The 287,214-nt window shown below is 46.7% G+C and overlaps 5 protein-coding genes and 2 long non-coding RNA genes across 21 annotated transcripts; 2 read left to right on the top strand and 5 right to left on the bottom strand.

The window, feature by feature from the left end:
* Nucleotides 1–95,474: 95,474 nt before the first annotated feature.
* On the bottom strand, nt 95,475–106,931 carry LOC114021158. The gene is made up of 4 exons (XR_006286390.1): nt 106,371–106,931; nt 99,681–99,776; nt 96,903–96,974; nt 95,475–96,097 (listed from the first exon to the last, which is right to left on the bottom strand). It is a non-coding gene; the product is annotated as an uncharacterized LOC114021158 (long non-coding RNA).
* A 9,621-nt stretch (nt 106,932–116,552) lies between these two features.
* Nucleotides 116,553–144,748, top strand: LIG3 (DNA ligase 3). 3 transcript variants are annotated; one of them, XR_005222681.2, is made up of 21 exons: nt 116,598–116,782; nt 117,258–117,839; nt 119,892–120,035; nt 122,040–122,237; nt 122,734–122,885; nt 123,701–123,867; nt 126,949–127,026; nt 127,148–127,316; nt 127,675–127,830; nt 129,531–129,662; nt 130,571–130,650; nt 131,408–131,495; nt 133,412–133,489; nt 134,372–134,495; nt 134,933–135,075; nt 136,429–136,503; nt 138,083–138,229; nt 139,152–139,323; nt 139,736–139,830; nt 140,837–141,581; nt 143,840–143,856. XR_005222681.2 is itself a non-coding variant. In XM_037880764.2 (20 exons), exons 1-20 carry the CDS (start codon nt 116,656–116,658, stop codon nt 144,071–144,073), a joined length of 3,141 nt encoding a protein of 1,046 aa, XP_037736692.1. In that variant the 5' UTR covers nt 116,553–116,655; the 3' UTR covers nt 144,074–144,748. The 3 variants fall into 3 exon arrangements, 2 of the variants coding, with proteins under 2 accessions (XP_037736692.1, XP_037736693.1); XM_037880764.2 differs by lacking the exon at nt 140,837–141,581 and having other exon boundaries at nt 116,553–116,782; nt 143,840–144,748; XM_037880765.2 differs by lacking the exon at nt 143,840–143,856 and having other exon boundaries at nt 141,524–141,574.
* Nucleotides 120,786–133,541, bottom strand: LOC122463224. The gene is made up of 3 exons (XR_006286391.1): nt 133,253–133,541; nt 132,856–133,120; nt 120,786–121,691 (listed from the first exon to the last, which is right to left on the bottom strand). It is a non-coding gene; the product is annotated as an uncharacterized LOC122463224 (long non-coding RNA).
* Nucleotides 144,749–149,532: 4,784 nt separating the features above from the next.
* On the bottom strand, nt 149,533–201,527 carry RFFL (ring finger and FYVE like domain containing E3 ubiquitin protein ligase). Of its 9 annotated transcripts, none has more exons than XM_037880766.2 (8): nt 201,322–201,527; nt 182,425–182,510; nt 170,363–170,553; nt 155,547–155,951; nt 152,984–153,067; nt 152,337–152,544; nt 150,644–150,667; nt 149,533–150,274 (listed from the first exon to the last, which is right to left on the bottom strand). In XM_037880766.2, exons 3-8 carry the CDS (start codon nt 170,546–170,548, stop codon nt 150,084–150,086), a joined length of 1,098 nt encoding a protein of 365 aa, XP_037736694.1. In that variant the 5' UTR covers nt 170,549–170,553; nt 182,425–182,510; nt 201,322–201,527; the 3' UTR covers nt 149,533–150,083. The 9 variants fall into 9 exon arrangements, with proteins under 9 accessions (XP_037736694.1, XP_043387356.1, XP_037736695.1 ...); XM_043531421.1 differs by lacking the exon at nt 182,425–182,510 and adding an exon at nt 188,462–188,574 and having other exon boundaries at nt 201,322–201,486; XM_037880767.2 differs by having other exon boundaries at nt 182,421–182,510; nt 201,322–201,480.
* Nucleotides 201,528–204,486: 2,959 nt separating this feature from the next.
* Nucleotides 204,487–218,119, bottom strand: RAD51D (RAD51 paralog D). Of its 5 annotated transcripts, XM_043531418.1 has the most exons (13): nt 217,966–218,112; nt 217,135–217,283; nt 216,533–216,663; nt 215,646–215,803; nt 214,421–214,482; nt 213,897–214,015; nt 212,954–213,035; nt 212,184–212,318; nt 211,492–211,587; nt 211,122–211,212; nt 209,720–209,790; nt 207,354–207,521; nt 204,487–206,300 (listed from the first exon to the last, which is right to left on the bottom strand). In XM_043531418.1, the coding sequence occupies exons 4-13, from the start codon at nt 215,725–215,727 to the stop codon at nt 206,217–206,219; spliced, it is 990 nt and encodes a 329-aa protein (XP_043387353.1). In that variant the 5' UTR covers nt 215,728–215,803; nt 216,533–216,663; nt 217,135–217,283; nt 217,966–218,112; the 3' UTR covers nt 204,487–206,216. The 5 variants fall into 5 exon arrangements, with proteins under 5 accessions (XP_043387353.1, XP_007067196.2, XP_043387354.1 ...); XM_007067134.4 differs by lacking the exon at nt 216,533–216,663 and having other exon boundaries at nt 217,966–218,119; XM_043531419.1 differs by lacking the exons at nt 211,492–211,587; nt 216,533–216,663.
* A 14,276-nt stretch (nt 218,120–232,395) lies between these two features.
* Nucleotides 232,396–265,613, top strand: UNC45B (unc-45 myosin chaperone B). Its single transcript, XM_037880811.2, has 20 exons — nt 232,396–232,498; nt 235,610–235,771; nt 237,007–237,043; nt 240,622–240,797; nt 241,222–241,311; nt 243,892–244,059; nt 247,519–247,687; nt 248,069–248,239; nt 248,907–249,078; nt 250,725–251,025; nt 251,618–251,712; nt 252,322–252,463; nt 252,925–253,065; nt 253,892–254,019; nt 254,694–254,760; nt 257,519–257,632; nt 257,738–257,853; nt 261,936–262,053; nt 262,949–263,104; nt 264,814–265,613. Exons 2-20 carry the CDS (start codon nt 235,610–235,612, stop codon nt 265,078–265,080), a joined length of 2,790 nt encoding a protein of 929 aa, XP_037736739.1. The 5' UTR covers nt 232,396–232,498; the 3' UTR covers nt 265,081–265,613.
* Nucleotides 265,614–266,476: 863 nt separating this feature from the next.
* On the bottom strand, nt 266,477–279,713 carry LOC122463182 (schlafen family member 13-like). Its single transcript, XM_043531084.1, has 5 exons — nt 279,445–279,713; nt 276,455–277,536; nt 275,461–275,589; nt 272,314–273,034; nt 266,477–270,148 (listed from the first exon to the last, which is right to left on the bottom strand). The coding sequence occupies exons 2-5, from the start codon at nt 277,527–277,529 to the stop codon at nt 269,344–269,346; spliced, it is 2,730 nt and encodes a 909-aa protein (XP_043387019.1). The 5' UTR covers nt 277,530–277,536; nt 279,445–279,713; the 3' UTR covers nt 266,477–269,343.
* Between the last annotated feature and the right edge of the window lie 7,501 nt (nt 279,714–287,214).

Raw genomic sequence — 287,214 nt, 5'->3', positions numbered from 1 at the left:
TTTTTATAACAGCCCTTCAAATATTTGAAGACTGTTATCAGATCCCTTCTCAATCTTCTTTTCTCCAGACTAAACATGCCCAATTGTTTAACCTCTCCTCACAGAAAACTTGACCTAAATCTTTTATCATTTTTGTTGCTCTCCTCTGGACTGTGTCCAGTTTGTCCCCATCTTTCCTAAAGTGCGGCACCCAGAATGGGACACAGCGCTCCAGCTGAGGCCTCGCCATTATTGAGTGGAGCAGGACGGTTACCTCCCATGCCTTTCATATGACACGCCTGTTAATACTCTCCAGAATGATGTTAGCCTTTTTTGCAACGGCATCACATTGTTGACACATATTCAATTTGAGAGCCACTATCATTCAGATTCTTTCCAGAAGTGCTACCCCCTAGCCAGTTATTCCCCATTTCGTAGTTGTGCATTTGATTTTTCCATCCTAAGTGCAGGACTTGCCATTTGTCTTTACTGAATTTCATCTTGTTGAATTCAAACCAATTCCCCAATTTGTCGAGGTCATTTTTAATTCCAAGCCTCGCCTCCAAAGTGCTTGTGCAACCCCTCCTAGCTTGGTGTCCCTTGCAAGCTTTATGAGCAAACTCTCCACTCCATTATCCAAGTCATTAATGAAAATAGCGAATAGTTCCAGACCCAGGACTGACCTCTGTGGGACCTCACTAGATACACTCTCCCAGTTTGACAGTGAACCATCAACAGCTACTCTTTGAGTACAGCCTTTCAACTAGCTGTGCACCCCCTTATAGTGATTTCATCCAGATGGCATTTCCCTTGTTTGCCTATGAGACTCTCATGTGGGACTGTGTCAAAAGCCTTACTAAAATCAAGATCTAGCGTGACAACTGCTTCCACCTACCTGCTGGGCCAGTAACCTCGTCAAAGGCTAGAAACTTTTTTAAAACATAAAAACTGAGATTCTACAGCAAAAACACTGGACAGGATAAAGGTGCTGCGGCATGTAAAGAGTTAACAAGTCCCTGCAGGTCACATGGCATCTTGGGAGCAGAGTATAAAAGGAAGGAGAAGTTGAGGCAAAGGAGAACTAAGAGGAAAGCTGAGTCGCCCCTTCTGGCTAGCTGAGTGAAGTGGGGAATATTGCCCAGTGGTTTTCAGTTGATTTGCTTTTGTCTTGTGGACAGCAGAACAAAGGAGCTTCATTTCCCTTCCCCAGCTGGTAAACCACGTGCCAGGTTACAATAAGCAATGATTTATCATTCATTTATTTCCATTTAACCTGTAGCCACCAAAAACACACACCTGTAGAAATAGCCCCAGCTCCGGAATACTCTCCCCATTCCCACTAGCTTTCAGTTCCTGGTTTTCCTGGGGTCACCGCCCCAGCTATTTCCCGACAAATCTTCATGTGCCCCTCCCCCGTTCCTGTGCTTTCCTGGAGATGCATCCAGCAATTTAGTGCAAATGCTAAGCAGGTGTCAGAGCTGGGACCGTACATAATACCAGCGGCATGTAGCCCTGCCAGCTACAAGTACTGCAGAATTTTAGCTCTTACTGAAAGTTACTAGCCCTTTGGGGTATGTCACAAACCCTTGAAATGCATCCCAGTGCTGTGCAGTCTGCAAACAGACCAACAATAGCGAGGTTTGACCTGCAACAATCACGCGCAGGTGTTAACTCTGAAAACTAATAATGATCTAAATATCAAAATGGCTATTTATTTCCCTGCTGATTGTCCCAAAGTAGCTGGATGTTCCTGCTGCAACAGAGGGCAGAGTTTGAATATCATTACTTCTCTCCACCCTCCCAGTTGGACCCCTGCATGTAAGTACAGGTCTGTTTGGTAATAACTGCCATGAGGTAGTCAGGGCTGGGGCTGAGTTCTAACCCTTGTTAGAATTCCACAAGAGGGGTCAGATGATCTGGAGAACCCAACATATGCATTTTCATCTACACAGAATCAAGGAACTATGGCTTAGAGGATGCACTGGGACAGGAGATACCCCTTCAACTCAAATGAAACAGATTCTTCTTGTGTCCTGTTTCCACCAAAGAGTTGTTAATTACCCTCGGCGGGCATGTCTACACTGCAGTGTAAGCCCAGGGTTAGTAGAACTCAAGTTAGCAGACCCTGGGTTTGTTAACCCAGGTCTTGAGCGTCTACACTCATTTGTGACCCCAGATTAGGAACTGTCAAACCCTGGGTCCCAGCCTGGCGCTCCAGTCTCTACACTGCATTATGGGGGCCTGAGTCTAGCCACCTATCTCCCAGACTTCCTCGCGCCCTCCTCAAATCTAGACACTCTAGCCCTTTGTTCATGGTGCAGTGTAGGAAAACTTGACTGTCCATCAAGCTTGACTGTCTAGAGGACAAAGAAAGTCATCCCAGGGGATTGTAGGAAACTTTGGGGGAACTCCAAGAGCACAAGTCCAGTGGGGCTGCATCTACAATGGCAAAGCAATATGGCTTGACCCAGGCTTGGACCCTCCAAGCCCTGGGTTAGTGCCATTTGTGTCTAGATAGAAGGGGGGGTCAGGCTTGAGCCTGAGTTCAAACCGTGGTTTTACATTGCAGTGTAAACATACCTGATGAGTCCCAAAAATATTACCATATAACCTGCATTTTTGATGAACAGAAAAGAAATAAATTATGGCCAGGAAATGGCTAACAATGCAAATACGTGGCAAGCACCTATCCCTGGTAGGACAGTTGCACCATACAAATATTCATTCCTTGATAGCGTGTGGGAAACTGGTATGCAGCACCTAGGGCCGGACATCAGCACAAACCCCTGAGATAGATAAATGCAGTGTCCTTCCCTTGTCACTGAGTCTGCCGCGGCAAGGCAGCATGAGAGGCAAGAAATGTATCTTCCTTCGGATTCCAAATCAAATTTGCCTCCACCTTGGGGCGTCTGACTCCACAAGGACGTCTAGGAATCGTCAGAAGCACGAGCTCCATCACTGTAATGCAGAGGCGCGCCTGCAGAGTTAAGAAAACACACCCTGTATATGATGTTTTTATGAAAGCAAATTAAAAACCCCACACAAAGACAAGCTCTCCCTTCCAAACAGATGGAAGGGTTGGCAGCCTCCTCCGTTCCTTCCAAGACTGTGCATGCAAATAGGTCAACACTCCAGCAAGGCTCTTTGAATAGACGTTTCTCAAAGATCTCTCTCTCTCGGATCTTATCTTTATGATCTATATTGCATTATCTGTAGGTTTTGTAGGGAGCGGGGGGGAAAGGAAAGAACCCAGCTAACACTTCATTGATCGTTTCTTATTCTCCCTCTCTTTTGATATGACTGGATTTGACTTTGTAGTCTCACCACTGTTAATACTGATTAAAAATAAAGTATTATATATTGATATCATCCATGACAGCCTAGCCTTCCTTGTCCTTCAGCGTTAGCGAGCGAGGTTCTGAAGCAATTGACGCCCTGTAAAACTTAGTATGGAGGCAAGTGAGTGAGAGAGAAGATCAGAATTGGTTCTAAATACACGGGCATTTGAGTGAGGAAAGGAGCTTAACGGCTTCTGAATTTATCTGCACCTGGTGCTTATTCCTCACCTGAAGTTATAATCCTTTAGAATCAGCCATTTCTATATCATGCTGGTATCGCATACAGAGGATTACAGTAATTAAAAATCCCATGGCACTTTTCACTGGAGTAGGTAACAATGTACAGTGACACTGCCATGTTCAATTCAGCCTCAAGTGAAGTTATTCCCTGTCTGTAGAAGTAATGTGTCAGGATGAAAGGTGGCTTTGTACCTGGAAGGGATTATTATCTCCTACTGCCTGAACCCAACATAATTTGCTCAAATCCCCAGATCTCTTCTTATTGCATCCTGAACTATTTGAATTATGGGGCTAGAGAAAAAAATATTCTCAGGCAAAGCAAAACTATTTTAACTCTAAATCCCCGGTAATAATACAAATGAAGGCTTTCAGAGTAGCATCTGAGATCAGAGCCCCGTTGTACTAGGCGCTCTACAAACACATAGTAAGCGACAGGCACTGCGCTAAAGAGTTTCTGATCTAAATGGCAGAGCTGAACAAAAGTCAGAATGGCCATCCTGCAGATGCTCCCTTGATGCACCACACAGCTCTATCTAGCATATTGCCTTATGGGAAATGTAGTCCAACAGAACGGGAGCTGGAACGACAACTCCCATAAGGCGATGCCGTGATAGCTTAATGCAGTTTAATATTTCATTGAACTGATTTGCAACAGAATATTTTGGAGCAGTTCAAAAATCAAACTAGTCCATTTCAAGCCAAACTGACCTGAAATGAAATACTTCATTTCAATTCTCCCAATGGGGAATGAAACGTTTTCAAGAAAATCAAAATTTTCCCATAAAAAAATGTCAATTTTGTGGAAACTGCATTTCCGTCAGAATCATGCTCAGAGGGAAAATTCCAGACCAGACAAGATAGACACAGGGTGGAAGGAAAGGAAGTATTACTATCCCCATTATGAAACCCAAGGTCACACAGGAAGTCACTCAATCTTTCTGTGCCTCAGTTCCCCATCTGTAAAATGAGGATAATTATTAAAGCTGGTTGTAAAACATGGACAATATTTCCCCCCAAAAAATTCAATTTTTTCCCTTTTTTCATTGAGATTTTTATGAAAAAATCTCACCAATTTCAGAATCGGAACCAGCTCTACTAATTCTTTCTGCCACCCTTTATCTTGTCTATTTAGGCAATAAGATCTTCAGAGCAGGGCCTGTTTCTTACTACATGTTTATACAGCTCCTACCAAATGGCGTCTCAAGGTGTTGCCGTAATGGAAATAATTAGTAATAACTGGTTTTTTATCCTGTATTAGTTTATGATTTACTTCAATGAAAACAAAATCAGTGAGAAAGTTTTCTAAAGAGAAGTCTCAAATTTGAGAAAGCTTGGAAATACCAAGTTAAGGACCCACTGTACAAAAAAGTCCAGACATTTGAAAACAAGCAAATGCACAGTTAACATAACACAAACAACCTTAACTCTGCCACCGTAGCACTGTCTTCCTCCCACCTGTTTCCAAAATGCAAAGAAACTTATCATACCTTTTGTGCATGAAGAACTGAAAACGTGAAGCACTGGTTTCATAGCCAACTTAGGAGGTTTGCATATGTCAATAGGCTAGCTGTGTTGCCCAGTGGTGGAAATGCCAGTACATCCATAGAAATAAATTGACAGTTCTTGAACGAAAAGCATCCAGAGGGCAATCATTCCTCACTCTAATTCTGTAGACTGTGTATGGCTGTAAAGAAGGTGAGAGTCTGCCCATCCACTGCATGAGTGGAATATTGCCATTTTTGCGGCTACCCTGAGATGAATGGATGAGGTTGTCTCCTACTTCCTGGCTGTTTTCAGGGTGGCGTTAGCAGGGCAGAGGTAAGGTCATTGGATGAAATGAAGTGTGCATTTACACATTTTCACCAGGCGCTGGCGGGCTTCCCAGTGGGCATTGCTTTCAGCAAGCAGTATGATCAGAAGTCGGAAGAAACTGCAGTAAAACAGGGAAAGGGTAGGGAAAATTTAATAGGAATGAGAGAGTCTGAAGAGACTCAGCATTATTCATTTCCACCGTCATGTCCACTCCAGGCAGAAAACTCTTTTTGACATACAACCTCTGGGCATCTCACCGGGTGGATGTGATAATAGGTATCTCTGATTCTTAGAAGGGGGGAAAAACCTACCCTTGGGTCATGCCAGTTTATGGAAATCATCTATCATTTATCTGATAGTTTAAGCACATCTGCATACTAAGCTACACACAACCAAAGGAGCTCTCTCTATTCCACAAAACCTTGCCGATGCATTTTTTAATAGAAAACATCAGTCCCAACTAGCCTCAAGGAACAATCCCACTTTAATCATCCACCGCACCAAGGACTAATTTTAGACAAAGGTTCAATGCTCCAAGCCATCTATACCATGTAATAAGGGAGCCAAGTCTTACATTTGTGGGGAAAGGTTCCATCTCCTTTTCAAAGTTGTAATTTCCTATAGTAATTAACACAGGATCTGAAATACATCTACAATGAGACTCAGCTAAGTTTTGCATTAAATGCTGTCTGATCTATTTCTGTTCAGCCTTGAACTCTTTGAGGAACATTTGTAAATGTAATGGGTACTCTGTTTCCACCATTGCTCCTGAATAATTCATGCAGTGGCAGGTCCTACACATGCTTGTTCTGAGAATCGGGAGATTTGGAATTCTTCCCTCGCTCGCTCGTCATGGTTAATGGATTAAGGTTTGCCCATCGGACAGATTACTGCTGCCAGGAAACCAGCCGACTCACCAACATAAAAGCAGCACAGTTCACATATTCACAGGTTCAATTTAGAAGCATATCTGAATGTATCCAGACTGGAGTTAGTTGGAAAGTGGAGAAAATTTAGATTTCGGGGCGGGGGGGTGGGGGAATCATCCGGAATTGGGCAGGAAGGCCAAAATTTCAAAATTGTTCCACAACAAAATTAGTAAAAGAATAATAATAATTGTGGTTCAATCAAAGCATTACATTTTGATACATTCAAAACGCTGCTCTTCAGTTTGGACCATTTTTGCTTTTTTCCCCCTATATGTAAAAAGTCAATTTCTAAATGAAAAGTCATTTCAAAACAAAAACTCAAAACTTTCCCATTTCGAAAATCTCAGCAGGGGACATTTCAACATTCTCAAAATTATTTTTGCCATTTTTTTCCCCAAAATGAAGTTGACCCAATCGTATTGTTTTTGATCAAATATTCGGTTTAGTCAAAACAGCATTTTCTGATGGAACACTGCTTTGACAACATTTTGGGGATCAGCTCTCTTTAACCTAAGAAATCTCACAGCAGGTTCTCAGAAAATTACTAATCTGTCCTCATTTGGGTCAGATCATAGAATTATAGAAGATCAGGGTTGGAAGGGACCTCAGGAGGTCATCTAGTCCTACCCCCTGCTCAAAGGAGAACCAATCCCCAAGATCAGAAATATTGTCAAGAGGCAATTTGGTTGATCCTAAAACAGTCCTGTGGCGTGGTAAAGGCTCACCACTTCTTTAATGTGGGAGTAACAGAACAGAAACGGGGGCACATTTAATGTCAGGAGGTAGGACTTGCCTTCAAACCTACTGGGAACCAAGCTGGGCATGGGCACTGTGGCTGTGACATGAACTGCTGTATTTTACTTTGGAGAGGATTCTTCCTGAGCTATGTGTCCACACGGGATGAGAGCATCATGTAGAGCCCTGCAAATCTGCGGATATCCGCTTTGAATCCGCGGAGATCTGCGGCTGCGGACGTGGAATCGGTTGTATTGATTGCCACCTTTGCGGATCGGACGCAGATCCAGATGTTTGTATCCACGCAGGGCTCTAACCGTGAGATAGGGTGTTGGTGCGGATACATGTAAAAGGGAGATTGCAGATCATGGGTTGAATAGAAGTTAATTATCACGGATGCATATCCGAATTTTTGTATCCAGGCAGGGCTCTGCATTTCAGTTCTGCCCTTAAAATGTGGGAGCAAGCAATGTGAGTAACATCCTGTCCTCATCCTCCAAGCAGCTCACTGGCCCTCAGGTCTGAGATGGCTTTCAACACCAGGCGCAACTCAATATTGCTGCTTCTCCTCTGGATTCCAGTATAATTTGTTTGTGCTTTTTCAGGCCCCACACTGCACACCAGCTTTCAGCATGGATCTTCAACAGAGACGTTCACTGTCCCCATAAGCACTTCAACATGGGCCAGGGATGGTCAGCCAGGATAACAGCTGCGTTGCCTCAACAGAATCTAATGCACTCAGAGGAAAATTCAGAGCCCGGGTCAACTGGATCAAGAGCTCTGGCCTGGTGGTCGGGGACGGGTGGCAGGTGAGCTCCCTCCCACCCACGCTTCAAGCCATCCGGTGGAGCGTGGGTCCGCTGCTCTATCTTGGCGTTTATCTATCCACTGCGCATCCTTCTCCACCGGAGAACTGGCAGAATTTGGAGGGTAGAGTGGGTGAGCAGCTGCGGAGATGCACAGGACTGTTCCGGTGTCTCTCCCTGCGAGGGAGGGCACTGGTGCTGAACCAGCTGGTCCTGTCCATGCTCTGGCACCGACTCAACACCCTGACCCGGCCCCAAGGATCCTGGCCAGGCTCCAGAGGATGGCTCTGGAGTTCTTCTGGCCGGGGCTGCACTGGGTCTCTGCAGGGGTTCTGAGTCTTCTCCTGGAGGAGGGAGGACAGGGCCTGGTTTGCTTGCGCAACCAGGTCCATGTCTTCCGCCTCCAGGCCCTGCAGAGGCTCCTTTATGGTGCAGGTAGTCCGGCGTGGAGCACGATGGCGCACGCCTTCCTCCGCCACCACCGAGGGCTCCAATATGACCGGCAGCTCTTTTTTCTCCATCCAAGAGGCCTTCCGCGAGACCTCTCCGAGCTGCTGGTCTTCTACCAGGACCTCCTCCGGACCTGGAAGCTTTTTTCGGCGATCAGGTCATTTGTAGTCACCGAGGGAGCGGACCTCCTCGCGGAGCCCCTGCTACACAACCTCAATCTCCGTGTGCAGGTGGCGGAGTCTCCCTCGGTGCGTCGGAGGTTGGTCCTGGCAGAAACCACCAGAGTCGGAGACCTCCTGGACTACGACGGGGGGGATTGGGTGGAGCCCCCTGCGCTCGGACAACGCATGGGGCTTTCCACCCTTCCGACCCCTAGGCGTGTAACTCCAGGAGGTGAAGGCCGCTTTGTCACCCGATTCTCTCGCTTTCCTGCGGCGAGCCCTGCAAGAGGGTGTTCCCCGCCTACCCCTCACCCCTGGCCCTCCGGACATTTTTCTTGGGCCACTCTTCCATGAGTCCCCCCGGCCTTCCCGCTCCCACACTCTGAGCCGGCTGCATACCCTGCAGCCGGTCCAGTTTCGAACCGCGCCCAGAAACCATCTGTACATGCCCATGCTCCATACATTGCATTTCCTCACCCTCGTGTCCCGCCCCGACACCAAATGGCGAGACTATCTTCCACCTAAAGAGGGTGAGGAGCCCAGGTGGGCCAGCCTTTATTCCACCTTGGTCCCACAGCCCGCCGGGGACATTAGTTGGCGGCTCCTTCATGGAGCTGTGAGCACGGGCATGCACCTGGCACGGTTCACCCCTATACCAGAGGCCTGCCCCTTTTGCGGCGTGAGGGAGAACCTGGCGCACACCTATCTCGAATGCACCAGGTTGCAGCCCCTATTCCGGCTCCTCCAGAACCTCTTGTTGAGGTTCTGGCTGCACTTTTCCCCACGCTTGTTTCTCTTTGCACACCCTATCCGTGGCCCCACGAAGTCGTGAGACCTCCTCGTCAACCTCCTCCTGGCTCTGGCCAAAGTCTCCATCTATAATACCAGGAGGAGGTTGTTGGACGAGGGGGTGCTCTGCGACTGCGGGGTCTATTTCCGTTCCTCCCTCGTCTCACGCATCTGGGCAGAGTTCCACTGGGCAGCATCCGCTGGCTCCCTCGACAGCTTTGAGGAGCAGTGGGCGCTGTCCAGCGTTCTCTGCTCTGTGTCCCCATCCGGTATCCTCATTTTGAACCTCTGACCTTCACTCCGATCCCTGTTTTTCATTAGTTGTCCCCCATAATCCGTTGGTCCCTGGGTCCAGTGGTCCCTCCCGCTAGGCTGGGGGAGGGGCCTTTAGTAGGGGGTGGGCTTGCGGCCGCCCACCTCCCGGGTTTTCCAAAACGACTAGCTGAAGGGCACCAGAGTCCCTGAGGCCTTTGTCATAGGGGCATGGTCTGTAAGGGACAGGCCACTACACCCTCAGGATAAAAAGAGCTTTGGGGGACTCAGGCCCCCTTTGTGCAGGGCAATGTGCACAGGCAGAGCGCGAGACCACCCCTGCCCTGAAGAGCTCACAGCCAAAATATACCAACCCGACAAAGGAAGGAGGAGAAACTGAGGCACAGAGCAGGAAAGTGACTTGCCCAGGGTCACCCAGCAAGCGAGCGACAGAGCCAGCAATAGACCCCAGCTCTCCTGAGTCCACTGGACCATGCTGTCTTTGAGCTCAGCCCATCGGGTTTGTATGGAAGTCCAGCTTCCGGGATGGAAGGCTCCCGAGGCAGGCAAACGATTGTCTTCACGGTCAGTGCTCAAAGCAGATCGTGTGTCGCTTGGCTTGAGCTTCTGCGGGGCTGGCAGACAGATAAACCTTGCTTCTGACTTGAGGAAGGCAACAAACTGGCAGTGGAAGTCACTTAGGGAGGATAAATCTGCCACGCCAAGATGTTGGCATACACTTAAGGGGTTAAGCCTTGTCATGGGGAGGAAGAGAGGGGAGCTCTAACCATGCTTCAGAGCAGAGGCCTCCTTCATTCCAAGCTCCCCACCCCCATAAAAACCAGACTTTCCTCTCCTGCTTCGCTGCAGGCTGGCATTGCCAGCTGGCGCTGCAGAGACAAATCTACTAAAATATGTCCTCCCACAAAGACAGTGAGGATAATAAATCACCTTGGAAGGACTCCTCCTGTGGTCTTCTCTTTCCACCCTCTGCCCCCACCAAGCTCTTGTCCCATTGCCTCCTTGGTCTGCTTTGCCCCACTACTCAGAAATGACACACACTGCTTCTGCTGCTCCATCCCACCCCATTTGGGCCATTGACCGACCACTAGGCTGCTCAGCTTGTGACCATGGCCACAGTCAGCTAATGCACGGCAGGCCAGATCACTGGAAATTTACCCCCAGCACGTGGCCCACTAAATGACCCTAGAGACAAGCCCTGAGTTCTATCTTGCTCCTGGGGGAGGGCTCACATTGGCAGGTATCAGAGGAAGACGGAAAACAGAATTTCTTTCTCCCTGGATTTTCCAGCATTTCAAAACATTTGTTTTCATTCAACAGCGGAACAAAAATCCGTCGTTTCCAACTTTCTCCCAAAAGTTTTCATTTGGAAACATTGAAAAACCATTTCCTCGGGGTAAGGTCAAGGTATGCTCTTAAAATATTAATAGCAGAGTCGAGACAATCAGAAATTAAATGAAAGTCAAAAGCAAAGGTTTCACCAGCATCAAAAAAAAAAAAAGTGAGAAAGTCAGTGTGATTCATTGATACTTTTCGGGGGACAGTTTTGCTGGAATAGGCTCGTTCCCGCGAAACTTTTCAAATTTGATGAAAGTGCGTTTTCCGATGGGAAAAGATGTTCCATCAAAATAAATTGGACCAACTCTAGCAGGGCCTGGGGAAAGATGCCCACAGTGCAATTATGGTCCTAATGTGCCATCATCCAGCTAAAATCCTAAGAATGCGGCAGCCTAAGCTATGGCTGGCCCACTGGTCGGGCAGACCTTCCAGTGCTGGATCCTCCGGCCAAGACTTCTGGACTTGGTTTGCTTTGTTCAAATGCCCTTTTCATTCCAATTACAATGCCCGCCTCCTCTCTGTCTTACTACCATGCCACCCTGCTAGCTTAAGGCTGTGGATCCCCACCTTTATTGGTAGAGCGCCTCCTGCTGATAGCAAGGTAGACAGGTGGAGTCGTATACCCCTTCGTGCCAACGCCTCCCTCCCCCAGCACCTCTCTCCTCACCGTCTCTCCTCTCATTTGTATTCCCTCTTTTGCTCTGTCTTTATTCATTTTTACATCTACTTCTTCTCACGTGCCTGGAGGACTCATGCTGCAAGGGGAGTCGGTTGCGGGTCTGTGGGTCTCCTAAGCCCAGGTAGAGGCTCATGCTAGCAGAACTCAAGGAAGTGTGCTAAAAATAGTAGTGGGGCCATCGTGGTGTGGGCTCTCAAGCTGCGGGGGGTCAAGTGGGCCACCATTTTCAGCATGCTAGCTCAAGGACCACTAGTGCAAGTCTATTTATCCCGGGCTGGCGGGGCTCGCTCCCAGCTCCAGTGTAGACCTCCCTTCTGGGGCTGGGACGCAGACTCACACAGCTCAGCTGCGTATTGGGGGAGAACACAGACACCGAGCCTGGGTTGATGGGCTGCTCCCTGAGCCTGCAGCCCTACACACATACGGTGCACCTGGGGCCACGTCACTGGGGAGGAAGAAGGGGGGTTGCCCAAGTCACCGCTGGGAAGTAGAGCTGTCCGACAATTTTTTGACTAAACTCGTTTCCATCGGAAAGTGCCGATTTGTCAAAACAAAAAATTTTTGCGACAAAGAGGCTGTTTGGACACAATTTTCAACTCAGAAAACTTTGGAAAAGGTTTCAAGGTTGTGGGCATGTTTCCTTTTGACGTTTTCGACATGAAAATCTCCAGTTTTCCAGTTCAGAATGAATTTTTGTTTAGAACCCTATGCTCATTGTGGTAAAGACAAAGTTTAAAACGGAAACAAAACTTTTTGATTGAACCAGAAGTATTTTCCTTTTATTTATTTTAGATTTTCCGTTTGTGAAAAAAAAATTGTTGTTGAGACTTTGGACTTTTTGAAAGAGGAAAAAAAAATTTGAAATCTCTAAAATTTTCTCAGGATGCGAAAACTGTTTCTTTCCCAGCTTTGGTGGGGAGAACACAAACGGTCATACAGCTTTCCCCACCCGCACTGCTCCTCACCCAGCTACAGCAGCTTGATGCTGTAGCACCTGCTTTTAGCTCTGGAGGTCACCGGTTCAGTCCCCAGTGTGATGACCAAGATGGGTGGCCTTGAGAATAGCATATAGTCCATGCTGTACAGCAAACAATTTGTGACCCTGGGATTCCATGAGGGATTCAGGAAAAGAGTCTTATTGAAAGGTAGCAGAGCACATACAGGCCCGAGCCAAAGGACTCCTATTTCTACCTTGCTTCACCTTTCAGAACAATCAGTGAAGGGGTAAACTCATATGCCACATGAGATGGTCAGGGCAAGGCTCAGGGAGTCAGGACTCACGCATCCTGTTCCTTCCTCTGCCACTGGCTCTGTGACTTTAAACAAGTCACTTGCCCTCTCTCTGTCTCAGTTTCTCCATCTGTAAAATGGGCACAAGGAGCCTAACCAAACTTTTGCAAAGCGCTCAAACAACCACACCCTGCACTTTGATTGCACCTCTGACCTGAGGAGCTTAAACTAACCCTGCAGCAGATTGCACAAAGTTAGATCTATTGGCAAAATACTATACCTTGCATCCGTGGGCTAGCATGACTGTGCCCCACCCACGCACACTTCAGATATGTCGGCAGGTCAGTTGGAGGTGTGACTGCAGCATGATCCGGTGTGGCCATGTGAGCTTTAATAGCAGTGAAAAGGTAGCAGCCCAGGCTTTAGCACCGAGGACACTGGGTGCTTGTCGTCATTGCTGGCCCATGTCACTGCATTTTCTCTGCTAGTTTTAGCCATGCTAGCTAGATCAAAACTAGGACAGGTATGCCTCCCCGTGCTGCAATCACCTCTCCGATTGCAGGCTGGACACACCGTTAGGGTCAGATTCTGCACTGAGCCCGGGGTGAGGGGTGGTTAACATGCAGCCTTCCGGTCTTGGCGGGCCATCTGAGTTATGACAACCTGCCACCAGCTGCTTATGGGCAGCGGCACTGGCTGGAATCCCTGCCGCGGGAGCTGCGGCTCCACCCAGACTCCTTCCCCGCCATGTTCTCTACGCCAGGCCTTGTGAACAGGTCCTTGGCTTCATCCAAGGGCTTTAAAAGCCCCTGCATACGCTGTCGCAACCCCTTTCCCTGGCACACAGGCAGAGGCACCAAGCCCTGCTCCTCCCCTGAGCACCCATTATTATTTTCCCCATGGGTGCTCCAGCCCCAGAACACCCACGGCGTCGGCACCTCTGCACACAGGGGCCAGAGTGGCGATGAGATTATCGCCTGGCTCTCTAAGGACCTGAGTTTTTGAATTGCAGATGGCGCGGTAGGCGCTCAGCAGAGCAAACCCTGTGTCTCGGGGAATTTTTCAGACAGCAGTTCTCTCGTCCACCAGCCCGAGCCAGGTTTACAGTAACGCTCCTCCTGAGGGGCCCGGAAGCATTTCCACTGTCACCGGCAGCCACCTCTTAAAAAGGTGGAGGGGGGGAGCAGCAGCCGCCAACCCTCCACAAAAAGAGGCAGGAGCAAGATCTGTAGCCAGCTACTGTGCTTACAAAACAGCCTCTTGGGAATCTAACGTCCACGCAGCACAGACAGGGGCTCCATTGATAAGGTCCCGCCTGCATGACCCCCACGTAAAGCCGCAGACTACTCAGTTTATTGATCTCAGCAGAAGAAAGGGCCCAGCTGACCCTTCGGGGACTTGAACCTCCCTTTCCTACTGTGTCTAGTTCTTTAAGCCTGGCTGCTTAGAACTCAAAGCTCTCATCCCTGGCTTTGTGCTCCTTTCTGGGAGCCTGCTGTTCCTTTTTGTTTAAAGGGCTTGCTTTTTCCAAAAGGCAACGGCAGATCTAGCATCCTCAATGCCACGTACCATAGTCAAGCGCTCAGCCTGGGGCCTGGGGAGTACAAGTATCCGTGTGCAGACAGGGTGATCTCCACGTGCAGTCCCCCCATTTGCACACACAACGATGGAAACTGCAAATTCAAGTGTTTTTGGAAACCCGGCGCCCTCGATACTGTATACGGCAGGATTCGGTACAGTGCCTCCCACGTGCAGCCTCAGGACACTTTAGAATTAACGCTACATGGCATTCCGGGGCGCTGTTAAACAGCAACTGGGTTCCACCCCAAAAGCAGCTGCATTTCCATAGTAGAGAAAGTGATTTTTTTCCCCCTGTAAATAATCTGAAGCATTCTGGGATCCTTCCATGTGAAAACGCTTGCGGAGAAAGATTCTGCTGGCCTTTGGGAGGGAAGGTCTTTGAGCTGCTCTGAAATAGCCCTGCTCTTCTTAGGAGCGTCCAGTGGTTAGGACAATGAGGCCCTCCTCCCTGGCTGGAGCCTCTTGGGGCTACCCTAATACAAACAGTGATAATAATCCTCCTAGCTTCCCAAATAGGGCCAGGTTCTCAGTGGAGTAGTATGAGGCACAGTCTAGTGGTTTGGGCATGGAAGTAGAAGTCAGGAGACCTGGATTCTGCTGTTCCGGGCTCTCCCATTGATCTGTTCTGAGACCTGAGGCAAATCATTTCCCCTCTCTCTGCCCGCTTAGATTGCGAGCACTTCAGGCCAGGCACTGTCTCTGTACTTACAGTGCCTAGCGCACTGGGGCTCTGATTTTGGTTGGGACCCCTGAGGCCTTATTCAAATAATAAGCAGAACAGCTCCTCAAGCATAGATCAGGCAAACCTCTCTCTCCCAGGTCGTGCCCCTTCCAAAACCTGCAGTTATTGGGGAAGGGAGAGAATCGCCCAAACTTGATGGCAGTCAGAAAGCATGGGGAAAGTCAGCATTGTGCATTGTTCAATGGCTTATCCATTCATGACGAAACTTCTAGATGGGTCGTTCAGGATCATCAGCTGGCCGGCCATTAGCTAGCTTGGTATTTATACCTCGTTCCCAGGATCCTTTCAGTCAGACAGAAGCCACATTCTGCCCAACCAACGTGGTTTAAAGAGTTCCAGGGCAGGCACGTGCACGCACATGAAGTCAGTCGGTGATGACAAGGTAGCGCAGCCGAGGCAGGCGTGAAGACATTTCATACAGATTTCCCCAATAAGGCTGCGAGAGATGAAAACACTGCTACAAGGCCTTGCGGGAGGCTCAGAAATTGCTCTGTGAAATCAGCCGCAATTGGTAGTTAAATGGGAACCTTGGGGGTGTTCTGAAGTCTCTTTCATAGCTCAGCGCAAGAGAACTGATCTTTAAACTAAACAGATTTGTTCCTTTTTTTTTCTCTCTCTCTCTCTCCCCACAGGTTCTTGCTACTGGAGCGGCTAGGCAGTGAGCTTGCTTGCCCAGGCCTCTCTCAGCATGAGGAAAACCCCAGGGGCCAGCTGCGTGCAGGTACGTGCTCAGAGATGTTGGTGACGGCTGAACCCACTAATGCTAGCTGAGGGAACGGCTGTCCCCATCTATCCAGCACGTACATGCAGGTGGGCTCAGAACAGTGTTTTCTGGGAGGCGTACAGGAAGCTTAGACTGGAGCAGGAGTCCAATTCACTGTCAGCATTATGCAGGCTTCCATGTCCACCACAGGCTACCTGACTCCTGCAAGCCCCATGCCAAGTGTTTGACCTATTTGCAAATATCTCCTGTATCTGCTACAGCTGACGGGCACCAGTTTGGGGGTAAGTCTCAATAACTGGGTAAGAGATGCCCCCTCTGCCCAAATACGTTCATATGCCCCTGATGTGCCCAGTCCACCTGGGCACGCACTCCCGTCCTTCACGAAGACACGTTTTTTTCAGTCTGGGCACTTCCTGTCCTGTAGGGTGAGTCATTTGGTCTCTGAGCTACACAGGGGTCTCCTCTTGGTTAGAGGCAGGGGAAGAAGTCCCCAATTTTCAAGTTCCGGTTTTTGATCCAATTACGATTGGTTTTCTTTTCACCGACTGCTTAACACAGTGGCTGAGAGAGGAGCAGGTGGGGCAGGGAATCACGGGCCTCTGCGGTCGGGTCACTAGCCACGTAGGACAGCAAAGGGAAGGAAGGATGAGAACAAAGAAGGGAAGATAGTCTTGTGGCTAAAATCAGGCCTCGGGAGATCTGGATTTGATGCCCAGCTCTGTCACGGATGCCCTGTGACCTCGAGCAAATCACTTACATCTGCCAGTGCCCCAGTTCCCTGCTGTAAAATGGGGCTAGTGATTCTTCTCTTCCTATACAAATTCATCGTAGTTTAGTGTGCTCATGTGATGGTGATGGGGATCAAATAAGCACCTGTAGAGATGGTGAAGAGACCGCCTTAGGCCACAATTCCACCGATGTAAATTTCTCCCACTACAAGACAATCTCCATCCCCAGTGCAGAAGTCGTTCCCACTCTCTCAGATGAATCGCTCTCCTTTAGCAAGTGTGACTTTTTTATGCTTAAGAAACCAGGGTGATGTCCCAACTCTAGCACTAGGACCAGTGACAGGCAAGGGCAGCCAGCTCAGACATTCTGCTGACAGAAGAATCAAAGACCAAAAAAAACCACTTGTTTTTATTGCACTGCCGAGTACGAAGGAGGTAGCCAGAAATAGCCACCACTGGGATAAATCAGCATCATCATAAATAGCAGCAACTCAGATGCGTGGGGGGCGGGGGGGCGGGATTTCTTGAAAGTGCTAGATTAGAGGCTTTGACACGCAGCCCGGGTCCCGAAGCTGCTACATCATCACGCCTTGCAGCACAGACTACATTGGTTAAGCACCCCGCGGTGCAGAAAAACCCATCTTCCCAGGTGTTCAGGGAAGGGGTGGAATTATGGTCTTGGCTATGGCACCCACCCCAGCAAACAGTCACAAAGCTGCTAAAAGTTGTACCCTAGGCTTTGCATTCATCACGCACTAGTGCTACAAGCTTTTGCCAGTGTGTTTGCATCCGCCTGCAGGAGTCTGCACAGCCAGCCAAACAGGGATCTGTCCTCCATCGGTCATGAGTCTGGTCCCACGATAGGGAGAAGAGGAGGCCAATGGCTGAATGGCATCAGGGAGGGACTGGCAACGGAATGGAAAGCCAGCTAGTGAGGGAGATGAGATGGCTGATGATGGATAGGGCAGGGGCTGGTGGGGGGACATCATTGGCTGGCACCAGCTGGAATGTGCAGGCAAATGTGATTATCACTGGCTAGAAATAAACAGGAATACAGGTGTGTTACAAATAAGTCCTATACATTTATGACACCAAGTCTCCTGGGCCCAGATCCTCAAAGGATATGTAGGTGCCTAACTCCCATTGGATTCCATGGGAATTAGATGCCCAAATATATTTGAGGATCTGGGCTACAGCAATTACTGTTACAATGGACACAGAGACAGCAGAATAATAAAACACCTTCCCCAGGGTTTGAGAGTAAGTTAGAGCCTTTGGAATCATTTCCTATCCCAGGAGGTCGACTTGGCCACATGGGACTTCCGCAGTGGGTATTAAAAAGCTAAGGGCAACCCTGCCTGGGCGAGGAGTCAGAGCAGAGAAGCCAGGGGGCTGGGATATTTCAGTACCCAGGTGGCATCTCCAATACCAGCAGGTTTCTCTCTTGGCTGCTTTAATATTTTCGCCACTACATATAATTTTCTAATAATCACCCACTTAACAATGTTCCCTTTGCCACACAATTCAGGATATTAATCCTATTAGTCGGTGCTAATCCTGTGCAAAACAAATAGAAATATCCAGTCTCTCATTTACTCTGGCTAGAAAAAAAAGGGGGTGGATAGGAGGGGGAGAGAGAGACAAAAATATTTTGGAGGTCTGCAGTTTTGTATATTAATGTAATGGAAGTGGGCTTTCCATGTAGAATTCTATTATCATGTAACAGAGAATCACGCAGCCCGGTGATCAGAGGCAATTTGTCAGATTAGGCATTAACTATCGTGTTTAGAAACCATACATTTTTCAACCCATTGGGGCATCACAAAACAATATCCTAGATTTTCCCTGCTCTTCCTCACTGAAGAATCTATCTTGGGCCATCCAGCCCTCCGTCCCCCTACCTCATTAATAAGTCTTGCTGACTAGGTAAAATAATAAAATAAAATAATAATAATAATAAGTAAAAGAGCAAAGAAGGGGAAGGGAAGAAAAATGAAAAGCTATAGAAAAGAACTTCATTTTCCAGCATGTTCATTTCTCTTACTTCTGTTAAGAGGTGCTAGAGCCTTGTGTTCGCTTTTCACCAGCACTTTGCATGGCAAGACTGCCCCCTAGAGGACCTAGAGGGAGAGAAAAACCTTTGCAAACCCGCTTGGTGTTATGGTTTAACATGAACTTTATCTATCTGACAAAGGGGTGGGGGAACAAACAGCTCTGCAGAGGCCGTGGTAGTGCCTCGAGAAGCGTGCAACGCACACGGCGCTGACATAAGCTCGATTATAAAGGTGTGAAGAGAAAAGGCCACTTTGGTGTAATTGGAGGCACTGTTGCATCACATAAAGAGACCGGGTTTTGGTTATGGCAACCGGCAAGGGGTGAGCTGCTCAACAGCTGGTTTGAGAAGGTTTTCGGGGCCATTGCAGCATTTTTCTTCTAAGTCGGTCGTTGAAGAAAGAAGAGCAGACACACAATCAATTCGCTGGGTACAACACCGAACTCTAAAATACCTAGCTGGCCTCCATTACCACACTGTCTGGGTACCTCGCATTCTCTAGTGCATTTATCCTCAGCACCCCGTGAGGTAGTACTTCCTATTATCCACCTGGTAAGGAGAAGGAACACAGTACCAAGGGTACATATTTTCAAATGTAGTTAGGCTCATCACGTCCACTGAAATCAGTGTTGAGGATCTAGGTGCAAGCAACTTGCCCAAGGTCACACAAGAAGTCTGTAGCAGAGCAGGTACTTGAAGCCAGGTTGCCCAAGTCCTAGGCGAGTGTTGTAACCACTGGATTCGTTCCTCTCACAGAGCTTCTCCTCCACCTCACCAGCCAGGCTGGACTTTGTGTCTTTCTGCCGTCTGCCCCCTGTCACACAAACTATGGCCCTTCTCTTCACCACTCCGCTCCTCTGCTTCCCCCTCTGTTCCTCAGGCCCAGGAACCTCTGACTGTGTGCAGCTCTTCTGAGTACATCGTCAGGTCTCAGCGAGATCTTGGCCAACTGTTGCTGGTCTTCAGCCCTTCGTGAGTTCCTGGGAGCAGGTCAGCCAGAATACACTGCAATCCACACCCCCAGGAGAGCTGAAGAACACAGGGTGGGCTTTTCTAAAGCATCTGGTGGTGGCTTCCCGCAGTGAGCGTTTCACCATGGATTTCAATGGGAGCTGGGCCAGGCCACTTTTGAAATGAAAATCCTGCCCTGCCCAACATCCCTGCCTATGTGGGAGCATCACACCCAGCAAAAACCTGCAATGGATTCCAAATGACAGAAAAACAGAGCCACATGGGGAAATGCCTGGCTGTTTAAAAATAGCCAGAGCTTCGCGAACCAGCTGAGCGGCGGCGAACCAGCTGAGCAGCGGGGGACAGCAGAGCAGCTCACAGCAGGAGTTTGCCTGGGAGTTCGCCTGGGGTGAGCCCAGTGAGGCTTACATCTTGCAAACTGCTCTGAGGAAGCTCATAGTAGGAAGGTGATATGGAAGGGGGGGGTTCAGCTGTTGTGACCTGCACTGGATATGCCATGTTTGTCTTTCTTCCACAGGACAGAAGCGACTTTGTCTGTACAAAGTGCAAGCTGGTCTCCATATTGGAAGAGAAGATTGAAGGTCTGGAGCAACAGATAACGACCCTGCGTTGCATACGAGAAACTGAGGATTTTCTGGACAAAACTCAGGATATGCTTCTAGGGGCACAAAGCTCTAAAGATATAGAGCAGGTTGCACAGAGGAGCCAAGAGGCCAGTGAAGAAGCTTGGCAACATGTGACCTCCAGAGGAAGAAAGCAGAATGTCCGGGTTCCAGTAACACAGACACAGGTAACTAACCGCTTTCATGTTCTCTCCACAGGTACCATTGCGGAGAGTGGACCAGATGATATGTCTGGGGGGAGAAAGCAGAAGGAGACTCCGCTGGTTGGAAGGCATGAGATGCGATGTCCTGAGGTTGGGGGTTCCACGACCACCACTCCCAAGAGGAGGCGGCGGGTGGTGGTGGTCGGGGACTCTCTCCTCCGGGGGACTGAGTCATCTATCTGCCGCCCTGACCAGGAAAACCGAGAAGTCTGCTGCTTGCCAGGGGCTAAGATTCGTGATGTGACGGAGAGACTGCAGAGACTCATCAAGCCCTCGGATCGCTACCCCTTCCTGCTTCTCCACGTGGGCACCAATGATACTGCCAAGAATGACCTTGAGCGGATCACTGCGGACTACGTGGCTCTGGGAAGAAGGATAAAGGAGTTTGAGGCGCAAGTGGTGTTCTCGTCCATCCTCCCCGTGGAAGGAAAAGGCCTGGGTAGGGACCGTCGAATCGTGGAAGTCAACGAATGGCTATGCAGGTGGTGTCGGAGAGAAGGCTTTGGATTCTTTGACCATGGGATGGTGTTCCATGAAGGAGGAGTGCTGGGCAGAGATGGGCTCCATCTTACGAAGAGAGGGAAGAGCATCTTTGCCAGCAGGCTGGCTAACCTAGTGAGGAGGGCTTTAAACTAGGTTCACCAGGGGAAGGAGACCAAAGCCCTGAGGTAAGTGGGAAAGCGGGATACCGGGAGGAAGCACAGGCAGGAATGTCTGTGAGGGGAGGGCTCCTGCCTCATACTGGGAATGAGGGGCGATCAACAGGTTATCTCAAGTGCTTATATACGAATGCACAAAGCCTTGGAAACAAGCAGGGAGAACTGGAGGTCCTGGTGATGTCAAGGAACTATGACGTGATCGGAATAACAGAGACTTGGTGGGATAACTCACATGACTGGAGTACTGTCATGGATGGCTATAAACTGTTCAGGAAGGACAGGCAGGGCAGAAAAGGTGGGGGAGTTGCACTGTATGTAAGGGAGCAGCGTGACTGCTCAGAGCTCCGGTACGAAACTGCGGAAAAACCTGAGTGTCTCTGGATTAAGTTTAGAAGTGTGAGCAACAAGAGTGATGTAGTGGTGGGAGTCTGCTATAGACCACCGGACCAGGGGGATGAGATGGATGAGGCTTTCTTCCGGCAGCTCACGGAAGCTACTAGATCGCACGCCCTGATTCTCATGGGTGACTTTAATTTTCCTGATATCTGCTGGGAGAGCAATACAGCGGTGCATAGACAATCCAGGAAGTTTTTGGAAAGCGTAGGGGACAATTTCCTGGCGCAAGTGCTAGAGGATCCAACTAGGGGGGGAGCTTTTCTTGACCTGCTGCTCACAAACCGGGTAGAATTAGTGGGGGAAGCAAAAGTGGATGGGAATCTGGGAGGCAGTGACCATGAGTTGGTTAAGTTCAGGATCCTGACGCAGGGAAGAAAGGTAAGCAGCAGGATACGGACCCTGGACTTCAGGAAAGCAGACTTTGACTCCCTCAGGGAACAGTTGGGTAGGATCCCCTGGGGGACTAACATGAAGGGGAAAGGAGTCCAGGAGAGCTGGCTGTATTTCAAGGAATCCCTGTTGAGGTTACAGGGACAAACCATCCCGATGAGTCAAAAGAATAGTAAATATGGCAGGCGAGACAGCTTGGCTTAACGATGAAATCCTAGCGGATCTTAAACATAAAAAAGAAGCTTACAAGAAGTGGAAGGTTGGACATATGACCAGGGAAGAGTATAAAAATATTGCTCGGGCATGTAGGAATGATATCAGGAGGGCCAAATCGCACCTGGAGCTGCAGCTAGCAAGAGATGTCAAGAGTAACAAGAAGGGTTTCTTCAGGTATGTTGGCAACAAGAAGAAAGCCAAGGAAAGTGTGGGCCCCTTACTGAATGAGGGAGGCAACCTAGTGACAGAGGATGTGGAAAAAGCTAATGTACTCAATGCTTTTTTTGCCTCTGTCTTCACTAACAAGGTCAGCTCCCAGACTGCTGCGCTGGGCATCACAAAATGGGGAAGAGATGGCCAGCCCTCTGTGGAGATAGAGGTGGTTAGGGACTATTTAGAAAAGCTGGACGTGCACAAGTCCATGGGGCCGGACGAGTTGCATCCGAGAGTGCTGAAGGAATTGGCGGCTGTGATTGCAGAGCCCTTGGCCATTATCTTTGAAAACTCGTGGCGAACGGGGGAAATCCCAGATGACTGGAAAAAGGCTAATGTAGTGCCAATCTTTAAAAAAGGGAAGGAGGAGGATCCTGGGAACTACAGGCTAGTCAGCCTCACCTCAGTCCCTGGAAAAATCATGGAGCAGGTCCTCAAAGAATCAATCCTGAAGCACTTGCATGAGAGGAAAGTGATCAGGAACAGCCAGCATGGATTCACCAAGAGGTGGTCATGCCTGACTAATCTAATCGCCTTTTATGATGAGATTACTGGTTCTGTGGATGAAGGGAAAGCAGTGGATGTATTGTTTCTTGACTTTAGCAAAGCTTTTGACACGGTCTCCCACAGTATTCTTGTCAGCAAGTTAAGGAAGTATGGGCTGGATGAATGCACTATAAGGTGGGTAGAAAGTTGGCTAGATTGTCGGGCTCAACGGGTAGTGATCAATGGCTCCATGTCTAGTTGGCAGCCAGTGTCAAGTGGAGTGCCCCAGGGGTCGGTCCTGGGGCCGGTTTTGTTCAATATCTTCATAAATGATCTGGAGGATGGTGTGGATTGCACTCTCAGCAAATTTCCGGATGATACTAAACTGGGAGGAGTGGTAGATACGCTGGAGGGGAGGGATAGGATACAGAAGGACCTAGACAAATTGGAGGATTGGGCCAAAAGAAATCTGATGAGGTTCAATAAGGATAAGTGCAGGGTCCTGCACTTAGGACGGAAGAATCCAATGCACCGCTACAGACTAGGGACCGAATGGCTAGGCAGCAGTTCTGCGGAAAAGGACCTAGGGGTTACAGTGGACGACAAGCTGGATATGAGTCAGCAGTGTGCCCTTGTTGCCAAAAAGGCCAATGGCATTTTGGGATGTATAAGTAGGGGCATAGCGAGCAGATTGAGGGACGTGATCGTTCCCCTCTATTCGACATTGGTGAGGCCTCATCTGGAGTACTGTGTCCAGTTTTGGGCCCCACACTACAAGAAGGATGTGGATAAATTGGAGAGAGTCCAGCGAAGGGCAACAAAAATGATTAGGGGTCTAGAACACATGACTTATGAGGAGAGGCTGAGGGAGCTGGGATTGTTTAGTCTACAGAAGAGAAGAATGAGGGGGGATTTGATAGCTGCTTTCAACTACCTGAAAGGGGGTTCCAAAGAGGATGGCTCTAGACTGTTCTCAATGGTAGCAGATGACAGAATGAGGAGTAATGGTCTCAAGTTGCAGTGGGGGAGGTTTAGGTTGGATATTAGGAAAAACTTTTTCACTAAGAGGGTGGTGAAACACTGGAATGCGTTACCTAGGGAGGTGGTAGAATCTCCTTCCTTAGAGGTTTTTAAGGTCAGGCTTGACAAAGCCCTGGCTGGGATGATTTAACTAGGACTTGGTCCTGCTTCGAGCAGGGGGTTGGCCTAGATGATCTTCTGAGGTCCCTTCCAACCCTGATATTCTATGATTCTATGAATGAGAAGCAGAGGGGAAGGGAAGGCCGAAAGAGAGTGACAGTCCAAGGTGGGAGACAGTATCAACATCAGCCAGGAGACAGGGAGAGGGTTTCGAGGCACAAAGCAGAGCTGCAGGACAGGAGCATCTCACATTCCGGGACCCGCTTCCTGCTAGGGGTAGGACTGATGTTTGCAAAGTTCTCCCTCCGTCTGCACTAGCTTGCTCCTCGCTAATTGTCCCCAGATATTCCACTGACCCAAACACATGCATAATTGATTGCCGTAGCTGCTGTTCTGCCCCAACACAATGCCAGACGCCTCCTGATTAGCAAGTCTAATTCTCCCTGCTCTAACCTCCTTCTTAGGGGACTCTGCATCTCAAACAAGGGGCAAGTCTGTTGAACCAGAGGCGTGCCACAGACCTGTCACTGCTGCCAAACTGATGGGGTCAAACAGAAGGAGCTGACTGGTGTCCCTGGGCTGGTGTTCATTGACTGATCCTTTCTCCTTACTAGCAACACACACACCCCCCCGCAAAGTCACCACTTGGTATATGCTAAGTTCTACCTACCATAATTGCTAAGTGCTGTCCAAACATTAGCTAATTAACTCACACAACACCCCAAGAACAATATCTGTAGTCCTGCATACTAAGACAGGGATAATAAGATCCCACACTGTATGGCACCAATTAAATGCAAGTTAGGAAGGAATCACGCACACACACACCATGGTAAAATAAGCCAGCTGTGCTCAGGTGTGAGGATGTGGGGAGGTTCCACTTCCAACAAAGGTGCCAGAATTTACCACTGCCCCAGGCAGGATATCGGATAACGAGCAATGGTCTCATGCCACATGGAGACAATGGGTTTTCTGTTACACCGGTGCAAATCCAGAATAGTACCATTGGCATCCAGGGAGTTACTCTGGATTTACACTGGTGTAACCAGAATACAATATACACAGCGGCCCTGCTTCTCTTCTCGCATCGAGGTGACTCCAGTTGCTTCTGTGACGTTACTTTGGATTCCCACCAGTGTGAGGGAGAGCAGAATCAAGCTCCCAGGGGGCTTGTTAGTAAATAAGGATCAACCACCAGCTATCTCCCTGGCTGGAAGCAATCCATAGAGGCAGGGGGTTCTCAGCAACCCAGAGTTCAGCTGTTAATTTGCTTTAATTCCAAACTATCGGCTGGTTCCCTTCAGGCTTCTCTAGATTAACAGTCAATAGACATGGCGGGATGGCCATAAAAAGGTGTGTTCCCCTACTTCTCTCTTTGCTTCAGCCATCCCACCACACTTACACTGATGATGTCCATCTCTGACCCAAACTGGGAATGCCGCATTAGCTTTTCCACCACCATGCCCATGAACGGATGATAGGAAAATAGATTTAAAACCGCAGGGGGGAGCCAGATTTTGTGTTTGCTTGGGGCCGCATTCTTCCGCTCCAGCCTCAAAGCATAGGTGTGTTGGAGTGCGCGTGTCTAGGCTATGTAATCCTTTAGCTCCTCCTAAAGTCTTTTGGATTGTCTTGCCTGCCGAGGTGTATCATCCAGCAACTCTACACTAGAGCTTTTAGAGGGACTCGGACAGTTAAACTTTACTGATGTTTCTCAGAAAGAACTGAATGACAGCTAGTGATACAGTATTTCCCTGAAGATCTAACTGCCTACACATTCAGTTAAAGACAACTTGGGAACCATTGGTAAAGGCACCATCTAGGTGACTCATAATATTACTGGCCACGTATTCCTCCACTATCCTTGAAAGCGAGTGAGCACAGACTACATGAGGATGAGTTTGCAGGGTAAACACATAATAGGGCAGCCCGGGGGTAGGCTGCTCTGGACCTGGGGAGACAGTGGTGAACCTTTTACTCACCTGCCCTTTTAATGTCAATGTTTGGGATTCGTTGGCAAGACAACTGGCATGGCCAGAGCTACATATAGGTGGTTTCGGAGTCTCCCGCAACCAGAAAAATCTAAGGCTATAGTCTTGCAGAAGTGGATGTACGACCCCCGAGAGATTTTCCGTAAGTAGTCAATGCTGTGATTCGGCACTATCAATGGCAGAGTCACCGTTCGGCCAGCTTTCAGATGCAAACCAAGCCAGCCACAGCACTAGTTTGGACAGTTTTCACTGCCATTCAGCACAGTGCAACGACAAAGTATTGCACTGCTAGGAAGTGGCAACTGGCCTGAGAAAATGGTACGGAATGGCTTGAGGACAGGTGAGGGGCATGGGGTGTTATTCTGAATGTAATTCAGCTATTGCTTTGAGTTTTAATTTAATAAATATTGAGCGAAAGAGAGAAATAGGAACACACAGAACGAGATGGTGGAATTCCTGGGTGCTTTCCGGAGCAGATGAAAGACACGGGGGAATTCTGGCAGATGAGGGAGTGTTTCGAGGTGAAGGTATGGCACAAGGATAGAAAGAGTGCACGGGGAATACAATGCATATATTAGTGTACCTAGTATCAGAGCTGGAACTGTGCTATCAGAATAGCTAGAGCTGGAGGATATTTGCACCTCTCCCATAGCGGTGGAAGCAGGAAGGCCCCACTGTAAAATGTAGCTCGACTGGGAATGCCCCTTCAGCTCAGAATGCACCAAGTAACGCACTGTGAACTATGAACAGTGCTGGATGCCTATTGTCCATTGTATTCTGATGTGGCAGGAGCACCCTCTGGCGGCTTTAAAAATACCTTCTTTTGTTAATACATGCAGGAATGTTAGTCTCCAGAAAATGCATTAGGCAAGAGTGCACACGCAGCAGCCAGGGGACTGTCTCCTTTTCTCTTTCTTCTTCACTAGCTTGAGAGCCAAATACTGGCTGGGTGATAATTAGGCTCTACACCTGTTATTTCCAAGTAGATTTATTTGTAGGGCCCACGTGATCCTTTATTAGAAGTGAATCTGGGATCAGTTTGGGGCAGGAGGGACTAAGGGCGATGCTTCATGTCCTGCAGCAGGAAAATAAACTCATTAATTAGCCACATCTCCAGCTTCTCTGCTTCCTTCTGTGTGCTTTGCTGGTAGCACCAGGCTGAAGAAAGATAGATCAGCCAAGAAACCCCCCCGACAGCAACAGAGTTCCAGAGCTCACTGGCTGGAGAGAGGGAAGGGTGTCAGCTACTGCCACCCTCCTGCCCCCAAGAAGCGTGGTAACTACTCGCCTTCCTAACTGAGTGGCCCCACTGAGCTCAGCTTTGTTTGGTGTGGAGTCTATGGAAGGAAGCCTGGGGAAACACACCCACAGCTCACCCAATGAAAGAGCTGTACAACAAATCCATGCCAACAGCCACCTTGACATCACAAATGGCCACTGATCTGGTCACGTGACATGGAGAACAGAATAAGCGCTGCAAAAATAAAGATAGATCTTCCCCTCATGACCTATGGAAGAATCTACAACCACCTTGGTCCCTATATCTCAATCTGCAGTCACTTGTGCTAGCTCTTTCCTTGCAATGCTGAGTCTGGGTTATGAATTGACCTACAAACACTTCTAAACTCACTGTTTCACACGGCTTCCAACCACATCCTTCTCTTTCTGGGTTCATTTGAAGTCAACCGGTATTCATGACACGTTTCAGGTCTTGAACAGAACCTCGGGTCTCCAGCTTCCAAGGTTGAGAAAAATGGTCACGAGAGAACCTAAGTCGAGAATACGACTAAAGGATAAGAAGAAAAATCTGAGCAGGTCAGATTCCACCCAAAAAAACCAGCAGCCAATGCACGTCCCGGTCATTCAAACACCTAAAGAAAAACTTTCAAACTGAGGAAATACTGAAGGCAAGACTAGTCCAACTGTTTCGTCTTTGCTTGTGGAAGAGAAGTCTCTGCTACTCGGAAAACCTGAGCAGGAGCTGGTGTGATGAACATAAAGGACGCTGCCTCCTGTACACAGATCAGATTGATCGTTTCTCTCCAGTGACCTGTTCCAATATCGTACAGACATTACAGTGACAGGTGCAGTATCCGAACCTCAATAGAGCAGAATTAGGTGGGGCCCTGGGGACCATTCTATTGCAAAAGCCTATCTATGCTGCTGGTTATTTATAGTCCATTGTCCCCTACTGAAAGGCAGCCACCTCTGGGGACAAATCAGTGGCTTTGGAGATCTCTAGCCCCTCTCATTTGGGGGCAGATAATTTAAAAGCCACAAGAGTGCCGAGATTCTCCTTTGTATTTCAGTCTCTAGCTCTTTTCCCTGCGACAATAGCCTTGGAAAGGGAAATCCCTCGGTGAATTGATGGTGAAGGCTTGAAGGAACAAGGAGGTGGGCTCCACTTCTACGGCTGCAGGCAGGTAAGGAAACCTCAAGATCTCCCAGAGCACACCCACCTTTAAATGAGGCAAGCCGTTGAGATTGAGGGGTGTCCCCACTGACTCTTCCTAAAGACCCTAGGGCAGCGCTGTGGAGAGTGGCGCCATCAGGGTAAACCAGAAAGTGATTCTCATGGATAAGGAGGATGTTTTGCAGGCAGGCCCCAGAATGGTGTGGCAGGCAATGAACAGAGCAGACGACTAGAATTATTATAGGGCATCTGCCATGGTAACTAGGGGCATCACAGAGATCACCAGGAACAGCACACGTTATTTTAGGATGGGAAATAACTGTAGGTTCTCCCTACCAAGATCCTCCTAGCTTTAGTTACTACCACAGTAATTGGGCCATGACACCAATGTTAACATCCCTGCTCTCTTCCAAAACATGCCGGGAGACCTTTACTCTCCGTTTCCAGTCTTGTCTAAGAGGGGACATCTCCAGCTCCCTAGCGCCTAGCATTGCTTCAGCACTGAGACAAAAAGGAAAGACCAAGTGGCTTGCTAATACCTCTTTCCGAACCGCCTGGTGATGCCTTGGTTATTTCCCATCCGAGTATGGACCAGGCCTCACGTTGCAGGCCTGTAGTACAAAGAGCCAGATTCAGATTACTCACTTATTCTTTTCAGAGTAACAGCTGTGTTAGTCTGTATTTGCAAAAAGAAAAGGAGGACTTGTGGCACCTTAGAGACTAACCAATTTATTTGAGCATGAGCTTTCGTGAGCTACAGCTCACTTCATCGGATGCATACGCCCCTACTCTACTTGCGCTATATTGATGACATCTTCATCATCTGGACCCATGGAAAAGAAGCCCTTGAGGAATTCCACCATGATTTCAACAATTTCCATCTCATCATCAACCTCAGCCTGGTCCAGTCCACACAAGAGATCCACTTCCTGGACACTACAGTGCTAATAAACAATGGTCACATAAACACCACCCTATACCGGAAACCTACTGACCGCTATTCCTACCTACATGCCTCCAGCTTTCACCCTGACCACACCACACGATCCATCGTATACAGCCAAGCTCTGCGATACAACCGCATTTGCTCCAACCCCTCAGACAGAGACAAACACCTACAAGATCTCTATCAAGCATTCTTACAACTACAGTACCCACCTGCGGAAGTGAAGAAACAGATTGACAGAGCCAGAAGAGTTCCCAGAAGTCACCTACTACAGGACAGGCCCAACAAAGAAAATAACAGAACGCCACTAGCCGTCACCTTCAGCCCCCAACTAAAACCTCTCCAATGCATCATCAAGGATCTACAACCTATTCTGAAGGATGACCCAACACTCTCACAAATCTTGGGAGACAGGCCAGTCCTTGCCTACAGACAGCCCCTCAACCTGAAGCAAATACTCACCAGCAACTACATACCACACAACAGAACCACTAACCCAGGAACCTATCCTTGCAACAAAGCCCGTTGCCAACTGTGTCCACATATCTATTCAGGGGACACCATCACAGGGCCTAATAACATCAGCCACACTGTCAGAGGCTCGTTCACCTGCACATCCACCAATGTGATATATGCCATCATGTGCCAGCAATGCCCCTCTGCCATGTACATTGGCCAAACTGGACAGTCTCTACGTAAAAGAATAAATGGACACAAATCAGATGTCAAGAATTATAACATTCATAAACCAGTCGGAGAACACTTCAATCTCTCTGGTCACGCAATCACAGACATGAAGGTCGCTATCTTACAGCAAAAAAACTTCAAATCCAGATTCCAGCAAGAAACTGCTGAATTGGAATTCATTTGCAAATTGGATACTATTAATTTAGGCTTAAATAGAGACTGGGAGTGGCTAAGTCATTATGCAAGGTAGCCTATTTCCCCTTGTTTTTTCCTACCTCCCCCCGACGTTCTGGTTAAACTTGGATTTATGCTGGAAATGGCCCACCTTGATTATCATGCACACTGTAAGGAGAGTGGTCACTTTGGATGAGCTTTAACAGCAGGAGAGTGAGTTTGTGTGTGTGGTTTTTAGAGGGGGTTGGGGGGGTGAGAAAACCTGGATTTGTGCTGGAAATGGCCCACCTTGATTATCATACACATTGTAAAGAGAGTGGTCACTTTGGATGGGCTATTACCAGCAGGAGAGTGAGTTTGTGTGGGGTGGGGGGGGCGGAGGGTGAGAAAACCTGGATTTGTGCTGGAAATGGCCCAACTTGATGATCACTTTAGATAAGCTATTACCAGCAGGAGAGTGGGGTGGGAGGAGGCATTGTTTCATGGTCTCTGTGTATATAATGTCTTCTGCAGTTTCCACAGTATGCATCCGATGAAGTGAGCTGTAGCTCACGAAAGCTCATGCTCAAATAAATTGGTTAGTCTCTAAGGTGCCACAAGTCCTCTTTTTCTTTTCACTTATTCTTGTCTCGTCTAAGGAATACGCAAGGAGCAAGTTACTCCTCACCAGAGTAAGTATAGCAGAGTCTGGCCCAAGGCAATTTGGCTGCAGGATTAGGGTTGCCAACTTCCTGATTGCAAAAAAAACGAACACTCTTGCCCCGCCCCCTACCCCGGGACTCTGCCCCATCCCTTCTCCAAGGCCCGGTCCCCCGCTCACTCCATCCCCCTCTGTCCCCCCACCATTGCTCATTTTCACTGGACTGGGGCAGGCGGTTGGGCTATGGGGTAGGGTGAGGGCTCCAACTGGGGGTGCGGGCTCTGGGTTGGGGATGAAAAGAGGCTCTGGGCTGGGGCAGGGTGTTGGGGTGCAGGAGGGGGTACAGGCTCTGGGAGGAAGTTTGCGTGCAGGAGGGGGTTCCGAGCTGGGGCAGGCGGTTGGGCGGGGGGTAAGGGCTCTGGCTGGGAGTGCGGGCTCTAGGTTGGGGCCAGGGATGAGGGGTTTGAGGTGCAGGAGGTGGCTCCAGGCTGGGGCCCAGGGGTTCAGAGTGCAGGAGGGGGCTCTGGGCTGGGGCAGAGGGTTGGGGTGTGGACTCTGGGAGGGAGGTGGGGTGTAGGAGGCGGCTCAGGGCTGGGGCAGGGTGTTGGGGTGCGGGAGGAGTGTGGGCTCTGGGAAGGAGTTTGAGTGCGGGAGGGGGATCAGGGCTGGGGCTGAGGGGTTTGGAGTGGGAGGAGGCTCAGGGCTGGGGCAGAGTGTGAAGGCACGGGAGGGGGCGCAGGGGGCGGGCTCTGGGAGGGAGTTAGGGCTCCATCCGGGCCGCGCTTACCTCAGGCGGCTCCCGGAAGCAGCCGGCATGTCCCTCTGGCTCCTAGTGGCGGGGCCATGGGGCTCTGTGCAGCCGGGCCATGGGGCTCTGTGCAGCCGGGCCATGGGGCAGCATGTGAAGTCTTCCTGGCCGCCCCTGTGCCGAGGAGTTGCAGGGACATGTAGCCGCTTCCAGGAGCCTGCCTTAGCCCCACTGCGCCACTGACCGGACTTTTAACAGCCGGTCAGCAGTGCTGACCGGAGCCCCCAGGGTCCCTTTCCGACTGGCCATTCCAGTCGAAAACCGGACGCCTGGCAACCCGAGGCAGGATTTGATCAGAGCCATTCAGTTAGCTCTAGCTTTCCTCGGCCACGGGCTGAATGAATGGCCTTCATTCCCAGAAGCGTAGAAGTAGGATATTTTTGAGCAGAAGACTGAATGCCACTGACTAGGTGGTTCCAGTGACTGATGCCTGCGTACGTACATGAGTACACATCATTACAAAGGGAGGCCTGGAGGAACTCTTGGGAAAACTAGACTAGAAGAGGGGCAGATTTCTTAGACAGGAGCCCTCCACCGCAGAACCAGGCACAAGCCTGGAGAAATAAAAAGTTTATTAAGATGAATGCTCTTTGGCTTTCCATCTCCCGGCAGCATGGCTCCTCCGTTTCCATAAACCCATTATCTTCACTGCCGTTTCATTTAATTGGAAAATGTCTATTGCATATTCCAACACAAACCTTGGATGTATATAACAGGCACTTAAAAGCTTTCAAATATTTCAAGTTTGCTCAACACAATTATGTTAACAGAAACCCTGTGGGACTTTTAAAAAACACACACACAATAGTCATAAAGCATGTGTTCACATGGCTAGAAATGCCATTACATTTATCCTGATTAGAATTCTCTGCGCTTTTATGGGCTCACGCAGCTATTGGCAGAGGGGGAGAGAGAAGTGGGGAATGACAGTAAATTATTTGGCTGGTGAAGGTCAAGGGAATGGAGATGCTTGTCCCAGAATGCCTGTTTCAGGGCAGGCCCGAGGAATGCTCCGTCCACACACAGTTACTACGCTAACTAGGAAGCAGGTGGCGCAGATCCGTTTGTCCAATGATTTGCTGTTTATGCCCCATCTACAGGTAGATCCAAGCAACAACGTATCTGGAGCTATAAACAAGAGTTATAGCAACTCACACTTCGGGGCTCGAACTATCCACCTGCACGGATCAGGAATTAAATCCACTGCCCCGGTACAACACTGTGTATTGTGGGTAAGGGCAGGGCTCCTTTTTGCCCCAGAGCATCAAGTCACAAGCAGGAAGGCAGATGAGATAGACACAGAATAGGAACAGGCAGGATCCTGGACCTGGTGGATCAATAGTGTGAACCAATCCAGCAACAGCAAACCTCCTGAGGTCCCTTCCAACCCTGATATTCTATGATTCTATGAACAGGCATTGTACAGGTCTTACTGGACCTGTGTGGGCCATTATTGGAAGTAAGAGGGAAGGAAGGAAAGAAATTGGCAGATGCCACTCCATACAAGGTCCCTGCTGCCCCTCCCCGAGCTGAGGGTGCCTATCACAAGGGTAGCAGACTTTTTGCTGCATTGACTGCCACTGCGGGAGTGCTTCATATGGAAATGGGAAAATAAACCTTGCCCAGTGTCATACTCGCCGACAAGACTTCTGTTGGGAGTAGGAGGTGGAATGAGCAAGATTAAAGTTTGAGTGTCTCTAATAAACCCAAAATTTGTGGTGCACTAGGAGAGGAATTTAGAACATTTTTACTACCAAGCATAATTTGATCCAGAGGCTAATGTCAATTCAGTTTCTATTTCCTCCTCCCTAACGAAAAGCCATTGAACTTAACGCGAAGCTGCTATTTCACTAATGATGTAACACTAGCATTAGCTCAGTCAGCCACCTGTGACACAGAAGATCATGAGGTGCTCCTGGCTTAGCAAGACTCAGGGCTGCTCTTCAGTGGCTCATCTCCTTCACTACTACGCATCCCCAGAGGTGGGGTTGGGCGTCATGCAGGGTTCCATGTAGTCTCCCTTCTGGTTCAGCATTTATGAGGCTATCAGAAGGGCTAGGGAGGAGGCATGAGCAGTGGTACCTTCAGCATACTAATGACATCCAACCCAACGTCCCCATCTCATCTGACCTAGCAGGAGTCATCAAATGCCTTACTTGGGGCTTGGTTATGATTAGGGCACATGTGAAGGAGGATGAGCTGCAAACTGTGCGATCGCTGAATCCAGAGTGGCTGAGTGTGGCGTCCAGCATGGCAATTGATCCCAGAGATGTTCTCTTTTCTTTGTGAAGGGCAGGGTGCCCAGCCATGGGTACGTGGGGCCCAGCCCTTGTAAGAGAATTAGCCAGACAAGGGAGCAAGAGATGGCCACGGACAATGCGAATGTAGCTAGTATTCCCACTCCTGAAAATATTTTGGAAGTACCTCCTCGAGTGACTATAAAAGCATTGAGATATCATGTAATTGACAGATTTCTATTATTGCATATTTGTGAATTCAATGGGCTGAACTGAAAAGAGAAGAAACATGCTGGCAGATCTCTTCCAACAATCCCCAGCCAAGAGCAGCTGTCTGGACTTTCCCAGACAGTCTTCAACTTCTTGCAACGATTTAAGAATAAATTCCAGATGTTTAGCAGGCTGGCTGTTGAATCCATTTCAAAACTACACCCAATCAGAATACTAAAAATTCATTTTGCTATTCAGGAGTACAGCTTGGGGGGGAAAAAAACAGGTACAGATTTTATCAAACTCTTTTTGAGAAAGCCCAAAGGAGGCTTGCGAGACTCAATGAAAGACCCAGATCATTCAAAATATTCTGTTATCTATAAAAGGAACCGGAAAAAATATTTGGATATTTTAGATTCTCCAAGTCATGGTACAATAGCAGGTTGGGCCCCAGCAGTTGGCTGCGCTGATAAATGCCTCATTAATAAGAGATGTAATCAGTTGATGTAGCTAGGGAAGCTCTAGAAGCAGTTGACAAAAGTAGCACTCCTTGCCTCGATGTGGTGAAAGTTAATGATCTTTGGGGGATTTTTATCGACAGGTTATAACAATTTAAGATTCTAACAACCTAAGATTATAACAAAAATTTTCAACGTCTGCTTCCAACTGTTGCAGATTCCTGACCCTCTTGGAGTTAACAGAACCATCCATTACTTCTGGAGCCATCTGGCTATCATGATCCATGCTTTTGTCACCTCAAGACCACACCATTAAAAAACACACCGTGGGGCTACACCTTCACGTCAGCCCGGAAAGGGAAGCTGGCACAGAATGCAAAGCTCCCGATGAAGCAGCATATCCTGTTGGGAACACACGACGTCAGCACTATGGGATCTACACTGACTGGCGATTGGTCTTTGATCTCTAAAGCCCTAGATGACGTGAGACCTACCTGCAGGAGATGCTAGCTGCACCAATATGGCACGGGAAGACCACCCTACTGTCAATTTTTTTGAAAAAAGAAATGCAGCTAGCATGGGTTTGAAACTCACCCCTTTCCCTTCGGTCCAAAATTGCCCAAGTTTCTTGACCTTCAAGGTAAGCTGCCAGGTCCTTCTTGTTATCCAGCAGGGAAAACGACGTCAGGTAGTTCTGGGTGAGTGTAGTGAGGCTACACTGGGCTGGGACACAGTGGAGCAGGGTGGGCCTGCGTCCCCCTGCCCCCACCCCGGTGGAGGGGCCAACTCCTGCCCGACACCGGGAAGCTCCTGCTGTGGAGAAGGCGCCTCCCTCCCTCCCCTGGCACCCACTTAAGACTGTATTGTTTGCTGGCTGCCTGAGCCCCGCCCAGGCTAAAGCCAGCCCCGAGACAGTTTGGTTCCAGACCGCGTGAGCCTCCTCAAGCCCAGGCCCAGCCCACTTGTAGTCTGGGTTTAAGTGACGACAGTTTTAGTTGCCCAGATCTGGCTAACCCCTGATGGGGACTGTGTGTCGCCCCACCCCCTGGGGGCTCTCGACTGTCCTGCGGACTCTGGTTCTGGCCAAACAGGACTGGACCAAGTGGCCTCCCTCCTCCGGTGGGCAAGGGTCCACTACAGTGAGGCAGAGATTGTTAGGGCTTGATTTTACTTCTGGCTGGGTTATTGCCTGGTTTGGGGGTGCATGAATGCTGTTGCCTTTATAGCTGGTGTGTCTCATTTTAATCTATGTCCTATGACTCTAGAGACCAGGATAGGGGTCTTTTCACAGGGTGACACTGGCCCTTTAAGAGTGAAGGGGCCAGTGCCCCTATAACTCCTCAGCTGATCCCCCAGTTGGGCTAAAAAAGTCTGGAAGGGGCAGATGAGAGCTGCTGGAGAAGCAAAAGCAGATACTCACGGGGAAGAACAAAAGGTGGAGAACATCATTGCTGAGAACTGACCAAAGCTGGGGTTCCCCGATGATTGGAAGGCTTGGGCAGGGTCCCCTAGGAGAAGAAAGATCCAGCTGAGTCAGGGAAGCAGGGCCCAGAAGCAAGAAGATAGATTCCCTGACCCCCTGGTAAGGAAGCTTGGAAGAGTGAGACACCGCAGGAAGGGAAGCGCTGTGGGAAAAGACCTGAGTAAAGGGGCTCGGGGAAGACTGGTGACTCTCAGGCAGGGAGGCCTGGAGACTGGGGTCCTAGGTCAGGGGCAAAAGGAACTGGGAACAAAGTGCTGAGTGGATCACTTGCTGTTGATGTCCCGGGAGAGGTGACTGGGAAACACCCACTGTGTGTTTATGGTGGAAATTGGAAAATGGTTTGACTACAAGGTTTGGGGGAAGTCCTGCACTGGTGTATGTGAATAAGTTATGCCCAGAAGTGGGCATTGTATTAGATACTGAGTGATTATGTTCCTTTATTTAGCTCAAACAGGAAACTGAGGTAGGCACACCCGCTATGCCATGACCTGCTACAGGAGGGCACCCCAGAGAGGGGCTGCCTTGTCACGGGCCTTTCTTTAAAAAAATCTAAAACTTTGCCTGTTTCACAGGAATGTAGCCAGGGCCATGAGAAATCAGACCACTTTTCATTCTCTTTAACAGCGAGCCATTTGAGTTTTGCTCACGCATAAGCTGCATTTGAGCAACATTTGACCCAGGAACAACATTAATGCTTTACATATTGCAAGTGCTGGACAAACATTCTCCGTTTATTTAGTCAGCCATGCCAGATCTGACCACTGGTCCACTTAGTCGGCTATCGCATTCTCCTGCCATGCTAGCTTCGGCCATCGGCCCATCGTGCCTGGCATCTGAACACCTGCTACACCAGATCTAGCCATGGACCCTTTTAGTTCATTCGGGGGAAACGGATGACAAGTCATTGGCCAGTTCTGCAGCACTGTACCTGGAGGGGAAGAGGACAGTTCCTTACATTTCAGGGCAGAATATGAGTTTTTGTCATCGGAGCTTGGAGATTTGCACGGTTATGAAGTAAGCGGGCCTGGAGGATTATATAAATAGCAGCCCACCAGGAACAAATCATGGAGTCAGGCTGCAAATGGCCTTAAAGAAGAGGAGAGCTTATCTGGCTAGCAATCTGTGCCTGAACGATTGTTCAAAAAAGTTCACCAGAATGTCACATATCAGCTAACACATAGAATCATAGACTATCAGGGTTGGAAGGGACCTCAGGAGGTCATCTAGTCCAACCCCCTCAAGGATTGAGCTCACAGCCCTGGGTTTAGCAGGCCAATGCTCAAACCACTGAGCTAACCCTCCCTGCATGAAAACCTCGGCACCCACCTGACTTCAGCGAGAGCCAGAAGTAGAAACACAGACATCTTGCTCCCTTCGCTATCTTCTCCGCCAACCATGCCAGTCTATCCAATGGCTACATGCTCTTCCTTTCCCAAGAGCCTCTTGGTTCCCCTCATCCCTCTCAAGGGCAGACAGACATGGCTGCTGCAACAGAGGTCAACAGCAGATGGAATCTATTTCTCTCAACAAGGTTGAGCCACCAACCCTTTCAGATGAGCTGCAGGGCTCCCAAAAATGGAGCTCTAGATAAAGGCATGAGGTGCTGAAGAAGAGAGCTCCTTACCGCAGAAACCCCCCGACCGCTAACCCAGCTGGGCAGATGCAGGAGGGAAGTAACGGCACTGGTTGAGCCAGCTGCATTTTAATAGCTCAGAGTTGTGCTTCTTCTGAGACCTTCTCCCTTCCTTGCTCTGAAGGTACCACCCACTATGCTGAAACGGCAGCACCCTGGCACCCATTGTCCTAGCACAGCTCCTTCCCCCGCTCTTACCCCTCTGGTTCCAAAGGGCGGAGTTTGTTTTATTCCCCTCCACCCCTCAAAGCCTCTGCATTTTGATCATTTCCGCACACACCACCTCGCCAGCATCATTACTAAGAAGTGCCCATTCCCCCTAACCATGCAGCTGCTTCGTCCAGCACACTCCCCGTTCGAGAGGAAAGCCAACACCACCTGGGCCGTTTCAGACAGCCGTTCGTCACCCTCAGCACCCGAAAAGGGCACTTGCTCACAGCAGGGACACTTTATTATGAAATACAATTTGGATTCATAGAGCAGGATGGGAAAACGTCCATCCCACTCCGATGCTAAGGGGACGGGGAAGGAATGCCCTTTGTTTCATTTTCCAGGGCTGGTAAAAGACGCTGGCTTGACAGCCCTGAGGAATAGCACCAGCCCCTAGCAAGGGGCTGATACCAATGTTCCTCTAACCGTGCCATGGAAGAGATCACCACAAGGGGTGAGGATTGTTTTGTCTCTGTAGGCCAGGGAGTCCTCCCTGCGAGTCCTCCCTGCTGGGACTGCCAACAAGGGGCCCAGCTAAGGACTGTACCTTCTTTGGGGCAGGGAGCGTCTCCCCCTCTGTTTGGAAAGTGCCTAGCACAAGATGGATGATGCCACAAGGTAAATAGTGAATGAGAGCTATTAACATAAAGTTTGTATTAAAATGGATGGAGCAGGGGTGCCAGAACAGGGGGACCAGGGGGCCATGCCCCCCCCACACACACACACTTTTAAAAGGGCATAGCCCTCCCACTTTTTACCGGCTGTAAGGGCAAGCAGGGGGCGGGGTCTTGGGGAGAAGGGGGCGGGGCCACAGTTGAAGCACTTGTGCCCCTCCCACACACACACACACTTAAGGTGTTTCCGCCGCTCCTGGCATGGAGCAAACGAAACTGGCATCCGCTCCAGGGTTAGGTCATCCTGCACAGGCAGAAAGGCAATGCTTGTATTCCAGGGGAAGTATCTGAGCCATTAGCCATCATGCCATCAATAACACACTGAACCACCAAAAGAGTTTCTTACTCACTATGTTTTGCATTTACACAGGGATAGAGCAGTGACAGTTCTCCCAGCAGGAAGTCATAGGAACAGCTCTGCCTTTTATAAAGGGAGCCGGAGGAAGCACAGAATTGTCAGGTAGAAAGCAAACAGGCCTGCACTTTTTGTATTGTCCCCATTCTTACCTTGAAGTGCACTCACTTTAGACTGCACTTCAGGAAAATGATCATTTTCTGAAGAACAGCCAATAAAGTGTAGAGCATTTATCAAGGAAAAAGGGATCAACTGGAGAGAGACTTCTGCCATGTTTCTCTAATATTTTTCAGGCATGAATAGACAGTCTTGCAATATATTTAATTTTACTCTTACATATTGCACTTTTCATAGGGCTCAAAGGGCTCTAATAAAGGCTGTAAGCAGCATCCCCATAGTTACAGATGGGAAAAGTAACTTGGCCAAGGTCACACAGTGACTCAGTGGCAGAACTGGGAATCAAAGCCAGATCCCCCGACTCTCAGCCCTATGATACATAAAGTCACAGCTGATAGTCCCCTCCTGCAAAAGGTTTCAGGGCCATTCAGCTGATCTGGAACTATCTGAAATGCCAGCTTATGCCATTCAGAAAGCCAAGAGCTGGTGAAAATCATTTGTATGTGCTGCCAAGAAATACAGACCCTTGATATGTACATGATGATAAATTCATTCATTGAATAATGACCATTATAGAGAACCACAGTAAAAGCACTGGAATACACAATATGTGTATACACACACACACACTATATAGCACTTCTAATGGCCAACAGCACTTCCACTAGTGGGCATGGTGAAGGTGCCCCCCCTGCCTTGAGGTTTAGGAGACAGTGGTGCGTGCAAGGGTGGTTTGCAGTTAGGAGGGGGTGGCTTTCCAAGCCTGCGGATTCAAAAGAGCATTTTCCTCTCAAATTTAGTCGGAGGAGCTGGAAGCAGTTGTCTATGGACTAACCTTTCAGACTCACAAGCAGCCCGTGGCGGGAAGGGTAACGGGCAGCTTTGGGAACGCAACCCAGCCTTTGCAATCACCATTCAGGGCTCTGAATTTTTACGCACACACCACGGGCTCTAGAAACTAGCAGGGACACATTATAGAAGGTGGAAGCAAGCTCAGCGATTGTCCAAGTCACGCTGGGGGCAGCCTTAGCCCCAGCGGGTTATGCAGAGGCCTAACAGTAATTCTAATGGGCAACCCAACGTTTGATCCCGAGCTCATGACTGAGCAGCAGTGCAGCGTTCGGATGAACATGGCACCTCCCAGTCCTGGAAACTGATCATTCCACCAGAAGTGTAGAAAGGGAGGCGGAGCTCTGGAGGTTTGGGGGGGGATTGATGGGATTCACTCTGAACGACTGGCAAAGCCCCCTGCAGAGCAAATGGGAGTCTGAGGCTCCAGGGCCTTATCTCTCTTTCCCCAAACACTTACACACACTTCATATTTCAGCATCTAACCCTTCTGCAGGCTTACAACCATCCCCAAGTCAAGGATCACCCCCGACGCCCCTTCCCCAAGCTCAACAGCACGGTCTGACCTTCCCCCTAAAGTCTACCAAACTCCGCTCCCAGATGCCAAAAGGCCCCTTAAACCAGCCACCTGAGGCAGCTCGTCTCCTCTTACCCCACATCCCCAGCAGCAACACAAGCCTTAAGTGATTTTAGCTCCGTTGCACCACAAACGTGAATGCACCGAGCGCTCCTCAAGAACACATTTCTAAGGAGCCTGGAGGCTCCAGTGCAGTGTAAATCAAGTGACAGAACCTCGCTGGAGGCTTCATAGTTTCTAATTTCCTCTTCAAGAAAAGCGGCAGAATGAGCTGGGCTCCCAGCAGTTCCCGCATCTCCATCCACCTCCGCATACGCCTTATTTAGAGGAACACTCAAAGCCACCTCATCAATTCTATCCAGAGGAAACAAAATCCAAGGCAGTATCAAGACTTTACAACCTCTACTTTTCTTGCCACACAGTCCTAATGTAAACCGCGCTTGGTATTTCCACTTACAGACCCTGTCATTTCATTTTCTCTTCCATTCGATTTTTTTGGTCAGTCCCAGACAGCTGATTTAGGGGACACTCCCAGAGGAAGGGGATGAGGTGCATATCTAGTAGCTAATCCACGCTGAGCGTAGATCTTTGCTACCCACCTCTGCGTGGCTAGAACCAAGACGGCTCCTGCTCAAAGCTCCCATGCTCCCTACTGCCACCTGTGGGGCTGTCCTTCTAAGGGTCGCCACCCCCAGGAAGGGAGGGGGTGGTATTTGTGTTTCCCTTCCCTGCCCCATGGGGGGGGCTGCTGTGTTCCCTCCAGCACTTACCCATTTGTCCGGGGATGAGGTGGTGTGGGTGGTGCTGCGCCAGGCAGCCGTTACCATGAAGGGAACGGTGCACACGCCTCTGCCCGAAGGCTGCAAGGATGCTGACGGGGGGGCCAGATGGAGGTTGACTGAGCATCTGTTGGCTCGGTCGAGCCTGTGGACTTCTTGGCCCACATTGTGTTGTAGGCCGAGCCGTGCCAGTTCCTGGCAGACTCACGAGGCTCCAGGGGGAAGGTGTGGCTTGCTCTCTAGCAGTGGGTGGGACTTTAATCTCATCCTTCAGGGTGCAAGGCAAAGGGACCAAGCAGGGCAGTCCACAGCCGACCAGTAGGCCCGCTCCTTCCATGACTCCTTGGTTACCTACGGGATCGACCGTGGATTGCTGCATGGTTCCACAGGCGTAGTGCTGCCAGCTGTGAGGACCCTCAAACCCCACAACGAAGCCCACTACCATCACGTTTCTGAACATCAGGGGCTGCAGGGCGAGCCTCTGCAGTGCCAGGTACTCTCCTTCCTTCAGGCAGGGCGGTATTCTAGTCATCCTGCAGGAGACAGAAGGATCTAGCCACCAAAACCAGGTAGTGGGTAGAGTGGGGGATTGAGGGGGTACTTCAGCCAGCTCACTAAGTTGTCAGGCAGGGTAGTGACCCTGTTCTCCCCAGACTTATGGCCTGCAGTTCTGGGGGCTGGCAAGGTTGTGCCAGGTTACATCCTGCACGTCCCAGCCTGTGCGGAGGGGCTGATCCTCATCCTTGTTAACATCTGTGCCCTGATACCAGGCCCAGAATGGGCACGTTTTCACCTTCCTTGGCATCTCGGATCCTCGGGAGTGCCTGGTTCTGGGTGGGGACTTTATCATCATGGATGCACAGGACCGCCTCGGGAGAGAGAAGTGCCAGGCCCCTGCAGATGTCCTCTGGGAGATAGCCAGCCATCACTCCCTGGGGGAGGTCTAGCACAACCACCACCCAGGTGACTACCACTTTCACTTGTATCTGGGTGGAAGACACAGTTCGGCCTTCTGTCATTTTAACAGAAGCCTGCTGGAGGATGGGGGCTTTGTGGCATCCTTCCAGGAGTTCTGGCTGGCCTGGTGGTAACAAAGGCTACCTTTTCCTTGGCATAGAGGTAGTGGGATGTGGGGGAACCCCTGGCTCCCCAAAACTAGTCATCAGGCCCCTGGCCCATGAGCCTCCCCCCAGCTGCCCCCCGACATGACACCTGAGTCAGCTGAATGCCATCCAGCCAGTCCCTCTCCAAGCCATGCAGCCCCTTACCCCAGGCCCTCCAGACCTTGTTATTGGGCATCTGCCCCTCAAGCCTCCTCCCCACCACCATCTGAGCCAGCTGCATAATCTGCAGCTGGTTTGTTTCTGAACCATGCTGAGGAAACATCTGTTCGCAGTCATGCTCCACACGTTTCATTTCCTCACCCTGGTGTCCTGCCCTGATACTAAATGGCAGGATCTTCTGACACCCGTGGAGGGTGAGGAACCCCAGTGGGCCAACCTGTATTCCACCTTGGTTCCATGGCCTGCTGGGGATATCAACTGGCATCTCCTTCATGGAGCCGTGAGCACTGGTGTTTACTTGGCACAGTTCACCCCATCCCCAAAACTTGCCCTTTTTGTGGCATGAGGGAGACTCTAGCGCACATTTGTCTCGAGTGCGCCTGGTTCCAGCCCCTTTTCTGGCTCCTCCAGAACCTTCTCCTAAGGTTCTGTCGGCACTTTTCACTATACACTCTGTCCATGGCCCCCCAAAGTCGCGAGAACTCCTCATCCAACTCCGCCTGGCACTGGCCAGCGTGGCCATTTATAACACCAGGAGGAGGATGCTGGACAGGCAGGTGCTCTACGACCACAAAAAAAGCAGCGAGTCTACAGGAGATCTCAGAGGAAAGGGGGGTTTGCTGGCTGACCACCAAGCCAGAGTGAGGACAGCCCTGGAACAGGTTTAGATCTTCTTCTGGGGAAAAAGAACTGTGGAGAACAAGCAAGTACAATCCTCAGGGAGGAGGAACCAGACAGAGGAGTCTGCATTTACTTTTGGACTTCGATACTCTGGAAAGGATGGACTTTTATGTCGTGAGTTAGGTGGAGGGCCAGGTTCCTGCAGCAGATTTCCACAGCCACCAAAACGGAGCCACTGCAGAGCCATCCCTGACCACAGGGGATGCTCTGGAGGCAACAACCCTGTTACCGCCCTCCAGAACTTGACCTTGGGCCCCTGCTTGGAGACCCCCAGCCTCCCCTCTCTGTGCACCATCCAAGCTGGCTGAACAGCTCATCATTCTGCCTCTGAACCATGCCCACACAACACCCCTTCATGTTCATCCTGTGCATGTCTTCGTCCTTGGGGCCTGCCCTGACACAAAATGGCAGGGCGTCCTCCCACCTGGTGAGGGAGAGGCTCCCTGCTAAGCCAGCCTGTCCTCCATCCTGGTTTCACAGCACCCACCTCCCCTCTGCCCCCTCATTTTGTACCTTTGACCCTCACTCACATTCCTGTTTCTTTTGTTTTCTCAATCAGTTGATTCCTTGCCCTGTGGCTACTCCTGGGCTTTGTCCATGGGGAGGCTCTGCCCCCCAATCACCAGGATTTAGAGAGGCTGGACATGTTTAACTTTGATGTGGGGGTGGGCTGGCATGTGTGGCATTCCCCTATCCCCCTTATCCTGTTTAGGTCATCACCATACTGTGTCTTTAGTGTGTGTGGTTGTGGCGTGCTTGCTGCTTGACTAAAGTATACAGTGTGGTCTGGTTGTTTCGGGGACGGTGTCCTGAGCCTCGCGGCCTGCTAGGCAAGGCTGAGGGCTTCTTAACAAGGCTTTGATCCCCAAGTAGGGTTGCTAACCCTCCAGGATTCTCCTGGCATCTCCAGGAATTAAAGCTTAATCTTTAATTAATGATTATGTCATGTGATGAAACCTCCAGGAATACATCCACCTGAAATTGGCAACCCTGTCCCCAAGCTCTTTAGCACCTGTCAACTCTTAACCGGGGGGCAGGACAACCCAAGGAGACCAGGGCTTTAAAAAGCCCACTCCTAAGTGACCAGGAGCAGCTAACAGGGAAGTTTTGCGAGGGAGTTAAGTGGGGGTCTATATACACTTCATTAACATTCTTGAAACTTAAGGCAATAAACACCTCCCCCACCCCGATAAAAACAAAACAAAGGAACAAGCTGCAGGAGTAAAGAGAATTCAGGGAGAAGTCCAGCAGCAAGTGGGGCTATCCAGTTTATTGCACCCAATGCAGCATGTATGATTACCTGCCTTATGGGGGAGGTGGCATGTGTGCGCATTCGGTGCAAGGAGCTCCTGGCCCTCAGAGACTGCGTTCGGGCTTTAGAAACGAGAGTGGCTGAACCTGAGGGGCGAAGGGAGACAGAGGTACATAGATGAGACTTTCCAGGGCACAGCAAAGTGATCCTACCCTTAGTCTGACAGCTTCTGTGCTGCTGAGGAGGATGAAAGTCTCAGGGAAGGAGAATATCCAACTGGAGAAGAGGGAAACGATCCCATAGTTGGGACCCTCCTTCCAGATGATGTCATGGTATCCTCTCGCACTGAAGATGCCTCTCCAGGGGAGAGAATTCCAGTTATTGGGAAGAGACAGGTAATAGTAACGGGGGATCTGATCATTAGAAACATAGATAGCTGGGTTTGCGATGACCGGGAGAACCGCATGGTGACTTGCCCGCCTGGTGCGAAGGTTACGGATCTCTCGAGACATCTAGATAGACGTGGAGTGCTGTGGAGGAACTGGTGGTCGTGATACATGTTGGTACCAGTGACATAGGAAAGAATAAGAGAGGTGTCCTGGAGGCCAAATTTAGGCTGTTAGGTAAGAGATTGAAGTTCAGAACCTCCATGGTAGGATTCTCTGAGATGCTTTCAGGTCCATGCGCAGGGCCAGTCAGACAGGCAGAACTGCAGGGTCTCAATACGGGGATGATCTGGGGCCAATGCCAGAGGCCATGTTCATTTCACCTCCCCTTGGGGCTTCCGCCCCTTCCTCGGCCTGGGCCCGGGCACGGCCAACTACATTGTTCGGGGGCAGTAATGCTGCACCAGGGCTGGTGGACAGAGGCCAAAGGGGGAAGGGGAGTTGTCCCTCCCCAGGGGGGAGAATGGGAATGATATTGGGAGCCTGCCAGGATAATAGGAAGTCAGGGGACTTCTCAGCCTCTGCCATGGGATGAGCCATCCTATTTCTTAGAGGAAGCTTGTGGTTCCAGGAGCAGTGGTGGGAGGACTACCATGCCCTAAGATTGAGGACGACCTTTTGGAAGGAGGGCGAAGGGGCTGCACTGAGAACTGGTGGGCCCACAGCTCCCTCTTAAGCTATGGGACAGATCACAGGTCACTGGGTGGTCCTGCTAGGATGGAGGGTGTCATCGTCTACTAGGATTCCTGGCTTCCCCAAAAGCAGCACACCAGCTTCACCCTTTTTGAGCATCCATAGTTGTAGGGCAAGTCTCCATTGGTGCCCAGCTCTCGCCCTATTTCATCCAGGTGAGTAGACCAGAAGTTGTAAGCTTGCTACAGCCTTGACCTAGGACAGCTGGGTCTGTTCACTCAAGCTGTAGAGACTGGGGTTACAGGTTCAATCCCTGGTGCTGCTGACTCACCCAGGGATGTGGTGTAATAGTCACTACTGGAAAAGGTGGACAGATTGTACCAGCCTGAACACTCTGCTTGACAGTATGGTTATTTTAAGCCTGCATGAGATCTCTCCAGTAGATATTGTTACTTGACAGCACAGAATAAATATCTGCACATCTCTGGGGGGAAGCAACTAAGCAAATTGATTTTAAAAGCCAGCAGCACTATCCATTGTGCCATCTATCAAGTGGAAGGGGAAGTGGAATTGACACTCTGCAAGTCAAAGCAACCGTTTCTAAAATGTGATGTTAGAGCCATTACCAGCTTCGTATATTTCATTTCATTGTGCATGCAACCAAGCACATTATTGGCTTTTTATTTCCCTCCCTGTTTGCTTGAGGATTTTGATTAAAATTAGCAACTATTTCAAGAGCGGCCATGTTGTACTTAAACCATTAGGTACATCCATGAAAGATATTTGTTTTAGGAAAAAGGGAACCGAATAATTGGTCATTTGTCTTTAACTTAGGAATCAAGCAATTGCTTCATGGATCCTGGCTCCGTAAGAGCTCTGCCATTTATGAGAAAGGCATTTAAGCAGCCTGCAAGAAACCACACGTTCTCTCATTACGATGCAGGGGGAAAGGAACAGCGCTACACATTGACTGTGGGTTGCGTGGGAAACATCAGAAACCTATAGATTCTGAAGCCACTTTTGGCTAAATTGGCCTCTTTCTCCAGCTGCATTCTAATGAACTCCTGCCTAGGTGCTAGGCCTGATCCTTTAAGCTGGACAAAGTTTGGACATCTAGATGACCTTATTTCTGAAGCTAATCTGTTTACCTAATCTGCAGAATAAGATTGCATCTATCCTCCCCTTTAACAGGACAATGCAATCCATTGACATCACAGGTGGTTCACCCACTCAGATCTTCATTGAGGTGCAGGCAGTATATCCAATCCAGATCAAGTGTAGAGCTGGGCAAATGCTGCCCAATAATTTGTGAATCTTCATTCACATTTGCAAGCCTATTCACTGAGCCTGTTTACTTTCTACAAGTGCTCTAGCCTGTGGGGTTATCAGCAGGAAATGTTTCCTTGAAACTTATTGCCTGGAAATAAGGAATGTTCCTGGAAAGCAAGTTTCAGCTTTAAAAAAATGGTTATTTGCCTGATGTAATAAAGTGCTCGTGATAGGAGTAATCAGAGCATTATGGGATGGAGCCAGGCTCAGGTCCACTCTTCCCTTACTTCCTGCTTTACAAATGGGAGCTTTCATGCATCCACACGATTGTGAGGCAGTTGAATAAAGTAGCAAGTTCCCAACTTGCAGTCCTGTGTATAAAAAAAGTATTATTTTTGTTAAACTGAGCAGTCCCCTTACAAAAACACTCAAAATGTGATTAATGCTCAGCTGATCAGCAGATGTACAATGTAACCTATGGGTCCAATCAAATTTCATATTCACCACCATTTGGGGATCTGGGGCAAAATTGGGGATTGGTCCTGCTTTCATAGAATCATAGAATATCAGGGTTGGAAGGGACCTCAGGAGGTCATCTAGTCCAACCCCCTGCTCAAAGCAGGACCGATCCCCGACTAAATCATCCTAGCCAGGGCTTTGTGAAGCCTGACCTTAAAAACTTCTAGGGAAGGAGATTCCACCACCTCCCTAGGTAACGCATTCCTGTGTTTCACCACCCTCCTAGTGAAAAAGTTTTTAGGGGGGGAGGGATAGCTCAGTGGTTTGAGCATTGGCCTGCTAAACCCAGGGTTGTGAGTTCAATCCTTGAGGGGGCCATTTGGGATCTGGGGCAAAAATTGGGGATTGGTCCTGCTTTGAGCAGGGGGTTGGACTAGGTGACCTTCCGAGGTCTCTTCCAACCCTGATAGTCTATGATTCACCACTTGGGCAGTCTTATTTCTCATTGACTTGTATCTGCTTGTTTGTAAAAGAAAACCCTTGCATTTTATTTCCGTTCATGAAGATAAATCCATTGTGTATTGTATTTTCTAACGAACCTCTTTCTAAATCTGCAATCTGTACCATCTTGCAGCAATAAAGATTAGAGATGCAGTGAGGCATGTATTTTAAGACATAACATAATGGGAATAGATTTAACTACCATTTTAGATTTTGGCTAGATTTTTTTCACGCTACGTGATCTTCCTTGGTAGTTAACGCAATGTCAGCACTTGTATTGACGTGCTCTTAGTGTAGACTGCTGATAAACGTGCAGGAGTATGTTACACACACAGCATAGTGGAGTTTATTCCCTAGTCAGCTCATCTTTTAGGTGAGCCATGCATGTATAACAGCGGGGGTGAGCTACAGGACTGAGGAGGGCTTGTTTTGCATCAACTTCTGGGGCCTTTTTTAGCTTGGGCACCTTCAACGCTAGGGGCCCTGAAGCAAACATATGTGCTGTATATGATCGATCCTTCCTTTTAATATGCTTAATTTCAGACTCCCTTAGTATCTTTCTTCTGCACAGTTCCTTCCTCCCCATAACTACCTCTATTCCAGGGTATGAATTTTAAATAGCTAAGAAGTTTGAAAAAATAATAACTGATGAACAGAAAGAAGCAATTTATACAAAAAAAACCTCAGTGCAATTGTTTCCCCAGCACTAAGGAAGACACCTGTGGAGAGAGTGGGAGGAAAAGAAGTGAAGCTGAATTGGACTGGGGTTTCAACTATGGGGAAGGATGGCAGAATCACATTTGCTTCATGGAGAGCTGGGGGAAATATTGCCTTCCTTGATTTACCATGTGCCACGTTCCTTGCCTGAGTTAAGCAGAATCTGATTGAATGGAAGGCAGACTCATGTGTGTCTGATGTGATTTATCAGAGGCAGGCACCTGCCAGGCCTTCTGGGAAATCTGGGAGAGTCCCAGTTACGGTGCCTCTCTAACAGACTGGTGTTTTAATACTGAGCTCCCAGCAGCCCAGAGTTCATTCTCTGCCATAGACTGCAAACTCTTTAGGGCAAAAAACCAGTCTTGTCTATAAAGCCCCATGCATATTTATGGTTCCACACATACAAAGAGCTCGGCAAGGTTATCAACTGGTGTCAGCCCGGCAGGATTTCCTGTATGACCCCACGTTGACTAAAGGCTTTGAGGGTGAATGTTCCTTGGGCTCCGCCATTTAAAAGGAGATGCAGGGACTATTAGCCTGTGATAGGGCAACCTCTAGCCTGCTGATCTTATCTAGGCCTTCAGTGAGCCCTACACGATGAGGCATGGGGAAAAAGAAAGTCTAATCAGGAGATCTCCAGTGCAAGGCAGTAATTTTAAGCCATCTAGCAAAGCAAAACGTGCTGTGCTTGTAGGAGTGGAAATCCCAAATTGGACACACAGTTGTCTTGTAAGACAGGCTCGAAGAGCAACAGCTACTTTGATTTATATGGTATTTTATCAAGCCAAATGTTCCCTGAGAGCTTTGCAAGATGAGATACTAACACAGCCTATAAAACTAGCCATCTACAATAGGATGGGGAAAAGGAAATAAAAGGCCTTTTAGCATTTGAATTATAAGAGAGAAGTGGGAACGTGCCAATCTTCTGATAATCCCAAGGCAAGGAAGCTCAGAGAAGAGTTGTAGTGGTTTCGATAGGCAGATACGCATTGCAGGGGAACATGCAGAACAGGGCTGCATCCAGCCATCTATGAAGTCACTGGTTAATGGGGACAGGTTTTTGTGGGACTAGTTTTAGGGGAGTTACTAGCTATGGCAGAGAGATACGCTGGGGTCCATTCCCCAGCAATCAGGAGCACTGGAGGATCTCACATTCCATAGGATATAGAGCACTCAGAGACCAGTTCAAGACTGTGCAATGAACTCCTGCAGGAATATAGAACCTCACCTCCTTTTGTCCCCAGGTGAAGCTACTCTACAACCTGGCCTTCGGGCAACAGGCATCATACAGCAAAGTATAATTGTACAAATTCAGTTTTTCCCTGAGTAGAGGAAGAAAGAACCCCATAACAGACTCTAGTCACATCCCACAAGGCACTTCAGAAGGTGTTTAGATAGCACGGTGATGAGCATGCTGTAAGAAACCTGAATAGGAGTGTTGATCCTTTAGCACATACACGTTCCTGAAAACTACACTCAGCACCCTTTGGGCTTTGCTGTTAGGTTTTTATCTTGGCCCTGGATCTCAGTGGTCAAAGGGTAAGGCACATTAGGTCATGCAGCAAGAATGCTGCAAAATGCTAAAGGACGCAACACAGGAGGTGCTGTTGTCATCATGAACAGGTCCGACTACCAAAAGAAGGCTGCTAGACAACTCTCCAATACCAAATTCTACAGGCCACTTTCCTCAGATCCCACTGAGGAACATACTAAGAAACTGCACCATCTACTCAGGACACTCCCTACACTAACACAGGAACAAATCGACATGTCCTTAGAATAGCCCAGGTCAGGGCTCTACTACCACCCAAGATCCACAAACCCGGAAATCCTGGATGCCCCATCATCTCGGGCATTGGCACTCTCACTGAAGGACTGTCCGGATATGTGGACTCTCTACTCAGAACCTATGCCACCAGCACTCCCAGCTATCTCCGTGACACCACTAATTTCCTGAGAAAACTACAGTGCATTGGTGATCTTCCAGAAAACACCATCCTAGCCACCATGGATGTAGAGGCTCTCTACACAAACATCCCACACACAGATGGAATACAAGCTGTCAGGAACAGTATCCCTGATGATGCCACAGCACAACCGGTTGCTGAGCTCTGTGACTTTATCCTCACACACAATTTTATTTCGAATTTGGTGACAATATACCCCTCCAGACCAGGGGCACCGCTCTGGGCACCCACATGGCCCCACAATATGCCAACCTTTTTATGGCTGACCTGGAACAACACTTCCTCAGCTCTCGTCCACTCATGCCCCTTCTCTACCTATGCTACGCTGATGACATCATCATCATCATCTGGACCCATGGGAAGGAAACCCTGGAAGAATTCCCACTACGATTTCAACAGCTTCCACCCCACCATCAACCTCAGCCTGGACCAATCTACTTGGGAGGTCCACTTCCTAGACACCACGGTGCAAATAAGTGACAGTCACGTTACCACCACCCTATATCGAAAACCCACCGACCACTATGCCTACCTTCATGCCTCCAGCTTCCATCCTGGACATGCCACACGATCCATTGTCTACAGCCAAGTGCTGAGGTACAACCGCATTTGCTCCAACCCCTCAGACAGAGATCAACACCTACAGGATCTTCACCAAGCATTCTCAAAACTACGATACCCACACAAAGAAATAAGGAAACAGATCAACAGAGCCAGATGTGTACCCAGAAGCCTCCTACTGCATGACGAGCCCAAGAAAGAAACCAACAGAACTCCACTGGCCATCACATACAGTCCTCAGCTAAAACCTCTCCAACGCATCATTAGTGATCTACAACCCATCCTGGACAATGATCCTTCACTTTCACAGGCCTTGGGAGGCAGGCCAGTCCTCGCCCACAGACAACCCGCCAACCTGAAGCATATTCTCACCAGCAACGACCATAGTAACTAACTCGGGAACAATCCATGCAATAAACCTCGATGCCAACTCTGCCCACATATCTACACCAGCGACACCATCACAGGACCTAACCAGATCAGCCACACCATCACCAGTTCATTCACCTGCACGTCCACCAATGTAATCTACGCCATCATGTACCAGCAATGCCCCTCTGCTATGTACATCGGCCAAACTGGACAGTCCCTACGTAAAAGGACAAATGGACACAAATCAGATATTAGGAATGGTAATATATAAAAACCTGTAGGGGAACACTTCAACCTCCCTGGACACACAATAGCAGATTTAAAGGCAGCCATCCTGCAGCAGAAAAACTTCAGGACCAGACTTCAAAGAGAAACTGCTGAGCTTCAGTTCATTTGTAAATTTGACACCATCAGCTCAGGATTAAACACAGACTGTGACTGGCTCGCCAATGACAAAAGCAGTTTCTCCTCCCGTGGTGTTCACACCTCAACTGCTAGAAGAGGGCCTCATCCTCCCTGATGGAACTAACCTCGTTATCCCTGGCCTGATTCTTGCTTGCCTATTTATACCTGCCTCTGGAAATTTCCACTACAATCATCTGAAGTGTATATTCACCCACAAAAGCTTACGCTCCAATATGTCTGTTAGTCTATAAGTTGCCACAGGACTCTTTGCCACCAATACAGCACAGTTGCTAAAGAACTGGGTGAAAGAGGCCATGAGACAGAACATGGTACACTGCAGTTCTTGGAGGGAAATCTTGGTTGAGTGTTCTAGAAGACCTGTGAGCGGCACACACTTATATTATGGAATTGCAGAGTTTTTAAAATGCATAATTCATATCTGAGTTTGTCACCTACTCCAATGTTCCTCACAACTATGGCATTATTGTCTGCCTCAAATACCTACAAAATAATGAACAATGCTCAGAAATCCACCAATACATCAGCAAACTCATCCAGTTCATCCTCACCCACAACAACTTCATATTTAAGAACAAACTTTGTCCCAACCACACGAGCAGTCAGGGGTACTAGCATGGCTCCCCAATATACTTTGTGGGCCACCTCAAGGAAGAATTTCTGGAAAAATGCACCACAAAACCATACCTGTGATACATTGATATTTTCATCCTCTGGATGGACACCCTGAACTCCCTCAGGAGTTCCACCCAACACAAGTTCAACAAACATGTCTACACCAGCATCAACTTCCTTGACACCATGATCAGCTTCAGCAATGGAACCCTATGTAGAGGGCTAGATACAAGAAACCCACAGATCATCACATTTACCTCCATGAACCCAGCAACCACCCCAGACACACCAAGAAATCTGTTATCTACAGTCAGGCCCTCAAATACCACAGAACATGCTCCAAAGAGCAAATCTGGGATACACAACTAAACACGAATGCAGCAAATAAAGCAGGAAGACTGTGCAGCAACATGACATCAAGGGATTTAACATGCTTTGGTGATGGGGCTTCCATCCATGGCGCTCCAAGCCAGAGATCCTACTTTTACTGTCGTTATACTAACTGTGACAGGGTCAGGCCAGATGGCTACAGGAGAGTAATAGAAGACAGATATATTAGCCCCAGGTTAAGTAGGTCCCTTTTCTCTGGGTAAGGTAACAGGGAAGGTTTTTTTTTTTTTTGATGTGAAAGTATTTTTATTAAGCTAGCCACACAAAGAATAATAAAGCATAATGCTAGGTTGCTTCTCTTATAATTAAAGAGCCAAAAGATGATGGGTCAGATTTTATATAATACCAAATGTATCAGTTTTGCTATGAAGTGGCAAGGAACACTGGGCAGAAAAAAATATACTAATACTAGAAAGTATTAGAAGTCAGAATAAAACTATTGTGACAGGGTTGGGCCAGATGGCTACAGGAGAGTAACAGAAGGCAGATATATTAGCCCCAGGTTCAGTAGGTCCCTTTTCCCTGGGTAAGGTAACAGGGAAGGTTCCAGAACAATCAGGAACCTTCTGGAGACAATTAAGACAGGCTGATTAGAACTCCTGCAGCCAATCAAGAAGCTGCTAGAATCAATTAAGGCAGGCTAATCAGCGCACCTGGGTTTTAAAAGGAGCTCACTTCAGTTTGTGGTGTGCGTGCGAGGAGCTGGGAGCAAGAGGCGCTAGGAGCTGAGAGTGAGAACGCGTACTGTCGGAGGACTGAGGTGTACAAGCATAATCAGACACCAGAAGGAAGGTCCTGTGGTGAGGATAAAGAAGGTGTTGGGAGGAGGCCATGAGGAAGTAGCCCAGGGAGTTGTAGCTGTCGCACAGCTGTTCCAGGAGGCACTCTACACAGCTGCATTCCACAGGCCCTGGGCTGGAACCAGGAGTAGAGGGTGGGCCCGTGTTCCCCCCAAACCTCCCAACTCCTGGTCAGATACAGGAGGAGTTGACCTGGACTGTGGGTTCACGAAAACGGCCAAACTGAGGGCTGCCGTGAAGCTCCAAGGCAAGCAAATCCACCACTAAGCGCAAGACCCACCAAGGTAGAGGAGGAACTTTGTCACATAACATACTGAGCATATTATGCCATAATACCCTAAAAGCATGACACCAGGATCACCACACAACGGACCCTTTTTCCAGACTTTGCATTCATCACCATACATCTGAAGCATAGCATTCTCCCATTCTGCCTTGTAGGTTACAGGGCAGAATGGGAGCCTAAAAGTGGCCTTTCGAAGCCCTTTAAATACCAGCAGAGGCTAACAACATGGCTTAGCCCAGCTGAGGCCAGAGATGGTTGAGAACATTGCAGGCATGGCCCAGAATCAGAGCATCTCCTTTGCTCTGCAGTTCGGCTTCAGTCACCAATTGCAAGGAGGCAGCTGACATTAGACTAATGAAATTCCAGTAGCCACACAGACAAGTAGATTTGTTGAATTGTCTCAAGGCCTTCCTAATCGTTATTAAGTTAGTCCGTCTTCCCTGTGGTATCCATTATTCTGTGTATTAATGGCCCTTCAAAAAAGGGGTTTAAACAGCTTGCAGATTCCTTGATCATATAAATAAAAGTTTGCAAACTGATAGTTAGATTATAAAGCGTTTCATGGTCAATTGATTTTAAATTCAGGAAACACAGCGGTGGACAAAGACAGGCTGTTTCTCTCTCAGCTTGGCTTTAAAGAGCCAAGCAAGGGGAGCAAAGGGCTTCCTTTTTGAGACCTCTTTCATGTCTCCCATCAGAGGCACAATTAAGAAAAGCCTTTGTCTTTTAGCGCAGCTTTCTCCTGTGGTTAAGTTAATGCCATCAGTGCTAGAAATGCTTCTCCAGAATGGAGTGAGTTACCTAGCCTGGGTCTGTAAATGTTTGAAATTCTTTAGCTCCCAGTGGTTTTCACTAGTACCAGCCGAAATCTGGTATAGACACTAGTTCTTGTGACCACTTATGCCAGCTCAAATGTACCCTGATCATTCTTGTTCCCCCATCACAAGCTTACCAGCCGTTTGATGCCCCCTTTCTCTGAATGGAAATGTTCCATCCATTTATGGAAACAAATATTCCATTTGCCGGAAGTGGAGCCTCCAGCCAAATCACATCGTACAAACTGTCGTGATATGCTGCATGAACACATTGCTTTCACTGGTACTGGGGGAGGAATCAAGCTAAGCCCGGGTTTTGCTACCTTCTGGGAATGGTCCAAGAACTCTTTTCTTCAGCCTTTTCCTACATAAGGTGACTATCGGCCCCAGAAACACCTGGATTTGTTTGCTTTTAAAGACTATGGCATGGAGTACATTCCTTTTCTACAGGTAGGGCCCTACCAAATTAACAGTCCATTTTGATGAATTTCACAGTATTGTAACTGTGGAGGTCCCAATCCAAAAGGTACATGGAAGTGGATCTGATCACTCCCCCTGCGCCCCCCCCCCAGCTGCCATGCGAGGGAAGGACAAGTCCTGTCCCTCCCCAGCCCAGCAGGGACTCACAGCTAGGAGCCCCCTGGCTGGGGCACTCCCAGCAGCAAGGGGGAAATCAGATTTGAAAAGTGTGAATTGGGAGTGCTTTGTTCCAGGTGGGCCTTGAGTGGGCCTGATTGTTATAAAAAGGCAGCCAGTTGCAAACCAGCGGAGCGGCTAACAGCGGGAGTTCGCCTGGGGAGAGCCCACTGAGGCTTTCATCTTACTGGCTTCTCTGAGTAGTCACTGCAACAGCTGAGGAAGCTCTTTGAAGGAAGGTAATATGGATGGTGAGCAATCAGCTGTTGTGACCTGCACAGGATGTGCCATGTTTGTCTTTCTTCCACAGGACAGAAGTGACTTTGTCTGTACAAAAGTGCAAGCTGGTCTCCATATTGGAAGAGAAGGTTCAAGGTCTGGAGAAACAGGTATCAACCCTGCGTTGCATAGAGAAACTGAAGATTTCCTGGACAGACGTTAGGACATGCTTCTACGGACACAACGTTCTGAAGATTCAGAGCAGGCTGCGCAGTGGGGACAGGAGGACGGTGAAGAAATTTGGCAGCATGTGACCTCAGAAGAAGAAAGGGGAGCGTCCATGTACCAGCAGCGCAGATACAGGTAAGTAACCATTTTCATGTTCCCTCCACAGGTACTAATGCGGAGAGTGGACTAGATGATACATCTGAGGGAAGGGAGCAGAAGGAGACTCCGCCAATTGGAAGGCATGAGATGCACTGTCCTAGGGTTGGGGGTTCCATGACCACCACTTCCAGGAGAAGGAGGCAGGTGGTGGTGGTCAGGGACTCCCTCCTAAGGGGGACCGAGTCATCTATCTGCCGTCCCAACCGGGAAAGCAGAGAACTGTGCTGCTTGCCAGGAGCTAGGATTCAGGATGTGACTGAGTGTCTGCCGAGACTCATCAAGCCCTCAGATTGCTACCCCTTCCTGCTTCTCCACGTGGGCACCAATGATACTGCCAAGAATGACCTTGAGCAGATCACAGCAGACTACATGGCTCTGGGAAGAAGGATAAAGGAGTTTGAGGCGCAAGTTGTGTTCTCGTCCATCCTCCCTGTGGAAGGAAAAGGCCCAGGTAGGGACCGTCTAATCGTGGAAGTCAATGAATGGCTACGCAGGTGGTGTCGGAGAGAAGGCTTTGGATTCTTTGACCATGGGATGGTGTTTGCTCGGCAGAGATGGGCTCCACCTAACGAAGAGAGGGAAGAGCATCTTCACAAGCAGACTGGCTAACCTAGTGAGGAGGGCATTAAGCTAGGTTCACTGGGGGAAAGCCCTGAAGTAAGCGGGGAAATGGGATACCAGGAGGAAGCACAAGCAGGAGAGCGCAAGATGGGAGGACTCCTGCCTCATACTGAGCAAGCAGGATGATCAGCGAGTTATCTCAAGTGCCTATACACCAATGCAAGAAGCCTGGGAAACAAGCAGGGAGAACTGGACGTCCTGGCACAGTCAAGGAATTATGATGTGACTGGGAAAACAGAGACTTGGTGGGATAACTCACATGACTGGAGTACTGTCATGGATGGATATAAACTGTTCAAGAAGGACAGGCAGGGCAGAAAAGGTGGGGGAGTTGCACTGTATGTAAGAGAGCAGTATGACTGCTCAGAGCTCAAGTATGAAACTGCAGAAAAACCTGAGAGTCTCTGGATTAAGTTTAGAAGCGTGAGCAACAAGGGTGATGTCGTGGTGGGAGTCTGCTATAGACCACTGGACCAGGGGGATGAGGTGGACAAGGCTTTCTTCAGGCAGCTAACAGAAGTTACTAGATCACAGGCCCTGGTTCAATCACCCAGATATCTGCTGGGAGAGCAATACAGGAGTGCACAGACAATCCAGGAAGGTTTTGGAAAGTGTAGGGGACAATTTCCAGGTGCAAGTGCTGGAGGAACCAACTGGGGCAGAGCTCTTCTTGACCTGCTGCTCACAAACAGGGAAGAATTAGTAGGGGAAGCAAAAGTGGATGGGAACCTGGGAGGCAGTGACCATGAGATGGTCGAGTTCAGGATCCTGACACAGGAAAGAAAGGAGAGCAGCAGAATATGGACCCTGGACTTCAGAAAAGCAGACTGACTCCCTCAGAGAACTGATGGGCAGGATCCCCTGGGAGAACAACATGAGGGGAAAGGAGTCCAGGAGAGCTGGCTGTATTTTAAAGAATCCTTATTGAGGCTGCAGGAGCAGACCATCCTGATGTGTAGAAAGAATAGTAAATATGGCAGGCAACAAGCTTGGCTTAACAATGAAATCCTTGCTGATCTTAAACACAAAAAAAGCTTACAAGAAGTGGAAGCTTGGACAAATGACTAGGGAGGAATACAAAAATATTGCTCGGGCATGCAGGAGTGAAATCAGGAAGGCGAAATCACACTTGGAGTTGCAGCTAGCAAAAGATGTTAAGAGTAACAAGAAGGGTTTCTACAGGTATGTTAGCAACAAGGAGAACGTCAGGGAAAGTGTGGGCCCTTTACTAAATGCGGGAGGCAACCTAGTGACAGAGGATGTGGAAAAAGCTAATGTACTCAATGCTTTTTGCGCCTCTGTCTTCATGAACAAGGTCAGCTCCCAGACTACTGCACTGGGCAGCTCAGCATGGGGAGGAGGTGACCAGCCCTCTGTGGAGAAAGTAGTGATTCGGGACTATTTAGAAAAACTGGACGAGCACAAGTCCATGGGGCAGGATGCGCTGCGTCCGAGAGTGCTAAAGGAGTTAGCAGATGTGATTGCAGAGCCATTGGCCATTATCTTTGAAAACTCCTGGCAATCAGGGGAGGTCCCGGATGACTGGAAAAAGGCTAATGTAGTGCCCATCTTTAAAAAGGGAAGGAGGAGGATCCGGGGAACTACAGGCCAGTCAGCCTCACCTTAGTCCCTGGAAAAATCACGGAGCAGGTCCTCAAGGAATCAATTCTGAAGCACTTAGAGGAGAGGAAAGTGATCAGGAACAGTCAGCATGGATTCACCAAGGGCAAGTCATGCCTGACTAGTCTAATTGCCTTCTATGACGAGATAACTGGCTCTGTGGATGAGGGGAAAGCAGTGGACGTGTTATTCCTTGACTTTAACTTGCTGGCAAGAATACCGTGGGAGACCATATCGAAAGCTTTGCTAAAGTAGTATGGGCTGGATGAATGGACGATAAGGTGGATAGAAAGCTGGCTAGATTGTCGGGCTCAACAGGTAGTGATAAATGGCTCCATGTCTAGTTGGCAGCCGGTATCAAGCAGAGTGCCCCAGAGGTCGGTCCTGGGGCTGGTTTTGTTCAACATCTTTATCAATGATCTGGGTGATGGGATGAATTGCACCCTCAGCAAGTTCACAGATGACACTAAACTGGGGGGAGAGATAGATTCGTCGGAGGGTAGGGATAGGGTCCAGAGTGATCTAGACAAAATTGGAGGATTGGGCCAAAAGAAATCTGATGAGGTTCAACAAGGACAAGTGCAGAGTCCTGCACTTAGGACGGAAGAATCCCATGCTCCGCTACAGACCAGGGACCGAATGGCTCGGCAGCGGTTCTGCAGAAAAGGACCTAGGGGTTACAGTGGACGAGAAGCTGGATAGGAGTCAGTGTGCCCTTGTTGCCAAGAAGGCTAACAGCATTTTGGGCTGTAAGTAGGAGCATTGCTAGCAGATCGAGGGACGTGATTGTTCCCCTCTATTCGGCATTGGTGAGGCCTCATCTGGAGTACTGTGTCTAGTTCTGGGCCCCACACTACAAGAAGGATGTGGAAAAATTGGAGAGAGTCCAGCGGAGGGCAACAAAAATGATCAGGGGACTGGAACACATGACTTATGAGGAGAGGCTGAGGGAACTGGGGTTATTTAGTCTGCAGAAGAGAAGAGTGAGGGGGGATTTGATAGCTGTTTCCAACTACCTGAAAAGGGGTTCCAAAGAGGATGGATCTAGGCTGTTCTCAGTGGTAGCAGATGACAGAACAAGGAGTAATGGCCTCAAGTTGCAGTGGGGGAGGTTTAGACTGGATATTAGGAAAAACTTTTTCACTAGGAGGGTGGTGAAGCACTGGAATGGGTTACCTAGGGAAGTAGTAGAATCTCCTTCCTTAGAGGTTTTTAAGGTCAGGCCTGACAAAGCCCTGGCTGGGATGATTCAATTGGGGATCGGTCCTGCTTTGAGCAGGGGGTTGGACTAGATGACCTCCTGAGGTCCCTTCTAGCCCTGATGTTCTCAGATGTTACAGGGAAGGGTTTATTTCATGGTCCACCACATGTTTTTCACGGCCGTGAAATTGGTAGGGCCCTATCTGTGGGTATTCAACACACTTCAAACTTCACTGCAAAATAATATTGCGAAGGATCATTAGCTTGCCGGGTAGAAAATTTTGCAGTCAAAGTTTGAACCTTCACAAAGCGCAAGTTGTGGCTCTGAAATCATGACCCAGTTTTGTTCGAAAACCCATGGAGTGTCCACCAATAATGCCCATGTCCTTTTGTTGATAACTTCATTATATAAGAAGCTGCTCTGCAAACAGTTACCGTATTTTTCCCTCAGAGGTGGTGGCATTCTAACGGAGGATGAATTATTATAGTTAAGTGATTTTAGGAATTTTGGGGATGGAAGGAGTTTGCTTCAGAAAATGTGAGCACAAGAGAATACAGTTAGGTTTTCAGTGGCCCAGAACATATGCAGCAGGAAGGTGACCTCTGACAGATCATTCCACATACTTTGAGCATTCAGCCAGCAGCTCTCATCTTAGAGTCTGACAGAACTGGAGAAAGTTTCCAACAGTATTTTACCAACTGAAGCTAGAGGTTTCTGAACAGACGAGAAGATTGTTTTGTATTCAGCCACAGAAGTGCCCGCTGAAGTTTTATGCAGGGTTAAAGACATTTTGCAAGGAAGCCGTAAGTGCCTTGTTACAGAGCATTTCCAGCACAATTTCTGTAAGTACAGCTATTAGCTGTACTTAGGCAAACAAGCAATTTGACTGTGCATGTTTGAGTTTCCTATTTCTCCCCATGTAAAATTTATGGAGAATAATACGGACGAGACAAATTCTGCACTAGTTGCAGGTGTGTAACGTGAGAAGAAGGGGATACAATACAGATAAATATGTAGGTAGATTCAACAGCTTCAAGTTTCTAAATTCATACTTTGTATTTCAAACTAGTTAATATCAGAGTTAGAAAAATCTAGTGTCACAGGCTGGCAGGTGCCCTTTAGAGGGGAAGTAGCCCAGCCCACCTAATGAGCCGCCACCCCATCAGGTCTAATGAGGGATACCTGGCCCCTTAAACAGCTCGGTGGGAAAAAGAGGAGGAAAAGCTGTAAGGAGGTGGCAGGAGCCCAGGGTGGGCTGGGGAGAAGGAACTGAAAGAAATGAAGGCTCCCGCATGGGTTCTCCAGAAGAAGAAGGAGAACAAGCGGGAAAGACTGAGTGACCTGCATAGATGTTGCAAACCCAGCAGGAGCAGGAAACAAGTTTATCCCAAGTTGTACGGAGCCCAGGGAGGTGGAGAACGTTCTGTGTCTAATAACAGAGGGAGAATAGAGGCAAAGCAGGCAAGAGAGCAGCCCAGATTGTACCACGTTTGGAAAGGAGTGGGCCAGCAGCAAGGAGGGGGATGTACCACCACAGGGTGGCTGGCCCCTTTCACGGCGTCAGCCCCACCTGGGATTAGATCAGAGCACCTCCCCAGCTGGGTGATCATAAATGAGGTCCAGTGCCTAACTGCGGCCAGGGCAGTCCAGACTCCTGGCCAGAGCCATCCTCTCAGCATGGGCTTCCCAGGGCTGGGTTCTTAAAGGCACAGGCATCCAAATGCCTGGTCACTGCAGCTCCTCTTATCTGATGTAACCTACTGAGGTGCTGCAGGAGGAGACTTAATTCAATGAAACCGGGCCTCCCCTACACCGCCCTCAATTTCCCCTAAGCCCCCAGTGGTCAACTAGTCACATGCAGAGTTGCCAATTTAGTCATTGATTGGAAATTTGAATTGAAATTGAAACATTAATACACACTTTAAAAGCGTAGACAGTGTATGATAAAATACTTGTGCCTGAAAAAGTACAATAGGTTTGAAAAGTATGAACAAAGACTAACTTCCTCACACAGCTGTTTTTGCTGACAATGTTTGTGCATTCATTTCGGCAATGTTGGCCAATCTTCTAATTTCAAAATGATGATTGTAAGCAAGGGCTGAAGGAGCTCTCCCTTGACAGCTAATGATGACCCAAGGAAGGGGGAAGGCTTCAGGACCAGACTGTATTTACATGAACTCACCTACTCTGCCTAGGTATCCAGCAGACAGAGCTGTGTTGCCCAAGGGATCAATTTTGGCTGGTGCTGGGAGTTTCTGTACTAAATTATTTTTACATAACGTAAGAATGGCTATACTGGGTCAGACCAATGGTCCATCTAGCCCCATACTCTGTCTTCCAACAGTGGCCAGTGCCAGGTGCTTCAAAGGGAATTAACAGAACAGGGCACTTATTGAGTGATCCATCCCCTGTCATCCACTCCCAGCTTTGGGCAAACAAGCTCTCAGAGCATGGTGTTGCATCCCTGCCCATCCTGGCTAATAGCCATTGATGGACCTATCCTCGGAAATTATCTAGCTCTTTTCTTAATCCTGTTCTAGTTTTGGCCTTCACAACATCCCCTGGCAAAAAGTTCCACAGATTGACCATATGTTGTGTGAAGAAGTACTTCCTTTTGTTTGTTTTAAACCTGCTGTCTATTAATGTCATCGGGTGACCCCTAGTTCTTGTGTTATGTGAGGGAGCTTTTCACTTTCTCCACACAAGTCATGATTTTATAGACCTCTGTCATATCTCCCCCTTAGCAGTCTCTTTTCCAAGCCGAAAAGTCCCCCCATCTTTTTAATCTCTCCTCATACGGAAGCTGTTCCGTATGCCTAATCATTTTAGTTGCCCTTCTCCGTACCTTTTCCAACTCCAATATATCTTTTTGAGATGGGGTGACCAGGACTGCACACAGTATTCGAGATATGAGCATACCATGGATTTATATAGTAAAAGTGGAGGAGCTTGGTTTGCCAGACTGATCAGCAAAGCCAATGCTGACAACCTATGTGAAAAGGCTGCAAAACACCAATCCTCTGGACTGCATCGACATGCAGAAAGCCTTATAAGCCAATTTTAGAAGTACTTAATGAGGCTGTTAAGAATGCTGGAGACAACACAGTTTATGGGAACAAACATGGGAACACACTCTCTAAGCAAGAGATACCACACACTACAAACTGGAGGCCAATGTTAAGTGCATTGTCAGTTCATCCTGAAGTTGAACACTGGTTCCAACCAAGACCAGCAAATGTTCACTATCTTTCTGCAAGAAACTCAACTGACTGGCTAGAAGCATGTGGTGCAATAGTGAAAGACTCAACAGTTGAAAAAATGAAGAACTCCCTCACCACATTAAGAAAATGTGCATACATGGCTGATGAAGGCACCAGTGGAAATGGGCGTCAAGTATTAAGTCACTGTGTACGTTATCTTGATGTCAGGGGTAGGTCAGTAGGTGAATTTCTAGATGTTCAGGTTAGAGAAGACATCGGCTTCATCTCTGGCAATCTACATGTTAGAAGAGTTAAATGCTTGTCAATTGAACCCCAAACAGGTGGCTGTTTGTGCATTTGATGGAGCTGCAAACTTCTCTGGAAGACATAGTGGAGTACAAGCTTTGCTCAGGGAAAAGTGTAACCCTAATCTCTCCAATACACACTGCAGAGACCATCTACTCCACTAGCACTAGCTGAAGAATCTTCAAAAGGCATTTTAAAAGCTATACATTTAATGTCTTCATTACACTCTTTTTCAGCAAGAGTCCAAAAGGACTGAACGTCTTGGAAAATATAGAAGTTCAAATTAGTCCAACCTGGGAAAATCCACTGGCTCTCTCACGAGTGATTCTTGGCTGTTGTCTTAAAATTACTGCAACCATTATTATTGGCTTTGGAAAGCATCTACCAAGATGGGACAGATTTAAGTAGTGAGGCTGGTGGACTACTTTTGTTACTAAGTTCAGAGAAGACTATTGCCATTCTCTCTTGTAAGTCTGCTGTTGAAACTACTTGGGTCATTAAACAGTGCCATCCAGGCATCTGCTACAACAGTAGTAGATCTTTGTCCAGCACTAGAAGCTACACTTGGATCAATCAGAGAGCTATCCATTGAAAACGTAGTGGAAGAAGCAAAGACTTCAGTTCAGAAGTTGAATAATTAGGGCACTTATATTAACTCCTTAAATGAAGACGACAAGAAGTGTTTGTTAAGCCAGCTGAAAAAGTAAAGTACACAGACTTGATTCTTACATCTCTACAAAAACAAACAACAACTTTTGGATTCCATCAGCCTCGACATAGCTTTTACAGATGCCTGTCTTATAAAACACTGACAATTGAGTGGAGTGAGGCACTACCAATAATGGGGCTGCCATGTGATCAGGACAGAATAGAGAATTTGAACACAGAGTGGAATATCATATGACTGACAAAGGAAGATTTGACTTCAACTTCTTTATCATCATTAGTGGCTCGACCCAATCTTTGTGATACATCTCCTGTGATGAAAGAAGTAGGAGTTCATTTTTTGCTACTTCCAGTCATAACAGCTACATTTGGGTGTTTTTTCCTGTTGAATAGAATTGTGTGTTCTGAAAGAAGTCATCTTCTGCCTGATCATAAGCATATCATGAAGGACTGGCAGTACTGGACACATGAGAAGCCACCAAAGATGAATGCACTGCATTCGAGAAGTTCATTAACAGAATTGTGCAAAATTACAACAAGAAACCAAGAAGGATGTAGCTTCATAGTAGGCTTGTATAGCCAACTGTAATTTGTGTGATTTAAAAACATGAGTTAAATCTAATAAAATGGTCGTGAAACATTTTTCAGTTTTTACTATGGTGCCATACAGCCCACCTTTGCCCTAACAGTCTCACCCCTCATTGGTCCTCCCCTCGCCCCCTGTATTTTTGAAGACACCCCATAATTTCAATTTCTGTGGAAAACACTGCAGTGAAATATTCTGTGCGATACTGGTTTATATCGCATTCTCTCAGCAGCAGGATTCAGCATCAATTATCCTCCTAATGTAAATAGCAGGGTAGGTTTGTTTATTTTGCTAGGCTGCTTCGCTGGCTCATTTGTTCATGGGAGAAGCCTGAACCTCTAAAGAGCTATTCACCTCACCGAAAACACCACATCCGTTTTTCAATAGAACTCTTTGCCTCCCCACTAAGGTTTGTCTGAGTTCGATATCCACAGTAGCAACAGTTATAATCATCCTATGCCATGTTTTATAGAGATCATGAGCACTTTACCAACTGGAGGCTCAGATATGGCTCTAAAGCTTGAGCAATGCGGTGGTGGTGGTGGTGGTATATCTTCAAGCAATGGTGGTAGGAGTGTTGTTTGTGCTGGTGGAAGCCAGGAGAAGCCTTGGGGTTACCAGGAGCACTAGGGAGTGAGGGTTGGTCTCACCAGTACAGAATGGGTGTAGCAGCCTACACTCCACACAGTGCCTGGCTCCTCTGGGGTGCTCAGTATAGCTGGCAGGGCCTTCTGCCCCTCCCCATTTGCTATCAGGGTATTTAGGCAGCAGCAACGTTATGGCTTCCACATGCATGGGAGTGTTTGGGGGAGGGAAAGGGCATTTTGGACCTCTTCTCACCTACACCACCACCAATGCCTCTCTGTGATGGCAGCCATATTTTGAACCTGTAAGAAATATAGATAGCAAGTGCTTCTGCCAGGAAAAATTTCAGGTGAGTTTAGCTGGCCCTCAGTAAGGGAAACAGAAAATGAAAAATACCTCTCTCTCCTTTCTACCCAGCCCCAAGAGAACAACATACACCTGCATGGAGACAAACCCATCTGGCTCATCTTTACCCTATAGACGTCAAAATCTATTTCTGGACAAGCCCTTTCATCTCCAATGAGCGATTACCCCAGGAGCTGGCTGGATTCTACACTCCCTTTGATCAGAAACCTCTCTCAGTCAGGGCAACAGGACATGTGTATTGCTCCCTGTGCCTGCCTGCCGAGTAGATGAACTGTAATGGCCAGAGATCACACCAGCCTAGACGTATATTGAAGGTGAACCCTAAGGAAAGAAAGAGTTTAAGTTATCCTCCACATGTCCCATGTTCCACTACAATGAATTCGGGCAGGGTTGGTTGGAAGCCAAACGCTTTATGCTTCCATCCCAAACCAGTGTCAAGTTTTAGCAAATTAGGACAAGTCAGCAAATAACCACCTTATGTTCTTGGTGGTGATGGGGGACTTCAACTACTCAGACAGCTGTTGGGGAAATAACACAGCAGGGCACAGATTGTCCAACAAATTCTTGGAATGTATTGAGACAATTTATTTCAGAAGGTGGAGAAAGCTACTAGGGGAGAGGCTGCTCTAGATTTGATTTTGACAAATAGGGAGGAACTGGTTGAGAATTTGAAAGTGGAAGGCAGCTTGGGTGAAAGTGATCATGAAATGGTAGAGTTCATGATTCTAAGGAATGGTAGGAGGGAAAACAGCAAAATAAAGACAATGGGTTTCAAGAAGGCAGACTTCAGCAAACTCAGGGAGCTGGTAGGTAAGATCCCATGGGAAGCAAGTCTAAGAGGAAAAACAATTGAAGACAGGTGGCAGTTTTTCAGAGAGACATTATTAAGGGCGCAAGAGCAAACTATTCCACTGCGTAGGAAAGATAGGAAGTATGACAAGAGACTACCCTGGCTTAACCAGGAGATCTTCAATGATCTAAAACTCAAAGAAGAGTCCTACAAAAAGTGGAAACTAGGTCAAATCACAAAGGATGAATATAAACAAATAACACAAGTCTGTAGAGACAGAACTAGAAAGGCCAAGGCACAAAATGAGACCAAACTAGCTAGAGACATAAATGGTAACAAGAAAACATTCTACAAATCATAGAATGTCAGGGTTGGAAGGGACCTCAGGAGGTCATCTAGTCCAAGCCCCTGCTCAAAGCAGGACCAATCCCCAATTTCTGCCTCAGATCCCTAAATGGCCCCCTGAAGGATTGAACTCACAATCCTGGGTTTAGCAGGCCAATGCTCAAACCACTGAGCTATCCTTCCCCCCTCCCCTCTTCTAAATACAATAGAAGCAAGAGGAAGACCAAGGACAGAGTAGGCCCATTACTCAATGAGTGGGGAAAAAACAATAACAGAAAATGTGAAAATGGCAGAGGTGCTTAATGACTTTTTTGTTTCAGTTTTCACCAAGAAGGTTGGTGGTGATTGGACATCTAACAGTGAATACCAGTGAAAATGAGGTAGGATTAGAGGCAAAAATAGGGAAAGAACAAGTTAAAAATTACTTAGACAAGTTAGATGTCTTCATGTCACCAGGGCCTGATGAAATGTATTCTAGAATACTCAAGGAGCGGACTGAGGAGATAGCTGAGCCATTAACGATTATCTTTGAGAAGTCATGGAAGACAGGAGAGGTTCCAGAAGACTGGAAAAGGGCAATTATAGTGCCCATCTATAAAAAGGGAAATAAGGACAACCCAGGCAATTACAGACCAATCAGCTTAACTTCTGTACCCGGAAAGATAATGGAGTAAATAATGTTTGCAAACATCTAGAAGAAAATAAGGTGAGCAACAGTCAGCATGGATTTGTCAAGAACAAGTCATGTCAAACCAACCTGATAGCCTTCTTTGACAGGGTAACAAGCCTTGTGGATAGGGGGGAGCGGTAGACGTGGTATAGCTGGACTTTACTAAAGCTTTTGATACTGTGTCGCATGACCTTCTCAAACAAAGTAGGGAAATGCAACCTGGATGGCGCTACTATAAGGTGGCTGCAAAACTGGTTGGAAAACCGTTCCCAGAGAGTAGTTATCAGTGGTTCACAGTCATGCTGGAAGGGCATAACGAGTGGGGACCCACAGGGATCAGTTCTGGGTCTGTTCAATATCTTCATCAATGATTTAGATAATGATATAGAGAGTACACTTATAAAGTTTGTGGATCATACCAAGCTGTGAGGGGTTGCAAGTGCTTTGGAGGATAGGATTAAAATTCAAAATGATCTGGACAAACTGGAGAAATGGTCTGAAGTAAATAGGATAAAATTCAATAAGGACAAATGCAAAGTACTCCACTTAGGAAGGAACAATCAGTTGCAGACACACAAAATGGGAAATGACTGCCTAGGAAGGAGTACAGCGGAAAAGGATATGGGGGTCATAATGAACCACAAGCTAAATAAGAGTAACTGTTGCGCAAAAAAACCAAAAAACCACGAACATCATTCTGGGGTATATTAGCAAGAGTGTTGTCAGCAAGACACGAGAAGTCATTCTTCCGCTCTGTTCCGCACTGATTAGGCCTCAGCTGGAGTATTGTGTCCAGTTCTGGGCTCCACATTTCAGGCAAGATGTGGACAAATTGGAGAAGGTCCAGAGAAGAGCAACAAAAATGATTAAAGATCTAGAAAACATGACCTATGAGGGAAGATGAAAACGGTTATGTTTCAAAGTACATAAAAGGTGGTTAAGGAGGAGGGAGAAAAATTGTTCTTCTTAACCGCTGAGGATAGGACAAGCAGCAATGGGCTTAAATTGCAGCACGGGAGGTTTAGGTTCGACATTAGGAAAAACTTCCTAACCATCACAGTGGCTAAGCACTGGAACAAATTGCCTAGGGAGGCTGTGGAACCTCCATCACTGGTGATTTAAGACCAGGTTAGACAAACACCTGTCAGGAATGGTCTAGATAATACTTTGTCCCCTGCACTCATGGCAGGACTAACTGCTAGCTGTAGGCATTTGCTACATCAGATAGCAGTTTTCTACAATCAATCAGTAACTGCTACAGGTAGCCCATTCCTACAGGGAACAGTTTCCTATACTACACCAGCTCCCTGCATTGCTCAGGGGAGGGGGCGGAAGCCGAAAAGAGGCAGGGCGGGGACTTGGGGGGAAGGAGTGCAGTGGGGGTGGGTTGTCCCAGCCCTGCACCCCCCTAGGGACGTCCCTGCTCCTGGCATAGTCCACCAGGAGGGCTGGAAACACCAGTAAGGACCGAAGCTTGGAAAGAGCTGCTGAGACCACAGGAAGCGAAAAGACTCCTGCAGGGACCTGAGAGAGCAGGTACAGGAGACAGGAGAGAGCCCAGAGAGCTGGACAAAGCAGGCAGAGGCTGCAAAAGGACTTCAGCTAGAGGGCCGGGAGTGGTTTGTTCTGAGGACTGTTTTGTTAATAAACCCAGACCCTAAGGAAGGGCGTTATTGGATGGAAATTCTTTGTGGGTTATTCCCAGGAACCTGAGCCAAATGGGAAATTGAGGCAGGGCACCACAGACACACCCCAGGCCATAAGGGGGCGAGATTGGGAGGTGGTTGATGCTATTACAGGGTCCCCATATTCCAAACGCCCTGTGACACCCAGTCAAATGTAGGAGCTGTTTAAAAACAAGGAGGGTGACAAATAAAAAAAACAAGAACCATGAACCTGGTCTGTGCCCCGTGTGCAATCTTTTAAAGCTTTGTGGAGTGGACCTAGATTATTCCAGTGTGGTACATTTTACACAGGGTATAATGCAGCGGAGAGTCAGTTGACTCGTCCACACTCGGGTTGTTTCCCCATGGTCAGTGCAGCTTTTATTTTGGTGAGTTTTGCTCACACAGGTGCAGGAATGTGGACTTGCGGAAAATTTTTGCCCTTGGGAAGGATGTAAGAGGACACAATATAATACACATACTGAATATTTGTTAATCAACTTCTACACAAGCAAGGACGTGTGAACATGGGACACTAAGGGCTGTATTCACAGGCAAGATAAATGCAGCAAAAGGCAATCCTCATTGGTGGATCAAAGGCAGAGGAATTGTTGAAAACAGGACAGGAAATCAGTCATACTGGAAGTCACATGACCTAACAAAATAAACTTGTGCTAGAAGAAAAAGGAAAACAATTAACAACTCCAAATTACAAATCAAAGTACAAAAAACCATCGCAAGTGCTATAATAGAAACACAGATGGAATTGCTAAAACCTAAATGTTTTTGATGAGCATTAGCTATTAAAATAAAAAACAAAACAGCACAATGACATGCATTGCACAATGATAATACAGATAAATGACAAAGCGTTCCGTGTAATAAAAGTCATAGAAACATTTTTAAAGGAGCAAAACTGTCATTAAAATGGATTACAAGGAAGAGCGCGCAATTCAGGGAATCACAGCAGCAGATAAGAGTACTTTGCAGCTTGAAAAGTGCTATTTAGCCCAGCCTGCCGAGGCCAAGGGAATAGGAGGGTAACAGCTTAACACTGCTGTTCAACGCGGCCTACTGAGTCCAGGGACATATAAGGGTCAGCTTGTGAGTGCCAATTACCCGGTCCTTTTAGATATGGTGTGTTTCTGATTCGGAGGGTGGAAAGAACCCAACCCTGGGGGACCTGGGTGCAGGATAGTTCCATTGTGAGGGAACTGATCGAGGGGAAAAGTAGAGCTCTAAGAACACAAGTGACAAGCAGTACGTGAATAGAATTATCAAAACTCCCCTCCCCCAAACAATTAGCCAGGAAGACCCTTAGTATTTGGGTAGTGTTACCATTACTTGGGGTACGCTCATTTATTGGGGTTAAGTGCATGAATAATCAAGAATCTACAAAAACGGTATAGTCATTTCTTAAATGGTTTGCATGCCTGTAATCATGGTGATTTCTTTTTTCTTTTTTTTATGGTCCCCGTTTCTCTATTGTTTATCTGTATGGTCTGTCTGGTTCTTTGATTTTTTTTTTTGTCTGCTGTGTAATTAATTTTCCTGGGTGTAAACCAATTAAGGTGGTTGGATATAATTGGTTAGATAATCAAGTTGCAATACGTTAGGATTGGTTAGTTGAATTTCAGTAAAATGATTGGTTAAAGGCATAGCCGAGAATATTACTCTATAAATTGGGGGCAAACAGGACTTCAGTTGGGGGAAATAAGGAAAAGAGGAAATTGGAATCATTGCTTGCTGGAAGCTCATCCCAATAACCATAGAATTGTTTGCATCTTTGGACTTTGGGTATTGTTGCTTTCTGTTCACGCGAGAAGGGCCAGGGGAGTGGGAGGGTGAAGGAATAAGCCCTCTAACAGGTGAGACTGAAATGTGTATGTTATAGGGGTTGATTTCAGATTCTTCAGAATTGCAGAAAACTATTTTCTCCCCAAAAGCGGCACCAAGAAAAAAGTTACCTGTACTACATACATCATTATGGCAGGTAAGTAGAGTGTTTCCATGTGTATTCATTTGTTTTCTGAACCCATTATCTTCAAGCACCTCTGCTTGTCTTTTGTTTTTTTATTCACATTTTTGTGCTGTTACATTTCCTGTCCTGAGTTACCAGGACTATACTCTGTTACAATCTTGTAGGTGATCTCATTATCTCAAAACAGTCGATCTGCACTGATCGAATACAGCCACATTTTGTAAGCCACAAATACTTCAGAATTATGCACATAGCTGCAATTTATTTAGGTCAGTCTTGTGACTGGCCTACGAATGATGCATTGTTGATTTTGGTTTACCCTGCTTATATGTCCACAATGTACACTCATATCTTCTAACTGAGCTTTGAGTCTTATATGGATGGATACTGCCTGTTTCCACTTAAGTAACTGTTTTCTGTTGTGAATAATTCTCAAGGAAATCTTTTGAGGGAAAAATTGGGAATGTTTTGGCATATCTAAGGAGTAACACATATCCTGAAGGAATGAATAAAGCAGGCAGACTGAACCTGCATCGATTTGCTGTCAACTTTTCTTTGGAAGGCAAGGAATCCTTTCATATAAGGCTGACGTTACACTGGAAACTTCAGCCTGTAAATGATGGTCCTGATGCCCCAGCACTGGGATTATCTGGAGTGTTAACCTTCCCTCCAAGGGGACCGGAATCACTAGTTTTATTCAAATTTTCCAGAAAATCTCCTTTGCTACCTATGCAACAAACAGTGGGCAGGGACACGAGAAAGGAGCATAAATTCTAAATGTTACCGAAAACCCCTATGACTTTGCTTCATTTCTCACGTATCAGAGTAACAGCCGTGTTAGTCTGTATTCGCAAAAAGAAAAGGAGGACTTGTAGCACCTTAGAGACTAACCAATTTGAGCATAAGCTTTCGTGAGCTACAGCTCACTTCATCGGATGCATACTGAGGAAAATACAGAAGATGTTTTTATACACACAAATCATGAAAAAATGGGTGTTTATCACTACAAAAGGTTTTCTCTCCCCCCACCCCACTCTCCTGTTGGTAAGTGATCACTCTCCTTACAATGTGTATGATAAATCAAGGTGGGCCATTTCCAGCACAAATCCAGGGTTTAACAAGAACGTCTGAGGAAGGGGGGCGGGGGTCAGGAAAACAAGGGGAAATAGGCTTGAATAGAGACTGGGAGTGGCTAAGTCATTATGCAAGGTAACCTAAGTTAATTGTATCCAATTTGCAAATGAATTCCAATTCAGCAGTCTCTCGCTGGAGTCTGGATTTGAAGATTTTCTGTAGCTCACGAAAGCCTATGCTCAAATAAATTGGTTAGTCTCTAAGGTGCCACAAGTCCTCCTTTTTTCTCACGTAGGTTACCCAGCGTGCTGCAAGCACCAATCCCCATCACTATACGGTCACTGAGCAATGATTTCTAATTTTAAAAAACACAGCTAGTGCTAACCATACACTGAAATTCCTCCCTTGTACTCCAGCCTTTACGAACAAGACTGTATATAGAGGACTTTGATATGCACATGCCTTATAATTAATGAATGGCTTTGCAAATAACCAGTCACAGCTTAAGTGCAACACTAGATTTCATCATCAAGTCTCCCTCAGTGACGGATTAGCCCTTGACTACTGGACCCAGGCCAAGGGGCCACGGCCAAAGGGGGAGCCCCCGGCTTCCACCCAGTGGGTGGGTGGAGGAAAGCCCTCCCATGTTGCCCCCACCCCAGCCCTGGCAGAAGCCACGGGGTGGCAGGGGAAGCCCCTATGCCCGACCCCATCTCCAGCAGAGGTGCCGGGTGGGGCAGGAGAAGCCCCAGCACCCTGCTCCTGGTCCCCTAAAAAAGCGCAGCACCCAAACCCCCACCACAGCCCTGGGACTGGAGGAGCTCTCACTCCCTGGTACAGCCCTGGGGCGATGACACAAGGACAGAGCTTCTCCGATCCTGGGGCTGTGTGGGAAATGAGCAAAGGAGTTGTGGGGCAGGCGGAATATCAGGGAGCCTAGGTGAAACATGGCTGGATCCTGGGGAAGAGGCCGAAAGGGGTAGGCCATGGGTGGTGCAGCAGGCGGACATGGTGGGTAGGGGCCCAACAATTGTTCTGGCCCAGGGCCCTGAGAAACCTTAATCATCCTCTGTGCTCCATCTTCTATGATCAACAGAGGGGACATTGTTCTGTTCTGCAAAAGGAAGAAAGATTGTCCTTGTGCATACCATGAAACAAGCCCTGCAACTCTTTGAAATGTGTCATGACAGTCCACATGCTGGACATCAAGGAATATTCAAAACAAGAACTGCGCTGACATCAAAATACTATTGGCCAAGGATGAGAAAAGACATTGCCGATTGGGTATGTAAAGTAATGAAACTAAATCCTGAAGAATGCTATTTACAATTGGAATACCAGTTCAAAATTTATAAAAATTCTAAAAATATATTTGGTGTGCAAATGTGAACTCTGTTCCCTTGCAAATACTATTTCCATAACGAAATGTTAATATCATATTGTTCCATCCAAACTAGGTTGCGTGATGTCTGCATTGCCAGAAAGAAGGAAAGGAATTCAATCTGGATACCACCTTGAAAAGCAGAAACGTGAATTCTGGAATCAGACTCGATTGTTTATCATTATGCATAGTTATTACTGCTCTACAATGAGGCCTTGATTTTGAAATGAGTGCAATGCATAAAAGGGGCACAGCATAGTTCAGCAATGACCCCTACTGCTCCTTTGTACTGGCTGGGCATTTTTCTTCAGCTTTCCTCTTGTATCATTTTTTCCTAACCCATTCCCGTACTTTGTTTGTTTTTCTCTTTTTATTCTCTTTTTAAAAGTGGGCTTTACATTCTGATTGTGTGGCTATGGTAACCATATTACATTGTGTACTCTGCTTACGACATATGGGTCTATTGAGAACATTTAGTAAGAAGCATGTGAAGTACGACCATAACTGGTACCCTTGCATAGAGGTCACTCAGATCTGGGAATTGGTGGGAATGGATTTAATTGGGGATCGGTCCTGCTTTGAGCAGGGGGTTGGACTAGATGGACCTCCTGAGGTCCCTTCCAACCCTGATCTTCTATGATTCTATGACAGCAACAGGGCAGTTACCCCGCTCCTAGAGGAAAAGGTTAAAGGCAGCTCAAGTAGGTTGATTGTATGGCCACAGCTGTGGCTGCCTCCCCAGTCAGGCCACAGCTGGCCCCGATATAAGGGCTCAGGGAGGAGCTGGGTCAGACTCACTCCAACTGCGAGTGGGAAGGACCTGGCCACCTGGGAACAGAGGGTCCCTGAAGCAGAGCAGGGCTGGGGAAGGGCAAGAGGAGCTGGGGAGCTCGATGTTACACATGGTGGAGAACGTGGGCATAGGTGGTCACCCCTGATACAAGGGGCAGGGACAGGACTGGGACTATTGCCAGGAACCGGAGGTACAGAGGACGGGACGATGGGGCTCTCTTTGCAAAGGCCCCTGGTGCTATCCCTGGTTGGGGTCAGGCGTCAGCGCCCCAGCAGAAGGAGGCTGACAAGCCACATGGGCGCAGTAGCATAGCTGGGTGGGAGCAGGGCAGTGGCTGCTTTCCCACTGATCACAAGTGGGGCCTTTTTCATTTTTACTGACCCGGCGGCGCTCCGGGTCTTCAGTGGCATTTCGGCAGCGGGTCCTTCAGTGCTGCCGAAGACCTGGAGCGCTGCCAGGTGAGTACATGTGGCTGACACCTTTTTTCATGTCCACTCCACCTGGCTACGCCACTGTATGGGCGAAGGGGATCCCTGCTGCAAGGGATCTGGGAGACTCAAGAGGGACTCTGGGAGGTGCAGTGGGCCCTCCAGGAGCAGTTGGGGCAGCTGGCGAAAGGGCAGCGAGCCCTGCTAAGACTGCTGAGGCAAGAGTTCAAGAAGAACCGCTGAGAGCCGGAAGGGAAGCCCAGCGCCAGGGCCTGGAGGCCAGGCTTGAAGGGCAGGGCTTGCTATGCCTGTAGGAGGCATGGACACTTGAGGGATTGTCCCTACTAGCCTGGGGGGCAAGAAGCCTCACCCTGAGCAGGGGAAGGGACAAGACGCTGGGTGAGGAAACCCAGGGGGCGACGGAGCTGTTGGGCCTGTGGGCATAGCAGACACATATGATGGGCATGCCCAGGTCCGAGGCGGAGGGTCCAAGTCAGCCCTGGTGAGAAGGCTGGACCCAAGGAGGACCACAAGAGGCCCAAGGCAGCGAAGAGGCAGGGAGCCTGCTGTGGCTGCCATGAACCAGGCCACATTGAGAGGGGCCGAAGGAGGTGCCTGGGGGCCCCGAAGGGTAAAAAATGGACAGGGTGGATGCCGCAGGGATGATGGTGGACTGGCCACCAACGGGAGGTGGCAGATGCAGCAACGGGGATGGAGGGGACCCAATGGGAAGTCGGGATCCAGACCATCACCAGGCAGGTCTCAAAATGGAGGAACTGAGACAGAGTGGACCCAGCAGGAGGTCAGGACCCAGGTGGTCATAGAGCAGGCCACAAAATGGACCCAGACCCTAAAAGGTGGAAGGTCTGGGGGATGCTGACCTGCGGGCGGGCTGGAGGCAAACACCCAGGAAATGGCCAAAGGGTGGGAGGCTATGGAAGTGAAGCAGGCAGCCCTGGAGAGGCAGCTTTGGGGAGCCCAAGCAAAGAGTCTCCCCTACCCCTAGGGGTGGGGATTTTGAGGGGGGGGAGGTGTAGCAGGGCAGTTACCCCACTCCTAGGGGGAAGAAGGTTAAAGGCAGCTCAGGTAGGCTGACAAGAGAGGCGGCCACAGCTGACCCTGATATAAGGGCTCAGGGAGGAGCTGGGAGAGAGTCTCACTCCAGCCTGGAAGTGAGAAGGACCTGGCTGCCTGGGAACACAGTGTCCCTGAAGCAGAGCAGGGCTGGGGAAGGGCAAGAGGAGCTGGGGAGCTCCAGCCTGGCAACTCCCAAGGCTGAGGCCTTGTTTAAGGTCCAAGGAGGTACTGGGGCTGCAGAGGTGCAGCCCGGGGATAGGCAGAGGCCGCTGGTCCAACCCCCTTGCCAGTGATGAGTGGCCATTACAGACTGCAGTCTGCCCCAGAAAAAGGGGGCTAGGTGATGACTGGCAGTAGCCACTGAGGCAAGGTGGGCATAGAGGGTTGGGGGTCCCCCTGGGACAGGAGACTCTGTGGGGGGTACTGCTGGGGGCAGAACCCTGAGATAAAGGGCACCGGGGTCCAGGAGGGACACGGGGGCCTGAGGCAGGTGAGACACCGGCCAGCAGAGGGCGCTCAGAGTGCTGGAATTGAGCTAATTCCCAGACGACCAGCAGGAGGCGCCGCGGCGGTGAGTGCTCGATCTGTTACAAGGACCATTACCAGCAACAACGAATGGATTGTATCTACTGTACAAAGTCTGTACCGACAGCCATAGATTCTCTTTCAAGATGGTTGGAAGCCTTTCCACTTTGAAGAAAGTCAACATATAGAGGTGGCCAACAGCATGTACAAAACGGTGGTTTGACGTGGATGCCCATGGCGGATACTGACAGATGTCCGTCCTGAATTCAATCATAAGGGAATTATTTTGCAGGTTATTTTTACTGTGTATTCAACCTCACCTTTGATTTTTTTTTTTTTAATTAAAGGCACATTGACTACTACCGTTTGAGATCACTGTACTTTTTTTGATGCACTGCTGTTTGTCACAGTCAGGGTTGCTATAGCTTTTGGGGGGGGGGGGGGGGGAGGGGGGGAGTTGTCTTCATATCTACCAAAAAACCCACAACTTCTTTCCAATAGTAATATTAAAAGATGGGCTATTCCTGTTGCTAATTACACATAAAAGTAATGGCAAATAGGCGAAGGAACGTTCCTTAAGACAGGTCTGTAAGTAAGTTTATGGTGTAACTTTAGTTTAACCTGTATATTTGCAAAAGATGGGGAACAGAACGTAGCTTCACCAGCCCGTACCACCCACAAACCAATGGCTTGGTTGAAAACGCTAATAAATCCATCAAAAGGTAAGTGAATGGGAATATTACAATACTAATGGCAAGTAGAGTGTATCATGCCAGAAGAGCAACTCACTACAAAGTCTTCAAAATCAGTGTGTTACACTGAAAGTGTTTTTGATTTATGTATAAATCTGTTTCAGTCTAGATTGTACATGTGCTCCTCCCTCCTCCCCCACACAAAAAAAAAATAATTTGTTAGCGCATGGTGGAAGATGGTTGACACTGGGAGTAATTGGGATGAATTCCTTAAGCCCATTTTGTTTTCTTTGCAAATTAAAGTACACACAACAACAACTTCACCCTTTTGACTAATGTTTTGCGATCACAGAATCATAGAATATCAGGGTTGGAAGGGACCTCAGGAGGTCATCTAGTCCAACCCCCTGCTCAAAGCAGGACCGATCCCCAACTAAATCATCCCAGCCAGGGCTTTGTCAAGCGATGGCTCGGTGTTTCCAGAAGTCTGAGCATTACATGGTAAGTATGTTAGTACCATATGTTTCATGTACATATGGCATTCTGCGTCTTCATTTACAAATACAACCCGCTCACCATTTGTTTACAAAGATCCCAGACATAAATACATTCGGGAAAGATTTCAGCATAAATATGAAATCTGACATTGCACTGGCTCTTTGTAACATGTCTAAAGCACAAGAACAGATATTATACTAAAAGAGACTTCTAAATATGGGGAAATAACAGTCCCCGACATCAAATGTTGTGTTACAATGCGAGAAAGAGAACAAGAAAAGGAGGACTGCTGCAATCTACCTATCCGGGACCATACAAAATTAAGACTCAGGGTAAGAGTTAAATTGCAAACCATCTCAGGGAAACTGTTAGGAACCATGTACAGTATCGCACACTTAAAACCATTTAAAGAGCCACCAACTTTATCTGCTGGAAGCAGATAAGAGGGAAACATCAAAATAGAAATGTCTGAGGGTGTGTGGTGTTCAATGTCACCAACAGAAGAGATTGGAAAATGTCACTATCTCACAAGTCTCGTGACAGCACAGTGAAAAACAGAGGTCCCAGCAATGAAAGAAGAGTATATAGGGCAAGATATTTCAAGTGATGAGGAGGACGATGTTGATATGCTTATGGAGGACGGGGAAGACAACCAGAGGTTTCTGAAAGGTAATTGGTTACCACATCTTTCTTAAAACAGGTTTTTAAACATAGTTCCATTTATGATGTATGTTAAAGGTTTTCATGTACAAAGTGGCAGCATTCAGAGTAGTAAAACAGAGAAAAAAGGAAACTATTACCATGCATGTAATGTTTTTTTTTTCCCTAGTCAAATTTGTGATGACTGGCAAACATGCAGACTGGAGGCCAAAGTGAGAAAAATCAAATTGTATGGCTCTTTTCATTGCCTGAAGCCAAGAAGCTGGATAAGTGATGAGGTGCATTTAAGTACCACTAAACATGTATGGTAACAGGATTGATCCATCAATTATTATTTAAATTGTTCCCTTTATTTAGTCATGTGTTGTAGGTTATTGAGGCGTATTTGAGCTGTGTAGTCGAGAAAGCAGGTGGAAAGGTAGGCCACTTACTGTGATGGTACATGAAAGTATAAATTGTATCAAGTAAACAAATCACATGAATATGTGGTACAATGTATTTAAGTCCAAATACCCTTGAAATATCAATATAAACCTAAAATTGCAACATTTCAGTGTATTTACTGTTGCCAAATGTACTGAAATTTATTTGGAGGTGCATATCGGACAATCAATCCTTGACAGTTCAGTGGGTCCATGAATTAAACACAAGTATGCGAACAGCTTAGTCAGTTTTGACATTGAGTAAGACAGAGCACATTGATTACAAATCTTTGTTTTTACAGGACTTACATATCTTATTTGTAACACTAAGGATGGATCCCTCGCGTGTCTGTCTATATGAACTTCATTACGTTCTTTATGTGCCAGAATGATTAATGCATTAATAATTTGATTGACTGTCGACAAGTACAAGCCATCTCATCCGTACTTTCCGTAAGCATTCTCTCAGGCAGAGCAACACAAATGGAAGTGAAGGTAAACGCTAACAAGCTTTCATAGCTAGCATGAGCAAAGCACATTTTCATTCGGTCAGTTAAACACTGTGTGAAACAGCAAATACGATACTATGTTTGATGGGGAATGAGCACTGTAATAGTAATCCATATAATGAAACTGGGAAATACAGTATAATCTACATTTCATGGTTTGCATCACTGGAAACTAATTGCATTTCTAATTTTTTCCCCCAACGTATACAGAGTGGAATTCTTTGATATAGTACTGCTTCCTCACCACACACCAGGTCATTGGGTTCTTGCGGTAAGATGTTTTCTATTGTCCTTCGGGATTATGGGCACTAAATGTGGTATTATATAAGATTTGTAACAGCTGGATAGCAGTGCTAGAATTTCCCAGGTTGTGGGTTTTCAGTGAGTTCAGTGCATGCAAAGGAAAGTGGAATGTGAATAACTCTTGACATTCCAAGAACTGAGTTGTAAAAAAAAAAAAAAAAAAAAAAGAACACTACCATGAAGACTGAAATTCTGTTAATGTGACTTGGAAGAATACAGTCTGTAATGATTTGATCAATGAATTCACAGTATGCTTCTCTTATGTTAGTGAGACATTACAAATGAGAATGTTAATGGACTGTTTTTTGAGAAGTTATATTGGCAATGTGGTGGTTTCAACAATTTTATAATTTGTACATTATATTTACACTTAGATAGCATTGATGAAAACAAAAGAATTGTTGTTAATTGACCCCTAGTATGAGATGAGATATGAAAGAACATGCCTGAGGAATTGTAGGTGATTTTTAGTGAGCAGGGGCAAAGGGTAGTGTCTTCACCGCCCCCCGAAAAACGCAGGACCCACCATACGAACATGGGCCTTCTTGCCACAATGTTTTTTCTAAATAGAAGTGTGTGTTTGCAGAAACATATTTGCAGCAGAAAGACATCAGTATGGTAGAAACACCACAAGAGGCTAATACTGCGTTTAGAAGACAAATAGCAATCCTTCTCATGAAGGAGTCAGGTCATAACTTTCTCCCATGTACTATGGGCTCATTAGGCACATGTGAAGATAGGAGGAAGAGTTGAATTATGTCACGTAACAGACAGTTATCTTAATACCCCACTTTAGGGGTATTATCTCCCAGGTCTGGTTCTGTAATGGTGACTCTGCAGCCATAGTATCTTTAAGTACCAAAAAACTTGAATAAGGTGAATGGTTGCTATTGATAGATCAGTTAAATGAAATTGGATATTTTTATACCCAGCTGCAGTAAGGTAAAATTTGACAAAATAGGACTCAAAAGAAATATGCGCAAGCCAGTGACGGGATTAAAATATTGACAATTAATGAATCAAGATTTGCATTTAGCGTGTTAGTTGTAATGTAATCAGCTACGTTGATTTTTCAGACAGCGTGGAGGACTACTGCATATACTGCAACCTCGTCAACTGTGAAAAGGAAGAGGAGGATTGCACGATGGTAAGAAACATAGAATTGGATCGGAAACACACACGATAACCTGCCTAAGGATCAGGATCCTTGTAAAAATTCCACAACAGTAAAGACTATCATGTTTATAGGCATGTCTTAGGTAATGCTGACATGTGGAAGGAATAGCATGAGAGAATGGAAATTGTGTAACATTATAACTTCTGTGATTTCATTTTCTCAATTGTTACTTTTCCAAGGTCCAGTGCGAGTCTTGCAAGAGGTGGGCATGCATGCCCTGCATTCCAGAAGGAACCCATCAGGAAAGCATGACTGATGAGAATGAATGTGCATAGTTCAGTTCTTTAATGAATTGTGTACATGCTTGTTGCTCAAAATATCTTGAAACAAAAAGCAAATTTCTTTTATGTACAACATTATAATGTTTTTCAAATTTGAAAAATAATTCTCTGTATGTGTCCATGTGTGTAATGCAAATTATACAAGCACCCATCCCTCAGAGTTTGCTACCCCTGGACCAGAGGATGTGAAAAGCACCCCTGGACCGGTGACAGGCGCATGGGTAGCGAAGTCTGGTGGATGGGGACCCACATTGCCACAATTTGCTACCCTTGGAAGTAGCCATTTGACAGGGTCATGACTGTCCACCGTACCCCCAAGTCTTACCTCACTTTACACGTACTTATACACACAATGAGACAGCATACCTCAATAATCAAATCAACCAATTGCAAATTAGCGAGAAGGTAGCAAATTGTGTCAGCTAGCAAGGTACCCCATCCCTCTGAATTTGCTGCCCCAGACCAGAGGGTACAAAAAGCACCCCTGGGCCTGTGAGGGGTGCATTGGTAGTGAAGTATGATGGCTGGGCGCCACTTTGCCACAATTTGCTACCCTCTGTACCCGACGTCTCACTTCACTAGGTCACAGACAAAATGAGACCTGTAGAAAGGCAAAGGTGACTCAGCACAGCACACCATGGTTGAATGCACAAGTCTCTCTCATTCTGACCCTGCAATAATCAAATCAATCAATTGCAAATGGTGTCAAGGCAAACCCCCATCCCTCCGAATTCGCTACCCCAGACAGGTGGTAGCGAGTTCTGGTGGAAGCAAAAATGCCACCTTTTCGTGGCGGGAGCTGCTATTGGTAGCAAAATTGGACGGGTGCTTTTTTTTCCACATTGTCAGTGACTGTCCCCCCACCCCGGGTCCCTGCCTGATTAGACGTTTCACTTGGTGCCCTCTTGCCCTGCCTGCAGCCTGGCGGGGAGGAGGAGTGGTTAGCCTTTTCCCCTCCTTTGGTGTTCATCCAAGTCCCACCAAATGACAGGAGACAGTAGATGGGGCCCACCACGTTGATCCTGCTTCCCTCCCACCCCTCCACCTGTCCCCCCCATCCTCCCTTGTGGCTATCCTCTTGACTGCTGCTGCTGGGCTGCCCACCATCCTCCCCGCTGGGGCAGCAGCGGGCACAGGTGCTGACTCAGTTGCTCCCATGCCTTCAATCTCCTCAAATTTTGGGGGAGTCCCCCACAGCCAGCAGAAAAGGCCGGGGAAGAAAAGGTAAAAGCCTCTCTGGGAAGGCCCAGCCCGCCATGGTAAGGGCTGCCCCCCTCTGCCGTGGCCCTGCCATTAGTTCCTCCTCCCCCCATTGTCCCCTCCACCAGCTCTGGGGATGCCCCTCTCCTGGCTGTGGGCACAGTTCCCCTGGGTTGCATCTGTTGGCTCCCTTGACACCTTCACAGAGCAGCAAGTGCTGTCTGGGGTTCTCAGCTCAGCGTCCCCTTGTTTTGACCTTCCCACCTGTCCTTGTTGTTTTTCCTGTTGTCCCAGGCTCAGTGGATTCCCCCCCATAAGCTAGGGGAGGGCTTGTGCCCACCATGAAACCCAATAGGACCCTGTCGCAGGCCTCTTCAGCAATGTACATATCAATGATCAGCAGGTTCCCAGGTTAGTCTGATCATCATACAGATGTTGAGCATGTTAAGACCCTAGAACTGCTATGAAGGCTCCAGCTGTTCTGCACTGGGGTGCTGCTCTGCTGGGTGAATTCCCTTGAACAATGAGCTCCTGTAAAGAGATGTCTTCCCTGTCCAAAGGACAGGAGGTGTTTTAAAGGCTCTAGGTTTGTCTTACAAACAGCTAGGTAAGATAGGAAGGTGAATCTGGCAGAAGTTCTCCCCTCTCATAGGCTGGTGGAGACTGATCCAGGTGTAGTGCCAATGTGGCCTGTCTTGTTTTCTCCCCTGACTCAGGACAGGGAAAGGATGTGACCAGGGAGAGCTGTGGGGCATACTACAAGCCTCTCAGGGAGCCCAGGCCACTGTGGGGAGCCTTGGATCCCACACTTACCCATTGGGAAGAGGCTGGTGTTGCCCCTGAGCCTTAGGCAGGCATGGAGTGGCACTACAGGGAATCAGGGACGAATGCTTTCCCAGAGGACTGGGACTTGAAATGTACATTTTGGGACTGTCCCCCCTAATTAGGGACAGGCTGTCACCCTACTGTAGGCCCTCCCAGAAGGGAAATGTGTGCCAGTCAGAATAGGAATAGCACAAGGGTTTAGGTTGCAAACCCCAACCTCTGGAGCTTAATTCCATCGTTGTGTGGTAGAGGCCTTGTTTCAAGAATGTTCCCGCGATTTCTGAAAAAACAGAGGAAACATGGCCTCCTTCACACAAACCCTGCCCCAGAATTCATTTTTAGCACCAAGGGTGCTTGGTCACCAATGAAGAAGGCACTACACATCAGCACCACTTCTGAGAAGGTGGAAGCAGCCACAGGCCCAGCTGTTGCTCAATATGCTGGAACCTGACCATGAGACCCAAGTGCTCATGATGGCCAGGGCTCACAACTGTGATGGCCACTCCTCCGCGCCCATGGAGGAGGGGAACCATGGTTTGGAGTCAGGGGTGGACAAGGTGAACAGAGAAAATGTTCAGGTAAATATAAAAAATTGAAGGCCGGGGCATTGTAAAGGGGTAGGAGCCATCCTAGGGTTGTGTAAATCTAAACACAAAACCGTGGGAACTTACAGCTGTTTCTTTTTTGACAAATCTTTTGACAGCTCACCACCACCTTTCTAGAGCCCCTGGACAGCATTGCCGAGAGCAAAGATGAATCAACTTGTTTTCTCTCTCAACACAAATTGTTTAAGAGAACCCCAAGTGTGATGAGGACGATGGCTGTGAATTTAATGAAGCTAATGGTTCCTATGCTACATCATGAGCATAAAAGTTATGCGGTCTATTGTTTGCATTTGCTTATGCTGTCCTTAATCATTGTCTTAGTGGTAAACTTTTTGAAGACCAAGGGCTGTGCTATAAATGCGCCGGGCCAGCAGCTGTGTGAACTGGACTTCAGAGGAGATAAACTGCAAAGTCCAGGCCCTGTGTGCTGACCTGTGTCTGGAAAGCTGTCAGGGTGACTATTGCCTTCAATTGGTTGTAAACAAGCTCCAAAAAGAAAAGCTGAAAAGGAAAATTCTCCCGGGGCAGCTGACAATTGAAGCCTAGGAAATATATTTTGAGTATTTGTTTGGTCATTTAACTGGTTTTGTTTTTAAACACACACATAGCTGGGGAAGTGTTGGGGTGAGATTAGAGAGTTAAGTTTGTTGAGAATAAAATTAAATAGGTATTTAAGAAAACAGATGTTCCAATTTAGCATCACTCAGGCCTCTAACTCTGACAATGCCATAGTCAGAACAGAGAGACAGCCAGCATAACCAGGAATCGGCTCTGAACCCTTTCACTAACAAGCAGCCACAGACCATGAAGCTTTAAGACAGTCCAGTGCTCAGATCCATCAAAGCCAAAGGACAAAACAAAACACACTGGTAAAAGGCAACGCAGACACACCTCCAGTCCTTCAGCGGTGAACACCACACCAAGCCCTGAGAAAACGGAGTGAAAACACAGATTTAGAAACCTGCACTTCAGGGATTGCGAACAAAAAGATGTGAAAGTTCACACAGTCCAAAAGTCATGGAGTGTTTGAAACGATTGATGACATATGGTCTCTCTTCAGAGATAGTGACAAAAATTGTTAAAGCTCTTTGGGAAGATTAGGATTCTTCCAAGAGAGGCGATAGATGGTTTTGTCTTGGTCGTTGCAACGCCGGATGTCCAGAGGGCACAAGACATTATATATATAAAGCTTTAAAAAAAAGTGAAAGTTTTTCAAAGGTTAACTTGTAGCGTTGGTATCAAGGTTGTGCAGACAAGGGGCTGTAAAAGGGGTTTGAATGTTCAGGGTTTGGGGGGTATTAGGGGTAAGAACAGGGTTGCACAAGAATTACTGGGAAAACATTGTGGGGGGGGAATCAGCATTTGGGGAACAAACAGATTGGCCCATAACTGATTGGTAGCAGAGTTACTACAAAAAAATTTAAGAACCTAAAAAGTGATGAGAAAAAAACCCCAAAAGTTGCCCCCTGGTGTATGCTCAAACTGACATGCCAGAGAACGAAACGTGGGTCTGTCCCTGGGCTTGGAGCGGGTAGTGGTGACTGAGTGATTTAGAGTATTCCCCAGAAGAGTCTGTAGAGGGGCTCTCAGCCACTCCTGATGAGCCATGTTATAGCTCTTTGGAGGCAGACCCTCAAATAGTGTCTGATGTTGATGTAGAAGGCATCTGATGGTACTGCAGAAGAACCACCAAACAACTTTTGGGATGGGCAGCCCCCAGACAGATGTGTACAGGGAGCACGAGATGCTAGCATTGGGAATTACCTAGATTTAGAGGAGTGGCACTGGGGAAGAAGTTCATTTTGTCAATCTGGACCCCCAAACATACATATATGTATGGAGCAAGTGAGAAGTTGGCAACGGGAATTACTTAGATATGGGGCGAGGGGTGCGGGGGGTCGGTGTATTGAGGACTTTTGTTTTGTCAATCTTGAGTGAACAAATTCAGCTCAGCAGGTGTTTGAAGCCATACACAGGGGGGGATACAGTTAGTTCTTGATGACATTAACAGTAGACTAGCCCCGATTATTGCATTCAGTTATGTTTTAGAGAGTCATAATTGCTGCCAACCTCTGTATAAAGAGCTGCTCGGTAAACATCCCTTTTATCAGTTTTGTGGAGGGGCTGCCCCATGCTTTTGACTATGACCATTTGTTTCCTAACCAATAAAGTAAATGATTCTCATAGACGATATGATGAACTCTGCTTGTGAAAGTGATGAAATTGGGAAAGCTTTTACCAAGTATGTGCACCACAGGAACCCGAGCATTATGTATATAGTTCAAAATGCATTGTGTCAGGGAAAGAAAGTTACAATTAAAACTTATGCTCTGGGGGCAGTCCTACGGGGGGCAAAACCCACCCCAATTGGTAGAAGTCCATGGGAGGAATTCTTAGAGGTGTCACATGACACCCCTTGCTTCCAGTCATGTGTCCATCTTCACCCCAGAAGTAAGACCCCTGGGGCGGGTCTTTAGGGTGACAGGTGGGTGGGGCCTGACAAGTCAGGGAACAGGGCCAACGTTTGATTGATGGTGGGCCCTTATACTACTAATCGGTACTCAGGACCGAAACTGGTTAGTGGACAGGAAGCCTAAAGACCTGCGGAGTGCAGGCAGCTTGGCCAATGAGTTTGTGGACAGGAATGAAAAAAAAGACCTAAAGGGGACTGGCCTAAGCATGGATCCGGGGCAAGGGAACTCATGAAGGCATCCCAGAAGTGGGACTCCAGTAAATCCAGAGTTGTGGGAAGTGGCCTAGGGCAGCAAATCTCCTCTAAGGAACCAGAGACCTGAGATGTAATTACTGAGGACAAAAAGGGTGTAAGTGGGCACAATGCCCAAAGGTAAAGGAAATGGTGGCCAAACAGATCCCTCAAAGAGGGGCTAACACATCCTCTGTTCAACCAGGGAAACCACCTGTGACTGTCACTACTCCCTGAGCAGCTGGCTTTGTGACTGCTTCCCTCAGCAAGGTCAGTCACATAATTCACTCCTGGAGCCAAACAGGCTGGCTCTCACTCCAGGCCCCAGAATACATGTCCTCTTGTACTCCCCCGAGCCCAGGTACCTCTGATCCCCAGAGTGACTGGAAGGTGGTGGTTAATGGGAAGATATTCCTGGAGTGGGGACATTCTGGGACAGAGAACCCTTGTCAAATTCTGTGATACAGGCGTGACTGATGCCTTGCTAGCTGGGGACCCATGGCACCTAGCAACAGATGACCATGGATGGCCCACCCTCCTTAGGAGGCCAGCTAGGTGTGACCAGCTGGAGGGCAAAGGGCTGGGCAGTGGCCAGGTGGGGTTGGTAAATGTGGGCTGCTGAGGGCAGAGAGAAGCTTCTGGACTGGCACTAAAGAAGGGGCAGAAAGCTCTGATCTGACCCAGACAGACTATGCTGTAACTTTGTTCTCCATGTTAACTAAGGACTTTCTACGCTATGTTCCAGACATCTAACAAACACTTCTGCTTTTACAATTGCAGCAGAGAGTCATGCCAGTTAAGGAAAGTGCGGAGGTGGTGGTGGGTATTTCTCCCTTTGGGTATCCCAGTCTCCCTCAGTTGACCAATGGAGATGGACTCGCTGCAGGGAGCTCACATGACCCAGGGGTTCTGCAGGCCCCACGGTTCAGTCCCAGGAGATGGGGAAGCCAAGTGGCTTACGCTAGTGAGTCTCTGACCCTAACGGGGCTGACCCACTGAAGAGATCTTCTTAGGGATTCTTCCACGAATCCACTCAGACCTTTAACAACCCCAGTGCAAAACAGCAGAAGCATCAGAGCAGTCCAACACTCAGATACATAAAGCCCAAGGACAAAACAAAAAACAGACCGGTAAAAAGCAACAACGCAAACTCCTCCAGTTCCTCAGCGGTCAACACCAAACCAAGCCCTGAGAAAACTGCAAAAAAAACCCCACACATTCACAAACCCAAAGCATGCCCTTTAGGGGCTGTGAATAAAAAAACCTGAAAGCTCCTACAGTGCAGGGCTTTCTCCTTATGAAGTATCTAGCAATTGTTATGAACTCTTCTCCCACCTCCTTAAGCTAGGCCTGTCTTCAGTATTCTAAAAAAGTTTGGGGAAAATAGGACTTCATTCAGAAAGCTGATATCCCCATGGGTTCTAAAAGAAAGGAGGACTGTAAATTACATCAAAGACAAAAGCTCTTGCGGGTGATTTTGAAAAATACTTCGATTTTTCCATAGGGGGACTCTGAGCGGGCCTGACTAGTCATGGAAAGGGGCCTGGATAAGAGGCACCCTCAAGGGTACACAACAGCTAAGGCATAAACAAAGGTGGAGGACAGCGTTTGGGGGATACATAGATGGCTGCCAAAAAGTTACGGGCGAAGGTCACTATTAAAATTTTTTTAAGAGACTGAAGAGATGAGGAGAACAAAACAAAAAAAAACACAAACAAACGAGATGCCCCCCATTGGAGGCACTCAGACTGGTGTCTGAGAATGGGGAGGCACAATCTGACCTGCGGGGCAGGAGTGACTCTCAAAGTGATTTTAAAAATTCCCCAGAAGGCTCTCTAGATGGGTCCCCGTCTACTCCTGATGATCCTCGCGGTGTCCCCTTGGAGTCCGACTCTCAAATAGCGTCAGACGTAGAAGACGCAGGGGATGATCCCGTAGAGGAACCCCAAAGTAACCCTGAAAATGCAGATGCAGACCCCCAAACAGACTTGTATATGGAGCGAGTGAGAAGTTGCCAATGGGAATTACCTGGGGGGAGGGGGTCGGTGTAGTGTGAGGAATTTTGTTTTGTCAATCTTGAGTGAATAAATTCAGCTCAGCAGCTGGTTGAAGCCGTACATGGGGGGGATACAGTTAGTTCTTGATGATGTTAACAGTAGGCTAGCCCCGATGATTGCATTCAGTTATGTTTTAGAGCGTCGTAATTTAACCAACCCTTTGTTTTTGATAAAAACTAGGGAGGAGCTGTCTGCTGAATATTCTTTAAATCAGACCTGAAAGCTGCTACAGAGCACTAGAGAGATGCAAGTCGATGGGACGTTACGCCTCATTGTGACGGTTGTAAAAAACACAGGCGGGGGTGGCCGTAGAGAGTTTTAAGTTCTATTCTCAGTAGTCAAATCGTCCATAAAAAGAGAGTGTTTAGTGGACCTGACTTACACCGGTACCAATCTGCATTTTGCGGGCAGGCTCTTGGCCGTCATGTCCGACTGTAAACATACAGAGGGAAGTGGTCAGTTGGGGCAAGAAAGTTGCATGAGAAACGGGGGTGGTCAGATCAAAAAAAGATTATGCTGAGATATGGCGGCGTTTGAACAGCATTTACGAGTCAACAAGCAGGTGGGGGGGGTTAAACCAGGGGGTCCGGTGTACCCAAAGACTCTTTTCATCCCGTTGCACGATGAGCATTACTATGGGGCTCTGGATGTGAAAAACTTGTTCAGTGTGAAAAATGATTGAGTTTTGCCAGGCAGCGTAGAGTCACGCCCACTCTTGCAGGTGTTACTGTCTCTGCTTGCGTGGGACGTGCTCCGACAGCGTGGGCCTGCAGCTGAGGTGTCCTAGCTGTAGACTGTATTGTCGGTCCGAAGAGTGTTTAGACAGACACGTCGACTGGGCATCGAAAAGCAAGTCGAATGCCTGTCTAAAACTTTGTGATAAGTCTGGGTCTTACGTGGACAAGGGGCACAGGTGTAAAGGGAGGCGCTGTAAGCAGGGTCAGGGTTTGATCACCGGTGCTGCAGACAGCCAGCTGTGTTTATGGACGGCATGAGAAGCCTGAATCACCAGGAAGTATTTTTTACTACTTTGAATGCACGCAGGAGACTGGGTTGCATGTGTCCAATTGCATATTTGCTAGGTCCCTAAAGCCGGAAAAATCTTAGGAATTTAACGGCGGTGAGTGTGTCTTTCTACCTTTGTTAAGCCCTTTATTGGCAAAAAGTTCCAGGACTACATGTTTATAGCGCACAAATCCAAAGGTTACGATGCGTACTTTGTTGTTAGACAGTTACTGAAGGAAAAGATGTGCGTAGAAATGATAAGTCAGGGTAGTAAACTAGTGTGTGGAAGTTAAGGCCCTAGGCGCTCATTTTATAGACACTTGAAACATCTTGCCCATAAAGCTTAGCAAGCTGCCACAGGCGATGGGGTTTGAAGGTTGCAAAGGGTATTTCCCACATTTTTTAACACTTTAGAAAACCAAATTAATGTGGGGCCTATGCCCGGGGTGAAGCACTATGGTGTCGACAGCATGATGCCCAGGGAGAAAGAATTTCTTGACTGGCATCGGGTCAACAGCTATGAGATGTTTGACTTGCAGAAAGAGCTTGCATATTATTGTCAGAAGGATGTCAAAATTTTGAGATGGGCCTGTATCCTGTACAGAGAAGAGATCATGAAAATGACAGATGACAGAGATATTGTAGCGGTGCCCTGAAATTCAGAGGTAAAATTGTGTATAGATCCTTTCCTGTACATAAGCCTGGCAACTGTCTGCATGGCTATGTGCAGGTTTATGGTTTTGCAGCCTAACACAGTAGCTCTTCTCCCTCCAGCCAACTATCACAGACGGAAAGAGAGAGAGATTCGACCCCATCTATTCAGCGGCTGTTGAGTACTGCTCACAAAGAAAATACACAGCTACAGCATCCTTTACGGGGTAGGGAATTACAGGTAGGCTCCTACTTTCAAGACGGTTACGCCATCGTTGACCGGGTACGCACCAGCCTTTGTGTTTGAAGCCTCTTTTTTCCATGACTGCGTCACCTATTGTTGTGAAAAAACACAGAACCCCATGATGGGGACAACTCTTGGGTTTCTTTATTAGAAGATGGACTATCTGCAAGACTTGGTTATGTAGTGAGCACCCTCGGGAGCACAAGTGGGAGGTGAGGATAGAAAGAGATAGGGAGCTTGTTCTTAAACAGAGCCCAGTTGCCTCAGTGTCTCGTGCCTAGGGATGCTCTTCGGGGGAGGACTAACGCTATCCTCCTGTATTACAAACTTAACCCCGGTGAAGAAATCCACTTATGATTTTGCCAGCCTGTACCCTTTTGTAAACAAAACCAAATAATACCTTATCGGACACCCTGATATAGTTCATGACAAATCTGGACCCCTCACAAATTATTTTGGAAGTGCGAAAGTTAAAGTGGCATCTCTTCCCCCATTGTTACCCGTCAGAGCGGGAGGCCAACTTTTCTTCCCACTATGCCAAACCTGTGTGGAAACCGAGCAGTGGGAGATGTGCACCCATATTGACAAGGAGAGGGCCATCCTAGGGACTTGGTGCATGGTGGAATTGAACGCGGCTGTAGTGAAGGGTTACGCAGTGGCTATGAATCTATAAAATCTGGCATTTTGAAGAAAAATCTGAAACTTTTCAGAGTACATAAAATTACACTTCCGTCAGAAGCAAGAGGCTTCAGGTTATTCCAGTTGGTGCACAGACAAAGAAACACAAAATAAGTACATTAACCATTTCTACCGGAAAGAAGGCATGTGTTTATGTTAACACGAGATCACATTGAACCCCCCCTAAGCACCAAATCACTAAACTGTTTTTAAACTCTGTGGGGTAAATTTGTCCAAAGAACAAACCTACCCAATACCAGCATCGAGAGAGACCCTGACAAATTCTTTCCGTACCTGGTTGCCCCCAATTACGAGGTTTCATCCTGTGAGTTTATAGACAATGAAACAGCGTGTGTGTCTTGAAAGCATGCAATAGACTGCTAGTGGGATTCTGGCAATACCAACATCTTCATAGCCTGTTTCACCACCGCTTACACGCGCTTCGTATTATACAACCTGTAAGACAGACTGCAAGAGCAGTCCCTGGCCCACGACACTGACTCGGTGATATCTGTGAAAAGGGAGGATGACTGGGGCCCTCCTCTCGGGGGATTATTTAGGGGACCTCACAAGCGAGATCCGGCCAGATCAACACATCATGGAGTGTGCATCAGCCGGCCCGAAAACATACAGATACAAGCCGTAGGGGGGAAGGGCCTGTATGAAAGTCAAAGGGATTACCCTGAATGTAACCAACTGTGTAACGATCCACTTTGACACAGTTTGAAAGATCGAGTCCTGGACTATAGTGCAGAGCTGGGAGAGAACACCCCTTAAAAGACTGAGGTGCAGCAACCCTCCATCATAAGGAATAAAAATCAGTGGCAAATAGAGACAAAGGCCCTTAAGAAAACGCAGAAAGTAGTTAACAAGAGGGCCCTCGGAGAAGGGTTTAAACCCCTGCCCTATGGCTTTTGAAAACGGATAGGAGGTGGAAACACCCCTTTTCTGTAATTCTCGCAGGGCCCAGCAACTGCAGGAAAAGTTACTTTATAAAAAGTGTGTTGGATAATGCCGAACGAACACTGTCTGTTACGCCTGAGAACACTGTGTGATGTCACAATCACTGCCAGCCTCTGCATAAAGAGCTGCTCGGTAAACATCCCTTTCATCAGTTTTGTGGAGGGGCTGCCCCATGCTTTTGACTATGACCATTTGTTTCCTAACCAATAAAGTAAATGATTCTCATAGACGATATGATGAACTCTGCCTTTGAAAGTGATGAAATTGAGAAAGCTTTTACCAAGTATGTGCACCACAGGAACCCGAGCATTATGTATATAGTTCAAAATGCATTGTGTCAGGGAAAGAAAGTCACAATTAAAGCTAATGCTCTTGGGGCAGTCCTACGGGGGGCAAAACCCACCCCAATTGGTAGAAGTCCATGGGAGGAGTTTAGAGGTGTCACATGACACCCCTTGCTTTCAGTCATGTGTCCATCTTCATCCCAGAAGTAAGACCCCTGGGGCGGGTCTTAGGGTGACAGGTGGGTGGGGCCTGACAAGTCAGGGAACAGGGCCAACGTTTGATTGATGGTGGGCCCTTATACTACTAATCTGTACTCAGGACCAAAACTGTGGTTAGTGGACGGGAAGCCTAAAGACCTGCGGAGTGCAGGCAGCTTGGCCAACGAGTTTGTGGATATGAATGAAAAGAGATTCAAAGGGGACTGGCCTAAGCATGGATCCGGGGCAAGGGAACCCACGGAGGCATCCCAGAAGTGGGACTCCAGTAAATCCAGAGTTGTGGGAAGTGGCCTAGGGCAGCAAATTTCCTCTAAGGAACCACAGACCCGAGATGTAATTACTGGAGGACAAAAAGGGTGTAAGTGGGCACAATGCCCAAAGGTAAAGGAAATGGTGGCCAAACAGATCCCTCAAAGAGGGGCTAACGCATCCTCTGTTCAACCAGGGAAACAACCTGTGACTCTGTCACAACCCCCTGAGCAGCTGGCTTTGTGACTGCTTCCCTCAGCAAGGTCAGTCACATAATTCACTCCTGGAGCCAAAACAGGCTGGCTCTCACTTCAGGCCCCAGAATACATGTCCTCTTGTACTCCCGCAGGCCCAAGTACCTCTGATCCCCAAAGCGACTGGAAGGTGGTGGTTAATGGGAAGATGTTCCTGGAGTGGGGACATTCTGGGATAGAGAACCCTTGTCAAATTCCCTAGTGATACAGGCATGACTGATGCCTAGCTAGCTGGGGGCCCATGGCACCTAGCAACAGATAACCATGGATGGCCCACCCTCCTTAGGAGGCCAGCTAGGTGTAACCAGCTGGAGGACAAAGGGCTGGGGAGTGGCCAGGTGGGGTTGGTACGTGTGGGCTGCTGAGGGCTGAGAGAAGCTTCTGGACTGGCACTAAAGGCTCTGATCTGACTCAGATGGACTATGCTGTAACTTTTCTCCATGTTAACTAAGGACTCTATGTTCCAGACATCTAATGAACCCTTCTGCTTTCACAACGCTGGCAGAGACTCACGCCAGTTAAGGAAGGTGGGGGGGTGCTCCCTTTCGGTGTCCAAGTCTCCCTCCGGTGACCAACAGAGATGAACATGCTGCAGGGAGCTCATGGCATGACCCGGGGTGCAGGAGTGACCCTCCAAGGTTCAGTCCCAGGAGGTGGGGCCCCCAAGTGGCTTACCCTCTGAGTAAGGTAACAGGACTGACACACAGAAGGCATCTTCCCAGGGACTCTTCCAGAGCTATTCAAGAGCCCTGGACCTGTGGATCCATAAGAACTACCAAGGGTGACCTGTCTGCTGAAGTTTTCTTAAAATCAACCCACTAAATTGCAACAAAGTAACAGAGATCCAGACAACTGCAAGGGCACAGGAGCCAGCAAAGAGAGCTGTGAACGGGGGAGTTTTGAGTGGGAATTTGCAAGGGGAGTTTGAGGGAAAGATTAAGACCCAGGCAAACCCCATTGCCTCTGGGACTTTCTAAACTTGAGTCAAGAGTCTATAAAACACATACCCATGTTTGTGAAAGTTAAGACCATTAGTTTACTACCCTGAGTGATCCATTCTCTGTACTATATTTGCCGTCACTAACTATCGACAAAATACACCTCACAGCCTTTGGAACTGTACACCATGAACGTGGAATCCTGGAACATTTTGCCAATAAGAGTCTGAAAGGCAGAGACATTCCTTGCCCTTAAATTCTCATCATTTTTCTGGCTATAGGCACATTGCAAAAAAGCAACTGGGCACATGCAACCCTGTGTACATTCAAAATAGTAAAATATATATTTTTCTGGGTGGAAAAGAGTACCATACCAACACCCCAGAAACATTCTGGACAAATTTGGCTCCCTCACAAATGACTCTGGAATTGCAAAACTTGAAGTGCACCCCCCGAAGCCTCTCTTCCCTAGTTATCTATCAGAATGAGTGAAACTTATATTCCCACTATGCCACTATGTGTGCGGAAACTGAGCAGCAAGAGACATGCATCCATACTGCTGAGGAGAGGGCCATCCTGGGGACTCGGCCCACTATGGAGTTGAATGCCACAGCAAAGGGGTATGTGGTGCTGAAAGTCTAGGAAGTCTGGCATTTTGAAGAAAAATCTGACTTTTCTGAGTACATAAAATTATGTCAGAAACCAGAGGTGCCAGGATATCCCAACTGACGCACAAAGACAAAAACACATACATTAATGGATTTCTACACCAACTTGAGATCATGGTGAACCCCGCAAAGTGCCAAATTGCTAAACTGGGGGTAAATTCAGACAAAGAATAAACCTGCCTAATACCAGCACCGTGAAGACCCTGACGAACCCTTTCAGTACCTGTCCCCCACTACCGCCCCAGTTAGGAGTTTTCATTCAGGGAGTTTGTGCATCTTGGAAGCATGCAAGGAAACACTACATGATCTCTGGCAATACAAACACCTTCACAGCTGGTTTCGTCACTGCTTATTCTGACTTAGAACTGTGCGACCTACTAGACAGGTCCCAAGAGCATTGCCTGTACCATGCCAGACTCAGAGATATTTGTGAAATGGGAGGGAGATTGGGGGATGGGGAGGGTATTTCTGGGACAAGTGAGATCCCACCCAATCAACACATCATGGAGTTAGTGGCAGGAGGAAAGATCTGTATGAAGTCAAAGGATTACCCTGACTGTAGCAAGCCACAAAGAAATCAATTCAGTGTGTGAAAGGTCTAATCCTAGACTATTGTGTAAATCTAGGGGAGAACCGCCCTAAAAAGGCAGAGGTGCAGCATCCCTCTAAGAGGGAAAGTCCATTAAAAAAAAAAATTACAACAAGAAAGGCACCACAGAAGGGCTTGAAACCCTGCCCTGTGGCTTTGGGGCATGGATACATGGTGCAAACATCCCTTTTCTGTAATTCTTGCAGGGCCTAGTGCCCATGAGAAAAGCTACTTTATATTAAAAGAGCATACTCATTGTACGCTGAAGGGCTACAATACAGGAGTCTGGCCTAGCTGGATTCACTGCAGGAAGCCACAGAAACAGGGATCACTGGTGCCGACAGCCCAGCCTCGGAGGCCACGGGCCTGCCCCTGTGGGTCCTTGGGGACACTGAGGCAAAGGAAGAGCCAGTAACTGAATATGGACAAAGGTTCAGAAAAAAAGTGAAGACATGATGCATGTTGTTCAAGCTAACCTTCAAGACAGTCAATCCAAACAAAAGGCCTGGCGTGATAAAAATATTTGTAAATACTGTTTTGAAAAAGGAGGAGACTTCTTGGTGTTAAGCCCTGTGGGGGGAAAAAAAGTACAAAATGCAAGATTCTTGGGAAGGACCTTTTGAGGTAGTAAATGTTAAAAAAGCTCATGGTAATGCTGTTCCCCAGCTAGTCCACGTAAACAGACAAAGCCTATTCCAGCAGGGAAGCCATGGCAAACATGATCTATTGTATAAAAGGGGGAAACCTAAGGCACACCACTTCATTGATTTGATGGCTGAATGCCAAACAGACTCAACTCTGGAAAGTATCAGTATCTGCAGGGCATTAATACCAGCCAAAAGGACAGAGGTGTTGCCTGTGCTGCAAAAAACAAGTGTATTCTAACAAGCCCAGGACGACACTTGCTAACTCATAAAATCATTACAGAAGGATCACACAGCCACCTCCCAGCAGACCCTACAGGGCCACTGGCAAGGTTCAGGAACAAATCTGTACAGAATTACAAAGCATGTTAGACCTAGGAGTAATTAGAGTCTGACAGCTCTTAGGCACCACCTGTGGTCTTGGTCCCTAGGAAAGACAACACTAAGGTTTTGTGGTGATTATAGAAAACTCAGTGCTGGCACAGTATCAGATGTGTATTCCATGCCAAGAATTAACATGCTGGACATTTTAAAGCAAAACTAAATCTCAGTTTTTGATTAACTTAAGGGTATTGGCAGATTCCTATAGATAAGGATGCACCGAAAAAGAAATCTGCTTTCATCACTGATATGCGAGCACATTGTGAGAAAAACTTCGCTTTGAATTTAACAGTTTGCTAAGTTAGGCATTAGTTGCATTTGCTCTTTGTCTTGTAACTATTTTTGATTTATGCCTCATTAGTTATACTCAATCGGTTTGTAAATTTGTAATGTATCTAATCCAGTATGTCTGGGGAACTACATTTGGGATAACAGGACATAGGTATATCATGCTCATTAATAAAATGGCAGACTTTGTAGGAGCTTATATTGACTAGGAAAGCTGGACAGTGCAGGACACACATTTGTGGAGGAAAACCTGGGACTAGCAGTGTGCTGGGGTCACGCCGCGATATAATTCAGGCTGGTAGGAACTTGGATGTGACTGACAGGCCATAAGTGCCCACTGGCACAGCTGGGAGGGACTTCCATGCTTCCATGTTTGTGAGCAGCCATCATTCCTAAAAAAGGGAATAGGTTAACACTGGAGTATTGTCACTGTTTATCAAGATATGCTCTGCATTAATAACTTCATGAGCTATAGGAACATGTCAGTTTCCCAGTTACTGTACAGATTTATTAGAAGTAAGTGTAGCAGTAAGACACTGATCTTTATTTCCTGGCCCTGTCACTTGGCAGGAATCTGCATCCCAGCTCCAGCAGCCATGGTTAAAAGACAGACCCATGGTCATGCATACATGCTGAGAGATAGAGAAACAGATTTCCTGCACAGTAGACATGATGATGTCTACATATTCACTTCAGTCATTGTACAAATATTCTACAAATACATGTTTCAACTACAGCTGCTTTAGCCTAAGCCATCTGTTCTAGTGTGAAATCCTCAGCTTTGAAACTGAAAAGCATGCTTGTGCTGGAGGTATCCATTAATTATTTTGCCATAATTTAGCGTTTGACTTGTCAAACACTGAAGCGCTTCCTGCTGATTCATCTGTTGTAGCTTCCCGGGTTTCAGGGCTCCATTTACCTCTGGCACCTTGTCTATATATGAACATTAAGTTTCTCCATACACACATTTCTGTTTTCTCCCTTTAATCTTTCCCTTGATCTATTCACCTGCCTAAATTAGAGGGAGCTTTCATCCTCCTGGTTTTGCTATTTCTGAATCTACAATCAGGATTGCAGCCCTAGAGGATTTGAATATTTCAGACTGGCCCAGTTACACTGGATTATAACTGGTGTTTTGAGTTTTATCAAACATGCAACCTGTCCTCCCAAGGGCTGTAGGTCAGAGCCACCACTCACCATCTGAGGGCAGATTGCCAGCTTGTTCCTCTTCTCTATACCTGGCCAGTCCTGTCTTATCTGCCAAGCCAACTAAAAAAAAAAAAAAAATCACAATTCATTAACAACCAGGCAAGCACAGAGGTGTCTATTCCATTGCCTCAGAACCCTACGAGAGCCAATTTAGCTGCGTGTTCTGAATGGGGATAAGTGGCCAGCAGGCCATTTACACTTCTCAGAGTTCTTGCCTTTGGTGCTCAGAAGCCAAAATACAAGTACCCTGGATACAAATAAAGGGAGTTCTTGAAAGTAAGCTAGTTCAGCAAACCATTACAGAAAAAAAAAATGTTTCAACCTTTCTGGATTTGCCTACCTTGGAGGAGACACTGGAAGCCATTTTTGAAGGCTTGCCTTGAAGACTTTTTGGAAAGTCTATTAGAATCCATCTCAGGGAAGAAACAATTTCAAGAGAATAGCAAACATCTGGTCCTGTTGAAATGTTGGCCACTCCATATACAGTAAGAAAGCCACAGATAGGTTACCCAGAAACTCTGAGACCTTGGTTTGAGTCCTACAACTAGTTTTCCTACAGCCCTATTGGCAACATAAGTACACTGAACTATGCTGATGAATTGCAGAAGGCCGCCTCTGGAGCTTATACAGGCTTCCAACACCAGGTGGCTATTTTACAACCATTGCATTCCCTCCCTAATGGGAGGGAAGTCACCTGCACTTTCAACTGTGCAAAGAGGATGAACATTGCTACAATGGAGGCCTCTTGTAGAGCTGTAAAGTAAGAGCACAGTGTTGCTGCAATTTGTGGCATCTGTCATGCAGCAAGGCAAGAAGCCTTGGGTCGGGATGCATCTTCATATGTTCAGCTAAAATTTCCCTCTTCGGCCTTGTTCATATCGGAAGGTTGCACCAGGAGGAGTTTACCTGAACCGTTGAGTCCACACACAGTTCTTCTCCATAAGTGGTTTTCTGGACTTCCTTCGGCTGCAGTTACTCTGTTTTCAAGCAACTCAGTTGAGGTTAAATAGGTTTAATGACAGTGTGGGTGTCTCATTTCCAGTTAAACTAAACCAGGGCAAGTAGTTCTCACACTGGAGACGTGAGTGGTCGGTTTACCTTTTCTACACTACTGTAGAGATATTTGAAGTCAACAGTCATTTACCTGTTCAAATAGCACCGGCAGACACACAGGTGCCATTTGAGAGACATTTTTGTAGTGAGTAGCCTCCTCTTGAGATTCTAAGCAGTGTAGTTTGATGTAGCTAAATTGATGGAAATATTCTAATGCAATTTGTTAACTAATGGCTTGTCTAATCCCATTGCTCCAAGTCATGCCTCCTTGTAGCTCCTTAAATAAATCCTTTGCCACTGATTTGTGGCTAGTTATGGCTACCGTTTTAAGCCCATTAAGCTCTTAATATCCTTCATTTAGAGTCTCACCATCTTTCTGGGAATGAAGGTGTCCAGAACAGGATTTACTCCAGAAATGTGGCTTCTCCCAAGAAGAAACATTCAGCAAAATGTCAATTATTTAACTCTGGAAAAGTAGAGTTAATTTAACTTGTCTAAATGGGACACGTGGGTTAACCCTGCTCCTTTAAAAAAAGGAAAGGAGGACTCAAGCTCAGGAATGTGCTGTGTGCAAGAGCTGCCACCTTCTGATAAGAAGAGTGGATGATTTTTATCTTCATTTCTTGGATCTGAGCAATGTAAGGATTTGTTACTATCTCCATATGCACCTGCCTGGCAGAGCGCGTGTCCCGCTATTTGCTCATTCCTGTTGAGAATGCGAGTGCCCTGGTTGTGCATTTGGTTAAGGCCGCACATAAAAGGAGTCTGAATTCACATCTGTTCAACAGAATGAGTAGGTAAGAAGTCTTCAGCTGAGAATCAATAAAAGCGAGACCTTTATTGCTCCGTTTAACTGTCTAGAGACCTGACTACTCCTTTTGCATGTAACTGAGGAACGGCGATTATTAGAGGAACCGCCCCACTGCATGCGTTAGCAACTAGCTTCCTTCAGCATGCTGATGTGGGACACTTCCCCCTCTGTGCTGAAGTGGTTCACATTTCCAGCGCATGCTGCTGCTGCACGTCCCACGAGTTTATCCCTTCTCATTGCAATGTATTTTGCTCAAGCCATCTCTCGGCATTGGTTTCCTAGCACAAGAGCTAAACTAGCCCTACTGATGACACATTTCAGTCTAGGCCTTAAGTGCCAACATCTGGTCAGATAATGGCCAGAAAGTCCAGGAGCAAGGGGCACTTCTTCTCTTCACAAGCCCCCAGCCCTGACATGACAGGTTAGCCTCAACATGGCTAGGAAAGGCTGTTGGAGCAGCCTCTATGGCAAGACCTAGGAGCTGACCCCCTCGCCTCTTCAGAAGCTCTAAGAGGCTATGCAGCCTGGCAGCAGGCAGCCTAAGATGCAAGTAAGCCCTCTTTTTGATAGCTTTGTATCTCTATGGCCAGCCGTGACGATGGGGCTGGTTTGCCCTGGCATTTAAATTAGTTTTGCATCCTTCCTTTTGAGGCACAGAAATCTGTGAATGCTTGACACTTGTGTGGCATCTCATGTTCAGAATGCTTTACAAACATTGATCCATGCTATACCTGGAGTTGGATGGTATCCCTGTTTATAGGAGCAGGTTGCCCCAAGGCCATGCTACCCAGGTCTGGCTCCCAAGTGGTTTCTATTTTATAAGCCTTTGTTTCATCTCTAGCAGTAGGGTGCTTCTTTAATACAATGTAAATGCTAACTGGTCTCTGACCTAAGTTTCTGACCTGAAGCAGTTGAGAACTCATCTTCAGATCCAAACTGGTGGTTTCCTCCGATTACGTATGTGCCGAACCAGGTCTGGTTTTTGGGAGCTCCTTGGCCTTTTTTAAAAAAAAAGTTAAAGATGGCTTGAACATGGGGCACAGATGTTTGTCATGCTTTATTTCATTTAGCTCTCTAGTTTTATCTAGAATGCTTCCTTTTAGATGCCTTCCTACGCCCATTGTTCTGCACATTTGAGTGGAATTCATGTTCCCCCTCTTGAATTAGGCAAAATTGCTCCCGAGATGGATTTGTTAGTTTCTAGATGACTTGGGACAGATTTAGCTACAACTGGAGATCGAGTTTTGAAGTTGATTCATACGCACACCATTTCATTGCCCCCATACAATTCTGTTCAATTGCTAGATCTTTGTTTTTAATGTTTAAAATATATTGCTACCTTCCATCAGTCATCTTGGGGACATAAATTGTCAGATTTAAGGATCAGATGTTATATAGGCAGCTATAAAAGTATGGGAAGTGAATCGATCAAAGTTATGAGACCCTGTAACTCTAAGATATTAAAATGAAATGGGAGAACCAAGTTTGCAAGAATGATTTAAATCATGAAGCAGTGTTGCGGGTGCTGAGGCAGCTAGTGTAAAGGTGTATGGTAACTCCTGCATCAAGACATTGGAAAGGAGTTAAAAACACCATTAACACGATTTGAAAATTATATATATATAAAGCTTTAACTGTCAAGGGCAGAATGCTAAACGGAAATAGGACTCCCAGTATGGTCTCATTTTCTGAGACTAGTAAAAACATCAGAATGCCTTGCCAATTCTAAGGAGCAAGAAATTACACTGACATTCATACTTAATTCAGATGAACAAGACATTGATTATGCTGTTATGTTGGATCATATTAAAGAAGTTCTGCATTAAAATCACAAATGAGTTTGATTCCCCATAATTAGTAATACCCTGGAATTTAAACTAAGAGGTCTCTTGGTTTTTGGTACTGTTTCTCTCCCTCTATGTGTGAAACTTGCAAGCTGCTAATTGTGTTAGTACATTCTAAGACAGTCTGTTCTCAAAGCAATTCTTTGTAACAACTACTCACACAGAGAGAGACTCAAAGCAATACTCTAACAATAGAAACAGCACCCAGAGACTCCCCGCCATTTTGTTGTATTCATCTCGCTTTGTTAACAATTGTGATTAAAATAGAGATAGAGGATGTATGTGGATGGATGCTTGGTGTGGATAATAACTGAATGATCAGGGAGATGCCCGCCTAAGAATCCAGTGTCCATCGGCTGAAGAAGGCGTCAAGTGGAAATAACCAGAGGACCCCCGGAGGGCAGACTGGAATCCACCCAACAGCCTCAAGAATGGGAGAACCAAAGAACAAGATAACATCTGGCAGCACGGAGCCGTCAGGAATGTGACATCTGCTGATTGATTCAGCAACAGCATGACGAAGCAATTCCCATAGACTGGCACAGGAAGAAATTCCTATAAAAATGGACTCTAGAAAGTGAGAACTTTGGGATCTGATTCTGCAAACCAACTTCCAGGAGCATCAGATGAGCATCTGACAAGGCCCTGCTCCTTCCTCATGTCCAGGCCACCTGGCCAGTGGCTTGGCATGAGCAACTCTAAGGCTGGTAACTATGATAACAACCTTGCAGAGTAAGTGAGTATATATAAATATGAAATTGAATGGAATGTTATAGCTATAACTGCTTACTATGATTCTCTGTATTCACAATAAATGTGGTATTTTGCCTTTTCCCCTTTAATAAGATCCTGCTGGTTTTTATTTTATTGGTATAATAGTTACCCTCTATTTGTATCATTCAAGACAGTGTCTACACCCAGGCCTGTTTCATTTAATGCATGGAGTGGTCTTAAATCTAGTTTCTTTGATTTTTACAAAGATTAAATTGAATATGCACGTTCAGGAAAGCAAGTTGATGTTCAACTCGGACTGTTAGTAGGAGGGCAAAGAAACCCCACATATAGTATAGTTTCATGAATCTTAACAAGATGGTTCCTCTTCCAAAAGGTGCCGTTTGCTAGGAGTTTGTGCTCATTTTATATTCCCGGAAGGAAAACCAGCCTGCATTCAGTTCCAAACAGGTTCTTTATAAGGATTTGATGGTTCAATGTGAAAGAAAAGCCCTGAAACTAGGCAATCTTGGTTAAGGTATGCACTAGATGGCTTTATTCAAGCTACCAATTCAACTTATAGTTATAAAAAAAAAGTTTAGAGATGCCAGATGGAGCAGTACCTTTAGAATCCTAACCAGCTCCCACTGGAAACTGAAGTAAACTTGCTATTCACTATTTTGAGCATTGGGGGGGACTTAATTCCATATTAGGGGAAAAGGACAAACTGAAATATTAAGATCACACCTGAAAAATCTGTCAGAGTTTGTGCTATGACTAGAATAAAGAGTTTTCATGGAGGAAAATAAAGCTCTAAGACCACAGAGAAGCAACTAGAAATCGTTGTCTCAGACCTAAAGGAAAGATCTGTAGCTCAGAACTGCAATGCTTTTCATAAAGGTGCACTGCCAGCTATCAGGCAGCAGCCAGTACCAGGTGCTTCAGAGGAAGGTTCAAGAAGCCCTGCAGGAGGCAGTTATGAGATAAAGCCCTTCCAGGACTCAAGTTTTTTGCCTTAACTTTGGATATTTTTGGATTGATAAAAGCAACGTCCACTTTTTCTAAATCCTGCTAAGCTCTTGACCACAGTGACATCTTGTGGCAAGGAGTTCCACAGGCCAACTGTGCACTGTGTGGAAAATTTCCTTTCCGCTTTAAATTTACCAAATCTTCAATTTCAGATGTTCTCTCTTTACCCTCTCTAAAGAATAAGGGAGGGTAGCTTAGAAACTTCTAGCCATTCATTTTGCATACCTTTACCATGTTTCTTCTATTCATCTCTTCTCCAAGATTAGTCCCAATCTTCAGTATTTAATGGAGTCTGTGCTTCGTATGAGCCCTCTTTCTATCTTTTGATGTAGATTGACTAGAGCTAAAGTAGTATTCCAGGTGATGCCATACAATTGCTTTATACAGCAGCACCGTAACATTTAATTCCTTTTATTATGCATCCTAAAAATAAGTGGTTTGCTTTTTTTTTTTTTTTTTTTTTTTAATTAAACCACTACTACACATTGAGCAGAAGTGCTCAGTGAACTGCCTACAGTACCCTGGTCTCCGCTGTGCTGTTTGGAACCCCATAAAAAGGGTGTATGAATAGTTCACATCCCTTCCAGATGTTGCATATCAACATTGACTTCATCTGCTCTCATGTTGCCCATTTCTTAATATCCACTTGTGCAGGGATTTAATTTGGCCTCTGACTGGTTTCACACAAAAAAACTATTAACTATTCTATTGACACTTTCAGAGAATCCCCATATGGGACTCATTCCTGGGGATTGGCTCAAAACAGTTAGGTTTTTCGGTCGGTGCTAATGTAGCTACATAGAACTGAAGGCAGAATTTTTTTCCCCCCCTGCACTGTTTAGTGTCAAGGAGAAACAGGGAACTATAGCTACAGTTTGAGTACTGTGCTGGAAATTGTGAATAGTTGCCATGTAGAGAGTTTTTGATCCAAGGACTCAGGAACCTGATTAAAGCCAACGGGTGTGTTAAACACCTTTCTTTCAGGCTAAATGGAAGCAGCAATTAACCTGCTTCATGCAGAGAGAGGTAGAAACAATAGCAACTACTGCCCAAGGCAGTCTGCCAGATGCCAAGACCTGAGTAAAACCTAAACCAGGTAAATATTACAAAGGCAGGATCTAAGTTTTGGATTGGTGTGAAAGGCAGAAAGCAAGAGAAGCCATGGTAAGTGTGACGCTGAGCTGAAATAGAATGCTTCTTGGGCACAGAACTTGGAAAGGCAGGCTTGGGAATTTCCAGGCAAGAAAACTACTTGCTTCTTCTACTGCCTTCTGGGAAACAGGCTTGTATGTATATTTTGTAAACAGTACAGTACCAAAGAATACCTAACTTGTATCACCAGGCCAAAATAGACAAGGATGTCATTCACCATGCCTTCTTAGTTACACCATTCTTCTACTTTGAGACTCAACTGAGTTAAGCAGATTCAAAATTACTATTTTGGCTCACATCTAGCACTTAGTCTCCTAAAAGCTAAATTATACAGCTGCCTGGCTTGGCAGTACAAGTCCAACATCTTATGATGGGAAAGATGCACTGACAAACTCTGCTCTGTGTGAACTAGGGAAGATCTCATTTGGCGATTACTGGGTCTTTATATATGAAGGTGTTCCTAGCTGTTTGTAGCACCCACACTTTTCAGATTAGTTGAGACATTGACTTGCTTTCACTGAAAGCAAAGAATGGCACCTCTTCCCAAGTTAAATATAGAGGCAAGATGAAAGATTCCTCAAGTGAAATTGCTACATCTCATATCAAATAACTGGCAACTACACTGAAGGATGGAGCAGAGCCATTTCAGGCTGGGTATTAAAGCCCACCCAATCCAGATTTCAAGTTAGTGTGAAAAAACTCAAAACGCTCATTTAGCTCCTCACAGTTTGAGTGCCCTCTGAGAGGATACTGGATTTACTAGTAAATGGTCAGATTGCATTGCCACTAGACCAACTATTCAGCCTGCCAGCATGCTATGTGGCGTCAATCCTCCACAACACCCACACTGAGTACACAACTGGTGTCTACCAGCTTATTGCAGCTGATTTGTGTTGCTTCTTAATGGACTCCTACTTAGGGTATGTCTACACTACAAAATTAGGTCGAATTTATAGAAGTCGGTTTTTTAGAAATCGGTTTTATATATTCGAGTGTGTGTCCCCACAGAAAATGCTCTAAGTGCATTAAGTCCATTAACTCAGCGGAGTGCTTCCACAGTACAGAGGCAAGCGTCGACTTCCGGAGTGTTGCACTGTGGGTAGCTATCCCACAGTTCCCACAGTCTCCGGAAATGAGATTCAAAAGTTCACGGTTCTTTTCCTGTCTAGTGCATAGGAGTTGAGAATGCTGTCCAGAGCGGTCACAATGGAGCACTCTGGGATAGCTCCCGGAGGCCAATACCGTCGATTTGTGTCCACAGTACCCCAAATTCGACCCGGCCAGGCCGATTTAAGCGCTAATCCACTTGTCAGGGGTAGGAGTAAGGAAATAGATTTTAAAAGCCCTTTAAGTAGAAAAAAGGGCTTCGTGTGGACGGGTACAGGTTTACATTGATTTAACACTGCTAAATTTGACCTAAAGTCCTAGTGTAGACCAGGGCCTAGAGAGGTGCTTCATCTAGAAGACCCAGTAAGTTAGTTTTAATAAAGCAACCCAAGGAGAAAGCTGCTGCTGCATTTCACCTGATTTTAGTTCAAAATTCTGAAGGTACACCCAAAAGTTTCAGACAGGCTTCTAATGAGGAATGGTTTTATTGAGTTAGAGAAATACGTCTGAGGTTGCAATAGGAAAAGAGGATTGGTGAATATGGCAAAATAGTGCCTTTGTGTAGCCTCTTCCCCACCTATGCTGAGCCAGCAATCCAGAAGTTAGATTTTTTTTGTGGTGATTCAGCTAGGAGAAGCAACTTCTGTCTGCATTTTTTTTAAGCACCACTTAGACCTTTAATAGTGAGAACCAATAAAGGTGTTTGTGTAAGTGGACAATGGATTCTTGTTATTTTGTGTAATCATTTATTCACTGACTGGTTTGTGGAAAGAATGTTTTGCTGTTAAGCAGAATCAAAAGTAAAGTAAAGAAAGAATAGGCAACTCAGATTCAGAAACAGAAGAGTATGTTTGGAAACCTATCAGGAGGAGGAAAAAAAAAAAAAAAAGCAGTTTAAGCAAATGTTTATCCATAGGATTTCTTAATACCCTCATCACTAAGCCACAAGTCATTTCAGCTCATGTGTTTAAGTGCATTGCATTTCTAAGCTCAGAAGGGGAAGCACACCTGAGATTCTAAAGAAACTGGGGACCAGAAACTCTCTATTTACTTAGATCTGCTTTTTAGTTACTGCAGTGTATTAGTCCAGACCATGTTCATACCATGCATTACCCCTCCAAGGCATTTCATTAGAGCAAGGATGCATTAGCAGCTATTTGCTAGCAACTAGACAGTCTTTTCCTTTACAGAGTTTTCTTCTATAAAAGGAGATTAAAAACTTGATTTATAGAAAGCAGTTAAATCTCATTTTTAGTGTTCCCCATTCAGATTAAGGGAATGTTTGATTCAAGTATGTCCTATAGACAATTGAAGGGCCTAAAAGCTGCCACAGCATCCAGAGAAGAGCCCATGGTTGTCAGGCACACATTCCAGCTAATTACTGACGCCAGTGTAACAATAGGTGTTCAACACCAGAGCTAAAAAGACTTACACCATACCTGCTTTACACCTGAGACACATACCAATTAACCTAGGTTCCTGTGGTAGGTAGGAGTGTAGACATTATAGCTACTAGACCTCAGACTGCCCATTCATAAATCCTAATTTTCCTCCCAGCATTGCACAATGGAATTTCTTGGATGTTCCCAGAAGTTGTTTCACCCTCCATAACAGACATATTCCATGATATTAACCAAGTTAGTTTTAAGAGGGAGAAGATGATAGCAACATACATTCAGGTGCCAATATTCATCTTGGCTCAGATCGCTTAGAACAGGGAAATTAAGAATAAGTAGGTTTAAAACAAACCTTGTTTCTAAAAAGCCCTTCACTCAATTCATTCAGTTGAGGAAGGTAGGTGAGGTTGGGAAGACAGTTAAGTTACCATCAGGCAATAGTTACTGACATAATAGGTTTAACAAGGGAGACAGAAGTCAGGAGAGGTTTCTTTTGTCTAGCTGAAGTACTGTACTGCTGTAGATTAGAGCTAAAGGCTTGAGAGGTCTGAAGAAGACCTCTCAAGTCTCTGTACAAGAAAAAAGTCAGCCCCTTCTCCTCTGAGACTAGATCCAGAAGACCCAGCCTACAGGTTTGTAGAGGAAACCTCCATATTCTAGACTTCCTGACTAATTTAGTAATCCTCTGAGGACACTAGACAGAAAGCTATCCTGATTTATAGGAACTAGTTAAACCTAATTTAGAGAGGTCCCTGTTCAGATGTTCTCAGCACTTCAGCCCTCATTTTGAGCTAATGCTTCCTATAGTCTCTCCCCTATCCAAAGAGCTGTCAGAGTTTGGGTATTCAAAAGATAGAGCATTTGAAGCCAATGCCTAGCCCTAATTTCTGCAAACATCTCCACACATCCTTCCTCCCCCATAGAGCCATGAAGCAGCAGGCCTGCTCCCTGGGAGTTTTATAGCAAGAGGAGGCTGTTAAATTGGGTTTAATCAGCAGCTGCTGAGAGGCTCCCTGCCCCAGTTAACACCTGTTTTCAGGCAGTTACAACATTCTTTTCTTAAAGAGACAGCTCAGGCAGTCAGGGAGGGGAGGGGAGGGGAGGGGAGGGGAGGGGGGGAGAGTCTGGATTTATGTTCCTGATCAGGATGAAGATTCTTTTTAATGTCATTTTAAATAAAGTTATTTCAGCGTGCAGCTGTCTCTATTGTATTTATTTCAGGCACTTCCCCAGTTATTTTATAGCGGAGTTTAATTACTCTCTGCTGTTTAAAAAATAACTTTGACAATGTACAATCATAAATTAGCCATCTTCAGCTCACCAGACTCACACCGCTGCCATTATACAAGACGTCCTTCAAGAAACCATGAGCTATGGGGAAGCACATCATTGTAGAGACCAGCAATGCAGAAAGGGTGATGGATAGGATGATGTTATGATAGGTAGAGCTGGCAGCAGGACCTTTGGTTAGGTTGCTCAACATTTTCCATTATAAGACCCTGTTTTCAGTTGCTGATCACTTTTGCCAAATTTTAACCCTTTAGGCTGAAATTTTTGATGCTGGACGTCTGTCTCAGGCTAATTGTTTTGGGGAAATTTCAGCCAAAAAAGGTTTAGCTGTTTCTGAGAATGAAGCGAAGGAAAAGTACATTGTTTCACCTGTGTTAAAAAAATTCTTGAAGCCAGTAGAGACTTGCTAGAACTTAACAGCTAAAATCTCAGAAATAATTCCATTCTCACTGAGCATGCTCCAGCCCCTTACAACTCTTGGTGCTGACCAGCCTGCACATGTGCCATCCCTCCCCACAGAGCGATTGAGCTTGCTCCAGCCCAGAGGCTCAGGAGGACTTTCCCTGCAATGGAAACTATCCCTAACCCTTCAATGGCTGCTCCCAGCTGCTCAGGACCAGGGCTGGGCCAAGCACTGGAACTGAGAATGGGGAGCCCGTCTCTCCTGTGCTCTCAGTGATCCCCCTGCTGGCACCAAGAAGGGGGAAGCTATCTGATTTTAATGCAGGGGGGACAAAAGGCAGGCTGGAGAGAGGAAAAGGAGTGGACTGAGGAGTCTAATGAGGGGAGGGAAACTGTGATTGGGAGTTTGAGGGGGGAGACTAGGATGGGTTGGGCAAGGAGACCGGGAGCCAAGGGGAAAGGCAGGCTGGGAATGGTTAGGCAAAGACACTGTGGCTGGGAGCTGGGGGGTGGGGGGGAGATTGGGAGCCAGAGTGGGAAGTGGAAGCTGGGGGGCAGTTGGCTGCTGGAGTGGGCGCTGAGATCAGATGAGGAGCTGGGGAGAGGAAGGAAATTGGGATGAGCTGGACAACACGGCTGGGACGGGCAATCAGTTGGGGAAAAGGGTAGGGGAAAAGAGCGCCAGCTATGACAAGGAGCAGGGATGTGGGGGGAGAACTGGGACTGGTTGGGTAAAGAGACTGGGACAAGAAGCCAGAGTGGGGGTGGGGAGACAGCTTGATGAGGGGCCTGGGAAGGAACACTGGGAGTGGGAGCCAGTGGGCGGGTGGGGGGGGAGATAGTAGACAGATTGGACAAGGAACTAGGCTTGGGGGGCAACTGGGACTGGCTAGGTAAGGAGACTGGGTCTAGTCTGAGAAGCCTGAGAAGTGGAGCCTGGAACTGGGTAGGCAAGGATTATATTTATGGAATGGATCCCTCCCTGAAGAGCTAGATAGCAGCCTGGCATTCATATTAATCTGGGTGAATGGAGCCAAGGCTCAGAGTCTTGGTAGCAGGAACAGACCTCTCTGCAGGTCTATACGTCAGCCTGGCATTAATGTTAAATTTGGGGGATGGAGGCCGGCCTCAGGGTCTCCATAGCAGCAACAACATCAACAGTGATGTGTCCCCCTCCTCATGTCCATGATGGTATCTAGGAGTGGAATGTAGGTCCCTGTTTTGAGTCACCTGGTGTTTTTGGAAAGAAGAGATAGTGCAAGGTGTGTGGTAGGAGAGAGAGTCCCAGAGGGGCTGAAGTTCTGGCACATGCAGGTGCAGGAGAATCTGAGGCAGCTGACGTTAAAGCCCTGGAAGAGGGGGATGCAGCAGGGACTGTGGTTACTGCAGGGGAAGGAGAGGAACCACATTTTGATAAACAAAGTAGATTTATTAGAGAGAAGATTCCTTAAAGTTATCGTGCAAATCCTCCTCATGAAAAGTCACGTATGACAGCATCGGTCTTTCAGGCAATTGGTGATGCTTGAGAAGCATGCAAAATTGCTGTTACACAGGCACAGAGTGGAAGTTGGTTGGCTGACCTCAGCTGGCCATTGCCTGTCTTTTGAAATATTGTTTTTGTTTTATTCCGTGACTGGAATAGGATATTTTAAGAAATTACCATTCTGGGCATTTCAGCCTTAACTCCACCTGTGAATTGTCATTTCATCATTTGGGTCACACAATAATATGCCAGTGTTGGGATTTAAAGTGGGAAACTGAGTCACAAGTCCACCCAATTTAGGCTTAATCAATTTTTGCCTTTATTTATACAATTTCAAACAGAATTATTGTCACTATAGTATCTGAACACACATTTATGCAAGGAAATAATACCAGACAAGATGGAATAGGTAGAGGACCCAAGTTACCACATGCCAGTATGCCGGGAAGTTCTCCTCTACTTGATGATAGTCATCACCTGCCCTGATCCCTTGGTCTTCTCCTTCAGACCCATCTTTCAGTTTCTGGTCAGGTGTTTCTCTGATTTGGCCCTCGTTCACTTGGATTATTATGAATTTCCACAACCTTTATTCCTTAACTTTTCTCCAATCAAGCCTTTGGGTTTTATGCAACCCATACATTATGCACATGCAAGCTTTAGTTTACACAATCTCTGCATTTGTTGCTGTTTATGCAGTTTTTAAGTCATGTTGTTTTTTGTCACCCTGTTCCTGGGACTTCCCAGAAAAAAGGCTTCTTTTTACAAGTTTGTGTATTTTTACCTCAAAACTTGCAGCACATGCGACCTTTTTGCAGTCAGCAATAACATCATTTTAAGCGGATCAGCAATTCTGTGTAAAATAAAAATTGGCAAAACTACTTAATCCCAGCACACCCTTGGCCTAAGTGTTACCTCACCGAAACTCATTCACTATCCATAATTACAATCATTAAAATAAAGCTTTCAAAGCTTTTAATCCTACCATTTAGCAATTCTTCATTTTGATATTTCAATATCATATTCAGTATGTGTCGATCATCCTACCCACTTAATTTTTTTGGTGATGGGGGTGTTATGGAAAACACAATGCCCCGTTTCTGTCAAAATTACTTATTTTCTTTAAAAATGGGTTTTCAAAGGCCTTTTTCATTCAGGGTCCAGTTTTGCCCGGGGAATCATTACAAAAACAAAAAACGTCATTAGAAATTTTCCTGTGTTGCATTTTGAGGGGTGTCTTAATTTTACAGCCTTGATATTTAGTTGCTTTTAATGATAACACAACACTATCATAGAATCATAGAATATCAGAGTTGGAAGGGACCTCAGGAGGTCATCTAGTCCAACCCCCTGCTCAAAGCAGGACCGATCCCCGACTAAATCATCCCAGCCAGGGCTTTGTCAAGCCTGACCTTAAAAACTTCTAGGGAAGGAGATTCCACCACCTCCCTAGGTAACGCATTCCAGTGTTTCACCACCCTCTAGTGAAAAAGTTTTTCCTAATATCCAACCTAAATCTCCCCCACTGCAACTTGAGACCATTACTTCTTGTTCTGTCATCTGCTACCACTGAGAACAGTCTAGAGCCATCCTCTTTGGAACCCCCTTTCAGGTAGTTGAAAGCAGCTATCAAATCCCCGCTCATTCTTCTCTTCTGAAGACTAAACATCCCCAGTTCCCTCAGCCTCTCCTCATAACTCATGTGTTCCAGTCCCCTAATCATTTTTGTTGCCCTCCGCTGGAAGCTTTCCAATTTTTCCACATCCAACTAGTATTAGAAGAGATAATGTCTCTGCGATTCGAGATCCGTTGCCGCATCGGAAGTAAGATCCAGAGACTGTGTGTTGCTGGAAGAGGTCTGCCCTTTTCAATAGTCGCCTGTTAGCGAGCGCTGGAGCCTAAGGGAGTTAAACTCCCAACTTTTATTTGGTTTTGTCACTCGCTTGATCAAAAGCCCATGCAGTCAACAGGAATCTTTTCACTGGCGTCATTGGGCATTGGATCAGGACCATAATAACTGTGCAATAGCAGAGGGAATTTATTCTCCTGAGATCAGAGCTCTTTTGTTTGCATGTTAACCAAGGCCTACTTCCACTTTTGGTTCCAGAGAACCCATTGTCTACCTATGTGAATGCACATGAACTGAATGAAAGTGTACCTTGTCTATGAGTTCTCAACAGATGATATTCACCCCTGTGCAGAGGAATAGCAAAAGCCCTAGAAGTCACTAATCCCATTTAAGACAGGTTTCTAGTGGAACTTAAGTGGCGCTTAGCCTTCTACTCAGAGGTGAATTTCACCCAAACAGATATGACCATGAAAATAAACTGAAGAGTCAATCGAACATACACCTTTTCTAACTTCAGAACCCGGGAAAGTCTTCGAAACCACTTCTCACACACACAAATTATGAATCCCGTTCAAAGTGAATATGTACACACCATTCTAGTTGTGACTCTGCCATTAGGGCTGCAATAGGCTTTCCTTTCTAAGCCCTATCAAAATAAACCCTATTGGCAAATAATATGCAAATAAATGAGTAAAACTGAGCTGAATAGGCTCATTATACAACAGCTTGATCCCTTATTTCACCAGCATTACTCCACCTTTCTTCAAATAATAATTCCATGTACGTGCTTGTTTTCGGTAATCCTGTCTATTTCTCTTATCCCTTTCCTGCTAATACCCAGATTCCATACCTACTTTAGCGGCCATGGATACATTTGTTCACAGCAGTTATTAAAATTCCAGACATCTTCCCTTTATATAGTGTGATTCTGGACATTTTCTCAATACTGAGAAGATTGGATTCATTGGAATGTAACTGAAACAAGTCTTGCATCAAGACTTTAATTTCAGACCAAAAAAAATATCAATTTAAGGATTACCAGAAGATTTGGAGAGGGTGACCTTTTGCTTTGATAATCTCTCCAGCACTCCATAAATGAAGCAATTAAATTTGTTCTGTCTTATAGATGTATGAAAAAAATTTGGGCCAAAACCCGAAATTTAAGGGATTTGGGTCCTGGTCATTATCTTCCATTATAAAGCTGATGGAATGTTGATAATGAAGTCCTGCTTTCCTATTGGCTCCTGTACTGGTCTTAGATTGCTAGTCATGTCAGGTGAACCTTATTTATATCCATGGCAACAACCACTCTAGGTGTCTAACTTTCCAGCATGTAAGAAGTTAATTTATTTTTTCTTTACACTTCTCTATTTTTCTGGTTAGTAACAGCAATAATGATCTCCAGGCCATGGATTTCCAAGCAGTTAGGGCCACAAGGTATATGGGCAGGCCTGAGGGGATGGGATTTACCATAAGGGGAGGGGTTTGCCCTGAGGACGTGGAGTCTGTGCTAACGAAGTGGGATTTGCTAGGAGGGGGCAGGGTATGTTCTGAATGGAAGGGGTTTGCAATGATGGGGTAGGGTCTGTGTTGAGGAGGAGGAGTTTGCCATTCAACTAATATCTCTAGAGGATGTTAAACAGAAGCTACTAAAGTTATACATTTTTTAATCAGCAGGTCCAGATAACTTGCATCCAAGAGTTTTAAAAGAGTGGCTAAGCCACTCACTAGATCATTAAAGTTGATTTTCAATAAATCTTGGTTCATGGTTGACATTCCAGAAGACTGGGAGAAAGTTAATGTTGTGCCAATTTTTAAAAAGGGTAAACGTGATGACATGGGTTATTATAGGCCTGTCTGCCTGACATCGATCCCAGGCAAGATACTGGAGTAATTCATACAGGACTCGATTAATAATGACATAAAGGAAGGTAATGTAATTAATGCTAATCAACATGGCTTTATGGAAAAATGATCCTGTCAAACTAACATGATATCCTTTTTTGATGAGATTACAAGTTTGGTTGATAAAGGTAATAGTGTTGACGTCTGTAAGGCATTTAACTTGGTGCTGCATTACATTCTGATTCAAAAACTAGAACAATTATAAAATTAATATGGCACACATTAAATGGATTTAAAACTGGCTAACTGATAAATCTCAGAATGTAACTGTAAACAGAGAATTGTCATCAAGCAGGTCTGTTTCCACTTGGGGCCCACCAGGATTAGTTCTTGGTCCTATGCTATTTGACATCTTCTATGACGAGATAACTGGTTCTGTGGATGAAGGGAAAGCAGTGGATGTGTTGTTCCTTGACTTTAGCAAAGCTTTTGACACTGTCTCCCACAGTATTCTTGCCAGCAAGTTAAAGAAGTATGGGCTGGATGAATGGACGATAAGGTGGACAGGAAGCTGGCTAGATTGTCGGGCTCAAAGGGTAGTGAGCAATGGCTCCATGTCTAGTTGGCAGCCGGTATCAAGTGGAGTGCCCAAGGGTCGGTCCTGGGGCCAGTTTTGTTCAATATCTTCATAAATGATCTGGAGGATGGTGTGGATTGCACCCTCAGCAAGTTTGCAGATGACACTAAACTGGGAGGAGAGGTAGATACGCTGGAGGGTAGGGAAAGGATACAGAGGGACCTAGACAAATTGGAGGATTGGGCCAAAAGAAATCTGATGAGGTTCAACAAGGACAAGTGCAGAGTCCTGCACTTAGGACGGAAGAATCCCATGCACCGCTACAGACTAGGGACCGAATGGCTCGGCAGCAGTTCTGCAGAAAAGGACCTAGGGGTTACAGTGGACGAGAAGCTGGATATGAGTCAACAGTGTGCCCTTGTTGCCAAGAAGGCCAATGGCATTTTGGGATGTATACGTAGGGGCATTGCCAGCAGATCGAGGGACGTGATGGTTCCCCTCTATCGGCATTGGTGAGGCCTCATCTGGAGTACTGTGTCCAGTTTTGTGCCCCACACTACAAGAAGGATGTGGAAAAATTGGAAAGAGTCCAGCGGAGGGCAACAAAAATGATTAGGGGACTGGAATACATGAGTTATGAGGAGAGGCTGAGGGAACTGGGGATGTTTAGTCTTCAGAAGAGAAGAATGAGGGGGGATTTGATAGTTGCTTTCAACTACCTGAAAGGGGGTTCCAAAGAGGATGGCTCTAGACTGTTCTCAGTGGTAGCAGATGACAGGACAAGGAGTAATGGTCTCAAGTTGCAGTGGGGGAGATTTAGGTTGGATATTAGGAAAAACTTTTTCACTAGGAGGGTGGTGAAACACTGGAATGCGTTACCTAGGGAGGTGGTGGAATCTCCTTCCTTTGAGGTTTTTAAGGTCAGGCTTGACAAAGCCCTAGTTGGGATGATTTAATTGGGGATCGGTCCTGCTTTGAGCAGGGGTTTGGACTAGATGACCTCCTGAGGTCCCTTCCAACCCTGATATTCTATGATTCTATGATCTTTATCAATGACCTGTAGGAAAACATAAAATCATCACTGATAAACTTTGTAGATGACACAAAAATTGGGGGAGTGGTAAATAATGAAGAGGACAGGTCATTGATTCAGAGCAATCTAGATCTCTTAGGCTATATCTACATTACAGACCTTACAGCAGGACAGCTGTACCCATGCAGGTCCACCGCTGTAAGATCTCTTGTGTAGCCACTCTCTGCAAATAGGAGAGAGCTGTCCCGTCGACATAATTAAACCACCCCCAACAAGCAGCGGTAGCTATGTTGGTGGGAGTAGCTCTCCTACCAACATAATGCTATACACACTACCACTTATGCCGGAGAAACTTATGTTGCTTGGGGCGGGGGGTGTTTATTCACACCCCTGAGAAACATAAGTTTTGCTGACAAGTGGTAGCATAGACATTGCCTTAGTAAGCTGAGTGCAAGCAAACAATATGTATTTTAATATGGCTAAATGTAAAGGTGTACATCTGGGAACAAAGAATGTAGGCCATACTTACAGGATGGGGGGCTATACCCTGAGAAGCAGCAGCTCCGAAAAAGACTTGGGGGTCATGGTGGATAATCAGCTGAACTTGAGCTCCCAGTGTGATGCTGCGGCCAAAAGAGCTAATGCAATTCTGAGATGCATAAACAGGGTCATCTCAAGTAAGAATAGAGAGGTTATTTCATCTCTGTATTTGGCACTGGTGCGACCATTGCAGCAAAACTGTGTCCAGTTCTGGTGCCCACAATTCAAGAAGGATGCTGATAAATAGGAGAGGGTTTGGAGAAGAGTCACGAGAATGATTAAAGGATTAGAAAACTTGCTTTATAGTGATAGACTGAAGGAGCTGACTCTATTTAGCTTAACAAAGAAAAGATTAAAGGGTGACTTGATCCACAGTACCTGGGGAACACATATTTGATAAAGGGCTCTTCCGTCTAGTAGAGAAAGGTCTAACGTGAACCAGTGGCTGGAAGTTGACGTTAGACAAATTCAGATGGGAAATAAGGCATACATTTTTACCCGTGAGAGTATTTAACAGTTGGAACAAGTTACCAAGGGCGCTGGTAGATTCTCATCCCTGACCATTTTAAAGTCAGGATGAGATGTTTTCCTGATCTGCTCTAGGAATTATTTTGGGGCAGTTCTCTGGCCTGTGCTGGGAGGCCAGAGTAGACGACCACAATGGACCCCTCTGGCCTTGGACTCTATGAATGAGGGAGTAGGGTCTCGGGTGAGAGGGAGGGGTTGCCATAAGGGAGAGGGATTTGCCATAAGGAGATGGGGTCTGTGCTGAGTGGGCGGAGTCTGCAATGCTGAGGCAGAGTCTCTGATGAGAGGGTGGAGTCTCTGTTGAGGGGGTGGGGTCTCTGATGGGGGTTGCTTGGGGGGGTCTGTGTTGAGGGGGTGGGGTTTGCCTTGAGGGGGGCGGGGTCTGTGCTGAGGGGCGGGGTTTGCCTTGAGGGGGTGGGTCTGTGTTGAGGGGGTGGGGTTTGCCTTGAGGGGGGCGGGGTCTGTGCTGAGGGGCGGGGTTTGCCTTGACGGAGTGGGTCTGTGTTGAGGGGGTGGGGTTTGCCTTGAGGGGGGCGGGGTCTGTGCTGAGGGGTGGGGTTTGCCTTGAGGGGGCGGGGTCTGTGCTGAGGGGGTGGGTCTGTGCTGAGGGGGCGGGGTCTGTGTTGAGGGGGTGGGTCTGTGCTGAGGGGGTGTGGTTTGTCTTGAGGGGGCAGGGTCTGTGCTGAGGGGGCGGGGTTTGCCTTGAGGGGGCGGGGTCTGTGCTGAGGGGGTGGGTCTGTGCTGAGGGGGTGGGGTTTGCCTTGAGGAGGTGGGGACTAGGCTGAGACCGGAGTTGTTGAGGGGTAGGGTTGTCAGCTTGGAGGTATTCCTGGAGGTTTCATCACATAACTTGATCTTTAATTAAGGATTAATCTTTAACTCCCGGAGACTCCCGGATAATCCTGGAGGGTTGGCAACCTATTGAGGCCCGAGGGTCTCCGCCCGAGAGGGTGAAGCTCGCGCGAGAGAAATTCGGCTACCGCTGGGGGCGGAGTCAGTACCGAGGGGCGTGGCCACTTGCAGAGGGCGGGGTCAGCCTGCGGGGCCCCACTCCCGTCCCGGCCCAGCCGCCCGTGCTCGCGGGCCCGCGCGCATGCGCCATGCCCGCCCTGCGTGGCCGCGAGTCCCGGATTTGAAGCCGACGCGGGGGCGGCGGCGCGGGCCGAGGGGGCTGGGCCGGTCAGTCCCCGGACGCTCCTGCCCGCGGCTGCCGGAACCAGGTGCCTGGGGCGCGGCGCGGGGGCCCGGGAACGTCGCGGAGGGGCCGGGCTCTGCTCCCTCCCGGGGCCGCGGCGTCCCCCCAGCCCGGCCCTGCCGCGCGGACAGCGGGCTCCGGCGCGGGCTCCGGGCCTGGCTCGGCCGCCGAGTCGCTCCCGGGCCTGCCCCCCCCCTCCGCGCTCCCTGCCGGGCCGCCGGCGGCGCCGCTGCAAAGCCCGGCCCAGGGCGTCCCCCGCCGGGCACGGGCCAGGGCCGCTCCCCCAGGCGGTGGCCTTGTCTTGCCCCCCGCTCCCCTGGCCCGGGACGGCCGGTGTTGAAACCGCCGCTGCCCGGTTGCCTGCACCTGGCCCGTTCCCGTGTCTCTGTCCGGGTTCAGCCCAGGGAAAAGCCCTTGGGACGATACTCGGAGGGGGCAACTTACGCTGCTCAAAGACTTAGGAAGGCGCCTTGATTTGTTCCCCTTTTTCTCTGGCTTAGTGTGGCATCGAGGGAGCTGTATGCCGGCCGTTTTCAAGAGCCTCTTCTTACAGACTGCCAGGACGCTCCTCAGAAGGGAAGGACTTCGCCTGCCCCAGAGACAGGCTTTTCTGCTGAGATTTGAAAGTTGCCTTCTGCGTCTCCTGGCGGCCAGCCCGTTTGCTTGGTTCCGATTGCTGGTAAGAAATAAGTCTCTCCTTTCTGCCGGCAGAAACCAGGGAGCTTGTGCTGAAGACTTTGCTGTTCCCTCGGCTTTGCATGTTTGGCATCGGAGGGTCTGCACAGTCCCTGATGAGATGGCGGAGCAGAGGTACTGCGTGGACTATGCCAAGCGCGGCACAGCCGGCTGCAAGAAATGTAAGGAGAAGATCTTGAAGGGGATGGTGCGCATTGGGAAGGTGGTCCCCAACCCCTTCACAGAGTCGGGCGGGGAGATGAAGGAGTGGTACCATGTGAAGTGCATTTTTGAGAAGCTAGAGAGGGCTCGGGCCACAACAAAGAAGATTGAAGACATCACAGACTTGGAGGGTTGGGAACAGCTCCAGGATCCGGAGAAAGATATGATAAACCAGTATATCTCAGGTGAGACGCTTGAGGGAGAACCTCTGTGCCCTTGTCTGGGGCCTTAATAATCGGTAATATTAGGAAATGCTGTATGTCAGTGATTCCTACCCAGGAGTATCTGGACCAGTAAATGGCATTGCAGTTCTTTGTGACTAGTGCAGCTGGCTCTTCCTCTGCATTATAATGAGTCTCCAGGATGGGCCACTTTCCATTCAGTGGTGCTGTAATCCATCCTGGAGATTGAGAGCTGTGAAATCATGAAGTGGATTTGGAGAAGCCCAAGTTGCTCCAATTCCCTCATGTACAAGTGAATGGGAGGTGTCAGGTGCTAGCAAGTATAGCTAAATTCTTTGGTTAAATTAATCTACTTGCTCAAGAAAGATTGGACGCTAGTGTTGTATGCTGTAATTCCACAAGCCTTTTACAGGTGCTGTCACCTTATTGCAACTGCCTTTACCATATACTTAATTTGTCCTAAAAATGGCCTGCTTGCACTGAAGTTGGTAGTATTTGCATTTGCTTTTGCTTTTTAAAACATCAGTACTGCTTCTATGCTTTTATTTTCTACAACACCAGTTATTCCACTGAGTTGTAATTTTTTTTCCGTTCCCAGTCTGTATTGAGGACTTCCCTTCACAAATTTCTCATCTTTAAGCCATTTCCTTGAAAAGCTTTTCACCTTTTGCAGTCAGTCATACCATTTAGCAGTTTAATCAGTTGACAGTGGTCGCTGTTGGAAGAGGAGGAGCCTTGTATCATTCCACTGGGGCTGAGTGCATTGCTTCTGCAGTTGTTACAGACCCTGGCTACCTTAGAAACCATCTAAGAGTCAAAACTTAATTTTTTTCCAAAGAGGTTGTGGCAACTAAGGCTTTGGAGTGGATCCTTCCTCATTGCTCCATGATACTCAGGGTATGTCTTCATGGCAGAGTTAACTTGGGTGATTACCTGGGTTAGCCTAGTTTGAGTGTGAGCAGCCATACCACAAAGCATACCTGAGTTATTGTGTCCTCACTGGTGCTGCACCCTCACTTGTGTGTCACTAGAACTTCTGGGAACATATTCCATGATTCATAAGAATGGCCCTACTGGGTCAGACCAAAGGTCCATCTAGTCCAGTATCCTGTCTTCCAACAATGGCCAGTGCCAGATGTCCAAGAGGGAATGAACAGAACAGATAATCACAAGTGATCCATCCCCTGTCGCTCATTCCCAGCTTCTGGCAAACAGAGGCTTAGGGACACCATTCCTGCCCATCCTGGCTAATAGCCATTGATGGACCTATTCTCCATGAATTTATCTTTGAACTGCAGTGAGCTGAGGTGCTCTGATACTTTCCCAGTGAGTTGAGAGAACTTGTCTGTCCTAGGGGGCAGTTGAGGGGAACTGTGGGAAGGCAATGGAGGACTATCGGCATTCGAGCTATTTATTATTATTTGTATTACCGTGGCGCCACATTCATGGACCAGGCCCCCATTGTGTTAGGCACTGTCCAAACACAGAACAAAAAGAAGGTCCCTGTCCCAAGTAATTTAGCTTGCATCCTCACTGAAAAATGGGAGGATTATCAACCTGAGTGAAAGTGGCACCCAGGCTCTAGCCTATCCCCCCCCGCCAGATGGGCCAGTTAACCCAGGTTTAAAGCATCCATAAACTCATGTAAGGTTTTTATGTGGGGATCAGAGGGGTTAGAGGCAACATCTAAACAAGTGCCTGAGTTAACTCTGCAGTGAAGATCTATTCTCCGAATTCAAGCACTAAAAGAGTGGAAGAGAGAAGCACTGTTGTCTAATGGTGATAGCAAGACACTGGAGCCTCAAATCTTGGCTACCATTCCCAGCTAGCTCTATCTTGCTGTGTGAGCTCTGTCATATCACTTAACCACTCTTAGTTTTCTTATTTGTAAAATGTTTACCTATCCCCTCCCTCAATGTGTTTTGTGGGTTAATTGTTTGTAAGTTCTCACACAAGTTGCTCATTGCAAAGTATTGTGAATTACTTACCTGATTTTGTTGTTGGGGATTATGGGTTGCTTTGACCCGATGCTTTACCTCTTACTGTGTTCTACAGAGGCCAGTTCCAAGGCTGCGAACACACCTAAGAAAAAGGCGACAATCCAGGCGAAGCTCTCCCCCAGCGGACAGATAACCAGTCCCAAGAAGGAGCTGCTAGCTACCCCCAATCCATCACCAAAGAAATTCTCTGGCTTCACAGGTGGGAATTATTATGCTGATCTGGGGGAGCCTTCATTCCTCTTATAATATTAGCATTAGCAGTGGAGTTTCAATTTGAGTCAGACCTCAGTAGTTTATATCTAGTGAATAAGAAATGATTTAATGCTAACAAAACTTAATATTTTATTTACTTTGTGTAGACAAAGTTAAGTGTTTTCTAAGCTGTCAGTCATAAAAGAACTGATGTTTGCATTATTTTGGTGATGTGTACAAAAGGGATAAAATCTACCAAATCTTCTGCCCAGAAAGAGTAAGGAGACTGCAGAACTGCATTTATATGTCTAGATCAGTGGTTTTCAATCTTTTTCGTTTGCGAGCCCCTAAAAAATGTAGCGCCCTTTGGAAATCTTAGACACAGTCTGCAGACCCCCAGGAGCCCGTGGACCACAGGTTGAAACCACTGGTCTAGGTGGAATGTTGACTCCAGATATTGGTAATCAGAAGGACCTGCACCTGTTATTGGAAAAGCTCTGATTGACATTAGGGGAGTAGGATCTGGACTCAGTTGTATGCATGAACAGTGATTTTGAAACCTATAACTGAAGTGGAGAGCATTTTTATTTTGTGACTTACACTGGCTACCTGGCTGGTTCTTTGAAGAGCCTTTGAGATTTGAAAACTGCACCTTTTTCTACGGAAAGAAAGGTTGAAATAAATCAGGTAGCACAATCTGGGATTTTTTTAATATTTAGTGACACTTGTTAAAATAAAATCACTTTCCCTCAAAATTTCAGAAATGTGGGCACAGCCGTTCTTTGCCTTGGTTCCACTGGAAAAAACTTCATTTCTAAATGAAAATTCAGTAAACATGTTTTATTGTATTGGACAAACTCTGGTTTTGTAAGTTATTTCATCGTGCTCAGAATTGTATAACGGAAGCTAGAGATGGAAAGACTCCATTACTTCACCTAGTCTTTCTTGCCCATGTAGGATTCTCTCTTATGCTATTTTCTAGTTTTGTCCAGTTTAGTTCTAAGAAATTGAGCATCCATCTTTCTTGTGGGTGAGGGAAGGGAAACCACAGAGTTGGCAAGTGTAGAAATAAATTTCTCATGGTTTTCAGAATATAACTGTCCAGAAGCTATGCAGATCTCTTAATCCCTCCCAAGTGGAGTAGTATCCTGTTAACTGAAAGCTTCTGCAATAAGTTGAGCATTTGCTGGTTAGTTCCTGAACCTTGTGAGCAGTAAAGAGGCTTGGGTTTAGTTAACTAAGTTATTGCTAAGGTATTTATCCTCTTGTCTCTGTAACATCAAGACAAACAGATGCTCACCAGGTACCCAAAGTAATTACAGTAGAACCTAGTTTATCAATATGCAACTGGAAATTAGATTGTGTCCCCTCACCTCTTGCATAGTAAAACAAATTCCAAATTAGTTAAAACAAATTCCAAGTCCCCTGATTTTATTTGGATGAACTGGTCGTATTGTACATCAGGTGTCCAGATCCAGTTTGTGATTCGTGGGATGGGCTCCATCTTGGCATCTGCCTCTGGAAGTTGAGTGGGAAGAAATGAAAAATGGTTTGGGAGGGATTCTAAGGGAGCCAGCAGCTTTGTCAAGCCTTTTCCTTCCACTGAAGATTGCCTTTTGCTGTGAGAGTATTGGGGAAACCTGATGCTGGAGTGGAGAATTGCCTATAAAGTGAGAATAAAATGAAATTATCCGTCAGCGTGATGATTTTTCATTGAGATTTTAACTATTTCATAAACTGCAGAAAATTCTCATGTGCTCTGAGTGCAAGGTACATACTAAAGTAGTTGAATTTTTTGTTAAAAATGCACATTCAGATTTTTAATCATGATTTTTACAAATCTCATTGATGTGGGCTTCACTACTCACATCTGAAGCTTTGCCAGCTTGTAGGGATTGTTCTTGCTTTTCGTTTGCCTGGACAGTAGTGGCCCTCATCTTCAAAGTTTGTACCATATCATCCCAACCTACTTATTAAAAGTTAAATACATGCTGTGTCTCCGTTTGTACAGCTAAACCGGGCAATTCTGATGAAGCCCCTGAAAGCTCTTCCCACAAGTCTAGCCTCTCTGCAAAGAAGTGTGACCCAAAGCACAAGGATTGCTTGCTGCGGGAGTTCAGAAAGTTGTGCGCCATGGTTGCCGAGAAGCCCAGCTATAACGTGAAAACGCAAATCATTCAGGACTTCTTGCAAAAAGGAACTGCGGGAGGTATGTGTGACTCCTGCTTGGCATTTTTCTGTGTTGGGAGGGCATCTGAAAATAATGAACAGCAAAGGCCACCCAGCTTTGTCAGAGATGGGGACAAAGGACAGTCAAGTCCATGGGTAAGATGTGATTCACAGAGTTATGCGCTGCACCACTTTTGTGTCTGTTGTGATGTGGGCAGTGCCTACAGTGTGGACTGCCTTGCTCTTGTCTGTTATCTAGATAATAAGTTCAATAAGACTGGGTCCCATGGTGGGATCAGGAGAAATTTTTGTAGCTGGTGCTAAATTTGCAGTATCAGAATTAGCTATGGAGGACCAACTGGGAGGTGCCCTTGAATGTAGAGTAGTATCCCATTGGGCAACACGTGGTGGGCCATGGTTGTGTTGCTGTCTTTTAGAGTTAGTACTTACCTGATGGCCCCTGCGTACATGAATCTAGAGCCTGTCGCTGAGAGCAATGTCTGGTAGTTTCTAATGATGCACCTGCCTTTTTCCAGATGGCTTCCATGGTGACCTCTACCTGACTATTAAGCTGCTATTACCAGGTGTCATTAAAAGTGTTTACAACTTGAACGACAAGCAGATTGTCAAGCTATTCAGCAGGATTTTCAACTGCAGCCAGGAGGAGATGGTCCGAGACCTGGAGCAGGTCAGTAAAGGGATGGAGACTGCATGTTCATTTCATCTCACTCTACAGCCTCTTGATACTGAAACCATGCAAATTTTCCTTCACTTGAAAGGATTATAAGTTTTCAGAGCTGCAGTTGGTGATTCTTTTTCATCATGAAGCTTCCCACAAACTGGACCTTTTATATAATGGTATTGCAACAGAACGCAGGCTAGTGTTGTGCTGCGCATCAGTTAACCCGCAGCATCCAGGACTAAAGGTGTACTAATGCAAAAGTTCTGAACAATACGCTGGTTGCACTTGATGCACTGAAATCTTTGCCACAGCTACCCTAGGGGTTCTTGTTTTGTCTGGCTGATTCCCACTTAACTGATTATTTTGCAAGGATTTACTTTAAAATAAAAGCAAAATTGTAATCCAAACGATGATGATGGGTCCACTTCTGTAGGCTTAGAGTGTATTAGCCTCCAGTGAACTCAGCAAGAGTTCATGGCGCACAAACTCTACAAAATTGGATTCATGGTGAGGAAATTAAAGGCCCCAAATACTGCAGTGGTGGAAAATATGATAACAGCAGGACACAGGGTCTGTGTCTTGCATATACCACTTAAAAAAGAAATGGCTGGGAAGACAATCCCAGTGCTGCATCATTGTTGCCCTTCCTCGCTCTTCGGTTGTGACCCATTCATAGAGGTCTGGCATCAGACTCCCTTTTTCCCCTCCTACTAAAGATCTAGTTATTGACCCATACTTCATCTCCAGTGCCCCATCCTTTTTGCCTTAGTCTCCTGCCAAAGGTTTGATAAACACCCTGGTTTTGTTTGTTTTGGAGACAGGGAGATGTTTCCGAAACGGTGCGCATCTTTTTTGAAGACAGCAAGTCCTGCCCTCCTGCTGCCAAAAGTCTCCTTACCATCCAGGAAGTGGATGAGTTCCTCACTCAACTTTCAAAGCTTTCCAAGGAGGACGACCAGCAAAGTGTGCTGCAGGATATCACTAGCAGGTAGGGTGAGACACGGGTTAAGACTACTCTGAGGCCATAAGCACAAACCAGTGGGTGGTTCTGGTTATTTTTTTAAGGGGATAAGGCTCTGTCTCTTACATTTAGATAACTGGTTTGAATCCAGCCCAGATTGGTAGTCTTTGCACTCTGGCTTTTTGGCAGTCTGTGTGAAATGTCGGTCTCAGTGCAGTTCCTAGTGGATAAGTGTGCACCTTAAAAACTATAACCACAATTGTTACTGACTGAAAAGGCCATACAGACTGAACTTGCTATTCGCATCTATAAAGGGTCCTTCAATGGCAGAGTTAAATCTCATTTGAGTACTGATCAGCGTGGAGAGCATGTTGCTTTTGCTCATGCTGTGTGTAAAGAATTTCAGTCTTGGCTATCAAGTCAGTATCTAGCACCAGCACTAAGCAAAAGGTCAACAGAGAAACTTCAGATCCAACCTGCAGGTAAAGCTGCTGTTCTCAGCCACTGTGAGGGAAGAAACCCTATAGAACCTGGGCATGTGTCTTGCTCAGTCACCATATAAGTGTCAGGTTATGGACCCGTTACCGTATTTTTAATTTACATTAATTTGTTACATTTCAAAATGAAGTTGTTAATGATCTTTCTACAACTTCTGTATATGAAGAAATAGAATTACTGTAGGGGATTAAATTTGAAGGACCCTGCGAAGTTCTTCAAGCCATATGTTTTGGGGCCTGTAAGAGTGTAAAATCTCATACATTTTTGTTCTTTGAGCATCGTAAGGGTTTTGAATTGATCCTTCCGGACTCGAATAATGATAAAAACGTGAGCCAAGATGTTCCAGTGTGGCGAATTGTTTTTAGTGCCTCCATTTTTGGGTACTTAGCTTTTGAGATACCTTAAAGGGGCCTGATTTGCAGTGCCCAGCAACACTTTCTGAATATCAGATGGCTTGAAAGCATCTCACGTTGGACACCCAAAATCACTTTTAAAAATCTGGACCCTGATATTTACTATGCCACACAGACTCGGAGTCACCCATCTGTCTAAAGTCAGGTATTTGATACTTCATTCCGTCCATACTTAATTCATGATTCGGCTGACGTGGATAGGAGTGTTACAGAGCGCAGACGTCCGTGTTTAACCTTTCTGTCAGTGAGACTGAACTGTTGCCGCCATCAATTTTTTTCTCAACTGATGTGTGATAAGAGCTCCACTTCCACCAGCTTCCTGTTTGCTCTTCCTAATGGCTGTGTGTCAAGTGCTTGTTTCTTGGTTTTTGCAAATATGCTCTTATTCTACTGCTACTTATTGCCAAAAGAATGAATTCCTTGGAGTTTGCAGAGAGACCTTCTTGGATTTTTCCATTTTCCCGGATTCTACATGTTCTCAATCTTTTTGGTAACTCTCCTTTAATTTGTATAGGAGTTGGTTTCTTTTGTCCCTCACTGGAAAATATTGAGAGAATCATCCTTTAACTGAGTTAGGAGTAGAGGAAGTCAGTAAAATTTTCAGCTCTGCCATTTACTTGGGTGCCAGGGCCAAGATCTCACTGAGATGACACTAATGCTCAACATCTAGAATAGCAGTTCTCAAACTTTAGCAACCTGAGGACCCCCATTTTGATTTAAAAATTTTCACGGACCCTCAAGCTCCCCACTCAGCCCCAAGCCCTGACCTCACTCCACCCCTTCCCCAGGGCCCCACTCCTGCCCCTCCTCTTCCCTGCCTCTTTCCGCCCCCTCCCCCAAGCACGCCCCGTCCCCACTCCTCCCCCTCCATCCTAGTGCCTCCTGCACACCGGGGAACTGAGGATACTCCAGGGGGTCCATCGGCCCTGCTGATCAACTCCTCCCCCTCCAACCTCTCCCCCTCTCTCCCAGTGCTTCCTGCATGCCACTGAACAGTGTGTTCCCCAGTGTGCAGGAGGCACTGAGAAGGACGGAGAGGAGTAGAGGGAGGGAGGGGGAGGAGTTGATCAGCGGGGCTGGCGGACCCACTAGAATACCCTCACGACTCCAGTTTGAAAAACGCTGGTCTAGAAGGTTGAGACAAAGAAGTCTCTCCTCTGACCTCCTATGCATATAATTTGCAAAGCAGTTTGCAATGATGCTATGTAAAACAGCACTGGATAGCCCTCCCCCGAGAGATGGTTGTATCAGCTAAATAACCCATTGTGCAACAGTGAGAAAAGGGCAAATCCCTGTGTAAAATCCTATGGCATCTTTAATATCTAGACATTTCACACAAGGTCTCTTCTAAAAGCCCCCTCACCACCACATGCAGTAAACTGCATGGAACTTAGTTTGCTGCTGAAGGATGAAAGGTTTTGACCCTGCTGGGATTTGAATGATGAAGTGGGTTTTAGCCCACAAAAGCTTATGCTCAAATAAATGTGTTAGTATCTAAGGTGCCACAAGTCCTCCTCATTCTTTCTATGGTTCTGGAGAGTTTTAGAGCCTTATCTTAAAATTTAGATCACTGGCGAGCCATCTCCTGAGTGCATTTCTTTTGATTACTTGCATAGATTGTTGGGAGCTGAGTGAGTGTTTCAATCAATACCAGACACCCTGATTTCCGTACTGTGACCTGCTGAGTGTGTGGCTTGTAGCTGCTCTAACTTCAGCAGACAGTGGGCATACCTCCTGCCTAGACAGTGGTGATATTGCTGAAATGCAGCTGTGCCATCTGTCTTGTGATTTGCATAACACACATGTAACAGTGAGATCGATTATACACCTTGCTTTCCAGGGAAAGTGATGGGAGCTCCATTTCCTCAGTCATTCAGAGCCGTAAAAAGTACGTTGCAGTGACTGGTGGCATGGCTTTAAGCTGCTCTTCTGCACAGAGGCCCACCTTGTGTTATGTAACTGCTATTGTTACAGCTTATACAGTGTACAGTGACACTGTATAAGCTGAAAACTCTATGGGACTCAAATTTCAGAGGGGGTCCCCATCTTTAACTTTTGCTTCTGTGTAGTCATACTCTCATTCTGCTGCAGTGTTTACCCCATGGTGCTGAGGTTTGGAGCAGATTCCTTTCCCTATTTTCAAGGGAAGGAGTAGGTCAGATGAACATCTTCTGATTGAATCCTCTTTTCATTTTAGGTGCACAGGGAATGACCTGAAATGCATCATCAGGCTAATAAAGCATGATCTGAAAATGAATGCTGGTGCAAAGCATGTGTGAGTTCCACATTTACTGTCTGAGAAGTAAAAACGGTAGCTGGCAGCAACCTCCTTAACTGTCTGTAGAAGGCTTGGCTTGAGAGAGTGACTTTCTTTTTTCCCCCTTAATTGTTTAAAGGTTGGATGCTTTAGATCCTAATGCTTATGAGGCATTCAAAGCCTCCCGCAATCTCCAGAATGTGGTGGAGCGAGTGCTGAGGAACCAGCAGGAGGCTGACAAGTTGCCAGGTCTGAAGCGAACCCTCAGCGTCCAGGCCTCACTGATGACCCCTGTTCAACCCATGCTGGTAATATGGATTTCCTCAGTACCCTACATAGGAGGCAGAGATGAGGATCCTCATACAAACTGTCCTGAGATATCCTGACCTTTAAGAATCAACAGAAGCATAAATGGTTGTGCAAGATTGGGGTGATGGGGTGTGAGGCACTGATATAATACCTGGCTTTAAACTGCTCTTCCATGTACTAAGTGTGTTGTATAAGTGTTGTTGTAGTGATGTCACACAAGCAAAAATCTCTCTGGCTCTCTCCTGTTTGTTCTGGCTTTTCTTTGGGAAGTTTTGTAGAAACTAGTTAAAAGTAATTCCAGTCACTACTTCCACAAGTGAAGTTTTCATGGGATTCTTCTTTCCCGTCTTCTGTAAGGCTGAAGCCTGCAAGTCAATTGAATACGCCATGAAGAAGTGCCCCAATGGGATGTATGCAGAGATCAAATACGATGGGGAGCGAGTCCAGGTCCACAAGAATGGAGATCACTTCAGCTACTTCAGCCGAAGCCTCAAACCTGTCCTCCCTCACAAAGTAAGCAGAGTCCTAAGCTCCCTTTTGTAATTTGCCTTCTGTTTGCTTTTCTCCTCTCCAGGCTTGTGTGATAAACTGTGAATTTCCCAGCAGTTCCTGGAGCCGAGAAGCCCAGTGTCTGTTGCAGACCATTGTGTACCATATTAAATATTCTATGAATTTTAAAGGCTGCATTCAACACTGTGGGCAGAATTCATTGTTAACCTCTTGGGGTATATCTACACTGCACAGTAAGCCTGGGCTCTGACTCAGGTTTGAGCCTAAGCCCTGCTTTCTTCCACACACAAATCAGCCTGACTTGGATCAGCAAGCACTCAGGACGTGGGTCCTTAGGAACCTTCTAGGGGGTTGGGTCACAGCCTGAGTCCTTGGGTGCAAGCCCTGTGATTTTTGCAGTTTGGATACAGCTCAAGCTGCACATCCCAGTCAAAAGGTCTGCATAGTGCAGTATGGATGTGTGAGACCTGAGTCCGGGCCAGAAGGGACCGTTGGGATCATCTAGTCTGTCCTTCTATACAACACAGGCCAGAGAACTCCCCCAAAATAATTCCTAAAGCAGATCTTTCAGAAAAATATCTCATGTAGATTTAAAAATTGTCTGATGGAGAATCCACCACTATCCTCAGTAAATTGTTCCAATGATTAATTACTCTCATCATTCTAAATTCATGCCGTATTTCTAGTCTGAATTTGTCTAGCTTCAATTTCCAGCCATTGGATCATGCTATACCTTTCTCTGCTAGATTGAAGAGCACGATATTAAATATTTGTTCCCTGTGTAGATACTTGTAGGTTGTGATCAAGTCACCCCTTAACCCTCGTTATGATAAATATATTGAGCTCTTTGAGTCTATCACTATAAAGTGTGTTTTCTAATCCTGTAATTTGTGGGAAATGCCCAGGAGCTTCTGGGAACTGAGGGTTGAGGGTCATTTTGACACCACCTGTTCAGTGGTTGATTCAAAGACACCGTGCGTGAAAGCAGGTGAATGATGCTGGGCACTTGGTAAGATTTCCATTAGGAGGAGTATTTATGGCATGCGAGAGAACTGATTCTTACTGTGAGGCATGTGGAGAGGCTCAGACTTGTTGTACCTTGTTCTGAAAGTCTGAGTCTGAACTCACTCTCCATCTTCTAGAATTCATGTCCTATATACAAACCTGCTTCCTACCTCTCCTTTCCATGTTTCTCCATAACTCCCTCTCCCGGCCCGGGAAAGTCTGCGGGAATATGGTTGTGCCCCTCCTTTGTACCTACCCCAGTCTCTTGCCTACACCTCTCATTGTCAGGGATGCTTTGGCTGCCACCATGGCGTGGGTTAGTTGCAGTAGGATGTGGTGGGGTTTGTGAATGGCATTGTGTTTAATACTACAGCCTTATCTGCTAAGTTGAAAGGGGGAACTTGCTCCTCCTGCAGGTTACTGCCGGTGTGTTCCCATGTGTTTAAAGGTCTGGTTCAGTTAGCTGTGGCTTCTGTATCTCTCCAGTGTACGATCGCTTGCTGCTGGGGTAATGAGAAGCTGTCCAGCCCAAGCACATTGCATTCTGAGTGGGAAACATTGTGTGTATTGCTGTTTGCTTTCCTCCCAGGACTTCATGAAGGGTGGGGGGCCCCCATCTTTGCGAAAGGAGTGAGACAGACCCCTAGGCAGACTTAGAGAGTGTAAGGAAAGTAAGTCATTGCTATGTGCCTTTTCAGGTAGCCCATTTTAAGGACTTCATCCCCCAGGCTTTCCCTGGTGGACATAGTATGATCCTGGATGCGGAAGTTCTTCTGATTGACAACAAAGCAGGCAAACCGCTACCCTTCGGGACCCTTGGAGTGCATAAGGTACCAAAGTGGGCACTTGCCATGTGTTGCTGCTGCGGTCTGAAGGTTAAAGCTGGTGGTTTAGACGTGATTAGTCTGTCACCTTAAACATTTTTATCATGCAGTTCATTATCACTTAGGGCCATTCACCTGTCCAGTGCTGAACAGAACATTAGAGGAAGATCTGGCCCAAGGATGTGATAGTGTAAATTAGAAGTTTCAGCTGAGACATAGTGCACCAGATTATCAGAAGATCATCTGATCAAATGGTGGTCGAGATGTTTGGGAAACTTCAACCCAGGATGGATATTAAAAAAAGGAAAAAAAAATTTTTCAGGGACAAATCAGTCACTTACAGGCTTCTCTGCCATTGAGTATTCAGGATTGCTTGCAACATTCTTTAGTAGGTGGAAAAAGACAAAATGATACTGACATGAGCTTTAGGTCCACATCAGTATGATTTTAAAGTTCAGACCTATGTTAAACTGAGGTGAGGATCAGGGCCATAAACTGAAAATTAAATTGGAATTGTTTTACTGATTTCTGAGGAGCTGCTTATCTGAAATCAATGGAAGGTTAGTTTGGGTTTTCCCCATAGCAGTAACTCCTTATACTTGGGTTGCTTTAAGCCATTAATATCATGTAGCTTTTACTACCAGGTCACTTGGGAATTATTAACATGTTTTATTTTCCTATTTTATGTGTAAAGAGACACTGTAAATTTAAATCAGGCTTTGTAAGAATGTTTATGGCTGTTACAAAATACAATTTTAGCATGAAAGATCAAAGAGGGGAAAATATTTTTCTGTTTAGTGTTTTGTACGCTTGAGAGCACTTTGCATATAGTCACATTTCTCCTGTGTTCCTGCTTGCATAATAGAGTTTGATGCTCAAACAGATTGATTTCTTTGATCTTAATTGTTTTGCAGAAAGCTGCTTTCCAGGATGCCAATGTCTGCTTGTTTGTGTTTGACTGCATCTATTTCAATAACACCAGCCTGATGGACAGGTGAGTTTGACAGACAGCTTCACTGAAGTTCAGGATGGAGAAATAGGTTTAGGGCAACATTTTCTAAAGCACCTAAGTTCCATTTTTAAAACTGACTTAAGCATTTGGGAGCCTAAGTCACACTGAAAGACAATGGGATTTAGGCTCTTAAGTACCTAAGTACCTTTTGAAAATGGGACTTGAGCTTTTAAGTGGGGCACTTTTGAAAATATCAACCCTAGTCTGAAGATAGGTCTGCACATTTTCCTCCCCAAAATTCTGGCTGACATACTGGCAAATGGAATGTAGGACACCGATTTCCAGCCAGAATTTTAGGAAGGAAATAAAACATTCTAAATTTTAAGTATTGCTTATAATGTGATCAGTGTTTGAGAGCAAAAGAGTAGAAGCCAGGACTCCTTGGTTCTGTTCAGAACTCTGCCACTAACTACTCCTGTTGTGAGCTTTGGCAGGTCACTCCCGTGTGCCACAGTTCATTTGTATAATGTATACAGAATATATTATGTGTAATGAAGACTGCCTAATTCACAGAGGGGTTGTGAGGCTTGCTCAGTATTGGCAAAGCACTTTGAGCTCCTTGCGTTATCAGTGCTACAAGTGCAAGTTGTTAAAAATGGAACTTTCTACTTCTCTGTGTAGAAATAAACGTAGGAAGGCATTTGCCAAGTTCTGTTTAAATGTTCGTGTGACTAGTACTTAGTGTCTATGGGGATCTTTTGCTTCTCCTTGGTTGATGTGTGTGTACTGTGTTCCTTAGGCCCCTGCGTGAGCGTCGAAAGTTTCTCCATGATAACATGGTGGAAATCCCCAACCGGATACTCTTCTCTGAGATGAAGCATGTCACGGTGAGTTCAGTTTCAACTAGCAAAAAGGTATCTTAAATAGTAATCTCTCTGGCCTATGACCTAGGCACTTTGCTGCCCCATGATTCATGGAGCAGCAGTATAGTTCTGCAATTGTCGTGATTTTTATCCTGGTGATTGTCCTCATGGATTCCGCTTCTGGTGTGCTCAGATTCTTTTGGCCTTCAGTGGCTAGGGCTGCACCTGCACCCTACATGCCCTCACATTCTCCTGCTTGAGGGCATAAAGGTTGGAGTGGGCTCATCATTTCTTTAACTTCTTACTATCTGTGGCAGCAATATGGAACCTTTGTAGTGTCTGCTTACTCTGTACACTGTGCAATTTTTCGTAGGCTAGTTAATAGTATAGTTAGAAAAGCTCCTGCAAGAACATAGGGAGCAGCTGAAATCCATTGTGAGTAAGGGATCTTTAGTAGTCCAAACATCGTTACTGGCTGCATTAGATGCTTCAGATACAGCAGCTCGGTCAGTGTCTCCTTCCATCAACATGAGTGGTGCTTCATGGCTCTAATCTTTGGAAATACTGAAAGAGAGGGGTCCAAATGACGATTGGGGACCTTCCATTTGAAGGTTGTGATCTGTTCAATGGATTTACTGATGAATCCCTGCATGCTTTGAAAGATTCAAGAGCCACTCACTGGGCATTTGCACACCAGCTCCTAGGAGGAAGCAGTGACCTTCTGCTTATTGCTACAAGCCATAAAGGACATTGGAGCCACTGAGGGACAAACGGGTTCCAGCACAGGAGGCCCTGTGCCTCTTTTTCCCCAACTGCACACCCTGTGTCTACCTCACAGCAAGTTGGTCACCATCGTTGAGAGCCAATCGGAACCATTCCAAGATTTATGCCCCATTTTTTCTCCCCCTTTGGCAACCGTCTTTTTTATTTTTGGGAGACCTGGACTCGGATTAATGGTTCTTAGAAATTATAACAAGGGATATTCCATCCCATTTCAGTTGCTTCCTTCCCACCTCATTCCCTGTCGCAACTGTTAAAAAAGTGGATTTCCTTCGAAATCTTGGAGCAGTGGAAGGAGGTGCATTTGGAACTCAGAGGGAAGAGGTTTTACTGATGTTTTCTAATCCCCAAGAAGAAGGGAAGCTAGCACCTGATTCTAGATTTGAGATGTCTCAACAGGTGGAGGTCCGTCCATGCTTTCACACAGCACTATCTGTACCTTAGCTGAGGCATCAAGGTCTGATGCCTGTTTTGGTAGAGTTGTCCTGCTGTCATTATTTAAATAGGACTCCTAATATCAACCTCCTGAATGAGATTACTGCCTTGTAGTCACCAGAAGTGGAATCCATATGGACAATCACTTGACAAAAGAACAGTTACTTACCTCAGTGACTCTGTAGTCCACATGGATTCCACAACCAGCCTTCCTCCTCTTCCCCTACAACAGAGTCTTATATCATCTGGATGCTGTATGGTGAAGGAACTGAGGGACAGTTGGGTCTGCTCCACCGTCTTATACCCGTAGGTGAGGAGCACGAGGATGTCAAAGACTTAGGTAAAGCCCCAAAAGACACTGCCAGCCAAAAGAATCTGCTCTCGCATGTGTGGAGTCGTGTGCACCAGAATTGGAATCCATTTGGATGACGCATCTAGAATAACCACATTTACTGTAAGGTCAATGACAGTTCTTTGTGTTTAGAGATATTGGTGGCAGTCATCATTGCATGCACAGACTGACAATAGAGAAAAGCAAAAGTGGGACTGTTCTCTCTGAAAATCACCTGCTGAAACCAGCTTCTTCATTTCCCTTGCAGTCACTTCGTATTCTTTATGCATTTCTGCTCCTGCCTGAGAGCTGTAACGGTCGGCACAGGAATGTCCATGAACATAGCCCCATCTGGTAGGGTAATCTTAACACAACCGTTTCCTTTCTCTTCCAGAAAGCTTCAGATCTGGCAGATATGATCAATCGAGTCATCCGTGAGGGGCTGGAAGGACTGGTGCTGAAAGATATAAAGGCAAGTCTGCTTATGGTCATGGTCTTTCCTTGCTTAGACTTTCTCTGGAATCTTGGAGTAACAATTTCTCAGGATAAGATTTCACTATATGTAATGTTAAATTGTTTTAATCTAATCTTACCTTGAACTCTACTCTTAAGTGGATAAAAGCCTTTGAACTATGCCGAGAATGTCTTACAGTCGATTTCATTTGAGCTCCAGAGTACTGTCACTGCTTCTTACCTAAACCACTTCTCACTTCCTTCCCCACTCGCATATTGTTTTCCTGCCATCTGGTCTCCTGGTTTTCTAAATGCATTTGATGTCCCTGCAGCAGGGCTGTATTGCACTCATGTGCCTGTAGCAGTGTAGCCCAGTGGCTAGGGCACTGAACTGGGAGTCAGGAAACATGGGTTCTAGTTGTGGCTCTGTGACGATAGGCATGTCACTACATTTCCCCGTGCCTCAGTTTCCCCCTTTGTAAAACGTGGATGATGATACTTTAATCCCCTTTGAAAGTGATTTGAGACCTATGGATGAAAACACTACGTGTCACTTATTTATTATTAGCTTGTGTTTGAAGTGTCATGTCATGCTGGATTTTGGTAGGTGCTGGTTTCATGAACACTGGAAGCCTTAGTCTAAACCTTTCCTTGTGAACTGGAGTATCAAAGTGCTCTAGTACAATGTTTCTCAACCTTTTGGATACCAGGGACTGACTTGCTGCATTCCTAAATTGTGTCAGGGAGATCTCAGGGACCAGCCCAGTCCAAAGACCAGTCGTGGAAACACAGCTCAAGTACAGTGTGGCCAAATAGAAGTCCTGGGCCACTTTTTTTAAATGGTTCCCCACGGAAATCTGAATAGGCTCCTTTCTGATTCAGCGTTCTTGCTTGTTTGCAGAGTACGTACGAGCCTGGTAAACGTCACTGGCTAAAAGTGAAAAAGGACTATCTGAATGAAGGTGCCATGGCTGACACAGCAGACTTGGTGGTTCTGGGAGCTTTCTATGGACAAGGCAGTAAAGGTGTGTCTCCTTGAACTAACATGAGTCGATAACTTGCCTGTGCTTCAGGAGGGAGAAAAATCTCTGGCTCGTTGGTTTCCAGGCTACTGTGCTCTTACTTGGCTAAGATTTGGCTGTACCAGCTATTGCCTGCCACTTCCTCTGTGCGGGTGGGTGTACTGTAACCCATAATACAGCTAGCAGCCCGGCTCCATTGTGGGCTAGAGTGCGCTGAGCCGAATGAGTTGGCAGCTGGCGCACTGTGGCCCAATGTACAGATGCTCATTGTTAAGCTTTGTGGGTTGGGGTTTGCCTGGCTGGAATCCCAGTCACAAGCCTAAAGTCCCAAGGATCACAGGGACTGGGACCCACTGTTCAGCTTGATGGCGCTTTGTGTGCCGTGAAGTGGTGGGCTCCTCCTGGCACTCCGATGCTGAAACCCCTGCTCCCTGTTCCAGGTGGGATGATGTCCATTTTCCTCATGGGCTGCTATGACCCCAAGAGCCAGAAATGGTGCACGGTGACAAAGTGCGCGGGTGGGCACGATGATGCCACCCTGGCTCGCCTGCAGAAGGAGCTGGACATGGTGAAGATCAGCAAGGTGAGGGGGGCTCTGGCATGTGCCTGGGTGGGCACATCTTATATTTGGATCTAAGCTCAGCATGGGAGGCTACTCGCCATTCGATTCCCATTTAGGCTATTAGACATTCTGATGAGCAGCAGCAAATGGCAGTTGGTGTGGTTTGGTGTGCTTTACCTCACTAGCCGCTAGAGGGGAGCGTTACTTCAGAAACGCCAAGGCCTGACTTTCAAACGCAAGTGCCTTTGGCACCGAAATCCAATATCTCAGGCCACTTTAAGTCTCATCTAGGTGTAGAAAGTTTGCAGATACTGGGCTTGGAGCATTTACCTCGTATTTTAGAAGGTTGAGAATTCATTTTGCCTGGCAAATCTGTGTAGACTAAAATCTGTTTATAGCGAGTTAAACTGTTCGGGGAAACACTTAATTTTACCTGGCTATGATTTGGTTCACATGGGATGAACATACAGATGGAAGCCAATTCTCCCAAATCAGGAGAGGGGTTGCTGCAGATCTAAAGGATACACTGCCTCCCAGTACCTGCTTACCTGGGGCATGAGGGAGTACCTTGGGCTCTTAGTGATAGAGATCCCTTGTGTGGAGATGCAGTGAGCTGTTGCTAATCTACCAGGTGCTAGTGTTTAGTGATGATGATGTCATATTCAGGCCTGTATATTTGCCTGAGATAGAATTTTGGGTCTTGTGTGCCCATTTGATTTTTGATATTTTTATATTCTTACTAATGTGTAAACAAAGACACTTACATCTGCCCACAGGCAGATTAGGGGAGAACAAGAGAGAGAGCTAAAGTGTTGCTGGGCAGAATGGGAGTGTAATATACGAACGCACACTTGAAGGACAGTCCTGCCTCAAACTCCTCTCTTGAGATAAGGTCAAGCAACCAGTCAGGAGGGGCAAGGAGGGTGGGGGGGAAGGTATAAGAAACACTAAAAGGCCAAAGAAATGCCTTTCTCTGACCGAAGCACAACCTCACTCCTTATCCTTCCCATGGGATACAAAAGAAGTGGTGCCGAAGCCCCAAGACCCTTCAAAACCGAACATGACCATAAATTGTAAGGGGTGGGACCTTTATAATTATGCCTGCTAGGGAAGGGGAAAGGGGGGACACTGGGATAAAGGCTCTGCCGGCGTGCAGTGCTATGGATATGCTTGCCTGATTAACCCCAATAAACATCGCATTGTCTGCACTTTGGACTTCTGGTCTTCTGCTGTCTGTCTGCGTGACAAGAACCAGGGTAAGGGCTAACGTCCCTTCAACACATATTTGCTGTCGGAGCAGGTTCGTATTTTAACAGGCATGTTGTTGTAATAATCACCCTTCCTATGTTTGATCCTGTCCTCTTGGACTTCTAGGATCCCAGTAAAATTCCAAGCTGGCTGAAAATTAACAAGATCTATTATCCAGACTTCATTGTTCCAGACCCAAAGGCAAGTGCTTCCATGGACAGATCATGCTTTCCAGGGGTGGCATGCGGCAGTGCACTAATCTCTTAGTAACGGTGGAGGTTTTCTATGCTACAGAGTAGTTTCTGTGGTGGGGTGGAGAGGAAGCACAAGTTCTTAATGTTGCATTTGCAGCCTTTCTTGGGAAAAATATTCCGGTGCATCAAACCTCATCTAAGATTAAAATATTTTAAAATTGAGGTTTCCAGCCCAAGCTGCTGTTAAGAGAGGAATTGACAAAAACCTTTAGATCAGTGGTTTTCAAACTGTAGGTCGAGACCCAGTGCTGGGTCGCGGAATGTCAGGCACTGGGTCGCTCTGGTCAGCACCGCTGAGCAGGCCATTAAAAGTCCCGTTGGCGGTGCTGCCCGGCTAAGGCAGGCTAGTCCCTACCTGTTCTGACAGCACACTATGCCCCGGAAGCAGCCAGCAGCAGGTCCGGCTCCTAGGCGGGGGGCCATGGGGCTCCGTGCACTGCCCCTGCCCTGAGCACCAGCTCTGCATTCCCATTGGCCAGTTCCCAGCCAATGGGAGCTGGGGGGGGGGGGGACAAGTGCCTGTGGGCAGGAGCTGCGTGGAGCCACTTGCGCACCTCCGCCTACGAGCCAGACCTGCTGCTGGCCGCTCCTGGGGCGCAGCAGAGTCTGCACTGCCAGAACAGGCAGGAAGCCTGCCTTAGTACCACCCCTGTGCCCCAATCCCCTGCCCCAGCCCTCACTCCCCCCAAGCCCAGAGCCCCCTCCTGCACCCCAAACCCCTCAACCCCAGCCCCACCCTAGAGCCTGCACCCCCAGCCCAGAGCCCTGACCCCCTCCCATACCCTAATCCCCTGCCCCAGCCCAGAGCCCCCTCCCGCACCCTGAACCTCTCATTCCCAGCCCCACCCTGCAGCCCTCACCCCCACACCCCATCCTCTGACCCAGCCCAGAGTCTCTCCCACACCCGAAACCCCTCTGCCCCAGCTCCGTTGTGTCGTGGGCATCAAGAGTTTTCTTCAACTGGGTCCCCAGGAAAAAAGTTTGAAAACCACTGCTTTAGAGGACTCGCTTACTTCTGGAAAAATCCTGTTTCTCTGAAACCCCTGATCTTAGCAAACTCACTTTTCCCAACAAATCCATCCTGGCGAGGGACCTCACATGAACTCTCAGGCAGAAAGGAGCTTCACAAAGTTAAAGGGCTGGTGAAAATTGAATTGCAACCTTAAATATGAAGTTGCTACTGTCACTCCATAATTTTGCAGACAGCTTCGGTGCCATGCATATCTGTTACATTTATTATCTCAAAGTTGACACACACACGTAAACCCAGTCTGTGATGCTTCTGGTCATATAACTGAAAACACAATAGAGTTACTAGATATGGCTGCCTGTAGGTGTTTGGTAGAAGATCTAATGGCAACACTCAATGAATTAACTTGTGTGTATTTAGCTCAGTTTGGCCTGATCTCTTGTAGTGAGGGGGGGAGGGCTCAGACATGCATTCAGTTAGTAGATGAGAGGGAGGATTACAAAGGAAAATAATGTAGGGCTTCCTTGCTGATGGATCTCCAATATTTTCGGTCTAGAAAGCCCCGGTGTGGGAGATCACAGGTGCTGAGTTCTCTAAAGCAGAAGCCCACACTGCAGATGGGATCTCCATCCGCTTCCCTCGCTGCACCCGGATCCGAGATGACAAAGACTGGAAGACGGCCACCAACCTCCCTCAGCTCAAGGTGAGACTTGTAATATATTCCCAGGTGCAGCATAGTAAGGACATCAATCCAAAGGGAACCCCCTTCATAGAGTTGCAGGCAAATTCAGATTGCATTGTGTGTACAAAGACATTTGCTGGAAGTGGTGTTCATGGTGGTAGACTGCATTTTTGCACTGCTTCTGGGATTGGTTTGGTTATTTAGATTGTAAGCTCTACGGGACAGGGACCATGTGCTTCTGTTTGTACAATGCCTAGCACCGTGGAGCCCTGTTCTTGGTTGGCTTAGGCACTACCAATAAACCTGATTAATAATAATACTGGACAGCAATAGGCTTTCCTGAGCTTTCGGATACGAGTTACTAGAGCATTTGTGTACCGTTGGGAAATATTTGGCAACAAGTTGCATTAGCTCTTGTAACAGCCATGATCATGGAGGAAGACTTTTTTCTGGAAAGGGGTAACCTCCAACCCCTGAGTTCTGCCAGTCTTACCACATTCAACCAATGCCCAATAAAGGATGGGGAGACATCTGGGAATTGACTGTAAGGGGGGGCGATCATTGCCAGTCTGACCTTGCTGTCAGACTATCTGCCAAGAGCCTTGAGCCACAAGCTGACTGCGTCTTTGTACTTGTCACTTCCTTGACTGATGGAAATGGGTTCTTGGTTGCCTTCACTAGTCATCCATTGGTCAGCTCTGTTCTCAGCCTCACCATTGTCGTTCGGTGTTTAATCATGACCCTTTATGTTCTCCTAGTGTCTTGTGTGGAGCAGCTGCTAGGAATTTAGGAGAGGGTGGAGGATGTGGAGCAGGTGCTGGAGAGCGGATCCCAAGGGGGTGCCTGGTTTATCACTTGTGTCTCGTGTCTCTGGGCATTTCATGTCTGATGTCAGGGAATTCCACTGTGGCTAACGGGCAGTATTTGTTTCCTTGCGGGGCAGGAGCTATACCAGCTCTCCAAGGAGAAGTCCGATTTCAATATCGTAGCAGAGGAGGAGGGGTCCACAGCCAGCAGCAGTGGCGAGAATGAGGGAAATTCTAGGTCTTCCACACCCCACAAAATTGCTAAGACACCCCCAAGCAAGTCACCTGCAAAAGCCAAGAAGCCAGAAGGTAAGAGTGCCCTCCACAGAGTCTAAGGGCCTCTGGGGATTTGGGTTTGGTGGCTGGGCTTTCGTTTGCCTTCAGCTAACACTGGTGTATATGTTGCAGCACCATGTACCTAACGTTCGTATCAGTTGCACTGTGCAAAGGTGTGAGCGCCTGCGGTTTGGGCGTGGCAATTCACAGTGTAAAGTGAGTGGCTGTGGCTCTGAGGCCCACTGGGAGTGAGAAGAGGTGGAAGCCAGGCTGATGTGGTCCTACAGCCCAGTATTGAGACACACTGGTCAATAATAAAAGCACTCCCAGATACAGTGGTTAGAGCAGGGAACTTATTCTGCTCTCTCCCTCTGCGCATCCAAACCTGCTTTAAAACACACCTGTCTCTGCAAAATGCACTAACCCAGGCCATTCCTGTTGCCAGGCAGCAAAGCAGTTGTTAGATCTCCGGCAAAGAAGGCGGAGGAAAAGCGAGGGGAGAAACGGAAAGCAGCTGAGCCGGACGACAACAGAAAGAAGGTATGGACGGCTGGGTGGGGCTGGCTTCAGAGCAGTGCGGGAGCTGCGGGGCAGTTAAGAGACAGGGAAAACATTAAACGCATTAGTGTTTCAGAACAAATCTGAAGCAGAGGCCATGTGCTGTGCAGGGGGCAGCTAGGCTGCTAAGGTGTCTGCCATACTGGAGTCTATGGGCCTGATGTAACCTTCCCCTGAACCTTGGGTAGCAGTAGTATTCTCAGGTGAGCAGTAAAGCAGCTGTTCCCAGCAGGTCAAATTCAGCATGGCCCAGCAGCAAGCAATAGCCAGCCATGCCCTGGGGAAAAGGGCTAAGGGTTGGCCTGGAGCATGCCACTGCCAAGTGGGGGCGCCGCCATCATCGGTTCACTTCCAGCTTTGCCGCCTTGCGTCCAGCCCAAGGAGCTGTGGAGACCCAGAGCCCCACCTCAGGGAGACTGGGCTCCAGAGCTGCCCCCTGTGCAGTTGATCCAGAGATTGGGAGGGAAAGGAGGCACGTCCTCTAACTCAGCATTGCGGGGTCTGCTCGCTCTTCGCACAGTACAGTGGGCTCACCAGGGAGCAGCAGAGTGGAGTCCGTTGCTTTGGGGGACATTCCCTGGCATGGCAGCAGCCGGCTGTCTGGAAAACAAGGGTGGCTATGCTGCAGTTCGTGAGGCCTGGCATGTGCAGGTGGGTGCTTTAAGCCTCCCTGCCTCAATCTGAGCATCAGGCTGCCCTTGGCTACTGCACCCAGTGGAGGAAGATCTGCCAGAACCGTACCCAATCTCTGGGCCAAGCCAACAGTCCATTCAGGCTAGGAGGAGGTACATTCAGTCTTCTGGAGAAGCCAGTCAGAGAGAGGAGGGTGGGGGGAAGGAGCCAGGAGGAAGCAATGGGAATGTGTTGAGTTACTCCAGGGGAGCTGGGGTCTCGAACCCCCAGGCACGTGCAGACCCAAGTCTCGGTAGGAAGGAGACTCGGAGCAAGCAGAACTGCTCCTCAGAGGGGCTGTTGTTTGTTGTTGCAGAGCAGACCTGGAGAGAGAACCAGCAGGTGAGCTGGGCTCCCGGGAAGGGGCTAGCAGATCAGCATGTAGAAGAGCTAGAGCCTTTCCCAGGCACTCTCGTAGAGCAGCCTGCTAGCTAGTCATTAAAGACTGAAACGAACTGACTGGATTTTTCTGTCGCGAAAGAGCCCGCTGATGTGTTGCACTGCAGCTGGGGTTTGCAGGAAACGGCTGTGGCTTCTCGTAGATGCGGTGAGCAGGCATGTTGGCTCATTCAAGAGCCTAGCTCTCTTCCAGGAGTTGTCTGTTACGCAGTGTGCATTCTCAGTCCGCCTCTGCCCTCCATCCTGGGCAAAGCAGTGATGGCTCAGTATTTGCCCACTGGATCGGTTGTAAGCCAGTCTGAGTTCAGTGATATGTAAAAGCAGAAATGGTAGCAGCAAGCTCCTCCGGCTGAGCCTCTGCCTCCCCCCCTTCCTTTCACGCTGAGTACAGAGTGGCTGAGATAACGGGGCTTGTCAACCCAGAGCAGCTCGGTGCCCATCGTCCTGACTCCAGCAGTGGGCTGGACTAGATTTTGCGATGGAAGGCACGGCTACTGTTACTGCACCTGGTCGCTGGTGCAGTGCTGTGTGTGGAAGCGGTCGGGTTGCACAGGGGAGGAATTATCTGTCCTGATCCCAGCTGGGAATCACCTTGTGTCTGCAGTATGAAGCCTCTGAGCCATTCCAGTTTCTGCATTAACGAGTGTACCTGTGCGGCTTACGTAAGTGATTCATCATTGGGAGGGTAAAGTCACATGGCTATATGGCCTAGGCCCCCGAAAGGATTGTAGAGTTTGGGGGTTTAAAATAAATCAACTGATCTTCAGCCCTAGCCATTAGTTGGGTGACTGCCAGTAGGAATCATAGGCCAGGTGGGTCTGCAGAAGGAGAGCGATCGCATCATGGATGAGTCTGGGGAGGTGTTCCATGCGGAGAGCATGGTGTGGAGGAATGCACAGCCACCCATGAGATGCCTGGACAGACTGGCAGTGGGGACAGTACGACAGGAGACGCAGGCAGAGCTGATCAGGAACTTGCAGGTGAGGACAAGGAGCTTTCACGTGACACAGTAGATGAGGAACAGGGGCTGGAAAAATTGGGCTTTGCTATGCCAATCAGCAATAAATCCTTCAACGAGCAAGTGCATTGGCTTCTGTAGCAGGCTGTGCTGGCCCTGCTGAGCTCTTTGTGGAAGGTTTGAGCTTTGTGGCCTTTGCGTGGAGAGAGGGGGAGAGCGCAACGCCTCTGCTTCACTCTGTACGAGCTGTGGGTAGAGTGCGGGACCAGGTACATGGAAACCTGTGGGAGCAGTCCCTGGGTTAGTGTCGGCTGGAACACTCCTGATGGGGATAGCAAGTGCGAATTCTCAGGGCTACCATGCTGCACTAGATAAACTGAAAAACACCAACTGCCAAAGTCACCGGGCATCTCCGGGCTTGGCTACACTTGCATTTTATAGCGCTCTAACATGCTGGCTCAGCGGTGTGAAAAATCACCCCCCTGAGCGCAGCAAGTTGGAGCGCTTCAAAGCGCTCGTGTGGCCAGGCTCCGAGCGCTAGAAACAGGGCTCCCAGGACTCGGAGCCGTTCCCCTCGTGGAGGTGGAGCGCTGGGAGAGCTCTCTCACACGCAGCCACGCTCGCACTTCAACGTGCGGCCACTGGAGGGCTCCCGTGGCAGCGCTTTGAAGCGTCTAGGGTAGACGTAGCCTCAGCAGCAGACATGTTTTGGTCGCTGGGCCCCGAGAGCAGCCGGCGAGAGGTAGCCGTTGGGGCTAATCGTGTCCCTGTAGCTCTTGGTAAGGCACTTAGCTATGGACGTAGAGTTCAGCTGCAGTATCTGACTTTCACAGGAGTGTGTCTGTGTGAGAGAGGTCCCAGTGCAGATGGATTAACTGAAGCCCAAAGAGTGAGGGATTTACAATGGTAAGACAGCCTCTGAACTGGGATTAGAACAGGATCCTCTTGGTTTGCAGCCCCCTCTTCTGAGCGCACAGGACTCTGTACTTGAGGGGCTTGTGCTTGGAATCTGCTGAATGCTTTCAAAGAACTGAGATTGGGGAGCTGGAGGGCATTTATTCAGTTTGACAGTGTCTGCTTGGGGGGGGTCCTGCTGGGTTCTTAGCAGGCATTGTTGCAGAGTGGGTAAGGGGTTGGCTCTATTAACCCCTACCTACAGCACCACCTGCTAATCCACCACTACGTGTCTCAGAAGAGTTGTGTAGCTTTCACACTGCACAGTGGCAACACAGATGGTAACGCCTTGTGCTTCCTACCCATCTGAGTTTGGGGGGCATCTTGCTTCCTCAGCGTGCTCCCTGTTCACCTCCTGCTGGGAGGTCCCATTTGAAACTATACTGAACATTTTCAGCATGGAGGAAAGAGTCTGTTCCCAAAGCTTGTATTAAATAAGCTGCATCCTTATTTGTGTTGCAGTATGTCAAAGTCAGATTCAAGACTCACTGAATTTGTCAGACCACTCTGTTTATTAGCAAAGCGCTTTGCCAGTGCACCCAGATATGTGAGCCTCCTGCAAAAGCTCAAGCTAACTTATTTAAACAGATAAGGGAAAGCCAATTTAACGTAGGAAACAAAAAGAAGCAGAAACTGACAAATGTATATACATACGTATCTTATTTGCATACTAATGTTTACCAATCTCCTAGCTCAGTAGGAGCTCTAAGTTAATTAGTTTGAGGACCCATTGTCTCACACTCCTTAATGTTTCTCTTCCTGACAGCCATATTTCAACAAACCCTTCAAGCAGCATTTCTCTAATGAATTATAATTTCAATATAATTCATTCTACTTTCACAAGTAGCACCCAGAGATCTCTGTCAGCCCCATTGCGCTGGGAGCTGTATGTAGTGAGAGTCCATGCCTAAAGAGCGCTTAATCTAGTAAAGCACGCAGACCACTCTAGTCTCTTTCCCAATCTTATTTCTCCTCACCATCTTTTTCTGTTTCCCTACAATTTTGCAGATGCTGCTGGACATATTTACAGGGGTGAAGCTGTACCTACCGCCCTCCGTGGAGGACTTCAGCAAAATCCGCCGGTACTTTGTGGCGTATGATGGAGACCTTGTGCAAGAGTTCGACACTGCCTCAGCAACACATGTAATAGGGGATGTTGATGAGAACCTTGGAGCCAAGCGCGTCTCTCCTGACTGGATCTGGGAGTGTATCCGGAAACGGAGGCTAGTGGCCCCCCGTTAAAAACTCAAGGCAGCTACCTGGCCCAACACTGCTGTGCTCTAGGAAGGAACTCCCTAAGGGAACAGCAGCAACTAGGCATGTGGAAGAAAGGCTGAGATCCTTTGCTTTTCTATCCACATCTCTATCAAATGCCTGGAGTTCCTCACAGGTGGGTTCTAAGGATCCATAGCAACCACTTTGATTTTTATCAGTGCCAGCTGGAATGAATTCAGAGATCTCACTAAAAGATGGCACCATTGGAATCCGTTCTTTCTGCCCATCATTTGAACCCGTCCATTCGCTCTCGGTGCTGGTTTCATCTGTTTTGTTTTAAAGTTTGGGTATTTTTATAAATAAAAACTACAGTGTCTTGTCCTTTCCGGTAAGGACACAGATATTCTTCTCAGGCTGTTCTGTATGTGAACAGAAGACAAACCCTGGCAGCCAGTTATACCCTGGTATAACTTCCTGTAGACCTATTGCCAGTATGAACTTGCTGCACTATTATAGTTCAAACAAAGGAAGGCTAGTCTAAACACTCTTCCATTTATACTGCTTGGTATTTTCTCCTCCGTTTTATTTTAAGACTGTTGTTGGCTAACCTGTTTTAACAATCAGAGCTATAGGCTAGCATCCAGAAACAGTTTAGACAGTGTTTCATTTTAAAACTGGGCCAAATAAACTTCCATTAAGGGATTGTGTCCCCAAGATATTCTTTTGTCACAACCAGGCTGCTGGGATCAACGGTTAGTGAAGAGCTAATTCTGTGCAGTGTCTCCTGGAATTTATCGATTATAAAGCCAGAAGGAACCACTATGACCATATAACAGAGCATAGGACTTCCCTGAATTAATGTGTGTTAGAAAAAAAGAATCTAGTCTTAAAGTGGCCAGCAGTGGAGAATCCACCACAGCCTTGGGTAAGTTGTTCCAGTGGTTAATTGCCCTCAGTGTAAACATTTGTGCCTCATTTCCAGTCTGAATGTGTCTAACCTCAGGTTCCAGGGATTGGAATCTCGCTATACTTTTGTCTGCTAGATTGAAGAGCCGTTTCTCATGTAGGTACTTACAGATTGTGATCAAGTCATCCCTTAAGAGACGATTCAGCTAAACGGACTCCAGGATCCCTATCAGTATCTGGGATGTTTTCCAATCTTTTCCCATTCTCATGGCTCTTCTCTAAACCCCCCTCCAATTTTTCAACCTCCTTGAATTGTGGCTACCGGACTATTCCAGTAGTAGTTGGTTACATCAGTGCCACGGAGAAGTAATCTGATCTCTTGGCTGCTGTGCACATTTCATGGAGTGAAACTTGGGAGCTGAGTTATTTGCAGGTTTTGCCATCTAAATATACTGCAGACTATTCCATGACACTAAACTTTATGAATAGACAGCTCATGTATGGCCTGGGGGTGGGACTCAGATAGAAAATAGGATTGCAGAGAAATAGATGGATATTTAATGAGGGTTTGATAACTTGGAAAGTAAAAAATCATAAATTTTGGAGTCCAAGTGCTTTATTAGAAAGTTACTCTTGTGATTGTCCTAGTGTGTTACAAGCAAGGCTGGCTCAGAACAGCCAAACCTGTAGCTGCTGGGTCAGGTTCAAGTGATAGCATGATGCTCATGCTCCCAGTGCCATGGCGTGTGAAGCAGCAGATGCATCTTCTCCCCTGCCCCACCTTGGAGAACATGAAGCCTCCCTACTCTCCCCTCAACCTCTAGCTCCTGTAATGTAGAGCAGTGAATGTACCATGTGGTTTCTCCATCATTGCAGGGTAATGAGGTCTTTAGTCCAGGGAAGGCCACTCAGCACCCAAGGTTTGGGCTGGACTGTTTCACTCATGGCAGCACTTAAGTAAGGTACTATAAGGAAAACTATTTGTCTCACTGATGATTTTCCTAGGCTTATTATAAAGGAAACGGTGGAAGCATGTAGATGCGGTGGGATGCTCGCTCTACCCCACTCATTTTATAACAACTTGCTTCTCAAGGCAATGTTTCTAACTTAAGGACTGTTCCATTCTAGCATGAACCAAAGATCTCTGGCTTGTTGGCGTCTAGGAATATTTCTCTAATCCACACTTGGATTATTTGTTTCTACCTCAAGTGAGGCAGTGTTCAGAGTTTTGGCTGAAGTATCATTCCATTGTATGTGGACTGTAACCAAATTGCCTCTCAAAAGGTCATTTTAGAGATGGTCTAATGGATCTGATTGTCAGGGGGATGAGCTATACTCCTCAGCTAAGGTACATAAAGCAATTTGATAAACTTAGGCCAAAACATGCTCAGGAATTCTAAGGAAACACACTGCGTTCTTCCTTTTCCAACAGGCTTCTTGGAATCAATTTAGTAAGCTGCTCAAAAGGATTTCTGACATTTGTTGGTGAGGCCTATTGATGTAGGTTTTTATTTTAGTTTTCTTGCTCACTTCAAGCTTTAGGATGTAGTTTAACTTTGCATGTTGGTTACAAGTTGCTTTGCAGCGGTTGTGTTGGCTCTTGTCAGTATTTACACACACCTGCATTAAACACATAATATGAAAATGGCAAAAAGCTGCTCACCCTCAAGTCCTGTTGACTTCAATGGCAGTTGACTACTTTGCTATAACTAGGTTAAAGAATTCTACTGTTGAGAGTTGAGCTTTCTCCATCTTTTCTTCCTCAGACTTTTGAGGAAGAATAGCTCCAGGTTGGGTCAGGGGAGCTTGGTGATGAATTTACATTATATTCAGGTTCATATACTACACAGCATAGGGGTATTTTGTTTCATGCTTATCCTTATCTTTGAAACTTCAAAAGCAGCAGTAAGTCAAACATCTCTGCCAAGCCCTCTGCTGCTCCCAAAAAGAGAGAAACTCAGAAAATATCAATAGTTGGATAAATCAAATTTTCACTTTATTATAAAATTATAAAGCAGAACTCTGTACCAAAACTAGTCTATTTACTAGGATTTAAAGAATTTAATAGAATCTATTTCAAGTAGAACATTAACTTTCAAAATATTTGAACAAATGTGTACAATGTACATAAAGCACTTGACTATTTTCATATTTATTAATACGGATCAGTATATTCCTTTGGATTATGAACCAGTTTCCTCTGGCTTTTAAAAGTTTCACTTAAAAATAAATTCTATCAGTCACCCCTACAGCAAAGAATCAATTTTTGTAATGGGAAAACTATTCACTACCAAACTAGGAAGGCAAATTGCAAGCTTGAGGTGGGTGTGTACATCTTGTTCTTAAAATCATCCCTGCAGAAACTGATCTGCCCTAGGGCCTTTCTACTGTAGAATACAGGCAGAAGAACCTTAGAGACCAGAAGCTAAGTAAACTTACTCACTGAATAGGGAAAGTGTCTTCCTCCACCTAAGCCCCTCCGGCCTGAGGTTATTGCTGAACATGATAAAATGCATTATTTTTCACAGTGAATTTGCTAGATCAGGGGTTCATAAGTTTAGGCCACATGTAGAGGTTGATGTAAACACCCTCTTCCCATTCATGATTGAACAGCTCAATAGTAACTTCAGCCATTACTTGTATGGGAAGAGTATTTAACATAATACAATTTAGCTGCTGGCAAAATGTGTGTCAGTACCCCTCTGTTTAGGAAAGTCTGGGCTCGGCCTTGAGCCAGAGATTATAAAAACAGGTCAAACTGTCCGGAAGTAGCAGCTCTCTTACCATGAAATGAAGAGAGAAGGGGCAAGACACAGATCCATGAAACAAGGCGAGGCTCCTGTCCTTCCTCTACAGAACTGCCACCAATAAAAGTAAAGGCCTTCTCTAACGGACAGGTGCTACAGATCACAGGGCAGAAGTCCCTTCCTTTAAATATCTATCCATGAATGATACTTATGAGCTACCAGGAATGGTTTACTCTCTTCCACAAGAAAGACCCCCCACACACACACCCCAGGCATTTCTTGCAGCAGAGGCATTGCTACTGTTATTTACAGCACAGTTAAATAGTTGCAAAGATTACATACAGTGGCAGTTACTTAAGATTACCAGCTGTTACCACAAGTGTGCCTAGATACATCCATAGAAGCTGCTTCTTTACAGCCATCTCTAGTGGTGCAGAGCCTAGGAATGGCCACTCTCATTCAAGTGGACAAATACAATTTTTGTATAGAGATGCTGCTCCTGGCCCCATACCATACCATGCATGCGCCCACACATTCATTCTGAACACCCCTGCACTTACTCTGATAATGTAAGAAGAACTCAAAGTTACAGTTCATCACGTAAGGCCTACAGCTGTGTGTGAAAAACAATTGGAAACAACGGTTAAGCCTTAAATGGGTCCAGGAGCCATTTGGCATAAGATAAGACACCAGTGTAACCCTAATTTAGCTGAAAAATCTTATTTAACGCATAATAGGATGATTTTGAAATTGAATATTTTTCTGGCAGTTCAGAATGGAGTATTTCCAGGATACCTTGTAAGATCACTTTTTTTTTTAATACCCCATAGAGGGGAAAAAACAATGCAATAGGTCCACTGGGACTTTCTAAACCACAGATGTCATGAACAGCTTTTGATTGATGTCCCAAGTCTACCTTGCAGAATTCTCTAAGGGTGAAGCTGTAACCTCATCCCCATAAAAGGAAAATGGAGAAGTTATCTTGTGCTCTTCAGCAAACCGTCTTTGCATATTTGGCAACACATCAGGACTCTGGAACAGTGAATTGGTAAACAGGCAGAAAAAGGAAGGCCGGGGTCTGATCATCACTATCCTCAAATCATAAGACAAATCAGCAGACAGCAAGAAATGAGACTGAAAATACACAACCCAGCTGTAGAGGTTCACAGTGGAAAAAGTCCTCCAAACTTCACAGTCTCTCTCTGACAGCTTCATCTCTAGGCCTTAGGAGATCGTTATAAGAATACACTGCTGAGAGCTTCATGATTGAAATGTCTCACCAATCCCTTTTAGGAGTGTAGGCAGTCCTAGACCAAAATCTCACTACTCTGCCCATAGTGGATTTTTCCACTAGTGTTCAAACATTTTAGGGGACTAGGGCCTCAGGGTCCCAACTTGTTAGTCACTGGAGGAGGTTGACTCTCAGCCAGTTCAGGTATACAGGGATTTCTTGCGTATCCTGCAGCCGACACACCATCCTGTGGTGTTATAACAAAGAACCACCAAGGAAAGGCAAATTGTAGGCGGGAGGAAGACAAACGCTGCCTATGCTGGGTAAGCTTCAAGAGGAGGCCCGAGGCCCTATGCCCTAAGCCACTTCACTGCCTCTTGTCTTTCAAAGGGGAAGAATGCATCTTTAACAGTATGAAGTCTTGTCTCCTTTCCATACTAAGGTGTAGCAATAGTGAATGTTTCACTGTGATCTTACAGGGCTTGGCTTCGAAATAAATTCTGAATACGAAAAAGCTAAAGGCCACAGAGGACAAAAGTTCAGCCTGGCCTGCAAGCATAAGGAACTAGAGATTAAAATAAAGTTACACTTTTTTTTTTAAAAAAAAAAGCAAAGCCTAGGGAGGGGGAACCAGCCCAATAAGATTTTGTTCCCTGAAAATAAAAATACCAGTGGATGTGTGACCTGGAACAGAGCAAATTAAAGAGGAAACCGGAATGGGAGAATTCAGTAGCAGCAAAACAAAAGCAAATGTCGTGCCAAAACCTCAGTCCACCTTATTTATTACTGTGGAGGAAATAAGCCTCAGAAGCTGGGGTCAGTTTTGGAAAGCCAAGTGATTATTTGTCCCCCCTCATCAGTTGATCAAGCTAGCCCAGAATGCAAGCTGTTAATTATTTCCGTCTCTGCTGCTGACAGTGGGCTCCTGGAGTCTAGGTACTGCAGGGTAAAGCACTGTGGTGTGAAGGGCACAGCCAGTCAATGGCTTCAATCAGAACAATTCCCCAAGCTTTCTCCTTTGCTCATCTCGCCTGTGAACTTCAGGTTTCTTGTGAGGTCCTGCGTGCCAGTCTCTGACCTACCTGTAGAGGTTTTTGACCATCTCTAACAGCGGATGAGGCTTTAAGGCAACACTGGTCTTCCTCATGCTCACTCAGGACTTAAACACATGGACAGCTCTTATCACATACTGCCTGCATATGGGACACTCACTCATACGCTTTCCACACTTGGTGCAGGTGACCATGTGGCCACATTCTAATAGGACACAGTCGACGGGTGAGTCCATGCAGATTTTGCAGAGATTCTCTTCAGTGCTAGGGAGCCCTGCACTGCCTGAGGAAACTGAAGACAAAAGGGGTTATACGTATTAGATTTAAGGAAACGATATCATGGCATTAGGACAGGATGTTCAGTGTTATCCAATACACATATATTAATAGTGGCTTCAGTGTCAAATATCAAATTATGTATAATTATGTGAGACTAAAGTTCAGAAGCGCCATCTTTTCACAACAGTGTACTAAGCACTTGTAAACAGTCCTGCTCCTGCCCCTGCATTGATACCGATGTGGGACTATTTACCTGATCATCTGGGAAGGAGGAGCTGAAAATTTATGCCTAGAACAAACACTCCCCTATATGAGCACACAAGTGCAACAACTAGTCCTGAGAATCTTTGTGGTGAGATCGTTGAACAAACAAATTACTTACCATTTTGATCATCCGTGTCGGAAACTGCAATATAAAAAGAGAGGAGAAAAGCTGCATTATGTAGGACGACGACTATGGGTAGGCTAATAGATTGTCTACTTCAAGTACAGTTAATTTAAGACCTTACAAAGCAAAATAACTATCTTAAATTATTTCTGTATTTTATAAAAAGATATCACTTGAACTCCAATTTTGTGGTTTTACACAATTTCTCTAAAAGTTTTCCTCACTATGTTCTGGTACAAAAGATCCTCACAGGAGGCAAACTGAGTGACTATATGCAAAGTGTTTGGCTAAAGCACAAAGTAAACAAAATGCAGGAAGAAAAGTCGTCTGGTCCTTCCTTTAGTTATAATCTTACTTTAAAGATAGTACGTTACAAATTTCAGAGAGAGGTTTGATTTAAGTTGATATTCCCCTGTAAATGATGATCAAAAATAAATACAGCTCTAAACCTGAAAATTAAAGATTCTGTTCTTAAAATGATTCTCAGCAATTGGCATAGTGGGTTTCCATGTTTATCTCCTCTCAGATTCCGTAACAAATAGCCTCAGTTTACAAATAAAGAAACGTTTTTTTCTAACTACTAGCCCTGAAACTCAACCTGAGTTCTGAGAGTTAAAATGGGTTCTTTCCTTGTTGCAAGTCACCCCCAGGAACAAAGGATCTGCAGAGCTAACAAAGCCCTCAGTGAGACCTATATAACAACTATCTTCCAATTGCCCCTCAATAATAACCTGTGGAAACCGTGGCCACAGGTATGCATGGATGCATCTTGTTGGAACTTAACAGTTCTGGTGATGATGCACAAGAATTAGGCGGGTTTCAGACTAGCAGCCGTGTTAGTCTGTATTTGCAAAAAGAAAAGGAGGACTTGTGGCACCTTAGAGACTAACAAATGTATCTGAGCATAAGCTTTCGTGAGCTACAGCTCACTTCATCTGAATGCATCCGATGAAGTGAGCTGTAGCTCACGAAAGCTTATGTTCAAATACATTTGTTAGTCTCTAAGGTGCCAAAAGTCCTCCTTTTTTTTTAAGAATTAGGTGGTAGCTCAAATCTTCCACAGCTCTGTTGGCTCTGGCAGGAAGAACACATTTTGTCACTAGAGTCAATCACTCTCACTCTCAATACACAATGGAGCAGTCGCCTTCCTGAGTTGAACCACACTAACAAAGCTTTTATGTGGGTAAACACATGCAGTGGTAAACCATAGGCTTGGCAGGTTAGATTATTGGTAAATATGGATAAACAGGTTTCACAGTACAAGCAAACTGATGAAAAAATATTTCCATCAATAATCAAAATGTACAAATAAGCAAAGTAAGATAGGGCTGCTTTAGAACTTAAGAGTTTGATTTAAGGATATTTACTTTGTATCTTTTGACATGTGAGGTTGACAGTTAGGGTTACCTCACCCACCTTGTCTCTCTAAGCCTAACCATAGTTTACCAGCATTCACTCTGACACGCTCTTGCCTTGTTTATTTAGTTCTTGATGCCTCTGTCCCAACTCTCACTTGCAAAGGGCAGAGGCAGGAACTTTTGGAGGAGCCATTCGAGAAGAGGGAGGGAAGAAAAAGGAGACCATAGCCCCTTCTCCCTTTGACTTGCTGCTTGCTTCTGCTGATACCAAAGCAAAGAGTTGAGAAAGACAGTTAGCCTGGCAAACTGATACAGTTCCTCCTCCTTACCCAGATGCTGAAGGTCCTTCTCTTTATAAAGACGGGTCACTCTCTCCATCAGCTCCCACTTCTCACAGCAGCCTTTATAGTTGACAAAGTTGCGAGCCAGGATTTCCTTCAGTTGTCGCACAGAGAGTGCATCAATGTCTCCGACACTCGTTAGGTCAGAAAGAGAGGCCCTCCGTCCCTGTACCAGGTTATCCTCCGAGTCAACAGACTGAAATGGAACAAAGACAGACTAACATTTGACCTCACAATGTGATGACAGAATTCAAAGCAGCTTTTCATAGGTTTACTAGCAGGAACTCATCCATGGAGGTGAATGATCTTTCATCCCTCCAGTTACGAGGAACACAAGGGCCTTCTAGGAGGGAGATAAAAGCACCTCCTCCTATTATACAGTTACATTATAATGTCCTCCACTATGGAGGATACGTGTGTTAAAGTGACACCAGGTTCTCTGCATATATGGTCGTCCTGCCATTCTCCACCTACAGAAAAGTGTCTTCTGGTGGCTGTACTCCGAACTGTTATTCTGCTACTCTGTGCAGTACCCGCAGTAGGGGCAATTCTGCACTAGCTGGGTGTTGGACGAAATAATCCTTATAAGAACGCTTCCTATTTCTATGATCTGATTTTAGGGGACACACACAAACCTGTGTCTCCTCCTCTGTTGGTGCTTCTGCTGCATTCTCAATTTCTGTCATATCGTCTTGGCTTGGAGGCACATGCCCATTTGCCTAGAAGAGGAAATAAATCTTTCACCAGCAGTGAATCTGCCTGCATATCCAGAGTGGAAATGGGCTTGAGCACAGAGCATGCACTACATACGGTGGAATTAGGAAAGTCATTACAAGACAAAACAGAGCCACCCTTAGCAGAAAGTAAGTTTCCTATACTACATTCCCGACACTTAAACAAGTAAAACTCAATTTGAAACTTTAGTGTTACATTTGGCGCTTTCAGGTCCCACCTTATTATATATTGAGCCCTGTTAGAATACTTGATGATGTACAATATACCCCCACATGTTGTTCTCACGGGGCTTACGAGTCTGGACTGGGAGGAGACAGATGGTATAGAGACTCAAAATGGCGTTGCACAAAGCCACCTGATTATCATGATGTGAAATCTTGACACTGCTCTACAATCCTTCATTGTGAGGTGGCATCCATGTGTGATGTCATTGGCAGCACAATCACTAGAATATGTCAAGAATTTGTGCTGTGTTGCTCATTGAAAGACCACTTGATGGCGCTCTTCAAGATTGCTCAGATCAGTTACTCAATGACCATTAGGGCACGGTGCTCTCTGCACATTGTTGCTGGGTTTGGGGTGTTGTGTTGGAGATGTTAAGTGAGGCATTAGTTGCCTCTCTCCTCCAGCTCCCACACCTCAAACTGCTCTGGAGATTACGGCTTCCCTAGAGTGGAGTGCTGTGTGGACAGGTAGGGGTGAGAAGCTGCAATGGGGACAGGACAATGGCAGCTGGAGAGGGAGGGCAGCAGTTCTGAACACTGGACTGGGTGAAAGGAACAGACCTGTAATCCCAGTTCCTATTGATTCCCCATCTGTGGCTTTGGGCATGGTATTTATCCTCTCCACCTCAGTTTGCCTTTTAGTAAAAATGGAGAGAATGTTCCCCTACTACTTAGGGTAACTGTGATTAGTTAATATCTGTAAAACTCTAGGAAAATAAAAAGCATTTTAAGAGCTGATACTACTGAGAATTCCCACAAGGTGTCCAGATGAAACCAGGAGTCAAGCCAGGAGCTGAAATTTGCTGGAGAAAAAACTTAGAACTCATAGGTGAACACAGGTATTTCCAAACATGAGCTACCGCGATGGCAGTAAGAAGCCCTTCTAACTCCACGCGTGAAAGATGTCCTCAAGAATAACTGCATTTTTAAACAAGATACCATGCCTCATGATACACCTATAGAGAAACTAAGCAGCACACTTTCTGAGATGGCCCCGGGATAATTAAGCCCGCCAGGAAGGCCCAGAGTAGATGTTAAACATTAAAGATTTGTCTAAACAAACAGTTCACAGGAAGCTGGGGTGTAAATCCACCTCGCACTAGTGCACTAAGTGTCTGCATGGACCCTGCTGCCATGCCCTCAAAGTTCCACAATGCACTTGGATCTATCCCACTTTGAAACGGGAGGAGATTAAAGCACAGTAGGGAACTTCTAGTGTGCGGCAGGCTAATGTGAGGTAGATTTACACCCCAGCTTGCTCTGAACTTAGTGTTTGTATAGACAAGCCCTAAGGAAACATTCCACAGCAGTCAGTAGAAAGCCTAACAACAAAGCAAGGCAATATAAATAATCAGATGACTAATTTCCTCTAAAAGAATTCAGCTGGACCGTTTCTGGCAATCTCTGTGCCAGGACTAATAACTTTTGGCCTCAGTCAAAGCATTTCTGCAGACCCAAATCAGTAGATGATCAGACTCCAGGAGCCCCCTCAACCATCCTCCTCCCCCACTGTTTCAACTCCAATATCACTTTGAAATTTTGAAGGCCTCCTGGCACAAGAAATAAGGAAATACAGAATGAGGATATAACATTTTAACAGCTGCTTGTAGTTGTCAGTATGATATCAACATCCTGGCTAGAAAAGGAAGTAAAATATGCTTTAGCATCAGTATAGATATTAAATATCCATATAACTTATTAGTCACAGGAGTATCCAGTGCTCATGTAAGGGTGCAAAACAAAGCAATGATCAGACTACCTTAAAACAGTGACTGAAGTATCCAGTATATCCAAACAAGATCCAAAAATAAGGTTGAAAGTCCAAAAAAAAAAAAATTAAATTCCATTAATGCAGGAAGGCCACAACTGACAAACAGCAACAATGAAACTCACAAGTTAGAACAATTCAGAAACTAAAGAAATTCATTCTGCAGCAAAATGTCTGAGGTCCCTACTCAAACACTGCAATCAGTGGGTGTTTGCCTAAGCGAGGACCTCAGGATTTGACCCCCTGGACTTAGCTTTACTATGAACATGGGGACAGCCATGCGTAATACGCAGCTGAAGCACTGTCGTTTGTGGTAAATAGAAGCCCTGCAGTCTCATGGCACTGATCTTTAATCAAGGAAGATATGTGCAGAATTTTGATGGCAAAAACACAGGCAGCATCTCAATAATTAATCTGACAACGAGAGGGAATAAGTACACTAAAGGTGCTTCTAACTGGAGACTGGTGTACCTGTTGAGGTTCCTGAGTTATTGGACTCAAGATGGAGTCTGCAGACACTGGAGAGGCATCATGTGAGGTAGAAGATACTGTGCTGGTCTCTGGCAGAATCACAAAGCTTTGCTGTCCAGATGTGCCAGAATTTAACGGCGGGATTCGTATTCTATCCTCCTGGGTGACTACAGGCTGTTGCCCAAGAATCAGAAACACCAAGTCTTCCTTTTCACGGCACAACTCTGTGGAAACCTCGTGGAGTGCCAGATAGTCTCGTAGATCCTTCACCTTCATCTTTATCAACTCCTCCCGCTGAAACGCTGTGGCTTGGAACCGCTGACAGAGATGGCAGAGAAGGGGACTGCTTTCAGGCTGGCTTGAACAGGAAGTGCAAAAATTCTTTTTACAGTCAAAGCAGATGTGCTGCTCAAAACAGAAGAGGGGGAGAGAAAAGACACCAAGCCACAAAGGTTTAGCGTGATTATCGAAGAACGGTATTGGGGTTAACACAACATGCAAGCTGGAGATAATACAAATTGAAGCCCATGTCCTAGATCAGTGGTTTTCAAACTGCAGGTCGTGACCCAGTACTGGGTTGCAGAATGTAAGACGCTGGGTCCCAGCGGCTCTGGTCAGCACCACCGACCGGGCCATTAAAAGTCCCGTTGGCGGTGCTGCCCAGCTAAGGCAGGCTAGTCCCGACCTGTTGCGACAGCACCCTATGCCCCAGAAGCAGCCAGCAGCAGGTCCGGCTCCTTGCGGTGGGGGGAGGCGCGACTGGGCTCCGTGCGCTGCCCCCGCCCCGAGCACCAGCTGCACACTCCCATTGGCCAGGAATCAGCCAATGGGAGCTCGGGGGGGGGGGGGGGGGCAGTGCCTGCAGGCGACAGCTGCACAGAGCCACTTGCGTGTTTCTGTCTAGGAGCCGGACCTGCTGCTGGCCACTTCTGGGGAGCAGCATGGTCCATAGTGCCAGGACAGGCAGGAAGCCTGCTTTAGCACCCCCCCGCTGCGCTGCTGACCGGGAACCGCTCAAAGTAAGCCTGTGCTCCCACCTCTGAGCCCCCCCCAACCCGGAGCCCCCTCCTGCACCCCAAACCCCTCATCCCCAGCTCCGCTGAAATCAACCGTTTTCTTCAACTGGGCCACCAGAAAAAAAGTTTGAAAACCACTGTCCTAGATAAATCAAACCTTATTTATGAAAGATATGTCAAGCACACAATGTGTGTTGTTGACTGAAAGAAAATTAACAAACATTTCTGACATGTGTCTGGATTCAACACACAGTTCTTATAAAAGAAATTAGATAAATTCTGTTACACAAATCACAAAAATGTTTTTAAACAATAATGAATTCCAACACTGCAACCGTTTTCAATGGTTTATTCTGAACCCATCTGCCCAGCTAAATCACAGATGGAATACAACAGATCTATCTATTGTGATATAGCAGGCCAGAGAGCAGCAGGAGAGTGTCAGAAGGGAGCCTTATTCCCTGTAGAGGGAAGAAAGTTTGCTATAGATTAATTAAAGCACCTGAAGCCAGTCATCTGATCTGCTTCAGTCAGACAAGGGAAGGAGTTGAAGCAGAGTGGATTGGTGCTGGAGCAGAGAGCAGTTTGGAGGAGTTGAAGCAGAGTGGATTGGTGCTGGAGCAGAGAGCAGTTTGGAGGAGTTGAAGCAGAGTGGATTGGTGCTGGAGCAGAGAGCAGTTTGGAGGAGTTGAAGCAGAGTGGATTGGTGCTGGAGCAGAGAGCAGTCTGGAGGGAAGCAGAGGAGAATTTGGAGAAGTGCTGCGGTGGGCTAAGACGTCCAAGACCCTAGGTAAAGGGACACCTGGTTTGTGCCGAGGGAGGGCAGGGGGAAGCCCCACAAGCTGAAGGGCAGGAGAGGGAAGTAGCCCAGGGGAGGGAACCGCTAGTTCAAGCGATTTACCGCTATCCCTAGGGCCCCTGGGCTGGGACCCGGAGTAGAGGTGGGGGCCCGGGTCCCTCCCTCTCCACTCCCCTCCTCTAGGACACTAGTGGAGCAGTTAATACCCCAGTTCAGGGGTGAGAAACGGTGCCCTGAACCCTCCACAAGAAGAGAAAGCGCGAGACCCATCGAAGTAGTGCCTGCAATTTGCCACACTATCCTATAAGGGAACAGACTTTCCGAAGTAAATCAGATGTGTGTGCTGGTTTAAAAATGTAAACAGTAGCATGCATAAATTATCTGCTGGGGAGGCCTCTGCCACAAGGAAAAGGAAACAAGAACAAGTTTTACAACAATGGCCAGTTTTTCAAAATAATTCAGCTTCTATTTTCCAAAATAAGTAGCCAGGTTTTCAAAGGAGCCCAGCACACTGGCAACAAGGTAAGTTCTTCAGAACCTGGCCTTCAACGTCACAATGACAGTGGATGGGTGCTAAGTATTTTGGAACATCTGAGCTCTTCTGAGAGCCCGGCGGCTTCAGGCATCAAAACCAATTTTAATGTTTAAGTTCTGTTTGTTCATATCTAAGTTTTTCTACTACCCTCAGCACCCTGGGCACAGGGGCTTGATTTTCAGAGGTTCTGAACACTCACAGCTCCTGCTGACAGCTGGAACTCTGTTCAGCATTTCTGAAAGTCAGGTGAGAGCACTCACAATAGGATCATCATTAGGACAGTCACTTGAGTCCTTCTTCTCTCCTGTTTGTTTTGGGTTTTTTTTGTTTGTTTTTTTATGCATGGATGGATTCAGTGCTAGTAAAAGGTGCCAGGTCAGCCGTACTTGGGATACTTCCCCTCTACAAAACAGGTACAGCGTATGCAGTAATGTACAAACTTTCGGTCCCCTCCTAAGTCTGGCAGTTTGCCTTAACCTCGAGAGTGACCACCTCCAGGGTGTGACTCAGCAAGCTGATTCAGTACTTTGCCCTTCTCTTGAGACTGCCAGTTATGAAGGAGATTTTTGTGTCAGGATCAGTTCTCCATTGGCAGTTGGACTGAGACCAAACTTTGGTGGCCTATGCGACAGATCAGCCATTAGATCATGTTCTATCACTACAAACCTGAACTGGATTTGTATTCTATTACTAATCCCCGTTTCCCACATCCATTTAGTCACTGGCTTTCTTCCTTTAGAATTCACCATAAATTTGCACTCCCGTCCAGACTCTTTAGCGCTATGCAGTAAGTAAGGCTAAGATTTTGTCACGTCACAGACAGGTCACGGGCAATAAAGAAAAATTCACGGAAGCCGTTACCTGTCCGTGAGTTTTACTAAAAATATCTGTGACAAAATGGGGATCTGTGGGTTCCCATACAGCCTGCAGTGGAGCAGCTGTACGTGTGGCTAGGCGCTCCAGGGTCCCCCACCAAGGTTGGATATCAGAGCTCAAGGGGCCCCCATTACCCACAGCTCCAAGGGCCCTCGGCGGCCAGGAGCTGCTGGGTTCCCCCACCTCCCGGGAGCTGCAGGTTGCCCCCACCACCTGTGGCAGCCGCGAGCTGCCCCTGCCACCCACAGCTCCGGGGTCCTATGGCAGCCGCGAGCTGCCCCCATCACCCACCGCTCCAGGGGGCCTACAGCAGCTCCATGGGCGCCTGCCGTTAGCCAGGAGCTCGGGGCTTCCACTGCTGTCTGTGGCGGCCAGGAGCTGCAGGGTTCCCTGCTGCCTGCCGGGGCCAGGAGCTGTGGGGTTCCCCTACCACTTGTGGTGGCTTGGAGCTCCAGGGGCCCTGCCACTCACCCCGCAGCACCCTGCCCCTCGCGGACAATGGGGGACTCTGCGGCTCCTAAGTGCTGCAGGCTGCAATCATGGAGGTCACTGGAAGTCTCAGAGTCCGTGACTTCCGCACTCTCTGTGACTAAATCGTAGCCTTAGCAATAAGGAATCAGAACTTGGGCTTGAAAGCAAGAGACAGAAACTCTTGAACCAAACTCTTTTTTGTTTTATGAATTACTTATGGTGAATGAGAAAATCTTCAACTCCACTGTGCGTAAAGTTCAAAGAAAGCAGATTTATAGATTCATGCCTCTGAGTCAGCTGTTTTAGAACAGGAATTCAGGGTGTGGTTTTTGAGCTTGATCTGTTCGGATGTTTTCCTCTCATGGATAATGCCTTGAGAGGTATGACTACTATACCTCTTAAATAAGCTCCCTCTCAACCTAGATCACTGCTCCCCCATTTTACCCTACTGAAGTTTAAATATCCAGCTGTATCCCTGGCCAGTGACATCTGTGGGACTTCTGCTGGTGTTCTGGAACTTCATAAAAGACTTGTTAATGGGGCTCGATGGAAAGATGCAAAACCTCCTCCCATAAACATTTCTAGATCAGAATCATCTCCACCCCTTTATACCTATCCTGAGGTTATCACATAATCAGTACAGATTGTAAATCAGGTCTCAAGATTCCTAGTCACCAAAGCACACAATCTGTCTCAGGAGAAGAACACTCCTATGCAGGACAAAAGTAATTCAAGTCCATTAAACTACAAGATGAGTTGCTGGCAGGAAGGTCTGTCTCTGCATACTGTCCAGCTTCACCAGTTTCCCCTCACCCCTCCCCCCACTTGTTAAGATAAAATATTACTGTTGGTCTGATTTGTTGGACACTGGACTCCTGAAGGGATCTAGTCAATGTAACACTGTTCAGTGCAAAGATGGGGAGTGTTGTCTGTGCACCACCTAGACTAGTCGAGCAAACAATCCCTATTTTAACAACCTACAGTGAGGGTGCTCATCACAGGGGCATCTGAATACATTACACAAATAATAATGGAGAACATCTATTGTGGCCAATACTTTCCCTCTTCCAGTTAGCCATCAGAGAAGATGAGAGGGGAGATACAATGCTTTAGTTTAGAAGCATCTGGTAGTCGTATCTGAAAAGATTGAGTTTTTCACCACACTCAAAACCTGGCAGACTGGCTCTGAAGGAACAGTAGAGGGACCTCATTCCACAGCTGAGGACCCTTCGCCTAGAATGTCCCTGCATTTAACACTCCAGAGCACAGAGGTGTTCAGATACCACAGTGGCATAGTACAAGAGATACATCATCTAATTGATCTCAGCAAGGGATCAGCAGCAATAACCCTGTCACAGTTCAGAGCAACAACCTGTATTCCCCCTCCATGGTCCCTCAAGCCCACCTGCTCTAGGCTCCCAGTTCCTCAATCATCACCTCTCCTGAGAGAGGTGAGTGTCCACCCTCCCTCCCAACCAAGGTTTTTCAGGACTGCAAAGTTATGTACCTACACTGAGTTCCCCAGCAAATCAGACTGCCTACAACAGGCCAGGGTGCTTTGCTTTCTCTCTGAAGGCTATGAACATCTGTAATTGACAACAGTTACAAGCTACCACACAGCTCTTTCTAAGCAAGTGTGTTTATTTTTAAGATGAAAGCATTAGAGAAAATATATTAAAAATAATAAAATAACCTATACGCATCCTAAAAAGCTAAGCAGAGATCAGCCCTCAACTCCAACAAGGTCTCTGGTAAGGAGTCAGTCCTTCAAAACCAACAAAGGGTTTATTCCTTTGGTTACAAGTTCATAACAGCCTTAGCTCAGAACCAGAACAACCAGTCTTCCCTTTATACAGCTTGCGCCTTTGATCTCGGCCTCATGTAACAGACGATCAGCAGACAAAGGCCCACTTCGCAGGGCGTAGCTTCAAAAGGCTGCATTTTTGCATAACTGGCAATGGAGAATTTGCATTCACCTCTCTGTAGATACTTCCCAGGAAATTCATTTCACGTTTATTGTCTCAAAAGTCCATTCTTGTCTGACATATATTGTTTAATATAGTCCTTTGATCATCCAGGCCTTACATCACATCTCCCTACAGAAGTTACATATAGTCTCAGCCCAGAATAATACATAACCTTTGCATTTAATACAATGGACTCCAAATATATTTAAATGTAATTCTATATGTTTTTTTCAAGGATATTGCAGGGAATTGCCATATCTGTCACAAATGCCTCAGCTAATTTTGTAATATTTTAATCAAAACGCTGCCTAGAACTTAATCTTTGACAGCACGCTCTAAATTGTGAAAGGTTCAGTTTGCACTAACAACTAGGGTTCCAGAGATTATAGAATTTCTATTCAATTCACTTGGCACATCATTTTGTTTGAGATAAAATTGAGTCAATGCCAACATTCAAGATTTAACTAGAGCTATTGTTTTATATCTTACACCTGAGCTTGCCAGGAGCTTTTCCAGTAAGTATTCTTCAGAGAAAATGGCCTTCCTGAAAATGTCAGCCAGTGGCTGAGACACGTAAACCTTTCTCAGGGGGCGGAAGAGGAGGCAGCAAGGAGAACTTGACCTTGACCCAGAAGAACGCCTGGCCTACCTTGCTTCCAGCAGGAAAAAAAATAAAATCAGCGAAGCCTGACTTAAATTAATGGTCATCCTGTGAAACAGAAAGCCAGGATCAGAAGTTAGCTTGGAGAATAAGGAAGACAAGATTGCTTTCACTACCAAGAACAACTGAATGTCCTTTAAAGATGCTTCAATGATTATATAAAGGCATCTTATTAGATACAAAGAAAATGTCCATACTTGCCTCATTGCAACCGTCTTCACTGTTCTCTGCCCTGATCCGTTTAACAATGTATCAGGACTGATATATATGTGGTAAGGGGGTTGAATACCCTGAAAAAATATATTGCTTGAGAGGTCAACGTTCTGTTGAATCTCACTTTTAACAAACTCATTTATCTGTATGGCCTCCAATTTGAAAGGACTTCGCTTTCATATTCATTATGTTTTACATATAAGTGGCTTGATTTAAATATTAACTGGGTATCACAATTCAAAGTAACTGCTTCAGCCATCCTAGGATAGGATACAGAGTTCTTCTTCGAGTGCTTGCTCATATCGATTCCAATGAGGTGTGTGCGTGCCGCGTGCACAGCCGTCGGAGAATTTTTACCCTAGCAACACCCAGTAGGTCAACTTTGTAGCCCCCTGGAGTGGCGCCTTCATGGCGCTTGATATATACCCCAGCCGACCCAGCGCCTCCTCCGTTCCTTCTTACCACCCGTGATGGCCATTGGAACCGTGGAGTTCGGCTTTGCTGGTCTCCACTCTCCCTAGCACTTACAGTTTCTAGTTATAATAGTTCATAGTTTATAATAGTTCATAGTTATACTTGTAGTTAGTTAGGATTAGTGGGTTGCGGGGGTTTCCCCTCCTCCCCGATTTTCTATTGGGCTCATGCCCAAAGCTCCAGGATTCAAGCCCTGCAGTTTCTGCTCTAAGCCCATGCCAGTGGGCGACCCACACGACTCGTGCCTGAAGTGTCTGGGGGAGTCTCATCAAGCAGTGCAGGATCTGCAAGGGTTTTCGTCCCCGGACCAAGAAGGAGCGGGACTTTCATCTCAAACAGCCCTCAACCTCCTGCGGCGTGCCAAGATCCGGCACCGAGCGCCTCGGTGCCCAGCGCCCCAGCAGGAGCGGCACCACGGTTGGACTGTGACTGAGACCCGCAGCACCGACGCTCCCCAGCACCGCAGCCGACATCATCGGCCCGGCACCACTCCCACTCTCTTGGCAAGAAGTGGCACCAGAAACCAACAAAGGCTGGCCCACCGACACAGAGGCCAGCCCCCTTGGAACCGCCTCTGGAGGTGCGTCCCGCAGGGGAATGTCAAGGGGCACAGTCTACTGCCTCAGCACCGTTGACTCCGGCCCTGGGAGGAGAGCCGTTAAGTCCGGTACCCCTGGGCTCCCCGGTACGCAGCGTGGTCAAGGTCCAGTTGCCATCCACCCCGGATATCTTTGCGACTGCAAGGGACCTTATTGCCGTGATAGCATCGGCATCCCCATAGCCTCATGCCAAAGCACCAGTACCTGGATGTGTGGCACCATCCCGAGGCAAGCAGGCCCTGATCCACCCATCGGCACCGTCGGTCAAGCCACGGCACTGATCTCATTCTCGGCACCGTTCCCGCTCGCAGTCCCGGCACCACTCTGCCCACTGGTTGCCGTCAAGGAGCAGATGCCGGACCCGACGCTGCTCCCATTGAGACGCCGCTCATCGTCTAGAGCCAAGTCCAGATCCAGGCACCGTTCACTTCACCCTGTTGTCGCGACCCAGTGCAGATCCACTCGGCACCACCGTGGCCTTCCTGTTCCATTTCCCATTCTTCGGGATCGGAGGCAGGGTCGCGCTTCTCGGACTGCCGCCATTTGGACCATAGTCACCTGCAGTCGGGGGCTGGGCATTGGCAGGCACAAGAGCAGGGTCCTGCTCAAGGGTCCACCCAATGGCTGTTCTGGACACACTGGGAGTACCACCAAGCACAGGGTGCTCTGTCTGGGGCTTCTCGCTCAGCCCCGTCTGAGCCACGAGTGCCAGAGGCTACTGCCACTCAGCCCCCGCCCCGGGAGGCATGGAAACCATGGTGGCTCCTCTTCCCGCTGCAGGACCTCCTCTAACAGCAGTTCCTGCTCTGAGCCCTGAGGTCACTGGCACAGGACAGCTGGGCCCAGCTCCGCAAGAGGCCCTAGATGACCCTCTCCCCCCCTGTATCCTCCTCCTCCTCACCCGACAAGGCGGTGGCAGGCACTACAGTCTCAGGTCCGCCTCCTATAGACTTCCGTGCCCACCAAGACCTCTTGCATAGGGTGGTGCGGAACATAAACTTGCAAGCGGAGGAGGTGGTAGAGGTGGAGGACCTGGTGGTGGATATTCTCTCAGCAGAAGCTCCATCAAGGGTAGCCCTACCCCTTATTCGGACTATCCAATCCACCACCAGAACAATCTGGCAAACACTTGCATCCATCCCACCGACTGCTAAGGGAGTGGAGCGCAAATACTTTGTCCCCTCAAAGGGGTACAATTATTTGTTCACCCACCCACAGCCTTGTTTGCTAGTAGTAGTATCAGTGAACGAGAAAGAATGGCAAGGCCAGCAGGCCCCAGCTCTCAAATCAAAGGACGCCAGGCACCTTGATCTGTTTGGGCACAAAGTTTATTCTGCGGGGGGTCTTCAGCTCAGGATCGCTAATCAGCAGGCTGAGCCATTACAATTTTAACTCCTGGAACTCCATGCTGAAATTTAAGGAGTTAGTACCTCCTGAGTCCAGAGAAGAGTTTGGGGCCTTGGTCAATGAGGGCAAAAAAGTGGCACGGACCTTGTTGCAGGCCTTGCTGGATGCTGCAGATTCTGCCGCACGCACTTTGTCCTCAGGGATAGCGATGAGGCATATCTCCTGGGTGCAAGCTTCCTACCTGCCACCGGAGCTTCAGCAAACACTGCAGGACCTCCCCTTTGATGGAGAGGGCCTGTTTTCGGACAAAACCAATTCCAGGCTACAAACCCTTAAGGACTCAAGGGCAATAATGAAGTCCCTGGGCATGCACACACCGGCTACCCAGCGGAAACCCTTCAAACCCCAGCAGCCACAACAATAACGCTCCAACTCCCTCCTCGACCGAGGCAGGATTTGTATAGGAGACAGGGGTGTAATGGCAGGAGGAAGCCCTCCAACCCCCAGTCTGGGCAAGGCCAGGGCCAGTCCGAACCATCCTCAGGCTCAAAACAGGCCTTTTGAAGGGACGCTCAAGAACGATATACCAGACCTCATTCAGGATCCTACCCCACCCTTCTTGAATCGTTTATCCCATTTCCACCGTGCCTGGGCCTGCACAATCACAGACCGCTGGGTCCTCCACATGGTGGAAGTGGGATGCTCTCTCCAATTTTATTCCTCCCCACCCTCCTTCCCTGCCCCTCTTCAGGGACCCTTCTCACGAGCAACTCCTTATTCAGAAGGTTCAGATGCTCCTCGCCAAGGGGGCGATCGAGGAGGTCCCGAGGGAGCTAAGGGGCAGACGGTTTTACTCCCATTATTTCCTAATCCCCAAGGCAAAGGGAGGGCTTCAACCCATTCTGGACCTGCGCAGACTCAACAAGTTCTTGGTAAAGTTGAAGTTCTGCATGGTCTCCTTGGGCACCATCATACCTTCCCTGGATCCTGGAGACTGGTACACCGCCCTCGACATGAAAGACGCGTATTTCCACATAGCGATTCATCTGGCACACAGACACTTCCTCCACTTTGTGGTCAACCGCAAACATCATCAGTTCACAGCCCTTCCCTTTGGTCTCCTTCATCGGCAGCAGGTGCAGGTATACCCTTACCTCGACGACTGGCTTATCCGTGGGAGCACCAGAGAACAGGTGCACTCCCACCTCTGCTTGGTTACAGACACATTTCGTCGGTTAGGCCTCTCTTCGCAAAATCGACACTAGAACTGACCCAGAGAATAGAATTCATCAGAGCGGTTCTAGACTCCGTGCAGGCACGAGCCCTCCTGCCAGATGCTCGTTTCCAGGCCATTGTGGCCCTCGTCCGGAGCCTTCAGAGCTTCCCAATCTCGTTGGCAAGAATGTGCTTGAGTCTTCTCGGCCACATGGCTTCCTGCACGTATGTAACCAGGCACACCAGACTTCGACTCCGCCCATTACAGGCCTGGCTGGTATCAATCTATCGCCCAGGTTGGGATACCGTCCCAGAGCGGGTCCTGACCTCCCTCCTCTGGTGGCTAGATCCCCAGGCGGTATGTGAAGGAGTTCCTTTTCACAGCCCGCAGCCCTCCTTATCCCTTGTCTCAGATGTGTCAGCCCTGGGATGGGGCACCCACCTCGAGGACATTCAGACACAGGGACTATGGCCCTGGTCCGCACTCTCCCTTCATATTAACGTCCCAGAGCTGATGGCGGTGCGCCTTGCCTGTCAAGCCTTCTTGGAACGGCTGCAGGATTGTTGTGTGGCGGTCCTCACAGACAACACCACAGCCATGTTCTACATCAACAAGCAAGAGGGGCCCACTCCTCCCCCCCTCTGTCAGGAGGCCGTTCAACTGTGGGAATTCTGTATAGCCCACTCCATTCACGTGGTGGCGTCCTTTCTACCTGGGCTCCAGAACACGCTGGCGGACCACCTGAGCAGGTCCTTCCACTCCCATGAGTGGTCACTCCACCCCAATGTCATCCACCCAATCTTCCGAAGGTGTGGGTTTCCCCAGGACAACGTGTTCGCCTCCCGCAGCAATCGGAAATGCCTGGCGTTCTGCTCCCTCCAGGGCCACTCCCCGGGCTCTTTCACAGACGCCTTCCTACTCCCATGGACGAGCCGATTGTTTTACGCCTTTCCCCCATTCCCCCTTGTGCACAGGGCCCTGCTCAAGGTTCGCAGGGACAGGGCGCGAGTGATTCTGGAGGCTCCGGCGTGGCCAAGGCAGCACTGGTACACTGCTATTGGAGCTCTCTGTGGACGCTCCAGTCCCATCGCCGCCTCTTCCCGACCTGATTACTCCGGATCACGGTCACCTCTGCCATCCCGACCTGCGATCTCTCCACCTCATGGCATGGATGCTGCGTGGCTGAACCCTTCAGAACGTCTCTGTTCGGAACCTGTACAGCAAGTACTGATGGGCAGCAGGAAGCCCTCCACTCAGGCCACGTATACGGCTAAGTGGAAGCGGTTTTCATGCTGGTGCACTCAGCGCAACATGCCCCCTCTCCAGATGTCCGTGCCTCTCATTTTGGAGTATCTCCTGGACCCAAAGCAGCAGGGCCTGGCAGCATCGTCTGTCAGAGTTCACCTTGCGGCCATCTCGGCTTTTCACCCGGGTGCGAATGGCCACTCGGTCTTCGCCAATCCCATGGCGAAGTTGGCAGGTTCCTCAAGGGCCTGGACCATCTCTTTCCACAAGTTTGACAGCCAGTCCCCATATGGGACCTTAATCTGGTCCTCTCCAGACTCATGGGGCCCCCGTTTGAGCCGCTGGCCACCTGCTCCCCCCTCTACCTCTTCTGGAAAATGGCTTTCCTGGTTGCTATCACGTCGGCGCAGCATGTTTCCAAGCTGAGAGCCCTTACCTCAGAACAATCTTACACAATCTTCCATAAAGATAAGGTACAGCTTCGGCCTCACCCGGCCTTTCTTCCCCAGGTTGTATCGGCCTTCCATATCAGCCAGGACATTTTTCTTCCGGTTTTTTATCCAAAACCACACGCCAGTCACCAGGAACAGCAGCTGCACTCTCTCAATGTTAGTAGGGCCCTTGCTTTCTACACTGAGCATTCGAAGCCGTTCCAGAACACGACCCAGCTCTTCGTTGCAGTGGCGGACCAGATGAAAGGCCTCCCAGTCTCCTTTCAGTGGATCTCTTCATGGACCACGTCCTTCATCCACGCTTGCTACGATCTGACCGGCGTACCAACCCCGCCCCTCACTGCTCACTCCACAAGGGCCCAGGCTTCGGCGGCAGCATTCCTGGCCCAGGTGCCAATCCAGGAGATCTGCAGAGCCACGACTTGGTCCTCGGTACACACTTTTGCTTCGCACTATGCCATCATCCGGCACACCAGAGATGACGCAGCATTTGGTAGAGCAGTCCTACAATCCACATTGCTTCAATCCGACCCCACTGCCTAGGTAAGGCTTGGGAGTCACCTAATTGGAATGGATATGAGCAAGCACTGGAAGAAGAAGAAACAGTTGCTCACCTTTGTAACTGTTGTTCTTTGAGATGTGTTGCTCATATCCATTCCAAACCCGCCCCCCCTTCCCCTCTGTCGGAGTAGCCGGCAAGAATCAACTGAGGGGGCGCTGGGTCAGCTGGGGTATATATCAAGCGCCATGAAGGCGCCACTCCAGGGGGCTCCACAGCCAACCCACCGGGTGTTGCTAGGGTAAAATATTCTCCGACGGCCGTGCACATGGTGCGCACACACCTAATTGGAATGGATACGAGCAACACATCTCGAAGAACAACAGTTACAAAGGTGAGTAACCGGTTTTTTTCTGTGATCCTGTTGCAGCAGAATCAGATTCTAATATATCCTTTAATTCATTTCCCTGATGGTGGCCTGAAGTCGTATCACCTTAGACCGGACAACATTAATGACATCTTGGTAAACAAATGAGTAAAATATTATCTTCATGACACTACATACACTTGTTGGTTTTATTTAGAAGCACAAATCTGAATAAATTATGGAGCAAGTGGGTAGTCCAAAGTCTCATTGTAGAGAATAAGTAACTCAAGAAGTGTGAATCAGTAAACAATTCTACCTTCAGTGAACTGGCCACCAACTCTGTGGGATGCTATTGATGACTCAAGTAGTAGGCCATCAATTTCAGGATGGATTCTATTAAAATACACATTTAAAAAAATCAGGGTTCCATTGTTCATGGATTAGATTTTTGCAAAGAAATAAAGTCTTTATTACCACCAATAATGTACCACCCTTGGAACTATGGCTGCCTATCTCATTCATATCTTTCACTGTGCTGACAAAAATTACCTATTCCTCACCTTTTATTCCCTGTTGTGGGAAAGAGTCAAAGTTTGATTCTCAATAATTCTTTTGCCATGTATTCTGTAGAGAGAGAGATGCTCTCTTACTAGGGACATATTTAGAGGATGCCTAGTGCAGTGATATATAGTACAATACACAGATGAACTGCCTACTTTCCGAACAGAGTTCTGAGTACACATATATGCCTGAACCCTGCTTACAAAAAAAATTTATTTCCAAAATTTTAATCCTTAGAATAGTTTCTTAAGCAATGTAAGATTCTCATAATATAACAATACCAAAAACAGACATATCCATGTTGTCTCTACGGGCAGACAGGTAAAGCAGCTTTATCAAGAGTTATCTTCTCCCAGAAACATGTGAGCATCCAAACGTGGCTAAAAATGCAAAGTCAAATTCGATGAATTTCCCAGTCCAAAGTTTCCAATGCCTGAAAAGGGGTAAAGCCAAAACAAATATGACTCCTTAGCAGTTGCCGAGTTGATTGTAGGTTTTATAGCTCTTTTTGAAGACTATGTCATGAAGCAGTACCTTAAAATAGAGCTTTTTAAAAGTTTAATTTATCCAGATCAAATGCCTCCATTCTTTATTCATCACCCTAACTCTGAGAACATGGTACAGATCAAATACTGGCTGTGTCATGGAGTGTGGATTCTAACCAGCTCCTAAAGACTTTCAGGAAGCACTCTGGAAACTTCCCCATTTAAATCATTTCCCTGGCCAGAGGCTGCTGATTAATTTTGAATCTTGTGACACTAATAGTTTTGGCAGCTGCAATGCACAAGGATCTAGTACACAAAACGGGGTAACAAGTAAAACAAAACAAAAAAAGATTGTTGTCACAAAAAGAAGTGCAGAAATTCAGGGATGAACGCTAAACTGGCAATTCACTCCCTATAAACAGTGATGGCTTTTTAGCTGAGGACTAAATGTTTTAAAGAGTTTTAAAGAGTCAATTTGAAAATAACTTAGTTATGATTTCAGGTACTACACCTGCCTAATTGTTGAGGTTTTGGAATGACATTTTCCAGTTTTTAAAATGTTTTCTCTTCTCCCCTATTACTGTGTAAAGACCCACAAGACGACCAGGAAAAACAGACTAGAACATGAATTGCTGTCAAATGCCCGAACAATCTACAAATAAGCTCAGTAACCCTAGGTGGTCATTGCAATAACAGTAGGCAACATATTTTTAAAGTGGTATCCCTTTAACTGATTATAAGTAGCTTGCTGTCCTTTAATAAAGCATCCAGTACAGCCATGACTACTGTGCACTAACAAGAACTGTTGGTTATTTTCATTTGTGCCAGCTAATTGTGAAAGCAACTAGGAAATAAAGAAGCAAGGCAAGTTGTCTTCTGCTATACGTTATGTCCCTAAATCAAGGGCCTCCTTTGGTTGTGTGTTTTGCAGGCTCTTGAAAGTGACTCTGTAAATAAATGATCTGGGAGTCAGATTGTGTATGTCAGTCAAACCAAATGGGTGCCCAAATCAGTGGCTAAATTCACCCCTTACCTTCCTGGAGGAATTTTCAAAGTGCATCCCACATGCCTTGCAGTTCTGTTCAGAACCTGTAGGAGAAGGGTAGGAGCTGTAACCTGGGTTGGAATACGCCTGGGGTCTGGCACCCTGCTGCGGCCGCTGCTGCATCTCCTCAGGTTGTCCATCCAGACAAAACCAGTTACAACAGGTTGCCCACATAGTAACTAAAAGGGTGAGAAAAAACACAAGTTAAATAACGTACTGGAAGCCACATATTTGCTACCAAAGTGAGGGCCGGGCACGAACTGAAATGTTTATGCTTCCTTCACTAACTAAGCTACTTGACAGCAAGTAGCAAGGGGACTGGATCTTTTCTCTTACCAACTGCAGGCGTATGCCAAAAACTTACATATCTGCGACACACAACATGCTCTAAACCCCTAATGAAAATGTACGGGCAGAGTTTCAGAATGGACTTTACTGACATTTATCGGAGACTCTCGTTAGGGCAGGAGGAAGACTATGTTTAAATTCCACTCTGCTGTGCATGGGCATTGTTCAGAACTCTATGATCGCAGAACAGTCGTTTGTGTGACACTATGGAGCTCCACCCAAGTGAGGCAGTTTTCAGTTACTTTGCAGTAGGGAGTAAGGGAAAGGTTAGAGGCACTGGTGAATGTCTCCCTCAGAAAGATATTAGAGACTCGTGTTCTCTCTCACATGGTGCTTGTGTAAGATTAACAGCGAGACCCTAGCTGGTTTTTCTCGACAGCCTGGCTCCACATATAAAGCTACAGCTGCAGGCCTGTAAACAGACAAGAACAGGCCGTGTTGGTGGCCCATGAACTCAGCTGGACTCAGCTGAAATGGAAGCAGACAGCTACCCTAATTTGCGTCCTGCACTCAGTAAGCTTCCAGACAAGGAATCAGTGTTAACTGCTGCTAACTTATTTAGAAACACAGTTGAATACAGGGGAGCTAACTGGTAAGAAATTAGGAATGTCTCTACGTATCTATTTGCTTGGGCCCTAGTGGTAAGAGATGTACCCCTACCTAGACTCCTTGAGGAAACAGTGTGGAAACAGAGGGGGAGAGCAAAGAGAGGAGGGGGAATGCTTCCTCTCAGTATTTTTGGAGCAAAACCATTTCTGCAATAACACTTCCATACTTATTTGTAATCTACTAAGCACATAGGCCTGAAAACATTCCTCTGGGCACTCAGACCATGTGCTAGGTGTCATCAGTCACTAGCATGAGGAATACACTCTGCTTCCCACCCTGTATTTGCTGCATTCATGTTATAGTTAACAGATAGATACTTTTACGCTTCTTTTAAATCTTTCAGTCTATTCTGTCCAGAGGCAGCAGAACCAGGAAAGCAGGGGGCAGAGCAGGGGGCTAGCACCCCCACAATGGAAATACTGGGGGGCTCAGGTATACTTCTGCCCAATATCTGGTGGAGGCAAACACGGAAGCTGGAGGAGAGATCAGAGCAGATTAGGCCAACTGCCAAGGAGCAGGTAGGATTGCTCTCCTCTCCACGCCTTCCAGCCACCACAGGTCCTGGCACAGGCACCTGGCCTGAGGGAGGGGCAGGAGCACACGTGCCAGCCATTGGGATCAGGGACAAGGAGGCATCACTGTGCCAGCTGCCAACGGAAAGAGGGAACACATGGCATTGGGCACCAAGGAATGGCAGTAGGAACTGCCAGGACACCCCTTCCCTGCTGCTCCCTGCCAACTCTCAGTAGCTCCCCTCGCAGCCACTCCACACCCCTGATTCCCCCCTCAAATCTCCCAGCTTCTGTCAACGTTGGTATCTGCCAGTTCAATTTTCCTCGATTTTCCAAACCCCTGGAGTCAACTTTTTTTCTTAGCTAGGCTGTTTGTGCATGTTCACTACATAACATTTTATGACATGATTAAACCATACTTTGGAAATTGGTGAATCAATAGAAGCTCTGAGGAGTGTTTGGCATGAGGTGCTAACATAGTATTTGAACGTTTTACACAATCAGCCCTGTTGGGCTGATGTACTTAAACAAGGAGGCTTTTGAAGTTTGGTGCAGTTCCAATAATCTGCAGATTTACTGGACTCTTTAATCCTTTCAAAGTGTAGGTGAATCTGGTCTATCAAAGTTACCACTGTCGCTATAGTGGACACATGCCTGAGCATGACAACATAAGCTTGCAGGTTCAGCAAATTTTAATGTTCAAATAGAAAACAAGAGTCTTGATACAGGAGAAACAGTTCATACAGTGTGTCATGCTGTGAATTATACACTTAGAGCAGCAATTAGACGTCTCACCTTAGATGAAAAAGCAAATGTATGCGATTTTTAAATTTTCAGATTAACTGAATTAGTCTCTTATGCTTATGTCTACATACATCACCTCGTGCTGACAGCCTGTTCTTTCTAACTTCCACGGAAATAATCTATTTGTGTAGGTGCACGGACTTTACTTCTATACCATTTGAAGCTGTTCTGAAATATGCTGAGGGGGCTAGTCTGCTTTATTTTTGCCCAGACATTTTTAAATAGGAATGTACCATGGGAAACGGAGGGTAGGGGCGGTATATCCCATATAACAAATATTTGGGGATAACTACCATACTGAAAAATAACCTGGTCATTTAGGCTAATAAACAATACAGACTGGTTTACAACTGTATGTATAAAACCTGGTGCCAGAAGGTTTTTAACCTTAAACAGTTTTTATGTCAAATTATAAACAAGTTTAATGACCAACAAAAAGCAGGACAAATGGTTATTGACATGGTGTAAGGTCTGAGGTCCCAGTATGTTAGTGGAGGAGCTGTAGTTAGTCCAGCATTCTATATTATATGGTCATGGTACTTGTTCCAAAGTAAGAAAACACACCTCGTGTTCAAGGAATACAGTCGAACAGAAGCAGTCCATAGTACAAAGTCATAATACAGACTGTATTTAGCTTCATCATGTGTATTAGCCTTAAACTGAAACCACAGTATCCAGTGGTAATGGCTATAAATGCACAGACTATAAATAAAATACATGTCAGAACTTACCTATGCTTTTTTCTGAACTCTAATTTCAGAGCATTAAATTTCAGTTAGAAGTTACGTATTTTGGAAATTCAACATTTTTGCAATTTTGCTATTTTAAGGAATGACTCAGCTGTTTTGAGAGTCTTAATTTGATCCTACGGTTTACAGACCCAAGATATGAACCCTGTGAACACTGAAAGAAGCATTCATAGCCTCCACAAGAGATTAAAAAACTACATCCACATTAAGCCCATAAGGACTCCTGTGAACTTGAGGCCACCCACAGTAGCAGCATATACAAATGTCTACGGTTTGTCCTGATTTATTTTTCTTAAAAAGATAGGCCAACTCACTCAAACTTTGCACCAGTTCAGATATTGCAAAGAAGGAATGAGCAAACCAGAAGAAACAAAGACTGAGCTCAATGTTATTAAGCCTACATTTTGTTCTAGAGTTATCAGAAGGTTGACAATAAGACTCGGATGTGGTTTCAGAAGATCCTTAAACCTGCTTAGCTGATAAAGTCTGAAAAGTTAGCTTCTATATATGAAAAAGTTAACAGTTACTTTAGTTCACTGAACTGTAAGGTTCTTAAGAAGCTACTTCCCAGGTTAAAGAGAAATGAGTAAGAGTACTGCAGAACAAATGACAACCATTAATGTAACACCACAAATAGTGATCATTGGTTATGGGTTTCCATCAACAACAGTAAGATTATAAGAAAGCACAAAAGTTTAATTTTGCTGCTAATTTACCACAAGAAATAGAATTTGCTGCAATTAGGGAGATGCACAAATACCCTAGTAGTAGCGACCCAAGAGTATGATAAGCAAGAAAAATTCTTGTGTTAAAGAAGGAGAGGGGCTGCCCTCAAAGGACGCAGGTTGGGGAGGGAAGAGATTTCTCTTTCCTGCAAAGGACATCAAAGGACAAAACTATCAGCAAAAATGCAGTATTTGAAAATCATCTTCAGGAACCTGCCTGTCAAACTCCAAGGGGAGAAGAGATGAGACTACAGTAACTCCTCACTTAAAGTTGTCCCGGTTAACGTTGTTTCGGTGCTGATCAATTAGAGAACATGCTCGTTTAAAGGTGCGCAATGCTCCCTTATAACGTTGTTTGGCAGCCGTCTGCTTTGTCCACTGCTTGCAGAAAGAGCAGCCCGTTGCAGCTAGCTGGTGGTGGCTTGGCACCAGGGTGGACCGGCAGCCCCCGCCATCAGCTCCCCGCTCCCTTAAGTTCCCTGTGCGGCAGCCACTTCGGCAGTTCAGCTGTCCCTCCCACCATTATCATGTGCTGCTCCTGCCCTCTGCCTTGGAGCTGCTCCCGGAAGCCTCCTGCTTGCTGTGGGCGGGGTGGGGAGGGTGTCAGTGTACTAAAAGGGGCAATGCTCATCTCTCTCTCTCACACACACACACACACACACACACACACACACGGTGTGTCTCTGTCATGCTGTCTCCTCTCCCTCCACTTGTGCTGCCTTGTAGAGTGTGAGGCTACATTAACAACGTGTTAACCCTTGAGTGCTCAGCCATGTGCTAGTTCATCATTTAACACTAAGGCATTCCCTGGGAACTATCCCACCCTCTTCCACCCTCTGACTTCACCACCTCAACCAAGCTTCACAATCATCATCACTGTGTACAGTATTAAATGGTTTGTTTAAAACTTATACTGTGTGTGTATGTATATATACAGAGAGAGAGAGAGAGAGAGAGAGAGAGAGAGAGAGAGAGAGAGAGAGACTGTTTGCTTTATATAAATAAAATAAAATTTAGTCTTTTGTCTGGCGAAAAAAATTCCCTGGAACCTAACCCCTATTTACATTCATTCTTATGGGGAAATTGGATTCACTTAACATCGTTTCACTTAAAGTCGCATTTTTCAGGAACATAACTACAACATTAAGCGAGGAGTTACTCTATATTAAAACAGCTTCTGAAGCTTTAGCAGGCCAGATGTAAACCCCAGCAAATAGTACGGAGCTGCCAGAGTACCGATGCTCTTAGCTGATTCTTACGCAATTCTGGATGCCACATTTTAGGAAAGATGCGGATAAACTGGTCCAAGCCCAGAGGAGAGCAACAAAAACAACATGACCTGTGAGAAAAGGTTAAAAAAACTGGGTATGTTGAGTCTTGAGAAAAGAAGACTGAAGGCTGATAACAGTCTCCAAATATATTAAGGACGGTTATAAAACGGACAGCAATCACCTGTTCTCCATGTCCACTGAACGTAGGGCAAGAAGTAATGGGCTTAATCTGTGGCAAGGGACAATTCGGTTAGATAGTAGGAAAAGTTTTCTAACTCTAAGGGTAGTTAAACTCCGGAATAAGCTTCCAAGGGAGGTTGTGGAATCCTCATCGTTGGAGATTTTTTTAAGAACGAGTTGGACAAAACCTGTCAGGGATGGTTTAGATTTACTTGGTCTTGCCTCAGCATAGGGGGCTGGTCTTGATGACCTCTTGAGATCTCTTCCAGCCCTACATTTCTGTGATTCTATGATGCTCCCATAGACATTGTTCAAAGTAGATCTGCTTCACATTAAGGTTTCCATTTTAGTAGACTATGTGGTTCAGAATTCAGATCAATACCCTTACAATGTGCAGAAAACTCATAAGGTTATATTCAGTTAATTTTAGCTAGCAGAAGTGGATATTTTAGCAGCGGTTTTAGAATATAGGGTCAGTAGTATGTAACCTCTTGATAGCTGGCCAAGAAATGCTTTTATCTTGCCTTTGCCTGCCAAGATATCTCAAGTCACTTAGCTTCTAAACATTAGTGTGATAATGAATATTCTTTGCAAAGGAAAATGAATGAACCTTCAGTTTTGATTTATAAATTGAAACGACAACAGCAGCTCTGAGCAGGAAGTTCGAGAGAAAAGGAACGAATTGGCTAGGACAGTAGGTACAGTATCTTGCCACTCAATATGAAATCAACCTGTTCTTCCAATGGTCAGAATGATGGATTTTTCTATAAACTTTAATATTCCAGACTGTACTCTGGCGTGGAACAGAGTAAACCCATAGCGTGAAGTTTTCATTAACACGCTAACAAAAACCGCTCCAAAAGAGGGTATGCTCTCAGACAGAAAGAGAGATAGGTAAAGATTCCAAGATGTTAAACTTAATCTTCTGGACAAATTAGTTTTATGCACAATATTTGTGCATATCCAATTTAAATCACTCACAACTTAGACAGGTTTCAGAGTAGCAGCCGTGTTAGTCTGTATTCGCAAAAAGAAAAGGAGTACTTGTGGCACCTTAGAGACTAACCAATTTATTTGAGCATAAGCTTTTGTGAGCTACAGCTCACTTCATCGGATGCTGTAGCTCACAAAAGCTTATGCTCAAATAAACTGGTTAGTCTCTAAGGTGCCACAAGTACTCCTTTTCTTTTCACAACTTAGACAAATTCAAAGGGTTCTTATGAAAAAGGTGAAAAAAATCTTTGAAATACAGACATACAAATTAGAAGGAAATGAAAGATTGTTTATGTGGCAAAAAGGAATAAATGAAGCTAGTCAAACATACTGCAACCTTGAAATAGGGATAAATACCAGAGAGGGAGAGGAATTATTTAAGCTCAGTACCAATGTGGACACAAGAACAAATGGATATAAACTGGCCATCAGGAAGTTTAGACTTGAAATTAGACGAAGGTTTCTAACCATCAGAGGAGTGAAGTTCTGGAACAGCCTTCCAAGGGAAGCAGTGGGGGCAAAAGACCTATCTGGCTTCAAGATTAAACTCGATAAGTTTATGGAGGAGAAGGTATGATGGGATAACATGATTTTGGCAATAATTGATCTTTAACTATTCATGGTAAATAGGCCCAATGGCCTGTGATGGAATGTGAGATGGGGGTAGGATCTGAGTTACTACAGAGCATTCTTTCCTGGGTATCTGGCTGGTGAATCTTGCCCACGTGCTCAGGGTTCAGCTGATCACCACATTTGGGGTCAGGAAGGAATTTCCCTCCCGGGCAGATTGGAATAGGCCCTGGGGGTTTTTCGCCTTCCTCTGCAGCATGGGGCACGGGTCACTTGCTGGAGGATTCTCTGCACCTTGAAGTCTTTAAACCATAATTTGAGGACTTCAATAGCTCAGACATAGGTGAGAGGTTTATTGCAGGAGTCGGTGGGTGAGATTCGGTGGCCTGCGTTGTGCAGGAGGTCAGACTAGATGATCATAATGGTCCTGTCTGACCTTAATATCTATGAATCTATGAAAAAAATGTAAATCTATTTGTACTGGTGTTTGGACTAAGTGATAAAGTAATATATAACTTGCTAATGAAGACAACACCACCTAGCCTCACCAAACCACAGTGAACTAGAAAAAAAGGAAAGAATGGAAGTGAAGAACATTTGTCCTTGCTGAGACATTGACAAACAGACCAGCTGGCAGCAGAATAGTTCAAAGATAAGGTTCAGGTTTCATCTTATTTTGTGTGTATGGTAACTAAATTCAGAATCCAGTTACCTATGCTTTTTCATAGATTTCCAGGCCAGAAGCTACCATTATGACCTCCTGCCTGACCTTCTGCATAACACAAACAGAACTTAATTCAATGATTCCTGCATGAAGCTCAACCAACTTCTGGTTGAACTAACATATACTTTTTACAGAGACATCCAGTTTTGACTCCAAGTGATGGAGAATTTACCAGATCCATTGGTAATCTGTTCAGTCATTAATTGCCCTCTCTGTTCAAAATATGCATCTTACTTCCAGTTTAAATTTTGCTTATTTTTACTTCCAGCCATTAGATCTTATCTCTTTTGTCTATCACTTTTAAAAGCCCCACAGTAGCAGGTATCTTCTCTCTGAGCTTGTCTAAACTTACAAGTTTTGCTGATACAGATAAACGCCTGAGCAGCAGTACAAAAGTAAGGAAAGAAAAGCATTGGTTAAAGGACGAAGAGTACATGGAGTTGGCATAAAGAATATAGTATTTTTAAATTTCAAAACATGTCCAAGCTGTGAGTTAGCTCCCATTAAGTTCTCTGTACAAAGAAGAATGCGGAGATCGCTTTCAGATAACTGCACCACATGAGAAACAGTCATCAGCTTTCCAGCTGAGTAACTGGCAAAACTTGTGACATATCTTTGGCAAATATTACTTCAGCAATGGACTAAAGTTTACACAGTACAATGACTCAGAGCTGATAATAAAATCAGAGTGCAAAGTCTACTCAGTGATTTCTGCTTTACATAATACACAATACAGCAAATAGCCCTTCATGTATACTGTACGTTAATTTTCACCCCAATTTTAGTATTGCAGTGTTGGATTGTAACACCAGGTAAGCCTTATTCCCTCACTGTGATGTTGTTGTGTGGCCATAGGGGTGGTGGGGTGCTTTTGCAAACAGATTGCTAACAGATAAGTTTCAGCTGTGATTACTTAAAATACTGTTAGGTTTTCAACTGTCGGATGAAGCATTGTTTTATCAATTCATTTTCACATCTAGTTTATCAGACGACGGCTTGACTGGATTTATGTTGTTCACTTGGTGCATGTAAATTCACTCAATTCTTCACAAATGTCAAAATTAAAAAAATCGGGGAGGGGGAAAACCCAGGTTTGCCTTACTAACAGAACTCTTTCCTAGGAATTTGAACTTCTGTAAACCACAGCTCAAAATGACTGACATATACTAGACGCTGTGCCGTCACTGAAGCACCAGCAACAATGGACTTGCTGATCGTACCTAAAGCAGCCTTCCATGAGACAGAAGAGAAGTCATAACAGCAATGATGATTCTATCAATGTGGCACAAGGATTCCTGGTCCCTTTTATTTTAATGAGCTGTTATAGTCTGAGAGGAAAGTACGGAGCACAGTTCATTCTAATTTAGTTTTGCTGCAGAAAGTAAAAGTACCCCCATTGAAGACTACAAGGGCTAGATTCCCCCTGGGATGCGCTACCTAGCTAACATAACAACTCCCACTAAATGCCTGGTGCCACGGTATTATTCACAGTGATACAACAACTCTATATTCAAGAAGGTGATCATATTTAAAATTAATGGAAACAGTTATTAATTGCTTGCCTTTGGCATATTATACCACCAGATTTACTTGACCTTGGTGGATGTGTCAGCTGAAAAAGTAACACACACACAAATAATTACAAATAAATGTAACAGTATGAGACATAACTGTTTTAGATTATGTAAGTAAGTACTATCTTATAGAAGACTAATAAAAAGGTTGTCTTGTCGGAAGAAAATTGTGAAAACCAAGGAATGTAAAATGCCTGAAACCAAATGTTTTACAGAGACAGAAGAGTTAAAAGCCTAGAAAATTAGAGTGTACAATTTTAGAAAAACAAATCCTGAGAACGTGGGAATTTCCTAAGTACTACTGGAACATAAAAAAATGCTCCACTTGAAACTGTTTCCCGAGACATAAACTGATTTAAGTTACACCAAGGTCTGTATATTGTACATTCAGTATGTGTTTGCAAACAACAGTTGTAAGAAAGGCCATGTTACAGAAGGACTTTTGTAGACAGAATAAAGTTATACTTCAGAGTGAATACAGCAATGAGAAGCTAAAGGTCTACTACTGCTCCCACTGAAGTAGATGGGAGTAGGAGTAAGTCTTAAGTCTTCCAATATTTATCAATCATACGGTTATGTACATACACCAGAAATTAGTGCTTCATAACTTGGGGTTTGGGGTAGTTGGCTGCTATGTTTTTAAAGGCCAGGTTGAAAAAAAAAATGACTTTTTTTATTCTGATAGGGTATGAAATTTGACAAAACAGTTTCCTTCAGTACTGGGGAGTAAGAGATGAGACTATTTTCCGCGGTACTTTAAAGTTTGAATTTAACTTTATTAGAGAAGTATTTATAACTTGTTTTTTGTGTTACTAGAGGGCTTGCCAGGAAAGCAAAGCCATTAGTATTTTAAACACAGCACCAACAGTGTGCTAGAATCTTTTGAGAGATATAGGATTATACAGTCCATGTCAAAAAATCTGGCAGTCTCAGGGCTTGTCTACGCTTATGGGGGATCCACGTGCGGCGATGGATGCATCAGCGGTCGATTTAGAGGGTCTAGTGAAGACTTGCTAAATCAACAGCAGATTGCTCTCCCATTGACTCCTGTCCTCCACCTGAACAAGAAGCACATGGGGAGTCGACAGGAGAGCATCTCCAGTCGATATCGCGTAGCGTGGACCCCGCAGTAAGTAGATCTAAGTACATCGACTTCAGCTATGTTATTCACTTTAAAATTTTTCACTTTTAATTATATAATGTGTTTGTAGTAAGAGAGGTTTTTTTCAATGCATGTGTGATTTTTAATGTGTCCTTACTGATTTCCTTTTCAAAAATGAGATTACTGCAAGCACTGAAATTGTGGGGCTTATCTACATTCAGAAGTTGCACTGGTTTAATGTAAATTTAAAACCCATTTAAACTGGTGCAAATGCCTTGTGGACACACTTATATCAGTTTAAAACTAGTTATATCCATTTAGTTTTACTGAGCATCCACACACACAGTTAGACCCATTTAAACTAATCTGGTTTAAAATTGCATCTTTGGTTAAACCAGCATAACTCTATGCTTAGACCAGGCATTAGTAAAAACTAGAAGCATTACAGGATGCTGCCTCAATGGACATATTTTAGATCTTTCCACTCCTCCACTTAGGAGGGAGTAGAATTTTAAGTTATCGGAGAATGACATACAATAGAAGGCTTAAGCTGATGCTGGATTCTGCAGAGAACAAGGTAGGAATTAATATTTAAATCACATCTCTGAAATGTTTGGCTGCCACACATTCCCAAAAATATCTGCAGTTAGTACCCACTGAAACTTCTGTAATAAAGAGTGAAAACCTGAGAAGCTGCAAGAACTGCCTATTGTGCAATATCTTGTCTAAAAAAAAGATTAAAGAAGGTATTGGACAATACCCAAATTGTAGCCTTGTCTGATTGAAGGCAGAAGAAAAGATGCATAAATGCAGAATGGAAAACTGGGGGGCAGGGGGGGTAATCTGAATCAAATAACTAACTGTTTACTGACCTGAAGTTGTGTTTTGTTTATTGAGAAATGTTAAGTAAAGTGCTCATCTTGCTATTAGTCATTATTAGGGTGCCTGGAAATCTGCAAATATTGGAAAGTGGAAAATTTGCCAAATTCTTGTAAGTCAGTGAGGTTCTTTTGAGCAAGTTAACTCAAAACATACAAAAATACTAAAGATGAATATCGTTATCTGTATCTGAGACGTTTTAAACAAAATTGGCTTATTTCACCCAATCTTGCTTTTTTTCCCCCTTACCTCCTTTGAGCTCTTTCATTCCACCACCACCACCCCAAAGATCTCCCACTCACCTCCAATGATTAGGGCCCTACCAAATTCATGGTCCATTTTGGTCAGTTTCATGGTCACAGGATTTTTAAAATGGCAAATTTCATGATTTCAGCTATTTAAATCTGAAATTTCATGGTGTCATAATTGTAGGGTTCCTGACCCAAAAAAGGAGTTGTAGGGAAGTTGTACGGTTGTTGTAGGGGGGGAATTGCTACGCTTACTTCTGCACTGCTGCTGGTGGTGGCGCTGCCTTCAGAGCTGGGTGCCCGGCCAACATCTGCTGCTCTCCAGCTGCCCAGCTCTGAAGGCAGCGCAGAAGTAAGGGTGGCAATACTGTGACTACCCCCTAAAATAACCTTATGACCCCCCCTTCAACTCCCTTTTGAGTCAGAACCCCCAGTTTGAGAAACACTGGTCTGCCCCATGAAATCTGTATAGTATAGGATAAAAGCACATGAACGACCAGGTTTCACGGTCCATGACGTGTTTTTCATGGCCATGAATTGGTAGAACCTTACCAATGATGGTCTCCCTTCCCCTCTCCCCTAGACTATGCTGAGGAACAAATACGTATAATATTACGTAAAATATTCACTTATTCATATTTTAAAGATATGCAAATTGTTCCTGTGGAATATCCTTTCACATTAATATAACCCTACTATCTAGATATTTATTCCACACTCATCACCACAAAAAATTATATATATATATATGAACATACATACAGAACAGCACGGAGAGAAGAGAAAGCCCTGGAGTCAGCAGGATGGCTGGGAACTTCACTTTACAACTATTCTCCTCTCCCCCAATCCTAAAAAAGGTAAAATAACAATGCAAGTGTAAGTATGTGTCCTCTCTCTCTGCATCTATGTATGTAAAACATATATATGGGAAAGGAGTGAGGCTTGCATTTAGTTCTGAACAGTCAGTTTTGTGGTCATCCTCAATTCCTTGGGAAGGGAGTTCCACAGACCTTCACCAGTTGCCAAGAAGTCTCCATCTCCAGTTCCCATTAGCCTCTATCAGCTGATATTACGGGACAATGAAACTATTACAAACATCTTGAAAAGAGGAAGAGAAGCTCTGTAAAACAGCTCACACCTAGCCCATCGAGGGCCTGGAAGATAAGCATCAGGTCCTTAAACTTGATCAGTAGACAGCACCACAAACGCAACAATGGCATAACAAACTCCACCCAACTTTCCTGTCAGCAGGCCTTCTGCTACATTATACACTCGCTGTTTCTTTAGTATCTGTGGATTCCTATCCAAGTATAACATGTTGCAACAGTCCAGTCTCAAAGTCCATTCGGATCACCACAGGATGTGGTCTCCTAGCGAATCAGAGGTGGAAAATGTTTCAATTTGAGAGTTTAGTATCAAATAGAAGTTCAGGAGGATTCCTAAACCATGTACCCGTGATGTGGTATATACCCCATACTAGCACTAAGAGATTTAACTGGAGCTACTGAATTCAATTAAGGCACATAGTTACATCTTGCAGGTGGGCCCAGCTAAGGAAGAAGCTGGGTGGGGAGAATAAAGGGAGGAAGCCCAGATCAGAAAGGAGCTGCAGGAAAAGAGGGGAAAAACTATGCAGTTCCTCTCTGGTTACTAGAGAGTGAAGGAAGCTCCTAGAAACAGGCAGATTGTTCAGTAAGCCCAGGAAGGAGCTGTGGGAAAAGGCCTGAAGGAAGGCCAAGGTAGGAAGAAGTCCCAGGGAGGCAGCAAGGAGTCTGCAATAGCAGATCTTAGCTGCTTGCCACATGGTCCATGGACTAGAACCCAGAGGAGAGGGAGGGCCTGAGTTTCCCTACCTGCCATCGGAAAAGGTAGCTTGGAAACACCCTGACAAAAAGGACTGCAGACTTTGGAGCCAAGCCTCCAGAGAGAAAGCCCTGGGAGGTGTCACTTTGCACAAGAGCAGGATGACAACCTTGCAGAGTCTAGGTGGCCTTGGTGGTGGTATTTTTTTTAATTGAGCTTCAACTTCTAAAATCATTTTTAAAGTTAAAAATAAAGAGCAATGCTGCTAGTCATACATGAAATGGGCTTCTTTTCACACTCTATACACTGGAAGAGGAAAAATTATACCACACAAATTTGACGGAACTGTGATGCTGGAAAAGAGGAGTCGAAATCCAAGATACTGCAGAAGAATTGTGCATCAAAGTATAAAGCTCAAGTAGATCTGTAAGCATAACCTAAAGCCCTGCTGTCCATCTGTATTCTGATAAAAATCTGATTTCAGCTTGTTCTAATGTTTGTGAGCTTTTACTCTACTTGGACACAGTTTTAATTAGAGGGATGCAGTATTGTAGATACAATACTAGTGATTTACAAATACAGCAAACCTGTTGCTTAACTAGTTTTATTCAAGATAAACCTGAAATTCATACCCAAACTGGCTCTGAAATGGAAAGGGAAATGGAAAGGCAAACTAAACACCTCCTTATTCAGCTTGACACACAGGGCTTGTCTACACTACCGCGCAGGGTTGATCTAAGATATGCAACTTCAGCTACGTGAATAGCGTAGCTGAAGTCGACGTACTTAGATCTACTTACTGTGGTGTCTTCACTGTGGTAAGTCGACAGCTGACGCTCTCCCACCAACTCCGCTTGCGCTCCTCGTTCTGGTGGAGTACCGGAGTCGACAGGAGAGTGCTCAGCAGTCGATTTATCGCATCTATACTAGATGCGATAAATCGACCCCCCGCTGGATCGATCGCTGCCCGCCGATCCAGCGGGTAGTGTAGATAAGCCCATAGAGAGCAGAGTCCACTTCACAGCATCTAAAACGGTTGGAAAAATTGAGTTTTCAGATAATGGATAATATGCCTTTTTGTTAGAAGTGTGTAACAGGTAAGAGACCTGGGTATAGTAGACAGACCATAGTACTAGAAGACCGGAAATCCTGCATGCTAGTTCTGACTTTAACTCCAATACCCTTTGTGGTCTTGGAAAATGAATTAACCTTTGTAGACCAGGCCTGATTTACACTTACAAATTAGGTTGACATACCTATGTCATTCATGGGTGTGAAAAATCCATACTCCTGTGCAGTACAGTTATGCCAACCTAACCTCCAATGTAGACATAGCTAGGTCAATGGAAGCATGCTTCCATCAACCTAACTACAGTTGCTCAGGGAGGTGGTGTTCCTACAAACACAGAAAAACCCCTTCTGTCTGTGGTGTAGGCACGGTGGATAAAAATCAATGATTTTTTTTTTATTTAAATCAGATTTTTTGATAAGTTTTTTCCTCAAAAAGCATTTTATCTAAAAATAGTTTTAATTAAGATACATTATAGCGCAAAGATATCTCATCATGGAATGGGGATTATAAATTCTAATTCTATAGTACGAGACAATATATTCATGTAATATTGAAGAAAAGTTTTGTGAGTGAGTTCCAATAGTTCATGGATTAGGGACCCAATTTTATGGGGTTCCACAAGCTTCTGTATAGATTATTTAGGTGAATCTTTCTATCTACCCAATGGGACTCAGTGCTCAATCTAAAAGATAGCATCAGAGATGCTTAGTTTTGCCGTTCTCAAACTGTGGATTTGTCTCTCCAGAGGTAACATGCTTGTTAACACCAAAAATGTTTTTAAATAAATAATATACAGAGGTGAGAAATAACAGACCTCAACTCTATTATCCCTCTGCAAATTTCTGTACACAGAGTCAATCCCTTACCTCTCTCTAAAAGTACAAAGTTTCAAAAAGTTCAATGAATAGAAGATTGTTGGGGGAGGAACAGATCCAGACAAGGAGAAGAAGTCTGGAGATAAATGTGAGAAGTGAGGCACATATGCTTGTTTTGTTAAAATATTATGTTTGCTGTTGAAGAAAAAAATCCAGAATACTTAACATTGTTATTTTAGTTAAATAAAACAATTAAAGTGTCTGTCTGGTGATGTTCTCCTAATATAGCATGGCAAGAAAATCCTCCAAATATTAATGATTAACCTGTTGAATTGGAGATAGTTCACCTCCCACTGACTTCATAAATATCTGCTTCAATTACCTTTAGTAAATGAAATAACCAAACAATCATTCATTTTCTGAGACAGCTGTAAAACTAATCTGAGAAGTTTTCAAAATAAATCACTGCTTAAAAATGTATCGTGTGTACCTTCTAAAAATGAAACCTACATCTCTCTCGGAGTTGTGAAGAATATGTATTAAGGTTACAAAAATCAACAAGAATGCAGAAAACCATGTTTTTAGGTAGAAAACCAAGATTAAATCAAGTCTTCCTGACTAGTGATTTAAATCATGATTTAAATAAATTTGATTTCAATCAAATCCACCCTAGGTGTAGGCAGGTCTACACTAGAGAGCTATGTCAACATAGCTACGGCGCCACACCTATCCTGGTATAGTCCCTGTATTATAAATGTACCCTCACTTTCCTCATCTATAAAATAGGAATGAAAATACTTGCCTCCATACAGGAGTGCTATATGGGTAAAAGATTGCAGACACTCTGAGGCTCTGCTCTATACATGCTATTTTTAAATAGTAAATATCATTATAGCTCCAAAAACAATGTCCATTTAGCACTGAACTGTTTGAAGTCCAAGATTTGCTCCGTTCAGTTTTGGATAACTGCTAGAAAAAAACCCAAGAGGACTGAATATGATGTCTGATATAAGTCACTAGGGCTAGTAGGAAATGTTGTATGACATTTATACTGCTATCCATTACAGAGCTGAATCTCTCAGCTTTCTAGTAATATAATGCATTTTTTCTGGGCCTGGAAAATTCTGAATCAGATGACCTTAAAATGGCATCTTTTCAATTGCCATCTTGCTTCTCTGTCTTCCTCCAATCTTAATTCCAGCAGCATATTAATGGTTGGTAACCTGTGAACTACTAGAGCTAGAAACCAGTGCTTTATACCATCTCAAAACTTGCAAACCCAACTGTCAAAGAGTACAAAGCAATAATATGTACCTAGCAGTTTGAAAGATACCATCTCTACAACCTTGTGGAAACATTGTCACTTCAGGTATGTATGTATACAGTGCAAACGGGCGCAACCTTCCCAGCCCAGATAGACTTGTGCTAGGAGGGCTTTAGCTAGGATGCTAAAAATAGTGTGAACTCTGAGGCGCGGGATGGAGCTCAGGTTTTCAAGCCCAGGGTGTCGGTTATTTTTAGCACCCTAGCTCCATTCTTTCTACCTGGGCTGGGAAGCTTGCCTCCAGACCTACTTAGAGGTGCTTAGCTGGCAGATCAGTACAAACACTCTTAAAACCAGGAACAGTTTCAAAACACTGGCACCCACAACCTTGGCAAGGAATACAAATTGATTCCTAAGTTTTGGCTTCCCTGCATGGTGTAACAACTGCACCTGTACTCTGGTGGAACACTGCATTGATCTAGTACATACTTCAGAAAAATCAATGTAGAATGTCAAGAGGAGCACAAGGAAATCAGGCTGCAGTTCAGAATTATGATTCACCAAAGGTACTGGAACTCACATCCCCCCAAAATTGTATTTCAATAAAATAGGCATATTACAGTGGTTGCCTATACAAGACGCATGCATAGAGGCATTCCCAGTAAATAACATAAACTTGACAAACCTGGTTAAGTCACCATGCCAAGTTATTCAAAAGCCACACCCACAATTCTAAAAAAAGATGGCAAGGTTAGTAGGTACTGATCACTTCAACCGTCCCACAATAACCAACATCAACGAGATTCCAGACCTATATCATGGAGAATAAATCCCCCATATATGATCCAAGTCATTAGGCATAAAAGGTTCATATTTTAGTTCCCAACTAATATAGTACTGCCAACTCCAAGCATTCAAAAATCATAAACAACACCCCCTGCCCTCAAAATCATGAGTGGCTTAAAAATCATGAAATTAAAAAATAAAAATAAAAAAAAATAATCTGGGGAATTTTATTTGCCTTTTGGGTCTTAAACCTTTAGGGTACTTTTGAGTCACATTTTCAAGTTCCTCTTGGTAACCATGATGGCAGATTTGGGGGGGGGGGGGGAGGGAAGGGGAAGACAACTGCTGAGATTGTCAAATAATAATATGATTACTGGAATTGGGGCTTGAAGAAAAAACCAATCATGAAAGTTGGCAGGAGTTGATCTATCTTGTTTTCTCTCACTCTTGGGAAAATCTCTCTCACTCTTGTAAACATAACTGTTGACTGACCCAGTATGCTTACTCATTCAATTCTAAAACAACTAAAGATGTCCATTTAATCTCTTCCGTGCACAGGCAGCATTCTGTGATGGGTCAGAAATGACAGCTGTTGTTATCTGGCATCCTAACACAAGAAATAGACGACAGTTCTGACATTAAAAAGCGTTATATTATGTTGTCTTTTTAGCCAAACAGCCTTTTAACATCAAATTAAGTTATATCCACTCTGACTTCTAGTTTCTTAACTTGATGGCTCATTAAGAATTGTCCATTTACATGAAGATGGATCTTCACATTGAAAACATACATTTATTTTGGAATTAAACATAGAAGTAACATGTCTTAGCAGCCATCAGGATAAGAACATACACATCTCTACGGGCTTGAAGTTCTGGAAATGTCATAGGACATGTAATCACTGAAAATGTCATCACTGGTGAGAAGGGTGATCTTACACGTAAAGCAATGGACTGAGTCAGGAGAATGGAAATGCATAAATAATATCAAACATGCTATTTTTGAGATCTCAAATTTTTAGAACACACAGACTTACATTACAAAGAGATTTTTACTCACTAAAACATGCGTTCAGAGATGACCTCAGCACCTCTACAACAATGAGGTAAAAGCCATTCTTTACACAGCTTTAAGGTGTTACCAGCATCAACTGTAGCAGTAGACAAGGATATCTGAAAGCCAGGGTGGGAGCACCCAAAAAAAAAAAAAAAAAAAAAAAGTAATTTTCAAGTATTTTGCTCCAAAATGCATTAATAATTTGTAATATTTAAATATACATAATTACCTACATTTTGACATCTTACAGTTTTGTATGTATTTTTAAAATATTTCAATTCACTTTTAGAGCTCCAATATATTTAATAGCATCAGTGGCAACACATTTTAGCCATTTCTTACTTCATCCTAGAAGGAAGTCACAATGCTGATTGAATGACTCATGTAATTTTCATGGGAATATAGTGATGTCATACACAGAGGATTGTGACCTTTCAATGATTAAACAGGAAAAAAAAAAAAAAGAGATGGGGAGGGGAAAAGTCTTGGCATAAACACAAAAATAGTAAAGCAAGTTAGAAGAGTAAGCTGCTTTTTGTACAAGAGCCTGCATCCAGAGTCTTGAAGTTCTCCTCTGTGTAAAGGAAGCCTCTATAATAAATAGGGTTAGGCCTGATCTACACTACAGAGTTAGGTTGGCATAAGGCAGCTTATGTTGATCTAACTCTGTAAGCGTCTACACTAAAATGTGGCTCCTGTTGATGTAACTCACTCACCACACCAACTTAATAACTCCACCTCCCCGACAGGCCTAGTGCTTAGAGCGACATACTTAGGTCGACGCAGCGTCAGTCTAGACACTGCATTGCTTATGTCAATTTTAGTGGCCTCTGGGAGGTGTCGCACAATGCCCTACTGTGACCGCCATGGTCACCATTTTGAACTTTGTTGCCCAGCAGCCAGGTACACAGGTCTACTCTAAATGCTCACAAATTTTTGAAATTCCATTTTCTGTTTGTTTAGCATGGACAGCTCACCTAGCAACTGCCCAGCTGACCACGCTGGTTACACGCTGCAGACATGCTCCTGCCTGGAGTACACAGGAGGTGGTGGAGCTCCTGTGTCTGTGGGGAGAAGAGGCTGTGCAGGCACAGCTACGATCTAGCTGTAGAAACGTCCATATCTGCGAGCAGACCACTCGGGGCATGAGGGAGAAGGGCTAAAAGAGGGTCCCGTAGCAGTGCCACATGAAAGCCAAGAAGCTGTGGCAGGCATACCAGACGGCCAGGGACGCTAACAGTTGTTCTGGTGCAGAGCTGCAGATATGCCACTTTTACAAAGAGCTGCGTGCCATCCTCGGCTGAGACCACCCCGAAGAGCCCCGTGGTACTTCAGGGGAGTCAGAATCACAGGCCCCCTGAGTGAATAGTGAGGAGGTGATGTTGGACAAGGGAGGAGTAGTATGGGGGACAGATGACCGGGGGATCCAGTGGTGCAGCCAGCCAGGACCTGTTTATTCCAGAGCAGTCGAGCCAGTCCCTACAGTCCAGTATGGGCAAGCCTGATGCAGGGGAAGGAACCTCTGGTAAGTGCGCAATTTGCTTTGAAACTGCAGGGACACCTCTGTTCATTTACTCTTTTTTAAATCATGCTTGAACAGGTAGTGAAATAACCAATAGATACAAAGTTGCTATCTGCTTCTCACTCCCTTGCACAATTAGGCCAAGGGGGCCCTGCACAATAATTTGTTTAAGTGCACTGGGATGTCCCATGAATCCTCCATAAAGATCTCGAGGAAACTTTCCTGGAGGTAGTCTGCAATCCTCTGCCCAAGGTTTCTGGGTGGGGCTGCCTTATTTCTTCCGCCACAATAGGACACGTTCCCACACCACTCAGCAATTACTTCAGCAGGCACCATTGCAGCGCACAGGCTAGCAGCATAGGGTCCCTGTCTGCAGACAGACGCATGCAGGAGCTGTTCCCTTTCAGCCTCCATTACACACAGGAGTGAGATCTCAGCTAACATCACCACTGCCTGTGGAAAACGGTACCAGCATTCAGTTCAATTCTCCTAACCACATATAGTCATGCCCATGAGCTACCACACCCCCATTGTCCCAACTCGCCCCCTGTCTTTGGGCGGTATTCACCATGGCTGGGACTGCTGCTGTGCTCTATGAATCTCAAGGAGAAGTGAGAATGTAGTGCCTGTAACTTGTGTGGATGAAGGGGAGTGAGTTCAGGATACCAAGTTTCCGTTTATCTTGTGAATACACTCTCAATAGTACCTCTGTGTACTGTATCTTTTGCATCTGGAAATGTGACCTTGAGGGTCTCTCCATCCACACCAGCGGAGCGGCTCAGTCAGATAAGAAGAAGAAGGAAGAGGACGTGTAGTGACATGTTTCAAGAGATCCTGCAAGCCTCTGGGGCTTCAGATACTGAGCACAGAGCTTGGAGGATCACCCTCAAGGACAGAAAGGAAAGGGATAGAATGGAGAGGAGAAAAGCAAAGGAAAAGGAGAGAGAGAGAGCGCAGCAGGAGATGCTAGCACTTCTCAAGCAGCAAACGAGAGATGCTGGAGACTCTTGTTGATCTTCAGGTTCAAAAGATCCGTGCTCGCCTTCCTCTGCAGCCCATAGATAGTTGCATTCTGGGACCTCCCTACACACATTCCCAGGAAATCCGGGGCTGATGCACTACCCCATCACTCCACCCTGAAGGAGAGTACAGGCAATCACAGCCACACATACACTGACCTGTGAGAGATACAGCTGGTGTATGTGTTTGTGAAATGAAAATGAATGTTCTTTCCCCTTCAAAGGTTCTTTTCCTTGTATTTATAAAGTTTAATTCCTTTATAAATATGTCTGTTTGCATAGGTTTGGAATAAAAGTCTATTTATGGAAACTTAATTCATCTTTATTAGTTCACAGCATATGCTGGGTGGGTCTGACATCATTCACAGATAATGGCAATAGGTACATTCATTTTCAATGTTATATTACTACACACTGAGCACTCATTACAAGGTTCATACCGGGGTTCAAAAAAACCAGTGCCAAGCAGAGCACACTACAGCAACATACTTTACTGTAGGTCACTATTAAAATGGTCTTTCAAAGACTCCCTAATTGATATAGCTCCCTGTTGAGCTCTTCTTATAACCCCAGTATCTGGCTGCTCAAAATCAGCAGACAGCCATTCCACCTCCACCCTTCACCCCAGCAGAAACTTTTCCCCCTTTGCTTCACAGATATTATGAAGCACACAGCAGGCAGCTATAACCATTGGGATTTTTTTTCCACTGAGATCAAATCTCATGAGTAGACAGCACCAGCAGCTTTTCAAACAGCCAAAGGCACATTCAACGGTCATTCTGCACCTGCTGAGCCTGTTGTTAAAGCACTTCTTGCTGCTGTCAAGGTGGCTGGTGTACGGCTTCATGAGCCACGGGAGTAAGGGGTAGACTGGGTCTCCCAGGATCACTACTGACATTTCAACATCCCCAATGGTAATCCTCTGGTCTGGAAAAAGTCCCTGCTTGCAGCTTTCTGAACAAGCCTATGTTCTTAAAGATGTGTGTGTATGCAGCTTCCTTTACCATCCTGCGTTGATGTCAGTAAAACATCCCTGGTGATCCACAATGCTTGCAATACCATAGAAAAGCATTCCTTTCCGTTGATGTACTCTGTGGCAAGGTGGTCTGGTGCCAAAATAGGGATACGTGTGCCACTATCACTCCACCACCGTTCAGAAACACCATTTCTGCAAAATCATCCAATATGTCCTACACATTGCCCAAAGTCACAGTCCTTCATAGCAGGACGCAATTAATGGCCCTGCATTCTTGCATCACAGCTACCTCCACAGTGAATTTCCCTACTCCAAATTGATCCCCAACTGATCACTAGCAATCGCCAATTGCTTTTCCACGGTCAGTGCAGCTCTCATTTTGGTGTCACTCTGCTGGAGGGCTTGGGAAAGCTACACACACACAAACACACCTAGGAATGTGGCCTTGCACATCCAAAAATTCTGCAGACACTGCGAGTCATCCCAACCTGCATAACAATGTGATCCCAACAGTCAGTGTTTGTTTCTCAGGTTCCGAACCAGCACTCCACCTCTGCAGCTGCTCTGTGAATCCAACAACCACCTTGAATTGTTTCTTTCTATGTCCCACAGCAACCTAGCCTCCAAGGAGTCATCATGTTCCCTGTAGCTCCTCTGGCAGCTCTGCAAATACCGCAGGATCAGGCGCGCCATGCTTGCAAGGCTCATCACAACAATGCAGAGCTTTGCAGGATCCATCCTTCTCACACAGATGGAGTGGGCTGTGGGGCTTTTGAAAAGAGGCGCGAAACATTATGGGATGGAGATAACATTATGGGTTAGGGAAAACTGCACCATGTTTCCAGTCAGCCCTGTATGCATGCATCCGATGAAGTGAGCTGTAGCTCACGAAAGCTCATGCTCAAATAAATTGGTTAGTCTCTAAGGTGCCACAAGTACTCCTTTTCTTTTTGCGAATACAGACTAACACGGCTGTTACTGTGAAAGGAGTGTACTGTGGACGTGTAAAAGTGATTTAATTATTGTGGCGGCTGTACATCAACGTAACTTAGGTTGACTTAATTTTGTAGTGTAAACTTGCGCTTACTTATGGTAACAGAGGTCCCTGTGCACAAAAATGATATGAAATAGCAACACAGAACAGAAGCTGACTGACCTTATAAGGAAACAAGTGATCACATACAATACCTGACAAGTTTTTCAATTTCTTTAAAAACTACAAGGCATGAACTACGCAAATATCAGTCTCCAGTTTGAAGAACCTGAATTTTGAATTGCAGCATTCTGTGAATTAAAAAAATATAAGAATTATCTTCCTCAATTTCTAGGTTTTTGATTATAAAGTGGGAAGGGACATTTAAAACAAAGCTTTATTTGAATCATAAAATAAACTGTTTCCAAAAATATTTTGCAATGCCTGTATAATGGCCTCAAGAGAGTCAGTAATTTAGACAACTATGCTACTAGCAGCCACAAAAGCTACATTTTAGAGCAAGCCCTGCTTTGGAACAATTGAAACTTTCTCCAGTGCAAAGTCCACACACAGGCAGCAGTGTTTCCCTGCAAGCATCTAACAGTTTCATTATTGTTTAATCACCCCACCCCCCAAAACACCCTCCAACCATCTATTAGGCTTCACATTTCACCCGTCTCTGCAATTAGCCTAGAATGTCAGGCACATATGGGAACAGTTTCCTGGATTCACATGAGAAAAAATGCTAATTGTCTAAACACAGAAGCCATTCATCTTCCTATAATTATAGAGATACTGATCATTCTAAAAAAAATTATTTCAGGACTCCAGGACCCATTTGTGCTCAAAATTACAAAACCAAGTACCTGTGAAGACCCCATTAGAGATGTGATGAATAAAAGTAGCTCACTGCAACTAGTTAAAGGACAAAGCGTCCACCAATCCAACTCTCCTCACGGGGACCACAGCAGAGTTACCAAAGTTGTGTTGTATCAGAATGCACTAGTTGCAAGGTACAATGCAGCTTTAACTTGCTACCGACCACCCCTCCCATCCAAAGAATTCCATTGCTCAGTGCCTTGCCTGAGCCACAGATATCTAAAGAGAAAAAAGTTCCAAAGGAATATTGACGTGAATGTGTAAGAAAACTATGAATGCATGATGCAAGCCTACAAAACATATCATCATTGCACATAAACCGAAAGCACTATAAATAACCTCTCATTAGCAAATGTTTACAGTGGGTGATTTTAACAACCACAAAACTGACTGAACGGTATGGTACGAAGAAGCGATTTACTGATACCATAGAATGACTGCTTTTAGAGCAGATTGTTTTGACCCTGACAAGGGACAATATCGACATAAGCTTGATCTACACCAGGAGTCGGCAACCTTTCAGAAGTGGTGTACTGAGTCTTCATTTATTCACTTTAATTTAAGGTTTTGCGTGCCAGTAATACATTTTAATGTTTTTTAGAAGGTCTCTCTCTATAAGTCTATTTATTATATAACTAAAACTATTGTCATATGTAAAGTAAACAAGGTTTTCAAAATGTTTAAGAAGCTTCATTTAAAATTAAATTAAAATGCTGATCTTACGCCGCCAGCCTGCTGCCAGCCTGGGATTCCGTTCACCTAGGCCGGCAGCGGGCTGAGCGGGGCCTGCGACCAGGATCCCGGCTGACAAGGGGCTGGCAGCCAGAACCCCAGACCAGTAGCGGGCTGAGCGGGGCCAGCGGCCGGGACCCCAGACCGGCAGTGGGCCGAGCGGCTCAGCCCGCTGCCTGTCTGGGATCCCAGCCCTGCCCACATAGAGTGGGCACCTACCTTCTCCCTGGTTCTCGCCCATTCTCTTCCTCTCTCTCTGCACTGAGCTGAGGGTGGGAGTGCACTGAGCACAGAGCTGGGGGTGAAGGAGCAGGCTGGAGGTTGGGGTGTTGGGCCTGGCCAAGAGCTAGAATGACAGAGGGGGCTCAGGGTTGGGGCAGGAGGTTTGGGTGTGGAGTGCTTACCTGGGCAGCGCCCATTTGGTGCAAGGGGTGCAGGTGGGAATGTGGTGGGGGGGGTGTGCAGGAACTCCCATTTGGTGCTCAGAGTGGGGGTGGGAATGTGGGGGGTGCAAGAGTCAGGGCATGGGGTGTGGCGGGTGCAGGAGTCATAGCAGAGGGCTGGGGGCATGTGAGGGGGTGCAGGAATCAGAGCATGGGGTGTGAGGGGGCTGGGTCTGTGGGGGGGGCTGGAGTCAGGGCTAGGAGTGTGTGAGGGGGGTGCTGGGATCAAGGCAGAGGGCTGGGGGTGTGGGCTAGGGTCATGGGGGTCGCTCCCAGCCCCCTGCCCAGAGTGGCTCATGGCAGGGGGCTGGAGGGGACATGCCCTGATTCCACACCCTGTCCCCAAGGCCCTGTCCCCAACTCTTCTCCACCTCCTCCCCGAAGCAGCGAGTACGAGTACGCTGCGGGCTCGGCTTCTCCCCCTCTGTCACAAGGGCCATCAGCTGATGGGCGGCAGGGAGGGAGAGGAGGAGGGGCAGCAACCCAGCACGCTGGGGGAAGAGGCGGGGGAGGAGGGAGCTTGCCTGCCCTGCAGCAGTAGCCAGCAGGACTAACCTTCTTCACCCTGCCCCCACGGGGGGTGGGGGGGGAGGGCAGGCCAGGGCAGGCAGGATTTTTAATGGCACACTGCTGCCTGCCGGGGTCCCGGGGGTTCGGCAGCGGGCTGAGCGGGGCTCGCGGCTGGGACCCGGCCGGCAGCAGCGTGCCATTAAAAATCGGCTCACGTGCCGTGTTTGGCACGCGTGCCATAGGTTGCCGACCCCTGATCTACACATACAAGTTGCACTAGTGCACCTAAGGGTGTGATGTTGCACTAACGTAGTTAAATCAATGCATTTTTGTGTGTGAGCACTCTTACATAGGTTAAAACCCAACTTACATAGTTTAGCTCTTGGGACAAGCTAAACAAATGAAGGCATACCAATTCCTATTCAAACCTTACCTGACATAGGAAGTCAGTGTGGCTTTACCAAAAAAGGAAATCTAACTAGTATTCTAGAGCAAATTGAGAAACTCAAGTGCAGGAAATTACTAGGTACTCAATAGATATTGGGAGATCCTGAAAAGGATGCATCCTGTCTCTAAAACATGGGTGGGCAAACTACAGCCCGCGAGCCACATCCAGCCCTTCAAACATTTTAATCCGGCCCTCGAGCTCTCGCCGGGGAGCAGGGTCGGGGGCTTGCCCCGCTCTGCGCATGCTGTGGCTCCACGCGGCTCCTGGAAACAGCGGCATGTCCCCCCTCCGACTCCTACAGGTAGGGTCAGCTAGGGGACTCCACACGCTGCCCCTGCCCTCCCCCTCTGGAGCCCTCACCCCCTCCTGCACCCCACCCCCAATTTCGTGAGCATTCATGGCCCTCCATACCATTTCCATACCCAGATGTGGCCCTCAGGCCAAAAAGTTTGCCCACCCCTGCTCTAAAAGCAACAATTGTTTCTAAAGACTTGAAAGTCACTAATGTGGAAATGTATCTTCTAGAAAAAAAAGCCTTGAGGAGTTTCCAGGAATTACAGATTGATCAGCCTCACCTCCAGTTTAGAGAAACTGAGTAAGTCTAACCAGATACCTCAGAGAAAGGTGTATGATCCCCACAGTAGACAGCTGTAGGATAGCCTGCCTCGACATGAGGTTTTACCATGATCTCTACAGAGACTAGTTTAAGGCCTGAAACATTAGATTTAATATTCCTTCCAAAATATGTAGGCACTGAACAAACATTTAAATCAGTCCCTGCCCCCAAAGAATGTACAGTCTAGGTCAGCGGTAGGCAAACTGGCCCGAGGGCCACATCAGGGTATGGAAATTGTATGGCGGGCCATGAATGCTCACAGTTCCCTGTCAATGGGAGCTGCGGGGCCCGCGCTTGGGGCAGGGGCAGCGTGCGGAGCCCCCAGGCTGCCTGTATGCGTAGGAGCCGGAGGGAGGACATGCCGCTGCTTCTGGGAGCCGTGCAGAGCCACGGCACGTGTGGAGCAAGGCAAGCCCCGGACTCCGCTCCCCGTCGGTAGCTCAAGGGCCAGATTAAAACGTCTGAAGGGCTGGATGCGGCCCCCAGGCCGTAGTTTGCCCACCCAGGTCTAGGTTATAAGTAAATGAAACCAACAAACTTGGTGGGTTGAATTACAAGGCTACAGTATTACAAGTAATCAGTACATCTTTAGCTATGAAAATTAAAAGCATGTACTTCCAAAGCCAACAACAAAGACAGGGAATACAGGTTTGGGATGGGGAAGGGAGGAAGGAATTAGATTGACAAAATAAATGCATCTAGTATGCTAACAAGCCCCAGATAGTTTAAAGATATTACTGCATGGCTTTCTGCCTTAATTTTATTTTTAATCCTGCAAGCATAGGAAGAGAGGGTACGGGGACACTCCATTCAAAGGGCATAACTCTTGTGGAAACCTGTGGAAGTCTATTTCACCTCAGTAAAGGCATGGGTAAATAAACATTTATCCACAGACAAATTACAGTGGAAGATATCTTTGCTTTCATTAAAGTCTGATTAATACTGACAGAGGAAATGCTCAAACCCCTCTACTCTATAGTTAGACAGTTCCCCAACCACTCAGAGGATGCATCCTGAAACAGCCAGCACTGGCCAGTGTAGTAGAGAAGATAATGGATTTAGGTGGATCAATTTGTTTCATTGGACCCAGTTGTTCCATTAAAGCCAGTTATGTTTATCCATAGGGCAGCTTGCTGATATAACCACAAATCCTTCTCACCACCAACATTGTGAACACAGAAGTTGTTATAGGGACATAGTATTCTGAATATGAGAGAAGGGAGGGTCTAGAACAGTGGTTCTCAACCCACGGCCCAATCAGCACAGAGCTGCGGCCCATGTGACATTTTCAGGGCCGTACAGGTAGAGTATATTGCAGGTGGGCTAAACAGTGGCTCATGAGTCGCATGCAGCTCTTTCACAGTCGAAGTGCAGTTCCTGGAGCTCCCCGAGCACCCCACCCATTCTCCACCTTCAAGACTGGGCAAGGCGGGAGCTCGGGGCTTCTGCCCTGCGGCAGTGTGGTAAGACATGGGGCTTCTGCCGGGAGGGGGTTAAGGAATTTAGCCCGTCGGGGGAGCATCGGGACAGAAGCCCCACAGCCCAGCAGGTGCCACCCCATAGGGCAGGTTGTGTGTGTCTTGCGGCTCTCAAACTTCTGAAGATTATTGTATGCAGCTTGGAGGTTCAGTAAGTTTGGCCACTCCTGGTATATTGTGTTGTGTGTGGATGAGGCCCACCAAACACAGAGAGCTGCATGTGTATCCCACAATGGTAAATAGGTTGAGGACCACTGATCTAGAACATACAGGAAATATTGAACACAGATAGTTCACCCCCACTACTCTTCTGCTAATACTTATATGGGTTCAATTTATTTGGAACTGGTAAAATAAAATGGTACTAGTGAAAATTATGACACTGAGTAAATTTCAAACAAAACCAAAAAGGATTACTGTAGCCATCTATGCCATATCAATTTGCAGTTAGTACAGCTAGTGTAAGAAAAAGAAACCCCACTGCCTTCAAACCTGCAGAAAGATAATCCTAAATAAAAAATTACTTTACTTTCCAATCACCAGCGTAATGAAAGGGAGTGCTGAAACTAGAGAAGTATTTCCCTTAGTCCAGTTCCTTATTGATCCAGTCAAGTGAGAAAGACCGAGTAACACAACTTAATACACCATAGCATTATAGTTCTCTAAAGAGAACATCTAATTAAGAATTGCACAACGTGCTCTAGGACATAACATATACATATTCTGTGAAAAAAAATTAGTGGCAATGCAGAGTCTTAGTAAACAATACATAAATGACACACGCTTCCGTATCTCTTGGCAGATTAAACATCACCTTGCACGCTACTAGAATCTGTGAACTGTAAAGCTAAATTCTTCTAGCTAGCTAAATTCTTATGTCATGCTTACCTCTACACTATTGGCTTGCCTTCTGCTATCATAAAGATACATTAGATTAAGATACATGAACTGTTATGAAGTGCAAGAGTCCTTCCATTAGCGTTCAAAACGTGTAAAGTACTTGCAGGTGCTTCCTTCCCCCCCCACCAAGTGCCTAATCTGTACAAATTCAGACTGGACTATGTGTAAGTGAGTTTTCAATGTGAGACACTTATTTACAATTAATCATAATACTGCAATGTTTGTTAGAAGCCTACCTTGACAAGGCATGTCATTACTTCCCCAGCAACACTTTGTCTAGCTTACAGGAAAAAGCCTCTGAAGAACAGGCAAACTACCTTTACTTTTCACCTGGCTCACAGATAATGCCCCTTTGCCTTCCTGTTACATTTCCATCGTTATTTACACTTTGTTAAGATAAATATTTAATTTTTGCCTGATTTTGTTTATGACATAAAAACAGGAAGGGTATTTCCACTATACGGGTAAAGTTATTCATTGAGAAACTAGTTTGGCTCCATTACATCAAGAAAACAGCATCCTGGTGCCACTGGCATTGTACCAAATGAGCAAGGACTTTGGACATGATAAAATGCACATGACAGCAAACAGTTAAGGCAAAATAACAACACTTGACACTTCCACAGCACTCTACTGTCTGGCAGCATTTACACATAGTAGCTAACTGAGCCTCACAACCCTCTGCCAGGGGGTTCAGTGTCACTGTGGCCGTTGGACAAATGGGGAAAGCGAGGCACACAGAGACGGAAGGGGACTTACCTGCCAGCACACTGCAGCCAGTGTTTGAAATACAGCAGCTCCTAATTCCCAGTCCCCACAATCTCAGGCTTTACCCACAGGACTTTGTTAAGGGGCTCCCCAACCCTTCACCAACCCCTCCACAGCAATACAGCCCCCTTCGCCTCACCCCCTGCCCAAGAGAGAACAAAGCCCAATGAACCCCCAACACCGCCCCCACACACCTCTCTCCTACCCCCCCGGGGACAGCCCCCCCAACCCGAGCAGCCCCCCCACTCTCTCCTGCCCCCCCAACCCCAGGAGCCCCCCCCACACCTCTCTCCTGCCCCCCCAACCCCGGGCAGCCCCCCCCCCGCCTCTCTCCTGACCCCCGCCCCTCCTGCCTCCCCCAACCCCGGGCAGCCCCCCCGCCTCTCTCCTGCCCCCGCAACCCCAGGCAGCCCATCCCTCCCTCCTGCTCCCCCCAAAACCCCGGGCAGCCCCCCTGCCTCTCTCCTGCCCCCCCAAAACCCTGGGCAGCCCCCCCCTCCTGCCCCCGCCTCTCTCCTGCCCCCCCAACGCTGGGCAGCCCCCCACCTCTCTCCCGCCCCCCCAAAACCCCAGGCAGCCCCCCCCCGCCCCCCTCCTCTCTCCTGCCCCCCCAACCCCGGGCAGCCCCCCCGCCTCTCTCCTGACCCCCGCCCCTCCTGCCTCCCCCAACCCCGGGCAGCCCCCCCAACCCCGGGCAGCCCATCCCTTCCTCCTGCTCCCCCCAAAACCCGGGCAGCCCCCCCACCTCTCTCCTGCCCCCCCAACCCCAGGCAGCCCCCCCGCCTCTTTCCTGACCCCTCCTCCTGCCTCCCCCAACCCCAGGCAGCCCATCCCTCCCTCCTACTCCCCCCAAAACCCCGGGCAGCCCCCCCACCTTTCTCTTGCCCCCCCAACCCCAGGCAGCCCCCCCTCCCCCAACCCCGGACAGTCCGTCGCTCCCCCAAAACCCCAGGCAGCCCCCCCACCTCTCCCCCGCCCCCCAACCCCGGGCAGCCCCCCCCGCCTCTCTCCCGCCCCCCTAAAACCCCAGGCAGCCCCCCCACCTCTCTCCTGCCCCCCCAACCCCAGGCAGCCCCCCCCGCCTGTCTCCTGACCCCCGCCCCTCCTGCCTTCCCCAACCCCGGGCAGCCCATCCCTCCCTCCTGCCCTCCCAACCCCGGGCAGCCCCCCCCCTCCAACCCCCCCAAAAACCCGGGCAGCCCCCCCTCCTCTCTCCTGCCCCCCCCACCCCGGGCAGCCCCCCCCCGCCTCTCTCCTGCCCCCCCCAACCCCGGGCAGCCCCCCCCCGCCTCTCTCCTGCCCCCCCCCCGGGCAGCCCCCCCGCCTCTCTCCTGACCCTCGCCCCTCCTGCCTCCCCGCCTCTCTCCTGCCCCCCCCCAACCCCGGGCAGCCCCCCCCCGCCTCTCTCCTGCCCCCCCCGGGCAGCCCCCCCGCCTCTCCTGCCCCCCGCCTCTCTCCTGCCTCCCCCAACCCCAGGCAGCCCCCCCCGCCTCTCTCCTGACCCCCCAACCCCAGGCAGCCCCCCCCCCGCCTCTCTCCTGACCCCCCAACCCCAGGCAGCCCCCCCCCGCCTCTCTCCTGACCCCCCGGCCCCCTCACCTGCTCTGCCCCTCGCTCCCGGGCGGGGGTGTCTCTGGTATCACCCGGCCCGGGCCGTCCCCTCCGGCGAGGCGGGGGGGGGGAGGGGAGGGGAAGGGCGCTGGCGCCTGCACCGAACCTCCCCCTCCGCACCGCGCGGCGGCGGCGCTATGACAACTCCCCACCCCGGCGGCCGCCAGCCAAAGAGACGTGGGCCAGAGCGGTAGAAGCCAGCGAGAGGAGGGCTAGAGCGGCCTCTCGGCGCTGCCAGCCGGCGCCGCCACAGCGACCGCTGGTGGGGAGGCGGGGGCAGCGCAACTCAGGCTGGGAGTGGTGCTTAGACCATGAGGGCGGAAATAACTAGTCCCTGGGAAAGACGGTTCGAATCCCGCCCGAGGCAGGGGCGGGTCCCCTCACCTAGCTAGCAAGTGTGAAAAATCAGGAATTCTTTCAGGGAGTGGGGTAGAGTTGCTTATATAAAATAAAGCCCCTAATATTGGAACATGTGGTCACCCTATCCTCACCCCACTACAGAGCCTGGTGTCAGGGTCCCCTCACCTTGTAAATCCCACCCTTGGACTCCAAGAGCAAATCCCCAGGCCCGACCTAGCTGGAGCTTCATAACCCTGGGCAGGGCCCTGTTTCAGGATCAAATCTGAATGCCCCCAGGCAGAGTCCAGGTTCCAGCATCATCCCGTGAAGCAGGGCCTGGATCTAAGATCTGACGCCCCTGACCCATGGACCTGGGTTCAAACCTTTACCCCAAGCAAGAGCTGGCTTAGGGTTTGAATCCCTGCATGGGACTCAACTGGGGGAATAAATCTGAACCCAAGACCAGCCCTGCTGGGGGTTCAGATCCTGGCCAGAGTCACAGCTGCTCTTCCTTCTCTTTGATGCATTGAGTTCCACTGCGATTACTGTTTCTGGCTTTTTGGGGGCAAAGAGTGAGATCATGTCTGCTCTGGGTGCATATTAAAAATCCCTGGCCACTTTGCGGTTTTCCCCTAACTTGCAGCTGCATGCACATATCACAGTGGTGGAGTGCTATTGAGTCCTCCCTGCAAAAAGGTACTGTCAAGTACATGCAAGATAATCTCACTTCTATGAGATATTTGACCATCTTGTTTGCCCTAGCAACCTCCAGCCATAGCAGCTCCCATCAGATTTGTTTCAGTTGATAGGGATGTCTCAGAATGCATTTTTCACTCTGTTTTCAATTTCATCTCCTGCATTTAGAAAACTATCTAAGGTGCCTTATCTCCCTCTGTACACACTGCATAGCTTGCATTAGAACAGGGGTGGGTGTGGGCACCAAGATGATTAGCCAGATTCTCATGGTATTTAGGACACAAGCCATGTTCAACCATGATTTCATTATAAATGTAGGGAAAGTCAACTTTGGTTGGAAGTCATGCTTTGCCACACGGCTCTGGCTGCTGAATCCAAGATCCTGCCTCTTGCACTGGCCCCTACCTTTCAGCTGAAGGCAAGATCCTATAACCATAACATCACTGATAAAAACAATACATGCCACTTATATCACACTTTGCCTGTTCAAAGTGCTTGAAATGCAGCCAGAAGACTCACGACATTATCTCTGTCATGAAACACGCCCCCGTTATTTACCTTACAGCCAACACCAGGAAGGTAGGAACTGCCCCACTCTAAGCGATGGTCTGTCTAGTCCAGTATTCTGCTGTCAGCAGCAGCCTGTCTCTGTTGCTTCAGAGGAAGGCATAAAACACCAAATTGGCTCTGTACGCTGATCGAGGAAGGACATTTCTTCCTGACCCCTTCTGGTGAGCAGCTTATTCCCTGAAGTGTAAGGATTGATAGCTTGTAGCAGTATAGCTCGGCTTTATGCAGTTTAAGCCTTCTCTGCTTAGCAATTTCCTCGAAACCTTTTGCATCACAGCTCCATGATTGTGAAACATACTCTGAGAACTAGCAGTTGCTTCGAGTTTCTTCTTCATTTCCTTGCTTCTGAATATTTGCATATGTTCTACCCCAGTTGGGGGTATGAGATGAGTCACTACAGTTATCCATAGTGTGGGGAAGCTGTGAAATCAAACTATTGCAACAGGGCTTGGGGCATTTGGAAGAAGGAGACTGAAAGGAAGGACAGAACTCTTCCAATCTCCCCTTGCCTCTCTGCCTACTTCCCACCCACCCACTCACTCAAAATAGCCACCCTGACATTTGGAGGCAGTCTTTCATAGAGCTCCTCATGTCCACCCCTCCGTTCTCCCCCTACTTCCCAACCCACTCGTTCCCCACAGTCCACGCTCTCCAGTTGTGGAACCTTCTTTCACTGACCTTGCTCCAGCTAGCTAGAGTTCTCTCCCCTCCTCCTTCCCTTCCACCAAGTCACTGCACCTCTTCCTATCTCACCTCTGAAGCTTTCCTCTGACTGGCACTTGTGGTGACTAGAGAGAGCACAGCAATTGCCCAGAAACAAATTGTTTTTTGCCTCTGGAGACGTTTCCATCTCTGCCCTAATGACTTGGACACTCCTGGAAAATGTGTGCACTGAATCCAAGAAGACTTACAAAGTACGCAGAAGAGAACACACACAAAACGTCGTTAAGGCGAGGTTAAAGTTGCAGGCACGTGTCAATGGTTTAATGCTGAGGCTTTCAAAGCCACCTTAGGGCTCCGGATGCCCAATGGCCATCCAAATTGCTTGGGTAGCTTTAAAAATCTCTGGCTAAATGCAGGTTACGTAAGGTTGAGATCAGACTCGATGATCTAATAGTCCCTTCTAGTCTTCACCTCTATGGATCTATGACAGCATCTGGAAATTTTTATATAATTTCCCTTTCCTACTCCACCTCCCCCAATTTGTACTCCACCTTGGACTCCCAAACTAAATGGAAAAAGTAATAATGACAGATAGGAGTTTACCTGAAAGGTTTATAAACCGGTGTGTAAACACAGCTGGTACAAAAGACATAACAGGTCAAATTTGATAGTGACTTCAAGGGAGCTGAGCCAATCTGCAGCAGCAGAGAATTTGGCCCACTGTATTCCACCAGACACGCATGACAACTATTTGCGCAGAAAAGTAAGATTGTAAGACAAAAGTCAGTTTGCAAGCTGTGTGGGACAGGGGTTGTCTTTTAGGGTTCGTATAGCACGGGTCCTGGTGCCGGATCAATACAAATAATAATTACAAATGGCTTCCAATGATGATAAACCTATTTTATTTATATCTGGTCACATGGTTCTTTGCTACTTTCCTAGACTACAGCATTGACTTAGCTATTGTGCTTATTGTTATCTCACACAGCAATGCATACGCATTAAATTGTTGGTTGGCTGAGTTAATGGAAGGTGTTGTACACCTTCTTGTTAAATTATACCCCTGAGAGAACAGAGATCTTGGGTTCTCACAAGCACTGTAGCAACACACAGGTGACAAACAAAATCCAATGGTAGCAAAACCCAGACCTGCTGCTGCCTCCTGGGAAATTCTGAAAAACATGCAATTCAGGGCAATTAGACCAAAATCTCAGATCCGTTTTGTGTGTTTCTTTGCTCCTTTCATTACCAGGGACATTTGCCTGCAGACGAAAATAGAAGACTAAGTCCATTTGTACTCTGGGGAAATTTACAAAAACTCCTTCCTGAGTCAAACACCAGTTTGGCTACAGCAATGCCAGCACGAATGGGAGCCATGGTATAGAAAGAAGCTGGACCGGTTTACATTGCAGCATTAGCGAAAAACAAGTCTAATCAACGTGATGGTAAAAATGGATCCAGAGACCAGAGCCTTGTCTACACTAATGTTCTCACTGGTGCAAACACTGATTCAGCTAAATCAGGGGGGGTGTTTTTTTGTACAGTTCCCTGAGTTCAGGCCAGGCCTTAGAGTCCATCTGTCCTCACCTGAAATCGTGATCATTTGCAGGCGCAGCAGCTGGTCTAGAATAACCTCATTAAAACAAAGTTCCTGTTTTCCACGCAAAATATTCCTTATAATAATAATTTTTTAAAAATGAGTCAAAGGAATACAGAAAGTGGTATCAAATACATCAGCCAAGAAGTGCGTAAACACCGGACCAGATCTGCCACTGCTGTCAGTCAGGAGCAACACCCAATTTGCACCAGCTAAGGATCTGGCCCAAGATACTTATACCTTTTTCCAGCAATTCTTTATGCAATATACCAAAATACCAATACTCCCACTGACAAACTACCCATGAGTACTCTGGGTAGCAAAGATGTGACCATAAAAAGCTCTGAGAACTTCTCTTGTGGTTTCCCTTCAGCAGCCCGTGTCCACCCTCGTGCTGCTACAGAATAAGCAGAGTGGGACCCAGGCCTGAAGGCTGATGACCCTTTAGAGGTAGAACAGGACTAAAACTAATGGCTGCTACAGTAGATGGAATTCCAGCTCCTGAAGGTCTTGATGGTATGCTTTATTGAGGCCACCCAGGGACCCTCACTAGAGGGCTGGAGGTTCTGGGATCAGGCAGCTATAAAAAGCCATGTTACCAACAGTCTGGTGTTTACCCAGCAAAGAATTCAGCAAAATTCCCTCTGACCTCACGACACCCTGAGACAAAGGTTCCCCTGACAATCCACAAAACCCCCAGGAAAAGGCCTGTGGTTTTAATGCACTCCAGAAGAGTGCTACAGACACACACTACACTTGTCCAACTCAAACGCATTCCTCTGAGCTCTCCTTGAAGCCCAAACCTCTCTTGTCCAGAATGAGGGAGTTCCTTAACTGGCGGGGACAATAGGAAACAGCCCTGTTTCTACAGTCCTTTCTTCTGGGACTCCAAGCATCTCTCCTGGCCCTCAAGATGGCTTGGCTAACGTGGTCTGGCTCTGCAGTCTTCACCTTTGCAGCTAATATTACTGCCCACAGTAAAGGCCCTTGTAATCTGCTGTTCACTTTTCACTCTCCATCAGCATCCCTCTCCGGAAGCAGCTGGGCTCTCATCCAATATCCCACAGCTTCCGATGTCCAGCTCCACCTCAATCCCAGTTGGCTGTAAGGGAAGCCAAGAGGAAATTAAGCTCACATTATCAAAGGGCTTGTCTATACCGAGGCACCCAGGAAAGTTAATCCGAATTAATTGAAGGTATGAATTTGAACTGGATTAGTGAAACCGTATTAAATCCCGGTGTGAACACCCTCATTCAGAATTAAAGTGGCTTTAAGTCAGTTTATTTTAATTCACTTCCAAAAGTAAATACACACAGGGATTTAATGTGGTTTAACTAATCCATTTCAAATTCACGCATTTAGTTAATTCAGATTAACTTTCCTCTATGTCCACACGTAGACAAGCCCTAAGAGTTCATAATTAAGGGCACATCTGTACCTAGTATCAGTGTTACACTGTAAGCTCTTTGGGGACAGGGATCATCTCTAACTATTTTATTAGTGTCTAGTACAATATGGCTCTGATTTTGATTTGGGCTTCTGGATACTATTGCAATACAAATACACTTGACAACAATTTGGCTCAGGAAGGGAAACAGAATATAGGGCCAGATCTTCAGGTGGTATAAATCAGCATAGATCCAGTGACTTCAATGGAGTTACATGGGTTTACACCATCTTAGGGCTTGGCCCATAGTATCTAATTTGAAGCTGCAGTGAGAACAATACGATATAGTCACCCATGTCAATAACTGACCAGGACATCTGAGCCAATGTTCTTCTTGCAAGTAGGTATATGGGATCTTTAATGACCATGCGTAGTCAGGAGTGTTTCGATGGAACAACTGAGTCAGTGTGACCCAAATTAGAAATGGAACAACTGATTTAGTATGTCTGGAATTATAAAATGGGCCATTTAGAAGCGGGGGGGGGGGAAATACATGCACTTCACAGTTTATAGCTTGGTTGTATTTTCTTCAAGTCCCCAAAGCCCATCACAGCGTCCTGCCGGTGACTCCTGAATGAAGCCAGGGTTCTTGCATTACTTCCCTAAGGACTCAGTCCTTGCCTGGCATCCTATCTCTGACTTAACTCCAAGCCACCTTCTCCATGGCCATCCGCACCATTCCCAGATGGGCTCTCCGGAAAGTCTCACCTGCCGGGGCGATTTTGTTAAGGAAGCAATGCGACGGGTGCTAGCTTTTCCCCAAGTGCCTTCTCTGCTCTCTAACAGCACCCGGGTGCTGGGCACAAAACTCCAGGAGCGACCTAGGGCTGGTTTCAGGTGACCACTGCTGCCATCTCTGGTCACGTGGTTAGTCACCTGGAATGCAACAAACCAGCTTATCATTTCCAGCCAGTTATCAGCAATAATGGCTACTTCTTGCAATGAAACGCTTAGACACTTAGAACGTAAGAACATAACGGCCATACTGGGTCAGACCAAAGGTCCATCAAACCCAGTATCCTCTCCTCTGACAGTAGCCAATGCCAGGTGCCCCAAAGGGAATGAACAGACCGGTTATCATCAAGTGATCCATCCCCTGTCACCCAATCCCAGCTTCTGGCAAACAGAGGCTAGGGACACCACTCCTGCCCATCCTGGCTAATAGCCATTGATGGACTCATCTTCCACTAACCTAGCTAGCTCCCTTTTGAACCCCATCATAGTTTTGGCCTTCACAACACCCTCTGGCAAGGACTTCCAGAGGCTGACAGTGCATTGCGTGAAAAAATACTTTCTTGTGTTTGTTTTAAACCTGATACCTATTAATTTCATTTGGGAGCCCCTTGTTCTTGTATTATGAGAAGGAGTAAATATCACTTCCTTATTTACTTTCGCTATACCATTCATGATTTTATAGACCTCAATCATATCCCCCTGTAGTCACCTCTTTTCCAAGCTGAAAAGTCCCAGTCTTATTAATCTCTCTTCATACAGAAGCTGTTCTATACCCCTAATCATTTTTGTTGCCCTTTTCTCAACCTTTTCCAATTCCAATATATCTCTTTCAAAATGGTGTGACCACACCTGCACACAGTATTCAAGGTGTGGGAGTACCATGGATTTATAGAGGCAGTATGATATTTTCTGTCCTTTCTTGATGACGAGGGAGAGAATGGATGCAATCAGCTGCTTCCACTGGTTTTTGTTCCTTTCCTTCCTTTGCTCCCTGTCATGACTGGCCATGCTGCCCGTCCAGTGCTTAATTTGTAATGAAAGAGGTGCCAGGGCTCAAGCAAGTTTTTTTTACTTTAATAACTGATGCGGGAGGCCTAGAGGTGCCAGGGCTATGAACTGCCAAGCCTAGAGGTGCCGGGGCTCAGCCCTGGGACAAATTAAGCCCTGTGCCCTTCGAAATATAACATGGTGTGGCTCTCTGTGCCTCTCCAGTGGCTATGCCATGTATACAGGTTTACAAATACGTTACTGCTTCCAAGCTTATCTTTTAGCTCAAGCAGTACTGGACAAGCTTCCCCAAGCAGGCAATTCTCCAGTCCACTACAGTCCAAATCCCTGCCTGGCCACCACTTTATGTTTTAGAAGCATGAACCTCTACTACTTGAGCTAAAGTACCAGGTCTCTTAGCTCAAAAGGATTCAATTCACAAAACATGGTCTAGCCATTAGAGGGAGACAAAAGGCCACAGTGTGTTTGCATGGGTTACACAAACTGCTGCGATAAGACCTGTGCGTTGGCTTAAAACGAATGCTGGCCCCAGACTGGCAATGAAGCAAGGAGAGGCCAACGTATAGCGGACTCCCTCATTCCTGGGGACTGCAGTCCCTCCAGGTGGTGGGTTTAACCTTGAATCTGTGATTGTTCTTCCCCCTCTGCTTCTTTGCTTGCTGCTTTATAGGTGATCAGAGCAACAGCAAAGCTGGATTCTCCCAATATATTTTAATGCCCGCTCCAGTATATTGACTATTCATGATTTCACTCTGCCAGGACCTCTCCATTCGGCACACTGATCAGGGTCACAGCACTCCTCCGAGGAGTCAAACCCTCAGTGCGAACGCCCAGCCCCAGAACCAAAGGAGGACAGAGCACAGGGGCCTTTCTAGTCACCATCCATTTATAAATGCTGTAATGCCCTGTACCTACCCAAAGACAACTGGCTCAAGGGCCACTCTGGTAACTAGCCAGACACCTAGATTACATAGGAATCTACATCAGTTCTTGCATCAGAGAGCAATGCAAACAGTCCCGTCATCTACCTGTCCTGAACTCCTCCTGGATCAATGAGTAGAACTAGCTTGTTGGCAGAGTTAGTAAAAGCCACCGCTTCCTCCGCTCTGTTCTTGCCATGCGGTTACATGGTGTTTGTGGAAGTGGAGCTGCAGTTCAGAGAACAGTCCCCAGCCACGGACGCTTGCAGAGTGGCAGGAGTCCCGTTGCCTGCTCCCGTCCAGCTTTGAACAGAGTCACCTCTGTCATAACCCTCTGCCCCCAAATTCTTTTCAACTCTGGATCCCCTGCTCCCAGCCCAGGAAGAGCAAGGCAAAGGCCAACGAACTCACCACCACAGCCACGTTAAGTTCTCTGGCAAGCGTCTTCAGTTCCCTAGCCAGCTGCATCATGAGGGCCAAGCCTGTGGAAGACGATACAATGGTATTTCAGGGCCGGCTTCCATTGGCAGTTTCTTAGAGACCTAGGACCCTCTCCTGAGAGAATGGATCAGGAGCAGTTTCCTCAGTCCTCCGCACTCCCACTCAGGCAGGTGACCCCGATATAATATGGAACTTAGTGCAGTTGATACGTGCGTATTTGTCAGTCCCTGGATATTTCTCATAACCAGGGAACAAATCTACCATAGGCAGCAGCAGTTCCATCTTTCCCTCCTCCAGCCCCAACACACACCCCATTAACGGGCACCCCCCTGAGCCAGGGGGACCAGTGCTAGAATAATATCGCCACCTAGCTCTTCTATGGTGCTTCTCATCCATAGATCTCAAAGTGCTTTACAAAGGAGGTCAGTAGTATTATCCCCATTTTACAGATGGGGAAACTGAGGAACAGAAAAGGGAAGCAACTTATGCAAGGTCATCCCATAAGCCAGTTGGAGAGCCGGGAATAAAACTCCTGAGTCCCAGTTGAGTGCTATATTCACTAGGCCACGATGCCTTCCCCTACTAGGCCACATGACTGTCCATGACCCATTCAACCCTTTGCCTCTCTGCTGAGACTGCCACCCGGCCCTAATTGTGATGGTGACCAGTGTGCACACTTGTCCTCTAGAAAACAGACTGCAAGTCTCCTGCTTGTTGCAGGCCACCAGACAGTTGCTAGGTGACATTTTCTCCACTGACTTCCAATAACTACAGGCCAGATGGCTCAGAGGACTGGCAATGGGCAGTGGAATCCTTCACTCTTAGGCCCAATCAAATGCAGCCCAAGTCAGTAGTGACTAGAAGTTACCCTCTGGCCTATGTGAAGTGTTTTATCAGCGGCCGTCCAGTTCCCGTATCAATCACCTGCAGTATCCAGCCCCGCCATCCCCAGCTTACTAGAAATCAGGGACAAAATCTGTAGAGGTTTTCAGCAGCCCCACAAAATTCTGATGAGTAAGAAATCAGCTAGGTGTTCAAGGTGGGAGGGAGCGAATAAGGGGGTATCTTTAGGTGGTCTCCAGTAAGTGTACTGTATCTGCTGCACCATTATATAACCCCACACTGCCCTGGAATAAAACAACAAAATTTTCCCCTCCCCATCCCATGGACCATGGGGGCTCAGGGATCAGACTATACTGGGGATCATCGACCTCACAGAATACCAGCTGGAAACGTTGCAGGTAATTAGCGAGATCCCGAAGAAACACTGGAATTGTCTGTCCACACCATGGGCAGCTGCAGTGTTTCTTTGCTGCAGAGATCCAGTTTCGAATCCTCAAACCGTGCTCGCTCCACGGTGCCCCTCACTCACCCTCCGCCTGCCTGCCTCCGAGGAGCGGGCAAATCACAGCTGAGACAGAGTCAACCACCAGCACCTTCACCGGCCCCGAGGAGCTCAGGACCTGGGGAGCAAAGCACAGAGCAAAGTGTGAGGGCAACACACGCAAAGTGGCACCAGTAAAGCTCGTGCCAGCACAGGATGCGTGGTCACCAGCAGCTCTGGGCAGAATGAATAGATTGGAGTCCTGAAGAAGCCTGGAAATCCTGATGTCAGCAGAACAGTCCGCCCCATCCTGCACATTCGGACTCATGCGAGCAGCCCCCTGGCTTCCCAGGATCAGGCCACCGCTCGGACTGGGTGGATCTTTACACAAATCACAGCAAGAAAGCCAGAGCCCCACCTGCTGGGACACGCTGCACCGCAGCTCCTGTAACACATCCAGCATTTTATAGACATCGAACACCCGGGCCACCTGAATCCTCTGCAGAGCCTCCACCTGCAGGGAGAGGAGAGCAGAAGCATCACGCAGAGACAGCTCATTTAGACCCGGCCTTACCCTCTCCATGAACCGCACCAACGTCCAAACCCAAAACAAAACCTTTCAAAGTCCGGGTGGCTACAATATGTTAGAACCTGGTGCCCAGCATTCTCAGCCAACACATCTACAAGCATCTTTAATCCAAGGGTCCTCATCCCTGCCCACTGCCCCTGTGTAGCAGTGCCATTATCCCCATTTTACAGGTGGAAAAACTGAGGCACAGAATGATTAAGGCCAATGTTTGGCAGCTTAAATCTATAACAAGGGACCTGAATAGGTGGCCTGATTCTCAGGAGGTGCTGGGCACCCAGAGCTCCCACTGAGCCAGGAAAAGAAAGTTTGGGGCTCATAGAGGGAGCCAGGAGAAGCCCAAGAAGACAAAAGGCTGGAGCATGGAACTGCCTGAAAGTCTATAAGAGGGAAAATTGGATTTCTGGGTATCCGCCCTGCTGGTTCCGGAGCAGGCCGCTGTCAGCGACACCAGCCGAGGAGTCACTAGCTCTGTGGCTCTCCGACTGCTCCCAGCGTCAAGTCAGTGATGCAGCCACACTGACCTGCTCCTCCTCATCCCCCGTCCTGGTCTGAGCCAGCTGGAGCAGGCGAGAGGCCGTGAACCCGCCCGTGGAGTCGACGTAGAGGACATTCTGCTTGAGGTCGTGGGACGAGCTCACGGCTATGCTGAGGCACACCTAGGAGGGAGAGCGCGTGGATGGATCTCACCCCATTCCAGCCATCCTTCCTAGCGGAGGGGCTTGTTTTCATACTGAACCCCAGCACATTACACCGAGCCAAGCTAAGGAGCGGGCTCGCTGTCTGCAAACCACTATGACGCAGAGACCGGACAGCGGAGCCCCCAGGGCCCTTCACCTCTGCTGGTCGGGAGATTGACGCAGGCCTCACCAAACAGATCCAGGCCTTTGACTCCATCCGGGCTACTGCCATGTGCTCTAGGTAAAGCCTGGTTCACAGCCCTAAGTTTCAGACATGGTGCAAGATGAGTCAGTTTAACGCGTCTCCTTCTTTGGGCTAGTAGCTGACGAAGATCAGTGGCCACAGGGGGTAGGATGAGTCTGGATTCTCGCCATACGTCCGGCAACAGCCGTTTATCGGTCAATTGTTGTAAATATCCCCCAGTTAGCACCAGTGAGCACAGTATCAACCATCAAACAATGAAAGGTGGAACAACAAATGAGGCCCGAGCTCCTTCTTCCCTGTGGATGCCGAATGTGCCACGGGTGATGGGGTGTAGGGAGCTGCCACCTTAAATAATGGGGGCAGGGGGAGGAATTATAACATCTGTTCTGTTAGGCACAGAACGGCCCACCTGTGTCTTGCCACTGCCAGGCGCTCCTGTGAGCTCGGTCACCTCCCCAGTGTACAGGCCAGAGTCCAGCAGCTTGTCCAAGCTAAAGGAGAAACACACCACAACAACGAGAATCAACAATACTGAGCTAATGAAGGCTGGAAATCAGAAACCTCTGGGTATCTGTGTTTTAGATGTACTCAGCCAGCACATTCACATCCCCACGGACTCTCCCCCGACCTTCCCCTCGCTCCCCTTTCCGCTTCTGGCGAGGGAGGGCAAACGACAGCAGGGCAGGGGGAGGAACAGAGTCTGAACAGGGAATGGGGAAGCTCTGGAGCATGAAGGCGACAGGTGGGCTTCTCTGAGGGGTCGCACTTGATTATTACAAGCAGTAGGGAAGGAGAAAGGGGGAGTGGTTGATACCCAGTATCGAACGGTTAATTTCTATGCCTGGTCCTCACGCTCAGGGCCATCACGACTCAATACTGTTCCGGCAGCAGTAACCATCCTTAATGGCTCAAATCGCCACCTGGGCAAATGCTGATAACGTTCTGCAACCGAATGGGATAAAACTCTCCGGCACCGATGCAGCAGCTGTGCAAGTGCACGGGGAGATTAATACATTTGGCGGGGGGGTCAGAGCAAGGTTCAATTGCAGGAGTGTAGGCTGATGGCTTGAAATAGGTGCCCGGTGCTAACATGCTAAAGCTGTGGACCAGCAAAGCAGAATCTCTCTCCTCTCAAGAGGCAGCCTCGCTGATTCCAGGTGCACAAGGTCCCCAGCTCAGCCCCTGCTGGGAGGGAATCCCTGACAGATACCGCGTCAGCTCAGATCTCAGCCAAGCGGCTCGAGCTGTCTCCAGGTTGAAGCTTAAAATCCAGCCTGGCTTCTGGCTGGGGAAGGGACGAACCCTTCAGCTTTAACCCTTGCCCCGCTCCCCTTCGCGTGCGACGTCCTCACCTCTCACTCCCTGTGGACAGGATGGCTGTGGAGCTCTTGAGTTCCTCGTAGAGATCCGCCCCGTTGACAGGAAAAGCTGAAAACTGTGCCAGCAACACACGTCTCACGGCGACCAGGGCCTGTGGGGACAGATGGCCATCCCCAAATGGGACACTGAAGAATTCGGAGAGAGCTTTGTGGCACAGACTGTCTTTGTTCTGGTTTGTACAGTACTAGTATAATGGGTTGTGGTCCATGACTGGGGCTGCTAGGGGACTACCTCAGTACAAAGAATGACGACTTCCCCAGAGAAGGAGCTTTTGCAGATAGCCGGAAGGCCCTAAGGAACATCGGGTCAGATCTACAGCTCCCAGCAGACAGACTGACTGGAGTGGGTGATGCACTGTTAGCCCAGTCATGCATCAGGGTGAGGTCTCTGCAGACAGATGACCCACATCAAAGCATTTGGCTAAACATGGCTCTCTCCGGCAGGCTACAGCTTTAGCTCCCAGATTAAACATTAACACCAAGGAATCTCTTCTCACCTTGTAGGACAGGGAGCACTTCCGGGCAACTTCCTCCAGGTCCGAGGAGACAAGATCCACCACTGCAAGTAACATTCAGAGATAAGCAGCTGGAGGCCAAAATGTAACAGCCCTGAAATGCCAGGGAACTCCTTAGATATAACACAGCGGGAGGCTATTCTGCCATGTCCTCCCTGGGCCAGAAGACATAACATGCAGCTGTACACACCTACACACACAGACACGGAGCTGCGTTAACTGAGCTCAGCCCAATGGCTAGCAGGACTCCCTGAGCAGCGGTGAATCAAAGGACCACTCACTGAAGATGTCACAGGGCTCATCTGAGACACGTTCACTCCTGGGTTTGTAAAGGAACACAGGGTAAAAAGTGAATGGCCTTTGGGGCTATCAAACCCACTGCACCGTCGGCGTTAGCTGCTCAGGAGATGCGCGGGGCTGCAACGGCAGGGAGCGCAACCCGGCAGCATCCAAATGCGTTGGCAGAGTGGCATGGAAGCCCAAGACGGGAATAGGAGACAGCGCCGAAGTGCAGCATGACAGTGCCCCCGCAGAGCCTGGAGAGGCCCAGCAGACAACGCGTGACATCCAATCTACGAGGTATGCCAGGTGCCAAAACGCTGCGGTGCTGGACACAACGCCAAAGCCTCGGGGTGCGTGTCCACGGGAATAGGATGTGTGACTGCAGCACGCGTAGACACCCCTGAGCTCGCGAGCTCAGATAACTGGAGCAAGGAAGCCACGGCACACTGTACGCACCCGCTTGGGACCCCGCGGATGTTCTCGAGTGGCCGCTGCCATGGAGTCACTGCTGTTGTTATTCAAGCTGGCTAGGTCAAGGCTATGCTGCATTCACAGCGCGGATTGCAGCGCAGACATAGCCTCCGATACAGAGAGGAGACAGACAGCTCCATGGTGTCTGGCTGCCTTAACGGGCTGGGGCTTCAGTTACATGCCCCCCTAACACTGCTGAGGAAGGCATGAGCCCCATCTCCCACCCTACTCTGCTCCAGTGAGAGAACAGAGTCCAGCAGGAGGATCTGGGAATGCTCCTTGAGCGCAATACTGAGCTCCCAGCCAGTCCCGCCCGTTGGTGGGAGAACACGGCCCCACAACACAGGCCAGCGGGCAAAAGAGCTCTGTGCCCTCCCCTGACTACTCCCTGGGGTTCGCCCAGAAGTCCAGGTGGGGGAGACCCTACTGTTGAGCCCTCGGGCTGCCCCGTTACCTGTTGCAATGCTGTTGGCTTTCAGCAGCTGGATCATCTCTGCCGTGAGGCCGGGGCAGAGGCCTGCTCGGAGTATCACCATGTCCCTGTGACACCCCCTGAAGGGAAGGGGACAGGATCGACATGTGGGGAGGCCGAGCGCCACGCAGTCCTGCACCCTGAGCAAGAGAAGAGGGCTGGTCTGTTATTCCGGGGACACGGAAACGCCATTGCCCTTCACGCTCCATACCACCACCTGCATCTTGGTTGCAGCGGCCCAGCTCAACGAACAAAGCCACGGCCAAGTCCCGCGGCCAGCACTGCGAGCGATGACCATTGCAGGGCTCGCCATGCTGCATTGCACACCAGGGGCCGTCTCACGGGATCTGGGATGGACGGAATCTGTGTAGCCTGCCTCTAGATCACAGCGGGGCCTGGATCCTCAGGTCACTCACAGGTTCATGCATAATTATTATTTATTGCACGTCTTGTGCCAACACCTAGAGGCTGTCATGAGGGATCTATTGGGCTAGGCACTGGACGCACAAAATGAAAAGCCAGTCCCTGCTCCATCTTTCCAAGAGAGGTCTCCAAGCCCTTTGCGCTGGTCCCAGCATCTTTGCTTTAACACAGCGGTGGCCGGGAGTTTGGCAGGGTAGAAATCAGAGAGCCTGCGCCCGGCTCTGACATTACTAGCGAGGAACATGCATGCACAACACCTCCAAGCTGTTTGCCAGGCGATGGCCAGACCCTTGTGACTGCAGGGGGACCTCAGGCCTGGCTGCAGGGAAACAACCAGCCCTAGGGAACCTTATTCCTAGCATGTAGGACTGCAGGGAAACCAGCATGCCGTGAGCAGGGCTCCTAGGCACTACAGTCATACAAATAATAAAGAATCCCAGAAGAGCCTGTGCACCGAGACCCCTTGCAGGAGCACCCAGCCGAACACGATTCTGAACACGGCATCACTCCATTCCCGTTCCAGCCACTCCCCCGACACGCACGGCTCACCATTCGCACCTCTGTCTCCAGTGCGGACCTGGAATAAGCAGCTGCGTTACGGGGCTCTGGCAGGGCTAGCCAACCTGGCACCCCCTGCCCCAAGGGCGGATCAGCCCCACGGCGAAAGGGGACGGGAACCAGCTCAGCCCCGCAACAGCTGCAGAGCGACCATCCGCCCGCAAGCGCAGCCCCGAGCGCAGAGGGGCCAGAGGTCCCGATTTGAGAGGGCCGCTCCCGATATTCGGGGCTTTGTCTTATATAGGCACCTATTGCCCCTCCCCCAAGCCCTGTCCCAATCTGTCCCACTTGCTATGGGAGCATGCCCGGGCACCGGCGCTTAATCTGTGCCAGGGCTGAGCCCCAGCACCTCTGGGCTCGCTGCATCAGTTATGAACGTAAAAGCCTTGCTTGCACCCCGGCACCTCCTGCATGACAAATGAAGCCCTGCGGAGAACAGACCCCCTCTGACCCGCCACCGGTGAACCCCAGGGAGACACCGCTTGCTCACCTGCGCACACCATGCCCCACACAGCTCAGATCCCCAGCTCAGCTCCACAAGACTGACTCTGCCTCCACTTCCTGCTCCTCTGCCGGGTTCAGAGAGCAAACAGCAAGGCAAGGCTCAGCCCTCGCTGCCTATCTCCACCTGCTGGCTGCCTGGGGAGAGCAGCAGGAGGAAGGAAATTCCCGCAGAAGCAGGAAAACACTACCCACGTGTGCTTTCCCGAACCAGGGCCTTGTGTGCAGTCCTTGCCCTTTGCCGCAAGTTTGAAATCATTGTAGTACAACAAATGTTTTGCACTTCTGTAGCCCCTTCCTTCCCAGGAGCTCAAAGCAATCATATTGGAATCACTAGAGCAACTGGTAACCCCTAAGGTGACAGTGCCCCCCACTACCGTCAGATCCACACAGGGGGGACCCCTGGGATCTAACGATAGGATCAAGGCCTATAATAACTGAAAGAAGTTAGCAACAGATTCCTCCCCTTTCTCTTTTGTCAGCTGTTTACTTTGGCAGCGCTTCGTACAATCCTTTTCATTGCTCCTCTGTATAGTCAGTGGGGTCCCACGCCTGCAATGAGCTTCTGTGCACACAGGCGGGTCGGACACCTTAGTTCGCCCCCATCCTGCATGTGTTTAACTTCATGGGTCTTTCTTCCTTGCTGAAATACCCCTCACGGAGAAAGCAGAAAGAAAAACTTTTCTACACTGTTTTTAACAGCATTTTGTAAAGAATTAAAGAGACACCAAGGCCCCTGTTAGAAACAAACACCGGTTAACAATAATACCGCTGAGCATGCATACAACACCTAGGTATCTTCAGATCATAGTGCACTAACCAGCTTGCTGTAGAAATCCCTTGTCAATAATCCAAAACTGCTCTGAATCTGATATGTGACTTAAAACGACCACAACTTTTCTATGGCTCAGTAAGACAACTATGGAAGAGGGATGGAGAAGAAGGGAAATCCAAACCTACTCCCAGCTGGGAGTCGGTTCTAATCAGCTGTTTTATAGAAGGACCTGTCCTGCTTGCTGGCCAGAATTAGCACAGGTGATTGCAATTCAGTGCCTCCCTGGATCTATAAGTAGTGGGGGGGGGGGGGGGGGCATTTGCAGATTGATTGCTAAAGTAGTAGATATTGCTAGTGTTTGGTGAAGGGCTGGTTGGGGAAGAGTGTTAGTGCTGAGAGAAGGGAAGTTTTGAAAAGAAGGAGCAGCAAATGTTAATGAAGCAGAGTAAACTAATATTGAGATTAGTTAGAAACTAGAGCCAGGCATAGAACTGAAGAGCAAGGCATACTAGATTACTGGTTTTTCTGAATGAATGTCCTTAAACTCCATCTCTCTTTCTGAACTAATCCCTGCTGAATGTTAAGAGCAAAAATTCATTCTTATAGTGGCTTGTATCAAGTGAGCAAGGATTGCAAGTTGGCGCTCTCTTTTCTCTTGCATAAACTGCTAATTAGGAGAGGTTCATGAAATGCAACTCTTTATTTCTGTGAGGGTCTCTAGGAAACAGTAGCTAGAATCTGCATACGAAGGCAGCAGAAATGAAACCTCTTAAAATATTCACTGTAAGGGAGCAGGCAACTTGAACGCAATAAGAAAATCAGTTATTTTCACTGACGTGGCTCCTTCAGAGGAGGACTTGTAGCTTTAAACAAGTCTGTGGTCTTGTTAGTGTTCATGTTAAAATTACTCCAGCAGCTTCAGGTAGCAAATCTAAAACTCCGGGTCTGCAGAGTTTTAGCTCTGACTACTGCAACCAAATAGCTACCTGAAAGCAAAGTAGTTAAAGTCCTTGATAAGGATCCTGAGGTAGAAGTAACCAAAATGCTCTTCGAGGGTATATTGAAGCAATGTTTGATTTCTGGGCTCAGTTAATTGTTCTCTACAAATGTGCAGTGATCATTAGCTAATATTGCAAGTTCTCTGGAGGCTTTAAATACTATCATAACTTAAGAATGGGTAAAGCTTGCTGTTGAATGACTTCTGTACAAATTCTTGATCTAATAGTCCCACCCTTGAGTCCACTAGGGCTAGAGTGTATAATCCACAAAGCAAGGAAGGGATACTTTTCCTGTGCCAAACTGGCTCTGACATGCTAACCTGCTACTGATTCTCTGAAAAGCAGGCAGGCTTCTAAGTGATCTAGGAAGAGAAAATGAAACCAGTGTCAATTTCAGACCTGTTTAATGGCTGTCTTAACTACACTCTGAGTTGGCTTCTGAATGACCATCTGAATTAACCTCCCTTTCTAGTTCCATGGGGACAAGTGACCTTTTTAAAGAACTGACGGCTTTCTTGGAAAGTGATCCTAACCTGTGGAATGAACTGCCACAGGATCCAAGGTCTATCACAAATTTTTCCACCCTAAGGCCAAGGAGTTTTTGACCTGACTTTCTCTATCAATACCAAATACAGCACTGTGTATACTATTAAAAACAACAGAGTATTCCCCTGCACACACTTCTCCCCTGCAGGGAAGGAGAGCAAACACATGAGATGCTAGTCACTCTGCTTAATGCATGACTGGAAGATGCTCAGATACTATGGTAATGTGCATGGTATAAAATCCTACATAGACTATAACAAAGCAGGGTTCATTTCCTTAGTGCCGTTTTGGAAGTGGCTGGTGGTTAGCTCTGCTACTCGGTTTAATGTTTTGGCTGTACAGTAAGAAGTCAACTCTGAGATTCTTTGATGCGCTCAGTGGGCTAGTAAGATATCTTGCTAAAAGCTCCTCTCCCCAGATCCTGCTTGTGACACACAGCCCTATTCAAACTTCTTCTTCAAAGGTACTCAGGCCTGGGAATACTGCAGAACTGTGCTGAAAACTATGTAGCTAGGAATAAGCATAGCCCCCTTTAGCTTTCTCCTTCAGGCAGTCTTTGTCTTGTCACCAGGACGTGAGACACTTACTGGAATCCCAACTCCCTACAGAGCATGCTGACAAACAGCAGGCTGTTCCTTTGGAAACTCTCCATCCTCTAAACTGGTATCCCTGAGCCTACCTCTTAAGTCTACACTTCTTTCTTCCCCCCCCCCCCGCCCCCCCCCAAATCCACAAGGCTTGTTATCCTGTCAAAGAAGGCTATCAGTTTGGTTTGACATGATTTGTTCTTGACAAATCCATGCTGACTGACTGTTACTTATCACCTTATAGATGTTTGCAAACTGCTCCATTATCTTTCCAGGTACAGAAGTTAAGCTGAGTGGTCTCTAATTCCTTGGGTTGTCCTTATTTCCCTTTTTATAGACACTAATTTCCCCTTTTCCAGTCGTCTAGAATCTTTCCTGTCTTCAATGACTTATTTCAAAAATAATCACTAATGGCTCGGATATCTCCCCAGTCAGTTCTTTGAGTATTCTAGGATGCATTTCATCAGGTCCTGATGACCTGAAGACATCTAATTTGTCTAAGTAATTTTTAACTTGTTTCCCTATTTTAGCCTCTTCTGATCTTACCTCATTTTCACTAGTAGTCCACTATGTTAGACGTCCAATCACCACCAACCTTCTTGGTGAAAACTGAAACAAAAGTCATTAAGCACCTCTGCCACTTCCACATTTTGCATTTATTGTTTTTCCCCCTTCATTGAGTAACGGTCCTACCCTGTCTTTGGTCTTCCGCTTGCTTCTAATGTATTTGTAGAATGCTTTCTTGTTACCATTTATGTCTCCAGCTAGTTTGGTCTCATTTTGTGCCTTGGCCTTTCTAGTTTTGTCCCTACATACTTGTGTTTGTTTACATTCATCCTCTGTAATTTGACCTAGTTTCCACTTTTTGTAGGATTTTTAAGGTAATTAAAGATCTCCCAGTTAAGCCAGGGTGTTCTCTTGCCATACTTCCAATCTTTCCTACGCAGTGGGATAGTTTCCTCTTGTGCCCTTAATGTCTCTTTGAAAAACTGCCAAATGTCTTCAATTGTTTTTCCCCTTAGACTTGCTTCTCATGGGATCTTACCTACCAACTCCCTGAGTTTGCTGAAGTCTGCCTTTTTGAAATCCATTGTCTTGTGTGGTTTTCCCTCCTACCATTCCTTAGAATCATGAACTCTACCATTTCACGATCACTTTCACCCAAGCTGCCTTCCACTTTCAAATTCTCAACCAGTTCCTCCCTGTTTGTCAAAATCAAATCTAGAACAGCTTCTCCCCTAGTAGCTTTCTCCACCTTCTGAAATAAAAAAATTGTCTTCAATACATTCCAAGAACTTGCTGGATAATCTGCGCTCTGCTGAGTTGTTTTCCCAACAGATGTCTAAGTAGTTGAAGTCCCCCGTCACCACCAAGTCCTGTGCTTCGGATGATTGTTTTTTGTTTTAAAAAAAGCCCCATCCACCTCTTCTTCCTGGATCGGTCTGTAGTAGACCCCTACCGTGACATCACCCTTGTTGTTTACCCCTTTTACATCCTTTGCTAGACTTCCAGCCTCCTTTGCCAGGTGACACCCAACCACCCCGAGTCAGCGTCAGCCCTGCCAGGTGATCTGTTGCTTGGCACCACCCCTCTGGGGGCAGACTTGGAAATCTAGTTTCCCCTGGCAATAGCCAGCTCTTAGTCCACAGGTGCTTCCATTTGAACTGATCATTAGGGTTTAACAGCCCTCCATTGTTAGCTCTCCACTAGGTGCAAGAGTTTCTCCTGGCACCACTTGGGCGTGGAGGGCACAGAGCTAAGGTGAAGGCACAGGATGATCTTTTAAACAAAATAGTGCTTAGAAAATAACAGTTTATGTGTGTAAACCACACTGCAGAGAACAGGTAGGTCTGTTATACCAAAAAAATAAAAACCAGCAGGATCTTATTAAAGGGGAAAAGGCAAAATACCACATTTATTGTGAATACAGAAAGAATCATAGTAAGCAGTTAGTTATAGCTATAACATTCCATTCAATCTCATTTATTCTCTCTCTCACACACACACACACACACACACACACACACACACACACACACACAATGTTCTGCAAGGTTGTTATCATAGTTACCAGCCTTAGAGTTGCTCATGCCAAGCCACTGGCCAGGTGGCCTGGACATGAGGAGGGAGCAGGGCCTTGTCAGATGCTCATCTGATGCTCCTGGAAGTTGGTTTGCAGAATCAGACCCCAAAGTTCTCACTTTCTAGAGTCCATTTTTATAGGAATTTCTTCCTATGCCAGTCTATGGGAATTGCTTCGTCATGCTGTTGCTGAATCAATCAGCAGATGGCACATTCCTGACGGCTCCGTGCTGCTAGATGTTATCTTGTTCTTCGGTTCTCCCATTCTTGAGGCTGTTGGGTGGATTCCAGTCTGCCCTCCGGGGGTCCTCTGGTTATTTCCACTTGACGCCTTCTTCAGCCGATGGACACTGGATTCTTAGGCTGGCACCTCCCTGATCATTCAGTTATTATCCACACCAAGCATCCATCCACATACATCCTCTATCTCTATTTTAATCACAATTGTTAATACAACAAAAGGGCGGGGAGTCTCTGGGTGCTGTTTCTGTTGTTACAGAGTATTGCTTTGAGTCTCTCTGTGTGAATTGCTTTGAGAACAGACTGTCTTAGAACGTACTAATGCAATTAGCAGCTTGCAAGTTTCACACAGAGGGAGAGAAACAGTACCAAAAACCAAGAGACCTCTTAATTAGTAATACCCTGGAATTTAAACTATGGGGAATCAAACTCATTTGTGACTTTAATACAGAACTTCTTTAATATGATCCAATAGGTCCCCCAAACCACCATGAGCCATTTCTCACTCACTTGGAAACGGATTTGTGTAAATCTGACGTAGGGCAGGTTATTCCATGGCTGTCCACTTGGGGGTTCTTGCACCTTCCTCTGAAGCATCAGGTATGCGCCAGCGTTCCAGCCAGGATACTGGACTGGATGGACCCACTGGTCTCATCTGCTCAGGCAGTTCTTCATTCTTCAGACCCAGAACTGCCAAGGGTGCTTCAGAGCAGAGAATCCTTCTCTTTACCTCCCCACCACATCTCCACAAACGTGCCACCGGCTCTTCAGGCTCCAGAACTTGCTGTCCCCTTTGTCAGAAACTGCCCGTTTCAAGGGCAGGACGATCCCATCTCCCTCCCTAAATCTATATTCCCTGAGTAGAGACACGACACTCCATCTAGGAGACCCAGGACCACCAATTACCCTGTCTCAGTGACAACACTCTTCTACCCCTCCCCCCACACACACCTGCTCTCTCGAGTTGATGGGATTCACTCTGCTCCAGAGTGGTCCATCCTGCTACCCAGGGTACCTCTACCATGGTGCTGGGGAGAGGGAAGATCTACAATTGCCGCTGGAAGTTGTTTGGGTTTTTTTGTTTCCCTCCCCTCTCCCCCCCCACCTCCAGGGGCAAATCTAAAATGAGCAGAGCATCATTAAACTAGGCAAGCCTGGCATCAGGGCAAAATGCCATCAGTAAGGGGAGGGTTGGCATGAGAGGCTTAAACTACCCTCTGGCAACTTCCCCTAGCTATGCAGGGTTCTTTTCCTCCTACTTCATTTACAATGACAGTGCCTTGGTGTTGGTCACTCCAGTCCATTTCAAGTATTACTAAACACTAGAATCTCCCTGGTAGATCTAGTCCTGGCCCCCCAGATTGCCCCACGCCCACCCCCTTCCTAGGGCCAGCGGGACTTGAGGGATCTTTCCAGACCTCCACCATGAGGGCAGGAAAACGAGCCAGTCTTGGACAATAGGCACCTGCATGCCCCAATGCCCTCCCATGGCTCTAGGGCACATGGGCTCACCTCTAGAGGCACCCACAGCCATGCAGGTGCTTTTAAAGCCATCTGGGCTTCAAACTGCTATAGAGGGGAGAGCAGAGCAGATCAGGCAATGGGTGAGACAGTCTGGGTCTGGCACAGCAACCTCTGAGCCTGGCCCGGAAATCTTCTCTCTGCACCACATTCTGGCTTGTTTCTCCCTACTATTGGAGGAGACAGACCTGGGGCCCAGTGGAAACTTCTGGCCTATGTCCCCAGCTCCAAACTGATTACTGGCTTCTCAAACCAGTCCTGGGGGAATTCCAAACAGCCCTGCTGTCCTGGGAGGCCTCAAGTCATATCCGGTCCTTGACCCTACTGGTTCTCTCTACCTCGGAGTGCTGTTATATGGTGGAGAGCAGCGATCCTCAGCCGGCTTGGTTACTATTTTAACAGTACCCCAGAGTGTGTGAGGTGACCCCTTCCCCAAGGAGCTTACATGCTAATTTTAAGATGATGCAAAAAAAAGAGGGGACAGAGGTGAGGGGCAACACCAATAAGACTATGGGGTTTATTCAGCAAAGGCCAATATACAGCCCAGTAGAGCACGGAACAATTGAATAAGTAATAGGGGTTCTGGCCCCCAGATGGAGCCCTATTAAAGTAATCCCTCAGGAGGCCCTGAAGTACCAAAACAAAGGCTGCAAGCTAGCCGGCTCTACGTAGACGTGTGCCAGGGTTTCCATCTCGCCACCGAATGCCCTTCCCCCAACCCCTGTCCCAATTTGCCCCACTTGCTATCTGACCATCCCCGGGCACCAGCGCTTAATCTGTGCTGGGGCTGAGCCCTGGCACCTCTGGGCTTGTTGCGTTGGTTATGAATGTAAAAACCTTGCTTGCGCCCCAGCACTTCCTGCATGACAAATGAAGCCCTGCGGAGAACAGACCCAGTCTGACCCGCCTCTCTCCTGTCCTAGAGAATGAGAGGTCTCTGGCACTAAATGTGTTTAAGTAAAACAGTGAATGTGAAAGGGCCACCCTGGGAAATACGTATTTTTAACATCCAACAAAGTTCCAATTTGCTGTGGTAGTGGGAAGATTGCTGGTGCCCCCTGCTATTCACCAGTCTGCCCAAAGCCCCCGTGCCCAGCCAACCAACTACCACCAACATCCCCCCCAAGGGCTAATATTCCCGGAGGGGAGGGGACGCGGTTTGTTTAGCAGCATTGACTCCCAAAGGAAAATGAAACTATCTACCTCCATGCTAGGGGACTAGGCCGGGCGAGAAGTGTTCCCCCAACCACCACCACCACCTACGTGTAGGGGCCCTCTCGCGCTTACCTGAGCCGATGGCTAACAGGGAGGATTCTCAACGATATACAAGAAGGAGCAGTAGCGCAGCTGCAGGAAGGAAAGTGAGACCTCGTCCACAACCTGACCTGTACCGAAGTCCATTCTAAAACCTTACCGAATCCAAAGAAATTTTGCTCTATTTCACCGTGGCTATTTAATCAGTGATATTTATGTGCTGGGGGTTTTTATAGTGAGCAGGTTGGCCAGTCATGCCTCAGACCGCTTTTTAAGAACATTGCGGTCCGTTGGCTGTCAGGCAGAAGATGCCGGAGCAATAACCTTCAGTCACACTTCAAAGCACGTGCCAATTGGCTGGGGAGTCAGGAGCCTTGATCTCCTGCTTATTTCTACTATTGCTCCCCTGAAGAGGTGCATTTGGCATGGCAGGTTTATAGGGTATTCCAGGCAAAATTGGCCAGTCACCTTAACTTGGAGACCCAGCAGACACCTGCTCTGTCATGGAATCTTAGAAGTTAGAGATGGAAGAGACCTATTAGGTCATCTAGGCCCCGTCCAAGCCAATGTGGGATTGGATTGCAGCACCTGGGTACAAGAGGCAAAATGAATTTTAGAAGTTTGAGCACAGTAACTTCGTTCCTCTCATCTCCAAACACTTCCCCTGCCAGATGGCAAGATGTGGACTAAACTGAAACTTCATCCCCATTGAACATATGGATTGCTTTGCCATCTGGTCTCCTGTCATCTGAAACGGCAGGCTTCTTGCCTCAGGGTAGCTCTCAGCTTCAAGTCATCGGCCTCCACTACTTCCTGTGGGAGTCTTTTCCCCAGTCTGTGATAGATCCCAGACTTAAGAAGTTCTTCCCCATATTCAGCTTTTCTCTTTACTCTTCATCCCATTGCCTCAGTTGATGCCTGGTGGAAGGCATCTCTGTAGACTTTTCCCTTTCCTGCCGCTTACCCAATTCAAATATCAATATTCTACCCACTGCGTCACTCCTGTTTCCGGATAGCCATCAACTATCAAGGTGTTAACTCATGTACCTAATTCAGTTGGACTGTAGCTTCTCTCTCAAAACTCTCCTTTTTATTGTATAATTTATTGATTGGGGGATAGAGGTTCAGATGTCCCAGCTCTACCTTTAACATTAAACTGCAAAAATGTACGCTTGCAGGCAGGTTTTGGAGGCTCTCCCACATCCTCGCATGATAGAGCACCTGCTATTTTGTTCACCCCCTTTATGTGGTGATTTCTCCCATATCAAGCTGGGACAGCCAAACTCCAGTGTTAGTTTTTCCATTGGATCCCTTCATCTAATGCAACCAGGTGAGTGTCTGTGTGCACCTGCAAACTTCCGGCCCTACAGCTAGGTTTCAAAAAAAATTAAGACAGCTCACAATGGCCAGGTATTCTCTCAAAATTAGCATAACTTTTCTCTCCTGGGTGCTGGGTTTTGCATAGATACACACCTGGATGCCTCTCGCTCCCCATGGAAGCTGGAATGCTACAGACATGGACAGAACTTGCGGTGGTGGTTACTCCTGGAGTTACCAGTTCTTCTTCCTGGAAAGGCAGTTACCTAGTGCTTAAAAATCTTCTTGAAATTCCCTTTCATGTCTCAGTCCTCCTGAATAGAATCAGCTATTACGCTGTTGTGCTTTCTCTGCACCTTCGACTTTCACAACGTAAATTTAGTCTGCAAACTCAATATAACCATAAAGATAAGTGTCGCTCTGTATTCCTTTTATCCTAAGCCACCCTCTTCCTACCCCATTGACATTAGTCAATCAAACTGCTCATAAACCAATATCTTCAGATGTTTTGCCTTGATGGATTTGTTTTAGATTACTGTTTATAATGGCTCATGGAGGAGTTCAGTTTAAAGGTCTCTTGGGTTTTATGAAGACACTCTATAAACTCACGACATGCTGTTGAGGGCTGATGTTTGTGAATTGTCAGCGTGTTGTCCTAATGAAGGCTCCAGTCATGGTGTCCCAGGAAGGAGATCGGACTAGCCATTCCATCTGTTGAAAGTGTCTCTGGAGACTGGGACTAGAGGCCCGAAGGGAGGGAGGGCCTCCTTGCCAGGGGTGTGCTATTTGCAGGGACTCAACCTCACTTCCCTTTTTGAGCTTTCCATGCAATATTCCACAGGGCTAAAATGTCCCTCCGGGGGGTTGGTTTTATTAACATAAATTGGTCAAAAACACTATTTTTAAGACCCAAAATACAGTTCAACAGCATAATTCCCACTCCCAGCTCTGCCCTCCTCTGGCAATTCTGGAGGTTTTACCTCACTGCCCATCCATTTTCTATCGCAGGGGCCTCTTTGGCTTGGTTCTCTCAGGCCTCCCTTGTTCCATCCTGCCTCAGGACCTTCTGGCCTTGCCCCCGCCACCTGACATCCTCAAATTGCTCCTTTATTTAAGTCCCAGGTGCTCTCAGACCGCCTCGCTCAATCCTACTTGGAACTGGTGCAGGTGGGCCACCTCATTCCACTCCATGTGTGCCGCATATTTGTCTGACAGCAGACATTGTGGCCAACTCCTGCCTGTTGAAGCGTCTGCAGGGGGGCTTCAGCTGAGCGGGTGCGATGGGGTCCTCCGCTCACCGCCCAGGATGGTGCTGTCTCTTGGTCGTTCTAGAGAACAGCTCACAAGGTCAACACCCCTTTCCGCGGTGGCAAGCCATCTCTCCACTTCTCTTTCTGGGTCTGCAACTGCCTCTTCGTGACTGGGCCCTCCAGCCAAGTCACTATTTGCGTTTCCCTTTCCTGGGTTGGAAAGTCTCCTCCCACACACAGTGATTTTGCCCAGTTGGGAAAGACCCCCCTTGCAGGACCAGTGCCTACAGGGATGTTTGGAGAGGATGAGAAAGGTTGAGGTATGACTGGTTGCCAAGGTGTAGGTTGAATCATGGGTGCTGATGGGATTGTTGGTGCAGGCTTTGGAGGAATCGCAGAGTGTGCGTCTGTTGCAATGGACAGCAAGCTCACTGGAACAGCGGGAGGAACCTTTCTGTTTAACAATCCTATTGGCTCAAGGGGTGTAGTGTTAACAACTCTTAATTGCTCATTGACATTGGCCATCATGGCCTTGATCGCCATCATATCATTTTGGAGATTCTTTGTGGCTCTCTCAAGTGAGCTATTCTCCTTAGCTGGAAGATTTGCTAGACAGTCATAAATCTTTTTGTAACCGGTCCAAGGTCTTTGCCTCCGTTAGGCCCGCCTCGTAATTTGAATCATCCGCTGCACTCTGAGCTGCCTCTACCGCTTTGGGGTCCAGACTCTCCAATAGCTTGTCCATGGTGTGACCTGCTAAGTCGTCCATTGGTCTGTGCATCTGTGTCACCTGTATTCTTGCTGCTCCGCCCTCCGCCGCCTCCGAGCCTCCTCCTGTACGGACACCTGCGATGCGCATTGTGACTTTAATGGTAGCGCTGCTGGTTGTATGTTCTCCATGATTCGACCTACGAAGTAATTCGACTAAACACTTAAAACTAGTGTCCTCTAGCTCAGTGTCCATCTAGCATACTTTCCCCCCACAAACAGGCTCAGGCAGTCTTCCTATTCGCTGCCTCGTAGTGCCACTCCCTCAGTGGCTGGCAGGGCAACCCGGGCCTGCCTTCTGCTCCGGGTTCCAGCTCAGGGACCCTCTTGCCAGCAGTCAAGGTCTGTTCCCTCTTAGACCTTACTGCCTTTCCCTGAGCCAAGCCCTGCCTTCCTGGCTGGCCCCCCGTCTGGGTTTACCAGCCCAAACACGCCTCCCCTCTCCCAGGGAGTGACCACAGACTTTCCCAGCAGCCCCCTTCTGCTGCCAGTTTCCTGCCTTTATAGTCCCAGCTCTGCTGGTTCCTCCTCAGCTGGGCTTCCTCGTTCAATCAGGGGCTTGCTCAGCCACCTGATTCCTCACACTGTGGCCTGTTGGGTTAATTAGCTCCCTTCTCAGTGCACATTAACCCTCTCAGGGCAAGCGTGGGGTGAACACCCCCTGGCAGGGGGGTCATCAAAAATTGTGGACAATGCCCAGAGGAAAGCATTTCCATCTGTCAGTGTCTCGCTGTCATGCCCCAGCAATGCAGAGGCCCAGCCATATAATATCAGGGTTGGAAGGGACCTCAGGAGGTCACCTAGGTCCAACCCCCTGCTCAAAGCAGGACCAATCCCCAACTTTTGCCCCAGATCCCAAACAGCCCCCTCAAGGATTGAACTCACAACCCTGGGTTTAGCAGGCCAATGCTCAAACCACTGAGCTATCCCTCCCCCCAGTCCAAGGCTCCTCCAGTGAACAGGCTGGTCACCAGTCCCACCTTGGCTTGATCCGTGGCCTGGAGACAGAGCATGAAGAGTAGGCAGCACCGATGAAGCAATCCCTTCAATTTGACTGTTCCTGTCAAACTGTTCGGGCCCTGTGGTGAAGCTATGGCCCAAGCCTGGGCTGCCTGTTCACTGAGGGCTTGGTTCTCTGCCAGAAGTTGTCACCTGAGCCCCCAGAGCATGTCTCTCTGCAGATCAGAGGCCTTGTGGGGTTTGCTAGGGAACAGGGTACACGTTAGTTATGGAGGGGTGAGGGGGGTCTGTACAAACTCTCATGGCTGGGGTGTGGGCAGCCAGGCCGAGTGGATGGAGACTGAGTCAGAAGCCAGGAATCAGAGGGGCCGAGCTTTCTGGTGTCTGAGTTATTTCCACTTCTTTTAATGTTGTATTTGGAGCACAGCTGGAATATATTGGGTAATTAAAAAAAAAAACAAAAAAAAACACTGCGTGAGAAATACACAGGGGATGGATCACTTGATGACGACCTGTTCTGTTCATTCTCTCTGGGGTACCTGGCACTGGCCACTGTCGGAAGACCAGATACTGGGTTAGATGGACCTTTGGTCTGACTCATTATGGCCGTTCTTGTGTTCACCCTGCAATCTTAACTCCCCTAAAAATGCAGTTTTTGTAGTTCTGAAAAAATAAAGTTCCTCTAATGTTGCAAGTTATCGGGGGTAGCCGTGTTAGTCTGTATCCACAAAAACAACGAGCAGTCCGGTGGCATCTTAAAGACCAACAGATTTGAGCATAAGCTTTCATAGGTAAAAACCTCACTTCTTCAGGTGCATGGAGTGAAAATTACAGATGCAGGCATAAATATACTGACACATGAAGAGAAGGGAGTTACCTCACAAGTGGAGAACCAGTGCTGACAGGGCCAATTCGATCAAGGTGGATGTAGTCCACTCCTAACAATAGATGAGGAGGTGTCAATTCCAGGAGTGGCAAAGCTGCTTCTGTAGTGAGCCAGCCACTCCCAGTCCCTATTCAAGCCCAAATTAATGGTGTTAAATTTGCAAATGGCTTTTAGTTCTGCTGTTTCTCTTTGAAGTCTGTTTCTGAAGCTTTTTTTTGTTCAAGTACAGCTACTTTCAAATCTGTTATAGAATGTCCAGGAAGATTGAAGTCTTCTCCCCCTCACTTTTGTATGTTACCATTCCTGATGTCCGATTTGAGCCCATTTATTCTTTTACGTAGAGAATGTCCGGTTTGGCCAATGTACATGGCAGAGGGGTATTGCTGGCAAATGATGGCATATATAACATTAGTAGACATGCAGGTGAATGAGCCTCTGATGGTGTGGCTGATGTGGTTGGGTCCTCTGATGGTGTCACTAGAGTAGTTATGGGGACAGACTAGGCAACGAGGTTTGCTACAAGGATTGGTTCCTGGGTTAGTGTTTCTGTGGTGTGGGGTGTAGTTGCTGGTGAGTATTTGCTTCAGATTGGGGGGCTGTCTAAGCGAGGACTGGCCTGTCTCCCAAGGTCTGTGATAGCGAGGGATCACTTTCCAGGATAGGTTGTAGATCGTTAATAATGTGCAGGAGAGTTTTAGCTGAGGGCTGTACATGATGGCTAGTGGTGTTCTGTTGTTTTCCTTGTGGGGCCTGTCCTGTAGTAGGTGGTTTCTGGGCACCCATCTTGCTCTGTCAATCTGTTTCCTCACCTCCCCAGGTGGGTATTGTAGTTCCAAGAATGCTTGATAAAGATCTTGTAGGTGTTTGGCTCTGTCTGAGGGATTGGAGCAAATCTGGTTGTATCTTAGGCTGTAGACAATGGATCATGTGATGTGTCCTGGATGGAAGCTGGAGGCATGTAGGTAAGTATAGCGGTCAGTAGGTTTCTGGTATAGGGTGGTGTTTATGTGACCATCACTTATTTGCACTGTAGTGTCCAGAAAGTGGATCTCTTGTGTGGACTGGTCCAGGCTGAGGTTGATAGTGGGGTGGAAATTGTCGAAATCCAGGTGGAATTCTTCAAGGCTCTCCTTCCCGTGGGTCCATATGATGTCATCATCAATGTAGCGCAAGTAGAGGAGGGGCGCTAGGGGACGACAGCTGAGGAAGCGTTGCTCTAAGTCGGTCATAAAGATGTTGGCATACTGTGGGGCCATGTGGGTACCCATAGCAGTGCCGCTGACTTGAAGGTATAAGTTGTCCCCAAATCTGAAATGGTTGTGGGTGAGGACAAAGTCACAAAGCTCCACCACCAGGTGTGCACTAGGTCTAATGTTGCAAGCACCTTATTTCATTGGGAAAGCACTGCACAACCTTTAACTGCTCTCCTGATTAGTGTGCCACTGTAATTCTGAGACCTGACCCTCTCATCGCCTGGATGAGAAATTATCCTGTGGGAAGGCATAACCCCTTGGTAGGATTCAGCAGTTGCCGTGGGGCAATGCGGGACTGAATGTGAGCGTGGGACCTCTGCCAGGCTGGCTGTGAGCACAGTGGTCTCTGGGCTTCAGCAGCTCGACACGGATTCCAAAACAGACCAGAGAAGCAAGAGCTGAATGGGATTCCTCTGAAACAACTTCTCGAAGGCGCTGGGAGGCTCTTGTTGTTGCAGCTGCCGCCAGGTCTCTTCCCAGTTACAGGAGTCAAACCATTGGCTCCTGCGGCTCAGATGTCTCATGCCTCCTTAGATAGACAGGGAAGGGGGTCTGCGCATTTTGGGCAGGGGTGTTCCATCAGCCCAGCTCTCGGCTTTTCCTGTTTAAAAAGCCCACAGTCCAGGTTTCGACAACAGCGATGCAGGTCTTTGAAATGCATGTTGCCTCTTTAGCAGGAGGCATCCGAATCCTCCAGTTCAAAAAACTCTTTTCCTTTTGAAATCTGACCTCACCCCCAGCCCCTTGCTCACTATCCTGCTGTCCTGGGCTTCATGACCATTTCACTGAGCTATATAAAGCACAGGAGGCCGGCATATTGTGTAGTACAAGGGGAGGAAGCAAGTGGACGGGCTCAGCAAAGGAGAGTGTGTCCCAAGCTGGTGACTGTCTCAGCATTTTGAATTATCCACACCAGGTATGGAGGGCAGGGATGGGCAGGACCCAGTGGGGTGCAATGCACTGCCTTCGTACTTTAAGGAATTGACTCGTTTTTATTTGAAATGCTTTTCCACTGCGGGGGTGGGGAACTCTGAGTTCAGTGACAGGTGACACTGACAGGCTGCAGGGGCAGCTGATGCTGCCCAAATATGGCTAGGAACTGAAATGCGAGATAGGGTCTTTTCTCACCATGTGATGCATGCACACTGACCACCATTTACTGTGCTGATTTTTAAGACTGCAAACCCCTTCCCCCCCAACACACAAATTGGCTGCTGATAAAAAGATTGTCTGGCTTTAAATAACCAGGTCAGCCCCTTTCACGCTGAGGAGCAATTTGGGTTTCGTTTTAAATGCTTCAGCCTAGCAAACCACTCCAACTGGCGTACTGATCGTACACTAGTTCTGGCCGTGGAAAGGGCTTGAGGTGGTTCTAGAAATTCTTTCCTTGGAGTATGGACAACATGAATCCATAATCTGAGGAAGTCCTTATTTAGCCTTTTTTCCTACTTGCCTTGTTGGCTGGATTTTTAAAATTCTGGTTTTGAATTTAGTTAACAATTAGTTGGTTGACATTTATAAGAAAAAAATTTAAATGGTAGTGTCAAAATTCGAATTTTGACAAACTCGCATGCGTTTTTCACTTCTGAAAATGTTTTCCTGTAATGCCGAAATACAAAACATTGCGTATTTATTGTCTTGCAAAATTTCAGTTTTGCCCCTTCTTTCACGGCTACCACAAATGCAGTGTGATACTATAGACTGTCCAGGCTGCGTTTGTTTTGACCCTTTGAGCTTAGTTGCATGGTAGGTGTTTTGCCAATTTCTTGACAAAAAAGTAGCCAGAAATACCAATGACTGTGTGTGGGGTCAGATCCCTAGATCTGTCTCTCACACAAAAGGAACGTTTGCTCTTTTCCTGAGAGAGCAAGGCTGGGAAATTCTTTGGCTAAAATGTTTTAGCGCACACCCACTTTTTATGCCAAGTTCAGTAACAAATGTTAAGATTGGTCCCTAAACTAATCTCTGAGGAACTCCACTAGTAACCTCCCTCCAGCCTGACAGTTCATCTTTTGGAATGACTCACTGTAGACCCCCTTTAACCAGTTCTTTATCCACCTTTCAATTCCCATATGAATCCCCATCTTCTCCAATTAACTAATTTCCCATGTGAAACCATGTCAAATGCCTTACTGACATCCAGGGAGATTAAATCTATTGCGTCTCCTGTGTCTAAAAATATCAGTTATGTTCTCAAAGGAGGAGATCAGGTTGGCCTGGCACGATCTACCTTTTGTAAAACCATGTTGTGTTTTATCTCAATTACCATTATCTTCTGTCCTTCACTATTTTCTCATTCAAAATTTGTTCCAAGATCTTGCATACAATTGAAGTCAAACTAACAGACCTGTAGTTTCCCAGGTTACTTCCCCCCCCCCCCCCCGTTTCTTAAAAATAAGAACTATATTAGCAATTCTCCAGTCATAGGGTACAACCTCTGAGTTTATAGATTCATTAAAAATCCATGCTATTGGGCTTTCAATGTCATGTGCCAGTTCCTTTAATTTATTGGCTGGAGATTATCCGGGGCCCTTGATTTAGTACCATTAAGATGTTTGAGTTTGACTTCCACCTTGGATATGGTCATTTCTACCTCCATATCCTCGTTCCCATTTGCCACCCTGCCACTGCCTCTAAGCTCTTCATTAGCCTCGCTAAAAACTGAGGCCTTTTTTATTTAGGTGTTGGGCCATGCCTAGATTATTTTTAATCTCCACTTTACCAGTCCCACGTCTTTTCTTGTTGGAGTTGTGTCACATACATTAATATATGTAAATAGGCTGTCAGCGTTCTCCAGGGCCAGTTTTAAGAGCAGCTACACTTCCAGCAAGACTGTGCTGGTTCTCCCAAGTGATGGCAATATGAGCTTTCAATTTCTCTCCCCTGCTTCCGTAACCTTCAGTGAGGTGGCCGTAAGTGCTTGTGTTAAAATCTGCAGTGCATGGCCTCTTGCTGAAGCTGCATGCATTGGGTGCGGATCATGAGATCAGACTGGTTCTAGGTTTGACTACTGTGGCAAGGCACCCCTTCTGCCTTACCAGACCTAGTGCGCCCTCCTCTGGCAGGGACAGGGCCTGGGGTAAACCAGCCCCACTCTGGAGCATGTCTCTTCCCTCTTTCAGGTTTGTTTCTCAGAGCCTTCCCGGTAGGCCTCAGGGAAGGCCTGAGAAGTGCTCCTCTGCCAAACAAGAGGAAATAAGTCCGTAACGCACCAAAAAAAGGGAATACCTTTCCCTAGCCCCCTCACTGGGGCAGGTGTTGTCCTGTCTCTGGCTCCGGGGTGTCACTCCTTCCCCTAAACAGGCACTGGGTTTGGGTGTCTCCCCTATGGGGAGGAGTGCAGTCTCTCACACTGGAGAAGCCAATCTCCCTGATGCCACCAGCCTGACAACAGTTTCTTTCCCCCTTCCCTCACCAGGAGAGAAGTTTTAACACATTTCAGGCAGCCCTTAATTGGACTCAGGGTTCCTTAATTGACCTGAAGTAACCCCTTCCCAGCTTGTAGGAAAAAGGGTCTTTTGCATTCTAGGGCTAATATCCCTGTTTTCCCAGACCCTTCTGCCCGACTTTGTCACGCTACCCAGGCACTGGGATCTGGAATTCCAGACTTCTACTGTTTAAAATAAATGTACATTAGGAAAGAATCCAGAGTGGATGGAGGACTAGTTCCTTCCATCTCTGGCTCATTCAGTCCAACTTCCCTGATTCCATAGTACTTAGCTCCCTACTACAGCAAAATTATCAGGAAAGGGCTGTGAAAAGATTTTGGAAACCAGTTAGAGCAACTCCCCATCCCAGTATTGCTACCCCGATGCTGACATTCTGCATTGTCCTGCGCTAGTTACCCAGCATTATGCATCCCTTTTCCATCAGTACAAGGGGGATGTTTAATCTTCCCTGCACCCTATGAGGCAAGTAACTGAGCATAGAAAGCGCTGCACGTTTTGCAAATTAACCAAAGCATTAACTGAAATTGATACTGCCCCAAAGGCTATGAGAGAGGCTGAACTGTGGCTTCCTTCCCCAGATGGAGGACCCGGCTCAGCTGAAGGAGGAAGGCAATAAGTATTTTCAGGCCGACGACTATGAGAATGCTATTAACAGCTATACCAAAGCCATGAAACTTACCAAGGACAAGTCACTGCAGGCCATTCTGTACAGGAATAGGGCAGCCTGCTTCCTGAAAACGGTGAGATGAGAACCTCTGACCTGGGTCTGGATTAGGGGGGATTATAGCAACTCGTGATGGTGGACAGGTGGGTTCGGGCATTGGGGGGCTTAGCTGCTCACTTTATTTTTTAATATAGAAAACAGTGCCACTCGCACGACCAGTTCCAAAACGTTTTGCTCTCCAGCATATCAAGTTGTGAGCCCGGAGACATGTGGGGTACTGGTGGTCTGCAATAGCTTTGACCCACTTGCATCACAACTAATTTCTAAGACATTACTTTGATCTAGATGCACTAAAGTGCATTTTTCTTTCCGTGGAATGTTTCTGGTTGGGCCACAATCTCACTTTGGAGATGAGCATTTGTAGAGGTCTAATGCGAAGGGATAAAACTCAGGAGGGGTTTATTTACTGGGAGGGAATGGAGTTGAGCCACGGCCCTCAGTCGCTTGTCCTTGTGTCTGAGCCTTCCTGCCTATTCAACAAACAGGATCTGACTGGAACACACTGCCTAGCACAAACCAAATGGAAACAAGTAAGTTCTTAAAAAGCAGGGACCACACAAACAGAGGCCTTCAGTTATTCTCAACCTGCCAAAGAGCCATAGCCCTGCAGTATTAACTCTGCCAGCACTCACTACCAAGGGGATGTTAATTCCAGCAAAGTTCAAGGTGACACCGTTTGAGGATGAAGCAAAAATGCCAGATGCTACATCCCACTATGCCTCCAGGGCATAATGTACTAGCTGAGCAATGTTAGCCTCTGGGCCCAGCCTGTAGAGAAGGGCCCCATGCTGCTTACTAGTTAAGGGAGATTTTAGCCCAAACAATAGAGGTTTTTGGTAGCAGAGGGACCTGAATTCTTGACCCTCATCCCTCTGTGTACATTTTATATAGATGTGTCTCTGTATATGAATTTGGGTGCCAGCTTATCCACACACATAACAAAGGAGTCTAACTCACACTAGGCTGTTTACGGTGACTTGCTATGATGATTTCTACAAAAGACCATCATACACAAGCCTGCCTATTCCCTGATCATCTTCGCTACTGATATGGCCAGGAGAAAACCTTGAAATGATGCAGAACCAGCTCTTTGGAGATCCTCCATTGCTCAATGTTTGCACTGGAAGCTGTTACAATGTATCTTATGTGACCATCTTTCTCAGCCCTACATTTCTATGATTCTATGCCAGTAAGGAAAGAGTGTCTATTGCCCATCTTTATAGCTAATCTCTATTCCCTCTGAATCGACAGGAGAGCTATGCCCAAGCAGCATCGGACGCTTCTAGAGGTAAGCAGAAGGAGAGCTCTGAAATGTGGGATTTGAGTCTCACTACATGCACTTGCTCCTCCATCTAGTCTGTTCTCAGAGCTGGTTTTGTGTCCACTTAATAAAATCAGTTAAACTCACACTTAAACTTCTTTTTAAATTTTTTGGTGTTAGTTATGTGATAGGTTTTGCGTAAATGAAAAGGTAAAGACGAAAAAGGTAACTACTCCATGCTGTACTCATGTAGCTTTACTGTTTTGTGTAGTTCAAGAAATCCGCTATAAATTGTTTTGCTTATAACGCTAAATACCAGGATTCTACACTAGTTCATATAAAGTTCATCCTCTCTTAACTTTACAATGAAACGAGAGCATCGCTGTTCCATGTGCTCATAGAATGGGGTGTACTGGGGAATGGGAATACAGGTATCCTCTCGACATGTCCATTGTGCTCAAAGGGGGATGAAAGTGTTCTACCCTGGTAAACGTGTCCTTAAAAACTGAAGATTTAAAAAGATCTCAAACCTCAGTGAACGCACTCTCATTAGGAAAGGGACCAATAAGAAGACAGTAAATATCAGAATGCCATTATATAAATCCCCAGTATGCCCACACTTTGAATACTGCATGCAGTTCTGGTCACCCCATTTGAAAAAAGATATATTAACACTGGAAAAGGTACAGAGAAGAGCACCAGAAATTAAGGTCTGGAACAGCTTCCATATGAGGAGAGATTGAAAAGACTGGGAGTTTTCAGCTTGGACTACTAAGGGGATGTTCTGATAGAGATCTATAAAATCATGAGTGGTGTTAAAAAACGTGAATAGGGAAGTGGTGTTTACTCCTTCACATAACACAAGAACCAGGGATCACCCAATGAAATTAGTAGGCAGCAAGTTTAAAACAAACAAAAGGAAGTACTACTTCACACACTGCTCAATCAACCGGTGGAACTCCTTGCCAGGGGATATTGTGAAGGCCAAAACTATATTGGGTTTCAAAAAGAACTAGATAAGTTCATGGAGGATAGATCCACCAATGGCTATTAGCCAAGATGATCGGGGTGAAACCCCATGATCTGGGTGTCCCTAACCTCTGACTGCCAGAAGTTGGGACTGGATGACAGGGGATGGATCACTCAATCGCCTGTTCTGTTCATTCCCCCTGAAGCACCTGGCATTGGCCACTGTCAGAAGACAGGATATTGGGCTCAGTGGACCTTTGGTCTGACTCAGAATGGATGTTCTTATGTTTACTTTGGCAAATCCATTCAGTGAACTAATAGGGAAAAAAAATCTCTTCCCTAGACAAAAATCCATGTTCAAGTGTCAGTGTGGATCCCACTCTAGGCACATGTGAGCTTCACGCACTCAAGATCTGAATCTTTTGAATAGCAGTGTCCATTGGGCTACGTCTGTGCCATGCACGTCCTCATGGCTCCCCACACCCCAAACCCAAGGACATCAAGGATCTGGTGACCACTACTGTCCCTCCGTTCCCTCTTTCCACCCATGGCACTGAGACAGAATTAGTGATGTCTGACCACTACCTCTTAGCCCTTTTTCCTCTGATTCTGAGTCAGATTGGAATCCGTTTTCTCCACCCTTATTAATTTTTTCCCCTTTTAATTCAGAACCACTAAACCTTTTCGTTTCGCTTGGTGCTCTGTGCCTGATGGCAGACTCCAAGCCTGCAGGCTCTAAGCCTTGCCTATCTTGCAATGGCTTAATCCCTTTCATTGACTGACAAAGCTATTGTCTTTTTTGCCTTTATTGTGAGTTGAGCTAATTTAAGTACTTAGGAAGTGCCCATCACCATAGTACTTGAGCAGCTTGCAATCTTCAGGTATTTATCCTCACAACTGCCCTGTGAGGTTGGGCTAGACTGTCATCCCCATTTCACAGATAGGAAACTGAGGCACAAAGCGACTAAGTGACTTGCCTAAGATCACACAGGGAGTCTGTGGCACAGCAGGGAATTGAACCCAGGTCTCCAGTCCCCGGCTAATCTCCTAACCACTGGGCCATCCTGCCATATTCCAGTCATATTCCAGATTGGCGTTCTGTTCGCTGAACATTCTCTCCATGGACGTGGGATTATTGGGACACCTGCCTTGAGCTTCACCTGATGGACAAATGCATGCTGGCAACCTCAGACCCAGATGAGGGAAGATCAACCTCTGATCAGGTCCCTGTAAAGTCATCCCCTATGAGTGGCCCATACCAGCTGGCGTGACTCCAAAGACCAGTACTGACTGGAACTCTGTGTCCAGTAAAGACTTGGCACTGACGACCACTCCAGTACCAGCAATGTCAGTATAGAACCTGGGGCTGCCTCTTCCCATGGTATAAAAATTCTCGAAGGGATTGTTGCATACTGACCCACCCGTCCGAGAACCCCCTCCTGCCTGGGATCTCAATGTCGTTCTTGCAAGAGCTGCTTTTGGGATCCTCTTTATAGCACCTTTCCCTCAAGACTCCTCTTAGCTGCATTGGCTAGAAGGGTCAGTGAACGCCGAGCTCTTATGGTTGAACCCCCTTGTGCAACACAGTCTTGAGACCTCCTCTGAGGCTTAAGCCTAATGTGGTCTCTGTTTTCCATGTGCATAGTCTCCCACCTTACCTGTCTTCTCCCACAACCCCATTTGGCGCTTGGGGAGAAGAAACGCCGCACTTGGGACATTATTATTCTATATTGCTTTGCTAAAGCCTTTCAGACTGTCTTCTCATCTCTTCGTGGCCCTCTCCTCCCAGATGATATCAAAATGGATCACGCAGTGCCTATCAGTCAGCTACCAAATGGCCAATCACTCCACCAGAGCACAAACTACCCCTTCTGCCAGCTTCAGGAACATGCCCAAACTGGAAATCTGTAAGGGAGCTCTGGGAAGTCACTCCCTGATGTTCATTAAGCACTGTGCCCTTGAACGGGTATTACCATCCCTGGTTGGTTAGATCAGTCAGGATGGCTCAACCCCACCTTCCAGGTGAGATGCTGGTTGTCGGTCACCTAAAGTGGGTTCCACACTGACAACATAGATTCATAGGCTTTAAAGTCCGAAGGGACAATCATGATCCTCTAGTCTGACCTTTTGCACATTGCAGCCACAGAGCCTCGCCCACCGACTCCTGTAATAGACCCCTAACCTCTGGCTGAGTTACTGAAGTCCTCAGATCATGGTTTAAAGACTTTGAGTTACAGAGAACCCACCATTTACACTAGTTTAAACCAGCAAGTGAGCTGTGCCCCAGGCTGCAGAGGAAGGCAAAAAAAACCCCCAGAGTCTCTGCCAATCTGACCCAGGGGAAAATCCTTCCTGACCCCAAATCTGGCAATCAGTTAGACCCTGAACATGTGGGCAAGACCCGCCAGGCATCTTAAAAAACCAATTACTTTGTCACTGCTCTTTTGAGCATCATTCCGTGTTTTTGGAAACAGATATACAGCTTGCATTTGACTGTGTCAGCTATCAGATAGGATAGAGGTTTATTGAAGGAACAGGGTAAGTACTTTCATCGTTACTGTCTTAGTGAATTCTCTGTATGGGGCTGGACTTTGAAGCAAATGTTGATTCCTTTTTGTACTTGATCACTTTCCTAGCGATTGACATCAATGCTTCAGATATTAAGGCCCTGTACAGGCGCAGCCAGGCTCTGGAGAGGCTGGGGAAGTTGGACCAAGCCTTCAAAGACGTCCAGAGGTGTGCCACCATTGAGCCCCGCAACAAAAACTTCCAGGAGACCCTGAGGCGTCTGGGAGCCAATATTCAGGAAAAGGTAAAGGCCTTTGCAACAGCACCAAATACTTGGCAGTGCACACAGAGCTTTGCATGCAGCTGTATTGAAGCTGACGATGCACCTCTGTACTCCAGAGCAAGCATCTCCGCTGAGTGCAGATGGTAACTGTCGCTCGGGGGGCTGGAAGATGACTTGCCATGTGTTCAAAGGCCTGCGCACCACACAGAGAGAACAGCTTATGGGCTGAACCTCTGGCTCTATCCTTGCGCTTCAGAGGTGGAAAGATACACATGGCAAAAGTCAAAAACCAAAGTCCGTGTGCAGCTGAAGCTGACTGAACAGGCGGTGTAAAATGATTGCAGTCTGAGACAGAGATGCGCGCAGCCGAAACAGAAATGGGAGACCTCCGCCTCGGGTTTGTGCCCTGGTGCCCAACACGTGATGCTCTTTCATCCCTCTGCAGCTGCGCATTGAGTTCTCCACCGATGCCAGAGTGTCGAACATGTTTGACATCCTGCTGGATGGGACCAGTGAGAAAGAGAAGCGAGAGAAGGTGAGACTTAAAAGGCAGCTGGCGAGATGACTGATACTAACTTTGTCAGACTTCAAAGCCCACAGTCAGGAGCAAAAGTCGTCCTTGCCCCCCCCAGCCATTCAAAGGGCTCCAGATACATGAACAAATAGAAGGGGGAAAGGGAGGAGCTGAACTCAGTGAGACGGCAGAGAACTGACCTGCTCAGAGCGGCAGCCCTACAGAGCCGCTGGAATGTCAGCAAAAGCTCCCAAATCACAAACTCAAGTCAAAACCAGATCTGATGTCTGCAGCTTAGGCCCATATCTAACTGCCTATCCCTTATTCCCCCTTGTCAAGGTTCCTTCCCCACTCTGGACTCTAGGGTACAGATGTGGGGATCTGTATGAAAAACCCCCTAAGCTTATTCTTACCAGCTTAGGTTAAAACTTCCCCAAGGTACAAACTATTTTACCTTTTTTCCCTGGACTTTATTGATGCCACCACCAAGCGTCTAACAAAAATAACAGGGAGAGCCCACTTGGAAACGTCGTTCCCCCCAAAATCCCCCCAAGCCCTACACCCCCTTTCCTGGGGAAGGCCTGATAAAAATCCTCACCAATTTGCATAGATGCACACAGACCCAAACCCTTGGATCTTAAGAACAATGAAAAAACAATCAGGTTCTTAAAAGAAGAATTTTAATTAAAGAAAAAGTAAAAGAATCACCTCTGTAAAATCAGGATGGTAAATACCTGACAGGGTAATCAGATTCAAAACATAGAGAATCCCTCTAGCAAAACTTAAGTTACAAAAAAACACAAAAACAGGAATATACATTCCATCCAGCACAACTTATTTTATCAGCCATTTAAACAAAACCGAATCTAACGCATATCTAACTAGATTGCTTACTGACTTTTTACAGGAGTTCTGACCTGCATTCCTGCTCTAGTCCCAGCAAAAGCAACACAGACAGAGAGAGAACCCTTTGTCCATCCCCGTCCCGTCCCCCCCCGCCTCCAGCTTTGAAAGTATCTTGTCTCCTCATTGGTCATTTTGGTCAGGTGCCAGCGAGGATATCTTTAGCTTCTCAATCCTTTACAGGTGAAAGGGTTTTTCCTCTGGCCAGGAGGGATTTAAAGGTGTTTACCCTTTCCTTTATATTTATGACACCCCTCTTCCTGCCGCTCCCTCCCCAAAGCGTTTGCGGATGTTCAAAGGGAAGGACCCCAGCTCCACCTGCTCCTTGCCCAGTTGAGTTGTATGTCGCTCAAGAGAGCGCTCCCTCCCCTTCCCATGAGACATTATTCCACAGCCTAACACCGTGACTCTCAACCTTTCCAGACTATTGTACCCCTTTCATAGATTCATAGATACTAAGGTCAGAAGGGACCATTATGATCATCTAGTCTGACCTCCTGCACAACGCAGGCCACCGAATCTCACCCACCCACTCCTGCGATAAACCTCTCACCTATGTCTGAGCTATTGAATCCTCAAATCATGGTTTAAAGACTCCTTTCGAAAGTCTGATTTGTCTTGTGTATCCCCAAGTTTCACCTCCCTTAAAAACGACTTGTTTACAAACTCAGACACACACATACAAACCCGTCACAGCACACTATTCCTAACACAGTGCTGACTCTCTCATTTTTACCATGTCATTCTAAAATAAATCAACTGGAATATAAATATGGTCCTTACATTTCAGTGTATAGTCTATCGAGCAGTATAAACAAGTCGTTGTATGACATTTTAGTTTGCACTGACTTCGCTAGTGCTTCTTATGTAGCCTGGTGTAAAACGAGGCAAATATCTAGATGAGTCGATGTACCCCCTGGAATTCCTCTGCGTACCCAGAACCACTGGCCTAACAGATCTTGCTGTCAGGAAACAATTCTTTCTCGTCATTATTCCTAGCTATCCCCCCTTACACCACCCCACTTGATTCCTTTTCAGTTGTGATGCCTTCAAATATTTGCAAACTGTTAAAGTTTCTGACACCTCACTTAGCCAACCTCTATTGCCTTACCCCTTTTTTCTTTATCCCTCTATCGCTACGTCTACGCTACACCCCACTGGCCGTGGCGTTTAGTGTACATGTAGCTACGGGCTGCAGCGAGAAGCATGGGGAAGGGCTCCAGGAGCAAGGAGGCAGTGGGAGACGCTACACCGCTAAAAACAGCAGACATGGCTTGGGTGAGAAGAGAGCCGGGTAGGGTATGTGCTTGAGTACATACCTTTGTCCTTCAGGCACCTTTACTGGTCAAAGCCATGCGTCTCCATCCACAGACCTGTTTATCTCTGGGGGGGGTCTACATGGATGTGTACATTGCACACCGCTGAAAGAAACATGCCGTGTAGATTTACCCTAAATCACTCCCTTCGTGCACCAAAGTCTCCTTCTGAATGCAATGAATTCACTAGGATGTGAATTGAGACAATCACTTCACAGAGGCCAATGAATGGCCATTGGCTACCACTCCTTGAGTAAAAAGAAAAGGAGTACTTGTGGCACCTTAGAGACTAACTAATTTATTTGAGTATAAGCTTTTGTGAGCTACAGCTGACTTCCTTGAGTACTGACGCTCTGACTTCTTTCATCTCGTTTTTACCCAGGCTGCAAACAATCTCATTGTTCTGGGGCGGGAGGAAGCGGGAGCCGAGAGGATATTCCAGAACAATGGGGTAAAGCTGCTGCTGCAGCTGATAGAAACCAAAAATGCGGAGATGATCCTAGCAGCCGTAAGGACCCTTTCGGGCATGTGCACTGGGCACAAGGCACGGGTAAGTCGCGTGGCTCAGAAACCCTGCCTCAGTCTCTCGCTGCAACCGGGGGACTCAAAGGAACCTGCTTCTCGCTATTTCAGAATGGCCATTCTTACTTCCATATCTATCTCCTCTTACTAAAAGGACGAGGAAAATAAATGTTGAACTCCTATGATCTGGCTGTTTATGGAACTGAGTCTGTTTCTAAAAGAAACATGAAAAACGAACCTTGCACTGAATGAAATACAGAGAAGCCAGCGGGTGAAAGTTAGCTTTTATCGGGTGCAAACTTGATGGTCTGAACCAGTAATGCTGTTCTTGGGCTTCAAGTTCAAAGATATTCTCCAGCATGTAACTGAGGCTGGTTTAACACCGGCCCTTGTGAAATGAGCTGTATGTACAGCCACAATCCTGTAGAAGGCAGCAGTGACCAACGGTGGGTTAAGCCAGGATCCTGGACTCCATGCCAAGGAGTCCGAGGTTGCCTGATAGAGCAGTGAGATACATGGTCTCTATGAGAAAGATGGGAGGTGATTAGCCAAGACCTTCATTAGGTGAAGTCAGAGGCTGGAGGAAGAAGATCAAGGTATCTAGAAGGCCCACCAAAACTTTGGGGTCTATGAGCCACCTTTTAAGTTAACCCACCCCGGAGGGTATTATGGTCCTCAAATGGCCCATGAAAAAGTAGCCCTCTTTTTTTATCTAGGAGCATATGACACAGACCCATGACAATCCAGACTCTGTACTGATAAGCCGCAAGACTTTGAGACCATATTTGTGTGGCTGCATGTGGGGGTACACACAACACCACGAGAGACAGCACTATCTACCAGTGACCAGCCAGCTTTCGCTGAGCTCCGTACATTTTATTTAGGACAAAAGCATGACAAAGAAAACATTCTATAAAAACAGACCGTCTACATAGAGGCAAGTTCCAATCTTTCAAATCCTTTAGTAGGGTTTGCCCCCTCACCCCCGTTTGTCTCATGCCAAACTGTGGATCAAATAGAAAAGGAGGACTTGTGGCACCTTAGAGACTAACAAATTTATTTGAGCATAAGCTTTCGTGAGCTACAGTTCACTTCATTGGATGCATTCGAATTTTTGCGAATACAGCCTAACACGGCTGCTACTCTGAAACCTGAGGATCAAATGCAGGTCACTTGGTCAGTTCAGGCTCACCCTTTCTATCAAAAGCCCTTTATTTGCCCACTGGGCCTCTTGATTCGCTCTGAACCATCTATACAATTCACCCCAAGGCATGGTGCTTCTCTAAAGGTATCTATCCTAGGATTTGTGATAATCACACACACACCCCGATTTTAGTTCCTGTAGGAAGCTCTGTAATGGTCCCCCATGGAACCAGAATACAGTCCCTATCCCACAAAGATACAGATCACATTTACCGTTAGAAAATGTTATGAATGTTCCCTGTGCCCGTGACTTCTGGCACATCTTTTGAAGCAGCTGTGCTTCCGAGGGCTTTCATCTGTCACAGAGGTCATTGTGCACTGAGTCCATCCACCATCTGGATCTATGTGCAGGCTGTAATGTGTTCTGCCCTAAACAATGCCTGATTGATTACAGAGCCGCCATTGTGGTAGCATTATTATTTACAGTAACTCCTCGCTTAACATTGTAGTTTGGTTCCTGGAAAATGCTACTTTAAGCAAAATGATGTTAAGTGAATCCAATTTCCCCATAAGAATTAATGTAAATTGGGGAGGGGGGCTAGGTTCCAGGGAAATTTTTTTTGCCAGACAAAAGACATTATATACATATACAGTGTAAGTTTTAAATAATTTTAAACAAACAATTTAATATTGGACTCCCCAGTGATTGTGAAGCTTGGTTGAGGCAGGGGTGTAGTGGGGTCGGGGCACAGGGGCTTGCCCTGCTCCGCCCACCCGGCATTCCAGCTGGGGAGTTGGGTCGGGGCATGGGAGCTTGCCCCGTTCCACCCACCTGGTGCTCCTGCCAGGAAGCGGGGTCGGGGGCTTGTCCACTCTCTGGCTGGAATGCCGGGTGGGTGGAGTGGGGTAAGCCCCCGCACCTCGACCCTACTCCTCGGCAGGAATGCCGGGCGGGCGGAATGGGGCAAGCCAAACAACCTTATAACTGAACATTGCGTGACTTTAAATGAGTATGTTCTCTAATAGATCAGCAACCTAATAACGAAACAATGTTAACTGGGACAACTTTAAGTGAGGAGTTGCTGTATTTGTATTATTGTAGCACTGAGGATGCGTCGTTATCACCGAGCAGGACCCCATTGTGCTGGGCGTACGAAAGTCTCCCTGGGAAAACTGCAATTATAAAATACAGATGATTAAGTCCTCCCTTCTAGCCAATCCCTTGGCTGGAAACTGCTCTCTCTAGTTGTCTCCCCTTCAGGATCTTAGTAATATAGATATAATGCAAATGTGAGGCAGGAAGTAAAAATATAAAAATAATACATAAAAAATATAACAATAAAATAAAATACAAAATGATGGCATCTAAATTAGCCGTTACCATTCCAGAGCAGAATCTTGGAGTCATTATGGATAGTCCTCTGAAAACACCCACTCAATGTGCAGCCAAAAAAGCCAACAGAATGTTGGGAATCATTAAGAAAGGGATAGATAATAGGACAGAAAATATCCTATTGCCTCTATATATAAATCCATGGTACGCCCATATCTTGAATACTGCATGCAGATGTGATCACCCCATCTCAAAAGAGAGATACTGGAATTGGAAAAGGTTCAGAAAAGGGCAACAAAAATTATTAGGGGTATGGAATAGCTTCCGTCTGAGGAGAGATTAATAAGATTGTGACTTTTCAGCTTGGAAAAGAGATGACTACGGGGGGTGGGGATACAATAGAGGTCTATAAAATCATGACTGGTGTGGAGAAAGTAAATAAGGAAGTGTTATTTACTCCTTCTCATAACACAAGAACTAGGGGTCACCAAATGAAATTAATAGGCAGTAGATTTAAAACAAACAAAAGGAAGTCTTTCTTCACACAATGCACAAGTCAACCTGTGGAACTCCTTGCCAGAGGATGTTGTGAAGGCCAAGACTATAACAGAGTTCAAAAAAGAACTAGATAAATTCATGGAAGATAGGTCCATTAATGGCTATTAATGGCAGGGATGGTGAACCTAGCCTCTGATTGTCGGAAGCTGGGAATGGGCAACAGAGAGTGGATCACTTGATGATTACCTGTTCTGTTCATTCCCTCCGGGGCACCTGGCATTGGCCACTGTCTGAAGACAGGACACTGGGCTAGATGGACCTTTGGTCTGACTCAGTGTGGCCATTCTTAGTTCTTACGAAGTACCACTCCCTGTGCTTGTACTGCACAAATTCAATATTCTCCTGTTATTTCGTTGCCCATGCCAAGTGTGAATTGTGATGAGTGTGAAATGTAAATTGCTTTATGTAGATAATATGAACTAGAACACTGAATCCTCTCTTTCATCTGGGCAGGCCACAGCAATCCTTCACCTCCTGGGAATTGATAAAATTTGTATGTGGATGGCTGTGGATAACGAAGAAATCTCTATGGCTGTTTGCAATCTCCTACAAGTCATTACAGACTCCTTATCAGGGGAGGGAGAGAAGGAGCAACATGGGAAGGAAGCAGCTCTGGTGCTGGGTAATTAATTCTATGTAACCACTGAATGATGGCAGAGATGTGAAGAGATCTAGGCTTCCCATTGCACTGAACAGTAGATCCACCCACAGGCAACTAAAAGCAGAATTTGCAAACACTAGGGCCAGGGGTCTAGGCCACATAGTATCCAGCAACAAACACTGTTAAAAACACCTTTATTCAGAAGACCTGTAGGCCCCAGAACCATAATTAGCATGCACAACCATAATGCTTTTCAGTACGTGTATGAAATTGACAGGTTGGCTAGGACACAGCCCCATGTATGTTCTAATGAAATAACCATTCATAAGTGGTATTCAGTAGGGTAATCAGCCTTCGAAGTGCCCTTTCTTTTAACCGGCTGCTGCCTTGTCTTTTGTGCAGACACGAAGAAGGATTTGAAGATTATCACAGTGCACCTGCTGGACATGCTGGTCAGTAAGAAGGTGTCTGGGCAAGGTCGGGACCAGGCTCTCAACCTGCTCAGCAAGAACATACCAAGAAAGGATCTGAAAATCCACGACAACTCTAGAACCATCTTCGTCATTGACAGTGGTGAATGCCCTTTCCCCCCACCTAGACTTGAACGTGTGTCACGTGCAGCAAAACGTCCCAAGCCCTCCTCTCTTAGGGACACTTAAAATCATCCCCATCTAGAAACGTAATCTGATGTGGTGAGACACCAAACTCTGGATATTATTCAAACAGGAAGAACTTATTGTGGGGGTTTTTTTAAATCCTGTTTTTGGGGGGTTGAGGTGGGCTCCACTGAAACACTTCAACCCTAACACCTTCTTTTAACAAAGACTTATGGAAATTTAATCCAGAATCTCCTCTAACATTTCAAAGCCCCTCTTCCTCATTGCAAGGCCTTCATACCACTAAAATCAGCAGGTTTTGGGTCTCTTTAAATAAAGCACAGATCCCGTTGATGAACAAGTACTGTGAAAAAGACAATATTATCTTGCCCATAATGTTATGACTGCTGTTTAACAGCTCAGTTCTGCAAACTTTGTTGTCATGGGTAGTCTTTACTTGCATCAGTAAATCAATTGCTTACGTGTTTGTCTAAGGGTAACAAGATTGTATTAAGTTAATTTACAGGCCAGATGTCAGAAAATATTGCAATCTGTACAGTTTGGTGCAGGAGAATGTCTGCTGCACAGTCCATAAATTTGATACATGCCTGTCCTCTCTAAAAGCCCTATTAATTGTGTCCCAGGTCTAAAAAAGATCTTGAAAGTCGTAGGCCAGGTTCCTGAGCTTCCCAATTGCCTGCCCTTAACGGAGAACACCCGGATGATCACTTCCATTCTCCTGAATAAGCTGTATGATGACCTGCGATGTGATCCCGAGCGAGACAACTTCAGAGAGATCTGTGAAGAATACATCAAGTGAGTTAGGGTGGGGACGGACACCCAGAAATGCAAAGTAGAGCTCAAGGACCTGGGATTGGATCAGATGCTGTGTAATGCTTTCAGATTCTTAGCAGTAGGGACTAGGCCAAAATAAAATGTGCCCTATGTCTTATTCTTCCACTGTAGTTAAAAAGCTCTTTGCAGGCTAGAGCTCTTCAAGGGAGGAGGCAACCAGAAAAGCGCTATGTAGGGAGGGCGCAGTCATGCCTCCCCCTCTGGCTCGCAGGGAGGCCACACCGCCTCAGTACGTCACCAGGCGTAGCGTCCCGGCCTTTGTAACAGGGTTAATTCCCAATGGTCAAGAGGCCCTAGTCAGGGTAGAGCCGATAAACACTCTGTAGCGCTAACCCTTAGGCAGGGGAGCGCTGGGAAAACAGGCAGGGAGGCAGCCACCCCAGGGGTGGGATGGCAGGGGAACGCAGGCCCGCCCGACTCCACTGCCTTCCAACCCAGGGCCCTAGCAGTAGCGGGGTGTCCCACCGCCGGGTCAGCGGGGATCTTCCCGCAACTCGCCAACCGGCTGTTAAGCCACAACGCCATCAACTAAACCGCTGGGCTACTTTTGACCCAAGTTCCAGATCCGGCTCCGTGGTCTCCAGTTCCTCAGGTTTGTCAGGGTATTCGGCCTCCAGCTCCAGGCCACCACCTGGCTCGGCAGCAGCAAGCAGGACGCATCTGTCTCCTTCCCTGGCTCGGCCTCTACTGGGCTAGGGCCTCCGCCTTTTGTACTTCCTGCCCCGCCTCTCAACTTCCCGTGGGAGGGCTGGGCCTGGCCAGACTCCGCCCAACGGGGTGGAGAAAGTGGTCCCTCCCCCCCCGGCTCAAAGGGAGGCCACACTGTCTCACGACACACTGAAGGATTCAACAGATTGATAATGGAAACTCTGAGCCTCTCCTCTTCAGGCTGCCATTAAAATCTAGCCTACAAGCCACGGCCCAGTCATCCGTGACTGAATGCAGGCCCTCTTCCGAGTGACGTAATCCTCATCTTGCACTTACATAGTGCTTTTCACCCATACCTCTGCAAGCACTTGAATGGTGGCTTAGCATTTTTAATCCACAGATGGATAAACGGAGATACAGGGAGGTGAAGTGCCTCACTAAGGGTCACACAAGTCAAGAGTAGAGCTGGGAATAGAAACCGGGGCTGACTCCCAGTCTGGTGCTTTCCTCCGCTGGGCCACAATGTAAGGTTCTGTTCTGTTCTGAGTGAACCTGTGTCCATGTTATCCAAATAACACAGTCTGGCAGTTGGTGCAAAGAAAAGGACTCCCTTTATCTTTTCGGGTAAAGAAGTTAGAGGGTATTCTATCGCCATAGTTCAGAGGAGGTTCCTCTACTCATGGATGGGGTATTGTGGGAAAACTCACATGGCATTTTCCCGCAACTGTTCCTATCTTGTGGATAAAAATAAGGGGATGTTCAGAGTTGGTCGCTGTGATAAAAGGTGCTGGACTAAATCCCAGTTTGGAAATGGAGCCATGTTTGATAGAGGATGGGGGCCACAACGCGTGGCCCTCAAAGAAAGAGACTGGTAACGCACCAGAGGCTCTGGCAATAACACTGCAGTCTCCCCCTCTAATCCCGCCCCCTGCTAATTTTTTTTCTGCCGCCCCCTGTAGGAGCAAGGTTGATCCTCAGGACATGGATAAGACTCTCCATGCCATCCAGACAGTGTCTGGGATCATGCAAGGGCCTTTTGACTTGGGCAACAAGTTGCTGGGCATGACGGGTGTCATGGAGATGATGGTGGCTTTGTGTGGCTCTGAGAGAGAGATCGACCAGCTGGTGGCTGTGGAGGCCCTCATCCATGCCTCCACCAAGCTGAGCCGGGCCACCTTCATCATCACCAACGGAGTGACGCTGCTGAAGGAAGTCTACAAGAAGACCAAGAATGAGAAGATCAAAATTCGAGCTCTCGTGGTGAGTTTTCAGTCCTCAGCCTGCTCTGCTACCTGCCAACACTTTATCATCCTGTCCTAGGAAGAGCTCTACCTCTGTACCCATTCCAGGGGATGGATTCAATCTAGGTTGGCAATGCTGCAAAGGTAGTAGCATCCACTGCTCAGCCAGGGTACTGTCCGGAAGAGCTTGCACTAGCGTTCCTCCTCGAAAGAGTTTGCAGGCAGCTTGCAGGTCTCAGCAGAGAACAAACTTTGTAATGCAACAAGACTCCTTGTGTCGGCCATCTTGGCTTCCTCTCCATGAGGCAGTGGAATAGCAGTGACTGCTAGATAAAGTTGAACCGCTGTGTCAAGTTTCTTTTAAGGCTTGTGCGTGGGGACTAAAGTCTTTTCATTCATATAATGGACAGTGAATGGAGGCCGGGCTTCAAAAATATAAATGGAAAACCTGCTTAAAGCAATACAGAACTTTGTTTGCTGTAATCTGTATCAGTTTATGTGGAAGACATTTCCTTACCTTTCTCTTAAATTTCAGCTAGACTTGAGCCTGGCGCTGAGAATGTTATATATTCCTGTACCTAGCTACATAGTCTCCTTTCAATCTCTCTCAGGGTCTTTGCAAGCTGGGATCAGCCGGAGGCACCGACTATGGCCTGAGACAATTTGCTGAGGGATCCACAGAAAAGCTGGCAAAACAGTGTCGAAAGTAAGCAAAACTGAAGGGTGCTCTTGGGATTCTTCACCTGTTACTTGTGTTCCACTCCTTTCTTTCCAGAATATTTTTCAGTACCAGCTCTACTGGGGAGGTCCTCAGATACATAGTACTTTCCCTCAGTTGACTAAAAAGTTGTCTAACACTGAGACACTGATAACATCTAGATGATACTGAACAGAGGTTCCTAGCATTTCAGGAAACATTTAGGAATCCATGCCTACAACTCTTATACCCCTTTTTCTGTTTCCCCGCCCCTACTTCACCATTGTTAGCAACCAAATCCATCTGGTTCCTCTCTCACTCTCCAGCTAAGAAACCAAAGAAGATAACCCTATTGCCTAAAAGGTATAATATATTCAAGGTCTCTCTTATAAAATGCATAAGTACATCCCCACCCCCAGATTCCCGAGGGGAACTTTGTATCCAAAGATAACTTTCACCATTAGGATCTATGGTTTCCTGAGTCTGCTGCATGGTGTCTAAAGATGCTGGTAAAAATAAAGCACAGTTCCCCAGCACCCCTTGGGGTTTTGCCTCTTCCTGTCCTGTAAATCTGTTCTCATCATTCAGGTAAAATGATGGAGCCTTTGTCTCATTCAGGTGGCTGTGCAACAGCAGCATTGACATCCGCACCAGGAAGTGGGCTGTGGAAGGTCTGGCATACCTAACGCTGGATGCAGACGTGAAAGATGACTTTGTGGAAGATAAGCCAGCCCTGCAAGCCATGTTTGAATTAGCGAAGGTACTGTCTCCTCTCCACAGCCCCTTGCCACGCTAAAATAATCCCCTGTCTTCTGCCTCCAGCCTTGCAAACATCGCATGGGTTGATAATCTTGATGGGCAATCTTGAAGGTGACAAAGTGGTGGTGGGGGGGGGGTTACCATCATTCATGAAATGATATGATGCCCCTTAATGTCCCACCAGGCTGGTGAGTCATCCACCAGCTGAACAGTACCTTCTTTCGGAGTGCTCAGTGTGTTACTTACCTCTTGCAGCATTGCTTATAAGTAACTATACATCCTTAACATGGTGATAATGAAGTGCAAAGATGTCAAGTAACTTGCCCAAAGCTGCGCTATAAAACCCAGAACAGAATCCTAAACAGAGTCCTAAACCCCATACTCTTCTCCAGCCACTACACCACACTACCAGTGGTCCCCGCAACATCCCAATCCAGTTTAATGTTTCCATTTATTGTGTAGACGAGTGACAAGACTATCCTGTACTCTGTGGCTTCCACGCTGGTGAACTGTACCAACAGTTACGATGTCAAAGAGCTGGTCCCAGAGCTCGTGCAGCTGGCGCAGTTTTCCAAACAGCATGTACCCGAGGAGCACCCCAAGGTAGGTTGGTTGCACCCAGGACTGCCGACCCCCTACAACTTCTCCTCAGATGGTGGGGATTCCAGAACCCCCACAACAATCCTTCTGAGAAGTGCTGTGTCCCCAGCTGCTTCATGGGAAGGCTTAGCTGTGGGCTCCGCAGAGTAATGTTGCCCATCTCCTGCAGTTCAGGTTTTTACATGTTGAGCTGCACATGCTGGGGACTAAAGGAAGATGCAGAATATTTAAAGTTTAAGCAGTGCTTTCTTTCATTATACAGATGCCTCGAGGCCCCAAAATGAGACCCCCATTGTGCTAGGTGCTGTACATCCATAAAGTCAGTTCTTGTCCTGAAGAATTTACAAGCTAAACACGTAAAACAAAGGGCAGGGGGAAACTGAGGCACGGGGAAGCAATTTGCCCAAGGTCATGAGGCAGGTCAGTGGGACTAGCAACACTGTCTCCTGAGTCCCAGCCCATTAGACTCATCCTGCCTGCCTACCTGAGGAGACAGGATCTAACCAGGCAGCAAGCCGGGGTGTGAATGTCCAGCACAGCAGCTTGCCCCCGCAGTAACGTCCTGTGTGCACACTGGTGCTGGTCACTGAAAGCTCCAGCGTGAGCAGTCGTGTACCTCAGTTTGAAACAGGGAGTAGTTACTGCATACCGCAGAACTCTTAGCGCGCAGTGCCTGCGCCCATACTGGGCCGAGCTGTGCAGTCCGGCTTTCTCCGCAGTGCAGACATGGCCTAAGTATGTGACTGTATACGCAGCCACCACCCCTTCGATTAGAGACTCCACCCCGCTCATGGGATCCCTGCTCATTCTTTTCTAATGCCCCTTTCAGGACAAGAAGGACTTTGTTTTGAAGCGAGTGAAACGGCTGCTGAAAGCTGGCGTCATTTCTGCCCTGGCCTGTATGGTGAAGGCTGATAGTGCCATCTTAACGGACCAGACCAAGGAGCTGCTAGCCAGGTATACCTGCCTCATGCAAACACACACTGAGGCCAGAAGCGGCATATCTAGCACTGAGGCTGCATAGGGCAGCTGTTTGGGTAATTACTATAGGTGATCTTACACGAGAAAACCTTCACTTAAAACCTAACGCGGGGGCCCCACTGCATTTTACAGCTCAGTTTAAAGCCCAAGTGGCTTAAACTTCCAAGTCACAGAAGAAACTGGTTTGGTTGCAAATGTATTAACCGCTGAGCCACATTAAAGCTCGTCACGCAAAGCGCAATTTACATTATGTCAAAAGAAAACTGCGCGTTGTGGATTCACACCAGTGAGCTCTGCTAATAAAAGCTAAAGGTGGCAGCAGAGGAAAATGAGTTTTTACAAACATCTAAATGTTGGTCCTGAAACTAACTGACCGTCTATCGCTAGGCTGCAGTTTGGATTGCTAATCTGACAAAACTTTAGACAACTCTAATGGAACAGGGAGGAATGGAAGAGGATCAAAGATGTTACAGTTCTCTAATTTAGGGTGTTGTTGCACTGTATTAAAACTTCGGTATCACTGGGGAATATACCTGCTGGATGTAGTACTATTCACTGAACATCAGCCACTCGCATCATAACAGAGTGAACAGGTGGGATGTAGCCTCTTTGCAGATCGGTTTAACTGAGCAATGCTGGGTTTTTTGCAGGGTATTCCTTGCCTTGTGTGAGGATCCCAAGGACCGTGGTACCATTGTAGCTCAAGGTGGTGGAAAGGTAACTGGTGATCATTACACCTTTAGAATATTCTGAAACAGATGTTCACAGTTAGCAATGTCCAGCCGCTCCAAGCCATCCGGGGGGAACTGTCCTCATTTAACACGAGCCATGGGGTGCCTAAACTAATTATACGTATTGTTAATGATCTAAAACCTTAACCCCTTGAAAAAAGGGAAAGTGGACTGCCTGGTTATGGTTTTTAAATTGAGCATGCAGGAAAACTAAATTCTTCTTGGAGTGATTGCACATGTCTGTTCCACTGTAGGTGTCTGTGTGCTCCAGGGCACAGTTGTCAGAGAGTTTTTCCCTTACACCAGTGGTGTTCTTGGAACTCTTAATGAGGCCACCGCTCCACCCACTCCACATCACTTCCGCTTCACGCACAGAATTGCAGCTGCCTACTCCACCCCAGTCTTCAGGCCCTTCTCCTGATGGCCTGGAGGCTTTGTAGTAAACTTTGGCGGAGGAGCCCGGCTCTAGAGAAGTCCAGGACATGCTGCTGAATAATAGGAAACCACCAACTCATCAGTTTCCAGGAGCTGTAGCTTGCCTTATGCTATCGCAAAAGCATAAATACAAGGACTTACTCTGTAAAAGAAAACGGGTGAAAGGATCAAATAAAAGGAACCAATTACATGGCTGTATCTAGAGTCACAGCATTGTAGGGAACTACGTGTACTGGAGTTTGGTCCAAACTGAAAGGGATTTTCCCTGTTCTTGCTTCTATTCAGCACATGCTGACCTTAAAACATCAAGGACTGGCAATTAGCACTATCAGAATACACCTAAGGGCTATATCAGCATTGTGCCCACATGTGGAGAACCGTTCTCTCCATTCCAGCCCGATGGCTGTAAGATTTTTTAAGGGATTGGACAGACTGTTCCTGCAGGTACAGAGCCCTATTCCACCATGGAGCCTCAGTCTAGTCTTAATGAAGCTGATGAGTCCCCCCCACCACCTCGAGCCTCTACCTAATGACAGGTTTCAGAGTAACAGCCGTGTTAGTCTGTATTTGCAAAAAGAAAAGGAGGACTTGTGGCACCTTAGAGACTAACCAATTTATTTGAGCATGAGCTTTCGGAGTGAGCTGTAGCTCACTAATCTAAGGTGCCACAAGTACTCCTTTTCTTCTTGAGCCTCTAGTGACTTGCTCTGTTGCACCTTTAGATGAAGGAAGGTAGCGTTTTTTGTTACGTCATTATGTCAGCCACGAGAGTGGGGGAGTTGAGGGCTCTCGTACCTGATCCTCCATATGTGGATTTCTATGCAGACCAAGTCTACCTTTGTCCTCACCCAAGTTTTCTTACAAAAGTGGTCTCCACTTTTCATATTAACTAAGCAATTTTCTTACCGACGTTCTTCCCAAAACCTCATGGTAACAAAGGGAAGGAGAGACGACATGCTTTGGATGTTAGAGCTTTAGCGTTTTATCTGGGATGAACTAAACCTGTCAGGTCTTCCTCTCAACTGTTCATTGCATTTGCGGACAGAATGAAGGGCAGTCCTGTTTCCATGCAAAGGATTTCATCGTGGATATGCAGTTGTATTCAACTGTGTAACCAGCTGGCTACCATGAAGCCGCCAAATAGAGTTCAGTCATTCAACTAGGTCCCAGTGACCTCTCCGGCTTTTCTGGCTAGCACGCTCATATTGAATGCTTGCAAAGCGGCAACTGGTCGTCCTGTCATGCACCAGCATGTAGCAAGAGGCGATCTCTCAACAATCTAGAGACAATGCTAAATTTGAATGAGTGGTCTTCCAGTCCCCGTTCAAACAGACTCCAAGCCCACCTCCAGATGGGACTGCCTGTGAGTCACCTACAGTGGAATGGACACGTGCAGTCACTCGAAAAACTGTAACTGTTGTTCAAGATGTGTGGCACGTGTCCATTTCACAACCCGCCCTCCTCCCCTTCTGGGTCTTTCTGGTAGGAAGGAACTGAGGGGGTTCGGGGCAGCTCAGCCCTTTATGCCTGTGGGCGGGGCAGCAGAGGGCACTCAGGCTGCCCCAACAGGTACCACTGGAGTGCACAAACACCTACAGTGGAATGCGCGTGTGCAACACAACTTGACAAACAAAGTTATGGAAAGGTTAGTAACTGTTGTTTTTTACAAGACCAGCCTTCTCCCCAGTATTTGAAAGATATACATCCATACCCTCCCCAAACAAACAGCAGGGATCCAGGATTCAAATATCTGCCCTACCTAGCTGCCTTGTTGAGTGCACTACGAGCAGATTTGCTGAATGAGATGGCGCTTTCGTTTTCTTGCATCCTCTTAAGAGATGACGTTTCCTAAAGTGATGCTTGCTGGGATCCAGTCACAGGTTGAGCACGTTAACATTTATAGCTGTGCTATAAACTCCAAAAAGTAGTGCCTCGACCAGGCACATCAGTAATGATTTCCTCTAATGTCTGCTGGCTCTTGCATCAACCAGGAATCCTGTTCTACTGCGCAAGAGAAGGTGTCATTTGGGCTGCTGTAACACTGACCCTTCAGTCATGCCCCATGCATGCCACCAGTCCAGCAATGATGATAGTTGATAGCAACTGAAATAGTCTGTGGGCTCGTGTGTGGGTATTTGACAACACAGAAGCATGAGATCCAATGTGCTCTACAACTCCGAATTTTATTTGTCCACTAAATTTGGACAAAACTTGACTCTTCCAGAGACTTTTCTGTAATAAGTGCAAGTAAAATAAAGACAATACTGTAAATCTTTTCATAAGCCTACATTCTTTGCTGTCTATAATAGGCCCTGATACCTCTGGCGCTAGAAGGCACAGATGTCGGCAAAGTGAAGGCTTCTCATGCTCTAGCCAAAATTGCTGCCATTTCCAATCCAGACATAGCATTCCCAGGAGAGAGGGTAAGTAAATGCAATTTTCCCTTGAGGCATTTTTGTGATAAACCAATGGAAATGCACAGAGATCCAGAAACCAAAAAGTGACACTCCAGTATTCCCTACTTTTAGGTGTATGAGGTGGTCCGGCCGCTGGTCAGCTTGTTGAATACAGAGAGAGACGGGCTGCAGAATTATGAGGCTCTATTAGGTCTCACTAACTTGTCAGGAAGAAGTGACAAACTCAGGTAAGTTACAATGGTTTTGTCACCTTTTCCCCATACTGCCACTTCATCAGATCATAGACTATCAGGGTTGGAAGGGACCTCAGGAAGTCATCTAGTCCAACCCCCTGCTCAAAGCAGGACCAATCCCCAATTTTTGCCCCAGGTCCCTAAATGGCCCCCTCAGGGACTGAACTCACAACCCTGGGTTTAGCAGGCCAATGCTCAAACCACTGATAAAGCCAACTCTCCTTTCACGGTGTGTCAGAATCGCTCCGGAAATGGCCCACACAGACCAATGACTTGGTGGTTGGTTATTAAAGTGTTTGAAGATTTTTTCCCCCCCGCATTAAAATTTTTAACCTTCATCCAAAAAAAATGTCAAGGAAATTTGAGTTTTTGTTGAAAAGCTAAAAATTTGTTTTTCTATGAAAACTGAAAAATATGAAGATAATTTTTTAAAGAGTTAAACTACTCAGAGCCACTCTTCATGTGAAACTCTCTGTGATGTTTTTTCACCCAACTCTAGTCAGTTCCATCCCAGGAGCTGGATTCCTCCTGGGGAACAATGCTACCATTAAGTAGTAACATGAGACAAGCGGAGTGGAATTCTGTTTAATGTCTCACCCTAATTCTCATGGCATGTTTTATCAATATACCTGGATTATCCACCACTTCAAATAGTATTTCTCAGTTTAACAATCCCATGAGCCATCCAATCTCCAGGGAACGTTTTTAAACATCTGTAGATCTTTGCAGCTCTTGGTCACCAGTGGCCAAAATTTCTAGCCCTCTGACACTCAGTGGTGGTCTGTTGTATTAATACAGGTGGAATACGTGAGCCCAAAGAATCAAAGATGTTAGCTTGACCCTGTCGCTGTCCAATGTTAAACAGTTTGATACACCGAGACGTCAGCTTGCTTAGTACCATGACACACACATCAGTAAATATTCTTTTAACCTGTTATTAAAGATATACAAAAGAAAGAAAAGCAGTTAAAGCATTTGAAATGGAAAGTATTAAATAAGGGATTCATTTTAACACCATCCCTTGTTCCCTTTCCCTTTAACTGAAGAGAGATTTTAAGGAGAAGGAAAAAAAACAAACTTGTTTGACAGCCTTGAAGATGTTTGCAGTGTTGTAGCCATGCTGGTCCCAGGGTATTGGTGAGACGAGATGGATGAGATAATAAGATACTGCCTCACCCACCTTGTGTCTCTCTCTAGGGTGGTAATAACGGTCCTGTGCCGGTGGGGAAGAGAAGAAGTTAGTTGAGAAGGGCTGGAAATCCTGCTGCTGTTAAAGTCTGGTCCAACTTCCTTTAAGACTAAACAAGACAGACACATGCCCCAGAGGGAAGAGAAAAGAGCAGAACAGATAGAAAATGCAGCTTCTGTCTCTGGTGTCGGCTCTCACTTGCAACTTCCCTGCTGGAGAAACACAGGCCCGGCACAGTGTCTGATCAGCCACTCCAGGGCCTGTACCAGCATTGGGCTATTTAGGGCATTGCTTTTAGCTGCCTTTTTCTGGTCACAGGCTTACAGCAGTGCAACAAAATATGCAGTCTTGGCCAGTCTTGACCTTATTAAGCAGAAGGCAAAAGGAGAGGGATAGGAAAGAAGAAATTAGGTGGGGAAGGAAAAAATCTTTGGGGGGAGGACGGGGAATAACAATGTGTCACAACCCAGGGGGTGATTGCGCCCCGTGGAGGTGGTGGTGTCATCTGGCTCCTTCTCTCTGACCAGGACATCTTTCAGGATCAGGATGAAGAAGATCTGGGGTCCCAGGAGACAGTGGGGTTGGCAACAATGATGGTGGTGCTCTCCCCTTCCCCTCAGCCAGCTAACCAGCTTTGTGGTAGCTCCGTCCATCCATCTTGGATAATTTTCTCCCAAAAGTCTTTTTTTTTGTTAAGAGGGAGTAGCTGGCAGAATAGCCGCCCCCTCGTTATTTTGTTCACCAGTTAGGCCCAATTTTCGACACACCAATTTTGGTTTATTGATTTCTGAGCTCCCACGTTTCTCGCTGACCAGGCATGATCTTAACACACTCCTTGAGTTATAGCAGGGGGCCTTTAGGTTTGCACTAAGCTCGTTTGTGTCTCCCTTTCACACTTTTTCCTCCCAACGTTTATTATTACAGGTGATTGTGGCACTTTTATGAACTTTCTCACAGTTGAGCTCAAAATTAAGGTAAACGTTTAGGCCCAATGATCATAACAGGTCTCATCGTCCTCCTGCTACCCCAAACTTTTGTTTTTGTGGTTGAATTTATTTCGAGGAGGAACGAAGGAGAAGTCTAAAGTACTGTTCCTTTAAGATTAGGGGAGGAGCAAGAACATGGAGACATGCTTGCAAATCTGAAGGAAAGTCTGGGACAATGGAACACAAGTGTATCCATACTGCGTCACTTAAGGGTGTGTTTGCATGATGCATAGCTGCTTGGAATAGAACAGGTTGAAAAACAAAAGTCCTTAAAAGAAACTAAGCTGTCTGTAGATCAGGTTTCTGTCCTTGCAAACTGATGTGGCGAGTACCTGCTCCCTTCTGAATGCACTTTCATGTCCACTGGCAAAGTTCAGGGGCAAAGAAATTCAATTATAAATAGGGCTTCTGATTTTAGGTTTTGGCCAATAAACCCCAATAAAATATCCCCACTACAAAAAGAATGAAAGTGATGTGTATCTAATAAACACTGGAAAAGATGACTATTTATGTTGACTTCACCTCTTTCCCAGTGCAGTTTATTTATATAGGTTCTGTTCCTGCTCCCTGGTTTGTATCTAAGGGCTCACCTACACAGAGCAGTAATGAGGACCACTGAGGTCTGATTTCTAAACCGCACTAAGGTGTTGTGCATTAATTGATCCCTGTAGACCCTGCTGGTGCGCACTAAAGGTTCCCTAGTGTGCTTTAACATTTGAAACGGTACTATGTTAAAGTGCACTAGTGAACACACGCAATCAGTGTTATACCAGGGGTTCAATAACAATGATACAAAGCTTAAACTAACATGTAAGTCATTTTTATACTTTAATTTTTATGATATGTAAGTCCTAGTTACTCAAAAATTTTGGGAAGCACTTGAAAAATATCTTCTCATTATCCAAGAGAGCCCAGAAAACCACTGATATTTGGACATCTACATTAAACTTAAATTACTAAAAAATAAACCCTGAAAAACAAAGCCTTAATTATAAGGAATACCCTACACTTCTCTCTCATCCTGAAGAGGCTGTCCTATCTCAGTGCCTGATCAATCAATCATTTTCCCTAATATTGGCTTGTCTTTACATTAGCTTGCCCATTTTACTGGGAAGATGAGCAATTGCTGAGGTCTACTGTTTGAATTTTAGTCTTTCAGTCTGAACTCATGCAGAACTTCAGGACAGTCTCTAAACAGCTACCGTAGTTACTTCTCCAGCTCTGCAAAAGGAACTTTGAACTCCACCCCTGGCTATCATGGAGCATTTTTCATCAAAGACACATTCCATCTCTCAACACAGGGTGTTAACAAGGTGTTAAGTAATATAAAGAAAATGGAGTTCTGAATGTTTACCCAACAGCTAAAGATCATGAGATGTTACACTATTAGAACACCATGTAATCAAGATAAACCTTCCTGCATGGTTGGCATTGAAATGACCTGAAAATTATTCCTGTTATAAGAAGGAAGGGGCAGATAAGTTAAGAACTAGATAAATTCATGGAGGATAGGTCCACCAATGGCTATTAGCCAGGATGGACAGGGATGGTGACCCTAGCCTCTGTTTGCCAGAAGCTGGGAATGGACCACAGGGGATGGATCACTTGATGATGACCTGTTCTGTTCATTCCCTCTGGGGCACCTGGCACTGGCCACTGTTAGAAGACGGGATACGGGGCTAGATGGACCTTTGGTCTGACCCAGTGTGGCCGTTCTTATGAAGGGATGGCTGAAGGAATGACTGGTTTTTAAATTAGTGAGAAAAAATGTCATGGCTTAGATGGAGAGAGCTTGTTTTTAAAGGCTTTCCCTGCCGCCTCCTGTCTGCGGGCTAATATTTCATAGCAAGCACATTGTAGCACATGCTGTGACCATATCTTTCTGCTGCCCTTTAATTCAGGCTGAAGATAATCCAAGAAAAAGCCCTACCAGACATCGAGAACTACATGTTTGAGAACCACGACCAGCTCCGGCAGGCAGCCACAGAGTGCATGTGCAACCTGGTTGTCAACAAAGAGGTAGCCGTTTTCGCTCTGCATGTAATTAGCCGGTGGAACTCATTGCCACAGAATGGGGGAGGCCAGGAACTTGGAAAGATTCAAAGAGGGATTGGATCTTTAGATGGGTAACAAGACTATCTAGAGCTATAATAGTTAATGCCAAAAAATGTTTTGGAAAGGATAATAAACCGTCCCGCGTCGGGGCTTAAGCCAGCCTCTATTAGGGATTAAGCTGACACTCACTGGGGAACAGATTATTCCACATTTCCCCACTGTGGGGCTCCTTCCACTTTCCTCTGAAACATCTGGAGCTGGCCACTGTTTGAGACAGGATACTGGACTTCAGTGGACCACCAGTCTGATGTAATTTCTAGATCAGGGGTGGCCAACCTGAGCCTGAGAAGGAGCCAGAATTTACCAACGTACGTTACCAAAGAGTCACAGTAACACGTCAGCAGCCCCCCACCAGCTCCCGCCCTGCTCCCAGCGCCTCTCACCCACCGGCAGCCCCGCCAATCAGCGCTTCCCCCTCTCTCCCCCACCTCCTGATCAGCTGTTTCGTGGCATGCAGGCGGCTCTGGGGTGGGGAGAGGGAGGAGCGAGGGCACGGCAGGCTCAGGGGAGGGGGCGGGAAGGGGTGGAGTGGGGGCAGGACCTGTGGCAGAACCAGGGGCAGAGCCGTGAGCACCCCCCGGCCCATTGGAAAGTCGGTGCCTGTACAAGGAGCCGCATGTTAACGTCTGAAGGGCCGCATGGGGCTCCGGAGCCCCAGGTTGGCCGCCCCTGGCCTAGACGCTTTAATACGCGTTTTTTATTACGCATTGATATCCGACGGTTTGTGAAACTGCTGCTCCATTATGAATCCTATAAGCCTGGCAACTCGCTCCCCATTTTTGCCTTTCATTCTGTTGAGGTTCAAGAACGCTTCGTGGCCGATGGAAATGACCGTCTCAAGCTGGTCGTGTTACTGTGTGGTGAGGACGACGTGAAGGTCCAGAATGCAGCGGCAGGAGCCCTGGCCATGCTGACAGCAGCACACAAGAAGCTCTGCCATAAAATGACCCAAGTGGTAAGAGGAAAAATCTGATGCCCAAAACACTAAACAGTCTCAACAAATGCTCAAAGGCAGCCTGGGAATGTTGTAAAATTCCGATCAGAGGATTTTAAAGAACTTCTACAGCGACAAATTTAAGTATTTATGTGAAATCCTAGGGAAAGCAAATATTTTGGCGTATAAAACCTTGCATGTTTAAGCTAACTGTCTAATTTAGTGACTTCCAACAGGGAGTGACCTTCTACAGCTGATTTGAAACTCCCTGCCCCAGGTTCATCTCCTGTTAATTTTTCCAAGGACTAAAACAGCCTTTTTCACCTCTCTGGTTGGGGACTTGTGGTAGCAGGGTCTGTCCCTGTGCACTCTCATGTCCAAAACCTAAGGTTGGTGTAACCCCCAAGATCATTACAGTCCAGCGTGGCAGGGTTCCGGGTTTATTTATCATGTCAGTGCCTAATTTTGATGTGTGTTCATTTTTTCCCCATCTTTATTGTTTTCAATGTTCGCTGCTGTAGGAAACTGTCAGGAGGTCAGACAATTAATACCAGTAGATGTTGAGATTCAAAAAGTTAAAGCTCTAATGCAGTGAAAACACAAATTGATGTAAGGCACTTTGATTTGTGTATTTTGACCTGTGATGTTGGCAAATCCTTAAGTTCTCAAGCAACATTTCTCTTTGCCTAGCTGTATAGTTTGATTGCTAGCGATGGGAATATTTTTCCCATCTGTGTGTGTGCGGTGAAATCAATGTCTACCAGTGCTTACTGATGACTGAATTCTTCCAAGCCGACCTATAATGTATATAAGACAGGGTGGACCCACTGCACCTACAGTTCCTCCTCAACCAAGTTGTTGGTTTTGTAGTTAGCTTATTTTATTTTTATTTGTTACTTGCTTCGCTGCACACAATTTGTATGTATTCTGGGGCTGCCCCTCCTCCTTTCCTGGCTGGGGCATCCTTGACGCGCACACACACACACCTGTCAAGGGCTTCTTCATTTCCTGGGGGCTTTTTTCTCTTTTTCAAGGCTATGCCCCAAACCCTGGGTTTTAAACCCTGTCTGACTTTTGTAAAACCAGGATAACTCAACCCCTCTGAAGTATGGAAGTGAGACTAAATTCATTGGTATAGATGACGTGCTCAGCTGCAACAGTAAGGAATACCACAGTAAAGCCTATTTTTAAAAAAAAAAAAATCACCCCCCCCCAACCCCCCGTTTCAGCTAGCTTTACATTGTGATGGAACCATGCAAAACTCTGACCTCTGTATGGTGTCCACACAATAAAAACCAGGGTCCAAACCTTGGATTCAGGTTCCGTTACAAAGGTGGATACAGCCCGGCCAAAGACTGGGAGGGCAGGTGCTGCTGCAGATCTGGATGCAGGTAGCCCCAGAGCAGTTTGTGGAAGCCCTTCACTCAGCCAGCACAGCACCTGCCCTTACCATGCAAGGGCTAAGTATTCAGAAATTAACTGTGGAAAGGAACGTAGTGCTTGCTATGCGAGCTGGTGGCTGTTCTCACTCCCAGATGACAACTTGTCTAGGAATTGAGACCAGTTTTCATGCACTAGAATCAACCTGTTTGCAGACTCTCCTTTTCCTAAATTGCTCCTTTCACCCCCTTGAAAAGAGCCTTACCTAGGGGCAAACTACCTTGCACTTCAATGATTTCCTCTGCTGTAGAAAACTTTTTTTTAAACTCACAGCTTTTTCTTCCTTGCAGACAACCCAGTGGCTGGAAATCCTGCAGAGGCTCTGCTTGCATGAAAAGCTGGAGGTCCAGCACCGTGGGCTGGTGGTTGCTTACAGCCTGATCAATGCAGACCAAGGGTTGGCCAAGAAACTGGTGGAGAGTGAGATGCTGGAGATCCTGACACTCGTTGGTAAACAGGCAGATGACTCCAAGAAACAGCATGTCATCAATGTGGCTCGCGAGTGTCTCGTGAAGTGCATGGACTATGGGCTGATCAAACCTTTCTCCCAGGCATGAGACCCCGAGGCAATGGCAGCCTGTCGAGAGAAACCAAACAGAAGGGGAAGGCACATGGAAGGTCTACAAATCTACAGGATCCACAGAAGGAAATTCAGTTTAATTGCCAAGGCTTTGCTGAGCACAGGGTATACTCAAATTTATTTTTCCCCAGGCATAAAGATAAAGTAATTCCTAGACACTGCAACCTTTAGTGCCAGGATTCCATTGCTAGCCATGAACGCATCCGAGTTCCACCATAAAAGAATCAATCCATGCAATGCATCCAACTGCTGCTGGTTCAGGAAGTCTCAAAAGTTTAGGGCAAGATCGAGGTTCCAAGTAGACTTTCTTGATGGAAAAAATCATGTTTTATATTTCAGCAGTTCCAACTGAGGTTAGAAGAACAGAGGTGAAAGGCTGAATTGTCTCACATCACATTCATAAAGGAGTTTGGTGTTTTGAAAATATTTGATGTTTGTATTACTGGAATGCACATGTTTAGTGTGAGAATACTGGGTGGATTCTCCATTAATAAATTCTGTACTTTGTTCTGTGTGAGTTCCTTCAATGTTGCATTATCTCCGTTTGTGAGTAGTGAGTAATTCGTGAGACCCTTTCTATGAAGTGCCTGTCAGCAGACCACTCTATCTACATAGCAGTGAATCTCAGAAACATGGCACAAAAACCAACTCTCACCTTGCAGAAAAACGTTTCAAGAATTGCCAGTTCTGTTCAGATGGATTTGCAGGGACATCACACAGCCCTGCAAAGGCAGTTAGGTTGCTCTGACACGACCGTGACGTGCCAATAGCACGAATACGACTGCGTGCAATTACGGTTTGCAGGAATATTCTCTCACTTTTCTCTGTTGTGGCAAATTGCCAGCACTACTATGATGGGTCTCGCGCTTTCTGATCTTGGGTGGGGGTTCAGGGCACCGTTTCTCGCCCCTGAACTGGGGTATTAACTGCCCCACTAGTCTCCTAGAGGAGGGGAGTGGAGAGGGAGGGACACGGGCCCGCCCTCTATGCCGGGTCCCAGCCCAGGGGCCCTAGGGATAGCGGTAAATCGCTTGAACTAGCGGTTCCTTTCCCTGGGCTACTTCCCTCTCCTGCCCTTCAGCTTGTGGGACTTCCTGCCCTCCCTCTGCACAAACCAGGTGTCCATTTACCTAGGGTCTTGGTCTTCCTAGCCCACCGCAGCACTTAAAATCTATCCTAGAAGATCAGGGTTGGAAGGGACCTCAGGAGGTCAGCTAGTCCAACCCCCTGCTCAAAGCAGGACCAAGCCCCAATTTTTGCCCCAGATCCCTAAATGGCCCCCTCAAGGATTGAACTCACAACCCTAGGTTTAGCAGGCCAATGCTCCAACCACTGAGCTATCCCTCCCCCAACACACTTAAGGTAGTTTTATTTAATAAACAACTTTAAAGAGCCGGTTTTGTACATTTTTAATAGAATTCCAATTTCCATCCAAATGCAGATTGATACAAATCACAATAAAAAATCATCTCCATTCTCTAACATGCCATGAATGTATTCAGATTCTTAATTTTTACTCTTTGTAAAGATCTAGAATTGTTTAAATTAGCATTTAAAGCTACAGCATTAGCAAAAAAAAGGATCAAAGCGTAAAGGCTATTTTTGGTCACAAAGGAACATGGTTTAATGGTTATACCAACCAATAAGAAATAACCTTTCTCTAGGAAAAATTACTTAAATATAAACATAAGAGAAGATTAAAATCAGTGATTTAAGTCAAGGGTTCCTACTTGCTGATTTAAGTAGTGATTAAAATTGGTGATTCCAATTATTTTGGTTTAGGCCCATCTACCCTGGTATCTAACTTCAGACATTCTGGGCCTGATTTCCAAAGTCGGTGAGACTGTAACGCCAATGATTTAGTCACTATAGCTGGGATCGACACGGGGACTTAAGCACCGTGACGCCCACCGTGGCAACATCTAACTTAGGCACTAGAAAGTCGTAAGAACAACACTGCGATCCACAAAGATAAGCGCCTAGGCTCCCTGTACAATGAATGGGAAGAGACAGGCGCCTTCGACTGCGATCCACAAAAGGCAGCACGCTAGGTGGGCTAATGGGAGATGCCAACAAGACAGGTGTCTGCTAAGCCCGCCCTTTTCTCAGAGTGAGGCCCCGAAGTCCAGGCTGCAGCGAAGCCCTCATCTCTGCTGGCAATTCACAAATGGCAACCGCTGTCCTGGAGACAAGCGGCTCAGACACGTAAGGTGGCTCTCCGCAGGAACCGGTTTGGTGCTTGTCTCACACCACAAAAAAAGCCGCAGGAAGTGGTGCCCACTTTATAACTTCTGGCCCAGTGGTTAGAGCACTCACCTGAGGCACGGGAGACCCTGGGTCTAGCTGCCTGCTCTAATCACTATTATTTATCCACAGCTTCCTCAGGAGAGACTGAGGGCACCACACATCAGAATGTGCCCCTTAGCTCAGGGGTTACAGCACCCTCCTCAGAGGTGTGAGACCCCTCTGGCAGAGAGGAGGGAACTGAACCTAGGCCTCCCACGCCCCAGGGGAGTGCTCGAACCCCTGGGCTGAAAGTTCTGAGGTGGGCATCACCACCATCTCCTTCCCCGGCCAGTTTTGAATGGGACCCAATGCGGTAAGCAGCCTCTGAGTACACCTACCGAACCACCTCCGTAGAACTAATAAATGAAATTGTTTGTAATTGTTCACTTTATTAATATAACTTCATAAGTAAAGTTTTATGAATTAAACTTCATTCATTCATAAAACCGGGTATCCCAATAACTGACTAATTGACAATTAAGCTGCTTGTTAAGAACCACAGCTCTACAGGCAGCTGCCCTTGTAAATTTCACTTTCAATCCAATTGCTGCTGAAATCCTGAAACTTACACTGCTTCAACATTGTAACTTCTGCTCAGTGTTTGTCATTCTTATACTTGTCTATATTGTCACTTCTGTTCACTGTTTGCCATTCCTTACACTTGTCCATATTGTAACTCAAACCCCATTTTAACTTGTCCCGAACTCCATTTTAAAATGCTCACTCCATTTTGTAAAAGCTTGCTGCAACCTTCATTTTTGCAAAACCCTGCTGTAATCTTGTTAGTTTAGTTTAGATGTGTGAATGAGGTATGTATGGATGATGGAATCAACCTCCAGCGCCAGCCTGTCCTGATGAAATAAAGTTCAAATACCAGCGGCTGAAGCTGCAGACAACAGCCCTAACCAAGTAAGAAGAGCCCACCCTAAAAAGAAAAGAACAAAGATACAATAGAAGGAACATCAAAGCCAGGTCCGAGGCTGAAAGTCACATCTGCAATTGACGGGTGATCAATCACGCTGTGTCACGCTGCCCTGGGTTCGGTAAGACCTATAGACTCTGGATTCAGACTAAAAAAACCTATAAAAAAGATGGGTGAGATGGAAGACTTTGGGTAACGTTCTGCTACCAACCGTGAGGGGCATCGGTGCGCGCCCAACAGAGACCCGGCCCTTCCTCGTGTCCGGCTTTCCTGGCCAGTTAGCCGCCACGATCCCAAGCTGCGGAATCAAGCCACGAACTCAAGCTACGTTCAGGACTGGTAACTATCCAGCTGCTGCAGAACATCTGGTGTGTGTGTGTGTGTTTGTAAGTATTATGTATTAGCTAGTGGTTATAGATCAAATTGTTATCATAATAAACGTGGCATCTTTGCTTTGTCCTCTAAAACGATCTTGTGTAGTTTTGTCTGCATAACACCTCCTGCACAAAACTGAGTCTTCCCCTGGTTGGTGGATCGCTCTGGGCTTAGGTGAGACAAGTGCCTGGGCTCCTAGAGGGAGGGAGCAGTACACATGCCCCAGCATCTGAAATTTAAACAGCTAGGGAATTTGCACAGCAGAAAGTTAGGCCCCTAAAGTGAATTTAGGCCCCTACAGGTTTTAGCCAAGCCAGAGTTTTGTGGATCACAGTGGTGCATCTTGGAAACCTGAAGATCAGAGGCCAATCTTGAAACATTAGCAGGAAGGACTGATTAGCTTCAAGTGGACCATTCTTACTATATCCCATGTAGCTCCTTTGGTTTATTTTACGGACTGGCTTTTTAAGACCCGCAGGCCTCACCAGGTCTCATGTAGTTTATTAGCCTGGGAGATGGGAGCCCTCTAAGGTAAAATTTCACCCATGGTGAGATTTGTATTTAGGTCTGAATTGTGGGTGAAAAACCACAAAAGCGACATGACTATCACGGGTTATTAAACAGATCCCGAGGGAACCACCAGGACATTTTCAAGCATTACCTTTCATACAGCAAATGAAGTTGTAAATTAGCTCTGGATGCCACACAGAGTTTAAGATTTTCGGAAATCGCATTCTGTGTAGGGACAGGGACTGGGTTAATCCCAAACACAATGTTTCTTTCCAGGCCAGAAAAGCGGCGGATGCTGTCGAGAACAATGCCATGACCCAGCACATTGTCTGCCGTTGTGAAACATGCGTCCAGTTTGAAATTTCTCATCGTCGCTCTCATTTTGGGTTGTAATATGCACTGATACCTATCCTTCTCTTTCATTGTGTTGCACAGGATAGCAATGTCTTTCCCGGAGTAACCACTTCGGAAATATTGGCGACAGGTATCAACCACATATGTCACTATTTCCTCCTCCTCCAAGTTTTCTTCTACCCTACAAACACCTGGCAGGGGATGGCCACATACAGCTTCATTGAGCAGCATTCTTAACCGCTCAAAAGGAATATCAATTTGTGGATATTTTACAATATTTTGCATCTCTTGTTCCATGGTATTGTATATCTGGGTGGCATTCCGGACCCCTATAGTTAACCACTCCTGAGGATATTGTTCTGATGGATGTGGAAGACCGCACGGAAATGGGTGACTTGTTTGTAAATAGTCCAAGAAGATCCAGAGAACACCAGGTTCGCAATGACCGTGTCCTTGGGTGATGCACTGAGCTTTGCTGTACCAATCGCCATCCTCTGACCGGAAATTCTGGGCCTCATCAATTACTATGTGCTTCACTGATTGATAATTTCCCTTTAAGAAGGCAACTCGGGTCACAGGCTGGCAAATGTTTCTCCTTCTACAAAATAAAAGAAGACATTTGGCATGATTAGTGTGAATTTTCTGTTGGTCTGTGCAGCTGATTCAATTTAGAGGAGTGTGACAAGTGTATCAAATCACCTCTTTCTGGGTATGAACAAGCTTGCAAACTTTTTGCTTTTAAGATTTCACTTCTGATTATTTAAAAAAACCCAAATTTACAAAGGGCAACACACATTCAACACCGAAAGCATGTAGGTAATTGATGAGTTACATCAGAAACAGCACACCTCTGATATTTTACATAATGTGCACAAAAGCAGTGGAGGAAGCATTTCAGTGGTTCGAGCATTGGCCTGTTAAACCCAGGGTTGCGAGTTCAATCCTTGAGGGGGCCATTTAGGGATCTGGGGCAAAAATTGGGGATTGGTCCTGCTTTAAGCAGGGGGTTGGACTAGATGACCTCCTGAGGTCCCTTCCAACCCTGATCTTCTATGATTCTATTAGCTTTTACCCACCCAAAAAGTGCACGTATCTGACATAACAACAATAGAAGTATGTTAATGTACTTCTAAAATATTTTATAAAACACTTAGTAGAAGGGTACCCAAAAATGTATTATAATTATTGGGAGGCAGCTCATGCAGATTGTCTGAAGGATGTTATGTTGTGTCGTCCCCCACAATTTGTTAATTTATAGTTTGTTACTCCACTGCTTAAAATCATTATAGACCCTACACAAAAAGATATTACAGAAAACAAGCAAGCATTATAAGGGGCTGCAACAGCCAATTAAGGTGATTTGCAGAATTGTTCTATTACCTTTACAGTTCATACACTCAGATAATGACTATATAGATATATATATAGATCATATATAGATACGTAAAAATTGCTTACATAGATTACAAACATACTTCAGATCTCATTCAATATGAGCCTTATTCTCTTTTACATTAAGGCCCCTTTACACTGTTCTAGCCTGAGTGTAAATGTGACTAGGGCCATTATAATGAGGGTCTCTTTCAGTGTATAAATGATTTCAGGATTTGACGTGGGTCACTGTGCACAGGTTGGCTGGGAAGCGGCTCAACTGGACCCCCCCGGGGTCTGAAGAGTGGAATGCCACCTGGCTGGCCACAGGAATCAATCTTGACTCCTGGGGTGAACGAGTCCACATGAGCAAACTATGAAACAAACTGTCATGCCCAGTCCGGTGAAGGCAGCTCTGCCGCCTTCTCCATCAGTGGCACCCTTCCCCTCCTGGCCGACAGCGAGGAGCAGAAAGCAGTTCCCAGCTGATTCACCAGCCACCTCCTTACCCTGAGCAGCAGCAGGACATGGGTGTGTTTGGACAGCAGAGACAGGACTTGAAGGGAGGCTGGGGATGGAGGCAAAACAGTTTTGAGGGGTGGGACAAGACCTCAGTGCTGGGGAAGGGAGTAGGGAGCAGAGGCGACAGGAAGAATTGAGGAAGAGGGGGCTGCTGGTTGGGGCAGAGGGCTAGAAGCAATGGTAGCGTGGGGGGAAGAATGGAATAGCTCTGGGTAAAGAGAGACTGGTAGAGAAAACAGAGATGGGACAGACATTAGGACCAAGAGAGGGATATGGTGGAGAGGTAGAATGTGAGGAAAGCAGGTAGAATGTGAAAAAGGCTCCATAGAGCATCTGGCAGAAACCACAGCTGACCTTCCCCACATTCACCCTCAAGAGAGGAGAGGAATAGAAACCCTGCCCGATGTCCCCTAGAGGTGAATCCCCTCTGGGTGCAGGGGGTTAGGTGATTCACAGAAGTGCAATTTTCCCATCGAGGGGTGAACCTCATCCAAATTGTTTTAAGATGGTTTGTCAAAAAAGGCCTCCCAAATACCATTAATCCCTGCCCATTCTGTCCTATAACATGCAAACTGCCCTCTTACTTATGGCATCATCTCAGCACTGGAAAACTTCCGATTGATAATACTCCACTGTACCACTGATTTGTTTAACCCTACTTAGTAGAGCCAGAAAATTATGAGTTGAGGGCTTGTTTGTAGACAAGGCCTTAGAGAACAGTGGTCCATTTCTGTATTGACTGGCAAAAAATGTTTCTCAGTCTTTAAAAAGACTTTTCTTCCTGCATTAAACATATATTTCCCCATCGTCCCTCTGGCATTTGATATGATTTAATAGCACAGGGTTTTGAATTAGCTACCCAATACTTACTTCACAATTGCTGTCAGAGGCTGGTACTCACAAATGTACAGAATCTCATCAGATTCGCAGTGGAACACGTTCTTTATCCTCTCTATGATATTCAGGGCCACAACTGTCTTCCCCGTTCCTGGCAGGCCATAGATAAACAGCTTCTTGAATTTGTGAAGATTCATTGTTAGTATCTCATACTGTTTAACGGTGAGAAGGTTGAAAAATTCACAGCCAAGCATGTCACTTAAGAAGGATCTAAAACTCAACAAGATTATCACAAGTGAGTGAAGTAAATCTGGCATGTCATTGGGCAAGAGGACATAGGAAAGGGGATGCTTGACTTGTACGTGTGAGGCATTATTTAGCTCTCTGTTGGTTCCAAGTTGTAGGAGATGGGGAATCACACACACTTTCTGAGTGTATCCCCCATCATTTACCAGTTTCTTCTTTAACGTACAAGCAATACGTTTTGAATATTTAGGCTCAACCATGGAACAATCCTCCGTGACGGTGTACAGCGTTGGGTATTTGCCTGCGGCTATTAAGAGAGCATCACAGACAACATGCTGATCCTCTGGCAATCCAACAGCAACAGCCCAGCTTCTTGCAAATATCAGTAGTCCCTGAGAATATTGCAGCTCTTCCATTTGCTCGTTCATTAAATCCTCCAGCCCTGGATACTCTGAGAACAGCTCTTTGCTGAGGTTGTCTGGTTTGTATGTTATCCCATTACCATTTACTAGAAATTGAGAGAATTAGAAAAAAATATATATTTTTATGATTATTCTCTTTTTTCAAAAGCTCTACAAGGCCATTTAAAAAGCTATTCCAACTGAATTTATGGTTGAAAATATATTGCAATTCATTAGTTAGCACAATTGAAAGGAGTATTATGAAAAGTAAAAGTGCTGGAAAATATTGAAATATTTCTGACATTGAAAGGAATTATTTCACCTTTCCTTAACTGTGTATTTCCCAGATTTGAGGGCACTAGGTTATTACTTTTTAAGTAGATGAAATCAACCAGACCTGAATACAAAACCATTTTTTCCTTATTAATTTACTGTTGGAGACCTGTGTCTATATTGACTATGTTTCACATGCACACTGTACGAAACAGTTTGCTATTCCACTTTAGAAAAAATGAAACCAGAAACTCATTCAAGAAAATTTTATGATGAAAATGAAATATTGGCAGAAGTAGTAGATCACAGAGGAAGAGAAGTGAGAATTTGTGTGACCTAAACTGTGTATTTTGCTTATTTTCCATATGTTTAAAGGGAATCTTAATTAAGAATTACTGGCATTCCATATTTTAGTTTTTTTGTTTTGAGGTTTTTTAAACTGCAACTTTCCCTTACGGCATTTGTCAAAAAGTTTAGCGGTATGAGTATTCAACCTTTGGAGTTTGTCCGCATTACAAAGTATTACTCTATTTGTGATAGTGAGGTAAAGGACTTTGACTTGGTGAGTTCTGTGTGGTATATCTGGGGAAGCAGAGAGAATGTGTTTTATATAACTGCATTTCCTGCATTTCGGTTTTGCACAGCCGCACAGACGGAGATTTAAAGTGTTCTACAACTGGCAAATATCTAGACCTGATTATCTCTAGGAAATACTCCCTCCTCAGCTAGTCCACCTTCCCCTACAAAGTCCCAATGAATTGTTTGATTTCCTCCTCATTCTTTTCATTAGATCAAGCCATATTATTTGGGTGACCCATGTCACAGCCCAAATATTAAATATTAACATCAGCGATATTGTGAAGAACCCACAAACTGCAGAGAGTATATGTTTCATTAAACAATTACGAACACTGAAACCTCTCATATCTAACAGGACTGGTTTGAAAATGATTCCCAAACAAAGCAAAAATTTGATGAATTTTGGCTTTCTTTTTTTACAGCTTTATTTTATCAGACATTATTATGTTTAAAATATAAAATGCCATTTAATATTACTAATGAATTGAACACAGCTGGAATAATAATAGAAAAATATTCCTAAACAAACAGGCCAAGTTCAGTTCACTGCTATTCATCGAAGTCTCCGTCTGTGTTCGCAAACAGTCTGACAGCCATGCGATTATTCAGAAAAGCGCTCGACAATGCTAAATTCCTCTCAGATATTGAGACAAATAGTTGATCTATCAATCTGTAACAAAAGCTTGCTAATTATTAATTATTCCCTATTCTCTTGTTTAAAATGCTTTGATCCTCCAGTCTTGGAGCAAAACCAATAACATGGGACATATTATAGTTCAGGAATAACAGAGACTGAGTAGTGAATAGTTAACAGGAACTTTTCACAAACAACCCAGTCTTACCAATTTGGAGAACAGGTTCAGTTTCACGACTATTCATAGAAATCAGAAAAGATTCAGGAATGATTCATTTCCTAAAAGGGGCATAAATTGTAACAAATACTGAATATATTTGTAAGAAAACTCCACTTTGGCCAGTTGAAGCAGAATTTCACACAAATTATATTTTAAGGAAATCCAGCAAACCCAACCAAAATGTAAATATTATGGGTAGGATTTTCAAAAGCACTCAGCCTTAGTTTAACTCTAACCTCATTGAATTTAATGGGAATTTACCACTGACTTCTATGAGAGCAAAGTTAGGCCAATCCTATGCGCTTTTGAAAATCCCTCCATAAAACTCCAGCAAATTCACATTTTAATATTGAAGAACATAAACACATACGTCAGGATACTTATTTAACATACAGTAATGCTATCGTACTCACAGCTTTCTTAGGTGAAAAACATTGAAATAAGAATTAAATATCACATAGGATCACTTGAAAATCACTTGTCCTTGCCTTCGAGTGCAGGGGACTGGACCTTTCGAGGTCCCTTCAGTCCTACTCTTCTATGATCATACATTTGTATACATGTAGTAAGTGTGGGAGTGCAGTGTCCAGGGAACAAGGAGGATTCAGAGAGGTCAATATGAAGACCTACCAGCTGGTCTGTTTTAACCAGTTCATACAATGTTTTAGTGCATGCTGTCCCATGCTTGTAGTCCTCATAATTATTTGAAAACAACGTGAGGCAAAAGGGGAATAAGTAATTTCCTACTACATTTTATCATTCGTTCTAAACTGAAATCTTTAGTCATGTCAAAATACGTAAACCAGAATTAAACTACAGAAGCATACCTGGAAATAGAGATTCTTGCAGATCACGCAGACAAGCGAGGCCTTTGTTGGAAAACACTGTTTTGGTAAGTGGGGGTGCACATGACACACTCAGCTCAGCCCTGAAAGCTTCACACAAATTTGAAATCTCTAGAAACATAAATTAAAGCTCATGTTAATACACTATTACTGCACCTCTTCACCACCATAAAGAATTTTACTCTGTATGCACAGAATTGATTTGGTTTTTCCATTGTAAATGAACTGGTACAGCATATGCACCCTGTGGAAACTTCAAATGAGATGAGGTTAATTAATTTAACTGGAGGTGCTTATCTGGGAACCCATTCACAGCTGCAGTGTGTCGCCCTTCAGGTGGCAGAAAGGGTAGAATCTTATTGCCACAAGTTGGGAGTATGCAGTGGGATTTCGGTTGCAAAGAATTGGGTCCCTCCATTCCTGCGGCAATCGTCAAGGGAGGAAAGGGTTAAGCAAAAGGCATAAATCAGGACCATGATATTGGATCTTGGTCCTGTTGTTTTCATCTGTAATTATTTCTTGGATTATCCCGGGATAAGTATCCCCAGGTTTTGGTGCATGCTAATGAACGAAAAGTTGGAGGTCAAATAAGGTTTCCACTATTTATGATTAGATTAAAAATTGATGACCCTCAAGCTTGGCTTGTATTGTCAAAGCTCATGTAGATGATTTTGCAGGATTTGGGTTGGCACAGTTGGTGCGGACTGGTTATTGGGTGCCGCAGAAACCAAAGATTATAGGCGAGTGCTGTTTGCATCTGACCAAAAGAGCAGAAAGCTACTCATAACTTATAATAGCAGGTACGGTAATAAAATTACAGACAGAAGTCCCTATAACCTTGTAAGAGTCTGGGGTACCAACCAGTGACTTAAGACCACTTATCACATCACCAATGGCACCGCCATGCTAGAAATACTGACGTTAGTGCTAATATGGAAAAATAAACTACAAATTTTGATTTTTTTTTCATGTTGACCTGGGTCAGTTGCCATCATCAAGGATGTCCATTCGTTGGCTGTCATCCTCATGATCTCATTGCCCTTCACAGTCCATGAGTCCGGAGTCTCCGAAAACACAACACAACAAAACGGCTGGATTCTCACAGCACAGACATAACCATACAAGTTTTGATCTTTGTCATACACCTCCAGCATTTTGCATTCTAAGTTCACTCCAGGCAGAGAACTGCAGAAATGTGAAATGGGTAATTTCCCCTTAATATTTTCTATTGCTTCTTTTAATTCACTGATATTTACTTTGTCATTCCTACATCCAACAACTGTCCCGTTATCATCCACTCCAATAAATAAAAATCCTCCTTGTGTGTTTGCAAAGGCAGAGATGTAATTTGGCAGGATCTCTTTCGTGTATTTCAAAATGTTCTTTGTTGTAAAATTCTTAAATTCAACATGCGTTGACTCCGTGAAATTTAGTTTTTCCCCAAAGCAGAGACCGTCTCTTTGATAAAATCTTTCAGCAGATATATACAGGTTTTGTTCCTGCTGAACGTCACTTAGCAGAGCTTTCTTAGCTCTTGGTCCTGTCTCCTCACCACGTTTTCTCCTGGCAGAAACTTCCTTCTCTTTGAGAAATTGCACTGCTTCAGTAGGACTCATGTTGTCAGTTCGAGTCAGAGATCTTTGGCACAAGCCTGTCCTTAGGCTGCAAATACGGGGTGAAGATGAGCCATCACTGCTCCATGACTTCACAAAAATTAACATACAGTTGTTTTCCCGCATATATTCAAAATCAAAGTATTTTCGAGACATTTTAGATGGAGTAAGTTCTGTAAGGGCTTTTTCTATATCCTGTCCAATCCCATGTTCTTCATAATTGTAGTCCTTATTATCAACCTCTGCCTTTATCACTCCTCCTCCTGAATTCAGAAATGCACATGCTGCTCGGGAAATGTTACCAACTTGTTTCCTTCTCAGATTGCAATCTGTCATCTTCCTGGATTTCTCGCCAAAAGTCACTTTTCCCACTTTTAAAACCGCATCCGGATAGTCTGTGAACCAATCAACACAGAGAGGGCTCTCCTCCATGGTCATCGTGTTCCTGAAACAATGAAAGCAACAGGTCTCCCTTAAAACATTACACAGAACAAAGTGGCAGGTTTCAGAGTAGCAGCCGTGTTAGTCTCTATTCGCAAAAAGAAAAGGAGGACTTGTGGCACCTTAGAGACTTAACAAATTTATTTGAGCATAAGCTTTCGCGAGCTACAGCTCACTTCATCGGAGCTGTAGCTCACGAAAGCTTATGCTCAAATGAATTTGTTAGTCTTTAAGAAAAGGAGTACTTGTGGCACCTTAGAGACTAACCAATTTATTTGAGCATAAGCTTTCGTGAGCTACAGCTCACTTCATCGGATGCATACTGTGGAAAGTACAGAAGATCTTTTTATACACACAAACCATGAAAAAATGGGTGTTTACCACTACAAAAGGTTTTCTCTCCCCCCACAAACCCACTCTCCTGCTGGTAATAGCTTATCTAAAGTGATCACTCTCCTCACAATGTGTATGATAATCAGGGTGGGCCATTTCCAGCACAAATCCAGGGTTTCTGGGGACATACTGCTGCTTTCCTCGGGAGTCATTCCCAGGCGGTAAGGATTTACCCTTCCACTTTCAGAGCGTTTCAGAAAAAACTGAAACACACAGAAAGGAATCAAACTGTTCGTTACATGGAAATAAATCCCCACTGGAGAAATTTAGCCCATGCTCATCTAGGGAGGAGTTAAAGTGCTCTCAGTTTCCATTGGAAGGACAATAAAACTCTGCTACTGTCTCTAAACTCTAGAGACTAACCAATTTATTTGAGCATGAGCTTTCGTGAGCTACAGCTCACTTCATCGGATGCATCCGATGAAGTGAGCTGTAGCTCACGAAAGCTCATGCTCAAATAAATTGGTTAGTCTCTAAGGTGCCACAAGTCCTCCTTTTCTTTTTGCGAATACGGACTAACACAGCTGTTACTCTGAAACCTCTCTAAACTCTGTTAACCCACCAGTGCAAGCAACTGTCTCCAGCAAAACAGCCCCTGCAGCAAAGCTCTGACCTTTTCGTCACCACCTTTTCCAAAACCTACTTGAAACATTTAAGGGCCCGGCCCTGCAAGGCCCCCCCCAGTCTGCAAATCCCCCCTGCTTCCCAATGCATGTGCAGAATGTTCTCCAGTTACAGGACTATCTCCCCTGTTTGCTTTCAAGGATCTTGGCTTTTTCTGTGCAGGAAGAAATGTCTTAGAAAAAAACAGGAAACTGATGTTAGCCGAGTGCTCATGCTCAGGGCTGTGACCACGCCAAGATAGGACCCCAGTACCCCGCTGCCCGTCTGTTTCCTTGTAACCAGGTCAGTTTCTCATGATAGCAACTTGCTCTCAAAGTGCCAGAGGTTTCAGGTCCTGTCAGCTTTGGCTGGTGGGGGAGGGAGAAACGCCAGGGGAAAGGGAAAGGGAAAGGGGCTGATTTCCAACCGGAGCTACTTGAGCCCAGCTCTAAGCGCAGCACCGATCAGCCCTCACTCCAAAGAAGGGTCCGAGTCTCGTCCACACGGACGCCACTTCACGCCGCTTTGGCAGCGTGAAAGGGCCTTAAAGTGGCTGTAAGTGATATTTACACTAGGGCCCCTCACTTTACACTCCTGCGTGAAATCCTGGCCCCACTGAAGTCAATGGCAAAACCCCAGGGTGGTGTAAAGCGGTTTTAGTGTAAATGAGAATCAGCCCCCCCACAAAGACCAAGACACAAATCCGAGACTGACTCCAAGGACCTGCCCCAGTGTTCCCGAGCAGGGGGCCGCCCAGGAGCCTTCTAACCTGGGTTTCTGACCTAGGAGATGCCGCTGGAAATCCCGCACGGGATCAGTAGCGGGGCTGATCATTATACACGGCAGCGGGCACATGCCGTGTCCGGGGGGGGCCGGCCGCGCTCCGCCCCCCCCGCCCAGGGGAAGCGAGTCTCACCTTGCTTCGCTTCTGCTCTTCGGAGTTTGCTCGGCCGACGCGGACAAGGCGCCTCTCGGACCCGATCTCGACTTCCCACCTCCCGAGCGCTGCAAGAAACGCTCCTCTCGGCCTCAGCTCGTTTCACGCCCCGCGCGGCTCCGGCCCTGGGTCCTAGCGCTACTGATGTGCGCGGACAGGGCGGAGTCTGCGAGGGAGACAAAACCGGCCGAGTTGGACCCACAGCGCCGAGGCAGAGGCGGGGCTAACCCTGAAGAGCTCTGCCAGCAGGAACACAGGCGAGGGGGCAGGAACTGCTGAGGTCTACCCCCCCGAAGCCAGAAACAGGATGCTGTAAAACGTCATCTGGTTTCTTTTTACCAACGAAATTATAAAAATACTACAGGACCCTGTGATTCTGCTATAAGAGTGTCCACCCCCAGAGACATGCACTGAAACACCTAAAGGTGTGAATTAAAACCCAGTTACTTATTTTGGTCCCAGTTTGCGTGTAGGCAAGGCCTTAACCTCTTTTTGCCTTCGCTCTCACATTTATACAATGAGGATAATAGCACCCACCTCGCCAGGAGGATGTGACGATTAATTAGTTTGTACAAAGAAAAGGAGGACTTGTGGCACCTTAGAGACTAACCAATTTATTTGAGCATAAGCTTTCGTGAGCTACAGCTCACTTCATCGGATAAATACAGTGAGGAGATTTATATACACACAGAACATGAAAAAATGGGTGTTTATCATACACATTGTAAGGAGAGTGATCACTTAAGATGAGCTATTACCAGCAGGAGAGTGGGGTGGGGGGAGAGAAAACCTTTTGAAGTGATAATCAAGGTGGGCCATTTCCAGCACATTTCCAGGAGTTAACAAGAACGTCTGAGGAACAGTGGAACAGTGGGGGGGGGAGGAATAAACAAGGGGAAATAGTTTTACTTTGTATAATAACTCAACCACTCCCAGTCTCTATTCAAGCCTAAGTTAATTGTATCCAGTTTGCAAATTAATTCCAATTCAGCAGTCTCTCGTTGGAGTCTGGTTTTGAAGTTTTTTTGTTGAAGAATAGTCACTTTTAGATCAGAAATCGAGTGACCAGAGAGACTGAAGTGTTCTCCGACTGGTTTTTGAATGTTATAATTCTTGACGTCTCTTTTGTGTCCATTTATTCTTTTACGTAGAGACTGTCCAGTTTGGCCGATATACATGGCAGAGGGGCATTGCTGGCACATGATGGCATATATCACATTGGTAGATGTGCAGGTGAACGAGCCTCTGATAGTGTGGCTGATGTGATTAGGCCCTGTGATGGTGTCCCCTGACTAGATAACACACTAGATGTGGTTCAAGATAAAATCCTTACCACATGTTCCCAGATGGGGCCAAGTAATCCAAGTAATGCACTAGACGCATGCATCCAGTCATCTGAACCATTAGAAGTGCACCATGCAAATTAGCTGGAGAGCAACTGTGATGATTGGTTGAGTTTCCGCTGAGTTACACTGGCCCCACTTAAAGGCCTGATCTACAAGTTAGGTCAACATAGCTACATCTGTCAGGGGTGTGAAAAATCCACTCCCCTGAGCGACACACCTCTGCCAACGTAACCCCAGCACAGACCTAGCTGTGTCATTGACGTAGCTACTGCTGCTCAGAGAAGTGGTGTTCCTACACCCACAGGAAAACCCCTTCTCTCAGGGTAAAAGCAGCAGGCTACTGGTTATACCGGTATAGTCTCTGTAATGTAGACATCCCCTAAGAGTGGTCTGAGCTCTTGACACAGCCCTGTCTTACTCCATTAATTGAATAAAAATGTCATTTAAAAGGGATTAAGGTTGGTTAAATGCAACATTCCCCCACTACTGGTCACCATCTCAAAAAGGTTATTGCTCAGTTAAGAGGGGGTTCAAAAAAGGGCAACAAGAACATGAAAAACTCTTCACTGGAGAGTTTGTCCATCTGTTTCAGAAGTAAAAGGATAAAGAGTTTAGCGACAGTCAAATATGCATTTCTGGTACCTTATGTCATAGCTCTGTTGTGAGACAGCTTTAATCTACTTTACAAAAAATGTACATTTTAAACCCCAGCACAACAAATACAATATCAACGTGTTATAATCCTTCCTACTGTTAAAAATAGATACAAATTAATTCAACATTATACTGAAAATACAGAACTGTGATGTTATGCATAAAAGCATTATACACAAAGATATATAGGAAACACATGATGGTGTAGAAAGTTTTTTTTTTTTTAAGCATGAGGTTGGGATGGCCGGATACTCCAAGTGGTGAAGTGAGATCAGAGATCTCATATCCTCACTGCATGTACTAGTTGGACTGATTGTTTTCTGCCTTGATGCTTTTCCCTGTGACTATTTTTGATTAGAGACTACAGTTTCCTGTTCCCTGAAATAGAAACAGAAAGTGTTTTGCTAAGTGGAGTGAATTGTTTAATTCAGGTATCCTTCTGCCACAATACTGCAAGACTATTCTGTAACTAACCAAAGTGGAAAAGCGACAGTAAATGGGGGAGACTATTTTTTTTCCTGCGTTTTCATGAACGGGAGAACATGACTAGCACAGAAGGCCATCTGCATGCCAGGAGTTCCCACTCTCATCTGCAGAATTAAATATTGTAAGACTTTGCTCTCTCACTTAAAGACTATATCAGAAGAAACTGAGACACACACACAAAGCACAAGAAAGGAATGAGTCTACTTCTTGAATTCATGCTGACGCTAGGATTTATTGAACTCATTCCTACCTTTACATGACCTTAGGAAAGCGCTTTGAGATCTATGGATAAAAATGCAATGTAAGAGCCAGATATTATTATTATTATGAATGTTGCTTGCATGTAGAAAAGTGCTATCAGTTTCTATTGCAAGGAACATGAAACTGAACTATCTACTAACCTAATAAACCGGTTGTGCAACTTAGGATCTTGTCTCTTTTCAAGGAAGTGCTGCAAAAAAGCTCTCTTCTTTCTCATCAAACCCAAATGTAACACTTGCTGAAAGCTTGTCTACCTACAGAAGTTGCATTAAACTTTAACTTCAATTAGTTTAAAAAAGTGTCGTTAAACTGGTGCAAACTCCTATGTGGGCAGTTACATGGGTTTAAACCTGAAACAAAGACAAGAGTGTCCACACACAAAGCTGCCCTAATTTAATTCAATCAGTTTGGTACTGAATACAGCTCGTCCTTGTCAGCTCTTGCTGCTGACTGTGTTTAGTCCTGGTACAGCTAACCTGAGGGCAGACAGGCGTGCTCTGTAACTGTTTCATTCGTAGCACAGGCAAGACCAAAGCATAAGGGGTATGTATTAAAAACATGTAGGTTAATTCAGACTTACTCTTTTAAGGTGTCACACGTTAGGCGCCCAAAAACGGAAACAGCCAAACTCACTTGAAAATCTCCGCCAAAGAGACAAATTGTGCTCTTAGTCACACCGGTAAATTCAGGAAGAAATGCAGTGACTTCACCTGTAACTGAGGGAAGGATTTGACCCAGAGTCTTTTCACGTAGTTGTTTGCAGTGTTGTCAGCTGTGTTGGTCCCAGGATATTAGCGAGACAAGGTGGGTGAGGTAACCTTGTCTCTTTTCACTTAGAGCAGATCAGAACTGTAATTCTGAGATTGCACCTTTACATCAACTCTGTATTTCGTAAGGGAGGAAATAGTGCATCCCACCACCAGCATAGTGTACTGTAAAGTATCCAGGAGTGGGCTGTCTGGCTGACTGTGTTTCCCCTACATTTCCAGGTCTCAGCTTAATCAACATGCAACAAACACAACACAAAAGAAATCGCATCTTACCTTCTTCCTGGTTCTCTTGCACTCAAGCAGACAGAGGGGCCTCTGTGAATTTAGGGTTTCACCTTCTTGCCTCCCTCAGTCTGAAGGAGCCTGTCCTAACTTCAGTATCTCTTGTCTATCCTGTCTCGGCTGGTGGAAGTCGATGTACCTCCTTTTACTGCAAAGGAACTATACCAGTTTACCTGGATGATCTTCCCACTGGGTTCATCCCTCAGACTGCTGCTCCGCCTCTGGGTCCTAATGCTGGTGAATTGGCCAGACAGCGGGTTGTGACAGGAGCAAAACCAGGCACAACTGGGTCGCTCAGAAGACCCCACTGTCCACATATAGTGTGAGAGAAGATGAGCTGCTCTGTAATCCTGAAGAGTGATATTTCATTAACTCTTTGTGTGCTGCATGCGGACAGGCACAGTCTAGCAGTCAGAACACAGGGCAAGGAACCAGGTACTGCCATGTTCTATCCAGCGATGAGCTGCCAAAATCTTAACAACGGGTTCCCTCCTCACCCCACGAGGGGGTCGTTGCCCACCTCCGCCCCCCAGGACTCCTGCCCCATCCAACCCCCCGCTTTCCTTGACACATCCTCCCCCCTCCCCTGTCCCCTGACTGCCCCCAGAACCGGGCAGGAGGGTCTTGTGGGCCACCGTAGTGGGTGCCCACCCCACCCCTAAGAGCCAGAGGGACCTGCCGGGGGGCGAGGTGGGGAGTCCCGGCGGTGCTTACCTGGGACAGCTCCCAGGATGCCTCCGGCAGGTCCCTCTGGCTCCTAGGGGCAGGGGAGCGTAGCTAGGGGGGAGCAGGGGGAGCGGCCGCTCCCCCCACTGATCGCATCAAAAGTGGCGCCTTAGGCGCCGACTCCCTGGGTGCTCCGGGGCTGGAGCACCCACGGGGAAAATTTGGTGGGTGCAGAGCCCCCACCGGCAGCTCCCCACCTGGCCCCAGCTCACCTCTGCTCTGCTCCGCCTCCTCCCCTGAATGCGCCCCCCCACCCTGTTTCTCCGCCCCCCCCCCCGGCTTCCTGCCAATCAGCTGTTCACGCGGGAAGCCGGGGAGGGCTGAGACGCAGGCGGCAGCTTCCCGCTCAGGCCGAGGGTGGTGGAGATGAGCTGGGGCAGGGAGCGATTCCCCTGCACCCCCCCCCCCCCCCGGGTTACCTCCTGCTGCGCGGGCAGCCCTCCTCGTGCCCCCCCAGCCAGAGCTCAACTCCGCCTCCCTGGGCCCGAGCGGGAAGCTGCGGCCTGCTTCTCAGCCCGCCCCGGCTTCCCGCGCAAAGAGCTGATTCACGGGAAGCTGGGGGGGGGGGCAGAGAAGCAGGGTGGGGGCAGCACGTTCAGGGAAGGAGACGGAGGCGAGCTGGGGCCGGGGCTGGGGCGGGGAGCTGCCGGTGGGTGCTCTGCACCCACCAAATTTTCCCCTTGGGTGCTCCAGGGCTGGACCACCCGTGGAGTCGGCGCCGGTTCTAAAAGGGCTTCTAAATTTAATAACCGGTTCTAGCGAACCGGTGCGAACCGGCTCCAGCTCACCACTGGTTCTACCTAGTCTAACATACTGAGGTATTTATACCACCACACTCCTCACAGTCATCCGTAAGTTCTAATCCTGGCTCTGACTTCAACATGCGTGGAGACTTTGGGCTAGTCTCTGTAGGCTTCTGTTTCCCCATCTTTTTGACAAGAGAACAAGTTTGGCTGACAAAGGTAATAGTGTTAACATAATATACTTAGACTTCTGTACCCCACTTGACTTGGTGCCACACAACGTTTTCATTAAACAGCTAGAACAATACAAAATGAACACGGCGCACAGTAAATGGATTAAAAACTTGCTAACTGATGGGTCTCAGAATGTAAGCGTGAGCACAGAATCATCTTCAACAGGGTGTGTTTCCACTCGTGTCCCACAGGAATCAGTCCTGGCCTTTCTTTTATAATGGTCTTTTTAAGGCCTGCCACTCTTGAGACATGGTCTCCTGAACCAGGACCATTCTGGTTTGTGGCGTATGGAAAAGCTATTTTTAATCCCCTTCCCCACTAGAATCCTCTCTTCCTTTTGACCCAGCTGCCCCAGCTGCTCAATTCTGCTGAAAGTCTGTAGCAATTCTTCTTTGAGTGTCCTCTGTGTGGTATCCAGGTCTTGAACCCTGGCCTAGGAGTCCCCAGACAGCTGCCAATGTCTACTGAAACCTGGTAGGCTGTAAACTACTGGGACTGTAGCCCCAGCCAAAGCACCACCCACAGGAGCTCTGAATGGAGGATTGTCTGGCTCCACCAGTTGGTCCAACTTGGCTATTTAAGCCAGAAGGAGGCACAGGAAGTTTGAGCAACAGGGTGATCTCCTGTGTTGCCTGTGGTGGACCTGCACCCAGCCCTGTTCCTGCTCTGCTCCTGGCTCATGCCTTCACTCCTGTTCCCATCCATGCTTGATCCTTGCATCTCCTCCTGCCCCTACATCTCACCTCCAAGCCTCAGCTACCAGTCCTGGCTCTGACCCTGGCCTCTGACTTCTGACCCTGACTCCTGTTTGACCCTTGGCTCTGGCATTTGGCATCTGATCTCGGCTCTGGCCCTCGCCCTCGGCTTAGTTTCCTGGTTCTGACTCTGACTTGACCCCCTGGCTCTGGTTACTGGCAGTTGACTCTGGTGCTGACCCTTGGCTTCATTCCCCAACCTGAACGCATGATCCTCCCGCTAGACCTGACTCCCGCTCTGACTGCTAGACCAGGGCGCCTACATCTTGGTCCATAACTCTGCATATTGCTGCTCTTGGGATGTGTCAACTGGGTGCAGCCAGGATGGTGGAACCTTCTAGTAGCAGGGCCTGTTTTGGGCACTTTGCCCTTCCTTCAGTGTTGGAGCCTGTTCTGAGAGTGCAGCTATAAAAGGGGGAGTGACACCTGTTGCAGCCTCAAACCGCTGTCGCGTTAGGACACGAATTGCAGCAGATCCTTCTAGATCCAGAGTTAAGTGACTTTAGACTACGTCTGACAATGAGATGGCTGAAGACAGCTGCTTTTCCGATTTCTCTTATCACCCCTTGCATTGCACACCTTGGAGATGCTTTTGGGATGCATATGCTCTCCTGTTCCCTTTTTCTTGTATTGCCCTTGGGACCGTTCTAAAGCGTAGATGCAGAACCAAATCTCTCTTGCTTGTCATTTACTCATTCATTTGCATTGCCATTAATTAGTGAGATGTAAGGAAGCTGGGAAGCATAACGGGCTCCTAACTTTATTGTGCCGTGCAGGCAGTCAGCTCCTCATGCTGTGGAGTGAGGGCTCAGACTTTCCACACTACCTATGAGAGTGTGGGTCAGTGAATAGAGCTGTGCTACTCGGCCCGGGGGCGGGGACGGGACACAGAGCGAAACGAGGGCAATGTAAATAACAGAGCAAAGATGACTACAAACTGGAGGAGTGAGAAGGACTCTGAATATGTACTGGGGACGGCTAACATGTATGGGAGCAGACCGTGCTGTTAAGGCACATGCCCACATTGGAAGAACTGTGAAGCTCCATCCCACACACACACCAGGGGAGATCCGAGAGGCCATGGGTCAGATTCATACACTAGCAGAAGGGGAGTTTGGAGGGGTAGGGGGGCTTGTACCTGCTCTATTCATGGGTTGGCAGTTGGACAGTTTTACACCTGTGGTTCTTACACCTGGCTGTGGCTTCTTTGTGGCTGTTTAGCTGGTGCAAAGGCCTATAGGGCAACAAGGAATCAGTTCTGTTCTGCCTCAGGAAGACATACTGTCTCCTTGAGCTCCCTGAAATGGAAGGACAGTATTCCCATTGACATTTATGGTAGAGTAGTAGGATATAGTATACAATGCCCCCTCATGGCTGGCCATCACAACTAGGGGACTTTGTCCTGCGTTCTCCTCATCCCTCTCTGGGGTGACTATCACAGAACAGTTTGCTTGCAGAGTGCAGGTGTAACCCACACACCTCCTGCCCTGGG

Source organism: Chelonia mydas, chromosome 17 (genome assembly GCF_015237465.2).
Source record: "Chelonia mydas isolate rCheMyd1 chromosome 17, rCheMyd1.pri.v2, whole genome shotgun sequence".
Taxonomy (NCBI): Eukaryota; Metazoa; Chordata; order Testudines; family Cheloniidae; genus Chelonia; species Chelonia mydas.
The sequence above is the reverse complement of the archived record's forward strand: the minus strand, read 5'-3'. Positions and strand labels throughout refer to the sequence as shown.

What these genes read in the sequence shown, in the direction of transcription:
- LIG3 (XM_037880764.2), top strand. Translation starts at nt 116,656, where the DNA reads ATGCGCCATGCCCGCCCTGCGTGGCCGCGAGTCCCGGATTTGAAGCCG. An exon ending in GATAAACCAGTATATCTCAG is followed by an intron (nt 117,840 to 119,891) that starts GTGAGACGCTTG and finishes TGTGTTCTACAG; the next exon opens with AGGCCAGTTCCAAGGCTGCG. An exon ending in GCAAAAAGGAACTGCGGGAG is followed by an intron (nt 122,238 to 122,733) that starts GTATGTGTGACT and finishes GCCTTTTTCCAG; the next exon opens with ATGGCTTCCATGGTGACCTC.
- RFFL (XM_037880766.2), bottom strand. Translation starts at nt 170,548, where the DNA reads ATGTGGGCAACCTGTTGTAACTGGTTTTGTCTGGATGGACAACCTGAG. An exon ending in GAAGGACCTTCAGCATCTGG is followed by an intron (nt 150,668 to 152,336) that starts GTAAGGAGGAGG and finishes TTTATATTGCAG; the next exon opens with TTTCCGACACGGATGATCAA. An exon ending in CGACACGGATGATCAAAATG is followed by an intron (nt 150,275 to 150,643) that starts GTAAGTAATTTG and finishes TTTTGTCTTCAG; the next exon opens with TTTCCTCAGGCAGTGCAGGG.
- RAD51D (XM_007067134.4), bottom strand. Translation starts at nt 215,727, where the DNA reads ATGGTGATACTCCGAGCAGGCCTCTGCCCCGGCCTCACGGCAGAGATG. An exon ending in AGTGCTCCCTGTCCTACAAG is followed by an intron (nt 214,016 to 214,420) that starts GTGAGAAGAGAT and finishes CTGTCCCCACAG; the next exon opens with GCCCTGGTCGCCGTGAGACG. An exon ending in AACTTAACGTGGCTGTGGTG is followed by an intron (nt 207,522 to 209,719) that starts GTGAGTTCGTTG and finishes GTTGCATTCCAG; the next exon opens with GTGACTAACCACGTGACCAG.
- LOC122463182 (XM_043531084.1), bottom strand. Translation starts at nt 277,529, where the DNA reads ATGACCATGGAGGAGAGCCCTCTCTGTGTTGATTGGTTCACAGACTAT. An exon ending in GCAAGAATCTCTATTTCCAG is followed by an intron (nt 273,035 to 275,460) that starts GTATGCTTCTGT and finishes CTCAATTTCTAG; the next exon opens with TAAATGGTAATGGGATAACA. An exon ending in CCTCTGACAGCAATTGTGAA is followed by an intron (nt 270,149 to 272,313) that starts GTAAGTATTGGG and finishes TTTATTTTGTAG; the next exon opens with AAGGAGAAACATTTGCCAGC.
- UNC45B (XM_037880811.2), top strand. Translation starts at nt 235,610, where the DNA reads ATGGAGGACCCGGCTCAGCTGAAGGAGGAAGGCAATAAGTATTTTCAG. An exon ending in TACCCGAGGAGCACCCCAAG is followed by an intron (nt 253,066 to 253,891) that starts GTAGGTTGGTTG and finishes TGCCCCTTTCAG; the next exon opens with GACAAGAAGGACTTTGTTTT. An exon ending in ACCAAGGAGCTGCTAGCCAG is followed by an intron (nt 254,020 to 254,693) that starts GTATACCTGCCT and finishes GGTTTTTTGCAG; the next exon opens with GGTATTCCTTGCCTTGTGTG.